Genomic DNA, 219,357 nt, shown 5'->3' with positions numbered 1-219,357 from the left:
CCTGGATAGACAATACAGACATTTCGTTCAAGAAATTATACAAAAATTGTAAGTAAGTAACAAACTCAAGTAAGTAACAAACTCTTTTTTGAATACACCTCTTGGATATCAATACGGAAATTTCATTCAAGAAATTATGAAAAATTGCAAGTAAGTAACAAACTCTTTCTGGAATTCTCCTCCTGGATACACAATTAAGACATTTTATTCAAGATTGTTTTTTTAACTTTAAGTAATTAACCAACTCTTTCTTGAATTCACCTCTTGGGTACACAGTACGGAAATTTCATTTCAGAAATTATGAAAAAATTGTAAGTAAGTAAGTAAGAAACTCTTTCTTGAATTCACCTCATGGATACACAATACAGAAATTTCATTCAAGAAATTATGAAAAAATTGTAAGTAAGTAACAAACTCTTTGGATACATCATAAAACGTTCATAAAATCCAAGTTCTATTTATTTTGACTTAATGCATCATTCCGTTGAATTTGGGTTATACCGTTCATAGATGGCAGCACACCTGCTCAGACAAATAGTCATAGTAAAAGACATGAAAAAAGTTGGGCTAATTTAGGTTCACTAAGAGTGGCACGCCACTCTAAGTGAACCTAAATTCAACGTAATGATGCATAAAGTCAAAATAAATACAACTTGGACCTTATGAACGTTATCTGATGTATCCAAAGAGTTTGTTACTTATTTTCAATTGTTTCATAATTTCTTGAATGAAATTTCTTTATTGTGTATCCGTTAGGCGAAATCAAGAAAGAGTTTGTTACTTACTTACTTACAATTTTTTCATAATTTCTTGAATGAAATTTCCGTATTGTGTATCCAAGAGGTGAGTTCAAGAAAGAGTTTGTTACTTACTTACAATTTGTTTTTTTGTTTATTGAATAAAATGTCTGTATTTTGTATCCAGGCGGATAATTCAAGAAAGAGTTTGTTACTTACTTGATAATTTTTCGTAATTTCTTGAATGAAATTTCCGTATTGTGTATCCAAGAGGTGTATTCAAAAAAGAGTTTATTACTTTTTTACGTTGAATTTAGGTTAGACAAGAGTTTTTAACAAGAGTTGTAACAAGAGTTTGTTACATCATTACGTTGTATTTAGGTTAGACCGGTCATAGATGGCAGCATACCTGCTCAGACACATAGTCATAGTGAGAGAGACATGCAAAAAAGTTGGGTTAATTTAGGTTCACTTAGAGTGGCGTGCCACTCTAAGTGAACCTAAATTCAACGTAATGATGCATAAAGTCAAAATAAATACAACTTGGATCTTATGAACGTTATCTGATGTATCCAAAGAGTTTGTTACTTATTTACAATTTTTTCATAATTTCTTGAATGAAATTTCTTTATTGTGTATCCATGAGGTGAATTCAAGAAAGAGTTTGTTACTTACTGACTTACAATATTTTCATAATTTCTTGAATGGAATATTCGTATTGTGTACCCAGGAGGTGAATTCAAGAAAGAGTTTGTTACTTACTTACAATTTTTTTTAATTTATTGAATAAAATGTCTGTATTGTGTATCCAGGAGAAGAATTCAAGAAAGAGTTTGTTACTTACTTGAAATTTTTTCGTAATTTCTTGAATAAAATTTCCGTATTGTGTATCCAAGAGGTGTATTCAAGAAAGAGTTTGTTACTTACTTGAGTTTGTTACTTACTTAAAAAAAAATTATAATTACTTAGAACGAAATGTCTGTATTGTCTATCCAGGATGAGAATTCAAGAAAGAGTTTTTTACTTGCTTACAATTTTTCTTAATTTCTTGAGTGAAACTGCGGTATTTTCTGTCCAGGAAGCGAATTCAAGAAAGTTTGTTTACAATTTTTTTCATTATTTCCTGAATTAAATTTCTGTATTGTGCATCCAAACGGCGAATTCAAGAAAGAGTTTGTTACTTACTTAGAATTTTGTCATAATTTCTTGAATGAAATGTCTGTATTGTGTATCCAGGAGGTTGATTCAAGAAAGAATTTGTTAATTACTTATATTTTTAATATTTTATTGAATGAAATGTTTGTATTGTGCATCCAGTATGAGAATTCAATAAAGAGTTTGTTACTTACTTACAATTTTTTAATAGTTTCTTGAGTGAAATATCAGTAATGTCTGTCCAGGAAGTGAATTCAAGACAGAATTTGTTTACAATTTTTTCATATTTTCCTGAATTAAATTTCTGTATTGTGCATCCGAACGGCGAATTCAAGAAAGAGTTTGTTACTTACTTAGAATTTTATCTTAATTTCTTGAATTAAATGTCTGTATTTTGTATCCAAAAGGGGAATTCAAGAAGGAATTTGATACTTACTTACAATTTTTTCATAATTTCTTGAATGAGTTTCTGCATTGTGTATCCAAGAGGTGACTTCAAGACAGAGTTTGTTACTTACTTACAATTTTTTCATAATTTCTTGAGTGAAATTTCCGTATTGTATATCCAAGAGGTGAAAACAATAAAGAGTTTGCTACTGTTTTGCTTGTCCAGGAAGCGAATTCAAGAAAGAGTTTGTTTACAATTTTTTCATAGTTTCCTGAATTAAATTTCAGTATTGTGTATCCAAACGGCGAATTCAAGAAATAATTTGTTACCTACTTACAATTTTTTCATAATTTCTTGAATGAAATGTCTGTATTGTGTATCCAAGAGGTGACTTCAAGAAACAGTTTGTTACTTACTTACAGTTTTTTCATAATTTCTTGAATGAAATTTCCTTAGTGTATATCCAAGAGGTGACTTCAAGAAAGATTTGGTTACGTACTTGCGATTTTTTCATAATTTCTTCAATGAAAGATAGATGGCGTTTCAGAGATAGATGGCGTTTAGAGCGCTCAAGTAGCAGCCTGAGCGTCGTCCAATTATAGCTTGATTTGTGAATTTTCTCGTGGTTTTTCTGCTGTGATGGTGTAAGTAATCGAAAATTTGACTTTCCTAGTTTCCATTAGAGCACTAATGATAGCATTAAAGAACTGAAAAGCTGACTTATACGAACTGAATTCATCTCGCTGACAGTGGCGCCATCTATTTTGTAATTTGGAGTTTAATTGGAGATGGCGTTCCAGAGCGCTCAAATAGCAGCCTGAGCGTCGTACAAGTATAGCTTTATTTGTGAATTTTCTCATGGTTTCTTTTCTGCTGTGGTGGTATGAATAATCGAAAATTTGACTGTCATAGTTTCCATTAGTGCAATAACGATGGCATTAAAGTACGGAAAAGCTGATTTATACGAACTGAATTCATCTCGTCTGACAGTGGCGCCATTTATTTTCATTAACTTAAGGCTCTTTCGACTGTTGAGAAAGCCGCCAGATGTCAATCCAAGTCAACAGCGATCCAAGCGTAGCCACAGAGGGAAAAGAGGAGGCCAAAGAAATAAAAATTGTGCTATCCCTGTTCTCGTTTCTAACAACAGAGCGAGGTCTCTCAGTACAGCAAGGGAACGTATTCTGACAGTAGTTAACTGCATCCCTCCTAGTGAAATCCCTCCTTCGCTTCGTCCGTGGTACGCTGACCCAGTATCGTCACTGTCAAGTACCCCACCCCCCCTAACACCTGAGTTTTTCTTGTCGAAGTGCAGACTTCCCAATATCCTAGTATGTAATGCCCGATCACTAAACAATAAAACCGACGAACTTGAAGTAGTTCTCAAACAGACGAGTTCCCCCATTGCTGTTATCACAGAATGTTGGGATATTAACGATGAAACCGGGCATATCAAGGGGTACAAGTGTTTTTTAATACGAGACGCGACCGAGGGATTAACCGACGAGGCGGTGGGGTCGGACTGTACTTTCGGGAAGACTTACCTTGTAAATTACTAAGTCAGCCCAGTGAATCATGCCATGAAGTAATTTGGGTCGAATGCAAACCAAAGCGCCTATCAAAGCGATATTCGTGCTTGGTTGTAGCTGCAGTTTACTACCCCGAAAGTGCAAAGAATAGAAAAGAACTGATCCAGTATATCCAAAACTGCACTGATGACCTACGCCGCAGCCACGCAGCGCCTGCTTTTGTAATCGCTGGTGATTTCAATCAGACTAATAAGGCATGGGTCTCCAGCATGCTTGACCTTAAGCAAGTTGTCTCAATCCCTACTCACGTCAGTGGTAGTATATTAGATCTTATTTTCACGAACATTCCCGATTATTACGAAGTACCCTTCTCTCTCGGTCCGTTGCATAACTCTGACCATAACACACTTCTTTGGAAGGCCAAAGTTGGCCTTCCAGCACCACGTAAAGTAAAAATTACCACTCGACCTATGACTAAAGAGGCAATTCGTTCCTTTGGACAGTGGATTGGGACGTTTGACTTTGATGAGATTTGCTCTATGACAGATATCGACCAGAAAGTTGATACTTTCAACTCTTTGCTGTCATGTAAATATCATGAACATTTCCCTGAGAAAAAAATAACTGTTAGTGATACTGACAAACCTTGGGTAACACCCGATCTAAAGAAGCTTGTCTTAACTCGCTGCCAGTTACATCGCAGTGGGGATATTGTTCAAGCAAACAAACTTCGTAACCGCATTGTTAAACTGTTACGAGCAGCGCAGAAAAGGTACGTTCATGACAAAGTCTCGCCTCTCCTTCAGGGTGAGCCCCGTAGGTGGCACTCTGAAGTCAAGCGTCTTACCGGTAAACGTACCACCAGTGAAATTAAGATACAGAAAGACGACAAAACGCTGATAAAATCAGCCGAAGTGAACGCCTTTTTCACTTCAATCTGTACTACTCACCCGTCCTTCACTGAAGCCGAAATCGAAGCCCTCATTGCTGACGTCTCTGAAGATACAATCGTTGAAGTATCAGAGTTCGCGGTGTATAAAGAACTTCAAAAGTTAAAAAGCAACTGTGCTTCTTACCCAGGAGAATTGCCAGTTAAACTTTTAAGAGAATATTCTATGTTTTTAGCAAAACCACTCTCATCAGTGATCAATCAGTCTTTCAAGGAGCACAAATTCCCGAGTGCTTGGAAAAAAGCCTACGTCCGCGTCTTACCTAAAGTCAAAGACCCGAAGTCCTGCAATCAGCTTCGTCCGATTTCTATTACGCCTAATATGGCTAAAGTGACTGAATCTTTTATTTATAGAGAGCTCCTAGCCCAAGTTCAGCCAGCCCTAGATCCGTTTCAGTACGGCTGCTTGAAAGGGAGTAGTACGACGCATTATCTAGTACGTCTCTACCACCTGATTACCGAGTGGTTGGACAAAGGCAGTAGCCTCGTTGACCTGCTTTTAGTCGACTATCGTAAGGCTTTTGACTTGATCCGCCACTATACAGCAGCAAATAACCTCAAAAAGATGGGCGCTAGGAAGCATATTTTGCTCTTAGTTGTTGACTTCCTGCGTAACCGCTGTCAGTGTGTCTATGCTCTCTTCCCTAGTGACTTAAACTCTGAGTGGGCTGAACTAACGTGTGGCGCACCACAAGGCACTAAGCTGGCAGCTCTTTTGTTTTTAGCGGTAATTAACTACATTATCCTCGAGTTTGAAGACAGATTCAAATACGTGGACGATCTCTCCCTACTTCTGAAATATCTTGCTGAAAAGTCAGACGTGTATCCCCAGTTCAGCAGTGAGATCAGGAACTCCTTTCTCGAGGCGTGTAGCATTAATGACCTCCAGCTTAATATGAATAAAACAAAAGTCATGAGGTTTAATCCGCTTAAGCGTGACCTCTCATGCCCGGTTCCTTGGTACCCTACTACCTCAACCTCAGTGATTCTCGGGGTTACTTTCAGTGACGACTGTTCATTTAGCGCGCACATCGCCGGTCTGGTGAAAAAAGGTAGTTGCGCAGTACAGTCGCTAATTACCTTGCGCCGTTTGAGTTTCTTAAAAAGTCAGATGAAGATTGTGTACGTCACGTATGTGCGCCCAATCCTCGAATATGCGTGTCCTGTTTGGGGCCCTCAAGCTCTTAATATTGAACACCAAAGTTAAGATCTGGAAGCCATTCAAAAACGGGCAGTGAAAGTGATACTAGGCCTGAAATACAACTCTTATGAGGCTGCCCTTAGTACCATACGACTGCCAACGTTGCGTGATAGGCGCTTACAGTTAATGTGCAATTTTGGGCAGTCCCTTCTTTCGTCCCAGAAACACCGTTCGTTGCTTCCCCCACCTGCACCTATCACCGCCAACACCCGCCATAAAAATCAACTAGTGCCGCCAAAGTGTCGAACAACCCGTCACAGCAATTCTTTCGTGCCTTTTTTTGTCAGTTATTTAAACCGCCAGTGACCAGTTTTATGTAATGTACTAAACAGCGCCATTTAGTCGGGGCTTCGGCCACGGCTACGATAGTTGTTTATAAATAAATGAGTCTATGAGTCTATCCAAGAGGTAACTTCAAGAAAGAGTTTTTTTTATAATTTCTTGAATGAAATGTTTGTATTGTGTATCCAGGAGGAGAATTCAAGAAAGAGTTTGTTACTTACTTGTAATTTTTTTCATAATTTACTGAATGAAATTTTCGTATTGTGTATCCAAGAGGTGTATTCAAGAAAGAGTTTGTTACTTACTTGAGTTTGTTACTTACTTAAAAAAATTATAATTACTTGAACGAAATGTCTGTATTGTCTATCCAGGATGAGAATTCAAGAAAGAGTTTTTTACTTACTTAAAAATTTTTTTATAATTTCTTGAGTGAAACTGCTGTATTTTCTGTCCAGGAAGCGAATTCAAGAAATTTTGTTTACAATTTTTTTCATTATTTCGTGAATTAAATTTCTGTATTGTGCATCCAAATGTCGAATTCAAAAAATTGTTTGTTACTTACTTAGAATTTTGTCATAATTTCTTGAATGAAATGTCTGTATTGTGTATCCAGGAGGGGGATTCAAGAAAGAATTTGTTAATTAGTTACATTTTTTTATATTTTATTGAATGAAATGTTTGTATTGTGCATCCAGGATGAGAATTCAATAAAGAGTTTGTTACTTGCTAACAATTTTTTCATAGTTTCTTGAGTGAAACATCTGTAATGTCTGTCCAGGAAGTGAATTCAAGAAAGAATTTGTTTACAATTTTTTAATAATTTCCTGAATTAAATTTCTGTATTGTTCATCCAAACGACGAATTCAAGAAAGAGTTTGTTACTTACTTAGAATTTTATCGTAATTTCTTGAATTAAATGTCTGTATTTTGTATCCAAAAGGGGAATTCAAGAAGGAATTTGATACTTACTTACAATTTTTTCATAATTTCTTGAATGAGTTTCTGCATTGTGTATCCAAGAGGTGACTTCAAGAAAGAGTTTGTTACTTACTTACAATTTTTTTCATAATTTCTTGAGTGAAATTTCCGTATTGTATATCCAAGAGGTGAAAACAATAAAGAGTTTGCTACTGTTTTGGCTGTCCAGGAAGCGAATTCAAGAAAGAGTTTGTTTACAATTTTTTCATAATTTCCTGAATTAAATTTCAGTATTGTGTATCCAAACGGCGAATTCAAGAAATAATTTGTTACCTACTTACAATTTTTTCATAATTTCTTGAATGAAATGTCTGTATTGTGTATCCAAGAGGTGACTTCAAGAAACAGTTTGTTACTTACTTACAGTTTTTTCATAATTTCTTGAATGAAATTTCCTTAGTGTATATCCAAGAGGTGACTTCAAGAAAGATTTGGTTACGTACTTGCGATTTTTTCATAATTTCTTCAATGAAAGATCTGTATTGTGCATCCAAGAGGTAACTTCAAGAAAGAGTTTTTTTTATAATTTCTTGAATGAAATGTTTGTATTGTGTATCCAGGAGGAGAATTCAAGAAAGAGTTTGTTACTTACTTGTAATTTTTTTCATAATTTACTGAATGAAATTTTCGTATTGTGTATCCAAGAGGTGTATTCAAGAAAGAGTTTGTTACTTACTTGAGTTTGTTACTTACTTAAAAAAATTATAATTACTTGAACGAAATGTCTGTATTGTCTATCCAGGATGAGAATTCAAGAAAGAGTTTTTTACTTACTTAAAAATTTTTTTATAATTTCTTGAGTGAAACTGCTGTATTTTCTGTCCAGGAAGCGAATTCAAGAAATTTTGTTTACAATTTTTTTCATTATTTCCTGAATTAAATTTCTGTATTGTGCATCCAAACGGCGAATTCAAGAAAGAGTTTGTTACTTACTTAGAATTTTGTCATAATTTCTTGAATGAAATGTCTGTATTGTGTATCCAGGAGGGGGATTCAAGAAAGAATTTGTTAATTAGTTACATTTTTTTATATTTTATTGAATGAAATGTTTGTATTGTGCATCCAGGATGAGAATTCAATAAAGAGTTTGTTACTTGCTAACAATTTTTTCATAGTTTCTTGAGTGAAATATCTGTAATGTCTGTCCAGGAAGTTAATTCAAGAAAGAATTTGTTTACAATTTTTTCATAATTTCCTGAATTAAATTTCTGTATTTTTCATCCAAACGGCGAATTCAAGAAAGAGTTTGTTACTTACTTAGAATTTTGTCATAATTTCTTGATTTATATGTCTGTATCGTGTATCCAGGAGACGAATTCAAGAAAGAATTTGATACTTACTTATAATTTTTTCATAATTTCTTGAATGAGTTTCTGCATTGTGTATCCAAGAGGTGACTTCAAGAAAGAGTTTGTTACTTACTTAAAAAATTTTCATAGTTTCTTGAGTGAAATTTCTGTATTGTATATCCCAGAGGTGAAAACAATAAAGAGTTTGCTACTGTTTTGGCTGTCCAGAAAGAAAATTCAAGAAAGAGTATGTTTACAATTTTTTCATAATATCCTGAAATAAATTTCAGTATTGTGTATCCAAACGGCGGATTAAAGCAAGAATTTGTTACTTACTTACAATTTTTTCATAATTTCTTGACTGAAATGTCTGTATTGTGTATCCAAGAGGTGACTTCAAGAAACAGTTTGTTACGTACTTGCGATTTTTTCATAATTTCTTGAATAAAAGATCTGTATTGTGCATCCAAGAGGTGACTTCAAGAAAGAGTTTTTTTTTATAATTTCTTGAATGAAATGTTTGTATTGTGTATCCAGGAGGAGAATTCAAGAAAGTGTTTGTTACTTACTTGCAATTTTTTTCATAATTTCTTGAATGAAATTTTCGTATTGTGTATCCAAGAGGTGTATTCAAGAAAGAGTTTGTTACTTACTTGAGTTTGTTACTTACTTAAAAAAAATTTTATCATTACTTGAACGAAATGTCTGTATTGTCTATCCAGGATGAGAATTCAAGAAAGACTTTTTTACTTACTTACAATTTTTTTATAATTTCTTGAGTGAAACTGCTGTATTTTCTGTCCAAAAAGCGAATTCAAGAAAGTTTGTTTACAATTTTTTTCATTATTTCCTGAATAAAATTTCTGTATTGTGCATCCAAACGGCGAATTCAAGAAAGAGTTTGTTACTTACTTAGAATTTTGTCATAATTTCTTTAGTGAAATGTCTGTATTGTGTATCCAGGAGCGGGATTCAAGAAAGAATTTGTTAATTACTTACATTTTTTTATATTTTATTGAATGAAATGTTTGTATTGTGCATCCAGGATGAGAATTCAATAAAGAGTTTGTTACTTGCTAACAATTTTTTCATAGTTTCTTGAGTGAAATATCTGTAATGTCTGTCCAGGAAGTGAATTCAAGAAAGAGTTTGTTTACAATTTTTTCATAATTTCCTGAATTAACTTTCTGTATTGTGCATCCAAACGGCGAATTCAAGAAAGAGTTTGTTACTTACTTAGAATTTTGTCATAATTTCTTGAATTAAATGTCTGTATTGTGTATCCAGGAGCGACTTCAAGAAAGAGTTTGTTAATTACCTACAATTTTTTCATAATTTCATGAATGACATTTCTGTATTGTGTATTCAAGAGGGGACTTCGAGAAAGAAATAGTTTCTTATTTTTTCATAATTTCTTGAATGTAATTTCTGCAACGTGTATCCAAGAGGTGAAAACAATAAAGAGTTTGTTACATACTTGTGATTTTTCATAATTTCTTGAATGAATAGAACTATTCTAAAGAATAAAGACGGGTTAAGCTTAAAGATATTTATTTCTTAAGCATATTAAAAGATGTTTTGAAAAAAACACATATTTACATAAAAATAGTACTTAAACTTCACTGTTACACATCCAGAAACGAGGATGTCATGATATAGAATAGTTTTTACCGTGTCTTATGTATTTATCGCGCTCATGTATGTCCTTAGGTATCCACTGCGCGAAGAACCTAACCTCGGCTGCAGGACGGTGATAAGCCCCTTCAAATTTAGGACACTTAAATTCTTCTAGATTGAAAAGTGGAATTCTAGGGTCACATTTTCGAATTAAAACTTTATCTTTAGGTACATTACCCTTTATGTCGAGTGCTTTAACCCCGAAAAAGCTGCAAATTTCACTGACGTCCTCTTGAACATTTCTCAGTTCCTGACCACTTTTATTAAGTAGTGTAATCACTCTATCGTAGAATCCCAGTCTGTTTATACAACGTAATGTAGTACTCCACAAGCTATTATCATTCTCAAACATATTATAGTTCACTATCCAATGATAACAGTCAATTTCTTCGAGTTCCATAGACAAAAATAAAAATGCACATTCAAATATAACACCACAACATGATTTTTTCAAACCCATAAATTCTGCATCATACAGTCCTATCATCTTGGAAGCTATAAATGTAGGATTTAAGTAGAGATGTACTTGATCAAATTTTTATACCTTTGCTCAAGGCTGAATGGAGTTATAAACTAGGGGGATGAGTCCTGAAACCCATCTGAATTCAATGTGGGGAGGAGTCATAAAACCCGTGGAAATCATTGTGGGAGGAGTCATAGAACTCTCACTATCTATTGTAAGCAACTGAAACCCGGAAATTACAATTTTTAATAATTTCTTGAATGAAATTTCTGTATTGTGTATCCAAGAGGTTAATTCAAGAAAGAGTTTGTTACTTACTTACTTACTTAAAAATTTTTCATAATGACATATCCAACAACGGGTGATGATAAAGAATTTATTCATTCTAATACATAGATTTTGCAAATGTTATCCATCGTATCTGACAAATGATATCGATACAGAATGTGAATAAAGAATTTGTTCAATTTGATACTTGAATTATTTCAGTGCTATCAAATGTATCTGTCATAAGACATTGATAAAGCATTTATTCACTCTGATACTTAGATTTTTTCAATTTTATCAAGCATATCTGACAAAGCATGTTGATAAAGAATTTATTCACTCTGATACTTAGATCTTGTGAATGTTATCTGATGTATCCGACAAAGAAGTTGATGTAGAATTTATTCACTAAGATACTTAGATATGGTCAGTGTTATCAAACGTATCTGTCAAAAATACATTGATAAAGAATTTATTCTCTCTCTGATACTTAGATTTTCTTAATTTTTTCATACATATCATACAACGGACGATGATAAAGAATTTATTCACTCCGATACTTAGATTTTGTGAATGTTTACTGATGTATCAGACAAAAGGAAGTTGATAACGAATTTATCCACTCTAATACATAGATTTTGACAATGTTATCTAAATTATCCAACAAAGGATGTTGATAAAGAATTTGTTCAATCTGATACTTAGATTTAGTCAATTATATTCAATGCATCTAACAAGGATGTTGGTCGAAAAAATTTGTTCACTCTAATACTTAGATTTTGTCAATGTTATCCCATGTGTCTGACACTAGATGTATACAAATTCATTTTCTTAAATCTCCGATGTTTTAATAGACATTCTAAACGTTTGATATGCTAGCATACTCTAAAAATAATGAACACATAACAATGTAATACATAATATATTTTTAATGAAATAATGTCATGTAGAATAATAATAAAAAAATATATTATGATACATTATTAATATCAATCATCAACTTTGGACATTTTGAATCTGTTCCATATAATAGTTCACCATGTTCTCTCTTGATATTGTAGCTATTGTCTTCTCTTAGCTCGTAATCAGTAGAATAATCATTATTCCATTTTGAGTCATACATGATTTTTACTGGTGTGTCACCGACAGGTTCAATATACGTTTCGTCTTTGGTATTATGTGGTTCATTGACTGTTTGATCAATGGTAGTAACGTTTGCTTGCACTTTGTTTTTCGTCGATTCACCTTTATATTCCTTAGTGATATTTTCTACCAATGCCCTTTTTATTTTTCCGGAAATTTTACTGTCTATTACAGCATTATTTTTACACAGGTAAGAGTTTCGGCACGTAGACAAGATATGGTTTATGATATTAGTAGAAGAGTACGCCTTTCTTCTTTTGACCTTCCGTTGAATGTTAATACCCGAAAGCTGACGATATGGTTTAACACTGGGTAACATGTTATACAAGCACTATCAAGAAGATGACCCTCTTCATCAACTATTACTTTTATGTTGGCATTCTCTTTGAGTGCAATCACATCCGGAGATCTCAATCTCGCATATCCACCATAATAAGAGTGGAATTTTTTGGTACTCCAAAGAAATTTAATTCCTTACTGTCATGACAATGCACACATACGTTTCCGATAGTACTACCACTTGTACTTATTTCATAGTTTAAATACTTCTCCTTGTCAGCATTCAATGCTACAATAACACTATCATGTGAACACACTTTTTTAAAATGCTTCATTTTCACTTTTTAGAGATATTAGTTATGTGTTTATCGTTCCACTGCGTAAAAAATACTTATTTAATACATTCAATAATCTAGGTAGTATCGATAACCGGTCTAGAGTACCATTGGGAAAGCTGCATCGTGTCTCTGAGCAAGCATAGAGTTTGATTGTTAGAGCCGTAAGCATATTTCATGTCATTTTAAGATACATAAGAAAAAGTTGAATAATTTCAGATCAAAAAAGTTTAGTAAAAAAAAAGTGTTACTACAAACATTATTTTTCTAATAGTAAAGGTCATGACTAACATATCCATACCATTCTCATTTTGAGTTTGGAAAATATTAAATGTGAATTTCTTATGCTTTAAGTATGTTTCATGTCATTCGAAGACATGTAGAAAAAAAAGTTAAAAAAATATATCATGTTAAAAAAATAATAAAAAAAAGTTTAAAAAACTTCAAAAAAAGGCATAAAAAATGAGGGGGGGGGAAGGGGCCTAAAAATTTGGGGGGAGGGGATCCTCTTGGAGGTTGGGGATAAGGGATCTTTGCAGTATGAGGTCCTTGGTGGTTAGGGTCATTGATGGTTGCGATGCTTGATTTTTCAAACCTATAATCACCTCACTATTTGATTTCTAGGGATTTCTAAGGATTGTTCTGAATTTCCTTATTAAAATTCCTTTCTCGGTATTTACATCTCTATTGGTATCAACTTTTTAGTATGCTATAATATTAGAGCATATTTTATATTGACAATACTGTTCAAACGGTACTTGTGTATTATACAGAACACATCGGAGAAGTAAGGTTAGGTCAACTCATAAGGTCATCTTCTCATCCTTAATCTTTTCAGTAGGTTGATTCTATTCCAAATTTATAATAAATAAGCTATGAGTTAACAGCCCCTTCAGGCTTACCTTAACTGGTAATCAGTTTAACCCTTTTTTACCACCTTCATACGATCCAATCACCAATTAAGATCAATCTCACCCCTTTTATTCAATCATCAATTAAGATCATTCATATACTCCAATTCGCAAATGCTATACCTTTTTTCGTAAATAGGGTTATTTTTCGTAAATGATTTAAAACCATATGCCATCAATTTTAGACAAGATGCAAGGTACCTTCAGGCTAGAGGTTATTAGTGTTTGACAATTTTTGAGTCAGAAACAAGTGCGGCTTCGATGTATCTTTAGTAAAACAATATTTATACGAAAAACATGATTTTCTTATCTTATGACTGAAACCAGTGTTTTTTTTTACCGAAAAGCATATTAAACTTTTGAATACGTAATGTGACGAAGTTTAATTTGGCTATTGAACCTAAAAGTAATTACTCTTTTCAAAAACATTAGTTGTTCTATTAATGAACCCACGAAACTACGCATATATTCTTGTATAATTCCCTATACATCTCTGTTTGGACCAGAAAATGTGTGTTGGTACTGAAACCCGTCTGGTAACCCATGTATCGTTCGTACTAATAGGTGACTGTCCTTGGTAAGGTGTGTAGGCGTGAAACTGCTCTGTATATTCTTGTACCCGTGAAACTGCACTGTATATTCTTGTATAATTGCTTATACATCTATGTTTGGGCCAGAAAATGCATGTTGGTACTGAAATCCGTCTGGTATCCCATTTATCGTTCAAAATAATAGGTGACTGTCCTTGGTAAGGTGTGTATACGTGAAACTGCAGTGTATATTCATGCCTCAGGCTTGTAGGTGTGATATTGCGTACAGGCAAACTACTCACAACTCTATCTTTTAAAACAAATACAAAAAACTTTAGCGTAAAGATTGAGGCGTTGAGGAGCGTACAGCCCCTTTCATATAAGGAATAATTTCTGTTCGTTCTAAGTTTTAATGTCGCTCCTTACTTTCAGTTGAAAAAACATGTTTTTTTTTATTTAATTTCTGATCGTTGTTTAAATAATACTGGGAAATCCGGCACCCCTCCATAGAAATGTCCCTTACCCCAAGGAAACATCCTCCATGGAAAGATTCTCCCGCTTAGCCTCCTCCTACAACCCCCCCCCCCACCAGAAAAAAAATCCTTCCTGAAAACGTCTGTATACTTCCCAATAACCCATACTATATGTAAACAATAAGTAAAGTTCATAACTTGCAGCCCATCCCCTGGGAACTTTGGGGGATTATGCCATCCTCAAAGACATATTTATTAGATTTTTGACTATGCTGAAAAAAATGGCTTTATCAAAATTTTAATTGGGTGACTTTTGATGGGTAATACTAAACATGATGAAACTTATATATTTAAAATCAGCATAAAAATTTGATTCTTTTGGTGTATCTATTGGTATCGAAATTCTATTTTTTAGAGTTTTGGTTACTATTGAGCCGGGCTGCTCCTTACTTACAGTTCATTATCACGAACTGTTTGATTAAATAAAAAAAAACAAGTTTTTTCAACTGAAAGTAAGGAGCAAAATTAAAACTTAAAACGGACAGAAATTATTGCCTATATGAGGGAGTTCTCTCCGTCGTCAATACCTCGCTCTTTACGCTAAAGTTTGAATTTTGTTCCAATTCTTTAAGAATGACACCTGAATCACAAAGGCCGTTTAATTAGAATAAATAGCTCTTTTGAAAGTACTAAAATAAACTTTAGCTTAAGGAGCGAGGTATTGACGAGAGTAGTAAGGCAATAGGGAATCCAGCCAGTGATTGCGTAATATGCCTTACCACGGGTCAGTCACCTATTACAATGAACGGTACATGCCTTAGCAGACAGGTTTTCTAATGTGACACTCATTTTTTTGTGTGTCAATCGGTTAGAGAAAGCTGATGGTTACTCCATATGATAACTTGATTAGTCAGTTTTTTAAAAAACTTGGCAAGCTATAATGTACTCAAGCAAAGTTTAACCGGTACATTGGCTTACCACGGGTCAGTCACCTATTACTACGAACGGACTTTCAGTCCTACATTCACGGGTTTCTGCAAAGTGTTATGTGCTTCATTGAAAAAATACCAGTTTAAAAAAAAAAAAAAATTAACATGTATTCATGATCTTTCTTCTGGCAAAAAAAATATAAATTCCAATCAAAACTGGTCAAACGTGTTAATAAGCTGTAAGTTATTGCTATCTGATAACTCGTTCAGTATCGCATGTATTTTTAGCGGTATCAATGGTATTTCATTTCCGTAAAGCTATCTCGATTTGCCAAAACTTTTATCATTCGCATAAAACTAACTCAATTTGCAAAAATGGTATTCCATTTGCGTAACTCTGCTCTGAATGTCCTTAATGAGGATATAAATAATATAGAATGACATTGTGACTTGACATAGCTTTACCTCTCCAATGTGGTCTGTATAATACACAAGTAACGTTTGAAAAGTATTGTCAATTTAAAATAGGATCGTACGTTCCCTTCGTCCCTCCCATTTCTGAGGGGGAGGGGATGGTAGGAGAGGGGGAGGGGGAGTCAATTTTGGAGATTTCTGATAACAAGTACCATTCATTGCGATCATAGGTCTATGTTGGCTCGTTTTAAATACTTCAGCTTATCTATTCATTTGTGTTAAATAAAAATCTTGAATCTGGAAAATAAAAAATAAGTATTTAAACAAAATGTACGATGCTGCTAATTAAAGAATAGTAGGCTACACTCAGAATTGTTTGCATGAGGGTTCAGTTAAAGAGGTCTCACTTGCATGAGGGTTCAGATGCATGGGGGTTCACTTGCTTAGGGTTCAGTTACACGGGGATTCAGTTACAATGGAACCCACACAAAAACAATGGGGCACACACAAAAGCCAAATGAATGACATTGCGACTTGACCTAGCTTTACCTCTCCGATGTGCTCTGTATAATACACATCTGGGGAGGGGAGAATGGAGGTAGGTATTTAGTTTAAAAAATGCTAGGAGGACTTGAGTTTTGTGGGTAGGGTGAAAAATGGTACTTATTCAATATCCTGGTAAACATTATACCTCATTCTTTTATTCTAACTGGAAAATGAAAAATAAGTATTTAAACAAAATGTACGATGCTGCTAATTAAAGAATAGTAGGCTACACTCAGAATTGTTTGCATGAGGGTTCAGTTAAAGAGGTCTCACTTGCACGAGGGTTCAGATGCATGGGGGTTCACTTGCTTAGGGTTCACTTACACGGGGATTCAGTTACAATGGAACCCACACAAAAACAATGGGGCACACACAAAAGCCAAATGAATGACATTGCGACTTGACCTAGCTTTACCTCTCCGATGTGATCTGTATAATACACATCTGGGGAGGGGGGAATGGAGGTAAGTATTTAGTTTAAAAAATGCTAGGAGGGCTTGAGTTTTGTGGGTAGGGTGAAAAATGGTACTTATTCAATATCCTGGTAAACATTATACCTCATTCTTTTATTCTAACTTAACTTCTAGGAATAGGATTTCATTCCATCGGCTAAATTAGTTTATTCATCTATAACGGTGAACAAAAAGACTATTAATTCTCCATATTCTTCTGGTCATGCGCCCATTCCTCCTTCTCTCTTCTCCTTCTGATCAAGCACCCACCCCTCCTTCTCACTCGGGGTCAGTTGACGTCTCAGTATCCGGTAAAAATTGCAAATTCCACTCGTTCTCCACACCTCATAATATCCATCATGAGTAATATAGTGTGAGTCGTCGATCTTAGGTTCCCGATCTAGACATGAAAATTAAAAGGCTTAAAATATGTGGAATTTGTATCACGATCGATCTTATATACATAAAGATAATATATTAAAAAGACCGTCAAAAAAAATTTTCTCAGTGTAAGCCCGTGCAACTTCTATGGTAAGCACCATTTATCAGATAGCTAAGGAGGGCTCAGTTACATGACTACGGTACAGTTCTATTAGCTGTAAACCATACACGAAGTAAAGCTCGGTTAATGCTAATGAAATTAACAAAATAGGATAAAAATGTAATAGTTTAGAAACAAAATTCAGTTATTGCAAAAAAAATAAATAAATAAATATCGGAATGCTATACGATTCCTTTGTCAGTTATATTAAAATGTGTAAAATGGCAACTAGTTAAAAAGATAAAAACTGGTAAAACTGAAAAAAATAAATAATATATACATTAACAAATGTTTAAAAACAACATAAAAAGGGGATATGGAAAAAAAAGAAAAAAAAAAGAAAAACGAGCTGTTTCCTTTATCACATGAGAGATAAGATAAAATTTATGTACAAATTAAAAAATATCCCCCAAAATTTTTAAGATAGTACATTTTATAAATATAAAAAAGTTTAGTAAAATTCTACGGTACTGTTCTATTAGCTGTAAACCATACAAGAAGTAAAGTTCGGTTAATGCTAATGAAATAAAACAAAATAGGATAAAAATGTAATAGCTTAGAAACAAAATTCAGTTATTGCAATAAAAAAATAAATAAATAAATATCGGAATGCTATATGATTCCTTTGTCAGTTATATTAAAATCTCCAAAATGGCAACTAGTTAAAAAGATAAAAACTGGTTAAACACAACATAAAAAGGGGATATGGAAAAAAAGAAGAAAAAAAAAAGAAAAACGAGCTGTTTCCTTTATCACATAAGAGATAAGATAAAATTTATGTACAAATTAAAAAATGTCCCCCAAAATTTTTAAGATAGTACATTTTTATAAATATAAAAAAGTTTAGTAAAATTCTACGGTACTGTTCTATTAGGTGTAAACCATACAAGAAGTAAAGTTCGGTTAATGCTAATGAAATAAAACAAAATAGGATAAAAATTTAATAAGTTAGAAACAAAATTCAGTTATTGCAAAAAAAAATAAATAAATAAATATCGGAATGCTATATGATTCCTTTGTCAGTTATATTAAAATCTGCAAAATGGCAACTAGTTAAAAAGATAAAAACTGGTAAAACTGAAAAAAATAAATAATATATACATTAACAAATGTTTAAAAAACAAGATAAAAAGGGGATATGGAAAAAAAGAAGTAAGAGAACATTTTTCACCTAAAAGTAAAGAGCTACTAGACTAAATCAAACATGTGCTGAAATAATAACGAATAATTGTTCAAACTTAAATTTTCTGTAAAGTTACATCCAGTGATAAACTTATTAGAGTGACAAAAACTTTTTTTCCATAAGAGAACATTTTTCACCTAAAAGTAAAGAGCTACTAGACTAAATCGGGCATGTGCTGAAATAATAACGAATAATTGTTCAAACTTAAATTTTCTGTAAAGTTATGTATAGCGATAACTTGTTAGAGTGACGAAAACTTTTTTTTTCACAAGAGGACATTTTCAACTAAAAGTAGAGCGAGGGTCGAGGCGAGGGGCTGTCCCATTCATATACAGAATAATTTTTGTTTGTCTTAAGTTTTAGTGTTGCTTCTTACTTCCAACTGAAAACTTATTTTTAATTTGATGTTTAACCTTTTTTTTTCAAATCGTGTCATAAATATCCGTTTGAATACACCCTCTCTTATCAGTTTAATTCGATTTGAGTACTGGATCGATTCAAGCAGCAAACATTTTTTCAAAAATGCTGGCATTAGTCATAATGCTTATGCTAAAAATGTACTATTAGTTAGCCATACTAGGTCAGGTAACATACCTGGTAACGGACCTAATTTCTTGAAGTAATTGATACTTAATGAAGAAAAAGGTGAAAATTAGAGGTTTTATTGACGTTACGAGCCTACTAATTGGAATTTAACACCTAAACGCACTTGCAAAAATCACTGCACTGGTGCTTTGGATTTGCCAAGAATTAAATGTTAAGACTGATAACATTTTAAATCAAATGAATCACCTAATAATTAAATTATCTGAAGACTCATTGCAAATTGATTTTAATAGTATAACTTTTCATTTATTATTGCAGGTTCTCTAATGAAAGGTAAATCTAGACCAGAATTTGGTAACAAAAAATGTGCAGTTTCTATAAAAATGACTGAATTACAAAATCAAAATTAAATTGCATTTACTACTTTTCATTTAAACTAATGCAGTTTCTATAAAAAAATTTGAAATTATTTCGTTTAAACTATTGCAGTTTCTATAAAAATGACTGAATTACAAAATCAAAATTAAATTGCATTTACTACTTTTCGTTTAAACTAATGTGGTTTCTATAAAAAATTTGAAATTATCTCGTTTAAACTATTGAAGTTTCTATAAAGTTAAGTTAAAAAGCTGCTCACCAAGTTTAGCCAAATAAAAGCGTCTATTTGCAGCATTCCCCTTCATCTTCCAAATTGTAAGAAGGAACTGAATGTATATCATCCCATTCTTAAGGTATTTTATACGTTATTTCTCGGAAATTAAGTCTCTCTCTTCTTATCAGATTCAAACGCTTAATACCCACAAGCATATGCGAGTCAAATTTCATCTTAAAGTGCTAACGTATCTGATAAAACAATAAAACCTCTAATTTTCACCTTTTTCTTCATTAAGTATCAATTACTTCAAGAAATTAATTCCACATTTTTGCAGATAGGAGTTTAAAACTTCCGAAGTAGGGTTTTCTGTTATGCTGAATCGGTCAGTATGATTTTGATTAAGGTTGTCTGAATTTTATGGGGAGTTTTATCTTTTATTCAAAAATATTTCAAACCTTCTCAGGCACATAGCGTTTGAGTGGTAAAACTAAGTGTAAGGAGTTTAAATCAACTGATATATTAGAAATAAGAATAAAAATATGATTCTATTGATGTATCCATGGGTATCAAAATTCCGGTTTTTAGAGTTTCGGTTAATATTGAACCGTGTCGCTCCTTACTTACAGTTCGTTACCACTAACTTTTTGAAAAAATATTAGTGTTGTTCCTTACTTTCAGTTGGAAAAAAAAACTACTCGCTCCTTACTTACAGTTCGTTACCACGAACAGTTTGAAAAAATATTAGTGTTGTTCCTTACGCGCCTTCAGATAATTTAATTATTAGGCGATTCACTTGATTTAAAATGTTATCAGTCTTAACATTTAAATCTTGGCAAATCCAAAGCACCAGTGCAGTGATTTTTGCAAGTGCGTGTAGGTGTTAAATTCCAATTAGTAGGCTCGTAACGTCAATAAAACCTCTAATTTTCACCTTTTTCTTCATTAAGTATCAATTACTTCAAGAAATTAGGTTTAATTCCACATTTTCGGAGATAGGAGCTTGAAACTTCCGAAGTAGGGTTTTCGCATACGCTGAATCGGACGGTATGATTTTGATTAAGGTTCTCTGAATCTTAGGGTTAATTTCATCCTTTATTCGAAAGTAAGTCAAACCTTCTGAGGCGCATAGCTTTTGATTGGTAAAACTAAATGTAATGAGTTGAAATCACTTATATATTTGAAATCAGCATACAAATATGATTCTATTGATGTATCCATGGGTATCAAAATTCCGTTTTTTAGAGTTTCGGTTACTATTGAACCGTGTCGCTCCTTACTTAGAATTCGTTACCATGAACTGTTTGAAAAAATATTAGTGTTGTTCCTTACTTTCAGTTGAAAAAAAAAACTAGTCGCTCCTTACTTACAGTTCGTTACCACGAACTGTTTGAAAAAATATTAGTGTTGTTCCTTACGCGATAGACTTATTAGAGTGACAAAAACTTTTTTTTTCCATAACCCACAAGAGGACATTTTTCAACTAAAAGTAAAGAGCTACTAGACTAAATCAAACATGTGGTGAAATAATAACGAATAATTGTTCAAACTTAAATTTTCTGTAAAGCTATGTCTAGCGATAAACTTATTAGAGTGACAAAAACTTTTTTCTTGGGTTGATCTAGGTTCACTTAGAGTCGTGTCCTCCTTTATTCAAAAATAATGCAAATCTTCTCAGGCGCATAACTTTTGATTGGTAAAACTAAATTTAATGATTTGAAATCACTTATATATTTGAAATCAGCATAAAAATATGATTCTATTGATGTATCCATGGATATCAAAATTCCGGTTTTTAGAGTTTCGGTTACTATTGAACCGTGTCGCTCCTTACTTACAGTTCGTTACCATGAACTGTTTGAAAAAATATTAGTGTTGTTCCTTACTTTCAGTTGGAAAAAAACTACTCACTCCTTACTTACAGTTCGTTACCACGAACTGTTTGAAAAAATATTAGTGTTGTTCCTTACACGCCTTCAGATAATTTAATTATTAGGCGATTCATTTGATTTAAAATGTTATCAGTCTTAACATTTAAATCTTGGCAAATCCAAAGCACCAGTGCAGTGATTTTTGCAAGTGCGTTTAGGTGTTAAATTCCAATTAGTAGGCTCGTAAGGTCAATAAAACCTCTATTGGTTTGTATGTCTAAAGTGCCTGTCTTTCTCTGTTTATACATCTTGATCTATTTGTTTGCATGTCTGAGTTCGTGTTTGCACGTCCAAGAATTTGTCTTTGTTGGTTTGAATGCCTAAAGTGCCTGGCTTTCTCTGTTTGTATTTCTGAATCTATTTGTTTGTATGTCTGGGTTGATGTTTGTAAGTCCAAGAATTTGTCTTTGTTGGTTTGAATGTCTAAAGTGCAAGTCTTTCTCTGTTTGTATGATGGAATCTATTTGTTTACATGTCTGGGTTGGTGTTTGCAAGTCCAAGAATTTGTCTTTGTTGGTTTGAATGTCTAAAGTACCTGTCTTTCTCTGTTTGTATGTCTGAATGGATTTGTTTTTTCTCCCTGACGATATTTTTCATGGTTTTTCTCACTGTTTGATGGATGTTTCTTGGATGTCAATAACAATTTATGAATGTGTTCATGGTTCTTTTCACTTTGTTGGTTTGAATGTCTAAATTGCATGTCTTTCTCTGTTTGTATGACTAAATCTTTTTGTTTGCAGGTCTGGGTTGGTGTTTGCAAGTCCAAGAATTTGTCTTTGTTGGTTTGAATGTCTAAAGTGCCTGTATTTCTCTGTTTGCATGTCTGAATCTATTTGTTTGCTTGTCTGGGTTGGTGTTTGCAAGTCCAAGAATTTGTCTTTGTAGGTTTGTATGTCTAAAGCGCCTGTCTTTCTCTGTTTATACATCTGAATCTATTTGTTTGCATGTCTGGGTTGGTGTTTGCACGTCCAAGAATTTGTCTTTGTTGGTTTGAATGTCTAAAGTGCCTGCCTTTCTCTGTTTGTATGACTGAATCTATTTGTTTGTATGTCTGGGTTGATGTTTGTAAGTCCAAGAATTTGTCTTTGTTGGTTTGGATGTCTAAAGTGCCTGTCTTTCTCTGTTTATATGTTTGAATCTATTTGTTTGTATCTCTTGCTTGGTGTTTGCAAGTCTAAGAATTTGTCTTTGTTGGTTTGAATGTCTAAAGTGTCTGTCTTTCTCTGTTTGTATGTCTGAATCTATTTGTTTGCATGTCTGGGTTGGTGTTTGTTAGTCCAACAATTGGTCTTTGTTGGTTTGAATGTCTAAAGTGTCTGTCTTTCTCTGTTTGTATATCTGAATCTATTTGTTTACATGTTTGAGTTGGTGTTTGCAAGTCCAAGAATTTATCTTTGTTGGTTTGAATGTCTAAAAAGTCTGTCTTTCTCTGTTTGTATGTCTGAATCTATTTGTTTACACGTCTGGGTTGGTGTTTGCAAGTCCAAGTATTTGTCATTGTAGGTTTGAATGTCTAAAGTGCCTATCTTTCTCTGTTTGTATGTCTGAATCTATTTGTATTTTTGCATGAGTGGGCTGGTGTTTGCAGGTCCCAGAATTTGTCTTTGTTGGTTTGAATGTCTAAAGTGTCTGTCTTTCTCTGTTTGTATGTCTGAATCTATTTGTTTGCATGTCTGGGTTGGTGTTTGCAAGTCCAAGAATTTGTTTTTGTTTGTTGGAATGCCTAAATTGCCTGTCTTTCTCTGTTTGTATGTCTGAATCTATTTGTTTGCATGTCTGGGTTGATGTTTTCAATTCAAAGAATTTGTCTTTGTTGGTTTGAATGTCTAAAGTGCATGTCTTTCTCTGTTTGTATGACTGAATCTTTTGGTTTACATGTCTGGGTTGGTGTTTGCAAGTCCAACAATTGGTCTTTGTTGGTTTGAATGTCTAAAGTACCTGTCTTTCTCTGTTTGAATGTCTGAATCTATTTGTTTTTTCTCCCTGGGGATGTTTTTTCATGGTTTTTCTCACTGTTTGATGGATGTTTCTTGGATGTCAATAACAATTTATGAAAAATTGTCATTGTAGGTTTGAATGTCTAAAGTGCCTATCTTTCTCTGTTTGTATGTCTGAAATCTATTTGTTTTTTTGCATGAGTGGGCTGGTGTTTGCAGGTTCCAGAATTTGTCTTTGTATGTTTGAATGTCTAAAGTGTCTGTCTTTCTCTGTTTGTATGTCTGAATCTATTTGTTTGCATGTTTGGGTTGGTGTTTGCAAGTCCAAGAATTTGTCTTTGTTTGTTTGAATGCCTAAAGTGCCTGCCTTTCTCTGTTTGTATATCTGAATCTATTTGTTTGCATGTCTGGCTTGATGTTTGCAATTCCAAGAATTTGTGTTTGTTGGTTTGAATGACTAAAGTACATGTCTTTCTCTGTTTGTATGACTGAATCTATTTGTTTACTTGTCTGGGTTGGTGTTTGTAAGTCCAAGAATTTGTCTTTGTTGGTTTGAATGTCTAAAGTGCCTGTCTTTCTCTGTTTGTATGTCTGAATCTATTTGTTTTTCTCACTGGGGATGTTTGTTCATGGTTTTTCTCACTGTTTGATGGATGTTTCTTGGATGTCAATAAAAATTTATGTATGCTTTCATGATTTTTCTTACTTTGTTGGTTTGAGTGTCTAAAGTGCATGTCTTTCTCTGTTTGTATGACTGAATCTTTTTCTTTGCATGTCTGGGTTGGTGTTTGCAAGTCAAAGAATTTGTCTCTGTTGGTTTGAATGTCTAAAGTGCCTGTCTGTCTCTGTTTGTATATTTGAATTTAGTTGTTTACATGTCTGGGTAGGTGTTTGCAAGTCCATGAATTTGTCTTTGTTGATTTGAATGTCTAAAGTGTCTGTATTTCTCTGTTTGTATGTCTAAATCTATTTGTTTGCATGTCTTGGCTGGTGTTTGCAAGTCCAAGAATTTGTTTTTTTTGGTTTCAATGTCTTTAGTGTTTTTCATTCTCTATTTGTATGTCTCAATATCTTTGGTTGCATGTCTGGATTGGTTTTTTGCAAGTCCAAGAATTTGTCTTTGTTGGTTCGAATGTCTAAAGTGTCTGTCTTTCTCTGTTTGTATGTCTGAATCTATTTGTTTGCATGTCTGGGTTGGTGTTTGTTAGTCCAAGAATTTGTCTTTGCTGGTTTGAATGTCTAAAGTGTCTGTCTTTCTCTGTTTGTATATCTGAATCTATTTGTTTACATGTTTGAGTTGGTGTTTGCAAGTCCAAGAATTTATCTTTGTTGGTTTGAATGTCTAAAGTGTCTGTCTTTCTCTGTTTGTCATGTCTGAATCTATTTGTTTGCATATCTGGGTTGGTCTTTGCAAGTCCAAGAATTTGTCTTTGTTGGTTTCAATGTCTTTAGTGTCTGTCTTTCTCTGTTTGTATATCTCAATCTATTTGTTTGCATGCCTGGGCTGGTGTTTGCAAGTCCAAGAATTTGTCTTTGTTGGTTTCAATGTCTTTAGTGTCTTTCATTCTCTGTTTGTTTTTCTCAATCTCTTTGGTTGCATGTCTGGGTTGGTTTTTTGCAAGTCCAAGAATTTGTCTTTGTTGGTTCGAATGTCTAAAGTGCATGTCTTTCTCTGTTTCTATATCTGAATCTATTTTTTTACATGTCTGGGTTGGTGTTTGGTTAGGTTAGGTTAAGTTAGCTAGTAAACATTTCTCCATGTTTAATTTAGGTTAGATTTGCTTATCATGAGCGCTCATGATAAGCTGACCTAACCTAACCTAACTTAAACATGGAGAAATGTTTACTAGCTTACCGAACCTAACCTAACCAAACACCAACCCAGACATGTAAACAAATAGATTCAGACATAAAAACAGAGAAAGACATGCACTTTAGACATTCCAACCAACGAAGACAAATTCTTGGACTTGCAAGAAAACAACCCAGACATGCAACCAAATAGATTCAGACATACAAACAGAGAATGACAGACATTATAGACATTGAAACCAACAAAGAGAAATTCTTGGACTTGCAAACACCAGCCCAGACATGCAAACCAATAGATTCAGACATACAAACAGAGAAAGGCAGACACTTTAGACATTCAAATCAACAAAGACAAATTCGTGGACTTGCAAACACCAACTCTGACATGTAAACAACTAGATTCAAATATACAAACATAGAAAGACAGGCACTTTAGACATTCAAAGCAACAAAGACAAATTCTTGGACTTGCAAACACCAACCCTGACACGCAAAAAAATAGATTCAGACATACAAACAGAGAAAGAGAGGAACTTTAGACGTTCAAACCAACAAAGACAAATTCTCGGACTTGTAAACACCAACCCAGACATGCAGACAAATAGATTCAGACATACAAACAGAGAAAGACGGACACTTTAGACATTCAAATCAACAAAGACAAATTCGTGGACTTGCAAACACCAACCCAGACATGTAAACAACTAGATTCAAATATACAAACATAGAAAGACAGGCACTTTAGACATTCAAAGCAACAAAGACAAATTCTTGGACTTGCAAACACCAACCCTGACACGCAAAAATATAGATTCAGACATACAAACAGAGAAAGAGAGGAACTTTAGACGTTCAAACCAACAAAGACAAATTCTCGGACTTGTAAACACCAACCCAGACATGCAGACAAATAGATTCAGACATACAAACAGAGAAAAAAAGGCAATTTAGACATTCAAACCAACAAAGACAAATTATTGGACTTGCAAACACCAACCCAGACATGCAATCAAGTAGATTGAGACAAACAAACAGAGAAAGACATACACTTTAGACATTCAAACCAACAAAGACAAATTCTGCGTCTTACATACATCAATCCAAACATACGAACAAATAGACTCACACATACAAACAGAGAAAGAGAGGTACTTTAGACATTCAAATCAACAAAGTCAAATTCTCGGACTTGTAAACTCCAAGGCAGACATGCAGACAAATAGATTCAGACATACTAACAGAGAAAGACATTCACTTTAGACATTCAAACCAACAAAGATAAATTCTTGGACTTGCAAACATCAACCCAGACATACAAACAAATATATTCAGTCATACAAACAGAGAAATGTAGGCACTTTAGACATTCAAACCAACAAAGACAAAATCTTGGACGTGCAAACACCAATCCAAACATGCAAACAAATAGATTCAGATGTATAAACAGAGAAAGACAAGCACTTTAGACATACAAACCCCACAAAGACAAATTCTTGGACTTGCAAACACCAGCCCAGACATGAAAACAAATAGATTCAGACATACAAACAGAGAAAGACAGGCACTTTAGACATTCAAACCAACAAAAACAAATTCTTGGACTTGCAAACACCAACCCAGACTTGCAAACAAAAAGATTGAGTCATACAAACAGAGAAAGACATGCACTTTAGACATTCAAACAAACAAAGTGAGAAAAACCTTGAAAACATACATAAATTGTTATTGACATCCAAGAAACATCCATCAAACAGTGAGAAAAACCATGAAAAAAACATCCTCAGTGAGAAAAAACAAATAGATTCAGACATACAAACAGAGAAAGACAGGCACTTTAGACATTCCAACCAACAAAGACAAATTTTTGGACTTGCAAACACCAACCCAGACATGTCAACAAATAGATTCAGTCATACAATCAGAGAAAGACATGCACTTTAGACATTCAAACCAACAAAGACAAATTCTTGGAATTGCAAACATCAAGCCAGACATGCAAATAAATAGATTCAGATTTACAAACAGAGAAAGGCAGGAACTTTAGGTATTCAAACCAACAAAGACAAATTCTTGGACTTGCAAACACCAATCCAAACATGCAAACAATCAGTTTCGGATATACAAACAGATAAAGACAGACACTAGACATTCAAACCCACAGAGACAAATTCTTGGACTTGCAAACACAACCCAGACATGCAAACAAAAAGATTCAGTCATACAAACAGAGAGAGGAAGTCACTATAGACATTTAAACCCATAAAGTGAGAAAAACCATGAAAACATGCATAAATTGTTATTGACATCCAAGAAACATCCATCAAACAGTGAGAAAAACCATGAAAAAATATCCACAGTAAGAAAAAACAAACAGATTCAGACATACAAACAGAGAAAGACAGGCACTTTAGACATTCAAACGAACAAAGACAAATTCTTGGACTTGCAAACACCAACCCAGATATGTCAACAAATAGATTCAGTCATACAATCAGAGAAAGACATGCACTTTAGACATTCAAACCAACAAAGACAAATTCTTGGAATTGCAAACATCAAGCCAGACATGCAAATAAATAGATTCAGATATAGAAACAGAGAAAGGCAGGCACTTTAGGCATTGAAACCAACAAAGACAAACTCTTGGACTTGCAAACACCAACCCAGACATGCAAACAAATAGATTCAGACATACAATTAGAGAAAGACAGGCACTTTAGATATTCAAACCAACAAAGACAATCTTGGACTTAAAAATACCAACCCAGACATGTAAACAAATAGATTCGGTCATACAAACAGAGAAGGGCAGGCACTTTAGGCATTCAAACCAACAAAGACAAATTCTTGGACTTGCAAACACCAACCCAGACATTCACCCAAATAGATAAAGATATACAAACAGGGAAAGACAGACACTTTAGACATTCAAACCAACAAAGAAAAATTCTTGGACTTGCAAACATCAACCCAGACATCCAAACAAATAGATTCAGTCATACAAATAGAGAAAGACGGGCACTTTAGACATTTAAACCAACAAAGACAAATTCTTGGACGTGAAAACACCAACCCAAACATGCAAACAAATAGATTCAGACATACAAACAGAGAAAGACAGGCACTTTAGACACTCAAACCAACAAAGACAAATTCTTGGACTTGCAAACACCAACCCAGACATGCAAACAAATAGATTCAGACATGAAAACAGAGAAAGACAGGGACTTTAGACATTCAAACCAACAAAGACCAATTCTTGGACTTGCAAACACCAACCCAGACAAGCAAACAAATAGATTCAGACATACAAACAGAGAAAGACATACACTTTAGAAATTCAAACCAACAAAGACAAATTCTTGGAATTGCAAACATCAAGCCAGACATGCAAACAAACAGATTCAGATACACAAATAGAGAAAGGCAGGCACTTTTGGCATTCAAACCAACAAAGGCAAATTGTTGGACTTGCAAACACCAACCCAGACATGCAAACAAATAGATTCATTCCTACGAACAGAGAAAGGTGGGCACTTTAGGCATTCAAACCAACAAAGACAAATTCTTGGACTGGCAAACATCAACCCAGACAATGCAAACAAATATATTCAGACATACAAACAGAGAAATACATGCAATTTAGACATTCAAACCATCGAAGAAAAATTCTTGGACTTGCAAACACCAACTCATAAATGCAAACAAATAGATTCAGTCATACAAACCGAGAAAGACAGACACTTTGGACATTCAAACCAACAAAGACAAATTCTTGGACTTGCAAACATCAACCCAGACATCCAAACAAATACATTCAGTCATACAAACAGAGAAAGACAGGCACTTTAGACATTCAAACCAACAAAGACAAATTCTTGGACTTGCAAACACCAACCCAGACATGCAAACAAATAGATTCAGACATACAAACAGAGAAAGACGGGCACTTTAGACATTCAAACCAACAAAGACAAATTCTTTGACTTACAAAAACCAACCCAGACATACAAACAAATAGATTCAGACATACAAACAGAGAAAGATAGACACTTTAGACATTCAAACCAACAAAGATAAATTCTTGGACTTGCAAACATTAACCCAGACATGCAAACAAATAGATTCAGACATACAAACAGAGAAAGACAGACACTTTAGACATTCAAACCAACAAAGACAAATTCTTGGACTTGCAAACACCAAGACAGACATACAAACAAATAGATTCAAACATATAAGCAGAAAAAGACATGCACTTTAGAAATTCAAACCAATAAAGACAAAATCTTGGACTTGCAAACACCAAACCAGAAATGCAATCAAATAGATTCGGATAGACAAACATATATACAAAGACACTTTATACTTTCAAACCAGCCAAGAAAAATTCCTGGACTCAGAAAAATAAATCTAGAAATGCAAACAAAAAGATTCAATCATAAAAAGAGAAAAAGACATGCACATTATACATTCAAACAAACAAAGTGAGAAAAACCTTGAAAACATACATAAATTGTTATTGACATCCAAGAAACATCCATCAAACAGTGAGAAAAACCATGAAAAAACATCCACAGTGAGAAAAAACAAATACATTCAGACATACAAACAGAGAAAGACAGACACTTTAGACATTCAAACCAACAATGACAATTTCTTAGACTTGCAAAAATCAGACCATACATGCAAACCAAAAGATTCAGTCATACAATTAGAGAAAGACATACACTTTAGACATTAAAACCAACAAAGACAAATTCTTGGAATTGCAAACATCAAGCCAGACATGAAAATAAATAGATTCAGATATAGAAACAGAGAAAGGCAGGCACTTTAGGCATTGAAACCAACAAAGACAAATTCTTGGACGTGCAAACACCAACCCAGAAATGCAAACAAATAGATTCAGATTTATAAACAGAGAAAGACAGGCACTTTAGACATACAAACCCACAAAGACAAATTATTGGACTTGCAAATACCAACCCAGATATGCAAACAAATAGATTCAGACATACAAACAGAGAATAACAGACACTTTAGACATTTAAACCAACAAACACAAATTCTTCGGACTTGCAAATACCAACCCAGACATGCAAACAAAAAGATTCAGTCATACAAACAGAGAAAGACATGCACTTTAGACATTCAAACCAACAAAGTGAGAAAAACCATGAAAACATACATAAATTGTTATTGACATCCAAGAAACATCCATCAAACAGTGAGAAAAACCATGAAAAAACATCCTCAGTGAGAAAAAACAAATAAATTCAGAGATAAAAACAGAGACAGACAGGCATTTTAGACATTCAAACCAACAAAGACAAATTCTTGGACTTAAAAACACCAACCCAGACATGCAAACAAATAGATGCAGATATACAAACACAGAAAGACAGACACTTTAGACATTCAAACCAACAAAGACAAATTCTTGGACTTGCAAAAATCAACCCGGCATCCAAAAAAATAGATTCAGTCATACAAATAGAGAAAGACGGGCACTTTAGACATTCAGACCAACAAAGACAAATTCTTGGACGTGCAAACACCAACCCAGCCATGCAAACAATTAGATTCAGACATACAAATAGAGAAAGACAGGCACTTTAGACGTTCAAATCAATAAAGACAAATTCTTGGACTTGCGAACATCAACCCTAACATGCAAACAAATAGACTCGGACATATAAACGGAGAAAAACAGACACTTTAGACAGTCAATCCAACAAAGACAAATTCTTGGACTTGCAAAAATCAACCCAGACACGCAAACAAATAGATTCAGACATACATACAGAGAAAGACAGGAACCTTAGACATACGAACCAACAAAAACAAATTCTCTGACTTGCAAACACCAACCCAGACATGCAAACAAATAGATTCAGACATACAAACAGAGAAAGACAGGCACTTTAAACATACAAACCAACAAAGATATATTCTTGGACCTTTAAACACCAACCCACACATGCAAACAAATAGATTCAAACATACAAACAGAGAGAGATACACACGTTAGACATTCAAACCAACAAAGATAAATTCTTGGACTTGAAAACACCAACTCATACATGAAAACAAATAGCTTCAGAAATACAAACAGTGAAAGAAAGAAACTTTAGACATTCAAACCAGCAAAAATAAATTCTTGGACCTGCAAACACCAACCCAGACATGCAAACAAATAGATTCAGACATACAAACAGAGAAAGGCAGACACTTAAGATATTCAAACCAACAAAGACAAATTCTTGGACCTGCAAACGCCAACCCAGACATTCAAACAAAAAGATCCAGTCATACAAACATAGAAACACGGGCAATTTAGACATTCAAACCAGCAAAGACAAATTCTTGGACTTGCAAACATCAAACCAGACATGTAAACCAAAAGATTCAGTCATACAAACAGAGAAAGACAGGCACTTTAGACATTCAAACCAACAAAGTGAGAAAAACCTTGAAAACATACATAAATTGTTATTGACATCCAAGAAACATCCATCAAACAGTGAGAAAAACCATGAAAAAACATCCTCAGTGAGAAAAAACAAATAGATTCAGACATACAAACAGAGAAAGACAGGCACTTTAGACATTCAAACCAACAAAGACAAATTCTTGGACTTGCAAACACCAACCCATACATGCACCCAAATAGATAAAGATATACAAACAGAGAAAGACAGACACTTTAGACATTCAAACCAACAAAGACAAATTCTTGGACTTGCAAACATCAACCCAGACATCCAAACAAATAGATTCAGTCATACAAACAGAGAAAGACTGCCACTTTAGAAATTTAAACCAACAAAGACAAATTCTTGAACGTTCAAACACCAACCCAAACATGCAAACAAATAGATTCAGACATACAAACAGAGAAAGACAGGCACTTTAGACACTCAAACCAACAAAGACAAATTGTTGGACTTGCAAACACCAACCCAGACATGTAACCAACAAAGACAAATTCTTGGACTTGCAAACACCAACCCAGACACGCAAACAAATAGATTCAGACATACAAACAGAGAAAGACATACACTTTAGAAATTCAAACCAACAAAGACAAATTCTTGGAATTGCAAACATCAAGCCAGACATGCAAACAAATAGATTCAGATACACAAACAGAAAAAGGCAGGCACTTTTGGCATTCAAACCAACAAAGTCAAATTCTTGGACTTGTAGACACCAACCCAGACATGCAAACAAATAGATTCAGTCATACGAACAGAGAAAGGCGGGCACTTTAGGCATTCAAACCAACAAAGACAAATTCTTGGACTTGCAAACATCAACCCAGACATGCAAACAAATAGATTCAGACATACAAACAGAGAAAGACAGGCACTTTAGACATTCAAACCATCAAAGACAAATTCTTGGACTTGCAAAAACCAACCCAGACATGCAAACAAATAGATTCAGTTATACAAACCGAGAAAGGCAGACACTTTAGACACTCAAATCAACAAAGCCCAATTCTTGGACTTGCAAACACCAACCCAGACATGCAAATAAATAGATGCAGATATACAAACAGAGAAAGTCAGGCACTTTAGGCATTCAAACCAACAAATACAAAGTCTTGGACTTGCAAACATCAACCCAGACATGCAAACAAATAGATTCAGAAATACAAACCGAGAAAGGCAGACACTTTAGACATTCAAACCAACAAAGAAAAATTCTTGGACTTGCAAACATCAACCCAAACATCCAAACAAATAGATTCAGTCATACAAACAGAGAAAGACGGGCACTTTAGACATTCAAACCAACAAAGAAGAATTTTTGGACTTGCAAACAATAACCCATGAATGAAAAAATATATATTCAGTCATACAAACAGTGAAAGGCAGGCACTTTAGACATACAAAACAACAAAGAGAAACTATTGGACTTGCAAAAACCAACCCATACATGTAAACAACTAGATTCAGTGATACAAACAGAGAAAGACGGGCACTTTAGACATTCAAACCAACAAAGACAAATTATTGGACGTGCAAACACCAACCCAGACATGTAAACAAATAGATTGAGACATACAAACAGAGAAAGATAGACACTTTAGACATTCAAACCAACAAAGATAAATTCTTGGACTTGCAAACACCAACTCAAACTTGTAAACAATCAGATTCAGATATACAAACAGTGAAAGACATACACTTTAGGCCTTCAAACCGGAAATGAAGGGTTTTCGGACTTGCAAACACCTATCTTGACATGCAAACAATTAGATTCAGGTATAAAAACAGAGAAAGACATACACTTTAGACATTCAAACCAAAAATGACAAATTCTTTGACTTGCAAACACCAAGACAGACATACAAACAAATAGATTCAAACATATAAGCAGAAAAAGACAGTCACTTTAGACATTCAAACCAACAAAGACAAATTCTTGGACTTGCAAACATCAACCCAGACATGCAAACAAATATATTCAGACATACAAACAGAGAATGACAGGCACTTTAGACATTCAAACCAACAAAGACAAATTCTTGGACTTGCAAACACCAACCCAGACATGCATACAAAAAGATTCAGTCATACAAACAGAGAAAGACATGCACTTTAGACATTCAAACAAACAAAGTGAGAAAAACCTTGAAAACATACATAAATTGTTATTGACATCCAAGAAACATCCATCAAACAGTGAGAAAAACCATGAAAAAAAATCCTCAGTGAGAAAAAACAAATACATTCAGACATATAAACAGAGAAAGACTTTTAATTTAGACATTCAAACCAACTAGTAAAAAGTCTTTGACTTGCAAAAACCAAACCATACATTCAAACAAATAGATTCAGACTTACAAATAGAGAAAGACATACACTTTAGACATTAAAACCAACAAACACAAACTCTTGGACTTGCAAACATCAAGCCAGACATGCAAACACATAGATTCAGATATAGAAACAGAGAAAGGCAGGCACTTTAGGCATTGAAACCAACAAAGACAAATTCTTGAACTTGCAAAAACCAACCCAGACATGCAAACAAATAGATTCAGACATACAATTAGAGAAAGACAGGCACTTTAGATATTCAAACCAACAAAGACAATCTTGGACTTAAAAATACCAACCCAGACATGTAAACAAATAGATTCAGACATACAAACAGAGAAAGACAGGCACTTTAGACATTCAAACCAACAAAGACAAATTCTTGGACTTGCAAACACCAACCCAGACATGCACCCAAATAGATAAAGATATACAAACAGAGAAAGACAGACACTTTAGACATTCAAACCAACAAAGACAAATTCTTGGACTTGCAAACATCAACCCAGACATCCAAACAAATAGATTCAGTCATACAAATAGAGAAAGACGGCCACTTTAGACATTTAAACCAACAAAGACAAATTCTTGAACGTGCAAACACCAACCCAAACATGCAAACAAATAGATTCAGACATACAAACAGAGAAAGACAGGCACTTTAGACACTCAAACCAACAAAGACAAATTGTTGGACTTGCAAACAACAACCCAGACATGTAAACAACTAGATTCAGACATTCAAACAGAGAAAAACTGGCACTTTAGACATTCAAAACAACAAAGACAAATTCTTGGACTTGCAAACACCAAACCAGACATGCAAACAAATAGATTCAGACATGCAAACAGAGAAAGACAGACACTTTAGAAATTCAAACCAACAAATACAAATTCTTGGAATTGCAAACACCAAGCCAGACATGCAAACAAATAGATTCAGATACACAAACAGAGAAAGGCAGGCACTTTAGGCATTCAAACCAACAAAGGCAAATTCTTGGACTTGCAGACACCAACCCAGACATGCAAACATATAGATTCAGTCATACTAACAGAGAAAGGCGGGCACTTTGGGCACTCAAACCAACAATTAAAAATTCGCGCACTTGTAAACACCACACCAGACATATACAAAATTAAAAACAGAAGTGTACCCAGAGAAAAGACATGCAATATAGGCATTCACACCATCAATGAAAAATTATTGGACTCGGACAAACCAACTTAGAAATGTAAAGACATCGATTCAGTTATACAAACCGAGAAAGGCAGACACTTTAGACACTCAAACCAACAAAGACAAATTCTTGGACTTGCAAACACCAACCCAGACATGCACTCAAATAGATGCAGATATACAAACAGAGAAAGTTAGGCACTTTAGTCATTCAAAACAACAAAGACAAATTATTATACTTGCAAACATCAACCCAGACATGCAAACAAATAGTTTCAGACATACAAAAAGAGAAATACAGACACTTTAGATATTCAAACCAACACAGACAAATCCTTGGACTTGCAAATATCAACCCAGACATGCAAACAAAAAGATTCAGACATACAAACAGAGAAACTCAGACACTTTAGACATTCAAATCGACAAAGACAAATTCTTGGACGTGCAAGCACCAACCCAGACGTGCAAACAAATAGATTCAGACATATAAACCGAGAAAGACAGACACTTTAGACATACAAATTAACAAAGACAAATTCTTGGACTTGCAAACACCAACCCAGACATGAAAACAACTAGATTCAAACATAGAAACAGAGGAAGATATGAACTCTAGATATTCAAACCAACAAAGACAAATTCTTGGACTTGCAAAAACCAGCCCAGACACGCAAACAAATAGATTCAGACATACAAACAGAGAAAGACAGGCACTTTAGACATTCAAACCAACAAAGACGTATTCTCGGACTTGTAAACACTAACCCAGACATGCAAACAAATAGAGTCAGACATACAAACAGAGAAAACAGGCACTTTAGACATTCAAACCATTAAAGACAAATTCTTGGACTTAAAAACACCAACCCAGACATGCAAACAAGTAGATTCAGACATACAAACAGAGAAAGACATACACTTTAGACATTCAAACCAACAAAGACAAATTCTGGGACTTGCAAACACCAACCCAGACATGCAAACAAATAGATTCACCAATACAAACAGAGAAAGACAGGCACTTTATACATTCAATCAACAAAGACAAATTCTTGGACTTGCAAACACTAACCCAAACATACAAACAAATAGATTCAGACGTACAAACGAAGAAAGACAGACACTTTAGACATTTAAACCAACAAAGATAAATTTTTGGATTTGCAAACACCAACCCAAACATGCCAACAAATACATTCAGACATACAAACAGAGAAAGACATGCACTATAGACATTCAATCCAGCAAAGACAAATTCTTGCACTGGCAAACACCAACCCAGACATGTAAACAAATAGATTCAGACATAAAAACAGAGAAAGAGATGCACTTTAGACATTCAAACCATCAAAGACAAATTCTTGGACTTGCAAAACCCAACCCAGACATGCAATCAAATAGATTCAGTCATACAAACAAAGAAAGGCAGACACTTTAGACACTCAAACCAACAAAGACAAATTCTTGGACTTGCAAACACCAACCCTGACATGCAAACAAATAGATTCGGATATACAAACAGAGAAAGACTTTGGGGTTGGAGTAGGGGAACTTATAACACTATTCAAATGGAGCTTGTGTATTTTAACGACCACAGTCAAGAATGGCCCAAATAAAAAACAATATGTATCTCTTAATAGGAGTTAGCATTCCCTCGGATGGTTTACCATTTTCGTTTCTACTTTCAAATTGATCATGTCTCATGGAGAAATTTTGTCAATCAGATATCTTTTCCTGTCTGTATTTTTTCCTGGATAAGAACATTCCAATATTGAAATTTCCTTATCTGATAATGTCACCTTGTTATCATAGTATTCCAACCGGATTTTGACATTCAAGAAAATAGTTAACCTTATCTGATGATGTCACCTTCTTATCATAGTATTCCAACTGGATGTTGACATCCAAGAAACATCCATCAATATTTGTTGACATCCAAGAAACATCCATCAAAGTCAGAAAAACCATGTTTTTTCATCCTCAGTGAGAAAAACCATAAAAACATGCATAAATTGCTGTTGACATCCAAGAAACATCCATCAATTGTTGTTGACATCCAAGAAAACAACCATCAAAGTGAGAAAAATCATGTTTTTTCTTCCTCAGTGAGAAAAACCATTAGACTCGATTATAGATGGCAGCACGGTATTCGTCCCGGAGTAATACCTGGCTCCCTACTGTTAGTAGTGTTAGTAGATCTGAGATAAAGACGAATACGTGGGATAATGGCGGTACTTGTTGATTTCAGTGCCTAAATTATCCATTGTGAATGATAAAATATGATCACTAGCATCAGCTCATTCCAGGTTTTTTAAACGGGTTGAATTTCACTACTAGTAAAATTTTATTCTGGATATGTGAGCTGTAATTCGAAAGTAACAGCGGGCAACGTAACGTGGTCTTTAGCCTCCCTCTGATCATTGTGTAAAAAAGAAGTAAATAGTTATGAAAGAAATGTTGAGAACAATACTAGGTTCGAACTATATTAAGAAACAAGGAAAATTGACTGCCTTTAAATAAAAATTCTTTGCAGAGATAGGGCACTTAAGGCTTAAAATTTTATTTATGATGCTTATTTTGGGTTCTATTCGGATTGAACAAATTCACATGCATTGAGATGAGTCCTAAGAATAAGAGCTATCTGTGAACCTGGAATACATAATTCCCCTATGTAATTCATTTCTTATTATTTGCCCTGATTAATAAAGAAATTTCAAATGTTGCCACTGTGATTCGCGATTACTAATTAGGCAAATATTAACCAATCAACCTATCAATTTATTAAAACACAAAAAAATACAAAAAAAAATAATATAATCCTCCGCAAGGCTGTGTGGCTGCAAAACATAGCTGGTGACATAACAAAAATTAAATACGGCACTATTCATTGACAGAGAGACAATATTAAAACAGAGAAGAAATAGAAAAATAAACGTGACGACAAAAACCCAATAAGAAGAAACATAAAAAATAAACAAAAACAATCAAAACAAAATAAAGTTACTTTTACAAAAATATTCATTGTTATTATTTTTTTTTAAGTTTGTCTGAGCCGGTTCAGGTAGGGTGCTCTAATAGTAGTATCTTAATACACAGTCCGAACCATGCTTTTGAACCGTGCTTTTCAAGCGTACATTCACGCCTACAAGAATATGCATGTTCCTTCCACGTGGACATTGCAAAAAAGCTGGCAACCTATAAAGCGATCCAACATGTTTTGACAGTATGGTCATGGTTGTATAAGACAACTAGACTAGGTTTTTGTTATTGCTATCAACTGTACAAGAATGTGCACCGTAGCTTTACGTGCGCATTTTAAAAAAGCTGGCAACCTATAAAGTTGTCCAACATGTTTTGAGAGTATGGTCATGGTTTTATAAGACAACTAGACTAGGTTGGTGTTATTGATATCAACTGTACAAGAATGTGCAGCATAACCTTTTTTATTTCCCAGCATTATGAGTTCCAACATGGAATTATCTATCATTTTGACTTTCACAGAAAGGTGAACTTTTCCGTAAATATGCGATCTATGATAAATTCCACATGTCCATAATAGCTGTTTCGATTAGAAACTTAATGAGACGGTCATTTTATGTACGCGTGTGTATTTACTAAAGGGGGTAATTGTTGTAGAGAAAAAAAGAGGAGTTGGAAGGAAGGGGGTGCCCCCCCTATTAATATTCTGAATAAATTTCAAGTGTAGGTAATAGTTGAAATTGTATGTTTATTTAATACATCGTATTTTAAAAAAAAAACATTTTTATGCATTCATAACTTAACTGAACTTAACAATGCTACGAGTTAGACCACTATTACGCCTTTTCATTTTAAATGTTATTACTGATTCGAGTAAAACCGATACCATTATACCTCATTCTTTTATTCTAACTTAACTTGTAGGAATAGGACTTCTAGAATAAGGATTCATTCCTTCGACTAAATCAGTTTATTCATGTATAATGGTGAACAAAATACTATTAATTCTCCGTATTTTTCTTCTTCTTCTTATCTAGCTAAACGTTGCGCTGTGTTTGTCACACCAACTAGTAAATATTTATCGGGCTTTTATTTTTTCCGTTCAATTATTTTCAGTGTAAGCCAATATAATGCTAGGGGGTAAATTAAGTTTTGAGGGGGGTAAAAATGGTAGTTATTTAGTACCCGGTAAAAAGGTGACTTGAAATGCTTCATTAGAAATAGGTTATTGCTAATGATACCTCCTTGACCGATATTTTTTATTGTATTTTATAGCTATTGGCCAAATGTTGCTCTGTGTTTGTCACACCAACTAGTAAATATTTATCGGGCTTTTATTTTTTTCTGTTCAATTATTTTCAGTGTAAGCCAATATAATTACCTCATTCTTTTATTCTAACTTAACTTGTAGGAATAGGACTTCTAGAATAAGGATTCATTCCCTCGACTAAATCAGTTTATTCATGTATAATGGTGAACAAAAGACTATTAATTCTCCGTATTCTTCTTCTTCTTCTTATCTAGCTAAACATTGCGCTGTTTTTGTCACACCAACTAGTAAATATTTATCGGACTTTTATTTTTTCTGCTCAATTATTTTAAGTTTAAGCCAATATAATGCTAGGGGGTAAATTAAGTTTCGAGGGGGGTAAAAATACTAGTTATTTAGTACCCGGTAAACAGGTGACTTGAAATGCTTCATTAAAAATAGGTTATTGATAATGATACCTCCTCGACACATATGTTTTTATTGTATTTTATAGCTATTAGCCAAACGTTGCTCTGTGTTTGTCACACCAACTAGTAAATATTTATCGGGCTTTTATTTTTTTCTGTTCAATTATTTTCAGTGTAAGCCAATATAATTACCTCATTCTTTTATTCTAACTTAACTTGTAGGAAAAGGACTTTAGAATAAGGATTCATTCCCTCGACTTAATCAATTTATTCATGTATAATGATGAAAAAAAGACTATAAATTCTCCGTATTCTTCTTCTTCTTCTTATCTAGCTAAACGTTGCGCTATGTTTGTCCCAACAACTAGTAAATATTTATCGGTCTTTTATTTTTTCTGTTCAATTATTTTCAGTGTAAGCCAATATAATGCCAGGGGGTACATTAAGTTTCGAGAGGGGTAAAAATAGTAGTCATTTAGTACCCGATAAACATGTGACTTGAAATTCTTCATTAGAAATAGGTTATTGCTAATGATACCTCCACGACAGATATTTTTTTATTGTATTTTATAGCTATTAGCCAAACGTTGCTCTGGGTTTGTCTCACCAACTAGTAAATATTTATCGGGGTTTTCTTTTTTTCTGTTCAGTTATTTTTAGTTTAAGCCAATATAATTACCTTATTCTTTTATTCTAACTTAACTTGTAGGAATAGGACTTCTAGAATAGGGATTCATTCCCTCGAATAAATCAGTTTATTCATGTATAATGGTGAACAAAAGACTATTAATTCTCCGTATTTATCGGGCTTTTATTTTTTCTGTTCAATTAGTTTCAGTGTAAGCCAATATAATGCTAGGGGGTAAATTAAGTTTTGAGGGGGGTAAAAATTGGTAGTTATTTAGTAGCCAGTAAACATATGACTTGAAAATCTTCATTAGAAATAGGTTATTGCTAATGATACCTCCACGACAGATATTTTTTTTTATAGCAATTAGCCAAACGTTGCTCTGGGTTTGTCTCACCAACCAGTAAATCTTTATCGGGCTTTAATTTTTTTCTGTTCAATTATTTTCAGTGTAAGACACGATGCGGCTCTCCCACCCCCTCCCCCGCCCCATTTTTTTTAATTTTTTTTATTGGACTAAATTCTTTTTGGACTTCGAAATTATTCAACTTTTTTTTTACGTATCTTAAAATGACATTAAATATCTTTATAGCTCTAAAAATTGTACTCTGTGCTTGCCCAGATACACGATGCGGCTTTTCACTGTTACTCTATGGCCGATTATCGACACTACCTAGTTTATTGCATGTATTAAATGAGTATTTTTTACACAGTGGAACGATAAACACAGTGGAACGGTAAACATGTGACTTGAAATGCTTCATTAGAAATAGGTTATTGCTAATGATACCTCAACGACAGATATTTTTTTTATTGTATTTTATAGCTATTAGCCAAACGTTGCTCTGTGTTTGTCACACCAACTAGTAAATATTTATCGGGCTTTAATTTTTTTCTGTTCAATTATTTTCAGTTTGAAACGATGCGGCTTTCCCCCCCCCTCCCTCCCCCATTTTTTTTCTTGAATTTTTTTTATTGGACTAAATTCTTTTTGGACTTCGAAATTATTCAACTTTTTTTACGTATCTTAAAATGACATGAAATATCTTTATAGCTCTAAAAATTGTACTCTGTGCTTCCCCAGAGACAAGATGTGGCTTTCCCACTGTTACTCTATGGCCGATTATCAACACTACCTAGTTTATTGCATGTATTAAATCAGTATTTGTTACACAGTGGAACGATAAACACAGTGGAACGGTAAACATGTGACTTGAAATGCTTCATTAGAAATAGGTTATTGCTAATGATACCTCCACGACAGATATTTTTTTTATTGTATTTTATAGCTATTAGCCAAACGTTGCTCTGTGTTTGTCACACCAACTAGTAAATATTTATCGGGCTTTAATTTTTTTCTGTTCAATTATTTTCAGTGTAAGACACGATGCGGCTTTCCCATCCCTCCCCCCACCCCCATTTTTTTCTTGAATTTTTTTTATTGGACTAAATTCTTTTTGGACTTCGAAATTATTCAGCTTTTTTTTACGTATCTTAAAATGACATGAAATATCTTTATAGCTCTAAAAATTGTACTCTGTGCTTGCCCAGAGACACGATGCGGCTTTCCCACTGTTACTCTATGGCCGGTTATCGACACTACCTGGTTTATTGCATGTACTAAATCAGTATTTTTTACACAGTGGAACAATAAACACAATTAATATCTTTAAAAAAGTGAAAATGGAGCATTTCAAGAAAGTGTGTTCACACGAGAGTGTTATTATAGCATTGAATGCCGACAAGGAGAAGTATTTAAACTATGAAACAAGTACAAGTGGTAGCACTATTGGAAATGTATGCATGCATTGTCATGACAGTAAGGAATTGAATTTGTTTGGAGTATCAAAAAATTCAACTCTTATGATGGTGGATATGCGAGACTAAGAACTCCGGAGACGATTGCACTCAAAGCGAATGCCAACATAAAAATAATAGTTGATAAAGAGGGGCATCTTCTTGCTAGTGCTTGTGGTAACATGTTACCCAGTGTTAAACCACATCGTCAGCTTTCGGGTATTAGCATTCAAATGAAAGCAAAGACGAAAAGAAAGGCCTACTCTTCTACTAATATCGTAAACCATATCTTGTCTACGTGCTGAAACTGTTACCTGTGTAAAAATAATGTGATAATAGACAGTGAAATTGCTAGAAAAATAAAAAGGGCATTGGCAGAAAATATCACTAAGGAATATAAAGATGAATCGATGAAAAACAAAGTACCAGCAAACGTTACTGCCATTGATCAAACAGTCAATGAATCAAATAATACCAAAGACGAAAAGCATATTGAGCCTGTCGATGTCACACCTATAAAACTTGCGTATGAGTCAAAATGGAATAATGATTATTCTTCTGATTACGAACTAAGAGAAGACAATAGCTATAGTATCAAGAGAGAACATGGTGAACCATTTTATGGAACAGATTCAAAATGTCCAAAGTTGTTCATTGATATTAATAATGTATAATAATATATATTTTTTGTACTAATATTCTATATGACATTATTTCATTAAAAATATATTATGCATTACATTGTACACAATACAGATATTATAAGAAAATTTTAATTTCCAGACTTCATTTGCATGCAATAGATACCGAGAGTTCTATGACTCCTCCCCGCAATGACTTCTAGGGGTTTTATGACTCCTCCCCACAATGAATTCAGATGGTTTTAGGACTCATCCCCCTAGCCATAACTCCATTCAACCTTGAGCGAAGGTATAAAAGTTTGATGAAGTACTTCTCTACTTAACAATTACATTAATAGCTTCCAAGAAGATAGGACTGCATGACACAGAATTTATCGGTTTGAAAAATCAACTTGTGGTGTTATATTTTAATGTGCATTTTTATTATTGTCTATGGAACTCGAAAAAGTTGAATATTATTATTGGATAGTGAACTATAATATGTTTGAGTATGATAAAAGCTTGTGGAGTACTACATTACGTCATATAAACAGACTGGGATTCTACGATAGAGTGATTACACCACTTAATAATACTGGTCAGGAACTGATAAATGTTCAGGAGGAGGTCAGTGAAATTTGCAGCTTTTTTGGGGTTTAAGCACTCTAAGTAAAGGGTAATGTACCTACAGATAAAGTTTTAATTCAAAAGTTTGACCCTGGGATTCCAAATTTCAATCTAGAAGAGTTTAAGTGTCCTAAATTTGAAGGGGCTTATCACTGTCCTGAAGACGAAGTTAGGTTCTTCGCGCAGTGGATACCTAAGGACATACTTGATCGTGATAAATCCATAAGACATGATAAAAACTATTCTATATCATAGGACCATCGTTTCTGGATGTTTAAGAGTGAACTCTAAGTTTTTCCTCACAAATTCCACTATTTAATGCCCCCCTCTACCCCAGCGCAGCGGCCCCCACGGCGCTTCCCGGCCCGCGGTGCGGCCCACGGCTTTCTCCAACCCCCACCCCTCCATCCGCGGGGGGGGGGGGGGGTAGAGTGCTTCAACCCCGAAAAAGCTGCAAATTTCTTTCCCTTTACGTAGAGTGCTTCAACCCCGAAAAAGCAGCAAATTTCACTGACTTCCTCCTGAACATTTCTCAGTTCCTGACCAGTATTATTAAGTGGTGTAATCACTCTATCGTAAAATCCCAGAAATGTTCAGGAGGAAGTCAGTGAAATTTGCAGCTTTTTCGGGGTTGAAGCACTCTACGTAAAGGGAAAGAAATTTGCAGATTTTTCGGGGTTGAAGCACTCTACACCCCCCCCCCCGCGGATGGAGGATTGGGGGGGGCGGGGAAAGCCGCGGATCGCGCAACGGGCCGGGAAGCGCTGCGGGGGCCACTGCGGTGGGGTGGAGGGGGGCATTAAATAGTGGAATTTGTGAGGAAAAACTTAGAGTTCACTCTTAAACATCCAGAAACGATGGTCCCATGATATAGAATAGTTTTTACCATTTCTTATGGATTTATCACGATCAGGTATGTCCTTAGGTATCCACTGCGCGAAGAACGTAACCTCGTCTTCAGGACGGTGATAAGACCCTTCAAATTTAGGACACTTAAATTCTTCTAGATTGAAAAGTGGAATCCTAGGGTCACACTATTGAATTAAAACTTTATCTATAGGTAAATTACCCTTTACGTAGAGTGCTTCAACCCCGAAAAAAGCTGCAAATTTCACTGACTTCCTCCTGAACATTTATCAGTTCCTGACCAGTATTATTAAGTGGTATAATCACTCTATCGTAGAATCCCAGACTGTTTATATAGCGTAATTTACTAATCCACAAGCTTTTATCATTCTCAAACATATTATAGTTCACTACCCAGTAATAAAAGTTTATTTCTTCGCGTTTCATAGAGAAAAACAAAAATGCAAATTCAAATATAAAACAATTAGTTAATTTTTTCATACCAATAAGTGAGCTGGAATATTGTCTTATAAATATGAAACTTATTATTTTAGCTGATAAGTCGAAAAGTACTTCGTCAAACTTTCAAATCATTATTCAAGGTTCAGCGGAATTAGGGCTAGGGGGATGAGCCCTAAAATTATCTGAGTTCATTGTGGGGAGGAGTCGTAAAACCCTTAGAAGTCATTGCGGGGAGGAGTCATAGAACTCTCGGTATCTATTACATGCAAATGAAGTCTGAAAATTACAATTTTTTTATAATATCTGTATTGTGTATCCAAGAGTTAAATTCAAGAAAGAGTTTGCTACTTACTTACTTACAATTTTTTCATAATGACAAATCCGACAATTGATGATGATAGAGAATTTATTCATTCTAATAGATAGATTTTGTCAATGTTATCCGACGTATCCGACATATGATATCGATAAAGAATGTTAATAAATGAATTTGTTCAATTTGTTGCTTAAATTATGTCAGTGTTATCAAACGTATCTGTCAAAAGACATCGATAAAGAATTTATTCACTCTGATACTTTGATTTTGTCAATGCTATCCCAAGTATCTGTCAATAGATGTTGATAGAGAATTTATTCATTCTTGTACTTTGATTTTCTCTATGTTAACCTATCTATCCAATATATGATGTATGTAAATTCCTTTTCTTACATCTCCGATGTTTTAATAGACATTATAAACGTTCGATATGCTAGCTTACTCTAAAAATAATGAACACATAACAATGTAATGCATAATATATTTTTAATTAAATAATGTCTTGTAGAATATTAATACAAAAAATATATATTATTATACATTATTAATATCAATGAACAACTTTGGACATTTTGAATCTGTTCCATAAAATGGTTCACCCTGTTCTCTCTTGATACTATAGCTATTGTCTTCTCTTAGTTCGTAATCAGTAGAATAATCATTATTCCATTTTGACTCATACACAATTTTTATAGGTGTGTCATCGACAGGCTCAATATGCTTTTCGTCTTTGGTATTATTTGATTCATTGACTGTTTGATCAATGGCAGTAACGTTTGCTGGTGCTTTGTTTTTCGTCGATTCATCTTTATATTCCTTAGTGATATTTTCTGTCAATGCCCTTTTTATTTTTCTAGCAATTTCACTGTCTATTATCACATTATTTTTACACAGGTAACAGTTTCGGCACGTAGACAAGATATGGTTTACGATATTAGTAGAAGAGTAGGCCTTTCTTTTCGTCTTTGCTTTCATTTGAATGCTAATACCCGAAAGCTGACGATATGGTTTAACACTGGGTAACATGTTACCACAAGCACTAGCAAGAAGATGCCCCTCTTTATCTACTATTATTTTTATGTTGGCATTCTCTTTGAGTGCAATCATCTCCGGAGATCTCAATCTCGCATATCCACCATCATAAGAGTTGAATTTTTTTGTTACTCCAAAGAAATTCAATTCCTTACTGTCATTACAATGCACGCGTACATTTCCAATAGTGCAACCACTTGTACTTGTTTTATAGTTCAAATAATGCTCTTTGTCAGCATTCAATGCTACAATAACACTATCATGTGAATACAATTTTTTAAAATGCTTCATCTTCACTTTTTTAGAGATATTAGTTATGTGTTTATCATTCCACTGTGTAAAAAATACTGATTTAATACATGCAATAAACTAGGTAGTGTCGAAAAACGGCCATAGAGTACCAGTGGGAAAGCCGCATCGTGTTCCTGGGCAAACATAGAGTACAATTTTTAGAGCTATAAAGATATTTCATGTCATTTTAAGATACGTAAAAAAAACTTGAATAATTTCGAAGTCCAAAAAGAATTTACTCCAATAAAAAAAATTCAAGAAAAAAAATGGGGGGGGGGGGAAGCCGCATCCTGTCACACTGAAAATAATTGAACAGAAAAAAATAAAAGCCCGATAAATATTTACTAGTTGGTGTGACAAACAAAGAGCAACGTTTGGCTAATAGCTATAAAATACAATAAAAAAAATATCTGTCGAGGAGGTATCATTAGCAAGAACCTATTTCTAATGAAGCATTTCAAGTCACATGTTTACCGGGTACTAAATAACTACCATTTTTACCCCCCTCAAAACTTAATTTACCCCCTAGCATTATATTGGCTTACACTGAAAATAATTGATTTAGAAAAAATAAAAGCCCGATAAATATTTACTAGTTGGAATGACAAACACAGCGCAACATTTAGGTAGATAAGAATAAAAAAAAGAATATGGATAATTAATAGTCTTTTGTTCACCATTATACATGAATAAACTGATTTAGTCGAGGGAATGAATCCTTATTCTAGAAGTGTTATTCCTACAAGTTAAGTTAGAATAAATTAATGAGGTAATTATATTGGCTTAAACTAAAAATAATTCAACATAAAACAATAAAAGCCCGATAAATATTTACTAGTTGATGTGACAAACAAAGCGCAATGTTTGGCTAAGAACTATAACATAAAATAAAAAAATATCTGTCGTGGATGTATCATTAGCAAGAACTTCTTTCTAATGAAGAATTTCAAGTCACTTGTTTACCGGGTACTAAATGACTACCATTTTTAACCCCCTCAAAACTTAATTTACCCCCTAGCATTATATTGGCTTACACTGAAAATAATTGAACAGAAAAAAATAAAAGCCCGATAAATGTTTAATAGTTGGTGTGACAAACAAAGCGTAACGTTAGGTTAATATCTAAAAAGTACAATAAAAAAATATCGGTTATGGATGTATCCGTAGCAAGTACGTGTTTAGGATGAACCATTTTACTTCAAATGTTCATTGCGTACGATATAGCTAACATTTTACCACCCTTTAAATTGAAATCCCCCTCTAGTATTATATTGGCTTAAGCTGAAAATAATTGAACTGAATAAATAAAAGCCCAATAATTATTTACTAGTTGTTGGGACAAACACAGCGCAATATTTAGGTAGATAAGAATAAGGAGAAGAATACGGAGAATTAATAGTCTTTTGTTCACCATTATACATGAATAAAGTGATTTAGTCGAGGGAATGAATCCCTATTCTAGAAGTCCTATTCCTACAAGTTAAGTTAGAATAAAAGAATGAGGTAATTATATTGGCTTACACTGAAAATAATTGAACAGAAAAAATAAAAGCCCGATAAATATTTACTAGTTGGTGTGACAAACACAGAGCAACGTTTGGCTAATAGCTTTAAAATACAATAAAAAAATATCTGTCGAGGAGGTATCATTAGCAATAACCTATTTCTAATGAAACATTTCAAGTCAGATGTTTACTGGGTACTAAATAAGTACCATTTTTACCCCTCTCAAAACTTAATTTTCCCCCTAGCATTATATTTGCTTACACTGAAGATAATTGAACAGAAAAAATAAAAGCCCGATAAATATTTACTAGTTGGTGTGACAAACACAGCGCAACGTATAGCTAGATAAGAAGAAGAAGAAGAATAAGGAGAATTAATAGTCTTTTGTTCTCCATTATACATGAATAAACTGATTTAGTCGAGGGAATGAATCCTTATTCTAGAAGTCCTATTCCTACAAGTTAAGCTAGAATAAAAGAATGAGGTAATTATATTGGCTTACACTGAAAATAATTGAACAGAAAAAATAAAAGCACGATAAATATTTACTAGTTGGTGTGACAAACACAGCGCAACGTTTAGCTAGATAAGAAGAAGAAGAAGAATATGGAGAATTAATAGTCTTTTGTTCGCCATTATACATGAATAAACTGATTTAGTCGAGGGAATGAATCCTTATTCTAGAAGTCGTATTCCTACAAGTTAAGTTAGAATAAAAGAATGAGGTATGATGGTATCGGTTTTACTCGGATCAGTAATAACATTTAAAATGAAAAGGCGTAATAGGGGTCTAACTCGTAGCATTGTTAAGTTCAGTTAAGTTATGAATGCATAAAAATATTGTTTTTTTTTAATACGATGTATGAAAAAAAAAATACAATTTCAACTATTACCTACACTTGAAATTTATTCAGAATATTAATAGGGGGGGCACCCCCTTCCTTCCAACTCCTCTTTTTTCTCTACAACAATTACCCCCTTTAGTAAATACACACGCGTACATAAAATGACCGTCTCATTAAGTTTCTAATCGAAACAGCTGTTATGGACATGTGGAATTTATCATAGATCGCATATTTACGGAAAAGTTCACCTTTCTGTGAAAGTCAAAATGATAGATAATTCCATGTTGGAACTCATAATGTTAGGAAATAAAAAAGGTTATGCTGCACATTCTTGTACAGTTGATATCAATAACAAAAACCTAGTCTAGTTGTCTTATACAACCATGACCATACTCTCAAAACATGTTGGACAACTTTATAGGTTGCCAGCTTTTTTAAAATGCGCACGTAAAGCTACGGTGCACATTCTTGTACAGTTGATAGCAATAACAAAAACCTAGTCTAGTTGTCTTATACAACCATGATCATACTCTCAAAACATGTTGGACCACTTTATAGGTTGCCAGCTTTTTTGCAATGTCCACGTGGAAGGAACATGCATATTCTTGTAGGCGTGAATGTACGCTTGAAAAGCACGGTTCAAAAGCACTGTTCGGACTGTGTATTAAGATACTACTTCTAAGTAATCTGTATCGTAATTAAAGTATTCAATGCCGATTTTACAGGTTGACTAGAAAGAATTTAAATGTTATTCAAATACCGAAGATTTAAATGAAAGCTGATCACAGGCAAAACAAGAAGTAATACCAAGAGCCTTAGAAAGATAGCCGTGGAAATAAAGAGAAGTGAAAGATGTACATGAAAAGCATAAGATGATTCAATCAAAAAATTATATATTCTATAAAATGCTGGGTTCCGTAGAAATATTCCCTGCTTTATGATAAATTTTTAAAGTAAATCTGAAAAGAAGAAAATGTTTACCTCCATATAACGAGACAATAGGATCCTTAAGACTGAATTTGACAGTGATATAGGATCTTCAAAATTAAACCAAAGGAAATGTATTTGAGCCTGCTTTGAATGCCAAGACTCTTTTATTCTTTCATTTTGACCAAATCAATATGGTGCTTAAAACATTTTTTGTTCCCAGAAAGAACCCCTGAAAATCGGACATAAGAGTCTTTAGGCCTATTATTGATAATTAAATATTCCAAATGATGATTTAATAAAATAATTAGAAATAACTTGATTTAATGTCAATTAGAGCAAGGTAATTGGCATTAAAAAGTATGAACACCTTTTCAAACTAATCTGTGAAATTTGAACAAGCCTCAGATGCCATTTTACCGGGAATAGCGGGAGTCGTATAACAAGCATCAGGAAAAAAAGGATTCCATGAAGGTAAAAACTTGTTACAGGCTTGGAAGGACAACGTTGGCCCTTGGGAGACACCTAAATCAGTGATTTGGGTGACCAACGAATCCACAGGATATAGACTACCGGATAAACGAGAGTTAAAGCAAACAACACCCTCGTTCTCAAGTCAAAATGTGCCAACTTAAAAATACAAATTTTGTGGGCTTAAGAATTAAATGCTCCACGATTGTTAAGGAATAAGGCAACAAGAATCAAATTGAAGTATAGCGCTGAGTATAGAGAATAAAAATTATTTTCAAGCATATTTTAAACGTTCACTCGAAAACCAGGTCAAAAACATAACCAGTCTTTTAAATTCTAAAAAAGCAATAAGACCTGAATGCATTACCCTTTTGAAAATATGACTAAATACAAGCAGCAGGGTCTTTTATCCAACAACTGACTGGATCAATCAGTGGCACACCCTTACGCAAAATAACAACCAAAGGACCTTGAGAAAGTATGGGAAAGGTAGTAAAATTAAAAAAAAATTAATAAGTTTTGTCAATTTAGAAAATACGCAATAAAGAACAAACTTACCTGCTTCAGTGGATACCGCAAGATATCATTGCAAAATCTTCAAACCGTTGCCTGTCCAACAAAATCTGATTCGGATACTATTTCTACAATCATTACCATAAGGCAAGTGATGGACCGTAGATATGTTTGTAATTAACATTTTTTACTCGTGTGGAAGCAGCACTCTAAAGAAGTGAGCGCAAAAAATGTAGTAAGTAGGTTTTGGAATTTAGCTAAAAAGCTTTTCAATAGCCCACCAGACTTGGAGAGACACTATAAGACTAAAAGGAGACTTAATTCAGTGGCTGCTAAATATTGTTGCACCCTTTCCACTCACAAAGGTTTTGAATTTTAAAAACATTTAGCCAAAAAAGCAATATTTTTTTTGAATTTGAACCTTTGAAGTTGGGTAGAGCTCATTAAAGGTGCAATGAATTTATTAGTCTCCAAGATTGCATGTTTTTTCTTTTCTTATGTCTCAAACGCACCCTCTGGCCCATCAATTTTTCTTTTGAGCAACTAAAAGCCTCAAAAATTTGGTCGAAAAAGCCATATTTTTCTTCTCTTTAAAAAACACCGAATAAATATCATTAAAACGAAAAAATATAGCATTTGATTTGGAAAAACGAGAGCTATCTATGGATTTGAAAGCGTAGTCCTTTTTAACATTGAATTTACAGGAAATACTACTTGCAGGTCTAGGATTTTTTTTTAATTTATATTACCTCTTATAGACTCACAAAAAGACTAAAATATAGAGAAAATAAAATCTGAATCTGTCTCAAACAAGCATTATCTAAGGAGGGCTAAATCTGAAGAATACCAAAGTCTAAATGAAGCAAAACAGACAAGCGTCTGTTTTGCTCAAGTAGCAAAACAGACTTCTGTGTCACTATATGACACTGAATTTATTGGTTTGAAAAAATCATCTTGTGGTGTTATATTTGAATGTGTATTTTTATTATTCTCTATGGAACTCGAAGAAATTAACTTTTATCATTGGATAGTGAACTATAATATGTTTGAGAATGATAAAAGCTTGTGGAGTACTAATTTGCGTCTGTTCAAGCATATTTTAAACGTTCACTCTAAAACCAGGTCAAAAACATAACCAGTCTTTTAAATTCTAAAAAACAATAAGACTGAATGCATTACCCTTTTGAAAATATGACTAAATACAAGCAGCAGGGTCTTTTATCCAACAACTGACTGGATCAATCAGTGGCACACCCTTATGCAAAATAACAACCAAAGGACCTTGAAAAAGTATGGGAAAGGTAGTAAAATAAAAAAAATAAAAAATATTAATAATTTTTGTCAATTTAGAAAATACGCAATAAAGAACAAACTTACCTGCCTCAGTGGATACCGCAAGATATCATTGCAAAATCTTCAAACCCTTGCCTGTCCAACAAAATCTGATTCGGATACTATTTCCAAAATCATTACCATAAGGCAAGGTGATGGACCGTAGATATGGTTGTAATTAACATTTTTTACTCGTGTGGAAGCAGCACTCTAAAGAAGTGAGCGCAAAAAATGTAGTAAGTAGGTTTTGGAATTTAGCTAAAAAGCTTTTCAATAGCCCACCAGACTTGGAGAGACACTATAAGACTAAAAGGAGACTTAATTCAGTGGCTGCTAAATATTGTTGCACCCTTTCCACTCACAAAGGTTTTGAATTTTAAGAACATTTAGCCAAAAAAGCAATATTTTTATTGAATTTGAACCTTTGAAGTTGGGTAGCGCTCATTAAAGGTGCAATGAATTTATTAGTCTTCAAGATTGCATGTTTTTTCTTTTCTTATGTCTCAAACGCACCCTCTGGCCCATCGATTTTTCTTTTGATCAACTATAAGCCTCAAAAATGTGGTCGAAAAAGCCATATTTCTCTTCTCTTTAAAAAACACCGAATAAATGTCATTAAAACGAAAATATATAGCATTTGATTTGGAAAAACGAGAGCTATCTATGGATTTGAAAGCGTAGTCCTTTTTAACATTGAATTTACAGGAAATACTACTTGCAGGTCTAGGATTTTTTTTTTTAATTTATATTACCTCTTATAGACTCACAAAAAGACTAAAATATAGAGAAAATAAAATCTGAATCTGTCTCAAACAAGCATTATCTAAGGAGGGCTAAATCTGAAGAATACCAAAGTCTAAATGAAGCAAAACAGACGCTTGTGTGTTTCTATTCTTCACATCTACAAGATTTGAAGCCATAATAATCAGGAATAAAATAACCTGTGTTCTAGGGTTAACTTAAATGTAAAAAAAAAAGATTTTTTATTGCGAAATTTTTAATTTTGTCATTAGTCCGGGAGCCAGACCACTATAATATGACAACTAGGTGGTCAGAAAGACACTGTCAGTTTGACAATAGTTTCCAACTATATCGACCACGCTGAATCCGAATATGGGTGGGGATAAAGTTGGAGATCACGGCTTGACCTAGTAAAAGCAAAAAAAAAAACACCCTTTTTTGGCCTATGAAACGTGTACAGAATGTTTATTTTTTTTCTAAGGTTGTACCACTCCGATTTAGTGGTGCGACATCTCAATTTGGTCCTAATATGTTCTTCTCATAGAAAATTTTAAATTTTTTCCGATATATCGTGTAGCCCAGGGGCTATAGGCTAATATTAATTAATTTTCCTCGAAATTCTCGAAATTCAAAGGTTCATTTTCAACTAAACCACGTATCTCGGACCTTTCTAATAATTTTTGTTGTTCATTCTTTTCCAGAATTTACCTTTCGTATTTAGCTTCACATTGCCGTAAAGTTCAAAGCTTAAACTGTTCGGTGAAGCCGTCTAGAATTTTTTGAAAAAGTGTAGTCCTAAAAATATATGCAAAAATACATTTGTCCAAAATGATGATGTGACACATCTTTTATAATAGAATTTAAAGCCAAATCCGAATATGAACTTTACTTTGCAGCCCAATCTTAACTTCGTGTGTTATATGCTAATTACTTATTTGTAGGCCTAAAAAAAAAATTTTATTAATGGTATTGCAGGACATGTTTTTATGCCAAAGTTTTACGCCGAGTCCAACGGTACTGTTAACTTGGTCATCGTGTTTCAACTTTAGTTGCTATATGCTATTTAATTTGCTATAAACTCGGATTTTCTTGCAAATATAGTTGTAAATCCAGATTATAATGAACCTACAAAGCTTTGCAAAGTAGTAAACGGACACGGAAGAACCATACTCGACAAAAGCTGAAAGCTTAAACCTGTAACATGTTTAAAGAGTGTTTATTATTTTAAGTACTGTAAGTAAAGCTACAGGTAAAGCCTGTCAAAATACAATTCCCGCACATCCCAACGGTTTTCCTCAAACATACAAAAAAATCCCGCTATTCCTCTTCCGAATCGTCACTGTCGGCACCACATGGCCCACCACATGCGCAAAGAATGTCGCATGGCTTTATCCCAAAGCAAGGGCATTTTTTACCACACACAGTTTTACAGTAACAAAAGGTTGAAGCCTTGTTGACAGATGGAGGCCAGGGGGTCAGCGATGAAGTCACTGGACTGACTCCTATAATGGCGTGATGGGTCCAGCCAAACCCAAGTGGGTTGAAGATATAGGGCTTAGGAATCACAGCCTGAAGAATAATGCCCCACTGAAGTATAGCTCTTTTGACGTGATGTACGAAAGAACCATCTGTTGGGGGGTAAGCTGTTCAAGTTCTTTTTTCTGGGAAATAAATGAATTCGGAGGTCATTGAGAGAATCAAATTCGGACTGTTTTTTGCTATATACCGATACAGCCAATTTCGTACAGATACGCAAGATTTCGGGCTCGTACATAATGATGTTTTTGATATCACTCCTCACTTTCTATGTAAGATCAGCAATTTCTTGAATGAGTTGTGATTAAACAGCAGATGTAGCAAATGTTTTTTTGCCCTTCGAGAAGAAAAAACTGACCGTATCACATCCACTAATGCAATGTAGTAGCCCTACTGACTCTGCAACAGTCCACAATGTTCTATTTACAATTTTATGGATCGGAAAGACTTTGTCACGGAACTGAACGTAGAGTTCGGGTTCATAGCCTGGGTCACACCTGCAAAGGAAGATTTCGCGATAGTTCTGTAATAAAATGACAACAATGTCTGTGTCATTTGCTTAAACAATTACTTGGGAACATCCATTTCTGTAGCAATCGGCAACATGGAGAGCAACACGCGTGTCTGCTTCTTCATGTGTGCTGCACAAGTTCGTTTCGTAGTCCGAGTTTGGATCCAAAGTCACTTCGGATGGGATCTGTTTTAGCACCTTCATTGTATCACTGAATCCCCCAGAGAGTTAAATAGTAAATCTTAATTCAGAGAGACAGTCATGGCTCCATAATTCAAAAACAGATTCTATAAGTCTTGTCTTACTGTCTGCCTCCATAAGTAAAATATTCCAGTTTTCTAGTACCATGCTATTCGTAACGATAAAACTCTTCGTCACTGTATTTCCTCTCCGTTCATGACATCCACTACTGTCTTTTAGAACAATAGGATTCCCGGAAATGTTTACAAGGTCGAACACTCCGTCATACCGATCAGCTACAATATGCAGCTCGGTTGTAAATTTTGGGAGTCGATTTAAGAGCCTTGCAAGGATTCGTTTCGAAAATGCCTCAACGGTTTCGGTTTTGTATGGCACTTGCGACTGGATTAACGGCATGAAATCTACCACCACACCATTTCCCGTGACCGTGTTAATCGGAACTTCGCTAGGCCAACTTTCTAAACTTGCAGATGTGCAAATGAACTCGAGAAAACTTGACTTCGTACCTGATCGAGGTTTAATACGTTCACTAGCTACTGCTTCAAATATTGCTGGGGCATAGGGCAAAAGTTCGTGTGGCATCTTCTTGCTTAGCACCTCAAGCGTAGATCCTTGACTAGTGCCAACTGTAACCAAAATCCTTTTAACAGCTTCCAATTCAGCATAAATGTTGCTACCGGTCTTGGTCGTTGAACATTTGGCCTGTTTTGTTTCGCAATCCATAGTATTTACTTTAACCTTAGAAAAGAGGTTGGGTTTTCCATCGAAGTATGCTCCCAATGCTTTTAAACCACTAGCACGTGCACTCAGGAGGCTCTTTGCCACTGCTTCATCAGCGACTTGATTTGAGATAATTTTCACCAATGATTCCTCATCACATGTAAAGGGATGAATATGGTCTTCGACAACAGAGACCACATTACCGGCAAGGTTTTCTCGGCGCTTCTCAAAGGTTCCATTTTTGCTTCCTTCACCATCAAATTCACTCATGCTTTCAATTCCAGCAAGTCGATAAAGGGCAGAGCAAACCTCAGCACAGAATATTATGGTGGTAGTCCACTTGGCAACTGCCATTGAGTTCAATGTTATTCGCTTTATTCCGCCGTTTTGTTTTGATTCAAGGTTGAGTGTGGATTCCAGTGCATGATCTAGGGAAACACAATTCATCTTGCAATTTTTCCGCTTCACGTTGAATATTCCTTTGACAAAGATATCATGCAAGCTAGGTGGCAAGGTTTTCATGTCATTCAGATACTAGAGTAAGCATCTAGTGTAGTTATAATGCCCCGCAGCTCTCAAATACGGCAACATGAGGGTTACACCAATAATATGACCTTCCCAGTCTCCTCCACGCTCTGCAATCAGGAAATGGAGAAGAATCAGCACAAGATTCATATATTCCATCCACAACTTCGTTGTAAGGTTTTTGTCACGCGACTTGTTGAACTGGTTCATCAAAGGCTTCATAGATTCCAGGTGTTTGTCTAGGTTGTCGAAGGAACCTCCGCAATTCATGAACGAAGACATTAAATATGACAGCTCATCAAAAGTACTTGCTTCTTTGTCTGAATCAATGTAATACTATTCAAGAGCATTCCAATATACTCTATACAAGGCCTCTACTACAATAATTTGAGCTTCCATACACCTGTAATAGGGTTTTCCAGTCATAGCTTTTTTAGCAGTTCCAGAGAGTAAGATGCCAGCCTTACTAAAAATGTCTTCAAGCCCTGAGCCTTTCATGAGGTACCCAATCACACCAAGGAAGTTCATACACAGATGCAATCTACCCATTCTTGGAATAACATCACTGAATGCTTCAGGCTATTTCTTTTTTAATGCGACAATGATCTCGTAGATAGCTTGGTTACACGTTATTACAGTATGAGGTAACTTCAGTGCGCAAGCTGTACGATGTATAATGTTTATTGCCTCTTCAACTACTGCTGGATTAGATGGAGGACTTGGTATGTACTACTTCAACACTGTAGTAGTACACCACAGGATCTGTACCTAAAAATTTGAAACCTATGTCTAACCAAGTGTACTACTCCATGTATAGCATAGTAGGACCTAAGCCATGTTTAATGTAGTACTGATGGTGGGGTGTAGTACTCAAATTCTGAGGTACAGATCCCATGGTGTACTACTGCAGGGGTGAAGTAGTACATTATGTTGATGGTAGTACATAAGACAAGTAATATCCCTAACTGTAGGCTAGGGTAGGCTATGCCAAATGTTAGATATACCCAGCATTTGGTATAGGATATCCAAAATAACATATTTGTAGTAGATTGGCCTAAGGTAGTCTCAGTAACATCAAGACTAACATACCCTATAAAATCCCTGATCTAACTTAGCCCAATTACAGTTACACAGGCCAAGTCTACATAGAAATGTCACAATATGCTCATCAGACAGTTTGAGATTAAAAATTCATTCTTAATTCTAACCTGGTCTTGAGTTTTCATCTTGAACCCTATTACTCATTTCCAGCAATCTGAAAGTTATTTAGCCTACCTGTCCATGACATTACATAGTTACATAAGGCAGGCATTAGGCGTCGTTCAGTTCCTATTCTTAGCTCTAACCATTAACAGGACAGCTTCTCAATCACACCTACCAACCTTAAGTTTAATCAACAACAGAGTTTACAAAATTGTTGTTGTTCTTGATAGTGCTTCCGGGCTGTTGCCCACTGCACACGGGACATAAACAATGTTTTCAAACACTAACAATCACTTAATCTTTCACAACTATATTGAAAGGTTGGCTTAATAGAGGGCAATCTTTGAAGATGACCAGGGCAGGTTCTTGGCTTAGAATTTATAAAGGGACTGTCACTGTCCCATTCTTATCAGCAGATAAACTGAAAATCAGTCAGCATTGTAAATACATTTTGAATTAAGACAAAAAAAAGAAAAAGAAAAAGAAGCTGATTTTTGTTTGGAAAGTAAAGTTCATATTCGGATTTGGCGTTAAATTCTAGCTTAAAACATGTGTCACATCATCATTTTGGAAAAATGAATTTTTGCATATATTTTTTGGCCTATACTTTTCAAAAATTTCTACACGGCTTCACCAAACAGTTTAAGCTTTGAACTTGACGGCAATGTGAAGCTAAATACAAAATACAAAGTCTGGGCACGAAAGAAAAACAACAAATTATTATAAAGGCCTGAGATCCGTGGTTTTGTTGAAAATGAACCTTCGAATTTATGGATTTCGAGGGAAAATTAATAAATATTAGCCTATAGCTCCTGGGCTATACAAGATATCGGAAAAAATTTAACTTATTCTATGAGAAGACCATGGTATGACCAAATTCAGATGTCGCACTACTAAATCGGAGTGGTACAACCTTAGAAAAAAAAACAGTCTGTACACGTTTTATAGGGTAAAACGGTATTAAAAAGGGTATTTTTTTGCTTTTACAAGGTCAAGGCGTGATCTTCTTCTTCGTGATCTCCAACCTTGCCCCCACCCATATTCGGATTCAGCGTGGTCGATATAGTCGGAAACTATTGTCAAACTGACTGTGTCTTTCTGACCACCTCAACTCAAAAATAAACGAGATACGCTTTAGTGGCTCCCGGACTTCTAGCTAAAACGAATCGTCTTTTGCACCACGAAATTCGCGAATTCAATTTAAAATTTATCTTCCCGCTACCCTCATCATTTTCAGCACAATTGCTCAAATTCCAAAAATTGTTGCTTTTTTCTTGCTAAGAAGGTTATAGAGGTATGAAAACTTAGTGTTCTCTTATTTTCACTGTAGGCCTATTGTAAAAGTCCTCATATATTAACTTAAAGATTGTTAATTTTTTTTTCTGGCAGCTCTGCTAGTTGACCATTTCTATATAAGAAAGTAGCATAGTTTCATGGGGCTAGCCTAGTTAGGTTAGGTTTAGAATAGCAAAACGTTCAGGAATAGATCAAAAGACTAATTTAGGGTCTAGGAAGGTATTTGAAGTACTGGCTGAGGTTTAGCCTACTTGCAGCCTAGGTCAGAAATGGGTAAATTTTTACCAAATCATATTATTGACTTACAAATAACGTGAATATAGGCTACCACTGGATGCCTTTTTTATGCTCTTTCCAAATATAATAATCATTTTTGTCAGAAATGAAGGGTAAGGTTTATATTAACAGACTAATCAGATAGATAAAAAAAAACATACCACTAGCATCAGAATTTCAGGTAAAATTCTACTTTAGCTACTTTTAACTATCTTGGAAAGGGGTTAGGTTAAGAAAATGAAACTTTCAGGGATGGGTCAACAGGCTAAAGTATGTCCCGGGAAGATATTTTGAAGTACCCACCTCCACTCCTCCTCCCTCTAGAGGGTCCTGACCTTTGATGACCTTTAAAAATATGTAAGTTATAGAAGTGAAACCTTGCAAAATAGATCTTCTGCTTAAATGAAGTACAACAAAATTGTTTTCAGCTTCACAACTTTGCTCAATCCCAATTTATAAGGTTTTAAAGATATGCAAATATGTTTCCTAAATTTTGGAAATAAACTATTTATATGTCTTAAAATTCTGCTCAAATAACTGAAATTGTATTTTCAGAGCTAAAGCCAGAGAAAAAGAAACTGATAACTGAAAATTAAGGTAAAATGTTGTTTTGTCAAAATTTCAATGGGTATTGACCTGTCAAGTAGGCAAATTGCAGGACCCTCTAGAGAGAGAAGGAGTGGGGGTAGGCACTTCAAAATACTTTCCCAGGACATACTTTAGCCTGTAGACCCATCTCTGAAAGTCTCATTTTCCTAACCTAACCCCTTCCCAAGATAGCCAAAAGTAGCTATAAGTAGAATTTTACCGAATTTCATCCTGAGTCCAAATATAACACTCATTTCTGTTGCAAATTATTTTCAAAATTACTTCTAAGCTTCTTTAAGTTCATCAATTTTCCTGTTTTTTCACAGAAACATCATGGCAGTGATTCAATTTGAAAAATCCTAGGCCTAAATTTTGCTGAAATTTCCGATTTGAATTGAAATATATTAAATCTTGTTGAGCAGTGATTTGATGTGAAAAATACTAAATCTTGTTGAGCAGTGATTTGATTTGAGAAATAGGCCTACTAAACAGTTTTTGAGAATTAGGCTACTAAACAGTTTGAATTATTAATTTTTTTGGGAAAAACTTACCACTAGCTTCAGAATTTCATCCTGAATCCAAATATGACATTCATTTCTGTTTTGCAAATAATTTTCAAAATTGCTTCTGAGCTTCTATAAAAACAGCAAAACTTCTTTCATCAAAACAAACACTTTATGGCAGCTACATATACAGTTTTATAAATATCAGATAAATAGCACTTAATGTAAACAAACTGATCACTCATATCTAACTCTTCATCATCACTTTCTGAATCATTAGAGTGTCACTGACTGGTGCTCTAGGGGCCCTATTGATTCCAGTGGGATAGAGCTTTGCAGCTTCAATAAAAAAATTATGAAGTCTGTCTTTTTGCTGAAAATTTTTGCAGAAATAGGCCTGAAAAGCACAACACATACTGCTTCATGTATGCTGTTTGCATCCCTGGTCTTTAATAGTGCTTTTTGAAGTGTCTTTCTTTTGACTTTCTCACAACTCTATTTTTTTAAACAATAAAAAACTAGCGTAAAGAGCAAGGCATTGAGGGGGGGGCAGCCCCTTTCATATACGGAATAATTTCTGTTTGTTTTAAGTTTTAATGTCATTCCTTACTTTCAGTAAAAAAAACTTGTTTTTTTATTTAATCACTGTAAATAACACTTCCAGGCTTAATATATTTTTTAATAATAGGAATTAAAGTTTTTTTGGAGGCCTTCTTGGCCATCAGTCAGGGGTACAATATTTTTTTCTTTTGCTCTCTCTCTCTACATAAGTTTGACTTATGGCGCACCACACTCGCACCAAGAGCGTTGCAACACTATGGCAGCGGTCAACCAGGCCTTTTGTTGGCAGTGTTCAGTTGATGCGCCGGCATGGCACCAAGGTCTAATCCAAATTTATACCACTAAATGAATTAGGTCACTTGGTGGTTTTTGGTGGAATGGAGAGAGAGAGAGAGCAAAAAAAAAAAAATATTGTACCCCTGAATGATGGCCAAGAAGGCCTCCAAAGAAACAGGGAAACTTTAATTCCTATTATTAAAAAATATATTAAGCCTGGAAGCGTATTTTATAGTGATAACTGGGGAGTTTATAGTACATAGTCCAGCCATGGATATACTAATTACCAAATCAATCATTCAGCCAATTTTGTTGATCCACAGGACTGTTCCATTTATACTCAAAATAGTCTGCGGAGATGCTTCAAAAAGCAATCTTAAAGACCAGGGATGCAAACTGCATACATGGAGCAGTATGTGCTGCACTTCTTATTTCTGCAAAATTTTCAGCAAAAAGACTGACTTCATAATTTTTTGATTGAAGCTGCAAAGCTCTATCCCACTGGAATCAATAGGGCCCCTAGAGTACCAGTCAGTGACACCCTAATGCATCAGAAACTGATGATGAAGAGTTAGATATGAGTGATTAGTTTGTTTACATTAAGTGCTATTTATCTGATATTTATAAACCTGTATATGTAGCTGTCATAAAGTGTTTGTTTTGATGACAGAAGTTTTGCTGTTTTTAAAGAAGCTTAGAAGCAATTTTGAAAATAATTTGCAATGGAAATGAATGTCATATTTGGATTCAGGATGAAATTCTGAAGCTAGTGGTAAGTTTTTCCCAAAAAATAAATAATTCAAACTGTTTAGAATTTCTCAAAAACTGTTTAGTGTTTCTCAAATCAAATCACTGCTCAACAAGATTTAGTATATTTCAATTCAAATCAGAGCTTTCAGCAAAATTTGTTATTTTTCAAATTGAATCGCCGCCATGACGTTTCAGTGAAAAAACAGGAAAATTGATGAAACTTTAAGAAGCTTAGAAGTAATTTTGAAAATAATTTGTGACAAAAATGAGTGTTATATTTGGACTCGTTATATATATTATCTCGTTATATATGTTATATATTGGACTAGGATGAAGTTCTGATGCTAGTGGTATGTTTTTTTTTTATCTATCTGATTAGTCTGTTAATATAAACCTTACCCAAAATGAATTTTACCCCCACACCTAAATACCAATTCAGGGTATATATTTGCACATTAGGGGGGTAGGGGGTAAAGTTTAAACTTACCTCCCATTTACATCAGACATACAATTTGCCCCCCCCTAATGTGCAAATATATACCCTGAATTGGTATATATAGGGGTGGGGGTAAAATTCATTTCTGATAAAACTGATTATTATATTTGGAAGGAGCATAAAAAAGGCATCAATCAGTATATTCACTTTATTTATAAGTCAATAATATAATTTGGTAAAAATTTACCCAGAAATGAAATAGAAAAACAAATCTTACCATTTGATTCCCTATTGGATACCTTTTACTAATAGGCCTAGGCCTATAAAATCTCTGATGCAGGCTATTTGGTAAAGTTCTACTTTTGGCTTCAAAAGGGGTTAGGTTAGGAAAACAGAACTTTCAGGGATGGGTCTAGAGGCTAAAGTATGTCCCGGGAAGGTATTTTGAAGTACCTACCTCCACTCCTCCCTCTAGAGGGTCCTGAAATTTGTCTACATGACAGGTCTAAAGCTATTGAAATTTTGACAAAACAATATATTACCTTAATTTTCAGTTATCAGTTTCTTTTTCTCTGGTTTTAGTTCTTAAAATGCAATTCCTGTTACTTGAATAGGATTTTAAGCCATATCAATGTTTTTTTTCAAAATTTAGGAAATGTATTTGCATATCTTTAAAACCTTATAAATTGGGATTAAGCAAAGTTGTGAACCTGAAAACAATTTTGTTATATTTCATTTAAGCAAAAGATCTATTTTGCAAGGTTTTACTTTTATAACACACATATTTTGAAGGTCAGGACCCTCTAGAGGGAGGAGTGGAGGTAGGTAGGCTACTTCAAAATACCTTCCCAGAACATACCTTAGCCTCTGGACCCATCCGTTATAGTTTCATTTTCCTAACCTAACCCCTTTCCAAGATAGCCAAAAGTAGCTAAAGTAGAATTTTACCAGTTATTTTAATACATCCCAACCCTCCCCTCCATCTATTGGCTAGTGGGGCCAGAGGCAAATTGCCTATTTAGTGGTTGACCCCTTCCAAAGGAAACTTGCCAATAAAATAGAAGTAGCAGGATAGGCTAAGAACTCCAGGTAAGGCTAATGTTACAATAAATCACAGACAAAACTGGATTTTGTCTAGTCTAGGCTACAGTAACTCATTCTAATAAAGATCTGGCATGAGCTTAAAATTGGGGCCAATATGAAGGGTACATGTTGGGAAAACAATTCTTGCCTCATAATATGCAGAAAAATTGAGTAAGCCATCAGCCTATCACCATTTCAAAATAGGATAATTGGTATTTCCAAAGAGGTCCTTGTGAGTAAGTCAATAAACTAATAGTTTCATGTGTTTGATCTTACATAATTTTAATAATAACCATATTGATTTTAGATTAGTTTTTTTGCTATTCATTAATATATACAATTCTTCCCAATTCCTATTTGGTGACAAGGTGTGAAGGTTTTCGTTTTACATAATTTTGCTCAATTGGATACTGTTTTTTTTATCATGTCAAGATGGCCAAGAAACAAATTTACCTCTAGAAACAGAATTTCATCCTAAATCTAAATATGACATTCATTTCCATCACAATTTCAGTTTTAAGTTCTTTGCAGACCCTCAAGATGGTACTCTTTTCTCTTATTTAGATACCACTTTTATAGGCTACCTTTGTTTGCATCAATGTTGTTAAAACTGGTTTACCTATAAATTCAATTAATGATGACAAAACTGAGAATCAATAAATGCATGAGAAATATATAGTATAGAATATGTATTTAGATAAGGCTAGAAAGGATTTTCAACAGAAATGAATTTCATGTTTGGATTCAGGATAAAATTCTGATTACAGAGGTATGTTTGTTTCCTGGCTATCTGAACATTCTGCTAATACAAAGGTTATAGGTATCAAACTTTGAAAGCAATTTCACTATACTCAACCCCAAACCAATCCCCCCTAATGTGCAAATATTTAGCCCAAATTGTATATTTCCCATGTACTTTCCATTGATTTCTGCTTTGCTGTGATAGCATCTTCATATTTCTGTCATTTCTCTAGATTAATTAAAAAAAAACTCCATAAAAGAAGTTTTTCAAAGAAAAGTAAAGGCCATTTTAGACTTAAGCTCAGCAGATGTAAATACCTGTTAAAATTCAAACTCAAAATGACCAGAAATTACTATTAAAGAATAAATAACACCCAAAACAAACATAAATTAAATAAACAATCATAGCAAAAAACATACAACAAGTAATAATATAAATGAACAAATAGATCTTAAAGCAAGTAATGATTAAATTGAATATGAAAACCAAGCTTAAAACAAAAACATATTTTGCTATTGAAGTATAAATGAAACTTAAAACAAACAGAAATTAAATAAACAATCAATGCAACCAAACATACAATAGATATTAATGTAAATTAATAAATAAATCTTAAAACGAGTGAAACTTAAATTGAGAACGCAAATCAAGCTTCAAACAAACAAAAATCACTACAAACAAGAGCTTGGGTATCGCCTCCTTCTCTCACTGTAAAAGTATAAAACCTACTGCGTCATTGGTGCTTTACTGAAAACCAATTTTATTACAAATATTTTCTTTTGTACTTAATATTGAAAATAAACATTAGAATTATAGTAAAATTTTGAACTGATGAGTTTGCAGCAATAAATATCATTATACATCAAATATTCAGTTTAATTTGTTAGTTCTTTCTAAAGTTGTTCAAGACAAATATAGTTTCCCTACCAACAAGAGTTTGGATACTGCCCCCTTCCTTAACTGTAAATAAAAACTAAAAGCCTACTGCTTCCTTGGCACTTAACTGAAAATGAATAATATTACAAATATTTTCTTTTCCAGTTCTTACAGCATTGAAAATAAAAATACAATTACAGTGAAATCAAATCTGGAACTGATGAATCTTTCAACTATTAATATAATTATACATCAAATATTCAATTAGATGCTGTTTATTCTTTCCATGACTGTTCAAGACAAGTATAGTTTTCAGTAAAGCACCAATGACGCAATAGGTTTTAGACTTTTACAGTGAGAGAAGGAGGCAATACCCAAATTCCTGTTTGTAGTGATATTTGTTCATTTCAAGCTTGATTTACATATTCAATTGAAGTTTAACACGTTTTAAAATTAATTTATTCATTTACATTACTATCTATTACAAGTTTATTTGTATTGATTGTTTATTTAATTTCTGTTCGTTTTAAGTTTCATTAATACGTCAATAGCAAAACATTTTTTTTCATTATAATCTTGATTGTCATATTCAATCTAAGCATTATGCTACTTGCTTTAAGATCTATTTATTCATTTATATTATTACTTGTTGTATGTTTTTTTTACTATGATTGTTTATTTCTGTTTGTTTTGGGTTTCATTTATTCTTTAAAAGTAATTTCTAGTTGTTTGAGTTTGAATTTTAACAGGTATTTGTATCTGCTGAGCTTAAGTTTAAAATGGCCTTTACTTTTCTTAGAAAAACTTCTTTTACAGAAAGTTTTTTTTTATTAATTTTTGTTCGTTTTTGATTGCAAAAAGTTTCAAGTTTTTAAAATAACCTTATTTCAAAGTCAGACTTTTTTTTAACATCCAATGTTCATCAAATTATCAAAACTAGTATCAAAGTAACAATACCAAAGTAAAGAAAGTGTGAAAGTAACCAATGTACCAAAGTATTAATAAGCAACTTGCATAACTTACAGCCCTTGCACCATAAATCAAAGTCGCCACATAAATCACTAAATCCAAGTATTGAAGTAAACAAAGTGTCAAAGTAACAATAAGCAAGTTCCATAACTCAGAGCAATTTCCCTGGGGTTAGGGGCAGGGGTGGATTCAACCTTGGAAGCATAGTTGTTTGGCCTTTGAACTTTTTTGAACAAAATGGCAATCTCAAAATTTTGACTGGATGCCCTTTGGAAAAGTGGGGTGTGGGCTAGTTGCCTATTGATCACTTTTGACTCTTAAAAAAGAATTAGGTGTATCAATTTCTGATCAAATGAGCCCCCTCCAAAGTTAATACAACCAACCCTTCCACAAAAACCTCATATTGTAATGATAGGCAACTTACATAAGTCACACTCCTTGCCCCGGGGGCTATGGAGGATTCCTCAACCCCTAATCTCTGGTAGTGTAAATTCTCTACCTTTTTTTTTTTTTTTTAAAAAAATGGCTATTTCAAAATTTTGATAAGATGCATTTGGGGGGAAAAGGAACAAAGGAGGAGGGGCTTGTTACTTTTTGATCACTTTCAATTCCGAAAAGGGGCATAATAAATTTCAATTTCTGGTTGAATGAACTTCTTCCAAAGTGTATACAACCACATTTTCCATAGAAGCTGTATATGTTAACAATGGGCTGCTAATATAACTTACAGCCCTTTACCCCAGGGCTGGGGGTGGATTCAAACCTGGAACCATTTTGCACAGCACTTTCAATTTCCAATCAAATGAGCCCTCTATGAAGTTTATATGAGCATCCCTTCTATAACATCCATATACCCCCAGGCCATTATTTACAACACCTGCCCCTGGGCCCTGTGGGGCTGTGTTGACACCTGTGTTTTTTTAATCTAAACTTTGAACTATTTCTAATGAAATGCCTATCTAAAAATTTTATCTTTTGACTCTTAAAAAGTGAACTAAAACTTTCAATTTCCAATCAAATGAGCCCTCTCTGAAGTTTATATGAGCATACCTTTCATGCAAATCATGTATGCCCCCAGGACAACACTTACAACGCCTACCCCCTGGGTCCTGGAGGGTTGTGTTGACACTAGTGTTATTGTTATCTAATTTTTTACAATAAAAAAAAACAAAAAAACTGGCTATCTAAAATTTGTAGCAGATGGGTTTGGGGAAAAAAGGGTGGGTGTGTGGGGGGGGGGGGTTATTTGCCCTTAAATCTTTTGACTATTAAAAAGTGAACTAGAACTCTCTATGAAGTTTATACAAGCATCCCTTTCATAAGAACCATACATGCCTTTGGGGCATACTTTAGAATGCCTTCCCCTGGGCCCTGGGGGGCTGTATTGACGCCAGAGTTTTTCTTATCCAACCTTTGAACTATTTTTTGAAAAAATGTCAATCTCAAAATTTTCATCAGATGGGTTTGGAAAAAGAAGGTGTGGGGGGTCCTAGTTGCCCTCGGATCTCTTTTGACTATTAAAAAGTGAACTCAAACTTTCAATTTTCAATCAAATGAGCCCTCTCTGAAGTTTATATGAGCATATTCTGGTAGTAGGGCTGGCCAAAGTTGTATGGTAGAACTATTATTTAAAGTTTTTAGAAATTTTGTACAAAATATAGCCTAAGTAGGAAACCAAAATCTTGATTTTGGTTACCAAAAAGAAGCTTTACAAATAATCCTTTTATTAACCAATTAAAAACAATGTCAGTTTGAAACAAACAAAAATTAATTTGAAAACTTTCACAGTATTCAATTAAAAGTAAAAAGCTACATTAAACCAAAGATGAATAGAAATAATGTCAAATAGTAATATAACAATCCACGTCAATGAGCTGTAAGTAAAGAGCAGCTCATGCCATTAGTAACCAAAACTGTAAAAAATTTTTAACAATTAATGTATCAAAAGAATACATTTTGTGTGCTGACTCCAAATGTATAAAATCAATTAAGTTTAATGTTGTCCATCAAAAGCTGCAAGCCTTAATGAAAATTGAATTGTTAGAATCAGCATATCAGAGAACCCAAGTGTTGAGTTTTCAAGTTCCTATTTACAAAAATTGTAGAGTTTTGCATCTTTTCCCAGAAGAAAGATCACAAATGTGCATTTATTTGTTGTTGTTGTTGTTTTTTTCTCTGAGGGTAAGCATTTTGAACCAATGGCCCCAGAGGATCACTATAAGGCTCACTCGAGCGGAAATTAAAATTTCTAGTGCCCTTTATCTATGGCCAAAAAGATTGTGCCATGGGATAGTGGCGTTTTCTGCCATTTTGTGGCACCAAGCTACAATTTTGCACCAAGGAAGACCGAGTTGCTATTAATTGAACATTCTGACATAGCCAATCCGCTTAAAAGTATTAAAAGCTTGTATATTCAGCTTCTCAGTTGCAGAGAAACTAATACCATATGGTGGCACATTTGTTTCCAAAAAGTCACTTAGTTCATACAAAATAAATGGTTAATATGGATATTTATTAATGCTTTATTTAACTTAACAAGTTCATATGATTTCTCATGAAATTTTATTGATGTTTAATTGCACATCAGCTATTATGAAGGAGGGTATGTGAGTCATTTTTTAGGCTGGGGAGGGAGGGCCAAAAGAGTGCAATTCAATTTCACAAATTATCTAACTCCATGAGTCTTCAGATAGATATAGAAAGGGGTATGGGGGGGGTAGTAATCAGTCTCATATCCCTTTGTTTAGACTAAGCCCGAATAAAGGTGCAATAGGGTGATACCTCCCTTTGTCTTTTAGAAAAGTTTTTCTGAAATTTATTTTAAAGGTCTATTTAACCAAAGTGATTTGCTTCATACTACATAAGATTATGCACAGGGATGTGTAAGTGTGCATCAGCTATTATGAGGGGGGGGGGCAGTGAAGGAGGTTCTCAAAGACTGCATTTAAATGCCCAAATATCCTAACTCTCATTGAGCCTTCAGATAAATGTAAAATGAGTTGTTGTTGTTGTTTTTTTTTTTTTGGGGGGGGGAGAAACTGATTGCTAATCCGTATCAGTTTATTGATTCACTGGAATATTTTGGTCTACACCTTTATTATTGGTGCTAAGGATGGGTAATGGTGCCCATTCCATTTGATAATATGTTTCTCTGTAGCCTAAAGCATTACATTCATTACATACAGAATGGTACAAAGGTGGAGAAGTGAGGTGGGGTATCAAGAGCCTTACTAGATTTTTTTTTGAGAGGGGGAGGGGGCAAATGCCACCAGGAGCTTTGTTTTCAACAATTTTAACTTGTAAAATTCTCTTTCTATTTACTTATAATGTTTCAGTGTATGTAAACATCATAGAACTCTATTGTAGAGGTTGGGATGGTTTCAGCCACATTTAAGATAAAAAATCACCCAGAATTACCATTCATTCTAACTATATAACCCCTGTCAGTTCACCTGAAATCCTGTTGTAAAATATTATTAAGGACTGATTTAACAAAACTGCTGTTCATAAAAAAAATTCACTAAGCAGTCATATTTTATCCAGAATTGTAACTGCAATTCAACATTTCAAATCTGAATCAGGAAACTTAAAAATTGGGATGCAACCAATCAATTATGGTATTTGTCTGTTATAGTGCCAATGAATGTAGAAGCTAAGTAGAACTGGTTTCTTTGGTAGTTTCTTTCAGCTTAACTTGAGAAAAACAAAAACAAATGACAGGATAGATGGGAAATATATAATTTAGGCTATATATTCACACATTAGGGGTGGAGGTGGGGTTAAAGTATTTGGACAGTGTGATGTTAGAAAACAATTCTCACTTCATAATATGCAGAATAATTGTACCTAACACATTTTGCAGGCAGACCTGCTATACTTTACCACCACCTCCCTAATGTGCAAATATGTAGTCTAATTTACAGTTGTTGATGTATGCAATTTAACAGCAAGAAATCATGGTTTTTGGGGTCATTACTCAGTACCCTACATTATATCTTGGTTAGGCTCAGACATAATTTGAAAAACGATCAGAATTTAAATAATAAAAAACCAGTTTTTTTTAGCTGAAAGTAAGGAGCAACATTAAAGCTGAAAACAAAAAGAAGTTGTTCCATATATGAGGTGATCCACCCACTCCTTAACTCCTAGCTCTTTATGCTAAGTCTTGACTTTTTGTCCAAATTCTTTAAGAACAACTGCTGAAATACAAGGGCTGATGAATTAGAATAAAAAGCTTTTCTAAAGTATCAAAAAACATTGGCGTAAAGACCAAGGAGTTGAGGAAAAGTCAGCCTACATTGTATACGAATAATTTCTGTTCGTTTTAAGTTTCAATATTGCTCCTTACTTTCAGTTAAAAAAAACAAAACTTTTTTTTACTTTATCCAAGCTTAAAATGAACATAAATCACTATCAATAAATAAATGAAACCTGAAACAAACAAAAATTAAAATAAAAAACTGAAATAAAAATTGAAGATAAAACTGAAACAAAGAGAAACTGACACAAACAAGAGTCTCTAAGCCAGCCTCCTAAAGACCAGAACGTAATATGCGCCGTACCAAAAATAAAATATGTTCTAAACGTTTTCTCTTTTATTAAGTTCATAAGTCCAAAATTGCTGGGACGTTCAGGAATAAATATCAACACATATTAAACTTTCAATCTGTATTTAATTAGTGCTTTTGAGTGGTCCTGGTTATTATAGTGATTTTCATTCTTTTGTTGTTGATCTTATGAAGTTTCAAATTGTTTTTCTGCACAAGGGTCCACCTGGCCAAGAGACTTAGGAATTGCCATTTTCAAGCTGATTGGAGAGATAAAATTTTAGACCTTGTCTGTCCCAAGTCAATTCGTTTTTTTATTGAGAATCATAAATTTTTTTTTAATTTAATAAAAGTAATAAAAGACTTAGCTATCTTAAAAATGTTTTGGGGTCCACTTATGGGCATTACAAATCTCTTTTCGAGTTTTTTTTTCTGTGTACAAGGGTCTCCTTGAACCAAGAGCTTATGGATATAAGTTTTAAGTTAAAAAAAAAGTCAGTCCTTTTTTAGACAAAATAATATTAGATAAAAACGCATTTGCAGTCTTATGTCTATGTGCAAAATAATTTTTGCGTTCCCTTGCCCTCCCTGAAAGCTTTGACTTAAGAGAATGTGTTCAAAGAACATTAACTTTTAGAGCCTGATCTTTACCAAAAACTAAGCTTGCTTAAGTTTTTTTTTTAGACAGTTTAAATAATATACTAAAATTCATTGCTGTATCCAGGATATATTTTTTAGGGGGGGAGGGGGGTAAAAAATTAAAAAACGCATAATAAGTTTGTTTATATGCATTTTTGTTACGTTTTTACGAGTCGGACGAAAAATTCGGTGGGGCTCAAACCACACCCCTCCCTGGATACAGCTATCTAAAAGTTACAATACCATGGCTGGTGAAAGACTATTGAGAGCCTTGAAGATTATCTTTTATTTCCTACAGACTGTTTAAGGACTGTTCTACTTCTGAAAGAATATATTTATTTTTGGACGCCGGATCTTGAGTTTTCTGTAAAGCACTGTTTTTTTTTTTTTCAGAATTTTACTTTTTCACATTAACTGTGAAGCAGTAGTTTTTGTTGGTTTTAATTTTCAACTTCACTCTTTATTTCCATCAGAAAATGGCTTTAAAAATCGAAATTAATAGACCCAATTGAATAACAATAAATGAATAAGGGTGCACTAGGAAGGATTACAAATTAAAAGAATGAGACGGGAAGAATTTTTTGCTTGTAACCAATATTAGTGTATTTCATATGTTAGCAGTATTAGGCTAGGGCACAGCTAGGGTTTTGAGCTTGGAGAGGGGAAAGAATATGTTGACAAAATCGTCTAGTGTCCAGTGGCGTAATTTCGTAAAAATCCTGGCGGGGGGGGGGGGGCAAAGCCGGAGCCAATTTTCCCAAATCAAGTGAAAATGACAGTGAAAAATGAGTCATATTGTACCATGAAGGCAAAGATATATTAAGGAAAACTGACCCGTTTCTCTGGATGCTTGAATTATGCAGGCTTATCTTCGTTTTGACAAAATTTTGAAGAAAATAAATTTCAGCTGGGGGGCAGACTGGGGTCTGGAGGCCCCCCTAATTCCTGTGCCATAGGAAATTACGCCCCTGTCAGTGCCGACAAATGCGGACACATAGGCTAAGTTACAAGGGTAAATAGGTAAAATGTGAATCGTTTTTTTCCTGTCTGAAGCTTTTGATAAATTGGTTTTTACATAATTCGCACTACTTTTGCTTTGATTTCCATGTTTATTTTGACAGTGATCATTTTTCAGAAGATGCCAAGCTCTACAAGAAGTACTCCTTCAAAACGAAGTACTCGCGCATCTTCAAGAACTTCTGATGGCCTTGATGCTGATGTTCCCAGTAATAACCCTATGGATCGCTCTGAAAGTCCCCGCTCTCAAAGATCTGATAATACCACCAATGACACTCCTGGAACACCGTCTCGTAGATCAAGAGCTGTATCAGCCCTTTCTGATGTCCCAAATGACATCCCTATTGATGGTTCTGTAACTCCCCGTTCTCAGAGATCTACAAGATCAACAAATGGTGCCCAAGTAACACCAACTCGAAGATCGAGAGGGGGTTCAGCCCTTTCGGATGTCCAGAATGACATCCCTATGGATGGGTCCATAACTCCCCGTTTGCAAAGATTTACAAGATCAACTAATGGTGCTCAAGGAACACCTTCTCGCAGATTGAGAGGGGAATCGGCTGCTTCTGATCTTCCACCAATTCCTGAAACCCCAGGAACGCCAGGCCTCCCTGGAAGTGATTTAGATTTGAATTCGCCAATTAACCTTGGCACTCCAAGTTCATTGGGATCATTGAGGACCCCAAGATCCTCTGGAGGATTGAGTGGCACACCAAGCAGAAGAAGGGTTGACATCAGCAGTGAAAGGAGCCAGAGACAAGTTAGAATTCCGGTAAGATTTAATTGTGTTACTCCTTTTTTAACTTGTGCAAATTTATGGTATAGGCCTGCGCTTTTTTAGGTTTATTGGGAGAAGCAAACCATGTGCTTTGTGAAGGACTCAGTATTTGAATGGATCAGGTTCTTTTTTACATTTCAAAGTACTAATAGTTATTATAGATTAAATTTGAAATTCTTGTTGGATTTGTAAGCTAGTTTCTAGTGGTTACATCTGCCGAGAGATTGCAGCAGCTGCTGAACAGATAAAATAAATATCTGATTTTGTTGTTGTAACAGTGGACAAAAACCACCTATCTATTTTTTTGTTCTTTGCCTTCATTGAACATTTTGTCGCACATATCATTGCAAATTGGTGTTGCACAATTATAAACGAATTTGGGCTCGAATAGTGAGTTAAATGTGACCTTTATGTGCAACAGCGATGATATCCTTCTAAAGTTAAGCCTTGTTTTCAGGCCACCCATATCCAAAATGGAGTTCGACATGGGTTGTGCAGATTATCGTTTTGAGTGCCGTATTCAACATGGATTTGGGTGCTGTTCAGAACCCGTGTTCAATCATGCTACTCTGACGTGTTACAATTTTGAAGAACCCGTGTTCAACAAGCTTGTAACTTGTAAGATGAAAACGCTTTAAAATTTGGCTAGGTTGAACACGGAGGACCTGAAAACAATTTTTGTCGAACCTGATTAAACACGCTTCAAACCCAATGCCTGAAAACACAACTTAGTCATTTAGCTTCGAGATTATATCATTGCTGTCACACCTAAAGGTCATATTTGACATTTTCGCAGTTCTATTACCAACAACTGTTTCTAAGCTGTCCTCAAATGGAGGATCAGCAGGGTAATATAGATCAACAGTTTAAAGAATACAAAATTGAGGAAGATAGAACAAACACCTTCAAAACCAGGCCTTCCATATTTCTCTTGTAAATTAGTTAAGAACCCCTCTTTCCATATCTTTGGATTATCCAATGTCCAGATTTTACAATCTTGCTAAATAGGACAGACAGGGGCTTTGAAAGCAAATCACTGAACGCACTAATAAGGGGAAAAGGGGGAAAAAGAGGATCAAACAAAACTTACTTTCAACTAAACAAGAGCAAACAACACACGACAACAATATTATCCAACATTCTGATATACTCCGACAAAAGGTGTAAGTTTAAAAGTGTAATTGAACAAAAGTGTAATTGACAAAAGTGTAACTGAACATACGTTTGCCTACGAACTCTCCAGAGCAGAACATTCAGAGCAGCTTAGCAGACGGTCTTTGGCAATTATTTCAGAAGTTAGGAAATGTCAGATACTATCTTTAGAGTAGTATCTCTAAATCGACTGTAGTGGATAAAATAGGTTGGCGACTCAATTTTTTTTATGTTTAGTGTTCTTTAAGTGGTTCTCATTACTCATTCATATAGTGTGTAGTTTAATCTTCATAATTATAAATTCATAATTATGAATTAAGTCTAAATTCATAATTATTAAAACAACCAACACGGGTTTTAGAAAGACGAAATCATTCTGTGGTTGATTTTGTTCAGATTCTAAACACCTAAAGTTAAGTAAGTTAAAAATAAATAATATTGATAAAAATTCTAGAATTCCTCCTTAATCCTTTTGATAGTAACAAATGTGTTTAGATTGAGTAAAAATGTGTTTTCATTAAATTTTTTATATATATTTTATCTAGCTTTTTACTTGTTTTTATTCTTTTGACGTGTTACGACTCGTATACATACATACATTTTATATACGGTCAATGGTCAATAAATGAACCGTGGCCAGCTTTAAGTGTATTGTTGTTTTTAAAGTTTTTTTATGTTTTTATTCTGTTTTGATTTTTGGCCCCGAAATTTGAATTCGGCTCTTCAGAACTTCTGATAATTATTTTTTGAGATGAATATCTTATAAGAAAAGAAAGGTGCGTATACCGAACATAGACATTTAACGTTGAATCATAATATACTCTTTGTCTTTGGAGGGTAATTGAATTTTAACAATAGTGGTTATAAGGCCCTTTAATAAAAGAAGATATCATAAAAAAAGATTTAAGAAGCAAAGAGAGACCAGGACACAAGTCACATCACTCCTACGTTTCTTCAACCATCTATTCGATACAAATTTATCGGGGAAAAAAGATACACAGGAGACTCTTTACTAAGTCAACGCGCTTGCGTTGACTGAATAGCTGGTAATAAAGCTCTGAGTAGTTTAACTCTCAGAAATGAAGAAAATCAAATGTGACAGCATCAGATAAATTTATTTTACCTTAAGGTCAGTGTTCGTCATAGTTTTTATGCTAGCTGGTCTATAAGTCAGAAGCTTATTTTCTGACATATAGTGCGGTGGAAACTTATTTATAATATTAGAAAAAATTCTCAATCAGTGTCGAGCCCGGCCTCTCTTGCGCCTGGGGCAAAATTTTGATAAGCGCCCCCCTCTGTCCCAAAAATTTCCAGGCCTAGTTTTAGCAAAATTTTCATTATTAAAAAAATTTCCATTTATTTCAGTCTAACTTTTCTTGCTTTAGCCTCTGAAAAATGATCAATTATCTCGTTCCAATTGTTTGCTTCTAATTTTTGCGTTCTATGCTCATTAATGCTAAATTATTTAGTCGCTCCTGGCCCATATTCGATCTGAGGTACGTTAATATATTAAACGGCAGCTCAATCCTGGCCACCGACACAGCAATAGCAAATAATATTTGATAGACAACTCTTACATTAGCAACGACCCCTTCATCTCCGTGTTGCACAATCAATTCGAACAACATTAAAATTAATTAAATTCGGTCTACTTGCTTTTATTTCCAAGGAATAAAATTTTATTCAATAAAAATAAAATTTCAAAACATACAAAATAATTATAATCGAATATTATTTATTTGAAACTTTGCGCCGTTAAAATTTCTGCGCCCGGGGCAAGTGTCCCCTCTGCTTCCCCCTAAAACCGTCTCTGTTCTCAATTCCTTTGACATAATCTGTTTTTCATCTATTTTTCTGTAGATAAGAATAATATTTCTATTATTAATTATAAATAATATTATATATATAATAATAATAATAATATTATAAATAATAATAATAAAAAAAATATTATAAATAATATAAAATAATAAATATTATAAATAATAATAATAATTTATTAGTTAATTTGTAAGTAGTTTGCCTTTAAGTCGCTATTCGTGACAGTTTATATGCTATACGACCTTATAAGCCAGCTTTACTTTCTCAGAAAGGCACAAAAGGCTTATGATAATGCTCTTTATCCTCTCTTGGAGACTTTCTGGCAGCAGGTTGTGAATGACAGTTTCAAAACTTCGACACAGGCCTCACTGTGTCCTATGCGCTTTAATTTCAAATTGTCTTATATTTACTTGATAGAATAAGGAGTGTGCTAATCGATGAGGATTTGTTTATCTTGAAAGTGTCTGTCGCCTGTCCGTCAATGTTTCAGAATGAATTTTTTACCGCACACGTTGTTGAATGCAGAAATAAATTGAATGAAAACATAGGTTCCGATTGTGTTTACATTTGAGGGTTCTACACTGAGTCACTGACTGATAGATGCATCTTAAAACTGATGATTTGAGAGGTCTGTAAATATTATTTTTTTTTTTACTGACTTGAAGTTTATGTCTTCTGATCGAAGACTGAGCAAATGTCGGTCATTTTCTTAGCTGTTTAATTTTTATGGCGTTTCTACTGAGTAATTTGATTTTGAACACTCTTACCTTTTTTTTGTAGGATAAAATAGCCAGTGCCTTTATTTACAAATATTATAGAAAATTCTATAAACTAAGCTGTAAGTTGGACGGATGTAAAAAAAAGACAAAAAAAACGACGAGTTGATGATTATTTAACCCTATGATTACTCTCGACACCCAAAGAATTGTATTATTATGACCCCTCTTCACTTGAGCATTGAAATAATTGGAATCAGTATGTGTTTTATTTGCTAGTAAGACTCCCAAAATGTACACAAACGATCTAATGGTTTGAGCCTCATTACTTACCAGTTGAACTCCATACTAGACCCCGGCGCCGCGCCGGCGGATCGACCGAACGCCGCCGACAAGAGGCCCGGTCGAACGCCGCCGAAGTGTCGTAAGGCCACCAGCGCGCCGCAGGCACGCCACCGCCGGCAGAGGCGGCGGCGTTCGGTCGACTTTAAATTATTTTTACGGCAATTCTTTATTGCGTCAACCGCAAAATTGGAGCTTTTCCTTCTCGTGTGGTTTAGTATTTTGATTTTCCTGATTAGAAATCAAGCAGAGCTTCCACTATCCCCGAATTTTCGGGTATTTCCTCGAAAATCTATGCGTCACCCCGAAAAAAAATTTGGTTCCCCGAATCCCCAAAAATCACGCAATCACGGTGCCACCCCTAGTGATTTATCACCAGTGACTTTCCCTGCCAAATATTACTTTGTATACCATAATTCTTCACTGCTCTCTTGTTCATTAATTGTTGTCTCTTTTGTTACTTTGCATAAAAACCAATATATTGCATATATTGCAATATACACAGTTCTTCATATATTGACACAAAAAGTATCATCTTTATGAAATGAGTTTAACTAATTTCGAATGCAGTTTCCCAATCGCTATTTGTTACATCATTCGTTGTCAAGAATTTTATTTTCAAGTTGAATAGAATTATAGAACGTATTCTCTACTACACAGCTTCAGCCTTTTGTTGGATTTTGAAATTGACAACCGACTGATTGTTTCTACAGCTGAATTGTAAGTTTGAAGATTTATTTTTTTGCTGTTTTTAGATAAGATTTTCTTATTGTTTAATACTCAATTATTGAACGCCTGATAGAAAATACAATCTTCTTTCCGGAACATTTTCCCCCCCCCCCCCAAAAAAAAAACAGCCTTTGGTTGAGACAAAATTTAGGTATAGACTAAGCTATGTACAAGGTTGGGGAATTAAAGATTAAACCGGAAGTTACCCCAAAAATATATTCATAAATAAATTGTGCATCGTTGCCATTAAAGGAGGGGAACAGGGGACTATCATTTTTAAATGATAATAGCTCATTTTTTTTTATTGGAAGCGGAGAGGCCAAAAAGAGAGTAATTTTTTTCATTTCAGAGTGGACGTAAGAAAGGGATTTAAAATTCCCCGGAAAATCATTGGAGTATATTGATAGAACCAGGGCCCCCCATTAGGACTTGTTCATTGTCTTGCGTATTTTGCGATTTCTCATAGACTACTGGCCTTATTTGGCTTTTGTGTGTGCTCCCTTTTAATTCGTTTCTTTGGATCTTATGGAATGCCATGGCGAATCTATCACTCATTTTTCCAATAATTTGAGGTATATCTGAATATTTTCGACATTGTGTTGTTGTCTTTGTACCCCTTTACTCATACCCTCAATTTTTTTTTCAAGGAACACTAAGCTGTTTAACGTTGTTTTGCGTGTTTGTTTGAACCATATAGTGACCTTGTTAATTATTCAGAAAATTATTTTTCTAATGAAAGCTGAGACGGTATCCTATCAAGGTGGTATCCAGAGGGGGAGGGGTAGGGAGGTATTATATTTAAATGATAATAGCTCGAAATTTTATTTATTGAAAGCAGGGATCCAAAAAAGTTAATTTTTTTTTAATTTAAAGCAGAGACGGCATCCTATCAAGGGGGTATCCAGAGGGGTGGGGGGTTTTGAGGTATCATATTTAAATGATAATAACTGAATTTTTTTTAAAGCAGGGATGCCAATAACTTAATTATTATTTTTAATTTAAAGCAGAGACGGTATCCTATCAAGATGGTATTCAGGGGGGGCATAGGGAGTTATTACATTTAAGTGATATTGCCTTGATTTTTTTTTTATTGAAAGGAGGGATGCCAAAAAGTTGAAAAGTTGACAAAATTAACAAGATTTTCGTGAGTTATACTTGATACAGCACTTGCATGGTTTTATCGTCCAAAGGGAAAGGGACATATGCGTCCAATCCGGTTTTTTTTTCCTGTTGATGAAACGGGTTTACTTTAAAAAAATTCATTCATATGTACCAGGCAGATTCACACTAAAACGAATTGGTGTGACGAAAGCGATATCGACATCCCCGCCTAACGTTGCTCTCGAGTAACAATGGCGCCCTTGGTCCAGTGCCCAAGTTACATTAAAAGGCCAGGTCATCATAAAAGCTTTCAATTTGGGAGGTTCAAGGAGGAGTCTTTGACATTCGTATGACCTCAGGGTACTAGATGTTGCAACGTTCTTACGTGTCTACAGTGATTTAAAAAATTCGATCACCCCACAAATGATTACCAAAAATATGCACAAATATAACATTTGGAATATTATAACACTTTTTTCAAAGCTTTGAAGAAAAGCACAAAAGTCTAAATACCCCTAACTAAGCTTGAAAGCTATTTTAAAAAGAAACTCTTTGGAGATTCCATAGAAATGGCCATAGCAAAAGCTTTGAGCCTGGGTGGGGGTCAAAGAGGAGTCTAAGTATTTTGACCACAGGTGACTTATTGTTGAGACTTTCTTAAATTTGGTAATTCTTGTGAGCATTTGGAAATCAAAGCTTAAACTCAATAACTGATACTAAGTGTCCTAACATTTTGCTTTGATTAAAAGTGACGAACTAGGATGAACATTTCAACATCTTCCTGGAGCTACTTCAGTCTGCATATTATTTCATTTAATTACACTTAAAATGAACGAGCTTTTCATTTTCTACCTAAGAAAATAGCTGGCACTTCATTTTTCTTCATAACCAATAAACTATTAAGTGTTTTTTGTGTCATTGTAATTGAAGTGTTCTCATGTGAAGTGTTCATCATGTATTTTTCAATTTGATAAATTTACTCCTTTTAGTTACAGTTTATAATTTGACTGATATTAGGTATTTATCAGTTTATAATTTGGAATGAACCCCAAAAGAAAAAATAAATGATATCCAAAAGAGCAGCCAAAAGCGCTAAAAAAGCAGCAGTTCAGCCTTAGACTACATGACATATATTATATAAAGAAGCCAAAAAAAAACTTTAAAATTCATTTTTAAAAATTGTAATTAAAAACCAGTTTTTAATGCAAGAAGGCTTCTTAGGAATCCAAAAGAGTAAAAAAACAATCAATATCAAAGTCGCCCATTTCAAATGTTTTAAATTTGACAAAACAGATATAGGCAAAGGGCATTATGAAAAAATTAAGCTTCTAAGTTCAAAGTTATATTCAAAGTTTTGTATGCAGTAACGCTCGATGAAAAAAACTACTATTTTTGATAATTATTTATGTTAGGAATACATAGCTAATAGATACTTCAACTACTCATATTATGCAAGGGTTCTGAAACGCCATAGCCATTTCGTTTCTACCAGATTTCTACTTCTCTTCATGAATAACGAAGAAGACCAGTTTCCAGCCAGCGACTTGTGAATTTTGAACTCATGAATAGGCTCGAATCTGTTGTAAATTGAAGTTGTGATTTGAGAAAGACTGATGAAAACATTAATGTTTGTGGTCAACATTGATCGTGCCGGCGGCGCGCGTCCGACATTTTACCGGCGGTCCGCCATCGGCGTCTTACCGGCGGCGTGGCGTGCTGTTTTTTGCCCCGCCGCCGCCGGTCTTCCCTCATCGGCGCGGCGCCGGGGTCTACTCCATACCACCAAAACCAAAAGTATAGCCTACACAGATCAGAGCCTGCACGCAGGGGAACGGGGTGTCTTACGACGCCAAAGTGTTGATTTTTTTTGCCTCCAGTGAATCATCCGCTTGGCTGTAAAATCTATAATGGCAGGAAATCAAACTTGCTATAGTTTTAGCCCTGGAATTTCACATAAATCAATGTATCAAAGATTATGTGAGTCATATCTTCTCTCGATAGTGACCCAACTCTGTTACCTTTGCTATTTCTCAACATCTGTCGCAGTTTATATTTCAGTTGTTTATCACCCTCTAGCCAGAGAGCCTGTTGAACGATATGCATAAAAAGAAAGCGAAAAAACGTAATGTAAACTCTTCTATAGAGGCCAGAGAAAAATTCCAAGCTCTAAATTTGAAGTTGCCTTCTGCATCCCCTCTCCCTACCTCACTTTAAGTTCCTGTGCCTCTAAAGACACATAGAACATCTAGTGCCAGCTTTGCTGCTGCAGTGTCGTCGTCCTCCCATTCCGGTTGACCAGAGGTGTGCAGGTTGTTCAAATGACTTTGATAGATCTGACAAAGTTTATTTCTGGGTCTTCCCTGGCTATGACTTCAAGGGGGTTGCCAATGGTGGAGCAGCTTTTGGAGTCTATGGTCGTGCATACGGAGGACCTGCCCCAAATATCTCCACTGTACAACTCTTATGGTGTCAGTCACTAGAGGTTGTCGTGTCTATTTCGTAGATGGACTGGTTTGTTGTCTTTTGTGATCAGTGAATTTTCAGTATTCTCTGAGGTACAAATCTTCAAAGGTCAAAACTCCTTTGAATATTTATCTCGTATTTTTTATTCAGGTACCATGTTTTTGCTTTCCCGAAAAAATTTGTCCCATACTGTATCAACTTCACCACCCTCAGCAGCGCCCCCCTCAGTCATAAGATAAATTGAGGGCAGCCTTGTCAAAATAAGTTCGGAAATACTCATTACGAAAAGAAAATGTACCCCACCTCCGCCTTTTATGTCAAAAAGGATTTATTTCAATGCTTTTGTTTTGAAAATATCGAGTGAAAAAGAATAACACTCCACAATATTTGAGTACTGATAATAATTATATCCATTAAGATTTCTGTCAGAAACTGTGAAAATAATTAGCTGCAGTGGCTTACACAATAATCAGATTGAAATTAATAAAGAAGATCTTTATTTTTGGGGAAATTAAGTTTAACATCGGCCGTAATTTTCATTAAAGACAAGCTATAAAAGAGTGTAGAAATGTGATCTAAGACTTTGTTGGCATGCATGTTTTCGTTTAGCTTTTTCGTAAAAATTACCGTTTTTTCACGGGAAGACAAGTTTTTTCATGGCCTAATGTTATCGATAAAAATGTAAAAAAGGTTAGGCTCTTCGTGAAAAGGATAGTTTAACTGAACAAAAACTTGTAGTGTATAAACAAAGCTTAAAATCCATTCTATCTCTGCTTAGTTTTGTTTTTAAATCGGAAATTGTGGAAAATCTCATTGAAAAGTGTTTTTTCTTTCTTTGTGGGATTTACTCATTTCTTATAAATGCATATTTTGACCTTTGATGAAGGTATATAAGGACCTAACGAATATTTGACATTAATTATGTACAGAAGTATACATAGATCTTATCATATCAAATAATGGAATAGTGAAAAAAGAAAGAGATAAAAAGAATGGTTAAAAAACTAAAAAAAGGAAAATGTAAACGTAAAAAATGTAATGGATAAAAATTAAAAGATAAAGTAAAAGGATAGTAAAAACAAGAAATAGAAAGTGCCGTACCTAGTTGAAAAAACACTTCCTTCGACCATAACTTCTCCTAGCTTCTGAGTCTATGTCACCGAGACGACAAAGTTTTAAAAAGACGTTTGAAAATGGCAAGAACTAAATATTGATTGGAAAAAAAGTTCTTGTTTTTGTTCCAAATCGTTAATTTGTTCTCTACGATTGCTCTCTTGAGTCTTAAAATTCAAGAGGCATATTTTAGACTACATGGAAAACTAAGAAGAAAACATATTGGGAGTAAAGTAGTGCCATGGAAAAGCTTAGTTTGGTTCCAGTACATCTATATTTTCTGTTTTAGGATTTGCCAACTATTGGTGAACGGGCTGAAACACAACAAGCTGTTTCACAAGGAAGCCTCGTTGTCTGGGGAACGGATGTGGATGTATCCCTTTCCAAAGAGAAGTTCAAGAACTTTATGCTCTTCTATGTTAATGATGACGCCGAGAACGAGGGAGTTGATCCCACCCTACCTTATTACATCCAAAAGCTAGAGGAGGTAGAATTTTTTTTAAACTAATATAACTTTACTCAGTGTCGAATTAACGACATATGAAGCTAAGAGAGGAAAGGAAATGATAAAAGAACGGTAAAATATTTAACGGTAATAAACGATTAGTTGTGGGAATTTAAATAGTGCTATTTGTTATTTTTTTTCGTCGAAACGAGATTTGTCGCTGACGTTTTCCGTGTGTCTCATTTCGCTGTAAATAATTCGAATTTTCGGTTTTTATAATTTGCACTAAAATAAGTTCCTTTATTTTGCAGTCTTAACAAGAACCCTTTTTGTACGAACAGCTACTTGTTAACGATAGTTGAAAAAAATGCGAAGTTCGCAGTTTTTCGCTCATTTGCAGAATTTATGCTCTGTAACATACCGCCTTTTGAAATATTACAAACGTGATAAATAACAGACCACCGATCCTTTACTGGAAATCACACATACCTTTGTTCTGTATGCTGTTTTACACGGAATATGTACTTTTTTTTTTAATGGCTACAACAAAGGGTAGAACGAGGGAATTCATCCAACTCTATCTTGACATCAAAGACTCGTATTAGTCCAACGGAACGCTTGTAAAATCAAGCAACAGTAACAATGTTTCAGAGGTCTTTACATATGTTGACTACTCTAGCAATCTACATGATCAGCTTTGCAACTACATACGATGATCACCTCGCACGTGGAACAAACTCTCATTGAAATACCTTAGACTACTATAGATACCAAATAACCGTATTTGAAGCCACCTTCATGAGTCATTTTCTTGTCGGTGGCAAACATCTTAGTAAATAATTTAGTAAATTTCATTCACACTAAACATGGGCTGTATAGATGGATTCGTAAAATAAACAGAAGTTGGTAAGTAGGGTATGGTTGACGTTAGAATTAAGCAAATCTGCCACCCACCAGAAATATAACTCATTCCATAGTTTCTTTATGTATTTTTACCGATATTTTGACCTAAGTTAGCATGAGGTAGTGATTCAGAATCACTAGACAAACCACTACACAGAAGGAATTCCAGCGATGTTAGACCATTTTAAAGCTTTTTTGCCCGGGTTTTCTAATGGGTTAATCCCCTAGGTGTGTAGGCATGTGAGTTTGGAACGTAGCATTTCCTTAGGATTAAACTGCCAATAACAAAAATCAATAGATAAGTGGCTAATTATTAAGTGCTGCCGCCACGAATCTTAAAAAAGGGGAGAAGCCCTGAAGAGGAAGATGTTCTTCTTCACCAGCCACAATTTATCTCTCAGTTATATGCTAGATTTCTGGACCTTACAAAATGGTTATTCTTTGTGGAAAATAATTAGATTAGTAGAAAATAGAAAATTACGCTAATACCTACAATTGGAAATTTTTCGAAATTTGAAATGATCTTTAATGGATCGATAAAATATTTCAAGGCAGCCAGTGGATGCCCAAGGCCCTAAACCCAAAAATAATGTAGAAATTAAATGAAATTGTTTTAAACCATGACGAGGCCTCATGGCCTAACTTTTGCCGCCTCTCTCTTCATTCGCTCGTACCTTTGGCATCCGCTTATAGCCTTCAACAACGCTCAAGCGTCTGATTCTTTAAAGAGTTTAAGGATTCTTTTATCCTATTTAACGAATCTGCCATGTCTTGCAAAAAGTCGGCTATGTCGGCTTTTTGTCCCCACCCTCCGTTTCCTCGAATGTTCAGCCCTTGCATAGGGCCTTTGCCTCACCTCTGGTAAGAGGTCTAGCCTTTAGTGCTAGCGGATGAGTTGACCTGCTACTCTATGTTTGCCACTCCATATATTAAATCAGGAGTTAAGCAGGGTTTTGTTCTATCACGATTTATATGGATCATTTTGATGAACTTTGTCTTACGGAGCACAGAAAAGGTAATGGGAGAACACGTAATCAAATGGGGAAGTAAAACTTTCCTGGGCTTAGATTACGCTGATGGCTTGAGCATCCTAGATGAAAGTGTGAGTAAAATGAATGAACTTTTAGAGGTTTTGCGAGTTTAGGGTGCTAGAATAGGTTTGAAATTTCATGTTAAGAAGACTGAGTCGCTAAGGCTAGGAATAAGTGAAGTTGAAACGGTAACGTTAGGTAACGAACATCCATCAAGTGGACAGCTTCACTTACCTTGATAGTATTATTAATAAAGACAGTGGGTGCCTTAAAGATGTTGGAAGTAGAATAGCCAAGGCTCAGGGTGTTTTTTCACAGTTGAAAAAAGGCACAAAGAATTTAAAGATAAGTCTGCGAACCAATATTAGAATAGAGGAAGCTACAGTTATGACAGTGGTTAAATATGGTTCTGAAACATAGTACTCCGAAAAACGGAGGAAGGTTTATTAGATGCTTTCCAGAGAAATTGCCTACGGATTGTTTTGGGTTCTCAACTGACTGACAGTATTTCAAACAGTAGGCTCGACAAACAGTGTGGTTCAATCCCACTTTCTTGGGCTATAATGAGAGAAACGTTGAGATGGCTAGGGCTCATTCTGCGGATGAAGGGTGATACATTGCGAAAGATTGTCCTTTTTGGCCAATCGTCTAGGGCTAAACGGTAAGCAGGATGTCCGTGCTTTTGGTGGGAGGATGTCGTAAAGAAAGACTTAACGGAAATAGGAGCTTCTTGGAAGGGTGTAAAGAGGGAGACTTTTAATAGATTGGGATAGAGGATGAGCGTACGTAGCTGTGTTAGCCTCAGTTGGCTTGGAGCTGCGGTGAGTTTTAAGTATATGCAGGGGTCGCTGGAATTTTTTCCTTTCCCTCTGCTCGTTCGAGCCTTTGGCCCTTGCATATAGCCTTTGCTTTCTTCTGGCAATGATCATACTTTCCACCTTCGCAGAGAGGTTAAACTTTTTTTTGGGCCTACCTTGACTAGATTGGGCGTTCAGCCCCTGTTGTCCGACCTCGCAGTGGTGGAGAGGCCGGGGGCTTAGATTCTTCCTTCGGCTTGTTTTGCACGCAATCAAGACTTTGCTCGTTTCTGCTCAGTCTTTGTCAGACTTTATTTTGAAGATTTAGTCAGGGAGCCACTTGCTGAAAATGTGACTAGTTGGTGGTTAGTGAGCAGCAGAAGGCTTGACGACGGAAAACGGGGTAATAGATAGCGCTGATTAAGAATATAAGCGTTGTATACTCAGGCGGGGGGGGGGGCTAGTCTTCTAAATTAGGAAAAATCACTTTTTTTCTCTTAAAACAATATATTTTGCAAAAAGTGTCAACAATGATCACGCAGCCTATTGTAATCGATACCAGAGTACTACGTAATGCTGATGACCTTGAAAATTTTAATTTTGTTCTTTTCATTCATAAGAAAAAAAAACTGACATTCCACTATTTGGCGAGTAATCGAAAGTAATTCTTTGACTACTTCTAATAGCAACTGGTAGCTATTTCGTATTATGCATTTATTAACAAACACATTTTCAATTATAGAGCATAAAAGAAACATTTCCCACCACAACCACTAAGTAAATCACATAGTCTATTTCCTGCACATTAACAATGTTTTGTACAGCACTTGCACAAGCAGTTTTCAGAGGCCACGCCATTTGGGAATGCGTTAAGAGTGGACACAACTGGCCTAACCTCACCCTCCTGGAAAGTCCACCCAAACTGTTAGGGATCTAGAAACTGAGGCTTTGGTCAATTTGCTTGTAAAAAAAAAATGTCTAACTGGAGATAAGCACGCTTAGCATGGCACTCAAAAACAGCATCAGATGGCGGCAAATATTTGAGCTCCCACTTTGGAGGGTATAAATGTACTCTCAAGTCACCAAGAGAGGTAAAGAGGTATGGATCTTTACCATATACAGCCTCTCTATCTCTTTCACAAGCAGAGCAATCTGTTCCAGCAATCCCCATTTCTCGACAGCCTTAACCACCACTCTTTTCCTTAGGAGAACATAAAACCAACTGTATCACAACCAGAAAGTGCATGAAGAAGGTAGATGGAAAACACTAGATCGTTTGGCAAATTTTTGCAAAGTTGATGTATAGGCACTAAATATTCACGGAATTGGACAAAAACCTTCCATTCTTCACTATTTGAGTGGTATCCCAGAAAAACTTATAATGATACAGCAAAAGGACAACAATGTCTGTGTCATTTGTGTCGATATAACTGATGCTCCTCTCAAATCAATGCTACCTTTGCTTTCTCTGAATTTCTTCACACTTTCTACTAATTGAGTCTTGGCTTTAGTCATTAAATAAAAGAAGCATTTTCTTTCCTCCATCTCAAATATATCACTTAGTCTACTAGGACCATAACTTGTTGGCCCTGAAGACTGCAAAAACCTTGGTGAAGTTCTACGTTCACTTTCTTTGTCATCATTTGGCATGCCAATGTACAAACTGCCACCAAGTTCATCATCACTTGATGTCACTAATTCAGGGGATTGTCCAAGTACATCAGGGTCTCATTCGAATCAGAGCAGTGAATGTGCATTGTCAGTTTAATATACATATACTGATATTTAGTAATCAAAATGTTAATATTATTTGATTTATTAAAGTTATAAAAGTAAAAACTTTTATATTTTTTCAGTAAAGTGCAAATTTTTTTCTGGCCTTGGGAAGACATAGGGGTTTTGCGCCCAAATTATGTTAATTTCTGCTCGTTTTGAGTTTGACTCGGTTAATTGTTGTAATTTCTGTTCGTTTTGGGTTTCATTTATTTATCAATGCTGATTTGTGGTAGTTTCACGCTTGGCATATTATTTGATTTTAGTTTTGCTCATTTTTTGTTTAATGGAGTTCTTTATTTTTCTCTGAAAAACGTGTTGTGTGGAAAAAGTTTTTTTAATTAATTTATCTTCGTTTTATGTTGTCAGAGTCTTTTCAGAAGAATAGGAAATACTAGTATAATTCCTTTGACGTTTTTTAAGATTATAGTTTGATCTGCCATTTTTATGCTGGAGAAATCTTTTCAGCAATTTTTAACAGCATACACCCTTTTAAAAATCTGGACACAAATAGTACTGTTTAATTTAGTTTCATAACTCCTCTAGTTGACCTGTAATGGAAAACTTGATACTGTAATGGAAAACTTGATACCAATCGCAAAAAAGATCTGTTTACTTTCTTTGATAGCTTGGATACACTTACGCTATTTGGATTTGGTTAAATTTTAAGAGCAGAAGCCCCGAACGTTTGAGCATAATACACTCAGTCGTTCTTGGGATACTGCTGAGATGCCTTATTGGGAATTAGCATTATCACAGTGCAACCTTATATTGGATTATAAACCTTATATGCCCCCAGGGCATAACTTATAATCCTTGCCCTGAGGGTTGTGGGTGAGTGTCCTCCTTAAAAATATGTTTTCTATCTGGAAATCAACTACCCTGAACAAAATGGATATCTCAAAGTTCTTATCAGCTGTGTTTGGGGGACTGTGGGTGTGGAAGGGGCCCAGTTTCCCTCCAATAACTTTCGACTAATAAAAAGGGCCCTAGCACTTTGAAAATCAAAGAGAATAAACTATTATCGAAGTTTCTATGGCAACGCCTTCTATAAAAAACCTGATATTTCTCAAGGGAAAGACTTAAAACCCTTGACCTGAGGGAGTTAGGGGAGTTTCCTCCTAAAAAACGAATTCTTTATCTGGAAATCAATAACTTTGAACATAATTGCTATCTTCAAATTTTGATTGGATATGTTTGGGGGGATGAAGGGCATGAGGGGGGGAGGCTAGTTGCACTCGAATCACTTTCGACCATCAAAAAGGGTACTAGCCCTTTCAATTTACAATCGAATGAGCCTGTTTTGAAGTTTCTACGACAACGCCTTATATAAAAACCTCATATGCCCCCAGGGCATAACTTAAAACCCTTGCCCTGAGGTTTGTGGGGGAGTATCCTCCTCAAAAACATATTTTCTATCTGGAAAACAACTACGCTGAACGAAATGGCTATCTCAAATTTTTGATTGGATGTGTTTTGGGAAATGATGGGCGTGGGGGGGGGGGCTAGTTGCCCTCCAAGCGCTTTTAAACGTAAAAAATTGCACTAATCCGTAGATATTCGAAACCAATGAGCCTGTTTTGAAGTTTCTACGACAACGTCTTCTATAAAAACCTTATATGCCCCCAGGGCATAACTTAAAACCCTTGCCCTGAGGGTTGTTGGGGAGTGTCCTCCTCGAAAACATATTTTCTATCGGGAAATCCAGTACGCTGAACAAAATGGCTTCTCGAAATTTTGATTGGATGTTTTTGGGGGAATGATTGGCGTTGGGGGGCTAGTTGCCCTCCAATCACTTTCGACTATTGAAAAGGGTACTAGCCCTTTGAATTTCCAATCGAATGAGCCTTTCTTGAAGTTTCTACGACAACGCCTTCTATAAAAACCTTATATTCCCCCAGGGCATAACTTAAAACCCTAGCCCCGAGGGTTGTAGGGAAGCATCCTCCTCAAAAAGATATTTTCTATCTGGAAATCAACTACCCTGAACAAAATGGCTATCTCAAAATTTTTATGGGTTGTGTGGGGGGGAATGTGGGGTGTGGGGGGGGGGCGAGGTGCCCTCCAATCGCTTTCGACTAATAAACAGGGCCGTATCCCTTTGAATTTCCAGGTGAATGAGCTCTTATGGAAGTTTTTACAACTACTCCTTCTTTAAAAATCTTATAGACTCCCAGGACATAACTTAAAACTCTTACCTTGAGGGAAGTGGGCGAGTGTCCTCCTCAAAAACATATTTTCTATCTGGAAATCAACTACGCTGAACAAAATGGCTGTCTCAAAATTTTGATTGGATGTATTTGGGGGATGAAGGGCGTAAGGGGGGGGGGGGTTTGGCTAGTTGCACTCGAATCACTTTCGACTATTAAAAATAGTACTAGCCCTTCAAATTTCCAATTGAATGAGCCTGTTTTGATGTTTCTACGACAACTACTTCAATAAAAACCTCATATGCACCCAGAGCATAACTTACAACCCTGCCTCAAGGTTTTTGGGGGATTGTTCTCCTGGAAAACATATTTTCTGTCTGGAAATCAAGTACGCTGAACAAAATGGCTATCTCAAAATTTTGATTGGATGTGTTTGGGGGAATGATGGGATTGGGGGGGCTAGTTGCCCTCCAATTATTTTCGACTATTAGAAAAGGGTACTAGCCCTTTGAATTTCCAATCGAATGAGCCTTTCTTGAAGTTTCTACGACAACGCCTTCTATAAAAATCCTTATATACCCCCAGGGCATAACTTAAAACCCTTGCCCCGAGGGTTGTAGGGAAGTGTCCTCCTCAAAAAGATATTTTTATCTGGAAATCAACTACGCCGAGCAAAATGGCTATCTCAAAATTTTGATTGGACGTGTTTGGAGGAATGATGGGCGAGGGGGGGGGGGGGGAGCTATTTGCCCTCCAATCACTTTCCACTATTAAAAAGGGCACTAGCCACTCCAATTTCCAGTCGAATGAGCCCTTTTCAAAGTTTTTACGACAACTCCTTCGATACGAAGTGCCCGGGTACGGAAAAAAAACAAAAAAAACACATTGTGCCCACATCGTTCTTTACTTAGGTAGCGCTAGCGCGCTGCCTATGATAAAATTTGCCCTTTTGAGATTCAACCAACTTAATAAGCTGGTTTCCAAAATGTCTGTTAAAATTTCTCTTAGGCCAACACACTCTATGCTTCTGCCAAACAAGTCCATTTTCAATCAAAACCTTGCTGAGCTTTTCTTTCAAATCTGAAATGTGGTATATTCTCCCTTCCTTGGACTCAATCCCCTCTAGGAACTGGTTGAATAGTGTGTTGTTCAAATCAGGCAAATTATCACATTTTGGCTTTGTAGCCATAAATTTGTCAATGCATTTTGTTTAGTATTTTGCCTCAGCTGCCATTAGATCAATCCCACTAACTCTGCTGAATACTTCTGGCAATGTGCGTCAAAGGAGATTTGCTTTCAACACAATAGATTCACTGCGGGAAAACGTTTCTACATTGATAAGCTTAAGAGAGGCTTTTTTATTACTCCCTGATTTTTTATTACTCCCTGATGCAAAACAAGCAACAAGTTTCGTATGAGAAGAAAACATCTACAGCCTCTAAACGAGCATTTTTTCTGGTAGTGTTGACATTTCCAGAGCTCGTATATTGCTCTGGGACAGAAGATTCTTTACTGATGGCATACATAAGCTGGCGGTGACAGCTGCTACGCTATTTTGGATTTTTCAACAAAAAGCTCTCTTTTGATGCTTCAATCAGGAATCTTCTGTATTTTGTATCACCAGTTGTTTCCAGTGTTTCAACTTTCAAGTAGCTTCTTAGAGCTCTTAATGAATGATAGCTTTTCTTTTCCTTCATCTTGGCAAAGAAAGCACAAAGAAAAATATGTCTTTCTGATATTTTGTGGACTTCCAAGAAATCCAAGCTTTCTCTGTAGTTTATCCATATGATAGAATCAACTGGTGAGGAAATTATCTTACATTGTTATTGTTATAGCAGAGCAAACAGTGCTGGGGAAAAACAATTTGTTTTGAGTTTAAGAAACCCTCCCAACATCCAAGAAATTTTTTTAACAATGAATAAAAAAAATCACGATGTGACGCCATTGTGATGTCACATACATAAGCAAACATAGAACTTAATGTTGACTTTTCTAGTTAAGGTGTTTCTGCACACCAGAAAATATTATTTTGGACCATTCCAGTTCATTCATTATCAAAAAGACTGAATCACATTTCATGTTGCTGAATCTTTGAAGATTCAGATCATTATTAGCACAATATTGCTTTAGTGAGAACTAAAATCAAATACAAAAGAATAATGCACCTATTAGTGATATGTATTAGTGAACCCAACACAGGTTGGGTTCTAGAAAACCCAACACTAAGCTAGACTATACATGCAAATGATTGTAAGAATAAACAGAGGACACATCAAAATCTTTTGCGCTTTGAGTGATAAATGTTTCATAATTATCCCATGTAAAACTTACCGTCAGTAATTATATCACTGGTACCAGTCTCTTTTTAACTAGCAGTAGTACACTCAGTCATATTTTCATATAGGCTATTCAACTAAGTCCAGGAGATCTACCAGGGCATGCGTATTCGTGCTGGATACATGCCTCTGGTTATCCGAGCTGAAAATTGGGTCACTTTGGCTCTTTGCTTATAGTTCAAAAACTAAATGGGTTAGAGAATTTCTAGATCATACATTTTGTAGAACGATAAATTTTGTACCAAGTCCATCAATCAAAATCATACATTATGTATGTATGTAAGCAAATTTTCAAGATAAATTAAGATTATTCCCCAAACGTCATAAATAATGTTATGTTTTTCTATTTTTAAAGATTAAAATTGAACAAAAAAAGATTAAACAATTTTAGAAAATAGAACATTGAACTTTATTCAATTTCCTTTAAATTGACCTATAATTGAGCAATTTTGGATCAGTTTTGAATTTTTTATTGATTTTAAGGGAATTTTGGTCATTCGAGATTTATTTTTAGGGAATTTGAGGAAATGGGGGGTGTAGCACCAATTTGTCAACTATATAACGCTGATTTTCGTATTCAGCATGATCGATTACATCAGATAGCATTCTCAAACCTTCTACTGCTTGCTGTCCACCCAAAACCTCAAATATCAACAATTCTCTCGTGTGGCTCCCTGACTAATTTGTGCTGGAGTAATGAAATTGTTATCCCCTTGAAATGCAAAAAATAGTGTATTCCATGAACAAATTTTTTTTACAGTGAAATAACAAACTCGACCGAAATTATAAACAGAAATGGCTTGCAACAGATGATCGTAGCACTTGCTAACTCGTGTGAAATTGCTTCTTTTGTCGGATCTTTATATTTTGGCCTTTTTTATCCTTAGAAAATATTTATGCGATGGTGCGAGTGAACCATCGCACATCTTAAGCACCTTTATTCTAGCTTCAATTCAAAATTGATGCCTGCTCGCATCCCTGCCAGAACGAAGCTTTCCCCTGTAGCCGAAACATGGCTTCAAGTAATGAAAGTTTGCCAGAACAACTTTGGGTAGTCCTTTCTGACACAGATCAACTCACACTTGGAGGCTCTGGCTTAAGGACAAGCCAACAGATTCTTTTTGCCAAATGCAAGAATTATTCACAGCTTTCCAATGTGTAATGTCATGTTTCATCTACAGCTTAATATCTACACATGTAAATTCCGTTGGGGTTATACCCAAAAAAGGTCACAACTAAAGTGCTGCTCCCGTCGCACAATTTCAATTTTGCTGATAAATCTACAGGTTATAAAATTTTATGTCTTTCATTTCTTCTTATCTGGGGCACCCAGGCTCCACTTTTTTTTCTTTTAGGAACTATCTCAGTATCTTAATTGACTTCTTGTTTGGCCTCCAAATGTGTTTACTCTAATGGTCAGTTTTGTATCCCTTGGGGAACGCCCGATAAATCTTTCAAGGGGTTAGTTTTGTTTGTTGTCGATAATGGATTCCAAGCAACATACTTTCTTAGAGGGAAAGATCACTGAACCTGAACTGAAAGTTGAATTATTGAGCACTATTCTTGCCATTTATTTTAGTGAATATTTGCTTTTTTTTTATTGTAATCTATGTTACAAACTTGTGACAAAGTCCCTATGCTTACTTTAAATTTGTTATTTATTTTGATACGTCTCCTTTAGATAATTTTTTTTTTTTTTAGTAACTTCAGTTTTTATCCAGAATGGGTTTGTTTTTCATTTTTTGGGCTGATTCGCTTATTGATTCTTCCTCTAAGTCTTAAAATAGTACGTAGAATTACTTGCCAATAATCATTCATAAAAGTAATGGTTGCACCTGCAAACTGTTTGTTAGTTTAGAGTAAAATTTTAAAATAATTTAAGTCACGTCTAAGTTAAGCGTGACCTTTTAATGGGGAAAAACATACAAACTTAAAACTTTTTTTTAGGAAAACACGAAGCAACACAGGCTGTTGAGGTTCGTCCTTTATGCTTAGTATTACCTTATTTGAGCCGCTCAGAACGGAGTTATGACTTTGACATGACGATTTCGATCAGCCCTTGATTTTGTTCCTTCATAAGAATATAAAAAAACGAAACAAAACATTATTGTCAAACAGGAAAAAAATATTCCAGCTATCAAAGACCCAATTAAATTAATTGACTAAATCAATAAATCAACTTATGTAAGTGAATTGGAGTCAATTTGATTAAGTCCTTAAACAGTGAACTAGGCTGTATATCCTTTTTTTAAAACTTAATTTCTGACGGTTCTTCAAATAATGCCAGGAAATTGCCTTCCCTCCCCAACCCTATGAAAAAATTTCCCGTGGAAACTTTCCTAATAAAGGAAAATTATCCGCTTTGAAAATCCCCCTCCCCCGCAGAAAATTACCCCCAAAAATTCCATATATTTCCCAATAAAGAAAGGTATGTGTGAACAATGGCAAATTGCGTAACTTAGATCCTGTTCCCCAGGGAGTATGGGGGAGGGGGTTCATGTTATCCCTTCAGGCATACATATTGAGTCTTTCAACAATGCTGAATGAATTAAACGGCTTTCTCAAAGTTTTAATTGGATGTCTTTTTTTTTTAATTAACGCTGTTCTCACTCATACACACACTCTCCCCACTCAGAAACTCAAATTCTCTTTCTCACTCTTTTTTTCCACATACATATTTACATTTACAATTCAAAATCACAAAAATATTTTCTCCACTCCTCACTTGAATTTAATAATACAATTTTCATTTCAATTTGACTCTTAAAATATTCCAAACTCACTACTTTCTTTCTTTTTCTTCTATTCCACACATAATGGCTCATGTTTCCTATAAACTAACACTGAGAATTCTTCTTCTTTTTTTTAACTGTAACTCCAATTCTATATCAAATTTCACCAGCTTCTATTTTTGTTCATCACTTTGAACCTCAATCCCATACCTTTCACTCAAATTCAAAACAAACTGAAAAATTCCTATATATTTTTTTAATTCCTATATTACACTTGACGAACTTGTGGTCTAAACCATCATCCACTACTTCCAAACAAAAGGAGCACTTTTTAAAAAATAAAATAATTTTTTAATTTGATAATCTTTTTTTATAAATAAAATAATCGCATATCATATCTTCAGCAGAAAAAGATAGGTGCTAATATGCTATAAAGGTTTTAGTCAAAGAACTGCGGTAAGTTTTGAAAAAAAGAACAAGGGTGATTTCTAACCAGTGGATACAAAAAAAGATAAAGCAGATATTTTGGCAATGACATCTGCCAATCCTTAAAAAAAGAAAAATTATTTTATTAAGAAATAAAATTAATTTATTAAGACAACAAAACAGTACATGGAATAATGATCAAACAGTTCGTGGTAACGAACTGTAAGTAAGGAGCAACCCAATAGTAACCGAAACTCTAAAAAACGGAATTTTTATACCAATAGATATATTAAAAGAATTGCCCTTTTATGCTGATTTCAAATATAAAAGTTTCATTAAGGTTAGTCATACCTATCAAAGTTTACGAGCCTGAGGAAATTTGCCTTATTTTCCAAAAAGGGGGAAACACCCCTTAAAAGTCATAGAATCTTAATGAAAATCACACCATCAGATTCAGCGTATTAGAAAACCTAGAATGGAGGTTTCAAGCTCCTATCTGCAAAAACGCGGATTGTTGTATTTTTTGCCAGAAAAAAATTCAGGGAGGCGTGTTTGTGTTTTTTTGTTTGTTTTTCCCCCAGGGATGATCGTATCGACCCAGTGGTCCTAGAATATCGGGAAAGGGGTCATTTGAACGGAAATTAAAAGTTCTAGTGTTCTTTTTAAGTGAACAAAAAGATTGGACGGCAACTGGGCCCTTCCCACGCCCATTTTTCCCCAAAATTATCTGATCAAAATTTTGAGATAGCCATTTTGTTCAGTATGGTTGAAGATCAAATAATTTTGCGTTTAGGTGTAAAATGAATCTCCACAGTCCGTGTGGAAAGGCGTGTAGGTTGTGAATTTTGCTCGTTACCTATATATTCAGTTCACCAAGGGGTCGTATACAGAAATTTTTTTGGGGGGGGGGGGGAGGGGTTTGTGCTTGGGATGAATTTCTAGATATAGATTCTTCCTTGGGAAGAGACATATCTGGGGGTGAATAGTCCAGGGAATATGTTACACTGGGGTATTTGAAAGAATTACTATACGAAATTCTTTTTAATTGTCTTACATTATCTTTGCCAAATTTTTCATGTGGAGATGTTCCGGGGGAATTACCCAGGGGATTGTTCCGCGCGTTTTGTTTTCTGGGAAATAATTTCCACGAAAGGGGGTATTTCTGGAGGGATCGAGAAACCGATTAGAGATTAGTGTTATTCAGATGAGAGAATTCTAAGGAGAATTTTTCAACCTGAATCGTCCGCAAGCAATTTTACAGGGAGGGGGGATTCTCAGTGAGGAAGGAAATTTCAGGAGAAAATTTGACGGGGGGGGAGGGCATTTTACGTTAAATGAAATTTCCACGGAGGATTTTTTCCGTGAGTGGGAGGGGTATATTTCAAAGAGAGTGAGCCAGATTTACCGGCATTATTTGAAAAACGAATAGAAATTATTCTATATATGAAGGGTTGCCCTCTTTTCAATACCTTGCTCTTTACTCTAAAGTTTGACTGTTTACTAAAACGGAAAAACGGGGTCCTTTAATTATAATAGGACCTTTACCTTAGACCTTAGATCCTCCTGTGCCACCAGAGGCACCCAGGGCATCAACAAAGAGCCGCCAGTCGTCCCGCATGTGCGCTGCCGCCAAAACATCTTCCCATTGGGGTTGTATCGTCTTGTGAAGGATGGACAGGTCCCGTCTATATCTGCGACGCAAGGTGTTTTTTGGTCGACCTCTCTTGCGGTTTCGCTGTGGTTGCCATTCCAAGATCTGTCTTTGGATCCCATCGTCCTTCATACGGATCACGTGCCCAAGGTATCGCCACCTTCGTTGCCGAATGATGTCCGTAACCAAGGGCTGACCTGAGATAGATCGGACTTACTGTTTTGTGACGTGATCTCTCCAGTCGATATTCAGAATCCCCCGAAGGCAATTGTTGTTGAAGGCAGAATCCGTCTTTCTTGTTATTGATTTAAATCCCAGCACTCACTGCTGTAGAGGAGTGCAGAAAGGACATTGCTATTAAATAGCCTCATTTTTAATTTCGTAGAACACTTTTTCGATCGCCATACTGGTTTTAGTCGGTTAAAAGCTTCACTGGTTTGCCCTATCCTCAACTGCACTTTCCGCCCGCTTGACCTTGAATTTTCCACCCTGTAGCCGAGCTACCTGAACTCTACGACCTGCTCGACAGTTGAATCTCCATACTTTATGTTCAGGGGGGAATTAGTTGTTACCATGCTCTTTGTGTTCTCTGTGTTGATCTCGAGACCAAGTCGGCCAGCGTTTTCACGGATAGTATTGAGGAGATCCTGGAGTTTGGTCTTGTTGCTTTCCATCAAGGCAGCATTGTCAGCAAAATCCAGATCGGTTAGCTGCTTACCTTCTCCAATTTGGAGGCCGAACCCTGTACAATCAAAGAGTATGTAGTCGACAAAGAGGAACGGAGAAAGAACACAGACCTGTTTTACGCGGGATATGATACGGTATATTTAGTATTTCCTTCTTGGGTCCGAACACAGCATTCTGTGTTTTCATATAATGCAACAATTAGGGTCAATATTTTGTCAGGAACTCCATAGTATCGCAGGATTCTCATAGCAAGTCTCGGTCGATGCAATCGAAGGCTTTCTGGTAAATTTTTTCTCGCCATTCATTACACTCCTCAACCATCATCCGTAGTGTGTAGATAAGATCTGTGCAAGAACTGGACCGCCGGAAACCGTGCTGTTCGTCCTGTAGGTATTTATCGAGGACTGTCTGGATGCACTGAAAAATAATCTGTGAGAAGAGTTTACCCGGAATAGACAGGAGACTGATGCCCCTCCAGTTTTCACAATTTGTCTTGTCTCCTTTCTTGAAAATGTTGATGAGCGTACTTTTTGTCCAATCTTCGGGTACCTGTTCAGACTTCCAGATACTAGCAAAAAGTTTAAGCTACACATTCATACAGGTATTCAGTGATGTTTTTATCATCTCGGCTGTTATTCTGTTAGTTCCGGCTGCTCTGACATTTTTAAGCTTGCGGGCTGCCTGTCGAACTTCTACATCATAAGGTTCTTCTGTGTTGATTTGGAGGTTCAAAAAGGGGGTTGTAGGGATATCTGGCTGATCCACTGGGTGGGGTTTGTTCAGAATCTTCTCGAAATGCAAGGCCCATACAACGGGTATTTCTGCTGGGTCTGAGACAATTTGGCCATTTGCATCTTTAACTGGTCCGTTCACGATTCGGCATTTCCCCACAATTTCATTGGTAATCTTATATACGGCTCTGGAGTCACCACGTTTCGCCGCTTCCTCCACCATGGCAGTTTTCTTTATCCAAAAGGCTGTGTTCATCCCCCCTTGCGTTCCTTTTGACTTGTTTATCTAGGTCTTTGTTCCATTTATTTCTTCAGAACTGTGTCACGGTTTTCACCACCTCTTAGGAGTGGCAGCTTTAAGTTACGACGCTCACCAATCAGTTTCCAGGTTGTCTCTGATAACCATTGGTCTTTTGGTCTCTTGGCGTACCTAAGCGTAGCGACAGTCGTCTGATTGTAAACCTCTTTGATGATGTTCCAGATTGACTCAGTGTCAACATCTAAGAGAGGAGTTTCAAATTTGTTAGAGTGTAACGACGAACTCATTTTGAACTGCCGCAGTGGAAAGCTTCAAGGAGTTAAAGGTAGGGTTTTCTTTGGACCTGATCTTCGGTGTGGCCTTTAGCTTCAATGCTATCCTCTTTATCATTAGGGCATGATCATACGCCACGTCAGCACCTCTGAATTCTCCCAAATATTGCAGACTGGACTTCCATTTTCTGTTGATCAAAAGGTGGTCAATTTTATTATGCGTTCCCCCGTCAGGGGAGTTCTAATAATATTTATGGTTTGTTTTATGTGTAAACATGGTGCCCCCAATTATTAAGTCATTTGTAAGAGCAAAGTCCACTAGCAGTGTTCCGTTTTAATTTATCTCCCCAAGTCCTTCACTTCCAAGGACCCGTGGGCAATAAGATCTACCATTCCCCACTTTGGCATTGAAGTCACCTTCAAAACAAATTAAATCATGACGGGGAATGTCTTTTATCACCGCTTGAAGGGTGTTGTAGAAGCTACCTTTCACTGCGTCGTCCGCGTTGTTTTGTTAGTGAGTAGCATGCTACTACGGTAAGCTTTGCTCTGTTACCCGCAAATCGAGCTGTGATGATCCTTTCGCTAATGGGGTCCAATTTGTCAACGCTTTTGAGGCTGTTTTGAAGAGCATATGACCACACCCGTTACTTTCTTATTCTCGAGGCCACTATGCAGGATAGTATAGCCCTTATCCAGGTTTTGTTTGCCTGCTCCAGTCTAACGGACCTCAGAGAGCGCTAGTATATCCAGGGCATAATTATGTATTTCTTTCATAACCTATTCAGTTTTCGATAGTTGGGCCATGGTTCTCACTCCAAAAACCAAGTTTTATGGGACAATTTGTAACCAAAAATCGGGGGCGTTCCAATGTTGTCAACGTCGGGTAATCTGGGGATGGTCCATGGTCATTATTCAATTGAGCAATCATGACACAAACAAAAAAACTGGCTCTGTAATTACTTACAGACGGAGTTAGTTTTAATAGGAAGCTTTTTTAAAAGTGCGTATTGAGGAGAAGGCAACCCTTCATATACGGATTAAATCTGCCTAAATTAATGTGCAAAATTTGTTTTAATTTTTCATGTATGGTGAGCCAAATTCGAACCTGTATTAGTTGAAAAACGTTCAGGAATCAAATGAAAAAATAAGTTTTTGTTATAACTGAAAGTAAGGAGTGACATTAACGCCTCGCTCTTTACGATAATGTTTATTGTTTTAAAAAGTAGAGATGTGACACAGAGTCAAACTCTACCGTAAAGAGCGAGGTGTTTAAGAAGGAACACCCCCTTTCATATACAGAATAATTTCTGTTCATTTTAAGTTTTAATGTCGCTCCTTACTTTCGGTTAAAAAAAAACTAGTTTTTCTTATTTAATTTTACTAAATAGATGGAATAGGATAAGATTATGCCTCAAGGGTGCCATCAAGACGGTGCCATCATATTCAAGGGTGCCATCAGGACGGGGGTCAGAATGGTTTTGAGAGAGACAGAGGGGAGTGGCCTTTGGTGTAGGTTCAGTTTGCTTTCGTTGAGCTTTCACTCATATATATACTAATCCATCGAGCAAAAAAAGGCAAAAAAAAAAAATGCAAATATACATTTTACCGTTGCAAATCGAGATTTTAACCACTATTAGTAAATTCTAGATATGAAATGATCTTGAGGCTGACTGATCTTATAACTTTGTTTCGATTTTTTTCAGGTTGATTGTATTTTTAGTATTGTTAGTTTAGGATGTATAAGTTTGTCAAAAGGGATTATTATAAAAGCTGGGATGTATCAAAACAGGCTAAATGGAAATTAGAAAAAGTCGCGGAGAAAACTTCGAGATCATTGCATTTTAGAGGACATCCTCCGACCCAGCCCTTGAATAATTGCCTGTTGTGACTTTTGGAATATCGAAAGACTTAGTTCAAACGGCTCTATAGTCAAAAGTTCATTGTAAATCCCATTCAAAACTTTGTTCAAAGAGCTCATTACTACCCCGTAGAGCAAGTATACGCAAAATTTGATTTTGAGGTAACTGGTTTTGAATTTCTCTATTTAGTGATAAGCAAACAAAGGTCTGAGTCTTGTATGCGAGGGGGTATCGGAATATTTCTCCACTTAGAGCAGAAAACATGAACAAGAATATTTTTGACCCTCTTCTTCCTTGAAGCCTTTTATACCATTGCTAGGGGTAACTCTTATCCATGTCCCCTGCCCTTGCTGGGGTCCGTAGTTAAACAACCTGTAAATATGACCTGTTTTGACTGATAATATGTAGTACAAAATTTCTAATTGCAAACAAATAAGTGTGTCAAAAAGAACTTCCATGCAAATGGAGTTTCCTGAAATTTGTCTTCTACCTTAAAATTAATATTTGATAAAGAAAACTACATACCCTTCCAGACTTGTATGAAAGAAGAGAATAATTTTCCCGTGTGTGGGGGGGGGGGGTCCTCGAAATAACTTTGATTTCTCTAAAAGCCCGTAGGTCAGATGTTAATATGGATTCCCTGCCCATACTATTCCTTTCGTTTACCTGTATGACTTTAAAAGAAATTCTAAGTAAGTTTCAGTTCTCACATTACTAGGCTGCGCAATTAAAATTTAAGAGTTAGCTCGGGATGTATTATCTGTAAATTTGTAGCCTTAGCAACAAAATAAATAGATTATATAAATAAATTTAATCTAGTGATTTGATAGCGTCTTCAAACTGCGTTAAGTTTTCTTGTCCTTTTTTTTGTTTTTTCCTTTTACCGGAGGGACATTGGGAGTAACTAAACATATGCTTTCTTTAAAAACGTATATAATTGATTTTATTTCTTAAAGATTTAGTGGTGAAAATGCCTTTTACAGAAGATAGGAAATGTTTCAAAATGACCATCTAAAATCAAATACCAGAAAAATACCTCGGAGCAGGCGAGGCCGTATTTTTTTTTCTCATTTTGTAGCAACAGTAAAGGCAGAGCATTCGTCTTCGGTGTTTTTTTTTTAAGTCAATAGGGATTGCAGCTGAACTCCAGATCTCAAATATTTGTTGACCTGCTCTTTTTTGTCTTATAATTCACTCAGGAATAGCTTTTTTCCGTCTCTTTGCAAAATTTTTCCTTATTTTCTCTTCTCCGAGTGCTTGAGAGCTTTAATTGATGTGTTGTTTGGTGCAAAAAATCGATTCCTGTTAATTGCTGTGGCTTGTTTTAGCCTCCTCAGAGATATACACTATTTAGCTCTTTGAAAGTTTATTTTTGTTCGCTTAATGGATTTCTTTTTGCGAAGCTGGTTTCTTTGTATCATAGATTGTTTTTTAACGTCAATAAATCGGACGGTTTTATATTAAAACGACGAAGTATAAATAAAGCACTTAAAAAATACTATACCGTCTGCAAATAGGGGAGAGGGGGGGGGTAATTTTTTGCCCAAGATGGGTTTGAAGGACACGATCAAGAATAACGCAACAACTGGGACAAAAAACGGCACTTTCTTGTGCTTTCTACCTCCCCCCCTCTATCTCTAGAAAAATCATATGAAGCCAAATTTTGAGTCAAATACAATATTGAAAATTTAAAACATGCTGCAAATACTCGCTGCATGATGGACAAACAAAAACAACGTCTGGTTTAATTGTTCAAATTAATTATTTGGATTACAATAGGAATTATTTGAGTTTGCTTAAATTGCTCCGCAAATATGCTTTTTATTTGATCTTTAACTATCAAAATAGAATAAATGTCAGCTTTAAACATCTTTTTTTTAGAGTAAGTACGTATGGAATTTTTGTCAGCTTCCATAAGTTTTGATGTCTTTAACAGCATATATGTACACTGGGGGAGGGGTTTATTTCCTCCTGTTTTAGCTTGAAAAAGCCTCCTTTGGCTGTTCATCACTTTGAAAATAAAATTTCCCTCTGGTTTATGATCTCTTTTGCGAAGCCAGGTTCTTTCTAATATAGTTTTTATTTTGTCATTAACATAAAGGATAGATTTATAAGAAAAACTAAGAAAGTAGACAAAGAGACAAAAAAAAAGTTTTTTTTAGATAAACGGCAAAATTATTGTTAAAAACACATGTACATGCCTACTGTAAAATTGAAAAAAAAACCACAAAAAACTGAAATATACGCTGACATTTTACTCCCTTGCTTTGGAAGCCACGTTCTTTCAAGATAGTTTCCTTAGTCTAAATATTGTTTTGTTGCTATGTGGCACAGTTTATATAATTATCCAGTAAGCTTATCGCAGATCATTTCTGGTCTTCGTTTTCGGTGCGGACAAAAAGCTCCTCCCACTTCTTCGTGCAGTTATGGATCTGTGTGATGGCGTCTATCAATTAGAAATGGTTACTAAGTGCATTATTCGTAATAGCGGGTTTCCACTTGTTTCCGATTGTTTCGCGCTTAACTTGCCTACCTGTGAAAAGATTTGATGCCGCCTATGTTTCTATGCTCTCTGGATCACTCGCACCCCGGTCTAGGTTTTTATAATGGGTGAGATAGGGAATGATCATACTGGATAATTATATAAACTGTGCTATGTGGTTAGTAGGACAGTTTTAGTTATTACGTCAATCCTAAGAAATTTGCATTTTGATATATCTTAATTAAAGATTATTTCCCGCTCTAGCTACAATTTTATATCTACAATAATGCATATCTAGCTCGATATATTAAAAATATTATACTTAATTTTGAGTAAAAATCGCTCTTTAGAAAACGGTAACCTTGTTTTTTTTTGTTTTTTTTTTAGTTTTGGCGCTATTTTGTCAAAGTGACGAAGTAGAATTGTAAGAAAATACCCGAAAATTTAAGCCTTCCACAATTATTGTCTTTCAACGAAAAAATTTTCCAGCGACTATCCAGGTTGTTAGAGAACAATTTGAAAATTGGCACTAAGGCTTTGATGATAAGGTCAAATCAAATACAGAGTAGTCCCATTTGCTTCTAAGTTCAGTGTTCAATAATGTTTGAATATATTGAGTTGCGAAGAAAAACTAAATTGACCTGAAGACTTCAGCTTCCACAATATTTGTCTTTTCTTAAGTGTTTCCTAGCGACTAAACAGGTTTTTAAAAAGTATTTTAAAACTGGTAGTGGAACAAAAGAATTTATAAATTTGGTGATGGTCGGTCTTAAAACCACAATCATAATCTGGAGAAATATCTTTGAAAGTACTGTCAGAATAGTTGAAAATCAATCCGGACTGTCGCTGGCACCCCCATTCATTGATCTGCACAGCCAGTAGAACACCAGTTTTACAATCTAGATTATGAGTTTGCAATTCAGACTGTTGCTGTAGGACACCTAATTTCTTGTAGCAAACTTTTTTGCAATGAGCCATACCGTACCTTTATGTATTGTCTGAGGAGCTCTGAGGTAGGTAGAGAATAGATGGCTTGTTAAGATATATAGCTCAAATTCTTCAAAAGCATTTCTGCCATCTATGCTTTACTTACCCTAGAACCCAAATAAGTGCTTAGATGGGATTTTTAAAAAACAATACACCCGAATAAGGGTAGTGAATATTTCTTGCCAAGTTTTCTCCTAGAAGCTACTTAGGGGTGAATGGGCATCTGTATGTTACCAATGCACCTTAGAATTATTCATTTGGGTAAATAGACTGCTATCACAAGAAAAGGTCGTATGGATGCAGACGTAACGTGCCCATTATTGTTTTTTTTTCTGTAATAATTTCTGAAACCTCACTGGCTAAGCATGACAAAACGAAAAAAAATGGTAAAGAAGAGAAAATGGGGATAATAACAGCCAGTGAAAAATAGAAGAGAACTATGCAAATATTTCTGTCGAGACCTCCGCTCGACCGTCTTCAGTGCAGAATCAACTAATAAAAAATCTAGGTTAGTGTTCGTTTTCAAGTTTTTTTTTTTTTATTTCATTTTTGTATTGTCCTGTGGAATTTTATCTGTATTTTTATTAGTTTATTCTGCACTGAAGACTTGTCGAATGGTCTCAGGAGATGTTACAATTGTTCACTGTCCGATCTCATCATGAACAGATTTCCGTAACTCTAGTTCTACACAATCTCTTTCGTCAGAGCAAATGTAACGACACTTGCTTTGAATTGTACTTACTTATCATCTACAGGGTTGTTTGTGATTCAAGTTCCCTCATAAGTTTAAAACAGACAAATATATCCCGGTGAACCAAAACTTCTACTCTCGGCATACAATAAGGCTACAAATAAACCCTATGGTTATATTCTACTAGATCTCAATCCGAACATACCCGAGGACTTGCGTGTAGTCACTGATATTTTTGACAATGAAATTACCGTATATCTTCCAGTGAACAGTAAAAGAGGTCGTTAGTTGCCATCATTACACTGAAGAAACTACATGAAAACAGACATGCGGAGGTCTCAACCGAAATATTCGCATAGTTCTCTTCCATTTTTCACTGGCTGTTATTATCCTCGTTTTCTCTTCTTTACGATTTTGTTTTCGTTATTTTTTCTTTTTTCACGTGCACTTTGAATTGACTGAAGAGATTGCTTTTTCTTGACTCTGTAAACTTTCGTTTTGGACGCTCTTTCATTCTGACTGGATTAGGTGGGTGGCGTCGGCCCTCTTTAGAGTAATGTCGTCTTGACTAATTCCCATGCGATTCCAATTTTTTTTTCTCTCTTGCTTCTAATTCGCATTATAATTCAAGGATTGGCTTGACCTGTCCATGTTTTTTACTTTACTTCTCGAAAATGAACTTGTTTTATCTTTTGTTGAAGTTGGATGTCATTAAAACGATGCACAAGAACTGGACTCTTTATTCTCCTTAAATGCTGTCTCCCTTTGTCAGACTAAGAATCCACTGAACACTAGTAGGCGGGACAGCGTTGGAAATTGAGGGAGAAGTGAAGAAGAAAACATTAAATATATGTATCACAATCTCTTTCGTGCTTTGAAATCTATTAAGGTTGAAACACGGGGAAATGCATAAAGAATATTTTAAGATTGACTTTGTCTATCAGTTTGAGGTAACGACGTGATAGACGTTCGAAAAAATATATACTCACTTATGCACTAAAAGAATTTGCTTTTCATGGTGACTTAAAATGTATGTAAGATTTATAGAGTTTAAAAATTTCCGTCAAAAGCTATTAGGCTATCGTAAGAAAAATTCTATAATTTTGGAAAAAGGGGATAATATCCCTCAAAAGGAGGGGGTGAAGCAGTCTTGGTGAAAATTGCACCATCAAATTTATATCTGAGCTCCCTATAGAAGAGTTTTTATGGGGTCTGTATTAGAGTCCCCATCTATTGAAACACGAAATTCCGTTATTTCCCGAGAAAGGTTTTCACAATTTCCCCAAAGACATTCAATTAGAATTTTGAGACAGCAATTTTGTTCAACGTAGTTGAAAGTTCTGGAAATTATAGCTTGGAGGATGACAAACCCCTCAGGGCAAAGGTTGTAAGTTATGCCCTGGGGGCATATAAGGTTTTTTATAGAAAGCGTTGTTGTAGAACTTCAAAAAAGGCTCTTTCAGTTGGAAATTGAAAGGGTTAGTGCCCTTTTTAATAGTCGAAAATGATTGGACGGCAACTAACCCCCCTCTCACGCCCACCGTTTCCCCAAACAAATCCAATAAAAATTTTGAGATAGCCATTTTGTTCAACGTTGTTTAAAGTTCTGGAAATTAGGTCTTTGAGGAAGACAACCCCCCAAAACCCATTCACGCCCACCATTTCCCCAAATACATCCAATCAAAAATTTGAGATAGCAATTTTTTTCAATGTATTTGAAAGTTCCGGAAATTAGGTCTTTGGGGATGACAACCCCCCACAGCCCTCAGGGCAAGGGTTGTATGTTATGCCCTGGGGGTATATAAGGTTTTTAGAGAAAGCGTTGTAGCAGTAACTTCAAAACGGGCTCATTTGATTAAAAATTAAAAGAACTAGCAATTATTAATAGTCAAAAGTTATTGAAGGGCAACTAACCCCCCCCCTCTCACGCCCAATATTTCACCAAACACATCCAATAAAAATTTTGAGATAGCCATTTGGTTCAACGTTGTTTAAAGTTCTGGAAATTGGGTCTTTGAGGATGACAACCCCCCAAAACCCATTCACGCCCACCATTTCCCCAAACACATCCAATCAAAATTTTGAGATAGCAATTTTTTTCAACGTAGTTGAAAGTTCTGAAAGTTAGTTCTTTGAGGATGACAACCCCCCACAGCCCTCAGGGTAAGGGTTGTATGTTATGCCCTGGGGGTATACAAGGTTTTTATAGAAAGCGTTGTTGTAGTAACTTTAAAAAGGGCTCATTTGATTAAAAATTAAAAGAGCTAGCTATTATTAATTGTCAAAAGTTATTGAAGGGCAACTAACCCCCCTCTCTCGCCCAATATTTCACCAAACACATCCAATCAAAATTTTGAGATAGCCACTTCTTCAACGTAGCTGAAAGGTCCGGAAAATTATGTCTGAGGATGACAAACCCCCCACAACCCCCTGGGCAAAGGTTGTAAGTTGTGCCCTGGGGGCATATATGGTTTTTTTTTTTTTTTTTTTTTTTTTTTTTTTTTTTATAGAAGAAGAAGATTTTATTTGAATAAATCAACATAACAAAAAAACATATACCCCCAACAGAGAGCAAAGCTCGTAAAATCGGGTATTAATAATAATAATAATAAAAAAAAAAAAAAAAAAAAAAAAAAAAAACAAAAAAAAACAAACAAACAAAACAAAAAAAACATTTCCTCATCATAACAAAAGAGATAAAGAAAAAAAACCTGGTTAAAGAAAAAAACAAAAAAAATAACAAACATAAAGAAAACAAACGCTGGACAAGTGGGGCATGGAAGGCTATCCCAACATGGGTAACAAATATAAACAAAAAAAAATAATAATAATAAAAAAATTTCTATTCCACCATCACAGGTCAATACATAATTTTAATATTTTCTTCCTTAGAACTGATATTTGCCGAAATGACTCGATTTGAATTCTATCTTTCAGCCTATATTTATTTGAAATAAATGGTATTTGGTATCTAATTGAAAATCTAGATCTTTCACAATTAACAAAGGGAATTCGATATGTTCCAGAACACCTAAGAGCCGAAGGAGGGGGCAGAATCAACAGAGATTTTTCATAAAAATAACTACTAGGATCTTGTATTTTAAAATGCCATATTGATATATTAAGTTCTCTTATATGTTTCAGATCTAATAAATTCAAGAAAAGAAATAATGTTTCATTTTCCGATGCATCTCTAAGTTTTGATGGACGATGTAAAAAATTTCCAAGTATTCTCACTGCTTTATTTTGAAGGATCTGTAGGGGTTTTATATGCATCCAAAAAGTATTTAAATAATAATTGTGCAATAATTTAAATAAGGAGCAATCAAAGAATGATAAATTATTTTTAAAATTGAAAATGGAAAAGCATGTTGCAAACGATACATAGACCCAATATCTTGCGAAAGTTTCACCCTTAAATGATCAATATGAGTTTGAAATGACAAAAGGGGATCAATAAAAACTCCTAAATAACGATATGATTGAACTCTACGTATTTTATGCTCACCAACTTGAAGCTCCTGACATGAAATTTTTTTAGTAGCACGTTTTGAATGACCAAAAACCATAAATTCAGTCTTCTTAAAATTAGGTACTAAATAATTAGAAACAAACCATCGATTAACTGAACTAACAGTGTTAAACAGATTTTTAATAAATTTAGATTAATCCTTCGCTTTAACAGAAACAGCTGTGTAATCTGCAAATAAAATTGCAAGACCATTATTTCCCTGCAAACATCGTGGGATATAATTAATATACATCAAAAATAAAAGCGGACCTAATACCGATCCTTGTGGGACACCAATATCTTCAAGATCATTTAAACTAGACAAATGTCCATCAACATCTACCACGATTTTACGTCCATAAAGGTATGATCTTATTATATCTAGTCCTTTCCCTCTTATACCGGAATTTTCCATTTTATCAAAAAGAATTTCATGGTTTAAAGTGTCAAATGCTTTTTTAACATCATAAAAAACAGTAGATACATGATAATTACTATCTAAGCAGTCATTTATTTCTAATACAAGAGCTGCAACTGCTTGTTCCGTCGAATGGCCTGCCCTAAATCCAAACTGATGTTTGGTAAAAAAATTTATTTTATCTAGATAATTAGTAATCCTTCCTTTTAAAATTTTTTCCAATACTTTAGACAATGGTGATAAAATTGCAATAGGACGATAATTATTTGTATCAGATTTATCTCCTTTTTTATGCAATGGTATTACACGTGCAATTTTCCATCTTTTAGGAAATGTACCTGAGAAAATACATAAATTTAAAATATGAAGCAATGGTTCAAATATTTCACCTGCAATATTTTTTAACAAATTAGTTGAAAGTTCATCATATCCCAATGAATTACCATTTTTTAAATTCTTAATGACCTTTTGAAATTCTGCAAAAGTAACCGGAGCCATAAATATGCTCGTATCTTCAGTGGGCGGTAGATATTTTTTATGCGACCTTGGGGAAGAAAGGTCAATTTCTCCTGAAACAACAGATGATCCAATACTAGCAAAATATTCACTAAACTTCTTAGCAACAGATTGTGGTCCTCTAAATTCTTTACCATTAATATCAAATAACACTTCAGGGTGTAACAACTTTTTATTTCTTTCAATTTTATCTTTAATCAAACTCCAAGTTTTTCTAGGGGAATCTGAATTTCGAAAAGAATTTTCATAATAAAGTCTTTCACTTACTCTAAGGATCCTTACCAGCATATTTTTATAATTTTTAAAACGCGTTATATTTATTTCCGTGGGATATTTTATTCTAATTTTATATAAACGATTTTTCTCATTAATAGATCTCAAAAGTGATTCATTTATCCAAGGTTTTTTTGGGGTAAGTTTCTTTCCTCTCGGGCTTTTATATGGGCAAAAAAGATCAAGCTTTTCATTCATAATATAATAAAATTTATCTAATGATTGGTTCGGATCCTTCTTATCAATTACAGGACTCCAATCAACATCACCAAGCCCTTCTTTTAACCTTAACACATTTTTATGTGAAAAATCTCTACTCTTGGTTTGATTTTTTTTATTATGCGGAAAATTTATAAGAAAATCAGACATAATTATACAGTGGTCAGAGGAATCATCAGGAATAATAAATGTATTAACAGCACTATAAGGTGAAAAAATATTATCAATAAGTGAAAATGATGTATCAGCTATTCTAGAGGGCACAAAACATACGGGGTTTAGTCCATAAGATAGTGGGCCCTCCAAAAACTGCAAAATATTTCTATTTATTCTATTCTGATCTGAAGATAGGAGTTTCATTAAATCAATATTAAAATCACCCATAACAAAATAAGGAGTATTAAGACTAGCTAATTTATCCAACATACTTTCAAAATGATTTTTAAATTCTATCTGGCTGGATGACGGAGTACGGTAAATAACTGCAATTAAAAGCTTCCGATTATTTGGAAAAGAGCATTCAACTACACAAGATTCAAAAATCATTTCAATATTCATTGGCAAAAAATCAATCCTTATACGTGCTGGTACGCAATTTTTAATCAAAACACCTAGACCCCCTTGTTTTTGTCTTTTCCGACCGATGTGAAAAAATTGGTAATCTTTTAAATGTATATTTTCAATTGAAAAATCTTCTAAAAAAGTTTCACATAGGCCTAATATATCTGTATCTGAATCCGACAAAAAAATTTCAATCACATCCTGCGCAGTCCTCCAACCCCGGCAATTCCAAAACGAAATCCTACTTGTATTTACATTTTTTCTTACCAGCTCATTCATAAATATATATTGATTTTTTGGGATATCAAAATTACTAGAAGTATCTTCATCATCACCAGCTACAATAGTTTGAAAAATTGACTGAAATGAAAGAGAATTCCGCTCAAATTCTTTTAACCTTGATGATGGAATTTCACGATTATCTCTATCAATTATCAAATATTAACCCCACGTTAAGAGAAACCACACCATGCCCCACATGACCATCAAACCATAATAAAAAATAACAATTAAAAAAACAAAACAAAAAAAAAGTAATCTCCATTCCAAGTCGTTTTCCCTCAGTACGACGAATCTGCGTAACTTTTAATTTAGAAACATAAATATCTTCATAAAAACCAAAAAACACTACTACTGTTTCCAGGCCTAGTATCACTGAAAGCCAAGACCAATCCATAAGAACTCCAATCACAACCCGGTAGGCTCCGCACCGCGCTATACATTATACACCATTAATACTTTTTCTCATTTTGTTTTTTTTTTACATTATTCCATCCACAACATCTTTTTAAAAAAAAAGAAGATAAAAAAACACGAGACAACATTACTTCATACCAATATGCTATCACAAAAAAAAAAACAAAGAAGTAAAAGCACAACAAAATAATAACTCAAAACCATATTAAACTAGTTGTCGTAGAAGCTTCAAAAAGGGCTCATTCAATTGGAAATTGATAGGGCTAGTGTCTTATTAATAGTCAAAAGCGATCGGAGGGCGAATGCCCCCCCTCCCAACGCCAATCATTCCCCCGAACACTTCCAATCAAAATTGTGTGATATCCATTTTGTTCAACGTATTTGAAAGGTATGGAAATCATGTCTTTGAGAATAAAAATCTCCCCAACCCTCAGGGCAGGGGTTTTAAGTTATGCCCTGGGGAAGGTTTTTATAGAAAGCGTGGCCATATATACTTCGGAGGGACCTCGTTGGATTGGTAATCCAATGTTCTGGAACATTGTTCTGGACTAACCGTTAGTTGTTCTGGAAATTATGTCTTTGAGGATGATAACCCCCTCTGAGCCCTCAGGGCAAGGGTTGTAAGTTATGCCCTGGGGGCATATAAGGTTTTATAGAAAGTTTGGTCGTAGAAACTTAGGCCTACAAAGGGCTCATTTGATTGGAATTTGAAAGGGCTAGTGCCCTTTTAAATAGTCGAAAGTGAACGGAGAGCAATTAAACCCCCCCCTCTTACGCCCACTATTTTCCCAAAAATATTCAATCAAAGTTTTGAGATATCCATTTTGTTCAACGTAGTTGAAAGTTCTGGAAATTATCTATTAGAGGATGGCAAACTCCCTACAGCCCTCAGGGCAAAGGTTGTAAGTTATGCCCTGGGGGCATATAAGGTTTTTATAAATAGTGTTGTCGTAGAAACTTCAAAAGGGGTTCATTCAATTGGAAATTGAGAGGGCTAGTGCTCTTTTTAATAGTCGAAATTGTTTGGGGGTAACTAACTCCCCTCTCGCGCCCATCATTTCCCCAAACACATCCAATCAAAATTTTCAGATTGCCATTTTGTTCAACGTAGTTGAAAGTTCTAGAAATTAGGTTTTTGAGGATGACAACCCCTCACAGCCCTTAGGGCAAGGGTTTTCAGTTATGCCCTGGGGGCATATGTTTTTATAGAAAGCGATGTGTAGAAACTTCAAAAAGGGCTCATTCGATTGGAAATTGAAAGGGTTAGGGCCCTTTTTAATAATCGAAAGTGACTGAAGGGCAACTAACCCCCTTCTCACTTAGAAATTAGGTCTTTGAGAAATTAGGACTTTGAGGATGACAACCCCTTCACAGCCCTCTGGGCACGGGTTGTAATTTATGCCCTGGGGGCATATAATGTTTTTATAAATAGTTTAGAGATAGCCATTTTGTTCAACGTAGTTGAAAGTTCTGGAAATTGTCTATTAAAGGATGACAACCCCCCCCCCTCCAGCCCTCAGGGTGAGGGTTGTAAGTTATCCCCTGGGGGCATATAAGGTTTTTATTGAAAGCGTTGTCGTAGAAACTTCAAAAGGGCTCATTCGATTGGAAATTGAAAGGACTAGTGCATTTTTAAATAGTTGAAAGTGATTGGAGGGTAACTAACGCCCCTCTCACGCCCACCATTGCCCCAGAGACATCCAATCAAAATTTTCATATAGCCATTTTTCTTAGCGTAGTGGAAATTTCTGGAAATTAGGTCTTAGAGGATGACAACCACTCTCACAGCTCTTAGGGTAAGGGTTGTAATTTATGCCCTGGGGGCATATAAGGTGTTTATAGGAAGTGTTGTCGTAGAAACTCAAAATGGGCTCATTCAATTGGAAATTGAAAGGCCTAGTGCCCATTTTAATAGTCGAAAGTGATTGGAAGGCTTTACATTTTTATAGTAAAAATCGATGTGGGTATAATGTATTATTTTGTTGTTGTTGTTTAGACCAGGGCACTTTTTAATAGTCGAAAGTGATTGGACGGAAACTAAACCCCCTCCCACGCCCACCCTCCCATTTGACTATGTTTAAAAACTAAATGTTGCCTTAAGATTAAATCAAAATGCACTGTGTTAATGCTAATTCCCATTAAGGCATCTCGGCAGTATCCCAAGAACGACTGAGGGTATTATGTTCAGACTTTGGAGGCTGCTTCTGCTCTTAAAATTTAACCAAATCAAAATAGCGTAAGTGTATCCAAGCTATCAAAGCAAGTAAACAGATTTTTTTGCAAATGGTATCAAGTTTTCCATTTCAGGTCAACTAAAGGAGGTATGAAACTAAATTTAGCACTATTATTTGTGTCCAGATTTTTAAGAGGGTGTATGTTGTTAAAAATTGCTGAAAATTTTTCTCCAGCATACAAATAGCAGGCCAATAAATTCTTAAAAAAAACGAAGATTTAAAGTATTATTTTCTTTTTCTCTGAAAAGACTATGTCAATATAAAACGAACAGAAATTAATTAAAAAAAAACTTTTTTTTACAAAATAAGTTTTTCAAAGAAAAGTAAAGAAAAATAAAATCAAGTAATCTACCAAGCGTGAACCTACCACAAATCCGCATCGATAAATAAATGAAACCCAAAACGAACAGAAATTACAATAAATAACCGAGTAAAACTCAAAACGAGCAGAAATTAACATAAGCTGGGCTCAAAACCCCTATGCCTTCCCAAGGCCGGAACAAAATTTGCACTTTACTGACAAAAATACAAATGAAAGTGCATTTTCAATTTAATATACACATACTGATATTTAATAATCAAAATGTTAATATTATTTGATTTATTAAAGTTATAAAAGTAAAAACATTTATATTTTTTTCAGTAAACTGCAATTTATGTCCTGGCCTTAGGAAGGCTCAGGGGTTTTGAGCCATAGGGGCACTTGGACTATAAATAGTCCTAGTGCATTCCTTCAAATGAAGGGGGAAAAGAGGATTGGATTCCCTCCTCCTCTGTATCTACCTGAAGCTCCTCCAGACGAAAAGTTGAAAATGTGGATCTAATATATATATTTTTTGGACTACTTTTGCCCCCCTTTCCTTCACGAAAATCCACTGACGTTCTACCCTTGCAAAGGGTGCGGAACTCTGCAACACTGTACATTATTAAAGGGCACTAGCCCTCACAATTTCCACTTGAATGAGCCTCTTTTGAAGTTTCTACGACAACGCTATCTATACAAACCTTATATACCCCCAGGGCATAACTTACAACCTTTGCCCTGGGGGCTCTGGGGGGTTTGCCATCCTCCAATACATAATTTCCGGAACTTTCAAACTACGTTGAACAAAATGGATATCTCAAAAGTTTGATTGGATGTGTTTGTGGAAATGGTTGGCGTGAGAGGGGGGTTAGTTGCCCTCCAATCACTTTCGACTATTAAAAAGGGCGCTAGCCCTTTTGAATTTCCAATCGAATGAGCCCTTTTTGAAGTTTGTACGACAATACTTTCTATAAAAAAAACCTTATTTGCCCCCAGGGCATAACTTATAACCCTTGCCCTGAAAACTCTGGGGGGAGTATCCTGACATAATTTCTAAAACTTTCAACTGCGTTAAACAAAATGGCTGTCTCAAAATTTTGATTGGATGTGTTTGGGGAAATGGTGGGCTTGGAAGGGGTGTTAGTTGCCTTCCAATCACTTTCGACTATTAAAAAGGGCACTATCCATTTCAAATTCCAATCGAATGAGCCCTTTTTCAAGTTTCTACGACTAAGATTTCAATAAAAACCTTATATGCCCCAAGGGGCATATCTTACAACCTAAGCCCTGAGGGCTTTTGGGGGAGTGACATCCTCAAATACCTAATTTCCAGAACTTTCAAATACGTTGAACAAATGCCTATCTAAGGATTTTGATTGGATGTGTTTGGGAAAAAGGTGGGTGTGAGAGGGGGGTTAGTTGCCCTTCAATCACTTTCAACTATTAAAAAGGGCACTAGCCCTTTGAATTTCTAATTGAATGAGCCCCTTTTGAAGTTTCTGCAACAATAGGTTCTAAAAAAAACCCTTATTTGCCCCCAGGGCATAACTTATAATCCTTGCCCTGAAAACTGTGGGGGGAGTTTCCTGCTTAAAGACATAATTTCTAAAACTTTCAACTGCGTTGAACAAAATGGCTATTTCGAAATTTTGATTGGATGTGTTTGGGGAAATGGAGGGCTTGGAAGGGGGGTTAGTTGTCTTCCAATCCCTTTTGACTATTAAAAAGGGCACTAGATATTTCAATTTTAGATCGAATGAGCCCTTTTTTAAGTTTCTACGACAAAGCTTTCAATAAAAACCTTATATGCCCCCAGGACATAACTTACAACCTTAGCCCTGAGGGCTTTGGGGGAGTGACATCCTCAAAGACATAATTTCCAGACCTTTCAAATACGTTTAACAAAATGGCCCTCTCAAAATTTTGATTCGATATGCTTGGGGAAATGATGGGCGTGAGAGGGGGGTTAGTTACCCTCCAATCACTTTCGACTATTAAAAAGGGCACAAGCCCTCATAATTTAAAATTGAACCCCTTTTGAAGTTTCTATGACAACGCTATTTATAAAAAACCTTATATGCCCCCAGGGCATAACTTACCGCCCTTGCCCTTAGGGCTGTGAAGGGGTTTTCATCCTCAAAGACCTAATTTCCCGAACTTTTAACTATGTTGAACAAAACGGATATCAAATTTTTTTTATTGGATGTGTTTGAGGAAAAGGTGGGCGAGAGAGGGGGCTAGTTGCCCTCAAATCACTTTCGACAATTAAAAAGGGCACTAGACCTTTGAATTTCAGATCAAATGAGCCCTTTTTCAAGTTTCTAAAACACAAATTTCAACAAAATCTATATGCCCCCAGGGCATAACTTATAACCCTTGCCCCTGAAGACTGGGTGGAGTGTGGGGAAATGGTGGGCGTGGAAGGGGTGTTAGTTGCCTTCAAATTACTTTCGACTATTAAAAAGGGCACTAGCCATTTCAATTTCTCATCGAATGAGCCCTTTTTGAAGTTTCTACAACACCTCGTTCTATCAAAACTTTATATGCCCCCAGGGCATAACTTACAACCCTTGTCCTGAGGGCTGTGAGGGGGTTGTCATCCCCATAACATATTCTACAAAACCTTAAACTACATTGAATAAAATGGCTAACTCAAAATTGTGATTCGTTATGCGTGGAGAAAAGGTGGGGATGAGATGGGGGTTAGTTGCCCTCCAATCACTTTCGACTATTAAAAAAGGCACTCGTCCTTTGAATTTCCAATCGAATGAGCCTTTTTTGAAGTTTCTACGACAACACCTTCTATAAAAACTTATATGCCCCCAGGGCATAACTTACAACCCTTGCCCGGAAGGCTGTGGGGGGTTTCCTCCTCAAAAAAATAATTTATATGTTGAAATCAACTACGCTGAATAAAATGGCTATCTAAAAAGTTTGATTGGATGTGTTTCGGGAAATGGTGAGCGTGGAAGGGGTGTTAGTTTCCTTCCAATCACTTTCGACTATTAAAAAGGGCACAAGCCACTCTAATTTCCAATTGAATGAGCCCTTTTCAAAGTTTCTACGATAACTTCTTCCATACGAAGTGCCCTGCTCTAAAGAAAAAAAAAAATGATACATTGTGCCAACATCGTTCTTATATGCCATCAGGGCATAACTTAAAACCCTTGCCCCGAGGGTTGTGGGGGAGTGTCCTCCTCAAAAACATATTTTCTATATGGAAATCAACTACGCTGAACAAAATGGCTATCTCAAAATTTTGATTGGATGTGTTTGGGGGAATGATGGGCGTGGGGGGGGGCTAGTTGCCCTTCAATAACTGTCGACTATTAAAAAGGGCACTAGCCACTCCAATTTCCAATTGCATGAGCCTTTTCGAAGTTTCTACGACAACTTCTTCGATACGAAGTGACCTGCTCTAACGGAAAAAAATAAATGATATATTGTCATAGTCTTTCGACTATTAAAAAGGGCACTAGCCCTTTGAATTTCCAATCGAATGAGTCTTTTTTGAAGTTTCTGTGACAACGCCTTCTATAAAAACCTTGTATGCCCCTAGGGCATAACTTAAAACCCTTGCCCTGAGGGTTTTGGGGGAGTGTCCTCCTCAAAAACACATTTTCTATCTGGAAATCAACTACGCTGAACAAAATGCCTACCTCAAATTTTGATTGGATGTGTTGGGGGGCTGATGGGCGTGGGGGGGGGGGCTAGTTACCCTCCAATACCTTCCAACTATTAAAAAGGGCACTATCCCTTTGAATTTCCAATCGAATGAGCCTTTTTTGAAGTTTCTACGACAACGCCTTCTATAAAAACCTTATATGCGCCAGGGCATAACTTAAAACCCTTGCCCCAAGGGTTGTGGGGGAGTGTCCTCCTCAAAAACATATTTTCCAGCTGAAAATCGACTATGCTGAACAAAATGGCTCTCTCAAAATTTTGATTGGATGTGTTTAGGGGAATGATGGGCTTGGGGGGGGGGGCTAGGTTCCCGCTAATCACTTTCGACTATTAAATAGGGCACTAGCCACTCCAATTTCCAATTGAATGAGCCTTTTCGAAGTTTCTACGACAATCCTTCGATACGAAGTGCCCTGCTCTAAAGGAAAAAAATAAATGATATATTGTCATAGTCTTTCGACTATTAAAAAGGGCACTAGCCCTTTGAATTTCCAATCGAATGAGTCTTTTTTGAAGTTTCTGGGACAACGCCTTCTATAAAAACCTTGTATGCCCCTAGGGCATAACTTAAAACCCTTGCCCTGAGGGTTTTGGGGGAGTGTCCTCCTCAAAAACACATTTTCTATCTGGAAATCAACTACGCTGAACAAAATGCCTACCTCAAATTTTGATTGGATGTGTTGGGGGAATGATGGGCGTGGGGGGGGGGCTTAGTTCTCTACTTAGGCAGCGCTATCGCGCTGCCAATGATAGGATCAATTTAAGAAAAGTAACTTCAAAGCCAATCTCACCACCTGCTCCTTAAATTTGGAATAAAAAAAGGTTAAAGTAAGCATTATTACGTGGTGCTTAATTGTAAAACAACGGAGTTTTTTTTCAAATTAAAATTAAGAGGGACATGAAAACTTACAACGAATACGAATTGTTCCGTATATGATGAGAGCTTCCTTTCCTTAACCCCCCTCTTTACGCTAAAGTCTTATTGTGCTTTACGGAAAGTATTTATGTGTGCAACATGTGTAGTTAAGGGGTAATTGCAGGTGTTTTATTTGCCGATTGCCTTTTAAAAGATTTGAAAAGTGAACACTTTCACTCTTGAGGGATTTTAAAAAAAAATTAATTTATTCTCCCATTCCAATTGCCCTTAGGTTTGAGCAGTCGTTCTTAAAGCATTGGGAGGGGGGGGGTCAAACTTCAGCGTAAGTAGTAGGGATTTAAAGAGAAGGGAGCTCTCTTCATATACAAAATAATTCGGTTTGTTCTAAGCTTTATTGTGGCTCTTTACTTTCATTTGCGAAAAAAACTGGTTTAAATTCTGTTTGTTTTAATATCATACTTTGAGTTACCCTAAATATGAGGAAGGGTGCCGCCCCCCCAAACCGCACTCTTTAAAGTTTAACTTTTGCAAAATAACGCTTCAAGAAAAAAACCTCACCTACCTTATTTGATTTCTGAAATAAAGTATAATTTTCCAATATGAACTATTATGTCTGCAATAAGAGGGGGACTCTTGCTCCCTCAGCAGCCATACTACAGGCTTCATCCTATTTTCATCCGCATTAATACATTCTACTTAATGAAGGGAGGCCAGGTGGAGTTAAATCCATATTTATTTAGTTGAACCCTAGCACCTCTCTTAGAAGTTTGAACTATGATCAGCAACAATGGATTTTGCGTACAGGCTTTTGAATTTTCTAAAAGTTTTTTTTCCAAGTGGCTGGTCTAACGTAAATGCGTTCCCATGGCTTAATAATTGTATATTATAATGAAATAGCACTAAACAAAAGCATTGCCCTATAGGTCGAACTATTCTTCAAATGTAGAGCAATAGGAAATGGAATAGAAAAACGAAACATAATATACATGTACAAAAATAATTGTATATTATAATGAAATAGCACTAAACAAAAGCATTGCCCTATAGGTCGAACTATTCTTCAAATGCAGAGCAATAGGAAATGGAATAGAAAACTGTGTCATAGACAGTTTGAAAATATGATTTTAAACCACGTTTTTGAGGCTTGGTTACCCCCCTCCCCTTAAGAGAATTCACTGGCCAATGCTCTAATAGATTGTGTACAACCATGAAATACCCTATAACCGTTAGTTTTATTGGATAAACAATATGTAATTATTGTCTATTTGGTATGTACTGAATTTGTAGGACCTACTGTGTAAGGAAGAATGGTATACTTTACGCCAGGATGGTTTCAGATACTAAAAGGCTATATAAGTACCCTTACAATAGTTTTCAGAATTTTTATTCTATAACATTTTTGCCCTCTTTGAACGAAAATATATGTTTTACGGCCACAATAATCGAATCCGGCACTTTCCTGTGGCGTGATATCTTTTGTTACTTCAAAAGAGCATTCGATCTTTAGATGTTTGCTTGAATGAACACTCTTTCAATAATCTGCGGCTGCTGGTTCCGTATGATTACCCATGGGAATAGAAAATTCGCATACATGACCATTCTTTTCACGAAAAATAAGAAATTTTATTTTCTATAGAAATAATGATTTTCTAAGGCTTAGAATTACGTTTTGTAAATTTCATCGAGATGTTACCGCTTTTTCGTGGGGTTTGACCTCTTTTTTTTTTTTTTTTTTTTTTTTTTTTTTTTTTTTTTTTTTTTACAAACTTTGTAGCAAAACTTCCTTCTTTAGAGTTTCCTTCATGGGTGGCTCATTACATACTTTTTGATACTACCAGTTGTTTTATATGAGACTCTCTTAAGTTACCAGTCCCTCCTTCTATTCTTTCTTTTACATTCAAGTTTAATATTCGTATAGTAATGCTTCCAGATGATAATCATCCATGAAAGAATTGCGCCCCTTCAAATATCTCGCAGGGGGGGGGGGGGTCTGAAACATTACAATTGAATTATAGGGTCATCATGTTCACGGTTTTCTTGGTGAGTTTTTGCAACAAACCTCTTTTTATAGGGAGTTTGTCGACAAGGGGCAAGGGCGTTACTGTCCTCCTCCCCAGGAAGCGAGAAGACAAAAAACTTAAAAATAGGAAAATGAGAAATATCCTCATTTGAATTTTGGTAAAAACAAAAGCAATTCATAACACTTGCCCTCCCCTAACCAGAAATTTCCTGGATGCTCTTATTATTCTCCACGTGTCTCTTTTTTTTTGCCGGCAAGCATATGAATGTAATCTTTTATGTTAAACAAAAAAAAAATATCTTTCTGAGCTGTTGCGCCGCATATTACAGACATAGTAAGAAAATATTCTAGGGATTGATTGGTGATTGAAGGGAGATTGGTGATTAGTTTCTACCCCCCCCCTCCTATCTCAAAACTGCTTATATATTTATCTGAAAGCTAAATAAATCTCGAGGCTACCGGCACACTGTCCCTCCCCCTCCTAGACAAAGATTCACTAGCCCTCCTCCATAAAGCTGATGTGCAATTTTACGTCACTTTACTTGTTTTATTCAAATTAATCAACTTATATAAACGGAGCTTTAAAATAATTGTCTATATCAGCTGTTTTTTGTATGGACTTGTACATTTTAAGGAATGAATGCGCCACCAACCTTTTAAACTGGGAAGCTCAATAGTCTAGTCGATTAGTCCACGAAACAGGATGGTTCGTGCAAATTTGGAAAAAAGTATGAAACTTGGTCCACATATGCAGTTTGATGTGCTCTTTCGAATGAGACTGGGACACAATCGATCCGACCACCCTCAGGGGGTGAAACGGGGTAAGAGTCACCCAAAGAGGGAAAACGCGAAAAAGTTACTTTTTGCCTATCGAAAAAGTAGCTTGATATTTGGTGATTATATTCGCTATTAGATAGAAATTGAAGAAAAGTAATGGGAAAGGTGCTTGGATTTTTGCACCGTCCTGGGAGGGGGGGGGGGGGTGAAATTCAACCAGTAGGGAGAAATGGGAAATGTTTGCTTTTGTCATTTTTCAATCGACATTCGGTTTTTATTCTCGGGTATTAGAAAAAAAAGAAGAAAGTAATAGAAAGTTCTCGGATTGCCGTAGTAACTTACGGGGGGGGGGCAAAGGGGGTGAAAATGGTCACAAATGGCTTCGATTTTTATCTTTTTCTTTACAATGTTTTTCCAGTATCCTTAAAAATTCCAAAGAATTACTGACAATAACAGAAACATTACTGCTGTTTCTCCGTTCACCCATATTTCTGAACCCAGATAAGACTCCAGTTTTGACAGCTGATCAGCCGCTATATGCGCTGGCCAAACTGATACAGTGGAACTTTCCAGAAATACATCCGGAAGATTCGTTTATCGTCGTTTTCGGTGGCCTGCACATAGAAATGAATATCCTGAAAGCGCTAGGAGACTGGATGAAAGGACCTGAATAGGACGAGCTTCTCGTCCAAGCTGATTTCACAACGACAGGAAGGGCAGATGACATTCTTAATGGGTCGCATGTTACTAAGTCCCGTTACGCTCACCAAGTAACTGCTTCAGTTTTTCATATCCTTATTCGCCGAGCATATGATGAGTATGCTGCTCAGAATGAAGAGACTGACAATAAGGTGCTATCTTTCGATGAAGGGTGAGAATCAAGAAAATAATTCAGCGCTCAGATTAGTTACGGGTCAACTGTACTTGATATTGAACTGATTTTGTTGATGTTCGTACGATCTATCTGCCAGGCAGATTCTATGCTTTATGTCGACGCTCTGCGAAAGATTCTGGCGTGGATGTTTGCTCTGGACCACACAAACAACGCCAGATGGCTGTCGGTGCACGTTCGAGACATGATTGCCCTCAGTACCTAGAACCCAGCTGTATTTTGTGAGTTTATGAAAGGAAACTTCACATTTCGAAAGATAAAACATACTTTTTCTGCCGTGGCAATGGACCAAGCGCATGGACAGATGAACGAGAAAATGAAAGGAACAGTCGGTTTGATTCGACTCAATGGAAACCCAGATGCCATGCTTCGATGGATCACATCAGGTCCCGATGTTCAATGGGCCGTTGAGGAGTATGAAGAATGTTTCAGAAACCCTTCTTCTGAAGAAAACTTGAAGCATCATGAGGACACACCAAAATTACAGATGCGATTCATGGGCCATGTTCAGGACTTTCTTCAAGTCATTGAAAGCCAATCCGTTGGCTGAATCAGATAACTACCTTCTTACCCTTGAAACGAGGAAGTTCATGCCCAGTAACGTAGTACACAGTATTGGTCTCAACCAATATAAGAAGTTTACCGAAGAGCGACTGACAACATGCTCCACGCCAGGTACAGATGTTATTAAGAAAAATAATGTGCCACTATTCACAAGTGTGATAGCCAAGAAACCGTCAAAGGCGAAACAAGAGATTTCTAGTCTGAAAAACAATTGTTATTTGTTTGGTAGATTGTACATTGCCTGCCAGTCTCGTGACGGTGACATGGACGAGTGTTTTAAGCACGAAAACCAGCCCACTCCCCTTGCACGGTCCGACACCGGATCCCTTAGGAAAACTGCAAAATCTGACTTTACAACTTGTTTAAAAGCATTGCTGGACATACCAACTACTATTCCTTGAGTCGGTGCAGAAGTATTCGATGGATCAGCCTTGGTTCATATGCTTGCACCCGGCTCCTGCAAATTTTTCAAAGATTACACAGACGCAGTTTTTCTACCGTACATTCATAGCCAACTTGAGACAGTCAGTCGCATCGACGTTTTATGGGACAGGTACATTAAAAGTAGCTTGAAGAAAGGAGAAAGAGAAAGGAGAGGTTTCGGACAGCGAGTCAGCCTAAGAGAATCGATTCCTATCCCTCGGAACTGGGCTGCTTTCGTCCGTACCGAAGAAAACAAAGAGCAACTGTTCTTCCTGTTAGCAGACCGCTTGGCAAGCATGAATTTGTTTGGAAAAGAAGTTTATAGCACAAAGGATTCAGATGTTGTTCCTTCTGTGTCAGCTACTCGAGATGATTTGGTCCCTTGCGATCATGAAGAGGCAGATACGCGAATTATCCTCCACGTTCATCCCTGCTACCTGTTTGATCACCAACAAGTTCTGATACGAACCGTTAATACAGATGTGCTTGTGCTAGCTTAGGCCGCTTGCTCATACGTCCCACTTATTGAGCTCTGGGTGGACTTTGGTGTGAAGCAGCAGCGCAAAATCATCCCAGCTCACGAAATTCATCATACGCTTGGCCCCCAAAAGTCAAAAGCTTTGCCTGGTTTCCACGCGATTACAGGCTGCGATACAGTATCTTCCTTTTCTGGCATTGGAAAGAAGAAAGCCTTTGATGTCTGGAGGAGTTATCCCGATGCAACTGACGCGTTCTTGGATTTGTCATCTGCGTCGACTGCTACGAGACCGTGAACGCAAGAGCTACTGGAGAGATTTGTAGTTTTATGCTAAGAGCGGACAAGCGAAGCCCCGGCTGTTGACGAAGCGAGAAAGGTGCTTTTTGCCAAAGGACGGCAGATTGGCCTCATCCCACCAACATCCGACGTCCTTCTTCAGCACACCAGGCGTGCACACTTTCAGGCTGGCCGGATTTGGGGAAAAGCAACCGACCCCATTCAGAATCCTCCTTCCCCCTCTGAATTTGGATGGAAGTTCATAAATGATGAGTGGCATCCTGTCCGGATTACGCTACCCAAGGCTTCCAAGGCGTGCAAAGAACTGGTCAAATGTGGCTGCAATAAAGCCTGCAAGTCACCATGCAAGTGCATTAAGGCATGACTACAGCGCACTAATCTGTGTACCTGTAATGGAGCTTGCTACAGTTCTGACACCAGCAACAAATAGACTGCTGAACCAGGACACCAACTGTGTACCACTTTTTTTTCTGATTTCTACCTCTTTTTATTTCTTCCTTCAGTGATTGAAGTTGTATCTTTAAACGAAAGTTATAGTAGTGCATTTGATTCTTTAAGGAGAGGAAACGAGGGAGGAGGCAGTCGTAGTTTTGCGCGTCACAGCTTTCATCCCCGGGTTCCTTTGCCCAGTGTTTGCCACCTACTCCCAGTAGTCATCATAACCGCCGCAGCCAAAATTGAAAAGAAACTCAGTTTGGTATTTTCCCCTGCCTCCCCCAGTTTCCCTTCTTTCCCCTATTCAAGATTTAGGATGTAATACTGTACCACTCGATCTTCAAAATGACTCCTGAAATGGTGAGAACAAACTTAGAGACAGCAGATCAGAAATGTCCCTTCTTTAGAATCTCCCCCGTGGGAAAAATTTACTCATGTTTCCCCCTCCCAGGACATCCTCTGCACTTTCGCCATGGCATTAAATCAGTGACTATATAAGATTGAATAAACAAACCGCATACCAATTTTAAATTAGGCAAAAACAAATATTTCCCTGTTAGGTGAATTTCAACCCCACCCCCCCCCTCCCTTTGATGGTGGGACACTCCAAGCAACTTTTCCATCAATGCTTCAATTTCTGTCTAATACCGAGTATACACACCGAATATCAAGCTAAAATTGGGAAAAAAATTTTGTTTTTGCTTTTCCCCCTTTTGGGTGACTTTTACCCTCTGTTTTCTCCTCTTAAGGTGGTCGGATCGCTTGTGTCCCAGTCTCATTCGAAACAGCGCATCAAACTGCCACTGTGGACCAACGTTTACACTTTTTTTTCAACATTTGCACGAACCTTTGACTAAGCGACTAGACTGCAATATATTTGGGAAAAGGGCACCGGAACATTTAATTTCCGTTTTAATGAGCCCTCCTCCGATCTTCTATGACCATTGGTTTAATACGAAGACCTTTGCGAAAAAAACAAACAAACAAAACAATTAACACGTGTCCATGATATTTCTTCTGGCAAAAAATACAAAATTCCACACTTTTGTAGATATGAACTTGAAACCTCTTCAATAAGGTTCTCTGATACGATAAAACTTAATGATGGGATTTTCATCTAGATCGCTTGCCTTTTGGGGGTTTGTTTAACACCTTTTTTTCGAAAAAGAGGCGAAATTTCTCAGGCTCGTAGCTTTTGATAGGTAATATTAAACTTAAGAGTTTTATATATTTAGAATCTACATAAAAAAAATAATCGTTTTTCTGATGTAGTAATTGTTATCAAAATTCCGTTTTTTAGAGTTTCTGTTACTTTTGGGCTGGCCCGCTCCTTACTTATAGTTCGTTACCTCAAACTGTTTGAAAAGATCGACAGAATCTGTTTCACGTCGCCAATTAAGAAGAGAAATAAGCCCCGTTTATTTGCTAAGAATGTTCCACGACGTCTGTGCAATTATTTATTTCTTATTCAAGTTTAGTCTTATTCTAGTCGAATCTGAGTCAAAAAAAGGGAAAAAAAAGGTAGATGGACCATCGAACTCTAGCGTGGCAAGATGACCGCTGCCAAGCTTTAAATGCTACTGTGATTAGACTTCGGTGTCGTGCCGATAAGGGAAGGCCGGTAGCGGCGGGGCCGAAGGTTGCAGCACCGTCGCGCGGCCGAAAATTTTCCCGCGCCGCCGCCGGCGTGATCATTGTTAACCACAAACATTTGTTTCGATCATCTTTCTCAAAACCCAGCTTTAATTTACAACAGCTTTAGGCCTATTCATGAGCTAGAAACTTCGTGTAATCGTTAGTCACTAGCTGTTATGCGCAATAATCCTCAAAAACTAATATTATGTATTTTCTTCTTTTATCGTCATATACTTAACACCAGACTTATACAGGAGAGCCTATGGGACCTTGTTCCCAGAAATCTCAAAGTGTTTACAGTTCTCTATATCTAACCGCAAATTTATACCATTTTACATTTTTCCAATGCTGCCCCCACTGCAGCCTAGGCATTCCAAGGTTGAAATGCCTGTTAACGGATTTTTTTTTCTATGAATAGATAAACAAAATTTTATAGAACTGATCCAGGGAGAAGGTAGAACCTACTGCAAAGGTCAGTGTGATGACTATGAGTGGTGGGAGAGGTGATAAATGAAAGTGGCTGGAACAGCCAGATCATATCTACTTTTGGGGGTTTGTTTAACACCTTTTTTTCGAAAAAGAGGTGAATTTTCTCAGGATCGTAGCTTTCGATAGGTAATATTTAACTTAATGATTTTTATATATTTAGAATCTGCATAAAAAAATCGTTTTTCTGATGTAGTAATTGTTATCAAAATTCCGTTTTTTAGAGTTTCTGTTACTTTTGGGCTGGCCCGCCCCTTACTTATAGTTTGTTACCTCAAACTGTTTTGAAAAGATCGACAGAATCTGTTTCACGTCGCCAAATAAGAAGAGAAATAAGCCCCGTTTATTTGCTAATAATGTTCTACGACGTCTGTGCAATTATTTATTTCTTATTCAAGTTTAGTCTTATTCTAGTCGAATCTGAGTCAAAAAAAGGGGGAAAAAAGGTAGATGGACCATCGAAATCTAGCGTGGCAAGATGACCGCTGCCAAGCTTTAAATGCTACTGTGATTAGACCCCGGTGCCGTGCCGATAAGGGAAGGCCGGTAGCGGCAGGGCCGAAGGTTGCAGTGCCGTCGCGCGGCCGAAAATTTTCCCGCGCCGCCGCCGGTGTGATCAAAGTTAACCACAAACATTTGTTTCGATCATCTTTCTCAAAACCCAGCTTTAATTTACAACAGCTTTAGGCCTATTCATGAGCTAGAAACTTCGTGTAATCGTTAGTCACTAGCTGTTATGCGCAATAATCCTCAAAAACTAATATTATGTATTTTCTTCTTTTATCATTATTTAATTAACACCGAACTTATTCAGTAAAGCCTTTGGTACGTTGTTCCCAAGAAATATCAAAGTGTTTACAATTCTTTAAGTCTAACCCCATATTTATACCATTTTACATTTTTCAAATGCTGCCCCCACTGCAGCCTAGGCATTCCAAGGTTGAAATGCCTGTTAACGGATTTTTTTTTCTATGAATAGAAAAACAAAATTTTATAGAACTGATCCAGGGAGAAGGTAGAACCTACTGCAAAGGTCAGTGTGATGACTATGAGTGGTGGGAGAGGTGATAAATGAAAGTGGCTGGATGAGTGGTGGGAGAGGTGATAAATGAAAGTGGCTGGAACAGCCAGATCTCATCTACTACACGAAAGAGGATTTAGGGTAAAAACCCCCAGTATATGAACAGTGTGTGATCTTTGACAAATGTTTTGACTAAAATGTATCTTCCCTAAGCAAGGGCAGCGGGTTCTTAATCTTAGACCTGGTGCAGATAGTTTGGATTGGCTGACTACAATATTATAGTCAAGCCTATTTAAAAATGATTACTCTTTTTCACAACACATGCCAGTGATTGATTCTGTCCATGATTGAGATGCTTCAATTTTAAGATCCTTTGTCCAAGATTGGGCAGTAGCCTATTTTCTAAAATTACACTCAAGCTAAAAATTGACAATTAGAATTAGGCCTCTACTATTAACTGGCTTTGTATTTAAAACAGTTACCATTGTATATGGGTGAAAAATTCAAACTAATGACATGCTTATTAAGAAAATTTTGACAGAGTAAGTAGAGAAAAGTTAATTTTCAAGGTGGTATAATAAGCTTTTGATACCTTGGATCTGAAGGAAGATTTGTTTTGCGAGGAAGAATTAGCGACAGTACTAAAAGGATTAAAAAATGATAAGGTACCAGGTGCTGATACTGTGATAAATGAGTTTCTTAAATATGGTGGCTCTGAGGTTAGAAATAAGTTACTGACGATTATCAATATGATTTTGTGAACGGGGAAATACCCAGCGATTTGAGGAAAACTCTAATTATACCACCGTATAAGAAAGGTGATAAGAGTGAGTGTCGTCATTATCAAGGCATTAGCCTGGTCTCTGTAGGTAGGAAATTACTGAGTAATATGATGCCTTTTAGACTGAGATATGGTGTAGATAAAGTTATAAAAGAAGAACAATGTGGTTTTAGAAAAGGTAGAGGATTTGGTCCTCAGTTTTGTAGATTATGGGCAAGTGTTCGATTCTGTTGATAGAAGAGCTTTAGATAAGGCCTTATCCTTGTATGGTATACCAGACCAATATACTAGAGTGATTAGCGCTATGTAAGGAAATAACACTGCTGCGGTTAAGGTAGAAAATGAGGTTAGCAGCTGGTTCCATATTAAATCAGGAGATAAGCAGGGTTGTGTTCTGTCCCTCTTTAAGGGATCATTTTGATGGACTTAGTCTTAAGGAGCAAAGGAAAGGCAATGGGAGAACATGGAATCAAATGGGGAGGAAAATCTTTCATAGATTAAGATGATGTTGATGATTTAAGCCTCCTAGATGAGAGTGCGAGCAAAATGAATGAACTTTTAGAGCTTTATCGAGTTCAGGGTGCTTGAATAGGTTTGCAAATTAACGTTAAAAGGACTAAGTTGCCAAGGCTAGGAATGGTGACGTTGAAAAGTTGAGGTTGGGTAACGAAAAAATTGATCAGGTGGACAGCTGAACTTACCTTGGTAGTATCATAGGTAGCGCAATCGCGCTGCATAAGTAAAGAACGATGTTGGCACAATGTTTTTTTCCTTTAGACAGGGCTCATTCGATTGGAAATCGGACTGGCTTGTGCCCTTTTTAATAGTCGAAAGTGATTGGAAGGCAACTAACAACCCTCCCACTCTCACCATTTCCCCAAATACTTCCAATCATAATTTAGAGATAGCCATTTTGCTCAGCGTAGTTGATTTCCAGATAGAAATTATATTTTCGAGGAGGGCACTCCCCCACAGACCTCAGGGCAAGGGTTGTAAGTTATTCCCTGGGGGCTTATAAGGTTCTTATAGAAAGTGTTGTCGTAGAAACTTCAAAAAAGCTCATTCGATTGGAAATTCAAACGGCTAGTGCCCTATTTAATAGTTGAAAGGGATTGGAGGGGAACTAACCCCCTCTCACGCCCACCTTTTCCCCAAACACATCCAATCAAAATTTTTAGATGCCCATTTTGTTCAACGTAGTTGAAAATTCTGGAATTAGGTCTTTGAGGATGACAACCCTCCCCCAGAGCCCTTAGGACAAGTGCTGTAAGTCATGCCTATGTAAGTCATGAAATAATATCTTTGAGGATGATATTTACCCGCAGCCCTCATGGTAAGGGTTGTAAGTTATGCCCAGGGGACATATAAGGTTTTTATTGAAAGCTTTGTCGTAAAAACTTGAAAAAGGGCTCATTCGATTGGAAATTCAAAGGGCTAGTGCCCTTTTTAATAGTCAAAAGTGATTTGAGGGCAACTAAACCCTCTCTCACGCTCACCTTTTCCCCAGACACATCCAATCAAAATTTTTAGATTCTTTTAGAGCCATTTTGTTCTGCGTAGTCAAAAGTTTTAGAAATTAGGTCTTTGAGGATGATAACCTCCTCAGAGCCCTCGAGGCAGGGGTTGTAAGTTATGCCCTGGGAGCATATATGGTTTTTTATAGATAGTGATGTTGTAGAAACTTCAAAAAGGGCTCATTCGATTGGATATTAGAAGGCTTGTGCCCTTTTTAATTGTCGAAAGTGATTGGAGGATAACTAAAACCCCTCTCACACCCACCGTTTCCCCAAACACATCCAATCAAAATTTTAAGAAAGCCATTTCGTTCGACGTAGTTACAAAATCCGGAAATCATGTTTTTGAGGATGACACTCCCCTCACAGCCCTCAGGGCAAAGGTTGTAAGTTAAACCCTGGGGGCATATAAGGTTTTTATTTTATAGAAATCGCTGTCTAAGAAAATTCAAAAAGGAATCATTCGATTAGAAATTGAAACGGCTAGTGCCCTTTTTAATAGTCGAAAGTAATTAGAGGGCAGGTAACCCCCCTCTCACGCCCACCATTTCCCCAAACATATCCAATAAAAATGTTGAGATAACAATTTTGTTCAACGTAGTTTAAAGGTCCGGAAATTATGTCTGAGGATGACAACCCCCTCAGAGCCCTCAGGGCAAAGGTTGTAAGTTATACCCTGGGGCATATAAGCTTTTTATAGAAAGCGTTGTCGTAGAAACTTCAAAAAGGACTCCTTCGATTGGAAATTGAAAGGGCTAGTGCCCTTTTTAATAGTCGGAAGTGATTAGAGGGCAACCCCCCTCTCACGCCCACCATTTCCACAAACACATCCAATCAAAATTTTTAGACAGCAATTTTCTTCAAAGTAGTTGAAAGTTCTTGAAATCAGGTCTTTGAGGATGAACCCCCCCCAGGCCTCAGGGCCCGGGTTGTAAGTTATTACCCTGGGGGCATATAAGGTGTTTATAGAAAGCGTTGTCGTAGAAACTCAAAAAGGGCTCATTCGATTGGAAATTGAAAGGGCTAGTTCCCTTTTTAATAGTCGAAAGTGATTGGAAGGCTTGACATTTTTATAGTAAAGATCGATGTGGGTAAAATGTATTTTTCGATTCGATATAAAATAGAAAGGACTAATGCCCTTTTTAATATTCGAAAGTGATTGGAGTGCAACTAGTCCACCTCCCACGCCTACCCTCCCATTTGGCCATTATATTTAAAAACTAAATGTTGCCTTAAGATTAAATGAAAATGCACTGTTTTAATGCTAATATCCAATAAGTTATCTCAGCTGTATCCCAAGAACAACTGAGGGTATTATGCTCAAACTTTCGGGGCTTCTTTTGGTCTTAAAATTTAATCAAATCAAAATATGGTAAGTGTATCCAAGCTATCAAAGAAAGTAAACGATTTTTTTTGCAAATGGTATCAAGTTTTCTATTTCAGGTCTACTAGAGGAGGTATGAAACTAAATTAAACACTACTGTTTGTGTCCAGATTTCTAAAAGGGTGTATGTTGTTAAAAATTACTGAAAAATTTTCTCCAGCATACAAATAGCAGGCCAAACTATAAAGTCTTGAAAAAAAGAAGATATTTAAAGTATTATTTACTTTTTCTCTGACATGACAATGCCAATATAAAACAAACAAAAATTAATTAAAAAAAACTTTTTCCACAAAATAAGTTTTTCAAAGAAAAGTAAAGAACTCCATTAAACCAAAAATTTAGCAAAAATAAAATCAAATAATCTACCATGCGTGAAACTACCACAAATCAGCATCTATAAATAAATGAAACCCAGAAAGAACAGAAATTACAATAAATAACCGAGTCAAACTCAAAACGAGCAGAAGTTAACGTGAGTAGGGCTCAAAACCCCTATGCCTTCCCACGACCAGAACCTAATTTGCACTTTACAAAAAAAAAAAAAAAAAAATACAAATTAATATGCATTGTCAGTTTAATCTACATATACTGATATTTAGTAATCAAAATGTTAATATTCTTTGATGTATTAAAGTTTTAAAAGTAAAAACATTTATATTTTTTCAGTAAAGTGCAAATTATGTTCTGGCCTTGGGAAGGCACAGGGGTTTTGAGCACAACTCATGTCAATTTCTGCTTGTTTTGAGTTTGACTTCGTTATTTATTGTAATTTCTGTTTGTTTTGGGTTTCATTTATTTATTGATGCTGATTTGTGGTAGTTTCACGCTTGGTACATTATTTGATCTTAGTTTTGCTCATTTTTGGTTTAATGGAGTTCTCTACTTTTCTTTGAAAACTGATTTTGCGGAATTTTTTTTTTTTTTTATCAATTATTAGTAAAGACGGTGGGAGCAGTGAAGACATTAAAAGTAAAATAGCCAAGGCCCAAGGTGTTTTTTCACAGTTAAAAAAAAGTTTGGAAGAAGATTAAGATAAGTCTGCAAACCAAGATTAGAATATTCGAAGCTTCAGTGATGACAGTGGTCAAATACGGTTCTGAAGTATGGGCGCTCCAAAAAGCAGATGAAGATTTGCTAGATGTTTTCCAGAGAAATTGCCACCCAGATCCAACACGAGTTTGACACGAGTTGTGCAGATTATCGTTTTGAGTGCCATGTTCAACGCGGGTAAATGTCTTCTCAGAGCCTGCGTTCAACCATGCTATTTTAGCGCGTTTTAATTTTGAAGAACTCGTGTCCAACACGCTTGGAAGCCGTAAGATGAAAGCGCTTTAAAGTTTTGCTGGGTTGAACACAGAGAACGTGAAAACAATCTTTGTCGGACCCGCTCAAAACACGCTTCAAACCTGGTGCCTGAAAATACCACTCTGGGTACCCGGATGACTGACCGTATTTCAAACAGTAGGCTGTACGAAAGGTGTGGTTCAATCCCGCTTTCTAGGACAATAATGAAAGAAAGGATGAGATGGCTAGGGCACGTTCTGCGGATGAAGGATGACAAATTGCCGAAGATTGTCCTTTTCGGCCAACTGTTTCGGGCTAAACTGAAAGCAGGTCGTCCGCAGTTGGGGTAGGAGGATGTCATAAAGAAAGATTCAAGGGAAATGAGAACTTCCAGGGAGGGTGTAAAGAGGGAGGCTTTGAACAGATTGGGATGGAGGAGGAGCGTCTGTAGCTGTGCTATCCTCAGGTGACGTGGTGTTGCGGTGGGTTGTTAGTAATAGCAGTAGTATAATAGATATAACTATTGAGATGGTGATTAAGGAGACCTACATTTGTAGTTTCCTTCCCATTCATTTCTGTCGATGTCTGAAATAGGTCCCCCTCCTGTAATTAGACACCTCCTAGTCTGATCCTAATTATTACACCTCCAGTGGTTTAAGGAAACACATTAATTGTCCTCAATGTTAAATTCAGAATTGAACAGTTTGGAATTTGAGAATTTTCAGAACCTCCCATTTCAAATAACGTTGCTGTGTCACGGAATCAAAACCTCTGTATTTATTAACACCTGCCTATGGCAAGGACTCTAGAAATATTGATTCTTTGCTATACCAAGGTGTCTTGAAATAGAGAGGTCCTTAAATCTCAAGTTCCTCTCTGTAATTTAATCTTGTGTCTGTTTGAAAGACAATTGTCTATTCAATGGATGCGCTACAAGAACTAGAGTTGAATAAAAACTCACCCTGTAAGCACAAGGAATTCTTTAAAACTATTTTAGTTCGAACTTGTTTGTTTGATTTTGAAAACCGCCTATGATTTCTAAGCAGGAAAATCGAAATCCTTAATCACACGAGAAAAGAAAAGCTCCAACATTGCGGTTGCGGCAATAAAGAATTGGCGCAAATTATTTCAAAGTCAGCCGAACGCCGCCACCTTGTCTGGTGGTGGCGTTACGACACTTCAGCGGCGGTCAACCAAGCGTCTCGTCGGCGGCGTTCGATCAATGTCCTGGCGTGGCGCCGGGGTCTAACTGTGATTATACTATTTATTTAATGGGGTAAGGGGCCTTTTTTTTATAGGATATCTATATACAAGTTTGGACTGACACCACCAGATTTCTGATTCGGAGACTTCTGAATTTTGATGATGAATAATATTTGCCTTTTTTTAACGCATATGTGAACTCTACTTTTTTCCTATGTTGGGAAGAAATAATGAAACGGGAAAAGTTCTGGAAACATTTTAAAGATATTCCGCCCACCTTCGCTCACAACAAAAGTAATCCTCTAAAAATAGATCTATGGGGGCTCTAAACTGGCATCCAAAAATAATGAAAATATTCCTTGAAAAGAAGAATAAAGTTTTACTTTTTACTCATTTTATTATTGTAATCGTTTCGAGAAAATCTGTCATTAGAATAAATAGTGACAAAAAGCTCTTTGATCATCTTTAATGCTAAAGCTGGATTTAATTTACTGCTATCCTTCGAAATTCTCGCTAGGAGTGGACTGGGAGAGAAATGTATGACTACGGGGATAGTAATTTTTCCCAACGACAGTTTTTTTTTCTATCCTACTCGTGTGATAGATATTCCCATGGCATTGGAAAATAGGACCGCGGCTATAAGAAGATGAGGTTTTAAGATGAGCTGGGAAGGACATCCCATTGACAAGGAAAGAAAGAGGGAATCTTTTTACAGTATAAATGAGTTGTAGCTTAGCTTCTGTGCTAGAATTTTGATGTGACTTGCATCTCTAGCTTTGTAGTATTTCTCGTTTCTAAGGGTTAAAGCGATGATTGCAATTCTTTGAAACTTCAAGGGATTCAATTATAGAAAGTAAATGTAAACCGTGATCTAAAAAGATTATATATTGGGATGATACCACATTATATTTGATTTTTTTTTTTTGGGAGAAGTAGGGGGCAAGGGGATCAACAAATACTTTCTGGGGAGACAGACCTTCAAAATTGTTTTTACTGTTAGATTTTGATAAAGGTTTTTTGGTCACCATGTTATTGAAATTTTGTAATTTTTGTGCTTACCGGTCATCCAGTCTTTTAAAAGTCGGACATATTTATTGTTTGAGATTGCATTGTAAAAAGTAGATTATCATGATGATCAGATTTGCAAATTATGATTTATTTTATTTGTTGTCGTTATCGGAGGGAGGCTGAGGATGCTGAAAATATTTTCTTTAAGATACCTCTTTTTAAATGTTCTTAACGAAATTAGCTTTCAGTGCTGCCACTTGGGGTGGAGGGCGGGGTATATATTTTCCCCCTCCACCCAAGGTTTTCTCGCTCCCGTTTGATTTTGGAAAATAACTTCCGGTACTTTCATTGGATTTTTTTTTGAATTGCACAAATGCCCCTCCCCCTCGATTCCCCCCCCCCACATTTCCGTGAATTGATGCCACTGGACTACTTTTCAATATGACGTTCTTGGTCATCAAACAACTTCGGTGTTATTTTTCTGATGACAGGAAATGAACTTTTAGTTCCCCACGTGACTGAAGCATCATTGTTTTTGTGTTTTCTAGTCAAATGAAAATTTGTTTTTCAGGATCATTTTACTTTTTAATTTCATTCCGTGCAAAGTATAGTTGTGGTGCTGTCAGTCACAAATAATTATGGTGCTGTCAGTCATACTGACAAAGAGAATGTAAAATGTTTTAAAACTTCATTTGCCACTTTTTTAAGCAATATCCTGTGTTCTCAGTGCGCTGAAAGAGCCAGCAGCATTTGGTGATCTTTTTGGATTTTTGTATTTCCCTGAAAGTAGAAGATTCATCCCTGACGTATTTTTCTCCCTTTTAGATTCATACTGTGGAAGAGCCATATTTAGCAATTGACTGTCGGCACCTCCGTTCACATGATGAAGCCCTTTATTATGACCTTATTCGTTATCCACAAGAAGTTATTCCTGCGTTTGATATGGCTGTTAATGAGGTCTTCTTTGATAAGTATCCTGATGCGAATTTACCTCACCAAATTCAAATCAGACCATTTAATGCAGACAAGACAAAGAACATGAGGCTTTTAAACCCGGAAGGTGGGTACTCCTTAGACTATGTTCATTTTACACTCAAAGTTTGAATCTGATTTGGAATACCTATATGATGTTATTGTGGTATTCTATTTATTGCTTGTAAGCCGTCGGGCCTTGGCAATCAACGAGTAATACAAAAATAAACCTCTTAAAAACATAAAGAGATTAGCCTAAATGCTGCCCTTTAACGGAGGCTCGTACCCAGGATTTGTTTTCGGTGCGGGGGGGGGGGTCCAATAATAAAATAATTCTTATTTGATAATTTGAATAAGAAATGTATAGAAATTCAAGAAAAGGATGTCTGAGCGAGGGGGGGGGGTAAAGAAATATAAAACTATCTATCAAGAACGTGTTTTCTTGACCATTGATCTCTTAAAAAGAAGATGCATGTGAACTTTGCTTTAGAGATCACTATAAAACTACAATATTTAAAATTGATTATTATAAATCCTTAGGTTTTAAACATATCTTGAACCTTTAAAAGTCACATATGGATTTAATTGAATGAAAATGCCAGGGAGCATGGGTGCCCATATGGGGGGGGGGGGCTAAACTGTTATTCAAATACTCTTGGCAAGTCTTTTTCTCCTTCAGCTGATCAGAGCGAGCTGTATGCCTATGTGTATGTCACGTTGCTTTGAAAACTGGCACAAGGAGACAAAAGCTCGTCAGCAGTGAATGGATGTATTTGTAAAGTGCACTAACTGACGCCATCTCAAACCTCGCTTTTAAAGGTTTGTGTTTGGTTGTGCTGCTCCCTGCCCTATATTATACCTTCTGGATTGGTACCATGCGTGTTTCATGAGCCTTTGCATAAAGAAGACAGCCCTACGATTCAGAAAATAAATTCATTTTATCTGGGCATCCAAAATAAAATAACTTTTTTTTTTTTTTTTTTTTTTTTTTTTAAATAAACTTTTTGAGGAATCTCCAGTGCATAGCTCCATCTAAAAGCACCACATCTTTCTTCTTTTTTTTTTTACTTTGTGTAATCGAGAAACGGAGAAAACGGCTCTGTCTGTCGCGCAATGAGAGGTTGTGTTATGATAAACATCTTTTACGGCAATTAAAGTTTTTAAGGTTCTTATAGTTTCTTGGATTTTTTTTTCTGCATTTTAGCCTATTTAAGGACTTTTTAGTCATTAAGAGGTTTTTTCTTAAAAATGTTGGAAAGCTTTGTCTGCAAACATCTATTGAGTCCACTAAGTTGTACCTTTGTTCTCCACTTTCGCGATAAGTCCTGCATCAGATTTGTTTACAAACGTTTACATCTCGCAATAACCTATTGTTGGCCATTTTATAGGTTTAGAGAGCCTCTTTTCAAAAGCATGGATTCATCTTTTTAAGTTCGACTTAATTTTTGACCAATGTTCAAGGTTTTAGAAAAGACAAATCCTGGCAAAGAAGAGGCTCATTGGACTTAGAAAAATGACCAAGAATCTATTCAAAAAAAGTTTTAAAATGATGTGTCTCTCTTCAAAATTGAAACATAAAACATTATACTCGAAGAAGGGATAGTCGAGGGCGGGTGCCCCTATTCCACCGCGCGTCTAAAAATATCTGAAAGAGTATGTTCAATAAATTCCTGTCTTAGCGATGCAATCGGAGGAATGAACCGTGGAGCAAATATACAACTATTTTTCAGAGGGGTTTCTTCCCCTCTCCACTGTTATAAGTAAGTATAAGTAAGTATGACGGCACTAGACCCTTAAGATCCAAACCGGCGGTGCTGATCTCCGTTTCGTGGCCCTTCAGCCAGGAAGTGCAATGGGGGGCTGGAGGCCAGCTATCCTGTGCTTTTGCACACCTGCTTACCTTCCCCAGATTTTCCCAGGTACCCTTTAGAGCTAGTTTGACTCTGGCTAAGCTTACAGGGTCACACCACTGACCCGCGTCCCAAACCAAGAAACTGGCCCTGCCAGGGATCGAACCCGTGCCCCTTGGACAAAGAAATCTCAACCCAGCGCACGTCCACTTAGCCAGACGGCCTCCACTGTTATGCTCCAAAGGAACTTACGCGGGTCGGATTGAAAAGACGCATTGTAGAAACCGCTGATACATTTAAACAAGAAGAAGAACACAAATTAAAAAAGATTTGAATAGGGAAAGATCTCACTCTGCTTGCTGTTTTACAGTCTAGAATAGATCTTGATGAATTGTCGCAAGATTTGTATTGCAATTGGTCCATAAATGGGGAAGATGCAAAATATTTTTCAAACAAAACTGAGACCTTTTAATCTTAAAACAGCGGTTCCAGTACATGCTTTGGGAATGATTGTAAAATAAACATTTGTGAGTTTTAGACTAACTAGCTTTGTTACTGAATGTCGTTTTACTTTAGACTATCTGAATAGGTTTAAGAGTTGGTCAACAAAACCTTGGCTTTCTCCACTACGATAAATTTTATACTTGCTTATAAATTTACCCCGTAACACAAACAAGTTCATTCAGCTTTAATCATTCCTAAGAATTGTCTTAATTAATAAAGTTAATTTTAGAAAATGATAAAAGCCTCTCAGGTTTAGAACCGACTCTTTGGAACAAATTTTAGATATGTGCTATAGATAGTACTATATATAAAAAGCAAAGAGACGGTAACTGCGAAAGGAAATATGACCTCTTACTTTTAGGACATTATTCTAGCTGGTCGTAAGGCTTTAATTTTGTTCTTTACTATCATGTAAACACAACGATCTAGCAACATATTTTTCTTATGTTGTAAGTTGAATTTAGCATAAGAAACCATATATGTTATGCTTGTATACTTTTTAATGCATCTTTTTCATTTATATATTATCTTAGTACATACATCTTAATATATCTATATATATCTTAATATGTATGTTTTATATTATTAATCGAAATTAGTATATGCAAGCATACATCTTAGGTCTGTATACATCCTAATACAATTTGTACATCGATATATCATATTACTACATATATCTTAATATGCATGTCTTATATTGTCGAATTTAGTATAGATAAGTGTACACTTTTGGGGACATGTCGGGTTTTGCTAGGAGCTTGGACGAGCGGTTAAAAGGCAAAAACGTGAATTTAGGCTGTCCAAAAAAGGAGTAAGAGTAAGTAAACCGCTGAAGTGAGATTTTTAGACTCTAGAACGATAGAATCAATGACAAAGGGCTAGGCTGCTCAAACCTAAACCCTAATCCAAAAGAAGTGATTCGTGGAAATGGCCTCAAATGGCGCTATTGTTAAAAGATTTACGCGATTGCATTAATTTCCAAAAGGTGTTATAACCTGCTATAACGTAGGACTTCGTTCAATCCGCTTTCTGGCGCATCTTCTGTTTCTCTTGATGCTTGGAGATTTTCTTCTTTTCTATAGTATATTTTATCTCCTTGGCTACCTTACAGAAACAAGGAAATTGATACCTATGATATAAAAACCTTTACAGTATTGCTGAGGCTTGAGTACAAAATAGTGCTCAGTAGTAACATTAGCCCCCCCCCCCCAAACACACACCAATAACCCCGAGAAATCAATCTGACGTTTATTCTTACTCCTATGAAGGTTGTGTGGCATAAAATAACGTATATTGAATTACCACAGCTGTACTTCTCCATCTACTACTACTACTACTAACAACTCACTGCAGCACCAAGCCACCTGAGGCCAACACAGCTACGCACAATCCTCCATCCCAATCTATTCAAAGCTTCCCTCTTTATATCCTCCAAAAAGTTCCCATTTCCCTTAAATTTTTCCTTACGATATTCTCCCACTCCATTCCGGGACGACCTGCTTTTCGTTTGGGCCTAGGCAGCTGCCCGATTACTAGACGGCTGATCCCCATCGCCATCCGAAAATTTGTAAATACAATATCACCTAAGAAGGACGGTTGAATATTATTATTAAACTTGTTTTTTTGTTGACATGTTGAACTATTTTCTACCATTATAACTAAAGGAATCAAGCATTAACAATCGATTGACTATTGAGCTAGAAAATAACTGCAGTAAGAATGGAATATTAGAATACAAAGATACATATGACACGTGCATCTTCGTAGCGCTGTAGTCATATTCTAAATTCGTTATGGATTTTACGCTAAACCCAAACAATAAGAAGGAAAACTTGCAAGAAAATTTGCTGAAACTTGCAAAGAAAAAAGATTTATGTAAAGAAAAAATAGTACAGTTAACTATAATAGTTAATAGTTAGGGTTTGAATATATGCTAATGAGAGATTACTTTATTCAATTTGGCCATTGACACTTTTTAATAGTGAAAAAAAAAAAGATCATTTCTCCGTTTCTGACTTTTAAATTTCGTAATATACATACGGTATTCGAAAGCGTTGCTTATTCATTCCTGGTATATTTGAGGATTATCGGACACGGTAAGCTTGTAAAAGTAAACAGTGTTTCCAAAATGTTTTTGTGATTTTTTTTCTTCTGAAACTAACATTTATGAAATGATGTCCATCTTTATTAGCAAATCTGCAGCAAAGATGTCTTTAAATTATTTCTTTTACTTTTTCTAATAACTCCGTCCTTTCTATACAGTTTGACTAGCTCTGTTATCAGTTTCTCGATTTTAATTTAAAGCTGGTTCCTTCGAATATCAGAATGAAGTGTGGGAGCTGTTTCATCTAAATATCGATTGGTTGTATGAATTATAAGTCGTAAGACCTAATTAAAGGTTCTTTTTCCAAGATCTATTTCTAAAACTGGTGATTAGTCCAGTAAATCTACTGAAAAAATCGACTATCTGGGACAAAATTTCAATATAAATGATTTTTACACCATTTTGTAGAAAAAAAAAATCTTTACAACATCCCAAAAGTCCCCAAGAATTCCCTTGGCGGAACAGCGTGAAAAACAGGGGGAAAGGGGAAAACTCGATTCCCCCGTTTCCCCACTTACAGGAAGAAATGAGGGGGAAAATAAAGATCCTGTACAGCAGTCTGCAAGACTTGTTTTTTGGGGTTTCCCAGTGCGAGAAGACTAGATTTGTTACTTTGATTGCTCTGTCATTAGCCTTTCCCCGCGTTTTCCAGTTACAAGGGAAAAAGAGGGGGAAATCAAGATATCCTCTAAAGGGAAAAGGTAGTCAGACGGCTCTACAGAATTTGGAGAGGAGACAAAGGTCTATCAACTCGGTTTTAAAACCCTCTAACACCGTTTTGACCGTTTTGACGAGAGCTTAATATCCTATTCTCAGGTGCTTCTCTTTTCCTCTTTCCTGGAGATTCACTAATGGTGCATTTACACATAGTGGAAATCCGAGCGGATTGTGAAAACCGGTCGGAAAATCGGCTCGGTTTTCACGATCCGCTTGGATTTCCGCTATGTGTGAATACGCCATAAGTCTAAGTGCATACACTTGCTGCCACCTAGTGAAAGCTTTAACAGAAGCATTGGACATATTTTACTGATCATAAAGGTAAGACAGTTTTGTTTTTATAATTAGCAATGAAAAATTCCGGAAGAAAGTGAAGGTTCAAAGTAAGAAAAGGGAAGGCTTGTGAGAAGAGAGTTCCAAACACGCAGACCAAGTTAGTAAGGGGTTTTTCCTTTACCTAATCTTGCAGCGGCATGAGGTGAAAAAAAATACAGTGCTTTAGGTAGATGGTACTAATATTCTTCGTCATTAAGACAATGATTTGCATTTTACCATGAGATGGCTGATGGACTAATGCCCGAGGCATATTATGGTCACACTTGTGGCTAAACCCAATGTCTTACAATACAACGAATACAACGATACGAATTCAACGTCAGACTACTGACCTAGTTTTGAAATTCGTGCTAGCCCATCCCTTCAAGGCTTTCTCTAAAGCAGCGCTCACACGCAGGTCGCAAAGTACTTTATGTCCACTTTACGACCGGTCGTACGGTTTAAAGTACATTCCAGCACTGATCTAAAGTGGTCGTTAAGGTGGTAAAGTGAATTCAAACTTTAGTGAAAATTTGGAGCTTTCCTTATAGCTCAGGCTGTTTTCAAATGTTTTATGTTGTGAGGCTGAGCAGAAATAGAAGGAAATAATTTGTGTTACTTGGAAAGTGCGACACGTCATATTTAAGACGCTGGCTGTATAGTTCCTAAATTCTATTTTTACGTGTGAAAGAGCTGTAAACCTTATGTACAACTGAAGATACTTTGCCTCCTCACTTTACGTCCTATGTCTGAGTGCCGCTTAATTGTTCAAAATTCTTAACTGCACCTCCTGGCTTGAGGTTGATTAGAGGTGTCGCTCTCAAATCTTATGGTCAGATTCGCTTTGTGGGTTGTTTTTGTGTTCGAAACAGAGCTGAAGTTTGGGTTTAGCCACAAGTGTGACTACAATGTGGCTCATGAAAAAAGATCCTCTTTCTTAACAAATAAATTTTTGTTTGCAGTTTTCATATGACACCCTATTCATGGAAGAAGAAGATGGACGTTGCAAGCTCTGCAGCCACAGCATCCGTACTGGTGGTGAAAGTGTCAGAATCACTAACAAAGGAGCCAAACGGATCAACGAGGCCAGTGTGCAACGGAGTGAACTGTATGTTTTTAAGTCAAACTGTATGTTTTGCAATGTACTGAAGTTTCTCTAAATAGATCCACTAAATCTAGTCAAGACGCATATGATGTGAAGTCAAACTTTATGTTTTGCAATACGAAGCTAGTCCTTCCGTCTGAGACGAAGAAAGCTAAAAATGACGAGTGCCAAAAAGTGACCACAATTGAAGTGAAACATTCGATTCTTCAGTGTTGCGATTCTCGAAAAAATGACGATTGGGCTAACGCTGTCCGTGGCAGGCTGAATTCTATAAGCTCGGATTTGTATGCTGCTGATGCACTGTATCATAAGACATGCTACTCTAACTTCAAAACTATAACAGAGATTCCAAAGCGGTACTCTAGTGCAACTGATCCGGTGAACGCTGCTGAAAGGTCATAGGAGAGTAAAAATTGAGATATATTTATTAAAGCTGTAAATTATTTCGAAGAACTTGAAGACGAACAGTTTACAGTAAAAGATATAGCAGAAAAGGTGAGGCTTTTTCTTGGACCTGGCCAGTCGCAGTATACCTCAAAGCATATAAAACGACTCCTTAATGAAACCTATGGTGACCGGATTGTTATAACTGACATAGGCCGACAGATTGGTGTTGTGACTTTCCGACAAACAGCACATGAGATCCTTCTTGATTTTTACAGAACTCCACAGCCGAGTGAAGAAGACCAGCTGAATTTCGTGATAAATACAGTGGCCAAAGTAATTAAGAATGACATAGATAATGCAGTTTACAAACTTTGACTACCCGAGCCTGAGCAGTATAGAAGAAAAGGAAAAAGTTGTGAATTTCTTACCACAATCTCTGAGTCTCGTTCTTTCTCTGCTAATCGCGGCATCAGACAAGGAACTACATGTAGGTTCAATCGGTCAAGCAATAACGCAGGCTTGCCGTTCCCGATCTTTGCTCGCTCCTTTAAAAGTATACCTTGGAGTCCAGCTACATCACCCATCTGGTTCACGTTTTCTCATCGAACAGCTGAATAGGCTAGGTTTTCATACTTCTTACTCTGAAGTGCTTTGATTCGAGCGTTTTGCCGCAGTAACTCATAGTACAGAATTTACAGGGATGACTTCTGGAACTTTCATCCAGTTTATTGGCGACAATGTTGATAACGACATTTGCACTATCGATGGAAAAGGTACTTTCCATGGATGGCCATGCTAGCTGCTGCAACACCAAGGCTACCCAAATCTCCAGTCATAATCCCAAGAGTAGTTGTAGACCTTGAAGCACTCCAGCAGGTTGGACAAGTACCTTTTTTCTTCTATAACAGAAGCCAACAGGAGAACAGTCTTGCGTACAAACCCATCCCGACCATCACCTTCGACGACAAGATCGATGGCATTGACCTACTAAGGCATGCAAGCGGGATACATGTCACGAAACGGGTCGGATGGAGTGGATTTATGCAAGCAATTCACCATGGATCACACAAAGGCGCTTCGTCGACTGTTTTTCTGCCTATGATCGACTAAAAGCCCTCTGATATTTCTTGTGTATACATGAACTTACGTTTTATCTCCGATAAAGCACGCCAGCTCGGAATGGTACCAGTTGTGACTTTCGACCAATCTTTGCGCTGTCAACTAAATACTATTAAATCAAATTTATCAAAAGATCGCTGGAAAAAGTTTGTCGCTATATTCTTGTTACCCACGCTCTTCTCGGTTGCGACAAGACGTCCCGTTTGTTTGGGATAGGAAAGAAGGCTGTCCTGCATTTCCTGAAAAGCCATGAAGAATTTAGGAATAATTGTGGAGCATTCCTTAATCCGTGCTCTACGTAGGAAGGAGTCCAGCAAGGCAGTAGAAGTTCTTTGCTGTGTTTCTACAAGGCTAAGAAAGGGGAGGGTCTCAGCAAAGCTAGGTACAAGGTTTTTCTTGAAAAACTGAACAGCTCAAAGACATCAACTTTTGTGAACCCAGAGAGAATTCCACCAACTCCATCGGCTGCGAAATTTCATTCTTATAGAGCCTTATCTGGTAATGGAATGGCGTAATACTGCGTCAGAACTCGACGCGAAAGACGGGTTGGCGATTACGTGACGGACGCCTCACTCCGATCCTTCGAGACATCATACCTGCTCCGCCTCATCTACTAAATGTGATTTGTTGCAGCTGCGCGCGTTCCAACTGTGACAGTTCACGCTGTTGTTGCCGAAAAAATTGCCTTGCACACTTGCTTGCAAAGACTGCCAAGGGATTGCGTGTTCTAATAAAGATGTTTTTGTTGATAACGATGAAGAAGACTATGTTCAATAAAAATCCTTGATCTTATCCTTTTTAGTTAAATCAAAACCGTAATTATCTTTTGCAGTGATTACCGAAGTTACCTGATTTGTTTCATTTTTTACATTCACATTATAGAAAAAATAGATATATTTTCATTTTACATTATAGGCGAAGTAAATCTGCCCTCGTACTCCGAAGACCCGATGTATTGTCTCACCTACGGTGAAAACACTGCAGACAAGCAAGATACGAATCTAATACCTTTTTTTTTAAATAATCGAGTCAAAAACCTTGGGGGCAACATTTTGACCAGCCATATCGCACAGCTCTCGAGGATACTGTTTTCGCCTTTCCTCTCCCCCGCTAAAGGGAGAAATCGAACCAAGTCCAGTGATAAAACAACATAACTTTATTTTTTTCGATTTCTCCGTGCAGAGAAAGAGCAGACGTGAAGTTTGAGCGTACAATAAATCTGCCCCTGAGTTTTTACAATTTCCCCCCTTTTCCCTTTTTTTACCCTGTTCCGCCCAGGGGATTTTTGGGAACTTTTAATATGTTGTACAGAATTTGTTTCTCTACAGGACGGTGTAAAAATCTTATATATTGTAATTTGTCCCAGGGTTTCGTAGATTTGCTGGACTAGATGTTTAAGACTGAACCAAAATTCATAAGCTTTAGACTGTAGACTCGATATAGGCCAAAAAAATGGATCAAGTTCACGGTACTGGAGGAGGCTACAGACCTCATGATAGAATTTCGTTTTTGTTTACCTGCTATTGATTTTAAGTTTTAGGTTTTGGGTCGAGATTACAATTCTTAAGGTTTTTAGATTCGATCCATAACCTCGGAACCTTTATCTGAATATCGTGGAATAAGGTAATTCCGTGTCATAATTTGGTAGACCGAATGATGGATTGATTTGTTTCAGTTTGATGACGTGCCTGTCGTTGACTTGACCTGTCCCTTGACGTGTCCTTTAGAAATGGGTAAACTAAAAAAAAAAGCTTCTTTGCGTGCTAGCTTAGTATCGATGGTTGCCTCTGCTCGTAGAAGGAAACAGGGAGAATTTCCTAAGATTTCTCCAAAGGATCTCAGTCTAGAAAAATTAGACAAAATAGTGGTATGCTCTCGATCAGAAAAAAAAAATAAATACATTTCTTGCAGATCCTCCATATACAAATAGAAAGCCAAAACCGTCGGATATTTCGACCAATTTTATGAATAGAAGAATACTTTCTATGACCCGGCCCGTGGTATATGCTTTGAAATGGCGAAACCGAAAAGAAAAATTCATTACGTGCAAGATAATAATCTCAGATTTTTACGATTGTGACTGTAGTTTCCAGTATAAGCTCGTATACTTAACTGTTGTTTTTAATCCTCCCCCCGCCATATTAACAGCTTTGAACATGCCTGGTAAAAAAAAAAACGAATTTATTTATGTTAGATGATAGAACATTTTTAATGATTACAACCAAATTCGTCACCCGCCCCCCCGTCACCCTTCAAGTTTGGTGGTTTTTACAAGCTTTTCTGAGTTCCTCTATAATTCGTCTGTTCAATGCTTTTTTACCAATGCTTTTCTTTCGTTTTAGCTAAAGTTTCGTATCTGTCAAGTCTAATTTACATTTTCATGACTTCAACATTGCTCTGCATCAATTTGTATGTTTCTAGCTTGAATAGTTTGGTGGCCCTCGTTTACCCCGAGGATTTGGATATCAGGGGGGGGGGAGCATAGCGGGTCTGCATGCAAAATGTGTTTGGTACAAGTATTTTGCATATTAGATAGATAGATAGAAAAGTGTGTTTTAAAGCCAAATACCGTATACGGCCATGAACATAGTAAAATAACATAAATGAAAGGCACAAATAACAAACTTTGATCAGCTATCATCATAAAACACTTAAATGAAACACTGCATTAACCTAATAATAGTGCTTAATACTTGGAAAATCGGCCATTGAAAAAAAAAACTCTTAACACTTGGAAAAAACACTTTAATGAAACATTATATTTACTTTATGCGGGATTTTTTTTTTTTTTTTAGTTAACAAAATTTCCAGATACCTTGCTATTCTTCTGCAATTTTGTTGTGGATATATACCTAGAAAGAATTATTTTCTGACTTTAAACTGTACAAATACTTTACTCCCCCGGTAAATAGCCACCCCCCTCCCCTCCCCCCCCCGGTGGAAAAGACTTTCCAAATTTGAGAACTTTATTTGAGTTTTATTTTTTTAATTTCCGTAGGGGAAAGGAGTTTTGGTACTTGTGTATTGTGGTTAACTCACTCAAGTTAACAGTGTGTAAAACTCGATAACAAACCGGTTTCAGTAGTGGAGACCCTTTACATACTAAAGATACATTTGACCTACTTTATGAGAGAGACGTTAGAATTATGCCAAAGATACATTTGACCTACTTTAGAGAGATGGTGTAAGAATTCAATGGTCAGATTACAGATACTTGTACAAGAGAATTAGATCTAAAAATAATATGTGACGCTAGTTGAACATCAAATTGTTTCTTCTGGAATTTGTTACAAGATTCTTGCAAGGAATTTGACATGAGATTCTTGCGTGCACATGGATAACACAAAGAATATATTTATTCCGAATGTATGCAGCGCGGGAATTTTAAATGCATAAATGTGGTCGGTATAATACACAAGTACCAAATGAAGAGTGTAGTGAATAAATAATATTGTATAGTATCAGGAATATACATAAACTCGATATTATTAAAGCTGCATACATTTTAGGCAAAGATACGGCAGCCATTAGTCGTCCATACCCCAACCTCCAAGGACCCCAATACCCCTCCCCTAACTTTTTGGCCCCCCTACATTTTTTCAAGTTTTTTATACTTTTTTTTAACTTTTATATTTCATTTATATATTTTTTAACATAAAAAAAATTTCAACTTTTTTTACATGTCTTAGAATGACATGAAATAAACTTAAAAAACCAAAAAATTCACGTTTAATTATATTGAAATACATAATGAGAATGATATAGTTATGTTAGTCACGACTTTTACTATTAGAAAAATAATGTTTGTAGTTGCACTTTTCTTTTTTTCTGACTTGGAATTTTTTTGACTGCACAGTTCTCCCAGTGATACTATATTTTTTTAACATGTCTTAGAATGATATGAAATATACTTAAAACAAGAAAATCACATTTAATATTTTCGAAATACAAAATGAGAATTATATATATATGTTAGTCATGACTTTTATTATTAGAATAATAATGTTTTCAGTAGCACTTTTCTTTTTTTTTCGACTTAGAATTTATGAACTTTTTATTTATTTATTTTCATTTATTCGTCAGTATTATTGGTACTCTATGGTTGCTCATACACACTTTGCAGTTCTCCCAGTGATAATATATTTTTTACATGTCTTAGAATGACATTAAACATGCTTAAAACCAAAACATATCACATTTAATATTTTCTAAATATAAAATGAGAATGATATTGATATGCTAATCTTGATTTTTGTTATTAGAAAAATAATTTTTGTAGGAGCTCTTTTCTTTTTTCTGACTTGGAATTTTTTGGACTTGGAAATTTATTTAACTTTTTTTTATTATTATTAGTATTTTTATTTATGTGGCTGTATCAATGGTACTATATGCTTGCTCATAGACACTACACGACTTTTCCAGTGATACTCTATTTTTAATGTCTTAAAATGATATGAAGTATACTTAAAGCGAAAAAAAAATCACATTTAATATTTTCGAAATACGAAATGAGAATGATTTAGATATGTTAGTCATTACCTTTGCTATGATAAAAATAGCGTTTGTAGAATCAATTTTCTTTTTTTCTTACTTGGAATTTTTTGAACTTGAACTTATGTTTTTTTGTATGAATTAAATCCTTTATCAACATCTTTTGTCGGATACGTTGGGTAACATTATCAAAATCTATGTATCAGAGTGATTAAATTCCTTATCAAAATCTTTTTTCCGTTACTTCGGATAACATTGACAAAATCTAAGTATCACAGTGAATAAATTCTATATCTACATCTTTTGTTAGATATGTCAGATAACATTATCAAATTCTAATTATCAGAGTGGTTAATTCTCTATCAATGTCCTTTGTCAGATACGTCGGATAACATTGACAAAATTTAAGTATCAGAGTGAATAAATTTTTTATCAATGTCTTTTGACAGATATATTGGATAACATTCACCAAATCTAAGCATCAGAAAGAATATATTCATTATCAATATCTTTTATCTGATACATCGGATAGCAGTATCAAAATCTAAGTATCAGAGTGAATAAATCCTTTACCAACATCATTTGTCAGACATCAGATAACATTATCATGATCTAAGTATCAGAGTGATGAAATTCTTTATCAACATCCTATGTCGGTTACATAGGATAACATTGACAAAATATAAGTATCACGGTGAATAAATTCTATATCTACAGCTTTTGTCAGATACGCGAGATAACATTATCAAAATCGAAGTATCAGAGTGAATAAATTCTTTATCAATTTCTTTTGACAGATACGTCGGATAACATTCACAAAATCTAAGTATCGGAGTGAATAAATTCATTATTAATATCTTTTATCCGATACATTGGATAACATTATCAAAATCTAAGCATCAGAGTGAATAACTCCTTTTACAACATCCTTTGACGAATACGTCGGAAAACATTATCAAAATCTAAGTATCAGGGTGATTTAATTCTTTAACAACATCATTTGTCGGCTACATAGGATAACATTGACAAAGTCTAAGTATAAGAGTGATTAAATTCTTTATCGACATATTTTGTCGGATACATAGGATAACATTGACAAAATCTAACTATCTGAATGAATAAATTCTTCATCAACATCCATATTCAGATACGTCACATAACATTGAGAAAATTTATGTATCAAAGTGAATATATCCTTTATCAACATCCTTTGTTGATTACGTTGGATAACATCGACAAAATCTATGTATCAGAGTGAATATATCCTTTATCAACCTCCTTTGTTGGATACGTTGGATAACATCGACAAAATATAAGTAACAGAGTGAATAAATTCATTATCAACATCTTATCTGATACATCGGATAACATTATCAAAATATAAGTATCAGAATGAATAAATCCTTTACCAACATCTTTGTCGGATACGTCGGATAACAATATCAAAATCTAAGTATCAGAGTGAATAAATGTTTTACCGACATCTTTTGTTGGATACCTCGCATAACATTATCAAAATCTTAGTATCAGAGCGATTAAATTCTTTATCAACATCTTTTGTCGGCTACATAGGATAACATTGACAAAATCTAAGTATCAGAGTGTTTAAATTATTTATCAACATCCTTTGTCATTACGTAGGATAGCATTGACAAAATCTTAAGCATCAGAGTGAATAAATTCTTTATCAACATCCTTTGTCGGATACATAGGACAACATTGACAAATGTCTAAGTATCATAGTGAATAAATCCCTTACCAAAATCTTTTGTCGGATACCTCGGATAATATTATCAAAATCTAAGTATCAGAGTAAATAAATCATTTATCATCATCTTTTGTCAGATACGTCAGATAAAATTGACAAAATCTAAGTATCAGAGTGAATAAATTCATTACCAAAATCTTTTATTGGATACATCGGATAACATTATAAAAATCTAAGTTTCAGAGTTAATAAATCCTTTACCAACATCTTTTCTCGAATACGTAGGATAACATTATCAAAATCTAAGTATGAGAGTGATTAAATTCTTTATCAACATCTTTTGTGGGCTACATAGGATGATATTGTCAAAATTTAAGTATCAGAGTGATTAAATTCCTTATCATCAACATCTTTTGTCGGATACATAGGATAACATTGACAAAATCTAAGTATCAGAGTGAATAAATTCTTTATCAACATCCTTTGTCGGATACATACGATAACATTGTCAAAATCTAAGTATCAGAGTGAATAAATCCTTTGTTGACACCCTTTGTCGGATACATAGGATAACATTTACAAAATCTGAGTATCAGAGTGAATAAATCGTTTATCAACATCCTTTGTCGGATACATAGGATAACATTGACAAAATCTAAGTATCAGAGTAAATAAATCCTTTATCAACATCCTTTGTTGGATCCGTTGGATAACATTCACATAATCTAAGTATCAGAGTAAATAAATGCATTATCACCATCTTTTATCGGATACATCGGATAACATTATCAAAATCTAAGTATCAGAGTGAATAAATTCATTATCAACATCTTTTATCGGATACATCGGATAACATTATTAAAATATAAGTATCAGAGTGATTAAATCATTTATCAACATCTTTTATCGGATACATTGGATAACGTTATCAAAATCTAAATATCAGAGTGATTAAATCATTTATCAACATCTATTGTAAGATACATCGGATAAAATTGATAAAATCTAAGCATCAGAGTGATTAAATTCTTTATCAATGTCGTTTGTCAGATACGATTGATAACATTCACAATTCTTTAACAACATCATTTGTCGGATACTTTGGATAACATTGACAAAATCTAAGTATCACAGTGAATACATTCTTAATCAACATCTTTTGTCGGATAAGTCAGATAACATTATCAAGATCTAAGTATCAAAATGATTAAATTCTTCATAAGCATCTTCAGTCACTCACAACGGAAAACATTGACAAAAATCTAAGTATCAGAGTGAATAAATAACTTATCAACATCTTTTAGCGGATACATCAGATAGCATTCACAAAATTTAAGTATCAGAGTGAATAAATTCTTTATCAACGTCTTTTGGCAGATACGTTAGATAACATTCACATAATCTAAGTATAAGAGTGAATAGATTCTTTATCAACATCATTTGTCGGATACGTTGGATAACATTGACAAAATCTAAGTATCACAGTGAATAAATTCATTATCAACATATAGTGTCAGATTCTACAGATAACATTATCAAAATCTAAGAATAAGAATGATCAATTCTTTACCAACGTCTTTTGTTGGATACATCAGATAACATTGACAAAATCTAAGTATCAGTGAGAATAAATCATTTATCAACATCCGTTGTAGGATACGTCCGATTAAATTGACAAAATGTAATAATCAGATTGAATAGATTCTTTATTGAATAAATTCCTTATCAACATCTTTGTCCACATACATCGGATAACATTGACAAAATCTAAGCATCAGAGTGAATAAATTCTTTATTATCGAAATCCAAGTAACAGAGGGATTAAATTCTTTATCTCTGCTCAGATGCATCGGATAACATTGAAAAAATATAAGTATTAGAGTCAATAAATTTCTTATCAACATATTTTGTGGGATAGGAATTTTAAGGAATTTATTCACTCTGAGTCTTATATTTTGTCAATTTTTATCACTGATACTTAGATTTAGATAATGTTATCTGACATATCTGACACTAGATGTTGATAAAGAATTTATTCACTGTGATACTTAGATTTTGTCAATGTTATCTAACGTATCGGACAAATGATGTTGATGAAAAATTTATTCACTCTTATACTTAGATTTTTTTGAATATTATCAAACGTATCTGACAAAGGACGTTGATAAAGAATTTATTCAATCTGAAACTTAGATTTTGTGAATGCTATCTGATGTATCCGACAAAAGATATTGATAACAAATTATGCACCCTTATACTTAGATTTTGTCAAGGTTATCCTATGTATCTGACAAAAGATGTTGACAAAGAATTTATTCAATCTGATTCTTAGATTTTGTCAATTTTATCCGAAGTATCTTTCAAATGATGTTGATAAATGATTTATTCACTCTGATACTTAGATTTGGTCAATGTTATCCGATGTATCCGACAAAAGACGTTGTTAAAGAATTTAAACACTCTGATACTTAGATTTTTATCAAAGTCATCCTATGTAGCCAACAAAAGAAGTTGATAAAGAATTTAAAGAATCACTGTGATACTTAGATTTTGATAATATTATCTGACGTATCTGACACTAGATGTTGATAATGAATTTATTCACCGCTATACTTAGATTTTGTCAATGTTATCCAACGTATCCGACAAATGATGTTGATAAAGAATTTATTCACTCTTATAGTTAGATTTTTTCTGTGTTATCAAACGTGTCTGGCAAAAGACGTTGATAAAGAATTTATTCACTCTGATACTTAGATATTGTGAATGTTATCTCATGTATCCGACAAAAGATGTTGATAAATGATTTATTCACTCTGATGCCTAGATTTTGTCAATTTTATCCGTTGTAAGTGGCTGAAGAATTTAATCGCTGATACTTAAATTTTGATAATGTTATCCGACGTATCCGACAAAAAATATTGATAAAGAATTTATTCAGTCTGGTACTTAGGTTTTGTCAATTTTATCCAACATATCTGACAAATGATGTTGTTAAAGGATTTATTAATTCTTAAACTTAAATTTTGTGAATGTTATCAATCGTATTCTGACAAATGACATTGATAAAGCATTTATTCACTCTGATACTTAGATTTTGTCAATGTTATCCAATGTATCCGACAAAAGATTTTGATAAAGAATTTATTCAATCTGATTCTTAGATTTTGTCAGTTTTATCCGACGTATCTGACAAAAGATGTTGATAAATGATTTATTCACTCTGATACTTAAATTTTGTCAATGTTATCATATGTATCCGACAAAACATGTTGATAAAGAAATTAATCACTCGGATACTTAGATTTTGATAATGTTATATGACGTATTTAACAAAGGATTTTGATAAAGGATTAATTCACTCTGATACTTAGGTTTTGTCATTGTTATCCTATGTAGCCGACAAATGATGTTGTTCAAGAATTTTCTCATAAATGATTTATTCACTCTGATACTTAGATTCGGTCAATGTTATCCGATATATCCGACAAAAGACGTTGATAAAGAATTTAATCACTCCGATACTTAGATTGTGTCAAAGTCATCCTATTTAGCCAACAAAAGATGGTGATAAAGAATTTAATCACTTATATGCTTAGATTTTGTCAATTTAATCCGATGTATCTGACCAAAGATGTTGATGAATGATTTAATCACTCTGATACTTATATTTTGATAATATTATCCGATGTATCCGACAAATGATGTTGATAATGAATTTATTCAGTCTGATACATAAATTTTGTGAATGTTATCTGACGTATCCAACTAAGGATGTTGATAAAGGATTTATTCACTCTGATACTTAGATTTTATCAGTATTATCCTATGTATCCGACAAAGGATGTTGATAAAGAATTTATTCAATCTGATACTTAGACTTTGTCTGTGTTATCCTATGTATCTGACAAAGGATGTTGATAAAGAATTTAGTCACTCTGATACTTAGATTTTGTCAATGTTATCCTATGTATCCAACAAAAGATGTTGATAAAGAATTTAATCACTTTGATTCTTAGATTTTGATAATGTTATCCGAGTGAAAGATCTTAAGCCGCACTAATCAGAATTAATCACTCTGATACTTAGATTTTGACAATGTCACCTGACGTATCTGACACTAGATATTGATAATGAATTTATTCACTGTGACACTTAGATTTGGTCAATGTTATCCAACGTATCCGACAAATGGTGTTGATAAAGAATTTATTCACTCTTATACTTAGATTTTGTGAAGGTTATCAAACGTATCTGGCAAAGGACGTTGATAAAGAATTTATTTATTCTGATACTTAGATTTTGTGAATGTTATCTCATGTATCCGACAAAATCTGTTGATAAATGATTTACTTACTCTGATACTTACATTTTGTCAATGTTATCCGTTGTAAGTGACTAAAGATGTAAGTGACTAAAGAAGAATTTAATCACTGATACTTAAATTTGGATAATGTTATCTGACGTATGTTATGTGATACTAGATTTTGTCAATGTCATCATATGTATACGACAAAGAATGTTGATAAAGAATTTATTCACTCTGATACTAAGTTTTTGTCAATGTTATCCTATGTATCTGACAAAAGATGCTGATAAAGAATTTAATCACTGCTACTTAAATTTTGTCAATGTTATCCTCTGTAGCCGACAAAAGATGTTGATAAAGGATTTAATCATTCTTATACTTAGATTTTGATAATATTATCCGACTTATCCGAGAAAAGATGTTGGTAAAGGATTTATGCACTCTGGTACTTAGATTTTGATAATTTTATCCGATGTATCCAATAAAAGATGTTGCTAATGAATTTATTCATTCTGATACTTAGATTTTGTCAATTTTATCTGACGTATCTGACAAAAGTTGTTGATAAATGATTTATTCGCTCTGTTACTGAGATTTTGTCAATGTTATCCTATGTAGCCGACAAAAGATGTTTATAAAGAATTGAATCACTCTGATACTTAGATTTATTATTGATAATATTATTCGAGAGAAAGATCTTTAGCCGAACTGGCAAGCCATGACAAAAAAACAACACGGAGAAAAATCTCAATAGAAAAAAAATACAACAAAACGAGACTGCGGCCAGTATTCTCTATTGCTCTCACTGAAGTAACTCTAATAGCATCTTCCTTACCTGGATTAGTTTGCGCCAATTGTATATTTGTTTGGTGGTGGTTTTATTTGTTTTTAGTTTTAGATTCGTTTTTTTATATTGTATTTCTGTCTTGCTGAAGACGCCTTGTTTTGATACAGGCGAAATGTCGGCGTTGTTTGATATTTTTCGTCTTTTCTCTCCACTGACCGCAGTCTCGTTTTTTTTTCTATTGACATTTCTCTCTGTTGGTTTTATGTTATCCGAGGTATCCGACAAAAGATGTTGGTAAAGGATTTATTCACTCTGATACTTAGATTTTTTCAATTTTATCCGACGTATCCAACAAAGGATGTTGATAAAGAATTTATTCACTCCGATACTTAGATTTTGTCAATGCTATCTGACGTATCTGACAATGGATGTTGATAAAGAATTTATTCCTCTGATACTTAGATTTTGTCAATGTTATTCTATGTATCTGATAAAAGATGTTGATGAAGAATTTAATCACTGACACTTACATTTTGTCAATATTATCCTATGTAGCCGACAGATGATGTTGTTCAAGAATGAGAAAATTCTAATACTTAGATTTTGATAATATTATCGGAAGTATCCGACAAAACATGTCGGTAAAGGATTTATTCGCTCTGATACTTAGATTTTGACAATGTTATCCGATGTATCCGACAAAGGACGTTGATAGAGAATTAATCACTCTGATATTTAGATTTTTATAATGTTATCTGACGTATCTGACAAAAGCTGTAGATATATAATTTATTCACTGTGATACTTAGATTTACGTTATCCTATGTAATCGACAAAGGATGTTGATAAAGAATTTAATCCCGCTGATACTTAAATTTTGATAATGTTATCCGATGTATCAGATGAAAGATGTTGATAATGAATTTATTCACTGTGATACTTAGATTTTTTGAATGCTATCAAACGAATCTAACAAAAGACTATGATAAAAAATTTATTCACTCTGATACTTAGTTTGCTAATGTTATCCGATGTATCTGACAAAAGATGTAGATATATAATTTGTTCACTGTTATTGATTTAGTCTGATACTTATTTTTGTTTAATACTCAGTGGGATACTTAGATTTTGTCAATGTTATCCTATGTATCTGACAAATGATGTTGATAAAGAATTTATTCACTCTAATACTTAGATTTTGTCAATGTTATCATATGTATCCGACAAAAGATATTGATAAAGAATTAAACCACCCTGATACTTAGATTTTGATAATGTTATCAGATGTATATTACAAAGGATGTTGATAAAGAATATATTTACTCTAATACTTAGATTTTGTCAATGTTATCCGACGTAAACGAAAAAAAAATGTTGATATAGAATTTAGTCAATCTGATTCTTAGTTTTTGTCAATGTCATCCAACGTATCTGACACGATGTTGATAAATGATTTATTCTCTCTGATACTTAGATTTTATCAATGTCATCCTATGTATCTGACAAAAGATGGTGATAAAGAATTTTACCACACTGATACTTAGGTTTTGTCAATTTTATCCTATGTAGCCGACAAATGATGTTCAGAAATTTTCCTCACTCTGATACTTGGAATTTGATAATGTTATCTGACGTATCCGACAGAAGATGTTGGTAAACGATTTATTTAGTCTGATACTTAGATTTTGATAATGTTATCAGATGTATCGGTCAAAACACATTGATAAAGAATTATTCACTCTGATACATAGATGTTGTGAATGTTATCCGATGTATCTGACAAAGGACGTTGACACAGAATTGATCACTCTGAAACATAGATTTTGATAATGTTACCTGACGTATCTGACAAAGGATGTAGATATAGAATTTATTCTCTGTTATACTTAGATTTTTTCAATGTTATCCTATGTAACCAACAAAGGATGTTGATAAAGAATTTAAACACTCTGATACTTAGATTTTAATAATGTTATCTGACGTATCCGACTAAGGATGTTGGTAAAGGATTTATTCATTCTTAAACTTAAATTTTATGAATGTTATCAATCGTATTCTGACAAATGACATTAATAATGAATTTATTCACTCTGACGCTTAGATTTTGTGATTGTTATCCGATGTATCTGTAAAAGACATTGATAAAGAATGTATTCACTCTGATACTTAGCTTTTGTTAATGTTATCCGATGTATCCGACGAAGGACTTTGAATGAGAATTAACCACTCTGATACTTAGATTTTGATAATGTTATCTGACGTGTCTGACAAAACATGTAGATATAGAATTTATTCACTGTGATATTTAAATTTTGATCATGTTATACGACGTATTTATCAAAGGATTTTGATAAAGGATTTATTCACTCTGATACTTAGATTTGGTCAATGTTATCCTATATATCCGACAAAAGATGTTGATAAAGAATTTAATCACTCTGATACTTAGATTTTGTCAATGTTATCCTATGTAGCTGACAAAAATGTTGATAAGGAATTTAATCACCCTGATACTTATATTTTGATAATTTTATCCGACCTATTGGACAAAAGATGTTGATAAAGGATTTATTCACTCTGATAGATAGATTCTGTCAATGTTAATCTGACAAAGGATGTTGCTAAAAAATTTAATTCATACAAAAAAACATAAGAAACCTTATAGTGAAAAAAAAATAATAAAAAGATATCATTCGTTTGTCCTTCCAATGTACAAAAAAAACTGTTTGAAAATTTGTAATAAACTATTTAGTGTCATTGAGTGTCCATAGAGTACCACTAATATAAGGGCATAAGTAAAAAATAAAATAAAAAAAGTTGAAAATTTTTTCTAAATTAAAAAAATTCCAAGTCAGAAAAAAAGAAAAGTTCTACTACAGACGCTATTTTACTAATAGGAAAAGTCATGATTAACATGTCTATATCATTCTCATTTTGTATTTCGAAAATATTAAATGTGAACTTTTTTTGTATACTTCATATCATTTTTAGACATGTGAAAATAGAGTATTATTCCAAGTCCAAAAAATTCAAAGACAGCGAAAGAAGAGCTACTACGAATATTATTTTATAATAATAAAAATCACGACAATCATATCTATATTATTCTCATTATGTATTTCGAAAATATTAAATGTGATATTTTTTTGGTTTTAAGCATGGTGTAAAGTTTTTGGTCAATTTACTAAAACTAAAAAAAAATCCAGTATAAAGTAAATGGAATGTTTCATTTAAGTGTCTTTTTATGACAGTTTTTCCAAGCATTAAGACTATTATTAGGTTAATGTAGTGTTTCATTTAAGTGTTTTATGATCATCGCTAAATCAAAGTTTATTTTATTTGTGCCTTTCATATATCTTATTTTACTATGTTCATGGCCGTATATTTGGCTTTAAAATACGCTTCTCTATCTTTCTATCTAATATGCAGAATAATTGTACCAAACATATTTTGCATGCAGAAGATAATTTTTGACATAACATAAAGAAAGAAAAACGAGCAAAAATGGAGTTTTTAAAGGCTGAATGTAGTAAAAACATTGGTAGAATTTTTTGGCAAATCACGGATATTAGTGAATGACTCACCTTTATTGTTGTTAGGTATTTGGTTTTAGTTCTTAAAATTTCTTGTGCTTTTATTGATTTTTATTCATCTTTTTTTTTCATTGATTTTTTTTTCACATTCACATTGACTTTCCGCGTTTTATTTGTTGGTTTGTTCTTTGGCACTCGCATTTATTATATTTTTTCGTTTCGTGCCGAAGAAGAGAGGCGTTTGTCCCCTCCAAATATCCGCTTTGTTGTTTTTTTTTCAGTATTTTGATTTAGCCTTTAAAACCCCATTTTTGCTCGTTTTTCTTTCTTTATGCATGCAGACCCGCTATACTTTACCCCCCTCCCCTATTATGCAAATCTATAGCCCAAATTTATTTCTAAAGTAACGAAGAAACTAACGAGAAAACTGGTGTGTTCTTGAATTTTACACAGCGTAAACTTGAGTGAGAGGCGTATAATACACAAGGACCAAAATTCCTTCCCCTTGCGGAAAAAAAAACTCAAATAAAATTTTCAAATTTGGAAAACCTTATTTTCCACGGGGAGAGGAGGTGGTATTTTCCACTGAGGGGGGGTATTTTCCGCGGGGGAGAGGTTATTTTCCGGGGGTTAAACGCCTAGAACCGAATATTTAAGCTACAAATTCACAGTGTGGACGCATAAATAAATGAACCTGAATTTATAAATAAAATAGCGAAAACTGATATGTTGATCAGTGTAATGAATTAAAAGAAAATTTGATAATAAGGTTAATTTTTTTGAAATTTTCTTGATTTTCATTAAGATCACTGGGAAATGAATATAAGGGACAAAACAGAATGGGTTTCATATTTATCGGGTCAGTTCTAACATGGTTGAAATTAAAATATAAACGTCCAGTAATCGAATATAATTTTTTCTCTCATGAAACTAAAGATCAATTTTGACTGCGCCAACGCGTAAAGTTTAAAGGTAGACGAATTTCCTTGGTTTTGCCATTTTTAGCCTGTAAATAATGAAACAATAAGATTGTTTTTTTTGTATGTAGATTCTTTAGCGTGTGACTAGTTTCCGCTCTCAAATTTTCTGAACCCACTTTTTATGGACTGAGAAGTCATCATGCATGAGTGTGTTCACCAGTAAAAATATAATTATCATCACTAGTATTATTCTCTTGTAATAGATTCAGTTTCTGATACGCATTGTTTGCTACGATCAAGCGAGTACCCAGACCCCTTCATTCAAATCCTCGGTCTTAGGACAGAACCGTTATTGATAGATTTTTGATAAAAAATTTATTCATTGAAAATTTATCGCTGCTCCATGGCAAAGATGGTTCTAGACGTTTACCTTCCAAGAAAATAACCCCTGGGTCCCTCCCCCAGTGGAAAATACGTCCCCGAAAAAAAAGTCCCGACAAATGCCCCCCAACCAGACACCCCTCCCCCGCTGCAGAAAATTCCCCCGCGAATGTTCGTATGTTTCCCAATAGCAAATACTATCTGTAAGCAATGGACAAATTACAAAACTTAAAAAGGTGCTGGAACTTCTATAAGGGGGTTCTATGATTTTTTGTAGCTAGGGAGGGAGGGAGATACCTCAAAGGGTGCACTCTGATGCCAAAACATCCCAGCTCTCATTGAGCCATCGGAATTAGTTCTAACGGGAAGATGAGGAGAGTGTGGAGGCAGGAATTGATATATAATCCCCAAGGTCATAACCAGGATTTATTTTGGGGTGAAGACGTATTTTTTTAGGGAGAGGGGGTACAAAAGGAACTTTAAAAAAGCATCAAAAATGTGAAAGTGACATATACTCCATTTTGATTTCTGGGAATATTTCCGGTCTATGCTTTTATTATGAATATAAAGAGCAAAATTAACCCCCAAAATGAGCATAATCTATTTCGTATAGGAGATGGACTGGCCTTCCTCATCCACACCTCCGCCTCATGATTGGAGAAACTTCAGAGGGTGCTCATTAGATTGGAAATTGAGAGTTCTAGTCTTGAGAGTACAAGTTTTTGAAACGTATTTACAACATTATTTTATTAGGTGGCCAGCAATTACCCCCCGGAATATACCCCCCCAGGAAAATAACCCCCTGTGGAAAATAAGGCTTTCCAAATTTGAGAATTTTATTCGAGTTTTAGTCATTTCCGTAGGGAAAATAAATTTTGGTACTTGTGTATTATGCACCACAAACTCCAGTTTACACTATGTGTAAAACACGAGAACAAACCGGTTTCTTTGTTACTTTATAAACAAATTTTGGCAATAGATTTGCACATAAGGAGGGGGGAGTATAGCAGGTCTGTATAGAAAATGTGTTAGATAAAATTATTCTGCATATTAAGAAGTAATAATTTCTTTCTTACTTAAAACATTCCCAATACTTTGCCCCCCCCCTTATGTGCAAATATATAGCCCAAATGGTACTTGTGTAGAATCTGGGTACACACGCGATAAGGGAAGTCTCGTTAATGCTAGTTAAATAAAACAAAATAAGATGAAAATATAATAGTTCAGAAACAATACCATACAGCCTCGCAAAAATTACTCCCTGGCGGAAAATCCCCTCCCCCAAGAAAATAACCCCCCGTGGAAAATAAGGCTTTCCAAATTTGAGAATTTTATTCGAGTTTTAGATTTTTAATTTCCGTAAGGGGAAGAAATTTTGGTACTTGTGTATAATGCGCCACTCACTCCAGTATACACTATGTGTAAAACACGAGAACAAACCGGTTTCTTCGTTACTTTATAAACAAATGTCGGTAATAGATTTGCATATAAGGGGGGGGGGGGTAAAGCGGGTCTGTATCGAAAATGTTTCAGCTACAATTATTCTGCATGTTATAAATTAAGAATAGTTTTCTGACTTCAAACTGTCCAAATACTCGGCCCCCCCCCCCTAATACGTAAATATATAGCCAAAATGGTACTTTTGAAGAATCTGGGTACATACGCAATAAGGGAAGCTTCGTTAATGCTAGTGAAATAAAATAAAATAAGATGAAAATATAATTGTTCATAAAAAAATTTGTGCTACATATTTGCATATTAGGGGGGGGGGGGTAAAGCATAGCAGAGATTAAATACATGGGCACTTTTCAATTAGATGGTACCCACGAGATAATGCAAAAATCAGATAGGATAAAAACCTTTTAGTCTGCAACACGCGAGACAGATACCCGGTGCAAATACAGGGGTACTAAAATAAAAAAATAGGATCAAAATATAATGGTTTATAAACAAAATTATAAGATTTACAAATTACAATTATGCGCCCAAAACGCTGTAATATCTTGGGTTCTGTCTTTGGCAGAACCCACTCTTTTTTTCTGTCTGGCAAATCCCAACTTGTAATTTTAACATCCATGTCCATTCAATCAATTATCATTGCAGACAAACAGGTTTTTATCTGATCTTTGCATTATTGCGTGGGTACCAGCTAATTGAAAAGTACCAATATGTAACCTAGCCTAACCTTTTACCTTTACCTAGATACCTTTTAGTCCCCCTAAACCCCAAATACTAAAGTTTAAATCTTTGTAACGGAGTGAGCAATATCTCACTATGCAGCGGAAACCTGTTTATCTACAGCGGCTTTGAGATTTCGATGCGGTCTTTCTTTTGTATGTACCCAGATTCTACACAAGTACCCCCAAATTATATATTTTCCTTATAATCTGCCACTTGTCTTTGTCTTGTCTCGCGCTAAGCTGAAAGAAACTAACGAAGAAACGGGTTTGTTCTCTAGTTTTACACAGCGTAAACCTGAGTGAATGGCACATAATACATAAGTGTCAAGATTCCTTCCCCCTACGGAAATAAAAAAAAACTTAAATAAAATTCTCAAATTTGAAAAGCCTAATTATCCACGGGGGGGGGAGGGGGTATCTTTCAGGTGCATTTTCCCCGGAAGTGGGGGGTGTAAACGCCTAGAACCATTTAATTAGTTATTCTTTTTTCCCTTTCAAATTATCGAAAACTTTTGGCCTTTTCAAGACAAGATATCTTGTCCAAGACAAGATTTGATGTCTCCTCGAAGCTTGTCCTTTGCCTGCTGGTTTGACAAGTGTCAATCCCCTGTATTATTACCTCTGAAGACGTGTTTTTTTTTTTATTATGATTCCGGCCTACCAGGTGTTTACTATTGACGGGTGATACTATTCCAGTTTTTGGGCTGTGACGTTGTCATCTGAAAGGCTGTGACTTTGTCGTCCCAATAAGGTTCAATATAATGATGTATGATTATCAGATGAACTTTTAGAAAACGGGAACATTTTCTTTGGACTTCACATTATATAGTATGAATTCTGTTCTATTTCCAACCTGTGTGATGTTTGAACATTTTTAAAGAACGAGAGAAAATGTGACAGTAGATGCAAGAATGTCTGTATTTCGTGGCAATTCTCCTCTGAGACTTTATCTGTAGCTGAGTTAAAACATGGCGATGAAAGTTTTATATCAGGATGGGCAATGCTCAAATGCAGCTAAAGAAAACTAGAGGAATTTTATTGAACTTGACATTATTGTAATACGAATTTTCTTTGATTTCTAAATCCGTGATGTTTAAATATGTCAAGCAATAGATGTGACAGTGGATTAGAAACTGGAGACTATCTCCCTTTTCGGGTCTTTTCCATCTGGGAATTTATGTGTAAACGAGATAAAACGCGGAGGAGCCAAATGTTGTATCTTGATGAGTGATTCTCAAATCCACTTAAATAAAACCGGAGAAATTGTTTTAAACTTGATTTCATGTAATAAGAATTGTTCGTAACTGAAAAGCTTCTAGACCGTTCAACGTTTGGATACTTATAGGATATATTTACACATCAGATTTAGTCATAGGAAAGGGGACTTGTGATTTTAAATGTCAAAATTAAAAATTACTTTGCTCAAAACTTTGGGGGATTTCATAAAGCTCTAACTTTTAGCCGAATCGAATGTAGACACAATTCTAGCCATATTAACAGTTAACTTACACGTATACTATGTTGTAAAAATACTCTGAATTTCCTTTTTCACGTTTGATAGTGTATTGCATTTGAAGGGCTGCAGTACCAGTAGAAAGGGGTCAGGAGGCACGGGGCGAACACCTCTGCTGCCATCTATAATCGAGGTTAACGGTACAAGACCACACCGCTTTCTAGACCTGTTTGATTGTTATATGGTCTAATGGTTATATTGTTTGATGTTGTTTCTGTACTGTTTGATGGTTATATTGTTTGATGTTGTTTTTGTTCTGTTTGTTGGTTATATTATTTGATATTGTTTCTGTTCTGTTTGTTGGTTATATGGTTTAAGGGTTATATTCTTTGATGTTGTTTCATAGTTCTGTTGTTGGTCAATTTGCTTTATGTTTCTATATCTAATGGATTCGGACAGAAGTTTACATCCTTGCTGGATAAGAGTGTCTAACGGGACAGGATCAATGACACTTATTTCTAGGTCAATGAATTTCTCTTACATAGCAATTCAGCCTTGAGATTTTGTTTATAATGAATATGCTAACAAAGGAACATACCGTCTCAAGACATTATGGAGAAAACATCGAATATTGTGGACTTGGAAACTGCACAGATTTATAATGTGAGTTCTGTTTAGTAAATTTTCTTTGGTTTTTCCAAATAAAATCATTTTTTGTAGTCCCCCTCCAATATATTCAAATTCAGGGTATACCCCCCTCCAAAAAAATCTTTATATTTTGTTTCAAATATACTCTTTTTTCCCTGTGTAAACCCCATCCCCCCCCCCTCCTCCCAGCATTCGTCATCTTTTTATTCTTTCAATTGAATTTATTACACAAAATTGCCTTTTCTCCTTAATGTGTTTAAAACCACCAGAGTCTTCACACTTGCGATTTAAACAAAAACTGTGTGTGAATATGTCTCGAGAGGGTAATTTCGTAAATAATTTTTTTCGCACGCGCCTTATCTAAATTAAGAAAAACAAGGGTGGTAGCACCACATTGAAAGGATTAAGGCTACAGATTCACATAATTCGAACCTGTATGGAAGAAAGGGGTGAATTAAAAGAGATAATTTTAGTACATGGAAATTATGTAAAAGGTGCATGCTAACAGCCCTTTAGAGTGCATATTATTAAATTCTATACCTTTCTTTTATATTCTCAGGGGAGGGGAGTGTGAAAACTATGGTTTTTAACTCTGATAGTATTAGGCTAGAAAGCAATGTCTCTAATTTAGGGGAGAGGTTTGCTAAAATAAGACCTATGGCTCTTACACCCTAAACGAAAGACAACTTTTATTATCAAAAGCCTAAAAGGGTTGCTTTTGCAGACAATTATACCTTATGAGGGGGTTGTTCTATTCTCAAATGGCTTTGATTAAAGCAAATGCTTCCGTTATGAAGAGAAATAATGTTTTAGTTAAATCTTCCAAGTTTTACCTTCCGGGAGAGGAAGGGATGGGGCAATTTAAATGCTCAAATTTTCATATTCATATATTTTATCTGCTCTTTAGATCATTAATAGTTTAATAGGCTTTTATAAAAATCCTACTTTCACTAATTTCTTTTCTTCTGTAACAGGGAGTCATTACTTTATACTAAATTTTTTCTTCTTTTCTAGGAAATCCCCGATTTGACAGGTCCAATGAAAAGGGCAAGGAATAATAATGCCACACCAATAAAACGGTCGATGATGCATAGCCCATCCATACCTCATCTCCCCCCTTCCAGACCGTTATTGCCTGCGCAATATGCCCCTGATCATGAGATGCCTGATCCTTTGGTTGATCTTGTCGAGTTAGAAATATCCTTTTTTTTTACTGTTCTATATGTAAAGAACATCATCATGATTTTGAGTATTCTCATGAACCCACTACAGCAAGCTTAGACAGTGTGGACATAGGGATAGACGAGAAGAATCTGGAGGAAATTAGGAGAAAAATCATACATGATATGGAGAGAAATTTATACAGATTGCAAGCAATGTAACGTAAAACGAAGTTCAATATAAAAGAAAAGAAAGAAGAAGATTGAAAAAAAAGCCGTGGAATAGAGGCTTTTATCTACAGAGGTATCTCAATATATAGTATAATAGGCAATGATGAAAACTCAAAGAAAAATTTGCATAGTACAAGATACGACAATGATTATTATGATGAATATGATCTAAGAGAAGAGAATAAGTGGCCCTGTAAGAGACAACATAAGAGGTTATTCTATGGAATGGTTTTTAAACGTTGAAAATCGGGCTGGAAGAGCTCTCATATATCATTTTACGATAAATATCATTATTGATATGCTTAACGAGTTTTATATCGTAATCTTACAATAAATTTGTTTGTACTATATTAATTTTTTCATACTCGATAAGTCTACCCCAAACTAATCTCTACCAGATTAGTTTGGGATCGACTAGATTCCCCTCCCCCAGTTATCCATACCCTGCAGCGACCCTCCCTCCACTAGGCTATCACCCCGAGCGCAGGCTGCCACCGAGGGACTATCCAATCCACCGTACGGTTTATATCAGTCCTGGCGCAACCCAGGACACATTTTTCAGCAAAAATATCAAAACACGCAGAGGAAAGGAAATTCTATTTCATTAAATTCTTGCCCAACGCCCACCCCGAACAATGTGGGGGAGTTTGGTCAGTGTTGTCTCATTCGAGCAACAGAATCCGATCATCTCAATGCAATTCAGGGGGGTTTGCTCCCTGTTGAATCATTCCGAGGACATGGAATCCGGGGTTCGGTAGATCATAAAAGAGGCTAAAAACGGTCTCGCTCAAGAAAATATCTGAAAATGTTTAAGATATAGTACAAATGGTTTGCAAAAAAAAAACCATGAAAATAGAACTACTACTAGCAACTTGCTGCAACAAAAAGCCATCTAAGGTCACAACAGATACGTTTTATCATGAAAATATAAGAATTTTGTAGGTATAGTCAGAAAGCGTTGCAGAAACCTAATAATACTACTAGTACTAACAACTTACTGCACTACTAAGCCATATGAGGTTAAAAGTACGTTTTTTTTCGAGAAAATATTAGAAAATTTATAGATTATAGTTTGAATGACATGCAAAAATATGATAATACTACTAGTACCAACACCTTACTGCACTACTAAACCATCTGAGGTCAACAAAAGTATGTTTCATCGAGAAAATATTAGAAAGTTTATAGATTATAGTATGAATGACATGCAAAAACATGACATACTACTACTACTAGCAACTCACTGCAACATAAGGACACCAAAGGCCAATACAACTACGTTATACTAAAAAAACATCTGAAAGAGTTGAAGATATAGTGCAAAGGATTTGCAAAAAAATGAAGCTAGAACTACTACTAGCAACTTACTGCAATACAACTCCACCTTAGATCAAAACAGATGCGTTTTGTCAAGGAAAAATCTGAAAATGTTTATGATATAGTACAAAAGGATTACAAAAACATGATAATACTACTAGTACTAACGACTTGCTGCACTACTAAGCCATCTGAGGTCAACAAAAGTACGTTTCATCTAGAAAATATTTAGTTTTAGTTAAGAGTTTTTGTTTAGAGTTATAGTTTGGTTTAGTTTTAGTTAAGAGTTTTAGCTTAGAGTTTTTAGGTACACTTATGGTTTAGTTTAGTTTCAGTTAAGAGTTTTAGTTTAGAGTTATAGTTTAGTTGTGTTTTAGTGAAAAGTTTTAGCTTTGAGTTTCAGACTTGAGTTTTAGCTTAGAGTGTATAGTTAATCTTACAGTTTAGCGTATTTTCAGTCAAGAGCTTTAGTTTAGAGTTATAGTTTAGTTTTAGTTAAGAGTTTTAGCTTAGAGTTTTAATTAGAGTTATAGTTTAGTTTTAGTTTAGAGTTTTAGTTTAGGGTCTTAGCTTAGAGTTTTATTTAGAAATATAGTTTAGTTTTAGTTAAGAGTTTTAGTTTAGAGTTTTAGCTTAGAGTTTTAGTTAGAGTTTATAGTTTAGTTTAGTTTTCGCTCAGAGTTTTAGTTTAGAGTTAAGTTTTAGTTTAGAGTTTAGTTTTAGTTTAGAGTCTTAGCTTAGAGTTTCAGTTAGAGTTATAATTTAGTTTAGTTTTAGTTTTGAGTTATAGTTTAGTTTTAGTTAAGAGTTTTAGTTTAGAGTTTAGAGTATTAGCTTAGAGTTATAGTTTAGTTTAATTTCAGTTAAGAGTTTTAGTTAAGAGTTTCAGTTCAGAGTTTTAGTTTAGAGTCTGAGCTTAGAGTTTTAGTTAGAGTTATAGTTTAGTTTTAGTTTGGTTTAGAGTTGTAGTTTAGTTTTAGTTAAGAGTTTTAGTTTAGAGTTTCAGTTTAAGGTCTTTGCTTAGAGTTTTAGTTTAGGGAGTCTTAGCTTAGAGTTTTAGTTAGAGTTATAGTTTAGTTTTAGTTAAGAGTTTTAGTTTAGAGTTTTAGTTTTGAGTCTTAGCTTAGAGTTCTAGTTATAGTTTAGTTTAGTTTTAGTTGAGACTTTAGAGTTATAGTTTAGGGTCTTAGCCTAGAGTTTTAGTTAGAGTTATAGTTTAGTTTTAGTTAGAGCTCTAGTTTAGTTCTAGTTAGGAGATTTAGTTTAGAGTTTATAGTTTTAGTTTAGAGTTATAGTTTTAGTTAAGTTTTAGTTAAAGAGTTTTAGTTTAGATATTGGAGTTTTAGTTTTGAGTTTTAGCTTAGAGTTTTAGTTAGAGTTATAGTTTAGTTTATTTTTAATTCAGAGTTTTAGTTTAGAGTCTTATCATAGAGTTTTAGTTAGAATTATAGTTTAGTTTAGTTTTAGTTAAGAGTTTTAGTTTAGACCTGTAGTTTAGTTTCAGTTAAGAGTTTTAGTTTTAGTTTAGTTTTAGTTAAGAGTTTTAGTTTAGAGTTTAGAGTCTTAGCTTAGAGTTTTAGTTTTAGTTATAGTTTACATTCATTTAAGAGTTTTAGTTTAGAGCTGTAGTTTAGTTTTAGTTAAGAGTTTTAGTTTAGAGTTTAGAGTTTTAGTTTAGGGTTTTAGCTTAGATTTTTAGTTAGAGTTATAGTTTAGTTTTAGTTTAGAGTTGTAGTTTAGTTAAGAGTTCTAGTTTAGAGATTTAGTTAGAGATATAGTTTACTTTAGTTTTAGTTAAGAGTTTGAGTTTAGAGTTGTAGTTTAGTTTTAGTTAAGAGTTTTAGTTTAGAGTTTAGAGTATTAGCTTAGAGTCTTAGCTTAGAGTTTTAGTTAGAGTTATAGTTTAGCTTAGTTTTAGTTAAGAGTTTTAGTCTAGAGTTGTTGTTTAGCTTTAGATAAGAGTTTCAGTTTAGAGTTTAGAGTTTTAGTTTACAGTGTTAGCTTAGAGTTTTAGTTAGAGATATAGTTTAGTTTAGTTTTAGTTTAGGGTTTTAGCTTAGAGCTTTAGTTTAGAGTCTTAGCTTAGAGTTTAGTTAGAGTTATAGTTTTAGTTAAGAGTTTTAGTTTAGAGTCTTAGCTTAGAGTTTTAGTTAGAGTTATAGTTTAGTTTTAGTTAAGAGTTTTAGTTTAAGGTTTTAGCTTAGTCTTAGCTTAGAGTTTTAGTTAGAGTTATAGTTTTAGTTTAGTTTTAGTTAAGAGTTTTAGTTTAGAGTTATAGTTTAGTTAAGAGTTTTAGTTTATACTTTAGATTTCTAGTTTAGAGTGTTAACTTAGAGTTTTAGTTAGAGTTATAATTTAGTTTAGTTTTAGTTAAGAGTTTTAGTTTTGAGTCTTAGCTTAGAGTTTTAGTTAGAGTTATAGTTTTAGTTTAGTTTTAGTTAAGAGTTTTACTTTAGAGATTGGAGTTTTAGTTTCCACTCTTAGCTTAGAGTTTTAGTTAGAGTTATAGTTTAGTTTAGTTTTAATTAAGAGTTTTAGTTTATAGCCTTAGCTTAGAGTTTTAGTTAGAGTTATAGTTTAGTTTAGTTTTAGTTAAGAATTTTAGTTTAGAGTTGTTGTTTAGTTTTAGATAAGAGTTTTAGTTTATAGTTGTTGTTTAGTTTTCGATAAGAGTTTTAGTTTAGAGTTTTAGTTAAAGTTATAGTTTAGTTTTAGTGTAGAGTCTAGAGTTCTAGTTTAGAGTGTTAGCTTTTATTTTTACTTAGAGTTATTGTTTAGTTTTCGGTAAGAGTTTTAATTTAGAGTTGTAGTTTAGTTTTAGTTAAGAGTTTTAGTTTAGGGTTTTAGCTTAGAGTTTAGAGTTTTAGTTTAGAGTCTTAGCTTAGAGTTTTAGTTAGATTTATCGTTTTAGTTTAGTTTAGAGTTATAGTTTAGTTTAGAGTTTAGAGTTTTAGTTTAGCGTCTTAACGCACGCGTGCGTTAATACCCAAAGGAATAAAACCCACTCTAAGTTAAGACGCTAAACTAAAACTCTTAACTAAAGTATAACTCTAAACAAATACTCTTAACTAAAATAAACTAAACTATAAACTCTAACTAAAACTCTAAGCTAAGACTCTAAACTAAAACTCTAAGCTAAAACCCCAAACTAAAACTCTTAACTAAAACTAAACTACAACTGTAAACTAAAACTCTTAACTAAAACTAAACTACAAGTCTAAATTAAAACTCATAACGAAAACTAAACTATAACTATAAGTAAAACTCTAAGCTAACACTAAACTAAAACTCTAGACTCTAAACTAAACTATAACTCTAACTAAAACTCTAAGCTAAGACTCCAAACTAAAACTGAATTAAAACTAAACTAAACTATAACTCTAACTAAAACTCTAAGCTAAGAGTCTAAACTAAAACTATAACTCTAAGCTAGGACTCTAAACTAAAACTCTTAACTAAAACTAAACTAAATTATAACTCTAACTAAAACTCTAATTTAAGACGCTAAACTAAAACTAAACTAAAACTCTAAACTAAAATTCTTAACTAAATTATAAGTCTAAACTAAAACTCTTAACTAAAACTATAACTCTAACTAAAACTCTAAACTAAAACTCTAAGCTAAACCCCTAAACTAAAACTCTTAACTAAAACTAAACTATACCTCTAACTAAAACTCTAATCTAAGACTCTAAACTAAAACTCTTAACTAAAACTATAACTCTAACTAAACTCTAAGCTAAGACTCTAAACTAAAGCTCTAAGCTAAAACCCTAAACTAAAATTCTTAACTAAAACTAAACTAAACTATATCTCTACATAAAACTCTAACCTAAGACTCTAAACTCTAAACTAAAACTTATCTAAAACTAAACAACAAATCTAAACTAAATCTCTTAATTAAAACTAAACTATAACTCTAACTAAAACTCTAAGATAATACTCTAAACTCTAAACTAAAACTCTTAACTAAAACTTAACTAAAACTAAAGTAAACTATAGCTCTTACTAAAACTCGAAACTAGAACTCTTAACTAAACTAAAACTAAACTAAACTATAACTCTAACTAAAAATCTAAGCTAAAACCCTAAACTAAAACTCTAAACTCTAAACTAAAACTCTTAACTAAAACTAAACTACAGCTCTAAACTAAAACTCTTAAATGAATGTAAACTATAACTCTAACTAAAACTCTAAGCTAAGACTCTAAACTCTAAACTAAAACTCTTAACTAAAACTAAACTACAGGTCTAAATTAAAACTCTTAACTAAAACTAAACTATAATTCTAACTAAAACTCCAAAAGCTAACACTAAATTAAAACTCTGGACTCTAAACTAAAATTAAACTAAACTAAAACTCTTAACTCTAAACTAAAACTCTTATCTAAAACCATACAACAACTCTAAACTAAAATTCTTAACTAAAACTAAACTATAACTCTAACTAAAACTCTATGCTAAGACTCTAAACTAAAACTCTGAATTAAAACGAAACTAAAATATAACTCTAACTAAAACTTGAAACTAAAACTCCAATATCTAAACTAAAACTCTTAACTAAAACTATAACTCCAACTCTAACTAAAACTCTAAACTAAAAATATAAACTCTAAACTAAAACTCCTAACTAAAATTAAACTAGAGATCTAAACTAAAGCTCTAACTAAAAATAAACTTAAAATATAACTCTAACTAAAACTCAAAGCTAAGACTCTAAACTAAAACTAAGTTCTCAACTAAAGCTAAACTAAACTATAACTAAAGCTCTAAACTAAAACTGAACTACAACTCTTAAACTAAACTATAGCTAAACTAAACTATAACTCTGACTAAAACTCTAAGCTAGGACTCTAAACTAAAACTCTAAACTAAACTATAACTCTAACTGAAACTCTAAGCTAAGACTCTAAACTAAAACTCTTAACTAAAACTAAACTAGAACTCTAAACTGAAACTCTTAACTGAAACTAAACTATAACTCTAAGCTATGACATTAAGCTAATACTCTAAACTCTAAACTAAAACTCTTAATTTAAACTATAACTCTGAACTAAAACTCTTGACTAAAACTAAACTAAATAATAACTCTAACTGAAACTCTAAGCTAAGACTCTAAACTAAAATTCCAAACTAAACTACAACTCTTAACTAAACTAAACTATAAACTCTAACTAAAACTCTAAGCTAAGACTAAGCTAAAACTCTAAACTCTAAACTCTAAACTAAAACTAAACTATAACTCTAAACTAAAACTTTTAACTGAAACTAAATTATAAGCGTAACTAAAAACTCTAAGCTAAGACTTTATGCTAAAACTGTAAGCTAAAAGTCTTAACTAAAACTAAACTATAACATAAGTGTAACTAAAAACTCTAAGCTAAAACTCTAAGCTAAAGCTCTTAACTTAAACTAAACTATAACTCTAAACTAAAATTCTTAACTGAAACTAAATATTTTCTAAATGAAACGTACTTTTGTTGACCTCAGATGGCTTAGTAGTGCAGCAAGTCGTTAGTACTAGTAGTATTATCATGTTTTTGTAATCCTTTCGTACTATAGCTTAAACATTTTCAGATATTTTCATGATAAAACGTATCTGTTTTGACCTCAGGTGGCTTTATGTTGCCGCAAGTTGCTTCTAGTATTTCTATTTTCATGTTTTTTGCAAACCATTTGTACTATATCTTAAACATTTTCAGGTATTTTCTTAATAAAACGTAGTTGTATTGGTCTCTGGTGTCCTTATGTTGCAGTGTATTGCTAGCAATAGTAGTAGTATTTCATGTTATCGCATGTCATTCATACTATAATCTATAAATTTTCTAATATTTTCTCCATGAAACGTACTTTTGTTGACCTCAGATGGCTTAGTAGTGCAGTAAGTTGTTGTTAGTAGTAGTATTTTCATATTTTTGCATGTCATTCAAACTATAATCTATAAATTTTCTAATATTTTCTCGAAAAAAAACGTACTTTTGTTAACCTCAGATGGCTTTGTAGTGCAGTAAGTTGTTAGTACTATTAGTATTATCATGTTTTTGCCAGCCTTTCTTACTAGATCTTCAATAATTTTAGATATTTTCATGATAAACCGTATATATTTTGATCTCAAGTGTTCTTACGTTACAGCAGTTTGTTATCAGTAGTTCTATTTTCATGGTTTTTGCAAACCATTTGTACTATATCTTAAACATTTTCAGATATTTTCTTGAGCGAGACCGTTTTTAGCCTCTGTTATCGTCTAGCCAAAGCCCGGATTCCGTCCCCTCGGAATGATTCAACAGTGAGCAAACCCCCCTGAATCGCATTGAGATTATCGGATTCTGTTCCTCGAATGAGAACACTGACCAATCTCCCCCACATCTTTCGGGTTGGGCAAGAATTTCATGAAATAGAATTTCCTTTCCTCTGCGTGTTTTGATATTTTTGCTGAAAAATGTGTCCTGGGTTGCGCCAGGACTGATATAAACCGTACAGTGGATTGGATAGTCTGTCGGTGGCAGCCTGTACTCGGGGTGGTAGCCTAGTGGAGGGAGGGTCGCTGCAGGGTAAGGATAACTGGGGAGGGGGAATCTAGTCGATCCCAAACTAATCTGGTAGAGATTAGTTTGGAGTAGACTTATCGAGAATGAAAAAATTAATATAGTACAAACAAGTTTATTGTAAGATTACGATATAAAACTCGTTAAGCACGTCAATAATGAGATTTATCGTAAAATGATGTATGAGAGCTCTTCCAGTCCGATTTTGAATGTTTAAAATCCATTCCATAGAATAGCCTCTTATGTTGTCTCTTAAAGGGCCACGTTTTCTCTCCTCCTAGATCATATTCATTATAATATTGATTGTTATATCTTGCACTATGCACATTTTTCTTTGAGTTTTCATCACTGTCTATTATACTATATTTTGAGGTATCTCTGTAGAGATAGCCCTCTTTTCCACGTCTCTTCTTTCGATCTTCCTCTTTCTTTTCTTTCATATTGAACCTTGTTATATGCGAGCTTGCTTGCAATCTGTATAAATTTCTCTCCATATCATGTATGATTTTTCTCCTCATTTCCTCCAGATTTTTCTCGTCTATCCCTATGTCCACACTGTCTAAGCATGTTGTAGTGGGTTCATGAGAATTCTCAAAATCATGATAATGTCCTTTACATATAGAACAGTCACAAAAAAAGGATATTTCTAACTCGACAAGATCAACCAAAGGGTCAGGCATCTCATTATGAGGGGCAGTTTACGCAGGCAATAACGGACTGGAAGGGGGAGATGAGGTATGGATGGACTATGCATCGTCGACCGTTTTAGTGGTTTAGCATTATTAGTCCTTGCCCTTTTCATTAGGCTTGTCAATTCTGGGATTTCCTAGAAAAGAAGAAAAATTCAGTATAAAATAATGACTCCCTGTTACAGAAGAAGAGAAATTAGTGAAAGTAGGATTTTTATGAAAAGCCTATTAAACTAATAATCATCTAAAGAGCAGATAAAATCTATGAATACGAAAATTAGAGCATTTAAATTGCCCATCCGATCCTTTCAGGGAAGGTAAAACATTGAAGATTTAAGTAAACCATTATTTCTCTTCATAACGGAAGCATTTGCTTTCATCAAAGCAATTTGACAATAGAGCACTCCCCTCATAATGTGTAATTGTCTGCAAAAGCAACCCTTTTCCACTTTTAATAATAAAAGATGTCTTTCGTTTGCAATTTAAGATAGATAAGTCTAATTTTAGCAACCCTCCCCCCTAAATTAGAGACATTGCTTTCTAGCCTAATACTATCAGAGTTAAAAACCATAGGTTTCACACTCCCCTCCCCTGAGAATATAAAAGAAAGGTATAGAATTTAATAATATGCACTCTAAATGGCTGTTAGCATCCGCCTTTTGCATAATTTCCATGTCCTAAAATTATCTCTTTTAATTCGCCCCTTTCTTCCATACAAATTAGAATTATATGAACCTGTAGCCTTAATCCTTTCAATGTGGTGGCACCACCCTTGTTTTTCTTAATTTAGATAAGGTGCGTGCGAAAAGATTTGTTTACGAAATCACCCTCTCGAGACATATTCACACACAGTTTTTGTTTAAATAGCAAGTGTGAAGACTCTTGTGGTTTTAAACACATCAAGGAGAAAAGGCAATTTTGTGTAATAACTTCAATTGAAAGAATTAAAATGTGACGAATGCTGGGAGGAGGAGGGGGGAGGATGGGGTTTACATATTGGAAAAAGAGTATATTTGAAACAAAGTATAATTTTTTTTTGGGGGGGGGATATACCCTGAATTTGAATTTATTGGAGGGGGACTACAAAAATGATTTTATTTGGAAAAACCAAAGAAAATTTAAATTTACTAAATAGAACTCACATTATAAATCTGTGCAGCTTCCAAGTCCACAATATTTGATGTTTTCTCCATAATATCTTGAGACGGTATGTTCCTTTGTTAGTATATTCATTATAAACAAAATCTCAAGGCTGAATTGCGATGTAAGAGAAATTCATTGACCTAGAAATAAGTGTCATTGATCCTGTCCCGTTAGACGCTCATATTCAGTAAGGATGTAAACTTCTGTCCGAATCCATTAGATATAGAAACATAAAACAAATTGACCAACAACAGAACTATGAAACAACATCAAATCATCAACATACAGAACAGAACAGAAACAACATAAAAGAATATAACCATTAAACCATATAACCATCAAACAGGTCTAGAAAGAGGTGTGGTCTTGTACCGTTAAACTTGATAATAGATGGCAGCAGAGGTGTTTGCCCCGCGCCTCCTGACCCATTTCTACTAGTACCTGGAAAATTCATCAAAGGATTCAAGACGCCGTCGGTGATTGTTGCCCGTCACTTTCTGTAGTGAGGTGGAAACCAAATTTTAAAAAAGACCAAATGTCCAAAACTGATAAAACAACAAGTGAATGTATTACCAGTTTGGGACAATGTGGCAACAATGAAGGAAGTTAACGGCACCTGAAGTATATGGATTTCCTCAAGTTTCTATATTTCGCCTTTATCAAGATTATTTTCATACAAGGTCATTTTGATGGTTACTGAGCTGCTAGGTTGAGATCCTCCACTTTTTTATACGTGCTCACATGATCCTCGACTGATGATCCTTTCCTTTTTGTCTATTGAGTCAGGAAGTGTCACTTTGAAAATTTCTACTGGATACAGAATGACTTCAGATCATGGTGTGACTGAATCGTTCTCATGGAAATTACTGACAGCTACGGAAATTACAGAAAGTACGGTCATCTGAAAAAAGAGAAAAATAAAACGAGAAAACAATATTTTTTAAGAAAGAGCATTTAAGTCACGTTAAGATCAATGATTACCTTAAGAAAGTTTCACTGAATTGCTTAGACAATGCCTCAAGAAGTAACTTCTGAGAATTAATTAATTAGATCATGAATATAAACTTGGGCCTGAGTGCCTTATAACATGCAATAAAAAGGTAACAAGATGGTAACAAAAAGGGATTCAGCTGATATTGGGGACGGAAGTTTGGGGTGAAATAAGAAAAAAAGAAGTGATAAGGCTGGAGTGATTTGGCTGGCGTATTTACTTAGTTTAAGAATGCCAAGTGACCATGTCTAAATTTGAATCAGAGCATTTAGAAGTGCAATCTGTACTTCAGACGGATTGGCTTTTATAGATAATTAATTTTAAAAAAAAACTTTCAACAAAATAGTTTTTTTTTTAAGTAAAGAACTCCATTAAATCAAAATGAACAAAAATAGAATCATATCATCTACCAAGAATACAACTACCACAAATCAGTATCAATAAATACATGAAACCCAAAACAAACCGATATAAAAATAAATAACAGAGGCAAACTCAAAACGAGCAGAACTTAATATGTTTAGGGTTTTAAACCGCATACTTTATAAAAGCAAGAATATAATTTGTACTTTACTGAAAAAATTCTTTTAAATGTTTTCACTTTTATAAATTTAAGAAATCAAAAATCAATTAAGATTTTAAGGAATAAATATCAGTATATGCATATTAAACTGATAATGTACATTTTTTCACTAAATTCATTTGAATCAAAACTGATTATAATCAAACCTGATCAAAAAATTCAAATGAATTTGCTGAAAAAACGTGCAATGTGCATTGTCTATCTATAAAACCCTTATCTTCCCCCAGGGCATAACTTACAACCCTTGCCTTGGGGGGTCTTAGGAGCTTGTCATCCTCAAAGATATAATTTCCAGAACTTTAAACTACGTTGAACAAAATGGCTATCTAAAAAATCCTCCTCAAAAACATTTTCTATCTGGAAATCAACTACGCTGAACAAAATGGCTATCTCAAAATTTTGATTGGATGTGTTTGGGTCAATGGTGGGCGTGAGAGGGGTTAGTTAACCTCCAATCACTTTCGACTATTAAAAAGGACACTAGCTCTTTCAGTTTCCAATCAAATGAGCCCGTTTTTAAGTTTCTACGACAACGCTTTCTATAAAAACCTTCCAAGTCCCCAGGGCATAACTTACAACCCTTGCCCAGAGGGCTGTGAGGGGGGGGGGTTGTCAAGCTCAAAGACATAATTTCCAGACCGGTCTAATACGCTGACACAAAATGGCTATCTCAAAATTTTGATTGGAAGTATTTGTGGAAATGAAGGGCGTGGGGGGGGGGGCATTTGCCCTATGATCACTTTTCACTAATAAAAAAAAGGCACTAGTCTTCTCAGCTTCCAATCGAATGAGCCATTTTTAAAGCTTCTACAACAAAACTTTCTCTAAAAACCTTATATGCCCAAGGGCATTAATTACGACCCTTGTCCTGAGGGCTATTGGGGGAGGGTTGTCATCCTCAAAGACATAGTTTCCAGACTTTTCAACTACGTTGAACAAAATGGCCATATTAAAAAGGACTATTAATGGACTAGTAAAAAGGGCAATAGCCCTTTCAATTTCCAGTCGAATGAGCCCTTTTTGAAGTTTTTACGACAACGCTTTCTATGAAAACATTATATGCACCCAAGGCATAAATTACAACCGTAGCCCTGAGGGCTGTGGGGGGAGGGCTTGTTTGTCACCCTCAAAGACCTAATTTGCAGAACTCAACTACATTGAACAAAATGGCTGTCTCAAAATTTTGGTTGGGTGTGTTTGGGGAGATGGTGGGTGTGAGAGGGGGATTAGTTTCCCTCAAATCACTGTCGACTATTAAAAAGGGCACTACCTCTATCAATTTCCAATTGAATGAGCCCTTTTGAAATTTCTACGATAACGCTATCTATAAAAACCTTATATGGCCCCAGGACATAACTTACAACCTTTGCACTGGGGGCTCTGGAGGGGTTTGTCGTCCTCAAAGACAGAATTTCCAGAACTTTCAACTGCGTTGAACAAAATGGCTATCTTAAAATTTTGATTGACTGTGTTCGGGGAAATGGTGGGCTTAAAAGGGAGGTTAGTTTCTCTCCAGTCACTTTCGACTATTAAAAAGGGCACTAGCCTTTTCAATTTCCAATAAAATGAGCCCTTTTTGAAGATTTTCCACAACACTTTCTATAAAAACCTTATATGCCCCTATGGCATAACTTACAACCCCCTTGCCCTGAGGTCTCTGAGGGGGTTATCATCCTCAAAGACTTAATTTTCAGAACTTTCAATTACGTTGGACCAAATGTCTATCTCAAAATTTTGATTGGATGTGTTTGGGGAGATGGTGGGCATGAGAGGGGGTTTATTTCCCCTTCAATCACTTTCGACCATTAAAAAGGGCACTAGTCCTTTCTATTTCTAATCGAAGGAGCCCTTTTTGAAGTTTCTACAATATCGCTTTCTGTAAAAACCTTACAACCCAGGGCATTACTTACAACCCTTGCCTTGAAGGCTGAAGGGGGGCGGGGGTTGTCATCCTCAGAGACATAATGTTCAGAACTTTCAAATTCGTTGAACAAAATGGCTGTCTCAAAATTTTGTTTGGATGTGTTTGAGGAAACGATAGGCGTGTGGGGGGCGTTATTTGCCCTCCAATCACTTTCGACTATTAAAAAGGGCACTATCCCTTATTATTTCCAAATGAATGAACTCTTTTTGAAGTTTCTACGACAACACTTTCTATAAAAACCTTATATGCCCCCAGGGCATAGCTTACAACCCTTGCCCTGACGGATGTAGGGGGTTGGTCATCTTCAGACATAATTTCCAGAACTTTCAACTACGTTGAACCAAATGGCTATCATAATTTTGATTGGATGTGTTTGGGGAAATGGTGGGCCTGAGAGGGTGGTTAGTTCCCCTCCATTCACTTTTGACAATTAAAAAGGGCACTAGCCCTTTCAATTTCCAATCGAATGAACCCTTTTTGAAGTTTTTACAACAAGACTTTCTATAAACAAAAACTTATATGTCCCAAGGGCATAATTTACAACCCCTGCCCGGAGGGCTGTGGGGGTTTGTCATCCTCAAAGACCTAATGTCGAGAACTTGTAATTACGTTGAACAAAATGGATGTTTCAAAATTTTGATTGGATGTGTTTGGGGAAATTGTGGGCGTTAGAGGGGGTTATGCTCCCTCTAAGTTATGCTCCCAGGCCATAACTTACAACCCTTGACCTTAGAGCTTTGAGGGGGTTATAATCCTCCTCAAAGACCTTATTTCCAAAAGTTTCAAATAAGTTGAACAAAAAGGCTATCTCAAAATTTTGATTGGGTGTGTTTGGGGAAATGGTGGGCGTGAGAGAGGGGTTAGTTGCTCTCCAATCACTTTTAATTATTAAAAAGGGCACAAGCCCTTATAATTTCCAATTGAATGATCCCTTTTTGAAGTTTCTACGACAATCCTTTATATAAAAACCTTATATGCCCCTAGGGCATAACTTACAGCCCTTGCCCTTAAGGCTGGGATAGTCGGGGCTTGTCATCCTCAAAGACCTAATGTCCAGAACTTTCAACTACGTTGAACAAAATCGCTGTCTCAAAATTTTGTTTGGATGTGTTTGGGGAAATGGTGGGCGTGAGAGGGGGATTAGCACCCTCCAATCACTTTCGACTATTAAAAAGGGCACTGGCCCTTATAATCTCCAATTGAATGAGTCCTTTTTGAAGTTTCTACGACAACGTTTTCTATAAAAAACCTTATATGCCCCCAGGGCATAAATTACAACCCTTGGCCCGAGGGTTAAGGGGGAGTGTCCTCCTCAAAAACATATTTTCTATGTGGAAATCAACTACGCTGAACAAAATGGCTATCTCAAAATTTTGAGTGGATGTGTTTGGGAGAATGATGGGCATGGGGTGGGGGGGGATAGTTGCCCTCCAATCACTTTCGACTATTAAAAAGGGCACTAGCCCTTATAATCTCCAATTGAATGAGTCTTTTTTGAAGTTTCTACGACAACGTTTTCTATAAAAAAAACCTTATATTCCCCCAGGGCATAAATTACAACCCTTTCCCTGAGGATTGTGGGGGGTTTGTTCTCCTCAAAGACATAATTTCCAGAATTTTCTACTACGTTGAACAAAATGGCTATATAAAAATTTCGATTGGATGTGTTTGGGGAAATGGTGGGCGCGAGAGAGGGGTTAGTTGCTCTCCAATCATTTTTAACTATCAAAAAGGGTACTAGCCCTTTCAATTTCCAATCAAATGATCCCTTTTTGAAGTTTCTACGACGACACTTTGTATAAAAATGTTATATGCCCCCAGGGCATAGCTTACAACCCTTACCCCTAGGGCTCTGAGGGGAGTTATCTTCCTCCAAGACCTTATTTCCAAAACTTTCCACTACGTTGAACAAACTGGTTTTCTCAAAATTTTGATTAGATATGTTTGGGGAAATGGTGGTCATGAGAGGGAGTAGTTGCCCTTCAATCACTTTCAACTATTAAAAAAAAACATTTGCCCTTTCATTTTCCAATTGTATGAGCCCTTTTCGAAGTTTCTACGACAACACTTTCTATAAAAACCTTATATGCCCCCATGGCATAACTTTCAACACTTGCCCAGGGGTGGTGGGGGGGGGGATTTCATCCTAAAAGTCCCAATTTCCAGAACTTTCAACTACGTTGAACAAAATGTTTATTTCAAAATTTTGATTGGATATGTTTGGGGAAAAGGTGGGCGTGAGATGGGGGTTAGTTGCCCTTCAATCACTTTTGACTATTAAAAAGGGCACTATTCCTTTGAATTTCCGTTCGAATGAGCCCTGCTTCAAATTTTTACAACAAAGCTTTCAATAAAAAACCTTATATGCCCCTAGGGCATAACTTATGACCCTTGCCCTGAATACTGTGGGGAGAATGTCCTCCTCAAAGACATTATTTCTAAATCTTTCAACTACGTTGAACAAAATGGCTATCTCAAAATTTTGATTGGATGTGTTTAGGGAAATGGTGGGCGTGGAAGGGGTGTTAGTTATCCTCCAATCCCTTTTGACCTTTAAAAAGGGCACTAGCCCTTCAAATTTCCAATCGAATGAACCCTTTTCGAAGTTTCTACGACAGATCTTTTGATACGAAGTGCCCTTGTCTAAACCAAAAAATAAATAATACATTGTGGCAACATTGTTCTTTAGTTAGGCAGCGCTAGTAGCTTTGCCAATGATCAATAATCTTCTAAGGGACTTTAACCTCAACCCAGAAATGAATCCTGTGTTCGTGACTGGTGGTTATAGGCAACAGATTAATTATTTCATTTAGACTCAATATTATACTTTTGAAAATGCATTTTGTCAATTTCTGTGCTTCAAAATTCCATTTAAAGAATTCTACAAAATAACTAATCGCTCAAATAATATTGGATTTATCACGGCCTAGTTTTTATGTTGGGGGACGAGGCAGGTTTAGAATGAGACGACAGACCGAATTTGGAATTAGTACGACGTGGGAACAAGAGATGGACTATAGTCGCTCAAAGCAGGAACAGGAAATATAATTTAAAAGGCGTTTCAAGTTCGGATTTCCTATTATTCATTTTTTGCTGGATGATAGCTTTTTTGTTGTTAAAAAATTTGACCCTTTTGTATGTGATGTAGAATTAAAAGTTCGACTAATTTAGCATCCTTTTATTATGCCACGAGGAGATTTATCTGTGCAAGAGACTATTAATGATGTTTGTAATGATGCTAGTATATCGTTTACCATACAAGTTTTTTGTAAGACGCAAAGAGTTTTGTCTAGGGGGTCTGCTGCTTGTCGCTTGCAGTCAGCAGATCCTTTAGAGCTTTCCTAGTAGGTTTTGTATAATATCCTGTATACTTTTTTTTTAAAATAAACTAATAATTTAATTTTTTTTTCTCATGAAACTACAAATTTCTTTCTTTTCTGACGAAACAGCGTGGATTTAAGGCTTATCAGAGACCCATGACCTTACTTCTTAAGGCTTTTTTATTTCATTAATCTTTGTATTCATTAATCTTCTGTGTTGCAGATGTGAGGCCTCCCATTGGTGAAGAAGCAAACAAATGGGCCTAATGTCACCACTAGCAGATGACTGATCGAGTAGGACTGTATATTCTTTTAAGATTTTTTTTTTTCATGAGATCAATTACAAAAAATCAAAAAAATCTAAAATTAGGTCGAGTTTATTTTGCGGTTCTTTAGAAACAGTCCGTGTAAAACAAAACGAAATTGGTGAATACACTGTTTTTACTGCATTCTTTTAATAAAAGTTTCATTTTATGATTTCCAGTTTCTCTGCTTAAACCTAAATTATAATTCGTAAGATTTATGTTAGTCTACAATTTTAACAATTATTTAACATTCTAGATATTGATCAACTAATCACTGTAAGTGGGATGGTGATCAGGGCCTCGATGATTATACCAGAGATGCAGGAAGCCTTTTTCAAATGCACTGTATGTCACCATTGTGCCTCAGTTGAAGTGGAAAATGGCCGAATAGCAGAGCCTATGAGATGTCTAAATTGCAATATGGGTCATGGTTATCAATTAATCCATAATAGGTCAACTTTTACTGATAAACAGTTGGTGAAGCTCCAAGAGTCCCCGGGTAAGTGTCGCTTATTTATATGTTTGGTATTATTTTTTAATTCTGGTTCTTGATTTTCTGACTCTTGCTTATTGCAAGGCCGTATAAGAAGGGGGATAAGAGCGAGTGTCGTAATTTTTGAGACATTATACTGGTCTCTGTAGGTAGTAAATTCCTTAGTAACATGACACTTTTAGACTGAGAGATAATGTAGTCAAATTTTTAAGAGAAGAACAGTGCGGTTTTAGAAAGGGTAGAGGATGTGTCAACCAAATTTTCACTCTTAGCTTAATAATTGAGAAGTGCCTTAGTTGTCAAACACCGTTGGTCCTCAGTCTTATAGATTATGAGCAAGCGTTCGATTCTGTTGATAGAACAGCGTTAGCAAATGTCTTATCCTTATATGGTATACCAGACAAATATATTAAAGTGATTAGTGCTATGTAAGCGAATAACACTGCTACGGTTAAGGTAGGAAATGAGGTTAGCAGCTAGTTTTGTATTAAATCAGGAGTTAAGCAGGGTTGTGTTCTATCCCCCTTTGTATAGATTATTTTGATGGACTTTGTCTTAAGGAGCCCAGGAAAGGCAATGAGAGACCATGGAGCCAAATGGAGAGGAAAAACTCTACTAGGCTTAGACTATGCTGATTATTTAAGCATCCTAGATGAAAGTGCGAGCAAATTGAATGAACATTTAGAGGTTTTGTGAGTTCAGGATGCTAGAATAGGTTTCGAAATTAATGTTAAAAAGACTAAGTCACTAAGGCTAGGGATAAGTGAAGATGAAAGGGTGACGTTGGGTAGCGAAAAGATTGATCAGGTGAGCAGATTCACTTACCTTGGTTGTATTATTAGTAAAGACGGTGGGAGCAGTGAAGATGTTAAAAGTAGAATAGCCAAGGCTCAAGGTGTTTTTTCAGAGTTAAAAAAGGTTTGGAAGAATAATAAGATAAGTCTGAAAACCAAGATTAGACTATTGGAAGCTACAGTGATGACAGTGGTCAAAAAAGGCTCTGAAGTATTGGCACTCCGAAAAGCGGATGAAGATTTACTAGATGTTTTCCAGAGAAATTGTCTACGGATTGTTGGTTACCTGGCTGACTGACCGTATTTCAAACTGTAGGTTGTACAAAAATGTGGTTCAATCCTGCTTTCTAGGGCTATAATGAAAGAAAGGTTGAGATGGCTAGGGCACGTTCTGCGGATTAAGGACGACTGTCGTCTGGGGTTGGAGGATGTTATAATGAAAGATTTAAAGGAAATGGGAACTTTTTGAGACCATGTGAAGAGGGAGGCTTTGAATAAATTGGGATGGAGGGGGAGTGTGTGTAACTGTTTTGGCCTCAGGTTGCTTGGTACTGCGGTGAGTTGTTAATAGTTGTAGCAGCAGTAGTAGTAAAAAGGGCAGTTAATTATATCAGGTCTAAGCATGGGCACTGTTCTGTTTTTCTGAAGAAACAGAAAAAAAATAAACAGGGCTTGAATAAAACAGAACAGAAACAGAACAGGTCAACAAAAAACAGAATACCTGTTTCTGTTTCCGATCTGTTTTTTGGCAAAAACAGAAAACAGCTGTTTTGATCAAAAATTACACTTGCCATGGGTAGTGCTTTTGTGTGGCGGTAACACTTTTGAGAAAACCTAGTACTCTTGGAGCATTGTTCCACAAAAAAGAGCAGTTTTTCTAATATAGGGACGAAAAATTGTCTGCGCACATAAATATCGCTATCATTTTTTCTTTATGGTTATTTTTATTCCATTTCCCCATTCCAAAAATAGACTTATATGTTTATAATACATATTAGTTATTCGAGACATTTGGAAAAAAAAAAAAATTTCAGTATGAAATTACGCAGTCAGCTCATATAGTCAGAAATTACGCAAGTCATTAGTATTTAAGCAGAGCATATAGTTGATTTGGGAGGAGAAAATTTTTCCCTCCAGACAATACTTCCCCCCTCCACTCTATCCTGATGTGTGGAAGTCATCTTAAACAAAAGTAAGAAAGAAGAAAAATGCACTGGAAAATGACACGTCTTACTGGCAATTAAAAAAATTTTTGTTACCTTACAGCTTAAGGCAGCCTTTTAAGATTAATTATTTCCAAGCCAATTTATGTGAAAATTTTTCAAATAATACCCCTCAAATAAACCCCTATGCCTTCCCAAGGCCAGAACAAAATTTGCACTTTACCGAAAAAATATAAATGTTTTTACTTATATAACTTTAATAAATCAAATAATATTAACATTTTTTTTTTAGAGTAGAGTAGAATATTTTTATTTATAACACGTACATAAATAAATGTCACAAAACAGCGCACATGCTGTTTTGATTTTGATAGTTTTGATTACTAAATATCAGTATATGTATATTAAACTGACAATGCACATTCATTTGTATTTTTTCAGTGAAGTGCAAATTTTCTTCTGGTCTTGGAAAGGCATAGGGGTTTCGCGCCAGACTTATGTTAATTTCTGTTCGTTTTGACTTGGAGTCGGTTAATTATTGTAATTTCTGTTCGTTTTGGGTTTCATTTATTTATCGATGCTGATTTGTGGTAGTTTCATGCATGATAGATTATTTGATTTTATTTTTGCTCATTTTTTGTTTAATGGAGATCTTTACCTATCTTTGAAAAATTTATTCTGTGGAAAAAGTCTTTTTACTTGATTTCTGTTCGTTTTATATTTACATAGTATTTTCAGGGAAAAATAAAATAATAGTTTAAATCTTTTCGTTTTTTAAGACTTTATAGTTTTGCCTGCTATTTGTATGCTGAAGAAAAATTTTCAGCAATTTTTAACAACCTACACCCTTTTAAAAATCAGGACACAAATAGTTCTGGTTGCTTTAATTTAATACCTTCTCCAGTTGACCTGAAATATAAAATTTGATATCATCTGCAGAAAAATGTGTTTATTTTCTTTGATAGCTGGGGTATACTTATGCTATTTTGAGTTGGTACAGCTTTAAGAGCAGAGGTAGCAAAAAGTTTGAACATAATATCCTCAGTCGTGCTTGGGATACTGCTGAGATGCCTAATTGGGAATTGGCATTATCGCAGTGCATTTTGATTTTATCTTAAGGCAACATTTAGTTTATAAACATAATGGGCAAATGGGAGCGTGGGCGTGGGTGGGTGGGAGTGGAAGGGGGATTTGATGCCCTCCAATCCCTTTCGACTATTAAAGAGGGCATCAGCCCTTTCTATTTTCAATAGAATGAGCCCTTTTCGAAGTTCCCACGACAACTCCTTCGATACGAAGTGCCCTTGTCTAAACAAAAACAGGAACAAAAAATAATAAAGTATAACCTCATCGATCATTACTATAAAAATGTCAAGCCTTCCAATCACTTTGGACTATTAAAAAGGGCACTAGGCCTTTCCATTTCCAATCGAATGAGCCCCTTTTGAAACGACAACGCTTTCTATAAACATCTTATATGCCAACAGGGTATAAATTACAACCATTACCCTTAGGTCTGTTAGGGTGGTTGTCATCCTCTAAGACCGAATTTCCAGAACTTTGAACTACGTTAAACAAAATAGCCATCTCAAATTTTGATTGTATGTGTTTGGGGAAATGTTGGGCGTGAGAGGTGGTAGTCGCTCTCCAATCACTTTCAACTATTAAAAATGACTCTAGCCCTTTCAATTTCCAATCAAATGAGCCTTTTTGAAGTTTCTACGACAACGCTTTCAACAAAAACTGTATGTACCCCCAGGGTATAACTTACAACCCTTGCCCTGAGTGCGGGGGGGGGTGTCATTCTCAAAGACCTAATTTCAAGAACTTTCTACTACGCTGAACAAAATGGCTATCTGAAAATGTTGATTGGATGTGTTTGGAGGAATGGTGGGCGTGAGAGGGCGGTTAGTTACCCCCCAATAACTTTCAACTATTAAAAAGTGCACTAGCCCTCTCAATTTCCAATTGAATGAGCCGCATTTGAAGTTTTACGACAAATCTATCTATAAAACCTTATATGTCCTCAGGGCAGAACTTACAACCTTTGCCCTTGGGGGTCATCCTCAAATACATAATTTCCAGAACTCTCAACTACTTTGAACAAAATGGCTATCTCTAAACTTTGATCTATTATGTTTGGGAAAATGGAGTGCGTGAGAGGGGGGTTAATTACTCTCCCTTCACTTTCGACAATGAAAAGGGGCAATTGCTATGTCCAATCAAATGACCCCATTTTGAAGTTTCTATAACAATTTTATATGCCCCCAGGGCATAACTTACAACCCTTACACTGAGGGCTCTGAGGGAATTATCATCCTAAAAGACCTAATTTCAAGAACTTTCAACTACGTTGAGCAAAATGTATATCTCAAAATTTTGTTTGTATGTGCTTGGGACAATGGTTGGCGTGAGAGGGGCGTTAGTCGCTCTCCAATCACTTTAAACTATTAAAAAAGGCACTAGTCCTTTCAATTTCCAATTGAATGAGCCATTTTGAAATTTCTATAACAATTTTATATGCTCCCAGAGCATAACTTACAACCCTTGCACTGAGGGCTCTGAGGGAATTATCATCCTAAAAGACCTAATTTCAAGAACTTTCAACTACGTTGAACAAAATGGATATCTCAAAATTTTGATTGGGTGTGTTTGGGAAAATGGTGGGCGTGAGATGGGCCTTAGTTACTAGCTAATCGCTTACAACTATTAAAAAAGGCACTAACCCTTTCAATTTTAGATTGAATTAGCCCATTTAAAGCTTTTACGCTTTTAATAAAGAACTCATCCGCCCTCAGGGCATAACTTACAACCCTTGCCCTAAGAGCTGGGAGGGACTGTCCTCCTCAAAAACATAATTTCTCTCTGGAATTTTACTGCGCTGAACAACAGAGCTATCTAAAAATTTTGATTGGATGTGTCTCGGGAAATGGTGGGCGTGGAAGTAGTGTTAGTGTCCTTTCAATCACTTTCGACTATTAAAAAGGGTACAAGACACTTCAATTTCCAATTTAATGAACCCTTTTCGAAGTTTCTACGACAACTTCGTTGATACGAAGTGGCCAGCTCTAAAGGAAAAAATTATTAAATAATACAATGTGCCAACATTGTTCTTATATGCCCCCAGGGCATAACTTTAAACCCTTGCCCTGAGGGTTTTGAGGGAGTGTCCTCCTCTTTACTTAGTCCCCGTGTCTTATCTCGTTCTCGAGTGTCTCCGTTTTTTTACTTAGGCAGCGCAATCGCGCTGCCTATGATTTATGCAACAACTTTCTATATAAACCCTATATGCCCCAGAGCATAACTTACAACCCTTGCACTGAAGGCTTTGAGGGGGTTATCATCCTAAACGACCTAATTTCCAGAAAGTTCAACTACGTTGAACACAATGGATTTCTCAAAATTTTTATTGGATGTGTTTTGGAAAATGGTGGCCGTGAGAGGGGCGTTAGTCGCTTTCCAATCATTTTCAACTATTGAAAAGTTGCCCTTCCAAGAATTGAAAGGACACTAGCCCTTTCAATTCCCAATTGAATGAGCCCTTTTCAAGTTTCTACGACAACGCTTTCAATAAAAACTTTTTATGCCCCCAGAACATAACTTACAACCCTTGCACTGAGGGCTCTGAGGGGGTTATCATCCTAAAAGACCTAATTTCCAGAACTCTCAACTTCGTTGAACACAGTGGATTTCTCAAAATTTTTATTGGATGTGTTTGGGAAAATGGTGGGGGTGAGAGGGGAGTTAGTCGCTATCCAATCACTTTCAACTATTAAAAAGGCACTAGCCCTTTCAATTTCTATTTGAATGAGCCCTTTTGAAGTTTCTACGACAACGCTTTCAATAAAAACTTTATATACCCCCAGGGCATAACTTACAAACCTTGCCCTGAGGACTGTGGGGGGATGGGCTGTCATCCTTAAGAACTAAGTTACAAAACTTTCAACTTCGTTGAATAAAATTGCTGTCTAAAAATTTTTATTGAATGTGTGTGGGGAAAGGTGGGCGTGAGAGGGGGGTGAGTTGCCCTCAAATCACTTTCGAGTATTAAAAAGGGAACTAGCCCTTTGAATTTCAAATCAAATGACCCCTTTCTCAAGTTTCTACGACAAAGATTTCAATAAAAACCTTATATGCCCCCAGGGCATAACTTATAATCCTTGCCCTGACGGTTGTGGGGGAGTGTCCTCCTAAAAAACCTATTTTCTATGTGTAAATCAACTACTCTGCAAAAAATGACTATCTCAAAATTTTTATTGGATGTGTTTGGGGGAAAGAGGGGCGTGGGGGAGGGGGCTATTTGCCCTCCAATCACTTTCGACTATTACAGAGGGCAGTAGCCCTTTGAATTTCAAATCGAATGAGCCTTTTTTTAGTTTGTACGACAACGCCTTCTATAAAAACCTTATATACCTCCAAGGCATAACTTAAAACCCTTGCCCTGAGGGTTATGGGAGAGTGTCCTCCTCAAAAACGTATTTTCTATCTAGAAATCAACTACGCTGAACAAAATGCCTATCTCAAAATTTTGATTGGATTTGTTTGGGGGAATGATGGGCGTGGGGGAGGGGTAGCTGCTCTCCAATCACTTTCGACTATTAAAAAGAGCACTAGCCCTTTGAATTTCCAATCGTATTAGCCTGTTTTGAAGTTTCTACAGCAACGCCTTCTATAAAAAAAAAAACTTATATGCCCCCAGGGCATAACTTAAAACCCTTGCCCTGAGGGTTTTGTGGGAGTGTCCTCCTCAAAAACATAATTTCTATCTGGAAATCAACTACGCTGAACAAAATGGCTATCTCAAAATTTTGATTGGATGTGTTTGGGGGAATGATGGGCGTGGGGGGGGGGGCTAGTTGCCCTCCAATCACTTTCGACTATTAAAAAGGGCACTAGAACTCTCGATTTCCAATCAAATGAGCCCCTTTTTGAAGTTTCTACGACGACCCTTTCTATATGAAGTGCCGTGCTCTAAAGGAAACAAAATAATAAGTGATACATTGTGCCAACATCGTTCTTATATGCCCTCAGGGCCTAACTTAAACCCTCCCCCCCTAGGGTTGTGATACGAAGTGCCCGGGTATGGAGAAAAAAAAAACAAAAAAAAACATTGTGCCCACATCGTTCTTTATTTAGGCAGCGCTATCGTGCTGCCCATGACTAGAAATAAGGAATAGTCGTATGTCTACTCTTCTTATTCTATATTTCAATAATTCATTATCCTCTTTGTTGCTTGCTATGCTATTGGGAGCTTTCTTTAGGGCAGCAGCCTGACTTGATATATATATTTTTTGAGTTGATGTGGGTTTGTTATTTACTGCACCAGCCGCATATACTTTATTTTTGTGCCCATCAATTATATCCTTCCTTTTAAGATGGTATATAAATGTCGGGGTAGAGACTCCCTTAGCTTTTCGAGACACTTTGAAGAAATTGCGCCTGATACTTTCTGTGATTCCTTTTTCAAATGGGATACCCAGAGAGATAGCTTAGAAGTTTTAGTTGGAACATTCAAGTCGTCATCAGAAGATGACATCATGCTTTTCTTAGCACAAAGGTTGATTTTAGGATTTTTTACAAAATTAGAAGCACCTTCCAGTAGCCTACTGTTTTAAAAATTGCACCTCCACCCAAATATCTGACCTCTTTCACCTCACTGGCATAACTAGGGGGAAAGGGACCAATTGCCTCCTTAACTGTTTTGTTGGCAGAATAAGCCAAAGAATCTGTCTGCTTATAAAAGCAAAATGAAATATCCCAACTACGAGTTCATACCAACTTAGACCATTTGAAGCACAATATTAATTTTTATGGGAATTAGTTTGTCTGTAATTGGTATTTATGAGACAGATACATGAAATAACTCACCGCTCAGTGTTAATTTTTTGAATTTCTTTTGCTGTATGGTAAAAAATACTGTGTTCACTGGAAGATTGGTATCCTACTGAATGAGAGAAGTATATCAGCATTTTATAAGAATTTGTTCCTTCCAGAAAATCAGCTAGTTTCAACTCTAGACCTTTCCTTGAAAGGATTTCTATGGATTTTAGAGATGATTTTAGTAACATGAGAAAAAGTATATTTGGCTACCGTATCTTGTTACGTTGATGCAAAAAAGATTTGCTAGCAAAAACTTATATTTCTACTAGACAAGACTTCAATACATTTACATTACTCTCTGACTAAGCATTTAAGAGAATTTTACAAATTGATAATCAGTATTTATCATGTATACAGGGTTCAGACTCACCTATAAATTCCAATAAATTCCTATATTTTAATGCACTCCTATAAAATGCCTATATTTTGGCTAAAATCCTATTATTCCTATATTTTCGGCTGAAGAGCACCAAGAACATTGCTCATGATTTGTAATTTTCACTGCTCGTTAAATAAGTAAGCCAAGATGTGCTTTTCTTTGCTTTTGACTCTGCTTGTAGACTGTGCTGTCTTTTGGTGTAGATTGATAATTAATTACAACTGTTGAGCTGTCTGAACTTAACTAATGCTTTGTGTTGGGATTAGTAAGCTGCTTCTGCTTGGGTTAAGCTTTTGTGTTGACTTAGTAGCCTATGTTTTGTTTTTTGCCATGTTGGGCCTGTCCAAAATGAGCATAGATCAGTATATAGGCTAGCAGTCTCTGCTTAATGAGACTGTGAGGTCTTGCGACTTGTGTGTTTCCTGGCTGAACGCTATAAAAGGCTGATGCGAATACGGCCCAGTTTCGGACATATCCACATTTTTTCTTTTTATGCCTTTTAATCGCGGGATGCTATTTTGCAGGTTTTGCTTGGTAATTAAGTATAGGGCCTACCCAGTTCAATAGTTCATGGCTTGCTAAGACGGATTGCAGTGGTAAAAAAATTGGCGAATGGTGTAAGACTGGGAACGACCAGTACTCATTCTTTTGCAAACTCTGCTTGAAAAATCTTGGTTGCACAGCTGGGGTTGCTCAGCTTAACCAACATGTGCGATCTGCAGAACACAATGCCGCAGTTACTGCTTAACTACATCCACTACATCTTCCCCTGACTGGACAATCTCAAGTTGATGAAACAACCAAGGACAAACCATTAGTTGGTAAAAACATGTTTTGTGAGCGTGATGCCGCTTATAAAGCTGAGCTAATATGGGCACTTCAGACGGTACACAGTTCCATGTCTGCTAACTCTTCAGACAATACTGTCGCAACCTTCCATGCGATGTTCCCCAGTAAGATCCCCAACAGAAAGTCCCTATGTGCAAAGAAACTCACGCTTCTGATCACCGATGTGCTGCATCCTTACTGTAAGCAAATGCTTGTGAAGGACATTCGGTCATATTTTGTACTAGAATATGACAAGACAACCACCAATGCTGGTATGAAATAGTTACAGATACGTGTTCGATATTGGTCCTCATACGGAAACAAAATCCAGAGCAGACATTTATGCACAAGTTTTATGGGCCACGCGACAAGTGATGACCTGTATAGGAAGATTATGTCAGCCATTGAGCAGAATCAGCTGCCACTTGAAAAACTGATCACGCTTGGAAGTGACGGACCAAACGTCAACAAGAGCGTTTGGAACAAGTTCAATGCAGAAAAAAAGAAAGTGACGGGAAAGGGAATGTTGAACATTGGTACTTGCAACATCCATATAATTCATAACGCTTTCTTGAAAGGTCTTCAGGTGTTTGGAGAAGAAAGTTCCAACTTTGTTATTCTTGTGCATTCATTTTTTGACAGCTGGCCTGCACGTTGTGAAGACTATTGAAAGTGCCAAAAGAAAGTGGGAGTGCCAGAGAATGCTTTCATGAAGCATGTCCCAAGCCCAACTCGAGTTTGTTCTAACCTCAGTAGAACTGTTCATGAGTTTCACCCAACTGTTCCAGAAAGAAGAGCCTCTCATTCATTTTCCGCACTCAGAGATCAAAAGACTAGTTGTGACGCTTTGCGGGCGGGTCTTTACTCCAGATTTCGTGACTGAGACTGAAAATTTCTCACCAGAAATGTTGAATCTTGCTGAAAAATTTGCAGAAAAGCCCATAGTTTCAGAAAATGTGGAACAAGCTTTTGGTGAGAAAGCGACACTTAAAGACAAGGCCATTTTCTATGTCAATGTGTGAAAACATTTTATTGCGGGTATTTGCCATATTTTGAACAAATGTCCTCTGGAAAGGGATTGTTTTCTAGAGGCTTTACGCTGTTTGAGTCCGATCAACATGAAAGATTCAAGAAGCATTGCAGGACATACGGTTGTGGTACGCGAGATTGCGATTGGAGTAAGCTCAGACGTCGCCCAGGCTGAGTAACTGCTTTTGCGAACGGAAACTGGTTCCCTTGAGGACATTACTCGGATCGATTATTTTTGGAGCCATTATTTTGGACTGGTGAATGAGCACGGGGACAGAAAGTACCCGGAACTTACCAAGCTTATCAAATCGGTGCTAACGTTGTCGCATGGCTGCGCAGATGTTGAGCGTGGGTTCTTGCGTTCTAGTAGGATTCTCGGTGAAGACCAGGCCTTGATGTCTGAACGCGTTCTGGATGCGAGACTCATGGTATATGACACGTTGAGGCTTTATGGAGGAAACCCAGAACGGTTTGTTATTACAAAAGAGCTGTTGAATCTTGCATGTTCCACATGGTCTTGGTATCAACAATATCTGGATGAAAAGAAAAAAAGAAGAGCTATCCAAGAAGGAGAAAGCAGCTTTCGAAGAGGACAGCAAGTGGAAGTTGCAGGAGATCCACGACAAAAAGAAAGAAATAGAAGACCTGGAAAGCAAAAGGAAAAAAGTTAGAGCATCAGAGCAGGAAAAGAGAACAGTAGTAGATACTCTACTTCAGGAAGCGACCAACAGAATGAAGAAGGCTGCCGAGTCCAAGAGTTCCATAGACATTGCCCTAGCTGTTTATTTGCTCTAAGGAGCTCTGAAGTCCAGAACAAGTGAAATAGAGCAGATGGTGGAATCTGCTAGAATGGAGCAGTCTCTGAAAAACTGACCTCATATCAAAATTGATGCCCAGGAAGCAGCAAGAGTGATTCCAAATATTTTACCTGTATCAGTCAATCGTCGCCACAGTATGTGTATCTGATTTTTTACTGTTTTTTACTATTTGTAAAGTTTGTGTTTGAAAACAAATAAAATAAAATAAATAAATGCAAAAACTCGGGAAATGACGAATTTATGTGACCAGGCATCCCACACCATCTACCATAGATCTGATCCCGAGGACTTCCGAATCCTATATTTGGCCTGTATTTGGGCCCGGGAAATCCTATAAAAATAGGACAGAGCCTATAATTTGAAACGAACCGACCTGTCCGAACCCTGTGTATAGGTCAGCACGGTAATTGTAGCAAATCAATGTTATTTAGCAGCATAAATTCCATAAGAAAAGTTAGATTAAAGTTCTTGCGGCTAAAGGTGCAAATTATTTCCCATGTAATGTAGGAGACAGAGGCCCTACCCCTACCACTAGAACCAGTATATACAGTAATAAGTGATTTGTTTGTATCCTGCTTCTCCTGGATAGTAACTGTGTAACTTTCCTGCTTAATTGATGGAATAATAGCCTATACTGTAAGCAATACGTCGTTTTAGTGGAATTAAACTGCACCTTTACCGTCTTAACATTCAGGGGCGCATCTAAAGTAAAATCTCCGGCGAGGCCTAATGTGACAAGGCCACCAATGAGCAAAATCTTGGGGGGAACCAATGTGACAAAGGTACCAATAATTGACGAAATTGACGAATTTATTCTAAACAAAGGAGTGAAAAAAAAGTAAGTAATGAGGTTGTAGGAAAAAATCTTGGAGGGGGGAGCCGGGTCCTTCCAGGATTCACCACTGCTAACACTTACGCAAATACCTACTATTATCTGACTCCAAGTCCCTATTTCTGCCTAGCTGAAACAATCAAGCAGCACTATTTGATACGCTTGACAGACTTAGTTCCATCATTTTACTTACGTTCCAATTCTAGAAATCACATGAGGCGTAACCACGCTTCTACACAATTTAAAATTATGTTTTAAAAATCATTTTGTAAGTTAAAAATTCTCAAATATCTCATTCTCGTATCACTTAAATATAATCAGAAACAGAAGAAAAAGAGGTAGGAAAAAAACAGAAACAGGACGAAATAGCTATTATAAAAACAGAAACAGAACAGAACAGGCAAATAAAAAACAGGTCATCTGTTTCTGTTCCTTTTCTGTTTTTTTGCATGAACAGAACATAAACAGGTACTTTAAAAACAGAACAGAAAACAGAAACAGTGCCCATGCTTAATCAGTTCTATGCACTTCTTCACGAAGAAATTGGTACCAGGAGCCGCATGATAAAAGTCAATTCTACGCATCAGAGTTCTAAGAAATAGTGTCGTTCAAATTGACTTCGAGGAAGTTAGGCCACTTCCTCGGTACTCTTAATATTCTGGGTTAGGAATAATAATATCCTCCCCCGTGTTTGAACATGTTGAGCAAAATTCTGTTTTTCCTTCTTTTTTTTTGCCCAAGAGATAAAAAATGTAATTTTTAGACTACTTTTGAAAGTGCAACCAGTTCTGGTGCAATATGCGATTTGTTGCAACACATTTTTTTTTTTTGCTAATTGGAATAAAATTGCCCGGGATTTTTTTTTTTAATTCATCTTTTTGAGTTAACTTGGAAAAACTTTCCTAATATTTCTAGTTATAGGCAGGGATTTTTTTTTAACTTTCGGCGGTTTCTAGTGATTCGGTGATTTAAACTTTTTATTCATAAATATTTAAATTTCAAATATGGTTTATAACAATATGACTTGAAAACTACAGGCTATGAAAGCCATATTTATATTCTCGAACTCTGCGTAAAGATTACCATTTGAAGCACAGCGGGGCTTTCTTGGGCCAAAAGTGTGTATTTCAGTCTAATTTTGGATGAAGAACTTTACACGTTCAATATGTTAGAACTGACTAAATAGTTCTGGTAAACTCGAAGCGGAATTAAAGTTATGCTTGTTTTGAGCTTGTTCTACTGAGCACTGCTGTGCAAGACGGTAGTGGTTTTGATTAATGTATTTCTCGTTTTTAATTCCTTTGAAAGTCACTTTAAAACGCCAAAGGTTTCTTTATTATCAATTTCCCATGCTCTTTGAGCAGAAGTCTCAGTGCTACACTGCAAAAATGAGCACAGATGCCTTAAAAATCCTCCGATGAAGCAAGTATTTTCACCTAAAAATTTCCTCCCCTTATGGCAAAAGATTTAAAACAATGTCGTATTCATATACAAGCTAAAGTTTAGATGCCCACCGTCTTGCAAATCCCCTTCCTCTTGACCACTGTATATATATAATAGACGGTAAGATCATTCCCTATATCAGCCATTATTCGAAGCCGGACCTAGATGCAAGTGCTCCAGAGAACTTATAAACATAAGCGACATAAGATTTTTTCACGAGTAGACAAGTCAGATTTCTTTGGAACGAGAGACTTGGCTTCAACGTTGTAACACTAAATTTTACAAGAATCTAATTTTAAATTAATTTACTCCGATACATATATAAAAATCGGTTATGAGTTGAGTAATGTTATTATTAGATGTGTTTAGGAATTACAAGTAGGTATCGAAGTCTCGAGTTGGTTTCAAAGGCATTTTGAGAAAATTTCTGTGAAAATACGTGTTCTGGGGAAAATACACTGAACCGCTGATGGCAGATCATACGAATATATGGGCGGAGCTTTTATACGCGCCAAGCTTGTAGTAGCCAAACATCACTCAGCCGTGATCTTACTACCTATTATTTATATACAGTGCTCTTGACCAACTAGATGTAAGTTTTTAAAGTGCCCAAAAAATAAAACCTAACTCAGTAACAGTAATTTGTTGGGTAGGGTCTCAAGATTTGAGTGATGGAACCCCTTTAGCCTGCTCTATCTTTAAACCTTCAGCAGTTTGATCATTTCTTTAAATATGAATAGGCAATCACAGCATTTTTTTTTTCTGACGAGTGGCTCTAGGCGAGGTGGATACGGATGTGATTCTCGACGGGGGTAGTTGTTTTTTGTGGGGGGCTAAAATAAATAACTCGTGCATTTTTTGCCACAATTTTACTGGGAGGGCATCTTTTGTGCCAATTTTATGAGTATTAATAGTCATAGCTTTAATGAAAAACTAACTCTATTTAGTTGAATTATAGGATAGCTGGGCATATAAAGGAGTCATTACCTTTAATAAATTTGGCTTCAACAAACTTAGATCCGGCTCTATATGCATGAATTTGATAATATTATTTTTAACGTATTCACTATAGGCGGTATTTATGGGTACTATTAACAATATACAGCAGCTATATTCCTTTATCAATGCTCCTCGTTCCTTGGTGTATGGGTTTAATTCAAATGAAATCAGTCAAAATTCTTAACTAGGTACACGGGAACTAAAGCCTTGAATTCATTTCGTTTGTCAAAAGATCTCCGCACTCCAAGAGAAAGGTAGATATTTAATATCTACCACATGATACCACATGGTACCACAATATATTTTAATCTTATTGTATAATTTTCTGAAACGGGAGTCACGAAGACTACAACGTTGAAGAACAATACATTTGGTCACTTATTCAAGGTCATCAGCTGTGAAATATTTAATTTCATTAAAAGAAAAACTGTGATCAATATTTGCAGTAACTTCGTAGGAGGGCCTGACACCTTCCACGTAAAAGGGGTGGGAGCTCATAGTTTTCAAGATTTCTTTTTCACAAAATTAATCAATTAGCTCAATCAGATCAGTCTACCTCGGCCTATTGGTCAAAGTAATTCATATCCATACTTTGACTTAAAATTTACTTTCTCAGCAGTCCAATTTAGTCAGATGCGCTAGCCGTCCCAGATGGAAGTGGCTTGTGAGGAAATATCAGACCAACGGTAAAACTAAAATTTTGTAAGCTCAGTTTATAGATTATCCACCCTAATTTGATGGGCAAATATAAAATTTCTATTAGCAAAAAGAAATTTTTATCATTCAGCTTTCATGCACCTAATCGCTAATTCAGAATTGAGAATTTTCATTGAAATGTGAAATAATTTAAAATGTCCGAAATAAGTTATTCTTTCAAGTCGGATTTATTACTCTTTTTTAGTTTTAGCCTCATATAATTTGATTGGCTTGTAATTTTATACAGTCGGTAGGATATTACCTAACAGAAAGGATGTTAAAAATTTGCTGCTATCGAAATAGTTTCCCTAGAAGCTATGGGGACCTGAAGTCCCCCCCCCCCCATTAAAGAGGAGAGCAGGAGTTCCCGATGAAAATTTGGAATATTTTTTTCAGATGTAAAATGACTTTAAATGAATTTCACCCAGAAGTTTTATTTCGAACCGAAAGCTGGAACCGAAAGCTGGAAAACCGTAACTTTATTCATAGTACGCTAATTCGTATAGAAGCATCTCACGTCAAGGGCCTAAATTCTGAAAAGAAATGTCCTGCCTTTCCTAATTAATTTCTACTTAATCCACCTTGCTAGCACTTGGAGTTCCCCAGCACTTGGTACTACGTGACTAAAAGAAGAATTAGGAAAGAGTCTTAGGATATTTCCAGAGCATATAAATTAATTAATCACATTTTGGAAGTGTTAAAACCAGGCCTAAACTTCTCATTTGTATCTTAGCATTCTTTATTTTCTTAGCCGTCTTTTTTGTATGTTTTCGAATCAAGGGGTTTCAGTTTAGTAATGAGTAGGTAGCTCTGTATGGGGTACAGTGTTTATTTTATTTCTTGTCTTCAAGGGAATATAAACACTAGAAAGGTCAACAGACTAGTATCTTTTGTGTCAGGCTGGTGAAAGGATAGGCTGACATTATCTGCCTATCCGTTCCATTTCAGTTTAAAAATTCTTGGACAAAAGATATCAATATCCTATTTCTCTTTTGTGTATTTTCCCTTCTTCAAATAAGTCCATCCAATTTTCCGTTGGTTGAAGCGTATTATAATATCACGGATGTTTACGGATGCGAGAATAAGAGGATGTACACAACCTGTGTATCAGCTGTTTAAACTATAAAAAGAAAGAAAAAAGAAATCAGTTGGTGATAAGGGGTTTTGAAAAGGATTGGGAGATATTGATTATTCCCTAACTTGTCACTTCTGCTCTTCCTTTTAATGATAATATTTAGAATTTGAGCTTTTCTACAAAAGAACTTATTTTTCAAAGGATATCAAAATATTTTTACGTGGATGAGGGTAAAAAATGCAATTAAATATGGAAGTTATTGTAAGGAGGAGTAAAGTCCTCTAAAAAAAATTCACCCCTTCAGTGTGCAGGTATGGCTGGTCGTTAAAATAAACAAAAATAGGGATTCTCTGGTGAATTAAACTTTATTTGACCTCTTTGTATATTTTTGTCAACTATGCAAATTGCCCAGTCAAATGGGTTTAAAGCTTTACTCTTATTTTGAGGAGACTAAGGCTCATCAATTTGGGAGGTTGTATTCAACTATTCCCAAGAATTTTCAGGACCCAGGACACTAAATGTGAGACCAAGAATTATGCTGACAACTTGTGTGCTTTTTGGGATGTGGGCTTTGTCAAGCTAGAAAGAGTTTTGGAAATGGTGGAAACTATACCTACCTGAATTAGGTGTTCACGTTCTCACCGCATGTTTAAGAACCAACCCATGGACCGTGATTGGTGCTTTTGTGCTTTTGAGAATTATGCTCATAGAATCGTCTCAAATAAAAATTAATAATTTATACGTTATAATTTCTTATTTTTCTAATTACAAAAAGGAAACTAAAGACAAAATAAAACTGTCGAGAATCAAAACAAAGAAAAAGACACGAATGTAAACAAAACTCGCGGATCAAAACAATAAATTGAAAATGGATAATATAGTATTCAAATGAATAAAAGTGAATATTATTATTAATGCTCCATTTTATCTGTTACAAGTCTCTTCGAGTTACGGCTAAAAGATTTTTGCCTGTCATAACTCTAAAGGAAAGGAATATCAAATATTCACGCTGTCAGTCTTAAAAAATCATAAATTAATCTTCAGTAAAAATGAAAAAAAAAGAGATAACATTGTCTTTTATCCGACAGTTTTAAGCTGGTTAACTAAGAAGGGGAGTAATATTTGTGTTCGTCTAATGATACTTCAATGGCCACAAAAACCCTTATTTGGTCTACAATTCTGGTTCCGGGCTTGGTTTTGTCCCTTGCTTCTTAAAAAAAGAAGTTAATCTCAGTCTTATTTCAAAAATAATATCAATTATTTTTTGTTATTAAAAATAATCTTATTTTAAAAAAATTAATTGAAAAAAAACTTTTTCTACAAAATAAGTTTTTCAAAGAAAAGTAAAGAGCTCCATTAAACAAAAAATGAGCAAAAATAAAATCAAATAATCTAGCAAGTGTGAAACTACCACAAATCAGCATCGATAAATAAATGAAACCCAAAACGAACAGAAATTACAATAATTAACCGAGTCAAAATCAAAACGAGCAGAAATTAACATAAGTTGGGCGCAAAACCCCTATGGCTTCCCAAGGCCAGAACAAAATTTGCACTTTACTGAAAAAAATTTAATGTTTTACTTTTTACTTTTTTCAAATAATATTAACATTTTGATTACTAAATATCAGTATATGTATATTAAACTGACAATGCACATTCATTTGTATTTTTTGCCTATGTATTTTTTTGCCTATGATAATGTTATTGTAAAACAAAATTGTTTGGCATCGTAAAAATTTAGTCATTCCGAAACTACATGGGAGGGGGATGAACCCTCATTTCTCATTGGAAGTCATAAAAACGGTGGATAGGTCATAAAAACGTATTTGGAAGTGTTTATAACAGTAATCGTCAAATGAGGCTGAAGACCTCCACAAATATCCCATATGACTTTGGATTTAAAGGTTTGAAGGGATCTTATTTTTATATGCGAGAAAGCGTAGTGAATGTTGAGAAATACCAAAGAAATAACTTTAAACAATTATGTGGTACTTTTTCATCCTTACAGCAAACGGTCTATCCTCCCTTCAAAGATTAGAGCATTAATAAACAAGAAGTTCAAGTTCCATTTATTTCCATATCCCAAAGGGCTCAATAAACCATATACCAAAGGGCTCAATGGCCCGTTATTTGGGAAACCACATAGAATAAATGACTAATATTGAAACTTGGCATAAACAATACTAAACAATGTCTAATTTATAAATCTAGAAGGAAAAGAAGTCAACTCATCGACAGTCCACACGAAACAGCTACCCTCCTATCACCCGACAATAAATAAAAACAAATAAAATTATCTACACATCGAGGATCCAATGCCAAAAAAAAAAAAACACCCCCCCCCCAAAAAAAAAAAAAAAAACACCATAAAACAACTATAAATTATTTAATATTTACCTTCAATAAGAAACTTTTCATCTGTCTTTTAAAGGAGCCAAGTGTTCGTGACTGACGAATCTCAGCAGGAACCAAATTCCAAGCACGTCCCACAGTCACGATCAGACCACAAAGTCTGAACGAACCGAGGGAGTAGCCTGAATCATCACATCTTCCCAGTTTAGAACTGCGTACAAATTTACTTCCCCTACTAGCTTAAGTAGTCCAGAAAAACAAAATGGGAGATCTCCGTGGAAGGATTGATATACCAACGAAGATAGAGATATAACATGAATATCTTTAATCTTAAGGTGATCAGCAGGAGTGTGTATACTCGACTGGAGAGCTCTTGCCGCTTTCTCATGAAGAATATGAACAGGAGAAAGTACAAAAGAAAATGTAGACATTCACAGAGATGAAAAGTAACATATATAAGGGAAAATAAGAGAGAAATTATAAAGACAGAGTATAGCAAAAAAAAATAAACATTTTGATTTACGGATGATTCCAGATCCGCGGGAAGTTTTCACTCTTATTACTTGAACGTGCTACTTAAACGAAATATTTTCATTCAAAAGAACTCCTAGGAATCTCATATATCGATCCGGGGGGCGACTTACGGAGCCTCTTGGTGTAGGAAGCTCAGTAATTATGGCGCAGCTCACACCTGTACGGGAAAAAATAAGAAAGTACGACTTTTTTACATTTAAAGCTAGTTGATTTATGTCAAACCAATTGAGTATCTTTTCAGTCATTGCTTGAAGCTTTAGAATAAGGGATGACTCATCCGGAGCTGCAGCACCTAGAGTAGTGTCATCTGCAAATGCTACCAGTTCTTCTCGACTATCATATGTGGACACCGACATAGTATGAGAGTGACATTTGTGACAATCCACAGCAAACATTGGGAAATGGGGTGTTAAGAAGTCGGCAGAGGTCGTTCACATATATCAGGAAGAGGGTTGGTCCAAGAATAGAACCTTGGGGTACTCCGTATTCAATTGGAACTTCCCTGTCTGTATCTTCCATGGCAATAGATCTGTCAGTAAGGTATGAATAGAACCAAGATAATGCTTCCCCACGCACACCATAATGAGAAAGCTTACCAATGAGGATCTTGTGTGTAAGGCTGTCAAAAGGTTTCTTTACATCAAGAAAAATGGCTGCAGGAATAAGATCAAGGAGACACACTTGTGCCTCTATAAAGAGGCGACCCACCACAATGTTAAGCGATTTCAGGTCCTAGAGGTCGCAGAGAGACGGCGGTAATCGCATTTTGTAGCCCAAGCTCAAACTAAGAAACTTGCAAAATTTCATCCTCCTCCGACTTTATCTTCATGGGGTAAACTGGGCCGGAAGTTTGGACCCTCCCACCACAGCCCCCCTTTAACGTTGTCCGATCGGGCTGAAATTTAGAGGTTAAGCTTTCCTAGGGCCCGGGAGCTTATCCTCGAAATTTCAGCTCAATCCGATCACTCCTTCCCTGTTTTCAAAAAACCAAATATAGCCACTTCAAATTCATCATCATTTCTTTTTTTTTTGTTAGACACGCCTACAGGCCACAGTTGGCAACGGATCCGTTTGAATGAGGACTCATTCGAAGCAGAATTCGACCTGTTAGGGCCTTTTGATATTTTCAGACCTAAAAAATTATCCCCCGAATTTACATTTACGAAAAACCTTAGTTTTTTTTCAAATAATATACATAAACAGGTTAGACATGCTTTGTTATGAAAATATCTGCGCGTCAATTTTCATAACAAAGCACGTCTAACCTGTTTATGTGTATTATTTGAAAAAAACTACGTTTTCTAAAGAGTTAAAGAGGCTGAGTTACAAGGTCAACCCTTAAAACGTACAGGGATTAGGAGGCACAGTTGGGGGGGCTGTTAAAGAGGCTGAGTCACAAGTTCGAACCTTAAAACGTACAGGGATTAGGAGGCACCCTGTACGACGTGATTTGAGTATTCAGGAATTAAAAGCCTTAACACAAGAATGTTCAAGAGTGGGGGGTTTGGGGGGCGGCCGCCCCCTAACTTTAACTCCTTACACGATCAGCTAACAGTTAGTCAAGCAATAATAAGTAATAAACTGTACAAAAACGTGCAGAAATTATTTGAAAAAAACTACGTTTTCTAAAGAGTTAAAGAGGCTGAGTTACAAGGTCGAACCTTAAAACGTACAGGGATTAGGAGGCACAGTTGGGGGCTGCCGCCCCCCAAACCCCCCCTTTCGCAGCCTTTAAATAAAAAAAAAGTTTTTTAAACTGAAAGTAAGGAGCGACATTAAATCTTAAAACGAACAGAAATTATTCCGTATATGAAAGAGGCTGAGCCCTCCTCAACGCCTCGCTCTTTACGCTAAAGTTTTTATTGTTTAAAAAAAGAGTTGTGAGAAAGTCAAACTTTAGCGCAAAGAGCGAGGCGTTGAGGAGGGCACAGCCTCTTTCATATACGGAATAATTTCTGTTCGTTTTAAGATTTAATGTCGCTCCTTACTTTCAGTTTAAAAAACTTTTTTTTTATTTAAAGGCTGCGAAAGCGAGGGGTTTTGGGGGCGGCAGCCCCCCAACTGTGCCTCCTAATCCCTGTACGTTTTAAGGTTCGACCTTGTAACTCAGCCTCTAACTCTTTAGAAAACGTAGTTTTTTTCAAATAATTAGAATCTAAAGATTGTCGTATAAACTGGAGAAGTTTATTACCAGCATGTTCTGTAGAATACTTCGAGCGAAAAACGAACTGATGTTGATGGAAAAAAAATTTTGCTTCAAGAAATCTCACCAGACGTTTGAGCATTGACCTTTCAAATATCTTAGAGAACACTAACAAAAGTGAGATTGGCCTATAGTTTCAAGGATCCTCACAGTCACCTCCTTTAAAGAGAGCTATCTCGCGCGTCAATTTCAGACGTTGGGAAAATACTCTTAGTTGAAATGACCTATTAATCAAATGGCCAATTGGGGTAATAATCAATGGAAGGATATGTTTAATTACTTTTGTAGAAATTTCGTCAAAACCTGTTGAAGAATTCTTTAAAGACGAAACAATATTTTTAATTTCCTGCACCGTAACGTCCTCAAGAAAACCATTGATTTCAAGCACGGGGGGCCTAGGAACTGCTTCCAAGTCTGTGACACCGAGCAGTGGGAAACGCTATTAGCAGTTGGTTTCCCTATCTCTGCAAAGAATGTGTTCATATGATGTCGTACTTGCCCTTTTTCTGTGATAAGTTGATCTTATATCATAAGAGACTTAGGGAGACCTTCCAGTTTTTTGGATGGCCGAGTAGCGTCCTTAATCACGTCCCATATCTTCTTCGTATTTTTGCCGCGATCACCAAATCTATTTGTAAAATATACTGCTTTTGCTCTCCAAATAATTGATTTCAGCATATTATGGTATAACCTAAATGCTTCTAATTTAGCATCACTTGGTCTGTTTTTGTACTCTTTCCTAAGGTTCTGCTTCCTATTTATTGACTTGAGGACTCCTGATGTTAGCCAGGGAGCTATGGGTCTTGATCTTTTTTGTCGAGGATTCTTTAAAGGGGCTTTTAGACAATAAGCCGAGATCTTTTCCTTAACAGTGTCATAAAACTGGCCATATATATCGTTATAATTGCCCAAATTAATATTTTCTGGTAATGAAAAGTCCCATGAAGATGTATTCAGATGTTTTTCTGTTCTACCCAACTCAACTGGGGAGCTACAGAATGTCGGTGCCTTCTAGAGGAATAGTCTTTTCGGAGTTTTGAGGGTGGGAAACAAGGGTGCTACTGGTAAATGGTCGTAAGTATCGAATAGTAGGACTTCTTTATTAAGAAAGTGTAGTGCTGAAAAAATATTGTCAATTAATGTTGCTGACTGGTTTGAAATCCTTGTTGGTATGTTTATACAAGGAGCCAATCTATATGAAATTAGTAAAGACAAAAGATCAGAAGCCTGTCTAGATGACGGTTACGCAAGGTCAAGGTTAAAGTCGCCCATCAATATAACTTCAGAATTTTCAGCAAAGACTTTCCCAAGAACATCTTCTAATGTTTCCATAAATTGAGTTATAGACCCACTTGGAGAACGATATACTTCGCCTATTATTACCCTTTCCTTAGCTTTGATTGGGACTTCTATAAAAAGTGACTCAAGTACCTTTTCATTATTTGTACATAAATCATGTCTTAGTACAGCCTGAAAATCATTTCGGATGTAAAACCCGAGTCCACCTTTTGGGCTGTCTTACGGTTAAGAAATATCGACATATAACCGGGAATATCCAAAAGTACCTGATTTTTCTGGCTCAAAAATGTTTCACAGAGACCGATAATTGCAGGGTAAGAATTCCTACATAATAATTTAATATCATCAAACGAAGAATTTAGGCCCTGAACGCTTATATGCAAAACTGGGAATGCATCACCCCACTGAGCTCCGGAGTCCCAAAATCTCAGCTACACCACAAACACACTATCAATAATATTCTCAAAATTTTTATAGAAATTAATATTTGGGGCTTTACCAACCGGATTATTTCTAATTTCATTAAAGTTAACTCTCCCACGTTCATAATCATTTAACTTCTCTAGTGTTATGTTAGCGTTAATCCCCAACGGAGAATCAATCTGAACCATAATTACTTACCGATGCGGGTGACAGAAAGCCATGCCGAAGTCGCGTGATTACCAGTGACGTCAACCTCTTAATCCGAAGTAAAAAGGCTTTGAAACGAGCCTATTTATTTTACTCTGAAACAAAAAAAAAATAACCAGTAAGATAGCACAGGAAGCTGCAACTACTGTGGGTAGAGAAACACAAACGAAAAGTAAAAATAAAAAAAGACAAATATCATTATCGAACAGCAAATTTTTTTAAGATATAACATATTAAGCGGAAGCGAGCACTCACTAATAATCATGCGTCAGAATCGAAATCAGAATTGGCCGAGGGGAAAACTAGGGTAAGCGAGTCGTAGCATGCGTCATCAACCTTCATCCAGTTAGAACTAGAAGTCTTTTTAGATTCTACCCATAACCTAGTCCCTTTCTGAACCACTTTGGTATGAGACACTATATCGGAGGCAACTTTACAATTTCTTAAATTATAAGCCATACTCAAAAGTTCTTTCCGACGTTTAGCCAGCTCAAATGGAAGGTCAATACTGACGCGTTCCCCCGTATTTCTTGGATTACCAACACAAGCCATAATATTGTCCTTACGTCGAAGATTTAGAACAGATACAAGAATAGGGTCCGATGCCGGACGCGAGTTTTGTCTGCTGGGACGTTTAGCCTTGCTTCTAAGTTTATAGATGGCCGTAAACTTAATATCCCTCTAGTTTCGTACCGACATTTCTGACCAAAAATCATTAACGGCTTCTTCAATATTTTCATTTTCCTTGTTAGGAGTTCCATGGATAAGAAGATTCTTGCGTTTAACATACAATTCAGTTCTTAAAACCTGGTTTTTAACTGCCACAAGAGCAGATTTCAAGCCAGTGTTCTCTTGTTTCGACGCTGCATTCTCCGTACGAAGATTTTCTGCCAGTTGCTTTAAGTTGTCCATACGCTCATCGAAATACTTTTTCGTGAGAGACATCGCTAATTATATTGTATCCGTAATTAAAATGTCGCTAAATATACTGTACGCTCGCTTCTTTCCTCAACTCATCAAAATGACATTTCAAAGAAACTTACGAGCGTGGGCCCCTTTCTTCATAAAATCCAAATATGAGGGGCCTCGGAATCAACAGTACAGTAATTGATATAAAACTGGATTTCACAGTTGAGAACTATCACGAAGTAAAAGTGATGTCTTGCCTTGACAAGCGCTAGTTCAGTACCTACTTGAGACGCGATAACCTTTAGTTGTGGATTAGTGCTACTTTGAGATAACCCGATATTTTTGGAGCAATTTAGCCATGGCTAAAATGCCTTGTACAACTCACCTACTTGAGACGCGGTCCGGGCTGTTCAGTACAACCCAACGTCGACGATTGTCAACGCTTCAGCTGCTGAGTAAAGCTGCTTGTGCTGCTTTTGGTTGATTATTTATTTTCCTTTGAGTTTTGCTGAACGATAATGCACACTGAATTTATGGTTAACTTGTGGAACATTTTTGGGGGATTATTTTTGGTACAGAATAGGCTATTTCTTTAATCGAAAAAGATTTGGAAAGTAAATATGTTAGTGTGACTGAGAGGAGAAGGGTTGGGATTAAAGACAGACAAACAAATGAACAGAAAAAATATTCTTTTTCAGTACCGTTGGCTCATCGGACCTTTATACAGGTCAAAATATGGAGATGACTCGCTTTAGCAGTGAACCTCTCAAATTCGTTTGTTTTGATTTTTTGCCTCTCGTATTTTTCGGTCTCCAGTTTCATAAACTTGATGAAAACGGATTATTGAGTTATATACTTGTTACTTTACCATGGTGACCAAACCTAGATTATTTACACATTTATTTGGGGTTTTAATAGTTATCTACCTAGGATTCACACTTTTCTCTAATGTGTCATTCTGACAACTTTACTAAAAAATTCTTTCTGCTGTTGTCTTTTTGGTTTTCCCCTTCACCCCTGTCACGATAAGGGGCGACCATACTTGAAGCGACCTTCCTATCTCTCCCATAGTAAGCGTTTTGAGTTTGTCTGACATTAATAGTTGAGGCAGTTAGGCTGTCTCAGTCTTTTCTAATAGAATAGAATCAGGTGAACATTTTGATTTAGCAAAATGCTAAAGCTGTTACCTATTTTTCCTGAAATCCCAAAAAAACTCAAAAACCTATTTTGGGTTTGCTCGCAAGATCACTTCAGGCAATATTGTCGTAATTGGCATTTGAAAATGCGGCAAAAAACATTCTATTGAAAAGGTTATAGGACGTTTTTATAAAAAACACTTACTGAGTGCAGTCCCTTCAAATAGTTTACATACAAGCGTTTCAAATTGCTTATGACCCGACAAAGAGACAAAAATACTTGGAATCAAACGGATGTGGGTGCATAAATTATGCTGAGGGGGTTAACGCTTCCTTTTGTTCAAAAGCGGTCAGTTGTTCAAAAGCGGCTTCCTTTTGTTCAAAAGCGTAAGGAACCCCTGGAAGTCGCCCTCTTCGAGTTTGTTTACTCAAGTCTGTGTGAAATCTGATACCTTTGTGTTTGAGCCTTTTTGTCGACCAGGAAAAGGGCTCGAATCGGCCAAAACGGCTTTGGGCTGGCGTTCCCCCATAAATTCGTTTTGAACTGCACGATTTGGGTTATATTTAATTTGTAAATCGTTGATCAATCCGGGCGTTTCATATTTTAACTCGAGGGGGTGTCGCAAATTTTTAATTGTCATCTGGAGGGTGTTATGGTATGTACAGTGGTAAATGTTTATCAGTATCGATGGCGACTCATAAGCTCACAATATTGGAAGTATCAGCTTTTTGTATTTCTGCGGACACAGTTGCCTGCTTGTTGACAATGCACCAGTTCACTCACGTCAAGTTGCTGTTGACCAAGCAAGAAGGTTTGGATTTGAGACCTTTTTGCATCCATTTTATTTTCATGATCTCGCACCAAGTGACTTGTTCCTATTCATAGAAATGAATTGTTGGGTCGCTGATAAAAAAAAGAAGGTCAATCTTGAACTGGTAGATTTGTTTTTGAGTTAGGTGCAACACGAAGGGTTCTATAGTAATTAGAATATTAGAAGTAATTAGTAATTAGGGTTCTATAGCACTAGAAGTGCTGTGAAATACCGGGGGTGGAAGCAGAGCTGTGAATCTAACTGGTGATGATTTGCAGAAGATTGAATAGCCACAGATCAAACTCACTGTCAACAAATGTTACTAGCGATGGTTCTAACGTCCCGAAATCCCCTCATATATATGCTTCTTAATTTCGATAAAATTTGGTCTATATTAATTTTTTCTATTTATTTAGATGATATGCCTGCGGGACAGACCCCGCATACAGTGGTCCTCTTCGCTCACAATGACCTCGTGGACTCTGTACAACCAGGTGACAGGGTGACTGTAACTGGTATTTATCGTGCCGTTCCACTGCGAGTTATCCCGCGGATGCAGTTGACAAAATCTGTTTTCAAAACGCATGTTGATGTTATTCATTTTCAGAAAGTTGATGAGGATAGACTTCGAGAAGAGGGAGAAGGGTAATTATAATTACAAATAATTATTTGTACCAAAAATATATTTTCTAAATTAGTCCATGCATGATCATTCACAGTTCTCAGCATAGCAAAGAAGATGTAAAAGGGTAATTTTTATCACAAAAAAAAAAATCCAAAAACTTACTCTATATCCAAAACTGTGGAAAAATGAACGATTCTCAAATTGTCTAAAGCTAATTAACTTATTGTAATACATAAATTTTAAACAGAAACCGAAAACAAAAAGTATTATTTATGATGATTATCTTTATACTACCATGAATAGCCGTTTCGATTCAGTATGACAACCTCTACACTGAGATTTACCAAAAAGACGAAGTCCAAATATTATTAAATACAATTCTAACAATAAGCTAAAATTTGTATAATTTCTGCCCAAACCGAAAGAGCACATCTCACACATTTTCAGAAATTAATGAAAAATCGAGAAATAGCGCTCTTCGGTCTGCATTTACTGGTTGCATTTGTAATTGCATATTTTCTTCATAGAGGAGGTTGGCTAATATTAGAATAACATCGTTTTTTTTTATTGCTATTGCTCAAGGATTACTTGAAGTTTTCACATCATTTTGTAAATGTGCAAAAAATGAAGAAAAGGCCTTTATAAGTGCACAATAATTGTGTATTTATGTATTTTTTCTCGAAAATGGCTCAATATTTTTTCGGGAGAATTAATATCTTGGGATATTCTCGCATTAAAAAACGATTCAGATAGGCAAGAAGTCTGAGAAAATTCCTTAAGAACCTTAATTTTAGTTTTGCAAATGACGTCACGTACTATGTTAATGTTTCAGATGATCATTTATTACGGTTTCATATAAGTATTCTCTTATACGATATTATGCAAAGCATAAATAAGATTGTTGATTTTCTAACTCATCAATTGTTTACATAATATAATGCCTGTTGGAAGGCCCAAAAAACGAAAAATTGCAGTTGCAGTTACTACGAATAATGAGTATTTGGAATCAAACCCTGAATTGTCAGCGATGATAATATTTGAACTTTGTATACACGAACCAAAAACTGTAGGATCATAAATACGGGGAGCTAAAACAAAGGCTCAAGCTAAATGATCTAAAACAATCAAAATATAGAGACAAGCAAAAAATGAAAATGAAGAGCAAATATACGGGCGGTTAGAAGGTATGCGGAAACGACAATTAGAGCGAGCGAAAATGAAGAGCCAAAGAAAGACGCAGCTAGAAGACATGCGACACAGAGCACGTGAGCGAGTCAAATATGAAATGAAGATCAAATACAAACGTGGTTAAAAGAACAACGGCGGCGTCTCAAAAATGAAAATGAAGAGCAAAGACACAAGCAGTTAGAAGCTATGCGATACGAAACACGTGAGCCAGTCAATAAAAATCAACAAGGACAGTGATAATCAAAACGTGTCAAAATTGATAATGATAGCGATGATGATTGGGTTTGGGATTTTGACATGCACAAGCTCATCTAAGCCTACCATACCTTTATTAAAAAAAACGAAGGTTCGGCGTTATGTGTTTCATAATGACGAAACACAAGCCGAGCTAAAACAAACCAAACAAATTGAAAATGATAACGATGATTATCAGGTTTTGGATTTTGACATGGACAAGGTCGTCAATGCCTACCATACCTTTGAAATCAAAAAGCTGGACTTGATAAATCGTTTAATATAAATCGTGATATATATATATATATATATATATATATATATATATATATATATATATATATATATATATATATATATATATATATATATATATATATATACTCTTTTTGGTAAAATTTTTTGAAGTAATTTCTGCTAACATTTTGGTGTTTTTATAATGCTATTTTACTAGCATCCAAAGATTGTTCAATAGAAATATATTTTTAGATGTCACCGCTGCACGCTATGATGGCATAGTGATATAGATATGAGTCTCAAAATTAGAATCCAACCTTGAATTTGATGTAATGGTAGTGCACGTCTCCTAATTGAGACAGTTGAGCACATCTACCCAGGGTAGAGCACTTGCGAAAGATTGGAATCTAGACTTGAATGCTAATATTGAAGACAATGCTTAAGATTTTGCTTAAGATCTAAGTTTTTGTTAAAAAAAATGTTTTTTGTCTATATAATACTCTGGTAAAAAAAAAAAAAAATGACTTCTCAAATGTTGCCAATAAGCTTTTTTTCATTTGAAACGTAGCCGGACGGAAAAACAGAAATTTGGAACATTTCAGCAAAAGAATGTCGTTCATTTTGCTCTTCTAGTACAGTTTATTTTTGTACTTTTCTCTTGTTGGACGAATGAGGTTTTATTTTGCTCTTCTTTCGGTCTTATTTTTGTTTTTTGTATTTATTACATATTATTGTGCTAACCGTTTCATGTAGGTTTATTTTTACGACAGAGGTATCTACTTTATGTAAAAAATTCTTCACTCTTTATTTTCTATGTCTTTCCCTGGCATAGTGGTTCTCTAACTTTTTTTTCTCCCAACATGTTGAATAATGAACGTTGGCTTTAAATCAGCCTTTCTCCTGACTTTCTATTACTTGATTCCCAGAAAGGTAATGAAGATGTATGGTCCTCAGCTGTTGTTATTTTTTAGAGAGCTTTCATTTGTATTTTTTTTATTTTCCGTCAATAAAGTACCGTTTTATGTCTTATATGCAAGACTGTCAATGTACTGTAAAACCTGCGCGAACAAATCCTGGATTTAATTTAGAATTTCCAAGAAGCTTTTTGAAAAGACAAGAAAATGGAATCGTAGACTACTTTGGTAGAAATAGAAAGAAGGCCCACACACTATATTTTTAAGCTAGTTGTAATAATATTGATTTGGGATACGCTGTTTGAAAAATTTTATGATTGACAGACCAATTCGTCATTTTCTTTATTCATTTTTTTTCTATTATTAAAGTATGCTTATGCAAACAAAGACAAATTCCACCTCTTCTGTATCTTCCAAATGATATTGTGGTTTGTGACGTGCCTATAAAAGTCGGTTGAAAACTATTTTTATTTTGAACCGTGTGCTTTGTTTTTCAAAAGATCGACGAAAAAAAAAAAAAATTCACTGTGATAATCAAGATAAATGGAAATAACTAATGAAAATAAACTGAATATTTAAAATATAATGATATTAATCCCTGGAAACTCAGCAATTCAGGATTTTGTTTTTCACTTTTTTTTCTCCAAAGTTATGATAAATATATACTTAAATATATATATATATATATATATATATATATATATATATATATATATATATATATATATATATATATATATATATATATATATATATATATATATATATATATATATATATATATATATATATATATATATATATATATATATATATATATATATATATATATATATATATATATATATATATATATTATGTTAAAAAATAATATAAAAAACAAATGCTATAATATAATTTGTTTTCAGTAAAGCACAAATGACGCAATAGTCTAGAACTTTTATAGGATTAGGGGAGGGGAAAGGGGGCAGTAACTAGGTTTAAAATCGTTTACTTGTTTTAAGATTTATTTATTCTTCTGTGTCAGTATCTGTTATTATTATGTTTGATATGATCATTTACTTTAATTTCTGTTTGTTTTGGGTCTCATTTATTCTTCAATAGTAATTTTTGGTCATTTTGAGTCCTAATTATTGTAGGACTTTATTTCTGCTGGTCTTTAGTTTGATATGGATCTTTAATTTTCTTTGAAAATTTTCTTTTTTGATTTTTTTTTAATTAGTTTTTGTTTGTTCTCGATTACCAAAATTTTTTATTGGTTAAAATAATAAATATTTCTCCAGTGGTCATGTCTCCAGCCTAAAAATTAAAATATTTGATTCTAATTTATTAGTTCTAATTAGTGTCTTTTGATTTATTTAAACATTCTCCTAAACATTCCTTGAAGTTTCAATTAAATGCTATTATCTGCTCCTGAGACATTGCAGCTACGCCTTTTTGAAAATTGGGATGAACAGATTGTCTTTTGATTGAGTGCAACTTCCCCCTCAACATTCTCTGAAAGTTTCAACTTAATATCCTTAACTGTTCCCGAGATATTTTACTTATTGCGTACATGACTTGAGCAAGTTGGATGCGCATAATATCTTTTGATTTAGTTCAGCAACCTCTGAAGGTTTTTAATTAACTAAATACCATTAGTCGGTCCTGATGTATTGCACCTACGCCCTTTTAACAACCAGTATATTGATGACGCTCAATATTCGCCTCGACATTTCCCGAAAGTTTCAACTTAATACCTTAACTATTCCTGAGATATTGCTGGCTTGTCGTTTTGGTAACCTGGATGCATATTGTATTTTTTGGTTTTGTTTAACATCCCCCATAACATTCCATTAAAGTTTCAACTTAATACTCTAGCCGTTCATGAGATTAATGTAAATATGTCCAGTTGCCCCCTTTCGACATCTTGGATGCACCTAGTGTTTTCTGACTTAGTGCAACTTCCCTCTCAATATTCCCTGAAATTTTCAACTTAATAACCTTAGTCATTCGTGAGGTATTGCAGATAAGCCTTTTTGACAACCTGAATGCTATGCCATTTTGACAAGTAAGATACGGTTAAACTCTTTAATTGAGTTCAATAGTTTTAAATTTTAATAGTAGAATTTGCAGTAATATTTGCAGTCACAGTCGCAATCGTAGTAGTAGTGGCAGTACTAATAGTAGTAGTCATTGTTGCAAGTAGTCGTAGTCGTAGTTTTAAGTAGTTTAACCTGCAAGTAGCTGCAAGTGGTGATAGTTGTAGTCACCAGAAGTCTTAGTTGCATTCACTTTATTAGTGACAATAGTGGCCCAAATGACAATAGTCGCAATCGTAGTAGTAGTGGCAGTATTAATAGTAGTAGTCATTGTCGCAAGCAGTCGTAGTTGTAGTTTTAAGTCGTTAAAAAACATTAAGAGCTGGATAAGAAAAGTAAATACCCCACGTACTGGTCGGAGGAAAATGTGCTGAAACTGTTAGTTTTAGTCGTAGTCGTAGTTTTAAGTAGTCTAACCTGCAAGTAGCCGCAAGTGGTGATAGTTTTAGTCACCAGAAGTCTTAGTTGCAGTCACTTTATTATGAATTTGGCCACTATTGTTGCTCTTTCAGGGCCACAATAGTGGTCCTGAAAGTTTAAATTCAATACCCTTTGCCGTATATTTAATAGCTCCTAAGATCAGACATGCCCTTTTGATAACCTGGATGCATATAGTGCCTTTTGATCTAGTTAACCATCTCCTTGAATAATCCCTGAAGTTTCATCTCAATACCCTTAGCTTTTTCTGACATACCGAGAATTAGACATTCTCCTATTTGTTCAATGATAAATCCTGTATACAAACAATGGGCACATTTCATAATTTACAACCCTTTCGCCAGGGACTGGGGGGTATGATATCCCCCGAAGCATACTTACTAGACCTTTAAATATTTTTGATAAAGTGGCTATTTATAATATTGATTATGCGATGAAGGGGGAGGGGGCATCTAAAAAGGACAAAGTTTTTTTTATGCCCTCCAAGAACTGTTCAACATGCCCTGAAAGTCTCACGTTAATAGCCTCAGCCGTCCCTGATATATTTCTGATGCGCCTTTTTAACAATCCTTTTAACACGTTGTGTGTTTTGATTTTCTTCAGTATCGCCCTCGACATTTCCTGAAAATAGTCACAAGTAAATGTAGTTATGGTCGCAGTCTCAAGTAGTCAAAGTCGCAGCCGCAGTTGCAGTAGTAGTTGTAGTGGCTCTGAAAGTTTCAAGTTGATATCCTTAGCCGATCCTACGATATTGCAAATTTTCCTTATTGCTAGTCTGGATGCACAAAGTGTCTTTTGATTTAATTTTGAATCCCCCTCAACATTCCCTGAAGGTTCCCTCTTAATATCCTTAGCTTTTTGGCATATTCCCACTATCAAACATTCTTCTTTTCGCAATGATAAATCCTGTACGTAAAAAGTAGTCAAAATGCATAACTTACAACTCTTGCCCCGGTAGTTGAGGGGCACTTGTAAAATTTTGATCAGGTTCGTGGAGGGGCATCTAAATAGGGTACGTGGGCAGTGCCTGGTTGCCCTCTTATCACTTTCGAGCCTCCCCTTCAATATGTCCTGAAAGTTTCAGCCTAATTCTCTAAGCCGTCCCTCAGATATTGTTGATACGCCCTTTTGAAAACCAACAGGCACATATTTTGTTTTGCTATTGTTAAATATCCTCCCTCAAAATTTCCTAAAGTAGTGGGAAATTTTGCATTTTATTTTACACACAGTAAGTTTTAATTTTGTTTAATATCCCCCTCAAAGTTTCCTGGAAATAGTCGCAAGTAAAAGTAGTCACAGTCGCAATTCAGTTGTAGTCACAGTCGAAAGTGGTCGCAATCACAGTCGCAAGTAGTCGCAGTCACGAGTAGTCTTGGCCAGAATCGTAATTAGTCACAGTTGCAAGTAGTAGCCGTCGCAAGTCATCCACGTCAGAGTCGTAAGTAGTTGGAGTAGTAGTCGTAGTTACATTCCCAGTACCAAGTTGCAGTAGTAGTACCCGTGAAAGTTTAAAGTTAATACCGTTCCCCGTTCCTAATATATTGCAGAAACTGCCTTTTTGATAATTTGGATGCATGTAGTGTCTTTTGATTTAGCTCGAAATACTGCTTAACATTCGCCGGAATTTCACCTCAATATTCTTGGTCTTTTCTAACATACCCAGGATCAAACATTCCCCTCTTTCCTAATGATAAATCCTGCATGTAAAAAAGAAACAAATTGTATAATTTACGTTCCTTACCCCGGGGGCATGACATCCCCGGAGGAATAATTGTTAGGCCTTGACTATTTTGAGCAAAATGGTTTTTCAAAATTTTTATTTTAAAGGGTAGCATGTAACAGGTCAAGAGGAGGTGACTGGTTGCCCTTCATCACTCTTCAACATCCTCCTCAACATGCTTTGAAAGTTTCAACTTAATACCCTCAACCATTCTCAAGATATTACAGATACGGCTTTTTGATAAACTGGATGTTCATAGTGTCTTATGATTTAGTTGAACATACTCCTTAACATTTGCCGACGTTTCATCTGAATATCCCCAGCCTTTCAGAAACACTCAAACTCAAACATTCCCCCTTTTCATAATGATTACTTAAAAAAACTTTCCGAAAAATAAGTTTTTCAAAGAAAAGTAAAGGCCATTTTAAACATAAGCTCAGCAGATACAAATACCTGTTAAAATTCAAACTCAAAACGACCAGAAATTACTATTAAAGAATAAGTGAAACCCAAAACGAACAGAAATTAAATGAACAATCATAGCAAAAACATACAACATGTAATAATATAAATTAATACATAGATCTTTAAGCGAGTAATGCTTAAATTGAATATGCAAATAAAGCTTGAAACTTGACAAAAATCACTACAAACAAGAGTTTGGGTATCGCCTCCTTCTCTATCTGTAAAAGTCTAAAACCTACTGGGTCATTGGCGCTTTACTGAAAACAAATTTTATTTCAAATATTTTCTTTTTTACTTAAAATCGAAAATAAACATTAAAATTATAGTAAAATTTTGAACTGATGAGCTTTCAGCAATTAATATCATTATACACCAAATATTCAGTTTAATTTATTAGTTTTTTCTAAAATTGTTCAAGACGAATATAGTTTCACTACAAACAAGAGTTTGGATACTGCCCCCTTCCTTAACTGTAAATAAAAACCAAAGGCCTACTGCGTCATTGAGGCTTCACTGAAAACGAATTATATTACAAATATTTGCTTTTCCAGTTCTTACAGCATTGACAATAAAAATAAAATTACACTTAAATAAAATCTTGAACGGATGGATCTTTCAACAACTAATATCATTATACATCAAATATTCAATTTGATTTTGTTTAAACTTTCCAAGACTGTTCAAAACAAATAGAGTTTTCAGTAAAGCACCAATGACTCAGTAGGTTTGATACTTTTACAGTGAGAGAAGGATGCGATACCCAAACTCTTGTTATAGCCTACTTCAATTATACTTCAATAGTAAAATATTTGTTTTCTTTTTAAGCTTGATTTTCATATTCAATTTAAGCATTACTCGCTTTAAGATATTCTTTAATAGTAATTTCTGGTCGTTTTGAGTTTGAATTTTAACAGGTATTTGTGTCTGCTGAGCTTAAGTTTAAAATGGCCTCTACTTTTCTTTGAAAAATTTACTTTTCAGAATTTTTTTTTTTTTAATTTTTGTTCGTTTTTGATTTCAATTAAATAAAAAAAACAAGTTTTTTTTAAAACTGAAAGTAATGAGCGACATTAAAAGTTAAAAAAGAACAGAAATTATTCCGTATATGAAAGGGGCTGTCCCCTCCTCAACGCCTTGTTGTTTATGCTAAAGTTTGACTCTTTCTCCCAAGTCTATTTTTTTAAACAAAAAAAGGACTATTTAAAAAAAAATGGCTATCTCAAAATTCTCATCGGATGTGTTTGAGGAAAAAAGGGCTTGGAGGGGGGGGGGGTAGGTGCCCTCCAATCTCTTTTGACTCTTAAAAAGTGAACTAGAACTTTCAATTTCCAATCAAATGAGCCCTCTTTGAAGTTTATGCGACCATCCCTTCAACACCTGCCCCCGGGCCCTGGGGGGTTGTGTTGACACCGGAGTTTTTGTTTTATGATTTTTGAACTATTTAAAAAAAAAAGCTATCTCAAAACTTTTATCGGATGCATTTGGGAAAAAAGGGCTTGGGGGAGGGCTAGTTACCCTCCAATTTCTTTGACACTTAAAAAGTGAACTAGAACTTTCAACTTCCAATCAAGTGAGCCCTCTGAGGTTTATACGAGCATTCCTTCTATAAGCACCATATATGCATCCAGGGCATAATTTATAACCCTTGCCCTGAAGACTGTGGGGGTAGTGCCCTGCTCAAAGATATAATTTCCAGAACTTTCAACTACGTTGAATAAAATGGCTGTCTCAAAATTTTGATTAGATGTGTTTGGGAAAATGATGGGCGTGGAAGGGGTGTTAGTTGCCTTCCAATCACTTTCGACTGTAAAAAGGGCACTTGCCATTTAAATTTCCAATTGAATGAGCCCTTTTTGAAGTTTCTACAACAACGATTTCTACAAAAACCTTATATGCCCCCAGAGCATAACTTACAACCCTTGCCCTGAGAGATGTGGGGGGTTGTCATCCTCAAAGACCTAATTTCCAGAACTTTCAACCACGTTGAACCAAATCTCTTTATAGACTTTTTATTGGATCTATTCTGGGAAAAGGTGGGCGTGAGAGGGGGTTTTGTTGACCTCCAATCACTTTTAACTATTAAAAAGAGCATTAGCCCTTTGAATTACCAATCGAATGAGCCCTTTTGAGCCTTTTTGAAGTTTCGCCGACACGACTTTCTATAAAAAACCTTATATGCCCCCAGGACATAACTTACAACCCTGCCCTGAGGGATGTGGGGTAGGGTCCTCTTCGAAAACATAATTTCTATCTAGAAATCAGCCACGTAGAACAAACCGGCTATCTCAAAATTTTGATTGGATGTGTTTAGGAAATGATGGGCATGGAAGGGACATATGTTGCCTTTCTATCAGCTTTTGACCTTAAAAAGGGCACTAGAACTCTCGATTCACAATCGAATGAGCCCCCTTTCAAGTTTATACGACGACCCCTTCCACATGAAGTGCCTCTGAGAAAAAATAAAATAAAAATAAATAATAATACTAAAATATTGGAGCCGTATGGCCTTTACTATAGGCAACGCTATAGCGTTGCCTCTGATAAATCCTGCATGTAAATAATGGGCAAGTTGTACAATTTACAATCCCTACCCCGGAACTGGGGGGCATGACATCTCTAAGGGCATAGCTATTAGACCTTTTGACTATACCAACAAAATGTTTTTTTCTAAATTTCGATCAGTGGTGAGGGGAGGGGTCACATAAAAAGGGTAGGGGGTATGTTGCGCTCCAATCACTCTTCAATATTTTCTGAAAGTTTTAATGTAATACCCTCAGCTGTTGTGTGGGGCATCCCTCTTGATATTTGCTCAAAGTTTCACCTTAATACACTAAGGCTTTTTGGTGACCCGGGATCAAACATGCCGCCTTTTCCCAGTAAAAAATCTTATATATGAATAATTGGCAACTTGCATAACTCACAGCTTTTACCCCAGGGACTATGGGGGGTTATGTCAACAGGAGACCTAGTCTTGGCGCAAAAAAATGGGCCTTCTCCATATAAAGCTCACAAAAATAGCAAAAATATGACCTTTTACTCTGTTTGCAATGAAATACGAAGCAAATACGTTTCGTTGATTCAAATGCCCGGAGGCATAGTTATTTAACCTTTGGCCAATTTGGACAAAATGGCTGTCTCAAAATTTTAATCCGATGCATTTGGAGAAAAAACCGTGGGAGGG

General features: G+C 35.4%; 2 protein-coding genes across 2 annotated transcripts; one reads left to right on the top strand and one right to left on the bottom strand.

Moving 5' to 3' along the window:
* The first annotated feature begins 58,973 nt into the window (after positions 1–58,973).
* Positions 58,974–208,923, top strand: LOC148946260 (DNA replication licensing factor MCM4-like). The gene is made up of 6 exons (XM_089097893.1): positions 58,974–59,086; positions 72,470–73,123; positions 82,856–83,053; positions 135,102–135,336; positions 182,224–182,466; positions 208,691–208,923. The coding sequence occupies exons 2-6, from the start codon at positions 72,473–72,475 to the stop codon at positions 208,921–208,923; spliced, it is 1,560 nt and encodes a 519-aa protein (XP_088954019.1). The 5' UTR covers positions 58,974–59,086; positions 72,470–72,472.
* On the bottom strand, positions 87,093–90,854 carry LOC148946261 (uncharacterized). Its single transcript, XM_089098200.1, has 2 exons — positions 90,584–90,854; positions 87,093–87,469 (listed from the first exon to the last, which is right to left on the bottom strand). Exons 1-2 carry the CDS (start codon positions 90,852–90,854, stop codon positions 87,093–87,095), a joined length of 648 nt encoding a protein of 215 aa, XP_088954326.1.
* Positions 208,924–219,357: the final 10,434 nt, after the last annotated feature.

This window comes from Artemia sp. Qi Xiang Cuo, chromosome 12, assembly GCF_049724085.1.
Source record: "Artemia sp. Qi Xiang Cuo chromosome 12, ASM4972408v1, whole genome shotgun sequence".
In the NCBI taxonomy this organism is placed as follows: domain Eukaryota; kingdom Metazoa; phylum Arthropoda; class Branchiopoda; order Anostraca; family Artemiidae; genus Artemia; species Artemia sp. Qi Xiang Cuo.
The sequence above is the reverse complement of the archived record's forward strand: the minus strand, read 5'-3'. Positions and strand labels throughout refer to the sequence as shown.

Coding starts and splice junctions, on each gene's coding strand:
- LOC148946260 (XM_089097893.1), top strand. CDS start 72,473: ATGCCAAGCTCTACAAGAAGTACTCCTTCAAAACGAAGTACTCGCGCA. Junction 83,054..135,101: donor ACATCCAAAAGCTAGAGGAG/GTAGAATTTTTT, acceptor TCTCCCTTTTAG/ATTCATACTGTGGAAGAGCC. Junction 182,467..208,690: donor GAAGCTCCAAGAGTCCCCGG/GTAAGTGTCGCT, acceptor CTATTTATTTAG/ATGATATGCCTGCGGGACAG.
- LOC148946261 (XM_089098200.1), bottom strand. CDS start 90,854: ATGGCTACAAAGCCAAAATGTGATAATTTGCCTGATTTGAACAACACA. Junction 87,470..90,583: donor TTATCATAGGCAGCGCGCTA/GCGCTACCTAAG, acceptor GATTCGAATGAG/ACCCTGATGTACTTGGACAA.